We start from the raw sequence: 274,628 nt of genomic DNA on the forward strand, positions 1-274,628 counted from the left end.
ACCAGGCAGTTCAAGATTCCTTCCCATGCTCCTGCTCCACTGCCCCACCTATCCCTGTGTCGAGGATTTACAGGTCTGAAATTCGTGAGAAGAGACCCTGCAAATATGCTCAGGGTTTGGTACAGTAAGAGTGCATGGGATTTACTGCACGTACTGTCTAAAGTTTACCTGCAGAGGGACCATGGCCATTTCTTCCAGTTTCTAGGAAGAAAAAAAAACCTACCAAATCTGACTTACGTCAGTCCCAGTCACACCTCGGGTAATACACCTGAGTCCTGCTCATCTGACCAAGATATACTTGACCAGCTTTAGCAGGGGCAAGAAAGGGGAGATGGACCTGAAGGCAGTGCGTGATGGGGGCAAAAAGCCCAGCCAACTGTGTCAGCTTTGCTCCAGCCTGTGCTCCACATGGGCCTGGAAAATAGAGAGCGGGACGATGCTGGGATCTGCCAAAACTGTGTAACACCCACCAGGCACATCCCGAAGGTGGAAGCCTCCTTCAGAGACTGCAAGGAGGTTTTTTCTCTCCGTCAGTAAGGCGGGAGAGGGGATATGAGACACTGGTGACTTAGGCTTGGTTTCTTCAGACTCAGCCCTTAAGCTGCTGTGCGTGTGCCACCCCTGCTGCATTTCCAATCGGTGTGCTACGTATGGGACACCAACAAACCCGGAGGGGAGGATGAGAAACAGAGAAGTTAAATATTGTCACAGGCGGCAAGGTTAACTCACCTGCATACAAAAATCTCAAAATAAGAGAGTATAAAATGTGCTAACAGCTGCTGCAGGTGAAGCAGCCCTCGGGGTACGCGTGCCAGCACTTCCCAGGTACTTCTCTGGACGTGCCTGGTGTGCGAGCCATGGTGTCAAGAGCTGGAATCACTCAGAGCATCAGAGCTGTGCTTTGTTAGATCTGGGGTGTTAAAGGTGTGGGGTTTTCTTTGTGTGTTTGTTTTTTTGGTTGGTCTGTTCTTTTGTCGTTTCTTTTTGCCGAAGCTGGGGTATGCATTGCAAAAACGCTGTGGCCATTTGCAGCACCAAACGCGCACATATACAGCACAGGAGATCGAACGAGGACAGCGTTGGTGATAGGTGCAGTCATTCTGATTACACCTGCTGCCATCTCTAACGAGTGTGTTTTAATTCCGAAAGAAGTAAGTGGAAGGACAGCACTCACAGCGCTGTCATTAGCACGGACGGGTAAATGCAACGCTCGGGTATTGCACATGCTTTGGCAGAACTTTTCATCTGCTCCTTTCATTACTCTTCAGGTTTCTTATTAGAGGCTTTTCTGGCGTGTCTCTTTTCTGACTTATTCATACAAGAATGACGCCAAAAACACTTGAAGAGCCGGTGAGGATGGCGAGGGGAAGAAGCTGTTGGAGAAACAATCATCCATGGCTGAATCAGAGACTAATAATTTGTCTGCTGGTGAGCTGTTCGGTTTGTTCATGTGCTTTTATGAAGCTAAGCGAGCTCTTTTAAATTTCCCTTTTTTAATTATTTATTATTTATTTTTATTTTTACAAACTAGCCAAGCAATCGTGAGAACAAGGCAGGGCTGTAGCACAAAACGTCTGCTCCCTGCTGGGGCAGGCACTGCTCAGGTCACTCAACCCCTGCCGTGGTTCAGCCTCATGCAAAATACAATCAATGCTTTCCTCCTGGAAAAGGTTTGATGTCTTATTGCTGTGAAGCCCCTTTGTCTCAGGGCTTTCTCTCATTACTTTGACGATTGCTCAAGAGCAAGCCTGTATTTCTACTGCCTTATATTTGTCCAAATTGTTTAGCACAAATGCTGCTGGTGTAGACTTTCTTACTGCAACTTGACCTTGGCCAGGGTGGCATTGGCCAGGTCACCTTTACAGCCCAAGTCTGCCTCCCTCCTCGGCATGAGGAATGCAACACACTGCCCAGAAGCCTTCCTTCCCTACCACTGCTTCATCCCTAAGATGGAGAAGGCTCAACCTTCATTTTCTGCAAGCAGAACAATCAAACGACAGCCTCTGAGTAAGTTACTTGTGGCACAAATATATTGGCAGCTGTATAGGTTGGGTTTTTTTTAATCCTCCTGCCACACAGAGAGGATAAAATTCCCGACACAAATGGCAACTCTGCAGCAAGTACCTGACATAATTACAGTAATTATATTGTCTCCGCGCTCCCTTATGAATCAGTGACAGTACGGGCTTAATGAGCTGCTTCCTGTTCGGCAGGTTGCTCCCAGCCTCTCGGATTTGCAACTGCAATGCAGAGGTGTCTCAGAATAACATTAACCCTTGCAAGGGACGAGACCACGCTGGGGATGTGACCCGTGCACAGCCGGGTCTCCCTTCCCGCCAGGAAAGCCTCCACAACACCCTGTACTAAAGCACCCAGCCTTCCCTGCAAACCCAAAGTCCCCTGCCCTTCCTGCTGGAGATGCTTAGCCCTACAAACCAGCCCACTGACACACCGGGAATTTAAGAGGGTCGCGCCATGTCCCCCAAGGGACCTAATTAAATCCACAGGCTTGAGCATGGTGAAGGTATAGGGAAGAGCAGACTCCTCATCAGATGCAATTAAAATCTGCTTTCTTATTAACATAATAAGGGAACGGTGCCGGAGGAGGTCTCAACAGGAGAGCAGAAGGAAGCCTCGTGCCTGCTGATAGCCCGATGGGGACAGGGCATGGCAACGCATTGCCCCAAAGAGCAGAAATGTCTAAAAATATAATAGAAGCAGAGAGAGAAATGTGAATTTTAAAGCAACTTGCTTTAAGAAAAGCTAACACCAACCATCCTGTACCAATAGAGGCTATCAACTGTGTGTATCCATCCCCAAAGCGCCCTCGGTGAGCTTCTCCCTGATGGGTGCCCCGCGGTGCTGCATTGCCGGGGGACTGCTCCTCTTCCTCTTCAGCAGGCGGTGTCAAGGGATGGAGGAGAGCTGGGTTACGAGGGCTGAAATAACAGCAAAGAGCTACAGCACTTCGTGACAGTGGCTTTTCACAACAGTTGGCACTTGCCAGTGGCCAGATGTGTCCCACACTGTGTTCGTGGTAAAAAGAGGTGACAGTGAAGGGCAAGTGATTCGGTGAACTTCTTTCAAACCCAGATCGTGTATTTGCTTTTTAGAAAAGTCATTTGGATTTTGGATAGTTCTGTAAGTGTTTGGAGGCCTCAAATATTCCAATTTATGCCTGCATTTGTGTGATAACTCTCACGAGGTGTGCAGCTATGGTTCGGAGGAGCGTTGAGCACGTGCCTCTTATTCAAAAGGACTGACAGAAGGATTGACAGTCAATCACTGATTGATTTCAAAAGGATTTACATTTGGGCTTTGGTGCTCTCCTACAGCGTGACTTCACCCAGATTATGATTCTGCTGAAAACAAAAGCCAACCAAACAAGAAGCCTTGCACCCTCGGGTACCTGGGGAGCTTAAACTTCTGCCTAAAGGCGTGGGTTGGTGCTGAGCATGCAGCCAGGGACAGGACGCTCAGCCTTCCTGCAGCACTGCTCATCTCCTTACATTTCAGCTTGTCAAAGGGAAAAAAGAAAAGAAAGCTAACAATAATTTTAGCAGACAGCACATGCGGAGCTCAGGAATCACTTAGCTGTCAAATAATACAAACAAGGTAGCAATTCAGAGCTCAATGCAAATAAATGCCTGCCTGAAATCTTCTGTTCCCCAGCTAGATAATGTCAAGCCAACCCAAAATTTTAGGCACGCTGTATTCTTTGGCTTAAACTGCCCCCTTTGCATTTTCCTTCCCCTCGTGGCTAATGAGTCAATGAGCACTGACTGTACTGGATTTTCAGATGCTTTGCAGATTAACGGGATTCTCTGGCTTGGGCCAAGCCTGCGGTGACATCTCGTGGTCCCCTGCGGGGTGGGGTGCTGGCTGCCAGGTGGCACAGCCCCAGCCAGGGCCACACAGCCACCGGGGCTGCTGCACTCACCAGCACTCACCGATAATAACCAACACTCACTGATAATAACCAGCACACATCTCGCAGGGGAGTTGCCTGAGCCTGGGGCAGCTGAATGCCCAAGTGAGGAAACAAAACCTCACCTCCTCATGCAAAATCCCTTCCCCTTTACCTGCAGCACCGGGGGAAACTTCAGAAATCATCCTTTTGTGCTCGTGAAAATCAGATCATTGCACAGAGAGCCTGCAGCTGGGCTGTGCTTGCCTGCAAAACCCCGGTGCTTTTAACTCGAGACAAGGAGAGGAATCATCTCCCTCCTCCTGCCTTTGTACCTGTCTGGGACTCACATGTGAGCGGGATGCTTTGCCCTTCGCCACTTCTTCTTTTGTGGCTCTCAAATGGTTTCCACTGAAAACCAGCATGCTTGCTGGTGGCATCTTAGTAAAGGAAATTAAACCGGACATTTCAGTGTTATCTCATTTACCATCCTGCACTCCACCGTATTATTTCACCACCTACTCATTTGTTTTCTTCACGCACAAGCCCATTCAGAGAAAATACGATCTCTCTGAGACTGTTTAGTCACGGAGAGGATGCAATCAGCCTGCATAGAAATCAGGCGGTTCGTTTGCTTGGAACACAGGGAGGGAGGAGGAAATCAAACAAAGGGAATCGTTTCTTTTCGGTGAACTTAGGGCACCAACATTCTTATGCGAAACAATAGCATGAGAATGAAAATGGTTGGAAAGCACCACTGAAACACTACTCCTGGTCTGCTGCACTAAGAATCACGTGGAAACCAAAGCAAAAGATCTTATCCTTTAGATGTCTTCTGTGTTCATAAATATATACATAAATACACATACAGACAAAGACTCACTACTTTTTTCCAGGGCAAAATAACTAAACAGCAGTCAAGATTTAAAGAAAACAATGTCACCCCTCCAGTATGGCTGCGACATTCCTGTGTGTATCATCAGATAAATCAACTTTTAGGCTCAGACCTGCAGCATTTGATCCATGCCAGGGGAACTTGCAGAATTTAGATACCTAAGACCACAATTGGGATTTGGAAAGCCCCTCCGTGCTCTCCAGTCCATCAAAATGTTTAACCCTGGGAAAAGGGAGATGTGTAGTGTACCAGTGAGCAGCCAGGGCACTGAGCGTAGGGCTTACCTGAAGAGCCCTTCCTTTCAGGAACCCGCCTCCAGCCCTTTTCCTGCGCCTGGCTCCCAGTCCAGCAGAGCACCAGTTTGGGGCCAGCACCGCGCTGTGCCAGGGCTCTGCAGGCAGATCGCTCTGCTGAGGACGGGGAAAGCTTGTAAGTAGGTTATGCAGAAATGCAGATCCTGTCCTATGCCTTGTACACCCCTCCAGCGAGTCAGCTCAGATTTAACAAGAGCATAGGATCACGAGTGTCAGGACTTGCACTTAAATTTTTCTTGCCTACACGTAGCGAGTCTAACTTCCTTACAGTCTAACAGGCAAGTTTCACAGCAGTTTACAGTTTAAGACACTACGCAAATACAGTTACAAAATCTGTACATATTGCCCGGTTTATGAATGCATTAAATAAATGTCATTAAATAAATGTCAGAATACATTAAATAAAGTCAAAGCTAGTCTTTCTTCCAGTCCTTTGGCACCTCTTGAGAGCAGGATAGTGTGTTCAGTTCAGAGTCCTCTCTTCTGGTGATGTGCCAGCTCATTTTCCTTCCACAGAAATGAGAGAAAGCACAGCTGGAGACCACGTCGAGAGGTTGTCCAAGCAGTCACCTGGCCCCAAAGCAGGATTCAGGATTCACCTCTGGCTAAAGCATTTTCAACAGGTATGAGCCTGACTGCCACACATGGCCAAAGAGCCCCTCTTGGCAATCTCTTCCCTGCTAGACAGTTCCTCCTTAGCCACTGATCTAAATCCTCCTTGATTCAATAAGCCAATTATTTCTTCTTCTATCCACCTTGAGCACAAGCCTGAAACGATGAAAGGACCAAATTGTTCTTCTTGTATTTGAAGACTTGTAGTTCCTTTAGGAATGCTGTTGGCAAACCTACTCAAACTCATTCAATCCGCTTACATTTCTTATTCTCAGGTACTTATGTTCCCATGTTTTCTAGACTCCTTGTAAATCTCATTGCTCTTTTCTGAACTGTCTACGTTTCCTAACAAGCATGGCATACAAAACCAGACCTGCTGCTTCAGCTGATACCTCACCAGAGTTGTTTTATGTCACGTAGATGACAACTGTTACACACCTCTGTGTATGTGTCCACACTGCAGCACCGCAGCGCTGCTAGAATGGGTCACAAAACAAATGCGAGTCAACTACTCAACCTTTTCCTGCCAAGCTGACCTTTAATTCCTCTCTGTCCTCTCTGCAACATTTGTCAGTCCTGTCCAATTTCTCAGGACAATTTGGAATTCTAATTCCACCCTTCGGCATGCTTACAACCTAACCTGCCTCAATGCACAGTATAATTGTCTTTTTCCCTGCTTACTCTGCCTGAACTTGATCTCAAAGCAGTCACACTAATCAGCCACAAAATCTCTTACCCAAGTACACTGTTATTTTGAATGTGTGTGTAACATGATCTTTGGCTTGAACTGTTTTTCAGATGTGTTGTTTTAATAAGCAGTAGACTAATCTAACCAGCAGACTGGTCTGAAGTTCCAAAAAGTGGTGATCAGGTCAACCATATAATCAAGTTAGCCTTAGTTCTGCTGCAGTGTATCAGAGAACTTCTTGCAACTTCAAACAGCACAAAGATGTGACCCAACAGACTGGCTGAATTTCTTGGGTTTCCTTTTGTCCGTGGGAAGCATGCTGAGTCACACTGAACCGCTTTTGCACGGCATGTCACATAAACCAAATGCTCATTGGCAGTGACATCTTGCATATGCATCCTGCGGTCCAACAGTTACTGCTTACACTTTTTTTTTTTTGGTGCACCCCTACAAAAAACAACAACAAAAACCAAGACACACAGACGTTTGTTTAAAAAAACACCATTTTTTTACTGTAAGCACTGGTACGGAACACAATATAGTGAAACAGTAGACCACCTTCCCCGCAGGGCCGTCTGTAGACACCTGTGGCACGTTTGAAAAGTGCGCGCCGTGAAAGTAATCTCTGCACATATAAAGAGATTTTACAGTTTTAAAACTGATTTGTATTTGTATTTAAGACAATGCTGTTGATGTTTTCTAAGGACAGCTCAAAAATAATATTAAGAGGAAGAGAGAATAGGAAGACCTGCCTGATGCTTTAGGAACAGTCTCTTTCCTGACTTGTAAAAACAAAAAGAAATTAGGAGGAGCGGGATATGAACCCCCGTTGGAAACAGTCTTATATATAAGTCAGTGAAATTAAATGCTTATTTCACATTGCTCAGCGTGGTAATTTCTGTTCTTTCACCTTTTAGATCAGATCATAAAACTCTGGTCTGCTTACTTCAGAGTCCCACAGTCCAGCAGTACAGCACCACGGGACCAGATTCAGTGCACTGAAGCAGTCGATTGCCCTGACTGACTCCAAAAGGTGTTAAGGGATGAATTTGACATTCAGAGTGACAAAGTTATTGCCAGCTTTGGTAAAGACGTTAAAGAGAAAAACGTTTGTTCAGCACCTTCATTTCTTACTAAACTAGAGAAAAGATGAAAATTAAAACCAATTCAAAACATGAAAACCCATTTACATTAAAATTCAAGCTATTACAGATCTTTTTAGTTCAAGCCCTTCTGTCATCAGAAACAGTAAATTATACAATGGCAAGTAGAAGTCCAACATTTTAGGGCCGCTTTTCCACCACGTCCCATTTAACCTTTTGACTCCACTTTAATCAACACGCAAACTGGAGTTAACATGCAATGAACCAACATTAGACCTAGTCCTGCTTTCTGTCACTCCATGGTGAATACCTCCTTCACTCACGCTGATATAAATTCTTCGCTCAGAGGGAAGAGCCAGCCAACTGTCCAATTGTCTGGGACTTCAAAGGATCCTGCAAGGTATCCACAGGAAAATGCTGTGCTAACTTGGACCAGGAATTGCATTAAGAATGGAATATTCCTAGTGACTATAAGGAGTTTGTCCCAAAGAGGAACATCTGTAAACATAGTAAGAAGTCAGAGAAGATATCTTGTGTGAAGAAAGGGGAAAAAAAGAGCTGATGTGGAGCAAAAGAGAAAACCCAGGAGAGCAGTGGGAATCACTGAACAAGTTTAGCAGTGGAAATGTGCACCAAAAGGATGTGGATACTTGAAAGCAAGTGGAAGTCTAACAAGGACATTTCACAGAGTTATAGTCAGTGAAACACTGAAGCATTTTTGGCACAGTAAGATGCACACGAATCCTAAGTATAAAGTGCTCTCACAGTGATGTGACTAGTTAGGATTCTGCTTAAAAATACAGCTTCCAACCACAGAGCTCCTTATGCCATGGATATTTTCACTTGGACACTGAAACTAGTATTTGGAAGCTCTGAAAATAGTTTTGCTTCATATACTCTTTAAAGAATAAAGTTAGAAAGAGTGAAAAGTATGAAATTTGGTGCCCAGCGAACAGTCCAGAAGAGAGAAACTCCATTCAACTCTGAAATTACAATTTTACATTATTTCACTATTTGCTGTGTGCAAAGGAGCCAGTTCACTACAGAGCCCCAGATTCTTTCAGCCACTGGACGTAACTGGTGACCTGAAGGAATCCACAATCCACACAACCCAACACCAGACTGAGTTGCAATCATTTTGTGAGCTGAAGGAATAGCTTCACTTATAACCTTGAAGATCTTGATGGCATAACTCAGTTCCTCTCGTCACTGGAATGTTTCCTGCTGCACTAAGAACACAGCGCTTCAGATGTACTGTTCTTCATCTCTTCCGTTCATGAGCAGCGACCACTTGTCCCCTTCCTCCTCAAAAAAGCCATTATGTCTGGGCAGCTTGTCTGAAGTCAAGGAAGAGAGAGACACTTGACTAATCTGATCCCAGGGAGCTGGTCTGGATGAATCCCTCCTCCTGTCATCCATTCCAATGTGAACACTGATTTGGGAAGGAGTAAGTGGCTTCATGCGGCCTTGAGCTTGTGCCTCATAACTTTCTGTGTCTGGCTTCTTATAACTAAGAAGAGAGAGAGAAAAGACATTTTGTACCAAGAGCTCAACGTGTGGAAGTGACTTCGGCATTACAATAAATCAGAAACTTCTGATAACCTGATTGCTACCTGCGCTTTAGAAAAAATATTAATGGCTAAGAGCAGTGGTCACAAGGCATTACGACAGTTCAAACAGTAAACGAGAAGGTCTCTCAAAATGAGGTTTTTCTTCAAGACCGTGATCTCATTGAGCATTCACAGGATCAGAATCATGATGCAGTAACAGACTTCCTACATTAGTTGACACTACACTGTACACAACAGAAGACCCAAGCTACAGTAGAAATATTTGAAGGTTTGGACTAATTTTAGAAACTCTAAAAATTCTGATTTTAAAAAGATGCTTGTTCACAAAGCTCTTAAAAGTAGGTCCATTGCAACTGCACCCAAAAAATGTAGAATATAAAGTTAATAGAATTTGAAAAATCTTGTTATATTTCAAAAAGTCATTCACTTCCAATAAAATAAAAATAGGATGCTTTCACCAGTTGCAAAGGTCAAAAGAATAAATGTACTTTGCTTCTCTTTTTCTCCTTGGCTAAATTAAAAAGACTAAATAATAAAAACAGGTGCAAGTCTTTCAAAAAACCATTTACTGCTACGTTATGGAGAACTCCCACTTGAATTATTTGTTCAGTTGATATTCACAACAAGAACAGCACCGATCATTACCTCCCTTGGTACTGAACTTGGTTCACAATCTCCAACACAGCTGCCCTTGTGGCATCCACTCACTATTTTAGCTGATAATTAAAGAACACTCAATATAGTCTTAGTCCCGGTGTGTTCACGATAGTGACATCCATCTCTTTTGGAGCCAAGAATTAGACAGAACGTCCCCATGCTAAAGGGCTGTCAGGTGTTTTTAGGTATACAAAGCCCAAACTACTGTCTCGTTTGAGTGCCAGCAGCAGCGCTGCCGACAGCTCCCCAGTTGCTCAGTGTAAGCCAACTTGCCATTTCAGCTGCAGGGAGGACAGCACGACGGACACAGAGGAAGCTGCCATTGCAGCTGATCCCATCCAAGGCTGAAGCACCAGGCCAACGGGCATGAACACACCTAGGAAAAGAGCATACGGACATCAGCCAGGGCAGCCTGTCCCAGTGCAAACATTTCTGTCCCTGCATATCACAGAACAGAGCAACGTGACTTACTGAGACCTCTAGAAACACAAATAGATAAACATGTATTTACTTACTTAGTTTTAAATACGTCCCTTCAGTTGCAAGGGACGGTCTTTGCACAGATTCAGCTACAAGACTGCAGCCACAAGGTAAGACTACTTGTCCCTTCTGCACATATGAAAAAAAGCAAAAGCAATAGAAAGACAAAGCAACAGGCCAGACAAATGAGGGAGAACTTACTGACAAAGAAAAAGAGAAAGAGAACTGCTGAAAGTAAGTTTTAAGTAGGAATTTGGAGCATGAGAAGATGTCTGACAGAAGCAGAGAGAATCTAAATAGTACGAGAAAAAACGTGCAATCCAGGCTGAATAGAAGAAGAAGCACCAAGAAATGGGATGATCTCTCTTATTAGAGCTGGTTTAGAATTTACTAAAACTGATCTCCAAGTACTGCTATGTAAAATAAGAGCTTTTTTTTTATTTTAACATACAAGAATTCATTAATAAAAACTTAAAATTTGGAGAATATAGACTTCTACCAGCATTAATATAAATGTACATAGATATTTTGTCCTCCCTCTGCCAACGTTTAGATGCTTCAGGAACCTCTCTTCAGCTGCTAGAGCAGGAAATCCTGCAAGAGGCACCACAGAGCTCAACTGTGCTGCTGTCTTCCTCAGGCTGAGCTCCAGCAGTCACCCACCTGCTGCTATTGGTATTCCAAGCAGATTATAAATTAAGGCAAGAATCAGATTTATCCGTATCCTTCGTACTGTTCTCTTTGATAAGTGAATACTGGCAACGACATCTAGCAAGTTGTTCTGCAAGACAGAAAAGCATTGAAAGGTTTCCACATGCTTTCTTCAGAACACCGAGCTAAAAAGAAGAGCAACAAAGTGATGAAAGAAGACAGGTCAAAACTGTAGTGCTCACTCGGATAAGAACAACATCTGCTGCTTCAATGGCAACATCAGTGCCTGTTCCAATCGCAATTCCGATGTCGGCCCTGGCTAGTGCAGGGGAATCATTGACTCCATCACCAACCATTGCAACCTTCCTCCTCTCATTTTGGAGCTCCTGGACCTTTGCAACCTTGTGAGAAGGAAGAACTTCAGCGAATACTTTTTTGATCCCAACCTATGTACAAAGAAAGAAACACATGCTTGTTGGTGATATTCTTCATGCCAAAAGGAAAAGCAATCAAAGGAAGATAACCCAAACTAATTCTGGTCCAAGGCAACACTTGCAAGCGGCACAGAAAGCCGACGAGCAACATGCCTTTGGTGTAAGAAAGGGATTGATTACAGTCCTCTTCATCAACACTGCAGAGAGGCTGACAAACCATGCACTGCCCTTGGCATCGTGCCTCATAGGGCTCCTGAAGCTCTACTGCCCTGGCAAGTAAGGGTTTGATGGCTAAAACAGACAGTTTTCAGCTAATCATGCTGCTTGACGGATATGCACCAATAAAAGTTTTAGGGAAACGCACGTAAAAGTCGTATACAATCAGGCACTTACACTAGGGAAAACACAAATGTTAACATAAATACACAGGTCTCAGGGAAACTGAAAATAAAGCAGATGGCTGGGTAAGTTTACCCATCCACACCTCCACTAACCTGGAGGTGCTTAACCAATAGCTTAGTGCTGCAGGTGAAGAACAGAGGTGGGTGTACTAAAGAGGGCCGTGATAATACCCCTGGTCGGGCTGCCTCATCAGGTAGAGAACAGCTTTTCACTACAAGAGGTAGAAGTCAGCTTTTTACCTTTCAAAATGTAACATTTTTCCCCCATTTTTCCATTGGAAAAGAAGTAAGTGACAAAATTTCAGTGAAAATGTTAAGTTGGCACAGACTAAGCTCGTTTGAAAACTTCACCTGAGTGCCCGGAGCCGTAAATCAAAGTCTGTTTCTGAAAAACTTCTTCCCTTAACAAAGGAAGGTGGGGTGGGAAAGCACTTTAAAACAACTGAACGCAAAAGGTGAAAGAGTGAATTAAAATAAGATCCCAACTTCCAAATCCCAACTTCCCTTACTGGGGACAGCACTGGACCTTAAAGGCACTTTCCTTCATCACTAACGAAACGTGACTGCCCTTCAGTGGAGGGAAGCAGGAGGCTTCAGTTCAGCAATGGACTAGTTACTGCAAGGAACTCTGTGCCCCTGGAGAAGTACTGAATGCTTCTCTTCACTGAGATCCTAATGCAGTCACTGGGCTTTACTATGCCATACGACTTCACCTGATTTTCAGTCCAGCTCAACAGAAGTTGATCTTTCTTTAACACATCCATGGAAACTCTGATTGCTTACTCCCAATCCACTGGGATAAGCAGATCCTTGGAAGCCCATCACACGTTTTTTTAAACGCAAAAAGGTACCTGAGTAGCGATGGCTTTTGCAGTTTTTCTGTTGTCTCCTGTTATCAGCACCACGTCTATTCCCATGTTTTTCAGCGTGTGCACAGCAAGGGCTGCCTCCTGCTTGACAGTGTCTGCTATCGCAATCATTCCACACAGGGTACCTTCACAAAGAAGCATCCTGCGTTAAAAACAGCTGTGGGAAGCAAAGGGGCAACAAAAGAATAGGACTTTCCCTCCATCACACCGCAGTGGCTCATAAAGCAACATTTTCTGAGCAATATCGGCTTTCACAAGCCTGAACTCCCCCATCTGAAGTTTTCTAAGCTACGGCCCCTTTCTTACACACACTTACATACACACCCCTCTAATTTATCTGTTCAAAACCTAACAATAAATTCCTTTGATAAAACTCTTGGACCAGGAAGAAGGGGAAAAGAAGCGGGTAGCTTTTAAACATGCCTGACTCATTGGTTTTATGGTATGGACAAATATGATTGTGGGCCAGAGAGAGTTTTGTGCCCAGGTCACATGCTGAAGCTATTCTTCCAGGATGCAGAGTATGTGTTTTTATATCCCCTAATCTTTCAGGGTTGGATCTCTACTGCAATTAATTACTTCTCTACAGGAACGTTGTGCCTATCTTCCAACACATCGACTGAAAGGTATATCCGTGTTTTCTGCACATGACTTACAAAAATCCCATGCTGTTTTATCACTGCGTGTTACCTTTTCAAAAGCAAGGCCTTAAGAAGGTTTTAGTCCCCAGTTCCTCTGGTCACTATCACTACCAATAATAGGAACTCCAAGTGTACATCAGGGTCCTGATTTGCAGCATTTGATTTTGCTGGACCCTGATGGAGCCCCAGCGGAGACATGCAAAGGCCTCTGAAAATTACTCTGTGGGCACACCAAGATTATATATTCACTAATCAAATCAGAGGCCCCAAATCAAGACCACAGGTGCACTGGCAATCTATCACCATTACAGCAGCCTCTCGTGTTAAGGTACTGTCTAGGATCCCTTTCTGTGTAGCACAAAACAGAAGCCCTCTGGAAAATCTCATTTAGTCTAATCTAGTGTTTCTTTTATACTTGAACAATCTAACAAACTGCCACGTTTATTCATGAAGTATTTTGAAATCAGTAATACAACGGGTCAACCTGAAATCCTTAAGTGATGTAAAGTCAGGGTGGGACATCAGTTTGTGGTTGCATACCCTGCACCAGCACTGCTTTTTGGAAGCAGGAGGTTCAGAAATGAATATTTAAATTAAAAATTACCCAACAAGATCTTTAAACACTGAAAGTAATAATTATTATTTATAACATTATAAGTTATTGTAATATTATAATATCACAATTGTATTATTATATATATAGTATATATATTGTATTATTATATAAATACTGAAAATAATAAGTAGTAGTAGTTTCTTGACACTAAGTTACCAATGAATTGGTTCCCTTTGTTTTTATCCCTTCCACAGTAGAACCATTTGACATTTATTAAGTCTCTTCAAAGAACAGCAGTTACCATCTATAGCCACTAATACGGCAGTCTGTCCTTTGGTTTCGTGGTCTGTCATTGCATCATTTACATCATTCGCAATGTGCAAGCCATTGCGTCGCATCCACTCACGATTTCCAATCAGTACCGAGTACACATGGGAAGCTGATGGACCTTTGTGGGGAGAGAAAAGAAAAATGAGAAATTTACAAAAACGAGACATGCCAGAGACATCATGTTTGAGAACGACAGTTTCAGGCTGCATTAGCTATTGAAACACTCTGCAGAGGTTTTCTTTTGTGTGCGTCTTTGACTGGGAATGGCCACATCAAAGACACTTCATCTGGGGGCTTATCAAATTAAATGAGGCTTATTTGAAGTGCTGCTGTCATGGCCAAACCCAAATGCACAGCCACTACCTGATGACAGCCTCATAAAACTCTTCTCCTTCAAGACTCACTTCTGAGCCCGTTTATACACAGAACTGCGTCATGAACTTAATGGAAGTATTTGCACATATTTGCCTTTGTGAGTTCGCATTGTTTTTCTGGATAAGTGCAGTGTGCACACTTCCTAAATGTCACACCACATTGTTCTCACAACTAACAACTTCTTTCAAATATAAAGGCTATTTTTGGTAACAAAAAAAGTAGTTTTGTTCTAACAAACAATGAAACAGTATGGAGAGCACTTCATTAAGAAGTCAATCCAACTTCACAAAAGCCATCTGAAGCAAGAGAGAAGACATTACATCAACACTATTCACAAATGGCACAGTTCTGATGATTACACTTCTTATTTTATTTAATTCTTCTAATAGCTTTCTCAAAAAGGTCAGAAGAGACACAGCCTTCAGAGAACTGATGAGCTTCTTAAGGAAGGCTTTCAATATGTATTCTTTCTCTCGTACAATAACAAAGATCAAAGTGCCTTTCACAGAGCCTGAAACAAAAATAAATGTATTGGCTAAATCAAAAACATCAGGCACTGCAACTTTTATTGCGCATCTGCTGAATGTTTTTGTTGTGTTTTTGTTTTAATTAAGTGCCTTGAGAGATATTGAAACAGAAAACAAAAGGTCCAAGTTATTACAGAACTAAAAAGTAGGACATAAATGTAGCAATAAGATAACGTATGTTAAAGGTAATTGCCCCAAGTGAGATCATGCTAATTGTCAAACTTTGCTCTCTGCTGGACCATTCTTCTGTCCAAAAGGGACCTTGCTGACTATGGCTTATTGCCTATGTATTGTACAGACTTTTGGAGTACTCAGCACTGTAGCATCTAGATCCTTAATTAGGTTTCTGAACTCCAGAGCAATTGAGAGTAGGGGAGAAGAGAGTTTGAATTTTCATTAGGGTGTATTTTTGTTCCTCGTGTTCTTTGTCTTTCTCTCCATCTTTCTGCTGTTTCTAGTCTGGCAGGATTCATTAGCCCTTGCATTGCAACCAGCAGTCCCTTTGGGGGCAGACGTACCTTCTGATTCAGAGAGCGCGATCAGTGTGTTATCTTCCAGAGGAACGCTGCTGTCCCCACTCCTGTTAGCGACCGGCTCACCCAGACCCTCCTCGGCCATGCCCAGGATGGCCTCAACACCGCCAACTTTACAGCTGATGCCACAGCCTGGGACTGCCTGGAAGTTGGTGCAGTACCCCAGGCTCTGAGTGCCAAGCTCCTGCAGATGTAAGCAGAGTTCACCGTCAGTCAACGTGTGGTACAAATATTAGACAACTCCCACCAAAAAGAGACTTTATTCTTCCTCTTGACAAAGACTTAAAGCAGCATAGAGCATCAGTAATGCAGAAATTAAAACAAGGATGTTCTAGATGTGCTGGGGTTTTCAAAGGCAAAGAAGTTACAGTTTGGTTCATGACCTCAGCCAAGACTAGGAACTAAAAAGAAATACTACAGCAAGCCATACAGCCTCTGAAGAGAGGCAACTTCTAGTTAGCTTCACAGACAAGTGGCTGTGTGGCATCAGCCCTTATGCATATACACACACACATATAAGGACAGTGAAAACCTGCATCTAATTCCTGTGATCTGCTGATCTGGTGGATGATTCTACTAGGGAAACTTTTTTTTTTTGTGGAGTGAAGGAGAAGCCAGTGAGTACCTTCAAGATGAGAAAATGGATTACCAGGACCCTATGGGTGGTTTTTTTTCCCATTCTTTTTGCAATTCATTAATTTACAACCAAGTTATTCTGGCTTATCACTTGAAATCAGAACTATGTGTACCTTTCAGTGACCTCATTACAATGCCAAGATGATAAGGCACATGGTAAGAATACCTTCAAGCAGTATAGCATTTGAATTCATATAACCATAAGCCAGTAATAATTGGTGCATGTGACAATGACAGAAGTATCAAGGAAACTAAGACAAATTTGGAAACAGAAAATGTTATATGTAAAAGAGGCAACTGAATCGCTACCTACACTCTTTTTTTCCTTCTAAATTTACATGTTAACTTCTAAATTTCACCACTGAAAGATCTATCATTAGTAAGTTTCAGATTAATCAACTAATGACAAGAAGCCCAGTGACTTTTCTTAGCAGCAAGAAGGTGGTTATTTTTAAAGCAGGTTTCCTACGTTGGTTTCTATTTGTGCCTTCATTCTTCCTGAAATACTTGATGAACACATGTGATATGTAAGTGACCTCTAAGGATCACGTGTGAAAACGTGAGTAATCTATTAATTCATTTGTGAGATTCACACGTATCACAGGATAGTATTCATGTTTATTTTAAAGCTTTTTGCTTAATCTATTCAGATAAGCAGGTGACTAATAGAAGTGACTACTACCATCAGGTAATATATGAAATGTCACCACATATTTGCTTCATGATGCTATTTTAAACATAAACATTCTTCCTGCATGTATTCTGTAATCCTTTTTTTTTTCTGTTATTTCTGGGAAAACGTCATAAGATCTTGCTTGAGGACTCCATAGAACTACCAGAAAACCAAAGCTTAGAATATGCCTTCTAGGTATCATCCAGAGTAAGATGCACAATCATAAAATGCGCCAGCTTTTCAGCCTGTTACTTTTCAGGGAGGCCTGTCCCTCTGGAACTTGCTCATTTCACACAACATCGCTGCATTCACGTAGATCCCTTCAAGCCTGAGGTGAAACAGAAAGGCTAAGTACCTCTTTGCAGTATTTAGTGACTGCCACACCTAAAGGATGCTCGCTGCTGGCTTCTGCAGTGCCAACCACCGCCAGGACCTTTTTCAGAGAGAGCACAGCTGTGTCTCCCAGCAGAAGTACCCTCATCACTTTAGGAACTCCACAAGTGATGGTCCCAGTTTTATCAAACATCACAGTCTTGATCTGCAAGAAAGAAACCACAGTTACCACCTAAGCTGCGTGATCATAGGGATGCTTGCATGCTTTAGGCACATAAATGCAGGACAGAGATCAATAATCAGTTTACTGTAACCAAACCAAGATGAATAAACCTACAAAAGCCAGGAATTCCTGTACTGTGAACTGTCTGTGCAGTGGGACTCCTTATGCCTTCTTATTCGTTGCCCATATAGCTGCTGTATCGTGCTGTACCTGTATCAGGATCTCAGACAACAGTCACTGCAGGACTTGTCTGTGTGTGTGTATGTATTCCCATGCAGGATTCATGTAATGACACCTTACTCACTTTTACCATGAGGTATGCAATACTAGGAGGGCTTTTTACAACTGCTGTTCCAAATGATTAACAATAGCATTTAGGAAAGAGGATTCAAAGTTGTTTGGAGGTAGAGCAGGTGGGAGAGAATTCAAGAAACTGCAACAAATTCAAGAAACAATGATCCAACCAAAGCCAACCTCACCAAATTCAACAATCACTTGTTAGCCAGACCTGTGGGTCTTGAGGAATCCACAAAGAACCAAGAAACACAGTCCCACATACACTGAAACCCAAAGCTAAAGTCAATTCTAATCTTGAAAAATAAACATGGGACAGAGAAACACACAAACCAAAACCCTTAAAGGCAGCACTATTTCCATTCTCAGCTATTCCAACCCATCAACCCTGCAGAATCCAACAGGTCACCTAATTTTCCAAGCCCTGACCCAACTTTTCTCTGTAATCCAAAAGTTAAAAACAAAACAAAACAAGCTAACACTAATTAGAAGTATTTTTCCTGTGGTTTTTTTTGTAGTTGTTGTTTCATTTTGTTGTTGCTTTTGTATTTGCTGCTTTTTTGTTTTATTTTGCAGAGCCTCATAAAGAGCCTTCTAGCCTTTCCTACCATGTTCAGTAAAAACAATAATTATTATCAGTCTGATTAACTTATTCTTACTATCCTTTTCACTTAAAATATTCTGTTGATGTCCAATCTAGTCTCCCATAGCATAGTTTAAACTAATCTTCTTTTTACTGGCATTGGACGTGTCAAATCCTTCTTTCTCCTCCTCCTCCTTTCATCAGTTTTCTGCCTTTGAAAGGATTTTTCTGCCTCCCCTCCATCTTTTTTTTTTCATTTTAAACTAACACAACTTCAGATCATTCCACTTTTCTCTTACATCTTACATTTTAAACCACGATCATGAACAAGATACACATTTCACAGCAGCCCTCTGAGAAAATAAGAAAAGTGCTGGGATATCAGGCTTTCACGGATGAGAATGCAAAAACCAGAGACCTCTCAAGGCCGTGCAGAACATTAGCAGCCTCATAGGCATTAGACTGCAAAAACTGTTGGCTCTCAACGCATTGCTGTGACTACTTTGAATTGTGGAGAAAGGAGGTCAAGGTCATCATCTTTACCCTCATGATCAGCTGCCAATGGTAAAAAAAAAAATAAAATAAGAAGTGAAAATGCTGCAGTCTTTCTCTGGATCAACGGGATTTCCTGCAAAATTGTATTTTATGTTGCAACAGCTGGGTAAGCTACAGAAAGTACAAATGAACTATTAACCTTGTGTGCCATTTCCAGGGGTTTTCCACCTTTGATGAGAATACCGTTCTGCGCAGCAACTCCTGTGCCCACCATCACAGCTGTTGGGGTAGCCAAGCCTAAAGAACAGGGGCATGCAATGCTCAGCACAGTGATTGAGGTTTGAAACGCAAACCGCAGTATCAGTTCAGCTTTTGTAGCGTGTTTGTTCTGATTCTGCAAGAGAGAGGGGGGAAAAAGAGATGCATGTTTGCTGATAGAAGTTAACACAAGTGCGGTCAATCATATCCAGTTCAAAAAAAACCCACACGTTTACCCAGAAACCTCCAGTAGAGGAAAGCAATCTATTATTGTTACTGTAATGGTAGAGAAACATCAATATTATGAATTGTTTATGGCATTATTTTGTGGCTTTCTTGCTGCTCAAGCACACATATGCTTCAGGACTTTCTGTTGAACACCACCTATTTAAGCAATACAGCAGAATTACCCCTCACGTTAAGGGGTCTGACAGAGTGACCCTGCTCTCAGGCTCCTGGACAACTGTAACTTCCTGGCGTTCCCTTCATAATCTACCAAAGCCGAACCCTACTTCCAGGTGCACGGATCGCCACAGTTGCTGAGCACAGCAATACACATCCTAAAGATAAGAGAAGCTCTCCTTCCTTCTAAAGCCAAGCCCACTATCTGCCATGGAACAGGATGTCCAACAAAATATCAAGCATAACAGGAATGACTCAGCGCCTTTCAATACAGTTATAGATAATGCTTAACGTTTAATCCAGAAGGATTAAATAATTTCAGTTTATAAGAACCCCACACAGAAACAAGGGCTAAAAGCACAGGTATATTTATACCCGCAAATATATTTTAATGAGTTTAATTATCTACTCCATGTAGAAAACACCACACTGTACAAAGACATTTGCCATGTTACAACATCAAACCCTGCACACGCAGAAGGTATATTAATTTCATTGGGAGATTTCACTAACAACAAAATCCAACTCTTAACGAAATTACTTACAGGAAAATATTTCTGAATGATATCAAATTTTATAAAACCAATTGAGATCCATACTATCAAAGTCACTGTAGAAATAATGATGATAAATGGAACAAAATATCCACTAAACCTATCTGCCAGTTGCTGGATAGGTGCCTACAAAAAGAAAAAGAGATATTTGCATGTTTATGATCAAAACACAAATATGCAGAATTCATGAAAATAATAGTCTTTATCTGATTCTTTTTTTGAAGTCTGGAAAAACACAGTTTGCTGAATGTGTAAATATGTCAAAATAAAGAATTTTTTTTCTTATTTAATCAAAATCTGTGAATAAGGCTTACTTTCTACTACTTTTACCTTTGACATTTGAGCTTCTTCCACCAATTTCACAATCTGTGCTAGGGTGGTATCGTTACCAACATGGGTTGCGTTAACAAGAACTGAGCCATGCGCATTTATAGAACCAGCGATCACTGTGCTCCCAGGCTTTTTAGTGACTGGCATGGCTTCCCCTGGAAAGAAACAGTAAGAATAAATGTGCCAGACCAGTGCAAACACCTCTAATGACAGTGAACTTACCCATTAGCACACAGCACATTGCATGCTAGCAAAATCAGCACGCTGAATAATGACATGAAATCACGTCTTTCTCTGTCTTCTGAAGATACGTATAAGTGGTGTCATACTTCTATAAACCTTTTTCTGGGTTTATTTTTGCAGCAAGTGCCTTAGCAGACATCTCTGGCTCTTCCTTTTCAGCCTGCCTGAGATCTAGGGCTCTCATTCTCTGACCTTCAGAAACATAATCCCCAGGCTACAAACACCAGTGCTCTGTCTTTCCATCGCACACAGTACAGATGCCTGTATCCTGATATTTGAGTGGGCCCTGGTATAAATCTACAGTCTCTACTGCCAGATTTTCCAAAAATAGGCCATGGTTTCTCATGCCTTCACTGGAACTTTGAGACAGGTGGGAGGAGAAGTAATCTTTCTGAGGATCTTGGCTAAGAAATGCGTCACAAAATAAACAGCCAAAGGGGACAGGGCCACTGTGAGAGAAGATAGTTAATTTTGGGGCACCCAAAACGCAGGTTATTAAGGTAACAGAAAAGATTTCGGATAAATTTTCTCTGTATATAATGTTTATGAAAAACTGTCATTTGGCACCAGCAGAGGTTAAAAAAAAGCACAACCTGCGGACTGTGAACAGGAAGACCCAGCACAGCTCCTCAAATCACAGAATGTGGAACAACATTGTACAACAAACAGATGGTTCAGCCACCTCTGTTTTCTGTGATTCTGCTTAGCAAACGGGTCAGAAACTAGATCTTATGCTTCATTCTTTCCTTTCCTCAACCAAAAAAAAAAAATTAGCACTACTATCCCAGCAGGTAAAGTCAGCATCAGCCATCTCATTCCTTTCTCAGCTTTTTAATAAATCACTTCATTACTGAAGGAATTTGGCAAGGCTTTATTTGATTAATTGGACAATAACCAGTTTAATCTTCAAAAGCACAACAAAGTTGATCAGTCCTCTAACAAATCCAGCCTGCTGCCTGAAAAACACTACACTGCTTGGTGCGGTAATCACCAGCAACTGTAGAAGCTGGGGGTGGATGGAAATCCTACACCTTTCCCCAGAACAAAAGAGCCCGAACACCTGGATTATGACAATCCCTCTTTGCCATTTTGCTCTGAACCTCTGAGCTACAACTTGTCCTGACCTTTTGTCAGACCAATAATGGAGGAAGAAGTGTAAGGTTCCTTAGTCCTAACCCTCCAGTATGCCATCCCTCAAAAGGGCCAGGAACAAATTGATCTTAAAAGGAACTGCTACAAATTTCTCCAACTGAAATTTTGTACAGCCATAGGAGTTTAGACATTCTGTCTTCACTTCTTCTACCCTCGATTTTCAAAGACTAGAAAAGTTATCTCTGTGGCAAAGCTCCTATTCTCACATTGTCTCTCCAAGAATCTCTAGAAAACCTTTATTTTCTGTTCTTAAGGTAAGTGATAAGGACTGGTTCTCCTAAAATTAAGGGCGTCCCTCGTCCCCAGGCAAAGGAAATACATAACTACATCAAGCAAGCCAATGACAATGTAAAAGTTACAGATCCTTTAAGTTATTTATAAGAATTACACAATCAAACAAATCCTTATTATATTAACAAAATGAAATGAAAATTTCAGAAACTGTGAATAAGTCCTGTGACCCTTAATGAGCCCCACGTCATGAGGTTTGCTTTCTCTCTCCTTGCTCACTTGGCAGTCCCTGTTGGAAGCCCTGTCTGATGTCCACACATATACACCCCAGTATTTCAGCTGTACGTCTCCACTGCCCTTTAGAAGTTCTGAAAAGGTACCATCTCTACAAATATATTCCTGGGGAAACTGCCAACATATCTCTGTAATAATGACAATAGTGTTTAGCCTCCATCCATCCCATCAACACATCAGTAAAAGTCACCAAACTGAGCTGAGATGCTTTTTTTTTTTGTTTGGTTGGCTTTGTTTGTTTGGTTTTTGTTTTTGAGGGTGCATGCAGACACAGGATTTAGATTCAAGCTCACAACGCACAGGCACAGAGTTCATTAAGCTGGGAAGCTATTAAGACAACACCTTTTGTTTTGGGGCTGTTTTCTTTTCTTGTAAGAAAATGTTACAGAAGATTTCACATCCCTGCATAAGTTTAAGGGAAATTACCAGTAATGAGAGACTCATCTGCCATAGAACTGCCTTCAATGACCTTTCCATCCACAGGGAACTTTCCACCAGGAACAACTTTTACAATATCACCCCTTTGAACCAGTTCAACAGCTACTTGCTCCTCCCTGCAAAAGACACAAGTAGAACAGACAGATCATTTAGGCCAACAGCTCCAAAAGAATAATGCTTCCACATTAACTCATCAAGCCTAGGCTGAGTTTTTTTGGTCATGAATACCTGATGATAGAGTGATCAGGTCCAAGAGTCACCACAGTGGCTTCCGTGGCTTGAAGAGATATAAGTTTAGCAAGAGCTTCTGAGGTCTTACTCTAAGAAACAAAGATATATGGTTAAGACATACTGAGATATATAAATGTTGATGCCTACTGAATATGATGATACACAAACTCTAAATGACCATAGTACCATAAATATCAGAAACATCTGACTCCAAATTAATCCGAATAGTTTTATTCTATTCTCATTATAAATTCGCAGTATTTTGTGTGAAGATGAGTTACCTTTGCTATGTGTTCAAGCCATCTCCCAAGGGCAATGAATACAAACAGCATTGGAGGAGTGTCAAAGAAAGTGACAGGACTTTTCTCTGCCTTTTCAATGATGGCCACCATCAGGATCACACAGGAATACACATAAGCAATCGTTGTGGCCAGTACGATGAGCACATCCATATTGGCCGTCTTGTGCTTCAGTGATTTGTAAGCTTGTAAGTAAAAATACCATCCACCAAGAAACTGTTGGCGTAAGTGTGGACAAACTCATATTAAGATCACAGCAGTGAAAGCAAGGAGCACATAATACCCCCTATAACAGAATTATGAACATGCAGTAGGTAAGGGAAGGGATTGCTGTCCCATGTGAGCTTTATATTGATGCAACTTCAGTAGAGTCATCTACTTGGAGGTTGATTCCCTTGTCATCCTCTCACTCGCCCTTCCTTACTCCCTAAACAACTCTACCAGCTAAATACCACCCTCTTGTTAGAAATGCAAAATAAACAAAGCACAGAAGTTGAAGGGATTTACCTGTAGTTCCCCAAACAGTTTGCAACCAATCAGGTATTTATTTGGTTTAACATTACTTTCCCCTCTTAGAAATGCAACTGGCAAAACCGTGGCAGGAGTAAGCGCTGTGAGCAATTACAGAATTGACATTTTGCAGAAAAGTCCCGCTTAATTCTATATAGGTGGTACAGAGAAGAGTGAAGGTATAATCCGTTAAACCCTTCCAGTCTCCTCTCTTTATCAGATCAGGTTATGTAAATGGCAGATGAATAAAAAGCAAACCCTGAGGAAATACTCTGGACATACCTGAACAAAAGTGCACAGGACAAAGAAGAGAAGATTTAATATAGATAATCCAGGAATGAGATTCTGTTCCAGCACCATAGACCCATGGTGTCCGCCGTCAGGTATTAGCATATAAATCATTAGGATTAAGACAGGGATACCAAACACTAGGCTGCACAAGAAAGACTTCCTCCACCTGAAAAGTAGAAGCTGTAAATCCCCGGTCATGGCACACCCCACAGTACCCAGGCCAAACACCATGATGACAGTGCAGAGCAAGGGTATGAGTGCTGTACAAACACACAGCTTTGGGATATTTGGGAAAGATCCAACACTTCAGGACAATTTCAGTGTCTCCTACATATTTAAATGTAGAGAGCTTTATCTGTTAAGAACTGAGGCTAATCAAAGTAATGAAAGTATCTGAACCGAATAGCAAATCATAAAATTAAATATGCTTTATACAAGGATAAGCTAAATTAACTGGGGAAAGTAAGGATGGTGAATTACAAGAGATGATCTACATGCACTCATTACTGAGAGAGGAAGAGAAATACTTACTGCTGTATTTCTTTTTTATGATCCAAGTTATGTGCATTTGGAACTCTTCTAGACACAGAAGCATGAAAGCCAATTTCCTTTTTATTAAAAGGGGAGGGAAGATGAGTTAGCTTTGATTAAACTAACTATATTACTCATAACATACTTAAATGACACTACTTTTAGAAGAAATGTCAGAAAAGGACACTGTTCCATATTTAATAAATGCCATTTTCTTATTTATTTTCAGATCCTGCCAACGTGAAATCATATATCAGCCAGTACTCAAAACATGGACTATAAAGGACTTTTGTTATCTATACACAGAAAAAAATCATAATACAGTAAGTATCCTGGTTTCTTAAGCACAGGCATCTCCCATAGCTGGAATTCTGCTGCCCTCCTCTTCAAAGGTATTTTACGCACTTTCCTCCCCACTGGCATCAGAGAGAGAAAACACCACAAAGGAAGGGAAAAATGTATACAAGTCTCTGGGCCAGTAAACCTTGCTAGCATGGATGCATTAGAACGAGTCCAGAGGAGGGCCATGACATGATCAGAGGGCTGGAGCACCTCTCCTATGAAGACAGACTGAGGGAGTTGGGGTTGTTCAGCCTGGAGAAGAGAAGGCTCCAGGGAGACCTCATTGCGGCCTTCCGGTGCCTGAAGGGGGCCTACAGGAGAGATAGGAAGGACTCTGTCAGGGAGTGTAGCGAAACGATGAGGGGGAATGGCTCTGAACTAAAAAAGCGCAGATTTAGATTAGACATTAGGAAGAAATTCTTCACTCAGAGGGAGGTGAGGCACTGGCACAGGCTGCCCAGAGAAGCTGGAGGTGCTCCATCCCTGGAGGTATTCAAGGCCAGGCTGGATGGGGATTTGGGCAACCTGGTCTGGTGGGAGGTGTCCCTGCCCATGGCAGGGGGGTTGGAACTATGTGATCTTTAAGGTGCCTTCCAACACAAATCATTCTGTAATTCATCTTGTTAACAGTACAGTTCATAGATACATCTGAAGCTGAAAATCAGGATTACCAGACTCAGTTTAAACCTGCAAAGCTAACTGCAGAACAAAGCAAAGGTGCAAAAAGCCAGTTCTGCCTGACGCTTCAGTAAGCTACTGCATTGCAACCACTCCCCCACAACCCTCAAAAAAAAAAAGTAAACTTAATAGCTGCATTATTAGATGCTCCTGTAGCAAGATGTACTTCACAGAACTACTCTACCAGCCTGAACAGTCTACTACTTACACGTTAACCACTGCTGCCACATCAGCTATACAGACAAAGAGCTTTTTCTGAACAAGTACTCTTAAGTATATGAGAGGAAGACAGTCTCTGCTGTTCTCCTGACTACTTTCTGTGTGTGGCTCATACTCTTCTCTTCTGCCAAAGCAAAAGAAAAAGCTTTGTCGGCACCTGAGCCATGATAACGGCAGATTTTATGATCTCTGCGGTTACTGATAAGCCAGGATTTTTTTCCTTTAGAGGCTGTATCACATCCTGTTTTGATTTAAGCAGTTTCTCTCTGAATTAATATGGGAATAAATGCCAGCGCATACAGAGATGTTTAATACTCGTGGTATGAACAGAGTTTAGCTCCCTGCTGTTACAAAACTCCTTTTACAGTCTCTTCCAGTGACAAGAGAAAGTAGTAGTTTCTTCTGAAGTAACACTTCACTGAAACAACTGGAAATTGTTGATTCCACACACAGAACAGCCAGAATGGATATATAGGCACTTTTACCAGACAGAGGTTTTAAAAGTTTGGGGTTTTTGTAATTTTTGGGGGGTGTTTTTAGAGCAACAGCCTGGGATGCTGTGTAATTCTGTGAAGCACAGCAGCTTCACCACATAGGCAAGACCATACACATATGGCAAACACCATACATTATCTGCAAAAGTCTGTGACACTCCCCAAATACCAGCTGTTTTATTTTCTTTTTAATTTCACCTTATAATTGTTCTTTTTTTTTTTCTCTCTAAAGCCTACCTACCTCAATTATTTTTATAATGTCTCGAGGTCCTGTAATTTCAGGATCAAACTGGATGTGAGCTTTGCAAGTAGCAAGTGCAACTGAGGCGTAGAATATGCCATTTGTTCTCATAAGTTTGGATTCAATGTTGTGAACACAAGAAGCACAAGTCATCCCTGTAATCTGAAGAAAACACAATTTTAGGTACATTTAGCAGCGTTTGAAATGAAAAGCAGCCTCTTCTCACTGTCAGTGTTAAGAAGGACCAGTCAATTAGCTTTAGCATTGTTGATGCAGGTTCAAGAAAGATAATTATTTCTCTTTTCAAGAAAACACTAATGACTGTTCAAACTCTGCTGGTAGTGACCAAAGCCCTCAGCATGAAGACTTTATAAAGCTGTCTTAAAGGAAACAAAGCTGAGAATATAACTATCCACTTTTATTATAAAATTCTGCAACCAGCTAGCTTACTGAAATTTCCTGGTGGCTTCAGTAAGAAATGCTCCCACTTTCTGATCTATTAGCGTAACTGCAGACTGTTGTTACCTTTCTTACAATAGGAGTATGTCAGAGAATTAAAAGACTTTTGAAGAATCTGTCCTCAGTATGAACAATTTACTAATCTTACCCAAAATCCTCAGGCCTCTACTACAAACCCCCTAACATTCTCATCACGTGTTTGATGATATGTATTTTCTGTTCCATCTGTTTCATTTCCTCTTGCTAAAAAAAAGCCTATTTTATACATACAACTATTACTTTTTTGTTTCAGCACCTTTGGACAGGTCCTTCTAAGATAACTTGATTTTCTCTTTTCAGCAATTAAGAAAAATCAGTGTCACCTGACAGAACTGACCTGCTGAGGCAACAACTCCTTAAAAAAAAGGAATTTATAAGGAGCTGCTTCTTCTAAACCTGACATTTCTAAACTGACATACATTTTCAAGCATACATTACTTACAAGAAGCTCCACATTTCCTTCTGTTTCTGCATGATCTTCTATGACAGTTGCCTCAAAACCCAAATTCTGGATCAGCTGTGCTATTTCAAGAGGCTGTATGAACTCTGGCTTGTATTTTATCTCTGCTTTACCTGCCATCAGGGCTACCAACACTGAAACAATTCCTGTAGTGGCAATAATAAAAAAGGTTAGATAACATAGTTCGTTTGTGAGGAAGAAAAATAAAATATTAAGGTGATTTCTGATGTGGGCTGTAACAGCTTAGAGTCTTTTTATATCTAGTGATCTCTCTCTGCCTCCTTCTAGCGTTGTTCCCTGGTCACAGCAGCAAAGATTTTACTGAGATGCAACCATAACACAGCTCCCTTTAGCAATGACAGGAGTTGCAACAGGTACTCTGGAAAAAAGATGAGTCTTGCTATGGTGTAATGAGACAAAAAGAAAAATCATAAGCAATTTCTACACTGTTTGCTACAAGCTCTACCCTGGACCCTCTAAGTTTGGAAAGCCCTAAACAAATTCCACTGCGCAATGTTAGACCTTTTATTTTATTTTTAAACAAATCTAGTCTTAGAATCAAAAAACAAAGCATAAAAATCACAGGCAACAAAAGTGATCTGAAGTGCTAGATGTTTCTTGATTTGTATATTGATGCAGTGAGCATCACTGGGAGACTGGGGGCACGGGAATCCATAAGCAAAACCTTCCTCTAAGGCATGCCAACATGAGACTGGGGACACAGGAATCTGTACGAAAAACCTTCCTAAAGCATTGGAGCAAACAATACTATGGCTCATCAGTTCATGTTCCGTACAGTCAGGGCAGAGGTAGCTCTCCAGAATGCAGAGTTTGAACCTAATAAGCCTTGCTGTGCCTCAAGTAATTACCCAGGCACTGGAGCCACACATTTATTTGCACTTGCTTGTGCAAACATATGCTGAAGAACAAGTTTTACATCGCAAATGTGTCAGAGCTCTTGACAACTCTGGAAGAGATGGATTGCTCTGTAAGGCCCTGCGAGCACAATGAGAACAATGACTCTGTTCTTGTCTTGAGCCTTATTTGAAATGTCCATCATATTACAACAACTTCCTGTTGCAAAACAGTTACGTCCACTGGGTAGGTCCACCAGTGCAGCAGGATAGTTAAACAGTGACATGGTTACATTAGCACTAACAAAGAACGTGAAGTCTACGCAACCTCAAGACGTTCTACCACAGACTGCACAGAATACCTCCTCCAACCACTAGACCCATTCAGACGCATTACAGGAATGTCACATTTATTACCGTCTTCTTTCTGCAATTTTCGTTCGATGGTAGACACGCACGATGCACAGGTCATGCCAGTGATTTGCAAAAAACACTTCTTGGCTTCACTGGGCTGGTTTGGCCCATCGAGGTGAGGACCCTCCAGAAGAGCATCTGAGACACGATCCTGGCAAGGAGACTCCGGAGCTTGAGGCTGCACCGCGGCATCGCTGGCGTCAGGCCGATGCTTGTGTTCTCCTGTGCCAGTATCTTGAATAAACGCACAATAAAGTGAACAAACACTATTTGAGGCGCGATACGATGAGACAAAACTACAAGCAGGCCATATTTATCAGTCATGCAAAGTCTCAGTTGTTTGAAAGGTGATATGGCAATCTTGGTTTCTTCATGGAAATGATACAGATTGCTACTGTGTGTGTAACAACATACACTCACCTGCGCTCCTTACATGACCATGTAACCCTGCACAGCCCCTTTTCCACTTTCAGATGGCAAATGGCTCCCTCCAATTTCAACGCCTAGACCTGACAGCTACCTCTGCTCAATAAAGATCTATTGGGATCTAGAGGGGCCTTATCCAGCACAGAGAACACAGCCCAACCCGACGGTCATTTTGTCCGTGCTGCCTTCTACACAGAGCTCATAGCACTTCATCTCTACCAGGGAAAAGGACAAGTTTCTCAACAGGTTTCTCCTTCTGGAACAATGTTTATAATGCAAGTATTGCAAAATGAGTAGTGGGAGGATTTGCAGCGCTCAGACCTCCACACACACAGGCCCACTGTGATCATCTTTGTTCTTTGCCAGGTTACAAACACCCAATAACTAACTCTTCCAGCTGCACTCACAAACCAGATCTCTCAGGCAGCATATTTGTATAAAGGAGCAAGAGTTGCCTCTGAATGTGTTAAACACAGGGGCTTCCCTCCTTTTCCACAGATAGATCAGGAGCTCTCCTACCAACAAATTACGAAACAAATCAGAATTAAATGTCACATATGGACTCCTCCTCATTTGTAGCTGTTCCATAGGTTCAGAGGGATTGGACCCACAAGAAAAGCTCACAGGACTGGGTATATCGGGATTAAACCAATTCATTCCAGGTAAACTACATCTGTATCTGAGAGGAAATCTGTTCGGAGCTGAAGCAAGTAAATATTGCCACTTTTGGAATTCACCAGAGAGATTACACACCACAGCAACTTCTTAAACATTGAGCACATGTACAAAGTGTACAAACTGCGCTGCAGCTGACATGTAAAAGCACTGCCTGCTTCCCACCAAAGCGTACATGAAGCACTTACTTTGCTGAAAGCAATGCTTAGGTCTTGGATAAAAATACTGAAGAAATAAAGGATTAGGACACTAAGAAGAGATTTTAACTAAGTAAAAAGTGGTTTTAAATGAAATGTATTTCTTTAGGTTTGTGCTTTTTTTGTATTTTGGAATGTAAATTAAAGCATTCAGCTTGACAGATCTACTTACAGCAGCCTGTAGGAGGCTGGAGTAGTCCACAGGAGGAAACCTACTGCAGAGGGTAGGGGCATCTGCCACTTTGAAGACTTTGTGCCAACTTCCAAGCCTTTAGGTTTCATAATGCAAACTAACTCTTCTACCTCCTAGTGCAGCTTTTTTTAAGAGCTGAAATGAGGTGCTTCACAGCTGAAAGGTCTCTCCATTGCTAAGTGAGATCAGATCAGACCAGTCCCTTAAGAAAGGTAACACCAACACAACATTTTAAGAGTTATCTCCAGAAGAGAGCCTCAACTCAGATAGCTCATGGCCTAGCTTGGCACTCTACCCCCAGAAGAGAAAAACACTGTTACCTGCCAGCAGGGACACATCAAACCCCATATCTTCTATGGCAGCTCTCAACTCCTCTCCATTTGTGACAGCTGGATCATAACGTATGGTCCCAGTCTTGGCAGCTAAAGAAACTGCTATGTGCTGCACACCTTGTCTCTGCGATATTGTCCCTTCTATGGACTGCACACAGGAATTGCAGGTCATACCATCAATCCTAACAACAGCCGTGCACGTCATGTCGTCCAGTGGCTCTCCGGCAAGACCGCATAGCAAAGCAGACGGTGGAGATGCTTGGTTATTTGCTTCTGAATCATTAAGGAGGCACACTTTAAAGTTTCCAGGTGGAAGGGACTCAATAGCTTGCTGCAAAGCTGACAGGGTAATTAAATTTGGGCTGTACTGTACAACAGCACATTTATGCTCCAAAGATACGTCAATACTTTCCACGCCTGGAAGAGAGGATATGTTTCCTTCAATGTTTCTGACACAGGACTTGCAGTGCATGCCTTCTATCTGTACAGCCGCGGTAGCTGTGCTACACATCTTGGCAGCCTGTGGACCCAACCCGCTGCTCTCAAGGCTTGCCGGTGTCTCCTTGGGGTCTGCGCTCTGCAGGCGCCCAAGATCAAGCACGCCAAGCTTCAAAGGCGTCGATTTACTCTTAACGGTGCAGTCATACCCCAGGCTACTGATATGGCTCTTGAGTTCCTCGGGCTGAATGATGTAAGGCTGGTAAGCGATGATTGCCTCCTGGTTAGCGAGCGACACCTTGATTTTTGCCACACCATGCAGCTTCTTCATCTTTCCTTCGATGCTGGTGACGCAGGACTGGCACGTCATGCCTTCTATCCGAAGCTTTATTACTGCTTCTCTCGAGCACGGTAAACTTACAGACGCTGGTGTCAACCTCTCTTCTGCGATGTTAGCGTCAAAGCCCATGTCCTGAATTTCCTGGCAAATCTGTGCAGGGCTTATTTCTGACTGCAGGTACTTTACTAGGGCATTATTCTGTTCAAGGGAGACTTTAATACTCACAATGCCCTTCACCTTGGAAATTCGTCCTTCTACTGACTGCACACAAGACTGGCAAGTCATCCCCAGAACAGTGACTGCAACAGTGCGCTCTTGGGAAGATGGTGAAGGCAGGGTTTCAAAGCTCTCCTCGTAGCCCATGTTGTCAAAAGCAAAATTCTGTTTCATTGTAGGTTCCAGCGCACAGCTAGGAGGGGAATCGGTGTTGGACAAAGCCTAAAGAGAAAAATAAAAATAACATGTATGTACCTTTATCACTGTAAAAGCAGCAATATTCCTCATAAGCCCTCAAAGCAGTCTACTTCCATTAAAATATTTCACAATGTTAACTTACACTTGGACTACACTACCAGTTAGCTATGCAGTATGAATCAGGCCTCTGACACTTCTCTTGAGCAGCAATTTTAGAAATATCCACATTCCCAATCCAATCATTTATAACTTGTGCGCTCCTGCTGTGCAGCCCAAGCTCTGCTCTTCGCAGCAGACTGTCACCGGCACAAAGGGTCACAGGAGAGCGCACACTGAACATCTCTCCACAAACATCAGGAGCCAACAGTTTGGCCAAGCCACTACCAAAACAAAATAATACGCCCACAGAAAACAGATTTAGGAAATGCCAGAGCCCAAAACCAGGCAGGACCAGTTGCATGATACCTGCAACACCATACGTGTACACAAAAGGCTCTGGATAGTCTGCAAATATAAAGATCTTTGAATTTAAAATCTACTCTCAAAGATTTTAAAATACATATATAGGCAGATGCTTCCACTATATTTTAATCTACCTCGTTGTGAGGTACCTAACAAAGATCAGATATTGAGCTCCAAGAGCTCGCTGGTTTGATCCAACACCAATTTTCTGAATGTCACAGCCATTACTGAAGTAGATTAGCCTGAAGTGGATTAACCATCAGTCAAATCATGGCCCACAATACTGCAATTCTACAGTTCAGTGCACTCGATTCAATTGAAAAATGCAATATTAATAAAAATTATAAAGGCAATGTTTCTCACGGAAGAAGTAATGAGAGCACAACTCTCCGTCATCAAAGGACATCGCAATGGGGAGGACTTAGAAGGGGAGGGACGAGCCCAAGATCTCCAAGTTTCATGGAAAGAACTTCAAAATTCATGTTTGGGACTTGAGGCAAATTTATCTCCTAAAGATCTAGATGGAAGCTACTATGACAAACCTATTAACTTGCTTGTGAAGGGCTCTCCACCGCTTAATAAAGCAATACGTGTCTTCTTTCTGCTAAAGAGAAACAAACAAACAAACAAAAAACTCTCTCCTCAGTACTGCAGCACAAACGAGAAGCATTCAGGCTGCTTATTAACACTAGCCTGCTCCCAGTTCATTTCATGCAGCATTCAAAATTCATTAACTTGATTTTGTTTCATGCTTAGAGAGCTCGAGAATAATGATGTCTGGGTCACGACCAAAAAGGCAAAAATTAAAACTAAGAAATTTGCTTTCAGTCTTCTCTGTACTGCATTTATTAGAACAGAATGAAAATACTCCCTGGGAAAACAGAAGTGCTGGTAAACAGACAGAGGCCACTGCTTCAGTCGTGTGAGTGCAGCACTCCTCTGAATCTCATCTTCAGGTGAAGGCAGAAATGGGTTTCCTGATGATCCCATCACCTCCTGCTCTACAGAACAGTTCCCTGAGCTTTTGCCATGGATGTTTATGGAGGCCTCTAAATAAAAATCGAAAGCAATCGAGTCTTCAGGCTTGACTCCCATTAGCGGTGCAGGCTCAGTTCACAGAACCACAGCAGGGCAGAGGCTGTCAGGGAGCTCTGGAGGCCCCCGGCCCCAAGCCCCGCTCCAGCAGGGCCCCCCAGCGCAGGGGGGAAGGCCATCAGCCTTCTTAGCAGCAAGGGTCACATTCAGCTTGGTGTCCACCAGGACTCCTGCTTTAAGGCCACCAGGTCGAACATGACCCCAAGATAACTAGGAGCGACGGCCACCACCAAGCCATGGATGCTTTGACCAGCCTGGAGCTGCAGTGTGCACCTTCAGCTCTGCAGCGTTACGAGGCAGCCCCTCGCTATCCTGGCATGAGCCCACCCTCTGTGCCTCCTTCCCTCTCTGCTTGTGGGCTCAAGGCTACACTCCAGAGATGCTGGGGAAGAGTTATGTAAATATTTTAGCTCCTGTGTCCCTTTTACTCCTGCACACATGGCAGTCCCTCTCTCCTTGCACTTTCCTCCCCAGAAGTTACTGAAATCCTCAACATAAATAGAAATATGCAGCCAGCCCCTCCCCTCAAAATGAAATACAATTGATTAATGGTCCTTATTTAAGTGCAGAAAAGACAATTCCATGCTTATTTCCTCCTATTTGTGCCCTCACAGTTTAAAAATAATACGGAGTCATATATGGGGAAAAAAAAGCCTGTTTGAAAAGTGTCTCTCACACACTTTATTTCAAATGCTGCATAACCTTAAACATTCATTTATGTTCATATCTACTTTGAGAAGCCTATTTCAATACTGTCCTTTGTCTCCTCTTCCCTGTCTCCAACTCCCATGAGATTTGGGTCATAGTGAGAAGCTCTTATCTTCATGAACACTCAGCAAAGCAAAAAGATTCATGCGTGCTACAGGAGCTCACTGCGTGCATTTGCTTTTCTTTGTATAAAGGCATTTGTGTTCCTCATTCTTTGATAAAACTGAGGAAGAGCGGGGTGAGACACGCAGCCTCCTCGCCTGCTCCTATCCAACATGTTTCTGGCAGCAACCTGCAGACGGAAAACAGGCAGCATCACAGCTCTTGGGTCCTTCGCTGCGTCTCCTCCACCCCACACTCACTAAACATCTCCATTTTCCTATGCGCCTACTGAAATAAAAGTGATTCAAATTAAATAAAGTGATTAAAGGGTATTTACTGGCACCCAGTCTGCTGAAAAAAAAACATAAAAGCAAGGACTGATTTTACTATTTCAATGCATTTTTTTGTCACAGGAACATCAAAACTTGGCCATCAATTGATGTTTTGGATAAAAAGATGTACCAGCATTTAGAAGAATAGGCAATATTTTGTTCATTATTTGACAAAAACTGGTATTTGTGCTCTGTATGAGAAACATCCTTATACACATTTTTTTATTATTATTAACAAGAAAAAAAATAGAGAAGTGGGTATAAAAAAAAGAGAAAAAATATCTCCCTTAAAAAAAAAATCAAAATAATTTGAGAATCTCTCCCCCCTCCAAAACAAACAAACAAAAACAGAAATGTGAACATATTCAAACACACTATCTAGAAAGTCTTCAGTATTTTTTAACAGCTTCAAAAAATGCTCCCAGGATAAGGAGCATAGCCACATCTACGGGCGTATCTGTGCGAAGGGGTGTTTCTACACTAGATGAGAGGACAACAGCAGGTTCACGTAAGGAGCTGACCGTCAGGCATGCAGAAATGTGCACATTCCTACATATAATCTCTACATTCCAGCATGTATTCTTCCTCAGGCACACACTAGGTCTCAAAAGAGGGTTTCTTGATAGCAGCTATCAGCTGCATGTTAAATGGCATCCAGGAGACTCTATCAGAGATACCATCTGCAAAAAAAGCCCAATCTGGGACACCCAGGTAACATCACCGGGACCAAGGTCACCACGCAAACACCAACACTAAGAGAACGGCAGCTGGTTAATCCTGGTGCTGCACAGCCTGACTCTTCCAGGCATCACCCCTCCTGCTTGCTTCTGCCCGGAAATCTGAATGAATCAAAGAAAAGTCATCTGTCTGAACATCTCAATCTGAGCAAACTGGCTGCAGCGACCAACTCTTTTCGCCTAACATGCCAAAGGAGGCCTGCTTACTTTTAAGGGGACGTGTACACAAAGTCTGTTTGCTCTACAACACTCTGGCATATTTTTACAATGACTACGTAAAAATTATGTAAATAACGAAAACATGAAATTAGGACAATTATTTCCCTCCCCTGTTTTGCACATAAAAGTTGCCACTCAAAACACAAAACAGAGGGAGGATCTGGTCTGAAAACTGAGAAAACCTGATGAAAGCTGAGCCGTGAAGATCATTTAAACAACAGCCCTTAAATAGAAAAACGATTTTAAAAAAAAGGAAGAAAGTTAAGTAGGGACCCATTGGAAGAGAAGCAGCAATAGCTGGAGATGGCTTTAAAGGAAATGCCAGAGGTGAAACTATGCCCATCTACAGCAGGCAGCTCCGCCCACGAACCATCTGAAACCATTGACATGAATGGGTCTGATCCCAGCTCCCAGGACAAGGATTTCAGAAAAAAAACATTGGTGTCAAGAACTGCCCTCCTTGCTGTCTCAGGCAGGAGTTGAGCCTCTGTGCCTGCCCTGGAGAAAATCTGGGCCTGGGGGCAGCAGGAAGAGGCCAGAGGCTCCCATTCCCCTGGCAGGAAGGAGATCGTTGAACAAGAATACGCCGCGGGGCTGGAATAACTTCTCGGGAGAGCGTGGAGGTGGAGCAGAGCAGGGTGACACTGCTGGATTGGGAGTGCCCAAGTCTCAACTCACAGCTTGATGCGCAGCAATTTGCCCTGTGGTGTCCAGAGCTCGGTGGCAGGTCCAGGGGGAGAGGTGTCTGCTGCCTGTGGCCTGTGCAGCTGGTGGGGCAAAATGGCCCTCAGAGACCCAGGCTAACCAACGTCCCCGAAAACGAGCTGCTTCTTTCGGGTACTCCCATTCAGAAGTACAAAGGCCAAGGGTTCAACACAGCACTGAAGGGCTACAGAGCAAACCTGAGGAAAACAACTGAGCTGGAAGAAAAAAAGACGACAAAAAAAACACACCGCACTGGGCAAGGCCCTCCCTCACACATGGTGACCAGCATGTGTCACCTTGTCATCCCTTTCCCCCTCGCTTCCCCTGCCAGGGAGGTGCAGCCACCTCCCGAACACCGGTGTAAAGCCCTCAGTAAACGCCCTCAGTAAAGCCAAATACGATGCTGAGGCCATGCTGGCTGCACCCCACAGCTCCCCAAGCATCACCCACACTGACATCCCCACAAGGGGAGCTGGGGCTGCCCTCAGACATCCACCGCCTGCTGCTGCCACGCTGCTCCTGCTCCTCATCTTTCATAGCCAGGCCACACCATCTTGTGCCTCAAGAATCCTTGCCGCAGTTGTCCCTCCTTTGGCTGGGACACCAAATTTCATATCCTGAAGTTCAAGAGCTGGATGCCTCATCACGATGCCAGGCAGTCAGCTGGCAGGGAAACGGGGCTTGGCCCGTTGAGCAAATTCCCGAGATTGCTCCCGTCTGCTTGCCCACAAATGCCAGATCTCAGCCTCTCACCTGGTGTCTCTGAAGGTTTTGAGCTGCTCTTTCCCCCAGACATCCACAGGCTGAAACCAGCTATTGCCCTCTTCCCTCGAAGCGCACAACTGCCGAAGAATTACCTTATCTGCTGCTTTACCTTCCCTGCTTTGCTCTTTCACAAGCTGCTGATTCATGGCTTTGGATTCAGGCAGGCAGTAACGCACAACCGAAAAGCCACATACTAGTAATTAAATACTTGAGATGTTTTCCCAGTTTGTTATAGGTTGCCAGCGAACAACAAAATGAGGACAGAACAGCCTTGGGAACGTCAAAGGTCCAGAGTCTTCAATTTCATGCCTCTAACAGCGTCATTTCTGAGTGGGCCGGAGGCAGAAATTCAGCTCTCATCCTCCTGAGCAAATCTCAGCGCAGCCTGTCCATCCATCTTGTCAGCACATTCTGTTTAGCTGCATCAGGCCATAAATGGTTGTTCTTCCTTCCTTCTTCCCCCTCCACGCCTCAAGAAGATCAACACGTGAGTACCCACTAGTGTTAGTACCTACTTCTAACACAGCTTTTTGTTTTCCAAACGGTTCCTGAGTCTTAAACAAGGAAAACAAAACAAAACAATCTCCACCTGGAAATTGTGATTAAATGAAAATACTACTTTAAAGCCATGTAACTTTATGGTGGTTTTGTTTTCAAAATGCTAAGCTGCCCTGATGCTTCTGGCCTGGGTTTGCTTATCCCCTTTTAGGAACGGGATTTTCCAACAGGACAGAGGATGGGGAAATGTTTATGCGGTTGCATTCAGTGTTACTGAAATGATACCCATATACACCATACTTAATAAGCCTTAGAGACCTAAACAAGTGTTTTTAAATTAAAGAGAGCTATATAAACCATACTAGGCTCAGTGGGAAAGGGAAAAGCCTTGTCATAAATGGATGGTTTCTAGCTTCGAATTAGAATCAAGCAAAACGCCTTGTGATGTTCTTCACTGCTCCGATATGAGCAGCCCAATATATTCCAGCAAACTGAATACAGAAGAGATCTTTTGGCAGAACAAAGTAATTTATGCCATGACTGTTTTATAGCAAACATTTATAGTGCGAGAAGTAGAGACAGGCAAAGCTTTCACATATAGTTGGTCTGCCCTCGCTGTTGTTTCATCCCAATCTGACTATTTATTTAAGCCATTTTAGTAAACACAGTTTCAAAGAACACACTGTTTATTCTGAGAGGTTGTTTTCCTTAAATATACACTGATCCAAATCACATTATTATAATTTGTAACATAAACTTTTAAACAGCAAAACCTCTTTTTTAAGTAATAAACCTCATAATGTTTTTAGCAGCATTGATCTTTCTAAACCTCTTCTCCATAACAGCCAACCTCCAAAATTACAACTCTGAATTGCAAACTAAATAAAATGTTGCCACAGGTATATTATCAAGAATTTTTGTTAGTATTCACTTACTAGTTATAAATAAACTACTTACCTACAATTATGACCTTTTAACGTTTCTAGAATTCCAGAGAATAACCCAGTACTAGCTGATGTCAAACTACTCAAGCAATCACAGCTCTAGAGGAGAAATATTTCCTCACTAAGAATCACCACTCTATATTATTAGAGGTGGAGCTGGAAAAACGCTCATTAGCGAATACAGCATACCTCATTATTAATATTTGCTTTCAAAGATTGATTTCAGAGGCTCTCAAGAGGACTTGGCATTTGTGTACTACTTGTTGCAGGGCACAGATGCATGCTGGGGATGGAAATAATTTAGATAAAGAAGGTTTAGCACATTAATATACAACCCATGTCCAACATGCTTGGTTTAAAATTCTCCACTTCAGCAACATCTCTTCCCTCCCAACACAAGCAACAGCTCACTGACCTGTCTTTCAATTGTATTGACTTCTGGCAGTCCCAGGGAGTTATTTTGCAAAACTTTCTCTTCTTTCTGCAAGTTACTGCTTGCTTCTACCGGAGATCCTGCTTTGGGTTTTTCACCGATAATCAGTAGTTCAGGCACATCATGAGCTGCCTGCCGCTTACGAATAGACACCAGGGTTATGTTTTTGTTGTTTAAAGTAGCTAAGCAGGACAGTTCCCTTCTTATTTTACTGTCCCCTTTCCTCTCCATTATCTTTGCAGGCTTTAAATACTACAACGCCAAACGAAAGCTTTAGGAGAGCAGTTAGGCAGTGTGCCTTATCAGCAACTCTTCTTTCAGCTACGTTTACAACGGCTTGGGGAGCTCTGCCTGCCTCATCAGCGTGCTTATTAGGCATTCCTAATGAAATCCCAGATGCAACCTGTGATCTTTGTGTACGCTGCCCGCTGCACTCAGCTACCTCCTCTGACTGCCAGTTCAAACGCTTCCCACCAATTGGCAGCCCTCGTGCTTACCAAACCGCAGTCAGCGCCGCTCGGCTTTGCGCACGGCGTCGCGGGTGGCTCAGCCAAGGCTGCCTTTCACAAGCTGCTCAAACATGACCTGTGTGCAGCCAGCCGGTGCATAATTAACTCAGACACCCAGGCGTTAGCTCCCTGTGGCCACGGGCACGACCACGGCTCCTGCAAAGGGCAACGCTGCTATGCCGCTTCCCTTTTTCGTGAAGTAAGCAGGGATTTCTTGGATTTTTATCCAGGAAAGGGTCCCCTCTAACACTTTAAACATGCTTATGATAGCTAAGATTCCTAGGCTGAATGTCTTTCATTTATTTAGGGCACAAGGACAGTCGTTCCTGGTTTCAAAAGGGAAAAGAAAAAGACCGAGTACCATACTTATGCTTTTTAAAGCGCAGCTCTTTACCATCCCCAAGCTTAACTAAAAATAAACAAACAATCAGAAAGCTGAACCGGCAATTAGTGCCACGGAGGAGAAAAAAAATAGAAAAAAGAAAAGAAAAACTATTCCCCCTGGCAAACCCGGTTCCCCTTAGATCCTCTCATCAGCTCCAGGAATGTCTAATTAGACAGCCATACGAGATAGGCACCATCACTACAAGTGTCTAGAGCCAAGCTGGATGTATTTCCCTGGGGCTGCCTGCCCCAAATTCACAGCGCTGTTCTAACCTGGCGAGCGGGACCTCGAGTTTCCTGAGCATCCAGCAGTGCAGTCCACTTCTAAAGGCACCCCTAAACAGGTACCTAAAGACTGCCCATGAAGGGAAATTACACCATACAGCCAGTGTGTCAGCAATTCACACACCCCCAACTATGCACTGACCTCACTGCACAGGCAAGCCTTAAAATGATCGCTTTACATTTAATCAGAAGCTCTTGGATTTGGAAAAAAAAAATAGATCACCAAATGTACTCCCATGCAGAGATCAGCACACAGGATCAAAGTCTCGGCACAGCTCAGACACGGCAAAGAAACCTGAGGACACGCATGGCACTCCAGCTGTCTGGCAGGACAAAGTCAGAATCCTTTTAGTTTTTTCCCTTGACATCTCTCGCACCCCTGCTCACACCACGCAACGAATGCGAGTTCAGAATCCTCTTATAAAAGGAAGGTCTTCTGCCAACGAAGTGAAAACCAAAATATCGTCAGAGCACCGTTTTGTGTCACTGTCTTAATACACAAGAACAGTGATAACATTAAACTGGAAAAAGAAAAGTGAATTTCAAAATGTTTGAGAAATGGCACTTCAAAAGAGCTTTACAAGCATGTAACGATGCCAGAACAATTTAGGACAGGTCTGACTGAAGCTTTGTTAGCTACGAGGTCAGAAAGGGAACAACCCAACAGAAGCTCTCTCTCTGCTCCCCATTCTCTCCCAAGAGACTGCAGAAACCCAACCTACATAATGTTTCCAAAAAAAAAAAAAAAAAAGGAAAGAGGTAAGGAAAAAATCACTCCCATGTCAACAAAGCCAGGCGACCATCCTTGGGACCGTGCCTGGGAGATGGGCTCCCCAAGCAGTTTGTCAGGTGCCCAGCTGGCAGCGCGGAGACGTGGATCTTGGTGGAGCCTCTAGCAGGGTCACGTACAGTATTACCTGAGCTCAGAAGCGGGGGCTGGAAACGATCCCAGGCTGCTGGCTTTTACTCAGAAGGAACTTTTCCTTTTCCAGACTGCTCAGATCTTAAGTACTGATAGTTTTACCACCACGCTACAAGGCGTAAAGCATCTGTTCTGTATTTATCAATAGAACTGGTTAAAAAGGCACCTGACTTCAGATGGAACACTTCTCTTAAAAGTTGTCTTTAATTCTTCAAAATATTTCATCTTTCTGACTTTACCTGGCTTTGAAACAACAAACCGAAAATCCTACAGTTTGACTTATGTGAAAACATTTAATTACAGTGTCTTTAAATACTAGGGCTACATCTACTCATTAAAGATAGACATCCAAGTTAATGATCTATTTTTTGTCTTTCTAAGGCAAACCAATTCTCTGACCCCAAATCAAAGATATTTAGAAACTCAGCTCTGCGTACTAATTTCTATTCCAAATAATGGAAAATTCAAATTCTAGAATATCTTAGGGAACAGAAATTGCAGTTTCTGGCCAGCTCTAAGGTAAATACTCAGTCCACTCACCTCAGATAGTATCTTTATTATTCAAAATATCCCAAACCCTACCTGGCATGTTGCTACAAGTGACTAATATTCATGAAATATCATGTGATGAAGCTTGCTGTAAAACAAATTTGAGGTTCACCCCAGGTTGAGGTTCAACTTCGGCTGAAGGAATAAAGAGATATTTAGTAAGTCTTCTCCCCACCTCCTCTCATCCATCCCCCCAACTTCTGAGCAATTCTAAGGTAAAAATCTATTTGCTTGTTCCTAGAAGTAGCGGAAACAAGTTCTTACTTAATGCCCTCATGGTCCTCCTCCTTCAGCAGCACTGAACGCTGACTTGGAGGTGGAGGAGAAGCACACGAGGCTGCGTTTTGAACACCCCTACAAGGTATTTTACAAGGTATTTATATACATAAATATATATATATATACTTTTACAAGGTATTTACCTACATTAAAAAGAATTATTTTGCTGGGAGGAGAGGAGAGTTTTCTACAGCTCTTCAGATGAAAGGGGTATAAGATGTATTTCAACACAGCTAACTGATGTGAAGCTGTGGGCTCCAGCAGAGATCTGTGGCAATGGCGAATGAAACCCGTGCAGCTAAGGTACCAGCACCAGCTCTTGGACAAGCGCTGCCACTCACAAAGCAGAAACACCCCAAGCATCTTGTAAAACAAAACCCCATTTCAACGTACCTTAAAAAAGCAGTCTGAAAGCTCAGAGGCCCTGCCATCTCCCACCCCCTCCACAACTCTCTCGTGGCCCAGGAGCCAGGTCTGAGGGATGCGATGTGGCACCCCAAGGGCAGCAACGTCTGCCGGAGGAGCGAGGCAGCTGCTTGGAGTTACCCACCCAAATTGTTTTCCCTATTCCTGCTCCATTAATTGTCCCTTTGGAGCTGATGCTAACTGTGTCAGCTGCTAACAGCAGGTGAGCATTTTACTGAGGGCTGAAGGAAGGAGCTGCTGCCTGTCTCACCTGGTAACAACAACGTGCCCTGGTTGGAGGCTAGATGTTGCACAGCTGAGAAGCTTTACCAGGAAGAATCACTCAGGGGTGGTAGCATGGGATTTAGACGGCAAATACAAAATCTGGCTGCTGCTTTTGCAGCTCTCTGCTAATGCTGGAGGAGATATTTTCATCATCATTCAAGAAAATACAAAACATACCAAGAAAATTAAATCCCTTTGACTTAAAGCCTCAGCAGCTCATAAAACATGTTTTCCCCTTTATGCTACTTGCTACTACCAGAGAATGTATTAAGCCCAGAAAAAGTACATGTCTTTGTGTAAATTATGCTTCCTGGGTGCATTCATCCCTGGCTTTATAGGATGACTTGTCCTGTGCCTAATCCCTCTTGTCCTTCTTGTCCAAAGCAAGTACGTTAAAATATTCTTAACAATGCCTCGAAAGATGAGAAGCTTGGGAGCAAGTTAAAAATCAGTAGCCTGGAGATAAGGGGGTCATATTGCCTTCACCTGACAGGCAGACAAAAGGAACCCGTTCAGATACCTGAACATCATGCCAGTGTAAAGACAGAATTCAGTATTTACACTAAACTAGAAAGCCAGTCTGCCTTTGAATGTAAAACCATCATTTTTCTACTCTCCTCATCAGATATCTGAAATACAATCCATCCCAAGGCATGCAAACAGTGACATCAGGCTAAAAAAAATAATAGTAATTTCACATTTGACTGTGTTTTGGGTTCTTTTAGACTGTCTTCAGGATGGACTCCGCTAAACTTTTGGAAATTCTCCCCCATTAAGATAGAGGCAGACTGATTTTGTTTTGTGTGTGTGTGTGACTGCAGAAACTGGAGCTTTAAGAAGAACAGAGAACTGCAAAGCTCCTAGAAACATTACAAACAACAATGCTGCTAACTCAGTTATCAACAGGCTGCTACGAACACCTAGCTAGAGCGTGAAACAGAATTTCTCCTCCCTCAGCGCCCTCTTTAAGCCAAAAGAGGAGCAGTGATTAAATGCGTGCACCACTTCTTCAAGCAAGCCCCTGCTCTTGCCCAGCAGCCACTTTCAGCCGGACGAAGCAACAGCTGCAGCTGAAAGTTCAGTGGAAGCTTGGTCACATTCACGGTACAGAGCCACATCCTTGACTCTTCTGAACTAACTGGCGTACTCATTACAGAAAAAAAAAAAAAACTCTTTCAAAACTCTGAAATACAAGGAATCAAATTCCTACCTGCCATGAATAAAATTGCTTAAGAGTTGATGACCTCATTTCAAATCAAATCAGCTCAGACTTTGGCTCCAGCTTTTCAGGAAGCAGACTCAATCTTCTCTAAATATTTAAAAACGGTTGTTTGCTCTAAACCAGCAGGACTCGGCAGAGAATCTCTTTTGTAACAGGGCCCAAAAACGCAGACTCATTTTTTCACTCCATGGCTTCTTCACGACTGCAAATTGCGTGGACTTGGTACTTTGTCTGCTTTTAGCAGCGTTGATTTCAGCATGATAATTTCTGTTATCTGTATTTATAGTGCAGGAATTTGTTTTCAAGTGCCTGGAAACTACCACGCTGATCATATTACCCCCGGAAAAGGCACACCTTTTGGGTCAGAGTTTAAGTGCAAAGAACAATTGCAATCGGGCTGAATTAATTCAAGTCCAGCTCCCCAGCAACATTCGGCCGTGTAGCAGGCGTGTGGCACCTCGTCAGGGGGTGGTGGCACGAGTGTGGCAGAACTTGTCGGGCAGTGCCACTACAAACCCAGTATCTGCACTGCTGCGTTCCCACTGCCCTTAACTCTCTGATGCTGTCTGTGCTTTGCTGCACCCAGCTCAGAGCTGGGGTTTGGTTATAAAATTCGAGCAAAAGCCTTTCTGAACTCCACACAGAGAAAAAGAACCCGCATTTTTTCCACCTTGACTGCACTATTTTAAATACGGCTTGAGAATGAGTAACATTACAAAAGTAACAATTTTAGAAGGCTAATTTGAGACGACAAAAAGACCTGTTTATTACCCGTGAACTGTATCAGTCACTGCTAAAGATCATAACTTTTGTCAGCTAGCTTGGCTATCTACATTTAGAAATAAGACTCAAGTTCTTAAGTCTAGTTTTGTTTCGTAAATTTCCTAGTATTTTTTGTGGGTTTTTAAAAATATGTTTTACATTTGTTTTGAATAAATACTGAGTCTCTGAACTGTGATTTAAGTAACTGGGAAGCCTGAGGGTTTTTTTGTTTTATTTTGTTTTTTGCTTTTTTTTTTTTAAGTAAGCTACTGTTGACCTTGTTGCAGGCAAACTAATAGCACGCCCTCTCAAATCTTGTGGTCACGTTTGACAGGCTGAGATTTCAGTTTGATGAGTCGCCTGACACTGTGTAAAGGACACAAAGCCCATCATATCTGTAAAGCATGAAAAAAAAAGAAAAGGAGAGGAGAGGTAGAGAGGAGAGAAGAAACCAACTTGGATTTAAGCCTGTATTTCTGGTTCTGCAGCTACTGTTTAATCCCAAGTCCCACTGCTCAGCCTTTGAATAGGAGCTTGTTTCATCACCTTCACTTCAAGAGAAAGACAAAGCAGGGGTTTGTGTTGGCACTACGAATGCCACATCTAAAATACAAACATACTGCCTTTTTTAGGACAGCGTAGATATGTAAGGAAAGCTCAAATTCAGCTTCTCTTTACTGTTGTTTCTGCCTATCTTATATTGACAGCTGTCTAAAACAACTTTGCAGAAAGAGAGGCCTCTCCAGCAATTCCCAAATCCCTAAGAAAACTTGATACCATCGCTCCTCACCTCAGTACCTGGGGTCCTCTGACATCCAGTCCTCACCCAAACCCCCATTGCTCTCCTGGTGTTCCAGATAAAACTGCCTGGGAAGCAGGGCTACCACTTTCAAGATCATCCATTTGGTTCTTTTACTCTTTTTCTTGCCCTCTCCCCGTAGTCTGGTTGCTGTTACTGGGTAGAAAAACACAAGAGGGTTTGGGGACCTCTCTGTGGCCTTACCCTTGCGGAGGGCAGACGCTAGGCGACCCTGCCAGCAGGGGCTCATGAGGACACAGCTGCAGCGTGACTCCGACAGCCTGCCTGCGAGCCCGGGGCTCTGCCACAGCCCAGCCAGGCCAGCACAGGGGCCCTGCTCATTTTGGAGCCTCCTGAACTGCAGCTCTGCCCTTGGGCAGCTTTTTCTTCCTGAGTGGAGATCAGAGAGCTGCCAGCCCCCCAGCTGGCTCCCTGTGCCCCGGCAGGCACGAAGCAAAGAGGGGAACTTCTGATGAGGACGCTACAGGCACACAGGAGCATTCCGAGGTCCAAACTGTAACATGAGAGTTGCTGTTTAGCTAACCTATTTACGGTGTTTTCCTGCAAAATTCCTGTTTGCTCTTCAGGGCCAGGAACAACATTGTGCTGTCCAGGTCTAATACCCGGTGTGAGCGCGCTGCCAGCTCTCGGTCAAGAGCCCCAGGCAGGGAGGTCGCAGCTTCTATCAGTGGACAACATGTACTTCTCTACGAGTGACCATGAAAACACGTAGACTTTGCCTCGATAGAGCAACACTGATCCACTGCAGAGGCTTATAGAAACTAAGAGGAGAGAGAAAATATAAAGATGAAAAGATACTTGCTGTTATTTTTTTTTCTGCTGGAATATCTGATGATAATTCCGTAATTATCTGATGATAATTCCATCAAGTAACGCGTGGCAGCCTATGAGATGTGGTGAGGAAGAATGAAGGTAGAAATGTCATAGCTACAGTGACACTGAGGGATGGAAGGCAACAGCAAGGCAACTGCTACTAATTTTAAGCTCTCTCTTCAACTCAAACATATGCTTCAAAAAACACCTGAAGGAAAGGGCAACAGAGCAAACCTCTTTCTGTTTACAGAAAAAATGTATCTGAAACATGTAACACCTGGACTGAAAGACGCAGTTAAAACCCTGCTTTGAAATGTGTACAGCGTTTCTCAGGTTGTTTTCTGTGGTATATGCACTTGGCTCATCAAAACTGACTGTAAAAGCAGTCCTTATTTATTGCATGAGCGCCCAGAGGAAACTGAAGACATTTGACTCCTTAAAAAAAAGAGCTCCTGGGAGCTTACAACTGTGAGACAAAACACTTTTGGGCAGCGAGATGGATGGTATTTCCATCTCTCAGCCATCTTGTCATTTCCAGAGTTCACCTCAGCCTGTTCTACAGAAAAAGGATGTCTCCTCCAAGGACACGTTTAGTCAAAACTGATGCATTCTGCAGCTCGGTATAAAAGAAGGTAACCATCCTGAGAGTTGCCAAGCAACCTGCTGAGATTTATTCACTGTGCTCAATTCCTAGGAAGCAGAGATGCCAATCCATGGAAATTCAGGGTCAATTCATTTATTATTCCCTCCTGTTACCTCTGCTTGTTGAAAGAAAAGGTACTGCGTCAGGGAACGACTTTTAAGCAGCCCTAGTTCCCTCCGCAGAAAAGAATCTCTGAATCTGCACCATGGGAAAATTGCCACCCCTTCAAACTTTCTTTATCCCCAGAATAGAAAAAGGTCAGAGGAGGTGGCAAGGCACAGTGCCTGCATCTCTCATGTAATTCTCTTCTGTCCTGCTCTGCAGCCAGTTTCTGGCTATTTTCTCTTCCCTGATCCGTGCCAACGAGCCAGACATGAGCACAGAATGCAAATCCTGACTCGTCCTGGATCTGCATGAAACAGTTTGGGTTTGCAACCAAACAGTACTCCCCCCTGCCTCCTGAAACAGGCAGAGGGACGCACACACAAATGCATGTGCACAAACGCATCCTGAACAAGTCAGGGCAGGATTTTTCCTTTTCAGTCTGTGAACCCTTTAAAGTCTGATGGTAGGGCTGAAAAAATAAATAAATAGCAACTCAGTGAAGTTGTGCATCTTCCTGAGCGGCTTCATAGTTGATTTAAACAGATATAAGTTGATTTTCTTTTCAGTTGGTAAGTTTCATAGTTGATTTTTAACAGATACAATTTAAGGTACTGCTGTGAGAGAGATGATCCTTCATGATCTCCTTCCTGTCCTGACTAGGTGTATATGGCCACAGAGACATCAGCATCTGCATAAAGGAGGAGGAAAAGAAATGGGGGTGTAGGTCTGCTATCACAGACACTCAGAAATGCTCCACGGCCCCTCAGGAACCCAAAACTTCCAGCTGAAAAGGCTGGGACTTAAAGTGAGTCTACGTGTTCCTTTGCAAGCTCAGGGATGTAACCGGTAGGGCTACAACAGTTACCACCTCATTTCTGCCTGTGCTCTGAGTTGCTTGAACGTTTCCTTCACCTGCCCTGAAAATGTCAGACATTTTTCCTGCTGCTGACTGCTCAGGAGAACTGACAAGAGGCCATGGGAAGTTAAAACACTGGCCCGGTCCACAGAACTAAACTCCAACAGTGGAATTGATTTGTTTTCCTATGTAGTCCTTGTCCAACTGGGACAACTTGCGCGAAAATAATTTTCTATTAATCAAAACCAGTGGGTTCCTGCAGCTGGAAGTTGCCTGGTGATGCAAATAAAGGTATTTTATAGGAACTCTTGCAAAAATTCTGTGTAGATCCAAGCTGCTTAATACTTAATGTTTCTGCAATTCTCCATTGATTCTGACAAAAAAATAGGGCAGTTTTTGCTCGCAAACACACAGGGCAGGCATCCGTGCCCTGGAACATCTAGCTAAAAAGTAAAGCTGACAGTTAGAAAAACAAAATCCTAGAATTGCAACTTAGTTAGAAACTTTAATATTATAACATAAGTAAAAACAACCCCATGGTGTTTTGTCCTAAATATATATATGCTACAATTTATTTCCAATACTTGTTTTTTGCTTCATGAACGTTTAGTACAACTTTATTTCTGCCTTCTGTTACTACGCAACGAAGAACAAATGTACTGTAACATTCAACAACCTAACACAAGAAACGTGCAAAAAAGGAGAAACTTACTGTGTATACGAACGATATAAGATTCCTCCTGCTAAAAACAGTCCCCGGCATTTTGGCAGCTAAGAGAGAGAAACTTGTATGAGAAACTTAGTACCACACAGGGTGCATTCCAGAAAGAAAGTAACCAGCAGTACAAGAAAGTATAAAAGACCACATGACTGTCATATGAATATCCTTACACAATATTAATCCAGTTTCTTTGTGTTTATCACTTGCCAGTGGTCTTACTTTTTACCAACTTTCTTGTACGTGGAGCACTCAGCAAGAATGAGAGTTACAAAAATGTACTTAAAAGCTACCTCCAATGCCTCACAGGCTTGAGGAGAGCGCATTGTGAGTGGATTCTGCTATTTGTTTTGAATCCTGCTTACTTGTTTGCATGGATCTTCCTTCAGAGTGAGGACCTTAATAAGGAAAGCAATTAAAACAGGACAAAAGTGCTTACAGAGGCAGCAAAAGATGAAAAACTCGGTACATCTCTGAGCAGGTGAGAACAAAGCCAACTTCATGACAAGGCTCGTTTCATTTCTTTGGCATGTCAGCCACGTGGAATTTCTACAGACAAGATGTTTAACAGCATTCCCCCTGCTGGAGTAGGAACGCTACAGACAGCCCAGCACTGCTGTTGCTGACGTTATTGGCAGTACCTTAAATGCATTCATCCAGTATCTTCTGCTACATATGCATTAAGGTGGGGAAGTTGTGAAGTGATGACAACCCAGTTAGTCTGCGTTGGATATTCACACATTAAAGGTATCCTTTGCAGTCTCTAAGGCTGTCAGCAACACAGTTTTCACATTGCTCACATCAAAAGATGAATACCCTGTGATTAAAAAAAAGCTAACAAAAAAAAACTTTGAAAGAATTAATACAGTTTGTCTTTAATTACCCCTAGATGGACTACAGAAAAAATAAAACAGATCAGCAGACCAGAGCACCTCTCCTCTGAGCAGAGGCCGGGAGAGCTGGGGCTGCTCACCCTGGAGAAGAGGAGGCTCAGGGGGATCTCACCCAGGGCTGTGAATCCCCGCAGGCAGGGGGCAAAGAGGCCGCAGCCAGGCTCTTTTCAGGGGTGCCCAGCGCCAGGCCAGGGGCAGTGGGCACCAAGGGGCAGGCAGGAGGCTCCCTCTGAGCACCAGGCAGCGCTTGTGTGCTGGGCGGGCGGCTGAGCACTGGCCCAGGCTGCCCAGAGAGGCTGTGGGGTCTCCTCCTGGGAGAGCGGCACAAGGCGCCTGGACGGGGTCCTGGGCACCCTGCGCTGGGGGGCCCTGCTGGAGCGGGGCTTGGGGCCGGGGGCCTCCAGAGCTCCCTGACAGCCTCAGCCATGCTGTGGTTCTGTGAACTATAAATTATTAGAACTAAGAACACTATTTGGTACTCCCACCACCATGCAGATTTCTCCCTACAACAAGCAAGTTTACATTGCTTCCAAAATAAAGAGAGCATCCCAGGCAGTCTGAGGTGACTATAAAATATGCACAAAGATCTGCAAAAGAAACAGGGGCCCCACTGTACTGCACTCTTCTCCTGCTTAGCACTGGTAAAGATCTGGAAAAGTTGCACCAGACTATGTATTTGTTTATGCAGATGCTTTATTTCAATGTGGCTGAGCTATAGGTTATATGCAGCCTATGTATAGGTTATATGCAGCCTTAAAAGACATCATGTTTCCTGGATTATTCCACATGGAAGTACCCGTCAAGAAATAAGTGTACATTATAAGGAAAGCATCATGAAGCCTCAGAAAAAAAAACCACCAAAAAAATACATCAGAGATAGCTTCTCCTGCCAAAACAATTCCTCTGGCCTATTTGTTGTTTGCCTTGGGAGCAAAAGCAAGACAAGAACAGTTCTAGGAATACTTTGCTCTTGAACTGTCACCAGGAAAATTACATGACTGTAGAGGCTTTGTAGCACTAAAGCTGGCCAGTCGATCTGCATCCGTGCAAAAATTTTTCTGGGAAGTGCCAGACCTATGTCCCACAGTGGCAGTGCTGTGCACAAAGCATGCCTGGCTGTCCGACTCCCTGAACAAACTCTGAGGCTCTCCCTGCTGGAAAGTTCACGCACTGCAAATCCAGTTTGCTGCCACAAGGCAGCTGTTTCTGTTGTGCCTGTGGAGATCAGCCTTTTTCTTCCATTTGCCAAAATGCACAAACATATACATTCCTTAAGAGGAGATTTTAGGAACTCACAAAAAAGTGGTTATACCATTTCAGGAAAAGCAAAATATTTTGTTGGGCTCAAGCTAAAACATACTCCCGACATTTAGGAATCCCTGAAGAAATGATATGCCTTGCACTGGAAGCTCTGTAGGCTAAATCCTCATTTCTCATTCCCACTATCACTAAGCTTGCAATGAGCCTTGACTGGAAAGAACAAGTTTCACTTTTCTAGCCATATTAAGTCAAAGGTGTCTGATGACTGAACAGAGACTTAAATTCAAAACACAGCATCTGTCATGTATGGCTCTGGCAACAAAATGGTATGTAGACATCTACCTTTTTTTTTTTTTTACTTGCTTCTCAGAACTCATTCAGTCTCATCTTAATTAAGCCGTGGCTAACTTGTGATCCACCAGCTTCATAAATAAACTCAATCTAAGACTCATACCTTCCAAGGGAGTGGCTATAAGCTCCTTTTCAAGTCAGTGGAGAGACACACAACTTTCATCATCTAAAACAGACCGGACTGCTTGTTCCCTAGAAGAACTATACCTCTTCTCTGAACCCGGGCAGTTAGCTTCAAATGTTGACATTGCAAGAAATGTGTCTCGAGTTGAGAGGTGTGAATCCAGCACAGATCTCTTCTGCAAGCATCTGACATGGTTCTCAGGCAGCTGGTCTGTTGGGGAAGAGAAGAAGATTAAGGGAGAGTAACTAGGGCCTGTTGCTCCCAATGTATGAGAAGCGCTGGATCAGGAATGAAATGTTAGAAATGTTAAGTCACTCTGGCCAGGCTTCCCAAGATAACTGTTCCAATGTAACTGCTCACATAAAGGCAGAGATGCCCTCGAAAAAAGTACAGGCAGTTGTAATTAGGGCAGTGAAGGCATTTAAATAACATCAGTAAAAACTACTACAACTCTAACTTTCAAGGGTTGACACGTTTCCAACTTTCACCCCCATGTGAGGCTCCCTGTAAGCAGCACACAACCCAGGTGGGTCAGCACCAACTAATCATTACTTACACTCAGCTCTTTCCCCTTCCAACACAGCAGAGGCTTTGTCTCTTGGCTTCAAGCTATAGCAATGGCCAAATAAACTCCTGGCCCTACAACATCTGCTGATCAGGAAGCCACAGGAGGACCTTCACAAGCATCCCAAACAGCCCCAAGACCTCAAAACACACCAAGAGCTATGACATGGAAGAGAGAGCTTCAGCCTCAATGAGGTTGAAAGATCAGGGTTTGGTAGAGGTAAAGCATCTTTGAAATACCTTCCAATTTTGGACAGATCAGCTCTGCAAGAGACTGGAGACAGTCTTATCTGCAACAGATCTGCCTGCACCACTACCACCCACTAAACCATGTCCCTAAGCACCACATCCAGCCTTTCCTTGAACACCCCCAGGGACGGTGACTCCACCACCTCCCTGGGCAACCCGTCCCAGTGCCTGACTGCTCTTTCTGAGAAGAAATGTCTCTCATTTCCAACCTGAACCTCCCCTGGCACAACTTGAGGCCATTCCCTCTAGTCCTATCACTGGTTACCTGCGAGCAGAGGCCGACCCCCAGCTCCCCGCACCTTCCTTTCAGGTTTTGGCAGACAGGGCTACAATGTGTAAACGCTCCCCCTCATCTAGCTCTCGGCAGCCTCACACGGTGAGGGGGCACACACCGGGTTTCTCACCCCGCTCCCCAGGCGGCCATTTTAGGCACACGAAGCCTCCCTGCACGACGCAGCTGCAGCAGCAGCGTTTGGAAAAGCAGCACAGCCCAGCTTATCACTACACCACCATTCCTCCGGTCTGTGAGTATCCCCCTAGTGGAGACAAAACGGAAGGGGAGGTAAAAGAGGAGGTTAAAACCCGAGATCCAGCACCACCCCCCGCAGACCCCACAAACAGCGCCGCCCTGCCTTTGCCCCCACCACCCCCCTGCTGCCTTTTTCCCTCCCCTCAGGCGCCCATTCTATGCCCCGCCCCCTGCCTGTCCATCTCCCGCGGGGAGCCAATGAGAGGGAGACGCAACGCCCGCTTGGCCCCGCCCCCCGGGCTGCCTCCTCTTCCGTCAGGACGCCACAAGATGGTGGCGGGCGGGACGGGCAGGTATGGGAGGAGGGGGCGGTACCTCTGTGGGGAGCGGGCTCCGGGCTGGGGCCACCCTCAGCTGCCTCAGGGAGGGGAGCCCGGGGAGGGGAGCCCGGGGAGGGGAACGTGGTGCTGGGCTGTGCTCTGAGGGCAGGCTGAGCGGCTCTACAGTAATGCAGGGCCTAAAGGGGCTGGCTCGGCTGAGGGAAAGCTCGAAAAAGTCTGTTTAAGGGTTGTTTGCTGTGGCTTTGCAGCCTTTATATGGCTTGTAGCCTTTATATGTCTTTATGTGCCTTTATGTGGTGTGTATATGGGTGTATAGTGTGTAATGTAATGTCTGTGTATGTCAGCATGTTATCCTGATACTATATATGCCATGTATATATATATATATGTATGCACAAATATCTAGTATTAATGCTCCAGAATTGATCTTCGGAAAAAATCTTTCCCCAAACAACACACTTTTATGATAGTCGTTGAAATGAACCACCAATATCAGTGATCTAATTCCCGATATCGCCCCATAGCTCTCTACCCATAAGCCCGTCTCTCTATCACAGAATCACAGAGTCATCTGGGTTGGAAGAGACCTCCAAGATCACTGAGTCCAACCTCTGACCTAACACTAACAAGTCCTCCACTAAACCATATCACTAAGCTCTACATCTAAACGTCTCTTAAAGACCACCAGGGATGGTGACTCAACCACCTCCCTGGGCAGCCCATTCCAATGCCTAACAACCCTTTCGGTAAAGAAGTTCTTCCTAATATCCAACCTAAACCTCCCCTGGCGCAACTTTAGCCCATTCCCCCTCGTCCTGTCACCGCGCTGTGTCTCTTCTATGTAACAATTAATTATTTAACTCCTCTACTTAACGATTTCCCACTCCTTTCAGGTTGCTGTGCTCGCTGCTGGTCCCGGCGTTGTTTCTCAGCGGAGCTCTGTGCCTCTGCGTGGCGGTGCTGCTGTGGGCAGCGCGGCTCTGGCTGCAGGCGAGGAAGCAGCGGCTCAGCCCGGCAGGGAGGGACGGGCAGCGGCCCGTGCTGGTGGCGTTTTTTCACCCGTATTGCAACGCGGGGGGCGGAGGGGAGAGGGTCTTGTGGTGTGCCATAAGGACACTCCAGAAAAAGTAAGCACACGTTTATCAAATACCACATTTCACGCTCAGCTTCTTATGGTATTCTTTATGCAAATTGTGTTATTTTTGCATATTTAAATGGGTATCGTTAATGTACAGGCCCTAAAGGTTTTCTTTTTAGATCTGTGTTTCACCTGGTTGCGCCTTCTGGCTTCAGCACTCTGCCCGGATTTTATTCTGTCCTGTGTCTTCTGCACAACTGCGGCACCTGTCACTTCTTTCCTCCTAAGCCAAACCCCTCCTCTCTCATCGTTTTTTTTTGGTACCGGTATTGGACTTTTAGGGACACATCAGTTACCTGCACACAAATTCTAGTTTTGATACTCGCCTCTTGTTGCAGGAGACAAAGTTAATATCTGAAGTGGATTCAGCATTGGCACAACCCCTGGCTTTGCGCAGCCTTCTGCATTTTGTTCATGCTGTGTGCTAGATGGACATCTAATGTAGTGCAAGGCACTCTTAAGTCTGATATTGATTAATACGGAGCTCATTTATCTTTTACTCTAAAAAAAAACAGTCTTCAGCCATCATACTTTAGTGTGGATCAGAAAAAATAAAATAGAAGTATAACGGAAAGAATTCATAGAATCAATTTAGTTAAATCAAAATCATTACAGAGACGTTTGCTTTGAACATTCTTTTGGATTAATTTTGAATGGATAATGTTTTAGTTTCATGTTATAAAATTTTATAAGAACGTGTGAAATTCTTTTTCCTTACAGGTACAAAAACGTAACGTGTGTTGTTTACACTGGTGACAGAGATGCCACTGGAGAAGAAATAGTAGAAGGTGCTTTCAGAAGGTTCAATATTAAATTAACTCATCCTGTGAAGTTTGTGTTTCTAGAAAAACGCTATCTCGTGGAAGCTTCTCTTTATCCTCACTTCACTTTGCTGGGACAAAGCTTAGGCTCTGTGTTCCTTGGCTGGGAAGCTCTTCTGAAGTGTGTTCCTGACATTTATATTGACTCGATGGGTTACGCCTTCACGCTCCCCCTCTTTAAATATTTAGGAGGTTGTCGGGTTGGATGTTACGTCCACTATCCCACCATCAGCACCGATATGCTGTCTGTGGTCAGGAATCAGGACACCAGGTTTAACAACGCAGCCTTCATTACAAACAATCCGCTCTTCAGCAAATTCAAACTCGTCTACTACTACTTGTTTGCATTCTTGTATGGATTGGTCGGTTCTTGCAGCGACGTGGTTATGGTTAATTCTTCGTGGACGCTCAACCACATCCTTTCCATCTGGAGAACGGGGGCTTGCACTAGCGTGGTGTATCCGCCGTGTGACGTCCAAACTTTCCTGGATATTCCACTGGAAGAGGAAAAGAGCACCGCTGAATGTTCAGTTGTTTCCGTCAGCCAGTTCAGGCCTGAGAAAGATCATCCTTTGCAGATCAGAGCCTTTGCTAAGCTGCTGAAAGAGAAGGGACTGGGGCAGCAGCCATCACTGAAGCTTATTTTAATTGGAGGCTGTCGTAACCAGCAAGATGAAGAGCGTGTAAATAACCTGAAACGTCTTTGTGAGGAGCTGGGAGTTAGTGACAACGTGATGTTCAGAATAAACATTCCCTTCGAGGAGTTAAAGAAACACCTGGCCGAGGCCACCATCGGCCTGCACACGATGTGGAACGAGCACTTTGGGATCGGTCAGTATCTTTGCTCATTTTTCAGCTGTTTGTCTCAGCGGTTAGAACGCAGCTGGGGAGGGTTTCACTGCGTGGTTAAGACTCTTCGGGGTAGTGTCTGAGCACAGAGGTGTGCACACCGAGCAGGTGCCCAAGGCCCTTTCCTGTCGGTGGTGATACTGCTGAGGTAGAGCCTACAAGGCCAACTGAGATGACTGACTGCCCCGTGAGGCTGTGGTACAGGCTGGGTCACTGTAGGTATCACAGACTGTATTGATCACGGGCATCCTTTAGGCACCTAAACAGACAAATCCCATCTGAGGTGCCTCCAGCTATTGCTCTGAGGACCCGTCGCCCTAAGGTCCTGCGTTAGGCGTGTCAGACTCGCGCAGATGCCGTCTGTACCCTGTGGAGCCTCAGAAGGCTGTAGGTTCTTCCATTTAATCATAGAACAGGGGCACAATTCGCACTCACACAATCTGCATCGTACTAGCAAGCCCCCTGTGGATGCCACCAGGCACCCTAGGCCACCTCATTGCACAAGGCGCCTGCGCTGAGGCAATGAAGTCCTTAAATTTGTCAGTGCAGCACGGAGCTGGATCCCAAAGAGGAGTTGGGGCCTGGTTTGCACCGTGCTGTCGCACAGACTTAAGGGGTTGGGCAGAGTTTATTGGGATTAGTTGAGCCTCCCTGACTTGGAAAGGCAATGTAGGATTGCCTGTGCCATGCATCTACATCAGGGTAAGTGAGCAGCCAAGCAGAGGGGTGCTGTGCTTGGCTGTAATGTCACCAAGCTGCAGGCAATGTCATCAGACTTTATTAGCATACAAGCAAGTAGCAGGAATGCTAGCTTATATATAGTTTGTAGGAATTTGGTATATAAAAAAAAATCTTACTCTGGAGTGTCTCCCAGAAGCAACTGCTACAACATACAAATAATGGCTTCTCATATTTAAGCCCCCATAAAAGTTTATTCTTCCCCCCCCACCACAAAAAAAAAGTGATACAGTTGCACTGTGCTTCTGAATTTCAGCACGATTTGACAATAATCTCCAATGGATTTGTACCTTTAAAAAACATGTTCTAAAACTTTAGGGCATTATTTATAGTTGGCAATCTTTGAGCTAGTGGAACTTAATAAAAATCAAATCAGAACTGAGAACAATCAGTAATTAAAGTGATCTGAGCTCTTACTTGGAACCATAGAGGAAAGATGAAGTTGATGTATATATTGTGTGCTGTTCCTGTCTTGCTGCTTTTGACTGAGGAAAGCTTTCTATCAAATACTCGTTTCATTAATACTTCTAACATTAAGAATACAGAAGCAGTGGTAATTTGGCAGGACAAACGTAGATCTTGTTAGAAGCTGTAAAGATGTGTTTATTTGCAAAATACTGAATTTCTGCTTGAATATCATCCAATTGATATGAGTCCAATCAGCCTTTCTCTTCAGATTATCGTTCTAAATCTTAAAAACATTCAGTCTGACTGAGAAAATGAATGCAGCTACATGCAGCTTTATTTTGTAATTATTTTTTTTCAGGCTGCCACTAAACCATAAAAGCAGGTTTTTGTTTTCAGTCCAGCTTTGCAGTGTTCTGCCACAGAACTACTTTCTGTCCTCATCTTCACATTCATTTCAATATCTAGCTCTTTATTACCTCATAATGTATCTCTTATAAATCACGTGTGCTACAAGAACCCCAACTTAACCAGTTACATCTGATTTCAAATTTCAATTTTATGTTTAAGGGTAACTATGATTTCAGTCCTTAGGATTTGTTTTTCCCATAAGACCATTTACTGTGTATTTTACAAACTGATGTAAAACTCCAGCCTGTAGTAACTTCTAGGAGAATTTTATTGCAGTCCTAAAGTTGCAGTGCACAGTCAAAAGCTGAAGTCTGTGATGTACCCATTCATATCAGCATGTTTTGTATCTTTCACAGGAGTGGTTGAATGTATGGCAGCTGGCACAGTTATCCTGGCTCACAATTCTGGAGGCCCCAAACTGGATATTGTGCTACCCTACGAAGGACATATTACAGGTTTCCTAGCAGAAAACGAGGACAGTTATGCTGAGAAAATGGCTTATATCCTTTCTTTGTCTCCTGAAAAAAGGTTAGAGATCAGAGAAAATGCTCGCCGGTCTGTGTACAGGTTTTCTGACCAGCATTTTGAAGAGACATTCCTATTATCTGTGGAGCCATTATTTAAATAAATGTATGCGAATAAAAATGCATATGAGTAAAATTATCTTTTTATATTTGACCAGGTACGACCTGTAAATGTAAATATATGTAATTTATGATCCCTGGGTCCCGTTCAATAAAGACATTTTTTTTTTTCTTTCTGTCAGGATATCTGCTTTATGTAACAGAAATATTTTGCTGGGAAATACTTTACTGGGAAATAAATGCTTCTGAAAATGTTGTGTTGACTATGTGACAGTACGCTGTCGTGTACAGTACACAGTGAACTGCAAAACCTTCTGAATTCACAGTGCTTTCCTGGGTAACAGAACTACATCTGTAAGATCTTTTGTTTTAATATTTTGTTTTCAGTCAGTCTTTACACATTTCATGCCGCTTTACCTACAGCCACACTTTTTTAAATCAACGTTTTTGTTTGATTGCTCTTGTACCCAGAATTTTTTTTTTCTAGCTGTTAACTAGCTGTTTCTCAAATGGGCTTGAACGAGATTTCGTTACCTACAGCGATTCCTCTAGATTAATCCTATGGTATTTGCTAGCTTGCTTTTTGATAAGTGTAATAATTGCACTTGTCTATCCTCCTTACATTAGCTATTACCTCATGTCCTTTTACAGTATGATAAATGGTATTTTTCTAGCCCTATTCTACTGAAAAGTTTTCTGTTCCTTGGGAATAGAAGGCTCTAGATTAGAGAACATAATTAGATGGTATTCAAATAAGAACATTAAAGCTCTAAGCTACTGCTTATTATAAAAGAGAACAAAGTGAGCAACATATTAAAAAAAAAAGCATCTGCTTTCATATCAAAAGTGGAGATTTTGAGCCATCACAGCAGTATTTTATGTTGCATAGCAAACTAAGAAGTGCAGAAAGTTACTGAAATCACTTCAGAATGTGTTTTTTTTTGTTGTTTTTCCTTTATTTAAACTTCATCTGAATTAATGACACTGTGAAAATACGGTTGGAAGAACTCATTGTTCAACCATTGGAACCCTGTCCTATGCTAGGAACTGGGGAACACGCGATTCTCATGGTGCTAGTAAAACCTTTTACTCCTACTGTATACAACTGCTCAATAGTTGGAAGTACTGTGTGCAGTCAGTGCTATGCAAATTAAACTATTGGAATTATAAAGCTTCATTAGTGGTACTCAGATTATGAGAAGCTGGAAAAGTTTCTTAAAACAGGATGTTGATTGATCTACAGAAATAAAATCCACTGAGTAGGAGCCTTTCTGAAGTGATACAAAAATGGTTAAAGAAAGAGTATGCAGTCAGAAATTTGCCCAAACGAGTGTTGTCAGAGACGTCCCAGGTAGCTTAGAACAAGAGAGAAAAGTGCTTTTTAATCTGGATCGCAATTTTTCAAAATGTAGATATCTAAAATTAGCCTGATTTTTTTCCTTCTAAAAAAATGGCAAAAACCCTTTCAATTTTAATTGAATGCTTAACTCTGTTGAAAAGTAGCTGATTTACTTGGCATTTAATGTCAGCTGCCTGTTTTTTTTAAATTTGTCATTGATGTGGTTAAAATTTCAAGGATATTAATGGTCTGAAAGAGTAATCATGCTGGTGCTCTACGTAGCTGTTGCTTCTTGCTTGACTTTTTAATTATTTGTGTCAATACTAAGGGACTCACAGTTATTTTCTAGATCATCATTAGCTTTTCCAAACAGTTTGCTAGTTAAGTTCATCTTTTCTTCATGTGTTTGACCTTTATTTATTGAAAGCGTGGAAGACTCTATGGTTCTCTCTGCCAGAGAAGTTACCACTTTCTCCAGAGATTCTTCCAGCTCATGTCTCAGTTCGTCTTCAGAATCTTCAAAATTTCTGAAAATTTGATAGAAAGTTTTATTAATTCTATGTATCTGTTACGAGTGTTTCTAGTTTCCAAGCCTTTGAGATTGTTTAAAATGTTTTTTAAAGAATATGCAAACTACACACAAACTGCTTCTTCACCTTTCTCTGGAAGATTGTTTACCTATACTTATAAGGTAAAAAAAACAGTTGCAAAGCCACGTTAACAATTCTGCATAACATTTTTAATGTCAGCATTGGCATTTGACATATTATAGAATTGAAAATCAGATTAGCAGACTGTAAAACAAATTTTCTTCATTTATAAATTTAAAAGAACTGAACAAAGAACAAAACTGAACAAAAGAACATTGCCTAACTGCTTTAGGCAATGCATCCCGTCATCTCATGAAAACTTCAGGTGAATGGATTTTTCTATTCAAGTGCTTGACTTACGTGTCCTCATCATCTGATCTTGGCTCAAGTCTACCATCATCAACAGCAACACTGGAGCACCTTTCTGAGTCATCTTCCTTGCTTTCTTTTGGCGACAGGGTTAATTTCCCTTCTGGAAAGGGAGAGAACATTCCTTTATTTGTATGTATATTAGCTAATTATCAAGGTATATGTAAAGTAATAGAAAACAAGTAAACATTTGATTTTTTTTCCCCAGTGACCAACAATGTAAGTACCGTGCTTAACTGACTCGATCACGCATGTTTTAGTCAATGGTTTATAACTTCTGCTCAGCGGCACCTCGCATGTTTGTAGGCTTTAACCACAAAACTATAAAGGGTAAGAAAGAAGGTAAATCTGATGTTGGTGGATTCAAGTTCCTAACATGAGGGCCTGCACTTTCAGAAGAAAACTTAGGGGACTGCTGTTTGGGAAAGACTGAAAATTACTGCTTGAACGCAGTAGCTGTTATTCCTTAGAAATACTCGTTTTCAAAGACTGAAAGGCAACCTCAACATGAAAGGAGGGAGAACAATGACAAGAGTTATTGTTTTAGTACCGAATGGCTAAATTCTGCATGTAATCCACTAGCAACCTCTCAGTTTGGGTAACAATGTACTCCACGATGTCAGCTTGAGTAGCAGGGCAGAACTGGGTGTTGAGGGAGTGTGGTATCTTAATAGATGTAACAGATAAATAAAAAAGAATTTAAGAATACCTGCATGACCATATTCTTGCTTTAGTCCTATGAACTGCTGACATTAGTGAAAAGTGGTTTGAATTGCTTTTTGCTTTTCCTTTTTTTTCAGTGTCAGCTGTATCAGCATGCACCATGCTGTAAAGTCAGTCACCACGGTAGTTTAAGCCATTATGTACTACAGTTTACAGCTGTTCTTCAGAAATACCTATATTTGCATTGTTTTTTACAGGGTTCTTCAACCTCAACAGTTTCATGGGCTAGATCCGGGTTTGTGGTATCTCCCATCTTATTGGCAGTACCTCCGTCTACCCAAGCAAATAAAAAAAGCATATATGAAGTAATAATTGGTAAGCAGGGCTTGCCCTTTTCCCAGCTATTGAAAAAGTCCTGAAAAAGGATGTTCCTTCACTGCTACAGAGCAGACAGCAGTGGTTGCTGGCAGAGACTGCCCATGCTTTTCTTGTTTGTCAGCTGCTTCAAAATGTTGGTTCTTGTCGCAGATCCTCTGCCAATGGTACAGTAACACGCTAAAGAAAACCATGTAAAACTGGCAGTAATGGACGTCCTACCTATTTCTTCTTCAAGCTGGATGAAGGAGGCATTTGACAGCTCTGCTTTTGCTAAGATGCTCAGGAGTGTCCCAGGTGCTGTTTGTTTCCATTGCTTCCTGTGTTCTGTGATGTCTTCAGGCAGAATGACACGGTCAGCTGAAGAACAGGAAGGTTCTCAGGTCACTAAATCATCACTATGGCTTGGCACTTTTGCTAGAATTAGACTTTCTAATTTTGACACTGAGTTTTTCCTTTCGTGTAATGCTGGAACCTGATTTTTTTTCCCTTGTGGAATATTTTCTCTTTTTTTTTTTTTTTTAATAATTATTCAATCTGATTGATACTGTAGAGGAAAAAATAGTCTATTTTTTTAGACTAAATAAATAGACTATTTATCACTAAAAACTTCTTAACACCAGTCTTAATGCTAAGTAATAAGCATATTAAGAATATACAGGTGCAGCTTCATTGAGCTGTCCTTGTTCTCAAATTTAGTGGCTTCTTAGGGCTGAAAAGCTTCAGAAGTTCCTGTTTTTCTTGTTCATCATCTAAGACAAAATGAAAAAGAAGTGACATACTAACAATGCTCTGCTTTGTCTTGACGATCCATGCAAAAAGTTCAGGTTGTTCCTGTGTGTCTGGGGTAGTGGGAGAATGGGGGAATGCTGGAGCCCCTTGTTCACAGCACCCAGTGACTGGAGCTGCCTGGCACTGTCAGAAAACGAGCAATTCACCTCTGCAGAAAAGGAGCATCACCACAAACATACCTGCGTGAGGGTGCAGCAATACTAGTGTGGTGTGGGAAACCAGAACTCCACCACGCTCTTGGCTGGCTGGCCACAGACCGCCTAGGTCTTGTGTATCATAACTCAAGGCCCAAGGAAGCGGTGGTGGTCACTTGCATAGACTGGCATTTTCAGCCCGCCACCGAGACCACAGAGTGCTTCAGATAAAAGTCCTTCTAATTAAACGCCTGTCAGATCATGTGAACATACTGGTACGGAATTGTTAGCAAAAGTATGTAAGTAGTCTGGCTGAATTTTAGTAGCTCCCTAATTTAACTTGCTGGAAAACATAAAAACCTTCTTACAAAATTCATTTTCAGCCACAGGATGTACAGATGTGACATCAGCATTGGCTAAAAAATTCAGTAGTGTCTGGGGGGTTCCAGTTTGCCACTGCTTCCTGTTTTCTTCAGTATCACCTGCATCACTGGACCCTAAGGGGAAGAAAAGAGGAGGCAAAGTTACTTCATTTTTAAAAAATAGATTTCAGTGGAATTATAATGTTGATTAATAGATACAATGAGAGAGAAACATCAGACAAATTTGCTACAGCCTACAGTTACTGAATTTACCTTACTTTTAACTAATTTTCAGGATTAATCCTAAGTATCCCATTTCCTTAAGAAATACCTGTTTGGTATCCAGAAAGTTCTTCCAAAGCCCCGTCCATGGGATCTTCATAAACTTCCACCAGTTTCTCCTTAACATTCTCCATATCCACAAAAGTTAACATCTCATTGGCTTTATCTTGTACCTGAAAAAACAATAGAAAGAGAAAACATATATTTGACAATAACTAATTTCTTCTGTGTTCGCCAACCATTCTCGTGTATGCACAGGCAAGTTGTGTAACCAAACAGAAAGCAGCTGGACTTGAAAGTCTCACTGTGAGCTGTGTGGCCCTGAGATACAACAAAATGACAAGAAACAACAATGACAAAACAGTGCTTAGTAAGTGTACATATACTGGAAAGAAATTCTGTTTGTTGCTGTTACAAATACTTTAAACATTCTAATATAAAAATATCGATAGGTAGCTATTACATCCAATCAGCTAAAAATGTCATTTTAATAAATGAAATCACATCATGTGTGTAGTCTCACTTCTGTTATTTCCAAATAACACCTGGTTCATCACAATAATTTTGCTTTGTGATGTAATCATAGTAAAAAGAAACAGCTGTGCGAATGTACTATTGAAATAACACAATTATCAATCTAAGCTTTTAGTATTATTGTGGAGGAGGGTATTTCAATCAAAGAATGGACAGGAACTTTGTTGTAATACAACCAAGCTTTCCCCAGAAAGGATGGAAAAAACTTTATGCAAGCCAAAGAGAATGACACGTGAATGAAAACAAAACTAAACAAAAATAAGTGTAATAGGATGTTGGCTTAAGAGAATAATTTAGAATAACAGTTGTGTATTTCATGCTGGAGAAACCCTCCTCTCAGTTGAAAAATCCCCTTTCTGAGCCATGGATAGCATGCCTAGATTGTCAGGTTCTCCCCAGAAACTATAATAGGCAGAAAGTTAAATTATGATCCCGTTTCTCTGTAATGATACTGACTTTCTTCGTGCACAGCTCTACTAACGCTGTTCCTACTGATAGTATAAATCCTGCATGTGTCTTGGCCGTGGTCATCCCCTCTGTTTTAACCTATCTTGAAAATGAAGCAGCACCAGAAGGAATAGCCTGAGAAGACTCAGTTTCTGACCTTGGACTTGTGTAGTTTATACTCTGCCTGATGCTACTGGTCTTGCTTGCTCTTTTTGGTCTGTTACATGCATAAGCTTCAAGCACAATAGAGCCCTCGCAGGAATTTCTGGTTTTGTAGTGTTCACCAGTATGGGCTGAGTCATAGCCGTAGTTTTCTAGAGTATATAAACTGATAAGGCTTTTGCAGAGTTACGTTTTCTATAAAACTGTACTAAGTTCTCATTTTCAAGAAGTAACAACCACATTTTCAAAAGCAGTATAGCTAATAATTGCAGAAGTGGCCATTATCATTTCAGAAAATACTCAAATAAATGTACTAAATTCACAAATCAAATTTGGCATTTGCAGACTAATTCACTTTTGAGCTGTGTTTTTCCCCTCAGCCCAATTTACAAAATGAAAATATCTGCACCCGTTCACCACTTCTCATGTGAAAGATTGACCCAGATACCATCCAATTTCTCAAGCAATTATCTCCTTGAAGAAAGTCAGACATATGCAATATGTCAACAAAGCCTCAACATGAAGCTTCATTATAACACAGGTAGAGGATGACAGTAATATTAACAGTTAAACCTTACCTCACAGAGCTACTGTCATGGTTTCAGATTACTAAAGAAAATGCTTTGAATATAACCGAAGCCTACCTCTGCTTCTTGAATGTTGTCTTCCTCAGGAACACATTCATCTAAATTAATTTCAAACTTTATTCCTCCCTGAAGAAAATTCAGACACTTCATTAAAATATATTATTAAATAAAAACATTTAATTAAATGTACACAGATGACATGGAATTTAAATGGAACTTGAAAGTTATTTTTCTATTAAAATAACTTCAATTTTCTTCTGTTTATCAAGATAAGTTGAACAAATAGGACAAAAATAGATTGCTCTGAGGTACACCTTACGGATATTTTCAAATGACTGCATCCACTAGAGAAGGCTGGGACATTTTAAGAAAAGATGTCTTTGATAATCGTTTAATTCAAATCCTTGCAATACACGGAGTTGGTTCGTACAGTTGGTTCTCAGCCATTATTAATATTTGAACACTGCGCTGCTTCAGTGCAGAATTTCACAAAACACCTTTAGACCACTTAGGATAATAAGATAACATAATTCTGATCAGAAATTTTCCTAATATCTTATGTGCATTTCTGTTCAATTCCCAGCCCCTTTTACAATTTAAAAGCACTATAGAGAAGAAAGTTTTACAACAATATGTTAAGAAATTAGCAGCCTGACATAGCTTCACTTAGAGTAAACAAGCAGTTTGATATAAAGGTAAGTGAGGATTGATTACTGCCTGAGAAGATTTAAAGGGAGCCTCCCTCAAATGACCAGAAAAGCTCTGCTGTATGTTTCTTTTCTTAGTGATTCTATCCTGTCACAGGAACTTTTAGCAAACAGCATTAGACCAATACTCTTAACTGATTCTCAAATAACTTGATTTCCAGAGCTACTGTGGCATAACAGAATCATTTGAAATGTACACATTTAAGAAGAAAATGGGAAAAAAAAACCACAAAAACAAAAACAGTAAGTATGGATACCTTTGTGCTATATTCCTTCTCCAAAATGTTTTGATCTTGCCTATCCTGGAGTCTGACTTGTTTAAAGTTTTCTTCCATGTTCTGGAGGGAGAGAAAAAAAAAACAACAACTTTAAAATGCACTCTTTGAAACCAGTATATGTATATACCCTATATAAAAAGACTCTTTTTAGTAATAAATGTTGCCGTTGATTTCCTTTTATATACACCAATAAGAATAGTTCATTCATTGCCTTATTTAGATTCTAATGCCAAAAGACATAATTCTGGCTTATCTAGCAGAAAAACAGGATTTTTCAAAAACATGTTTAGAGGATACAGTACTGCGTCCAGAAACAATGCATCTTTTCTTTTCTATGATCATATGCAAGATGACTCAGGCTGATTTCATTCCAGCAGACTTTGGAAGTGATGAAAATCAAGATTATAATTGAAACCTATACCCATACAAAGTCTAGCCATGCTTCATATTATCCTGTTTGCTGGTTAACACCTAAAAGCTATTTAATTACTCCTCTGCATATTCCTAAGCCCTGTGTTAGAACATGCCACATAAAAGCAAAGTAAATAATTACACACAGCTCCTTCAGTGACCTCCTGCTATGAGGACATGTCCTCAACCTCAGGTGAAGCCACAACAACTCACAGATTGTACTTTTTAGAAACACCTACACAGTTTCTCCAGTAGATGGAGTGCCCATGAATTAAGGTGACATCAAACAGGTGTAAAACTTTTTTTTTTTTTTTAAATTATGCATTTCCCATGGGAATAACATTTCTGTCCCGTTGTGGCTTTGATGGCATATGGCATAGCTTATCCCACCAAACGATGTGTGGCATCGTTTTAGCAAATGCCAGCTCCGGGATCCATGAATATCACTGAAGAGTGTCCTTCTTAAAATGTCAGCTTTGGCCTGAGTTGCAGCTGCAGTAGGGTAGCAACGTCTGTCACCAGTTTATGTGGAGGTCTGCCCCTTGCTGCTGAACAGTGCAGGAAATCCTGCGCTACCTGAAGGAAATTCTGACTGAAGAATCCTATTAGCTAGATCAGCATTGTTTCCCTTTCAGAATAAGCTGGCAATTTGCACAGTGAGATAAATTTTAATAAGTTGAGGCTTTCATTCCATTCACTTGAGGAGAAGCAGACTTGTTGCCGCAGAACTCCATGTGGTCTGGACACCTCATCTGGTTTTCATCACACCAGTATTTTAAAGTAAAAATGGAACAATTCTGAAACTCCATTCCACTGCCTGTGTTGGTAGTATTTGACAACACAGAAGTGATGGATTCCTGTAGCTGAAATCTTTGGCTCTGCTTCTTCCTCCCACTTCTCCCAATCTTTTGTTTAAGTAAGGAATCCACAGAAAACTGGAATGTAACATACACCTTACATTGGATCCTTACAGGAAAAGTAATTATGTTCTACTTGAGCTCGTGTTTACTGTGTCTCCTGCACAGGATTCTCATGAAGGTCTGCGCTGTGAGTGGCTTCTTTACTTCACTCAGAAAGCAAGGAAAAGAAACACACCACAAAAAGAAAAGAAACAAAAGTACCTCCCAATAATTATAGGGGAAAAACAATTACCAAAACAAATCAGAACTCATCCCAATAAAGTTTCCAGGCTATTCAAGAAAGGAACCTAGGAAGATTTTCAGATGCGGTGCAAACATCAGGTACGATTTAAGCTTTAGCATTTTTCAGGACTCTCGCAGAGTGAATCAAAGGCCACGCATAAAAAGTTTTGTTTAGACTATGAGATACCTCAAGTGATTCTTCTTTTGTTCCAGCCATATCCGTGCTTTCAGACTGGTTCTCAGCTTTCCCTTGCCTCACCAGATAGGTTTTATCTTGTATTTTTTGATTGTCCTAGGGAACAGGTTTATAAAATTTTCATTTCAATTACAGATTAAGTGTACTACCTTAAAAAAGGAGAAGAAAAAATGACTGCATGCAAGTTTGAGCTTTGCTACCTGGAGTACTCCTGCTCTGAATCTGAATTCTTTTATATTGCTGTGGTATTCTTCCCGAATTTTCTGTAACTGTTTCAGGTACTCCTATTAGACAACATTAAGGTAGAATACTTATTTATTAGAAAGACATACAGAAATAGCACTAACTAAACAAAATATTCTATGGCTATCAAACTGCGTATATGTGAGAAAAAGGGATCTGTTTCCACTATTGCCAATTTTAAAGATTGCTTAATACTTCCGATTAGAGAATGTTTAGGAGTTATAACTGTTCCAGACTTTAACCCTTTTGAAGCTTTTCTGAATGTTTTATGCTGGATTTTCTGCCCAGTTACACCTAAAATAGTTAATTCCAAGAATAAACTAAGAATTGTCTGAGTAATGACTCAAAAAAATTCACAATCATAAAATAGAGGACTGAAAATTAGGAGGACAAAAAAAATTATAAACCATTTATTGTATTGCAACCTCCTTCCCAAAATAAAACAGAAGTTTATTGTTTCTGTATAAAATAATTTCCTAAAGTTAAAATATGGAAGCAACAGACATAACATACTATTATATCATATTCTAAATGTTACCATATGATTTATGAGCAATGACTATACATACATGAATAGTCGGGTAAGACTATTTTCTGTGATTTGTAAATGTGAGGATCTGATGTCCTCCACCATTAGTTTGTTCAGTGAAGGAATTCCTCTAATCTCAGCAGAACTGAAATCAAAATCAAGGTCCTAGTTTTTAAAAAGATTATGGAGGTCAGCTTTTGTGCAAGTCTTCACTGGTTTCTGCAAGATGGAACCAGATGAGCACAGAGCTTATATCTTCCTAGTGGTCCAATGGAAAAAAAAATATCTCACATAAAGAACACTATTGTCAAGGAGTGTAAGAAAAGAGCTTTAAGCAACTCAGGAAAATATTTTATTTACCTGTTCTTTCATTTCATTCTTTCTAGACACGTCCTGATGATGCAATTTGAGATGCTCTTCCATTATTTTCTGCTGCTGTATTTGGTCATGATATGGGTCAGCAGAGGATGGCCGCAGTCCCTGTGGGTGTACAAATAAATCCCTGAGCAAAGGAATTTTCATTTAGAATCCCTTTCTTCAGGGCCTATTCAGTTCACTTTCCCTCTTCCACTGAAGATTGATGTAAGACAAGCGTGTATTTTTGCAGGTAAGAGTCATAGTAGAATTTTACATTGCTATAGTTTGATATTAGAAAATAAAACCTCAAGATGACCATTGTAGAGCAGATCAACAGACCTGCTAGAGCAGAGCTTTCTGTCTGTCAGTGCTACAGTCTATTGGAAAGGCATCAATTCATCTCTGGGATTTTCATTCAGTTTCTTTTACAGATTTTATTCTATGCTTCAGTACTTACTTACCAGCTGTTTTTCCACTTTAATCTTGTACTGCTGGGCTTCAAAACGCCTTTGAAGATATTCTGCAGGCCTGAGAGAAGAAAGCGATGTTCACATACTATATTTTATTTCACAGCTTCTATCTTCTGCACAAATAATTCTCTACCAGCTGTGTTTGTACTACGTGAACATATGTGTAGGGATAAAATATGTATAAATATGGAACAGTAAAATAACAAACAGAAAACATACTGACTTTGGGCATTCCCCTTGCTATTATTTTGGTTACATTAATCTTCTGAAGAGCAAAGCTCTTCTTCACCTTCTATTTGATAAACGGTACGTGAAACTGTTAGTGAAAATAAAGTTATTTTTCCTGATCCTCTAAATGAGTGGTCAGTCATGGAATGGACAGACAATCTCAAAAGTAAGACGAAGGTTCTGCTTCTGCTTTGTAAAAGAAAGGCTTTAAAGTACACAGACCGCTGGAGAACGTGCCTTTATATCTGAAAACAAAATGTAAGATCTGCAGGAAGACGACATTTGCGTGGCCTGCCTCCCACTCTGTTCCCTCAAGTACAGAACAGCTTTTGCTCTTTAGATCTTTCTGATTCTGGTGGGAAGGAAAGACAGTGCTTATCCTGTGTTTTACTCCACATCCAGTGAAACACTGAGATTTGGGAGACATTTTGATAGTAAGATTTCAAACATCAGGACAATACAATCAGAAAGAACTTCTGGATAGACAGAAACAGGAGTTACATTGTACAATAAACTTAAGTAAAAAAAAATAAAAATCAAAGAACAAGGAGAGAAGGAACTACACTGAATATGCCATGTTTACAGTGCTAGTTAATCAGGAAGGCTGATAACTGCAGGACAATTCACTACCAATAAATAGTGAGAAAGGTTTACCCGTCAGGTGGGGGAGGTGGAGGTGCAACTTGTCCTTTTTGTTTATAGTATTCCTCAACTCTTTGGCTGATGTGAGAAAGGTCATAATGTGCATTACCTTTCCTCTGCAAGTTGTCAAGTTTATCATAGTAATGACCATAATGGCCATGCGCTCTAATATTCTCTGGCCTTTCTGCCATCTTAAATCTGGAGCTCTGTGGCTGAAAATATAATGAAGAATGTTAACTGCCCTGTTTTCATTTGTATCAATACCAGTTTGAACTATTTCCTGTCCTCCCCATTATAAGCTGCATGGTAATAAAGGCTGTCTACAGTAGAGTTAGTGTTAAGTTCTCCAAGCCCTTTCTTAAATAATCCAGAAACTTCCTAACTTGCTACATACAGGGTGTATTTCATCTTACTGTGGTCTTTCCCTTTTCCCCTGCTCCATCAGCTCCTGTGATTAAGCAGCAGCCCACGCCGTGCGAGTCAGTCCACATGGGGCTTTGCACCCTGTACCTTGGTTGCCCTTGAGCCACGCCATCATTCTGAAGCCCAAAGCACTGAGTTAATTCCAGGGGAGTTGTATTTTGACATGTGACAGCAAGGGGAACCTGGGATGTAGTTGTGGGCAGTAAACATGCAGACTGCTGCCTTCAGGGGAGCACTGCGCTCGTGCATAATCTCGTTGATTATGTGCCTGTGGGAGCTTGCCTTTGATTTCTCCAAGTCCTCACTGTGATGAAACATTCCTGTATTTCTACTTTGTGACAAGACTGTCTTTTCCATCTCCTAAGAACAATGAAGGGAAAGGTGATCGTCTAGCTGCTGCTGCATGATAAAAAAGAACTGCAGTACGACATCCACAAACATTTCCATGGTGGGAGGCTAAAAATCACTACATGGTATACGAGCAAAATGCTCAATATTGCTTATTTTTCTTGCATAAATTATAAAGCATCTCGGTATCCTTTCATTAGATGGTAAATACGTTAATTATCGCTCCTTAGAAACACTGAAAATAGAGTCATCTACCTACAGCATAGTCCAGATTATATATAGTCCAGAACAATATAGATTCATATCTATAGAAGAAAATTTTCCACTGCCAGTAATGATCCCAGGGACGAGGTAATTTCAGAAAGTGTACTTGTTGTCTCTCCCCGAATGAAGTTTTAGAGTATGGTATCCAGAACTACGGCAATCTCAAGCAATAGGGAAAACAAATCAGACCATCTAAATAAGAGGGTTGAGAACTACGAGCAGTGAAGCTTGCACTCTTTCTCCCCTCCGAGAAGGTCTGCAGCAAAGAAGACATACCCCTGGTGGAAGAGGTTCAGGGTAGAGAATACTAGAGCAAACTGGACAGAAGTAAGTCCACTGGCCCTGATGGGATGTACCCACAAGTGCTGAGGGAGCTGGCAAGTGTCATTGTGAAGCCACTGTTTATTATCTTTGATTGACTATGGTACTTGTGAGAGGAAAGCAGATGTCAATCTTATCTTCAAAAAGGGCAGGAAGGAGGACTCACGGCACTACAGGCCAGTCTGCCCCACTGGCAGCAGGCAGGGTAATGGAACAAATTATCCTGGAAACCATTTCCAGACACATAAAAGACAAGAAGGTGATCAGGCGTAGTCAGCATGGATTCACAAGGGGAAGGTCATGCTTGACTAACCTGTTAACCTTCTAAAATGAAATGAGGGGCTTGGAAGACAAAGGGAGAGCAGTGGATATTGCCTGCCTCACTTCAGTACAGTTTTTGATGCTGTCTCCCGAAAGATCCTCATAGAGAAGCTGATGAAGTATGGGCCAGATCAGCAGTGGTCAATTGAAAACTGGCTGGCCCCAGAGGTGCTCATGTTACAAAGCCTCGCTGGAGGCCAGTAGCTAGCAGCTTACCCCAGGGGTCAATACTGGGCCCAATCCTGCTTCACATCTTTGATAACGATCTGGATGATGGGGCGGTGTGCTTTCAGTAAGTCTGCTGATGATGCAAACCTGAGGAGAGCGGCTGACATGCCAGGGTCACGCTGTCATCCAGAGGGACCTCAGCAGGCTGGAGAAATGGGCTGACAGGAACCTCATGGAGTTCAGCAAGGGGAAGTGCAAAGTCCTGCACCTGGGGAGGAACAACCCCAGGCATCAGTACGTGCTGGGGGACCCAGCAAGGAAGAGGACCTGCGGGTCCTGGTGGATAAGCTGAACATGAAAACAGTGCCCTTGTGGCAAAAAAAGGCTAACGGTATCCTGGCTCGTATTAGGCAAAGTACTGCAGCAGGTCAAGGGGAGTGTGGCCAGTTCTGTCTCCCCCCCAGTACAAGAGAGACTGGAGCTACTGGAGAGAGGCCAGTGAAAGGCCACGGTGATAATTCAGGGACTGGAGCACCTCTCATGAGGAAATGCTGAAAGACCTGGGATTGTTTAGCCTAGAGAAGGCTCAGGGGGAATCTCATCTGTGTGTACAAATACCTGAAGGAAGGGTACAAAGAAAATGGGGCCAGGCTCTATTCAGTTTTGTTCAGGACAAGAAACAATGGGCACAAACTGAAACACAGCAAGTTCCAGCTGAAAATAAGCAAAACATTTTTTACTGTGAGGGTGACCAAACACTGGAAGAGAGAGGTTGTGAAATCTCAGTTGTTGGGGATCTTCAAAAGTCATATGGATGTGGTCCTGGGCAAGTGGCTCTAGGTGTCCCTGCTTGAGCAGAGACGTGGACAAGATGACCTCCACAGGTCCCTTCCAGTCTCAAATATTCTGTGATTCTGTGAACCCTGAAGCAACTCATTCAAAGCATGACACTATGCAAATATACCCACAACCCTGAAAAAAAACCAACAACAACAACAAAAAAAACTGTTTTCTTCATTTGGATGAGGAAAGACTGTGGGAACTTACCCAGTGATAACATTAGAGCATGTCTGGCAGATCCAAACACTGTGGACAAAATTCTGCCCCTGATTACAGCAGAACACGATGAAAGGAAGCTCAACCAGCATCTCTGCACTCGCATGGATATGCACAAATGTAACTATGAGGAAAACTAAGTCCTACGTTCTGCATTGGGCCAGCACTATCCTCAGGTATCTAAGTGACTGCTTGAGGGCTGCAGTTTTGGGAATTCCACAAATCTCTACATCAGCTAATCTACCGTAACTGCAATGTGCAATTACTGCTGGGAGCTCCCGGATCCTAACTGTGCTTTGCTCTGGTTCGTCAGCACCCGAGAGAGCACTACATGCTCTTGAAGATAAATGTGAGGGTGTGAGACGATGCCAAGTAAGAGGCTAGAGATAGCACATAGCTTGAGGAAACAATGAGGTAGAAACTGAGAGAGGGACACAGATCAGACACAGATCACTGTGAGGAACTGGGGCTTCCTGCTGTAAGGTTTTATCCCAGTTTGTTTTAATAGTATCTGAAATGAGGGCAGAGGGCACCACTAATCTTGCCCACGAATGGGCCCTCAGGAGGTGTGACCTAAAAGAATCAGTACATTTGCTTTTATGGCAGAAATGCAAACCCAAAGTTCATTTGCCCTTGTGCAAACATAAATGCAAAGTGTGCCTGACTGCTTTTGTTACAAAGGACCAGGCTGAAGCAGCCTGAACTCCGTCTTTCCCACTTAGGCTTTCTAAAACACCTCTTCTGAGACTTCTGCAGTCCTTAACTGTCTCCACTGACTTGCTGTAGGCATTAGGTTGAATTTAATTTATCTTAAAGAAGCCTTTTAAACGACATTTTCTAACAGCAGGAATTTGCCTTCTAAGATAATTAAATGTTATCAGCAATGTGGATGCACCATACCTGAGGCTGCTGCCCTCCTGAAGGTTTCCATTCATTCCTTTGAAAGAATTCCTGTGTCTTGACAGGCGCCACCATTCCAGATTCCAGGGGAACTTGGTCCAGGACTCTCCCTTTTTGAAGCTTACATTCTTTTTAAAAATAAAAGATTAACAAGTTACCTTCTGTGCTTCCTACATGATTATTGATCACGCAGTTGCAAACCATAGTAGGGTGCATATACCTAACACTGACAGGCTGAGCCAATAAACGCTCCTTACATCCTTTCATCATACTTCACCACACCTCACAGTTCCCAGGAATTCTGCCTTTCATTCTTAGAATGACATGTTTTTGAAAACATTATGATGTGTCACACTCATGTAGAGTGGATCTTCGTACTTAGTTTTGCAAAGAAGTACACTGAATAGAAGGGAGACCTCTATAAACCAGAAACGTATCACAGCTTTTCTAGCTGAATGCTGCAAGTGATCTGGTCTCAGAGCTGTCTTTTCCTGAACAGGAAGGACAGTGATTCAATGTCTAGGGTAAATGCTTCTGCTGCTTCAGTTCTCTCCTTTTTTTTTTTTATTTCCAAATTTGTCTGAAACTCTTGTATCCAAATGTGCAGCAAAGACTGTTGGAGCAAGTTATCACCATCAAGTATATCACAACTAACAAATGTTAGTGTAGAACCAATGTTAAAATCATTAAATATTATCTTTACCTTGTATCAGCTTGGCTCCAGGCTGTGATGCTGAAGGCTTTCTTCTGTGTATCACAGTGAGAATGAGCTCTTCCTGTGTTAACTATAAACAAAAAAGTATCTGATAGAATTGTTTATACTACAATACGTATTTTTCTCTTGGCAAGCAGCAGTACAAGGCACTCACCTCAGGGGGCAAATATCTGAGAACAAGCTTCTGCAAGAAGGGCTTCCTCAGAATAGAATTCATAGATGGCCGATCTCTTGGAGATACTTTAAACAACTGGGAAATTAACATCCTCAGATCATACGAATATTTGGGAGACACGGGCTGAAAATATCCTCTGCAAATCTTCAGCACCAGCTGGTGCAAGCTATTGCCTTCAAACTTAATCATTAAAAGCAATAGAAAGAGGACAGTAAGTACTGCTGGTTGGAAACGATGGACTAAACATCCAAATTTGAAAAGGGTACTTGCGGACAGAAGCCCTGTGCTATGCAATCTCTTCACAAATAATTTCCCCCTATCCATAGTTTGCTGTGAGAAATTAACATAACTACTCTCTATCTACTTGCTGGTTATGTTCTCCTATTTAAGCTACGTGACTCAGCAGGTCTGATAGCTTTGGTACTTGGAAGAGGTTTTTCGGAGTGTCATATGTCGTACAGTGTCATACAATAACACAGACACAATTTTTCCAGAATTAAACATCAATAGTTTTGCCAAAAGCTGTTCAGCAGAGACCTGCACACATACTGCTTTCACAGCATTCCCCTTCAAAGCCTGAATTCCCACAACTTAGCCTCTGTGGTCTGCGTTCTCTCAGGAACCAGGGTACAATCTGATTTTTAACAACTGATGCCACTCAGCTGACTCTGTCCTCTCTGTTCAGAAGATCTCTTAATGTGTCAGCATCAATCTGCTTTTTAGGGCCTCAGGCAGGCAAAACTAATTTTGAAAACAACAACTTTCTAAAATTACCATTTTATTTGCTTGGATAATTTGAAGGTGTTGTAACCAAAATTTGTTCTTGCATTTCCTTTCTACATCAGCATCTAGTTCCTGCCTTCAAATTAAAAACATGGGCAGCAATACGAAATGAGGTTGGATCAGGTGATCTTGGAGGTCTCTTCCAACCTAAATGATCCCGTGATTCTGTGAAACAGAATAGCTAATATTCATAAGAAGAAATAATGATGTTTTCTCACTTTGTGAAATCTGGAATTTTCCTCCCTTGTTCTCAGCTCAGCACAATTGCTCTCCCTTCCAGTGCTGCTCTGCTGACTTTGACCATATTAAAGCCCAGGTCAACTTCTGCTGGGCCCAGGAATCAGACCCTTTTCCTGTTGTTGGGATTAGTTTCTGCTTTGTTCTCTTCTCCACATTCACAGGCTGAGGATTACCTGAGGCTCAGATCATGCAGAGGACAGCACAGTTTCCTGAAGATGCTATCTCAGTTATCTTTTGACATGAATGTGCTTCCAAACAAAATACAACTTTTAGGAAAATGTTTCTTGAGACTTGAAATGCTCTCCGGGGAAACGTAGGTTTCAAACTCTTTAGCAAGTACAGGTTAGTATTTTCAAGTAGAAATGAATAAAGTTATGTGCCTAAAGCCTAACCTTGAAGTATAGCTTTAATTCTTTCCATCTGCCTTTTGAGAAAGTATAGCACTTATTAAAGAGTAAATATATGTTTGACATACATATATATATACATAAAAATTCTAGAAATACAATATAATATATTGTATTTTAGTATGCTCATAAAATTCAATACAAAATATTAAACACTGGCAGTCATCCTTTAATATCAAGAAGTAAATTGAAAATAATTCTAGTAGCTGTCTATGAATATTGTTATAACTACATATATCCCAGGCTGTTCAGTCTATTTTTAGTAATACGATATTGATCTGATTCTAAGATACTTACAGGATGCTTTAGTGCACACAGCTCATAGAGCACACAGCCAAGAGACCAAATATCTCTGTAAATAAAAGGAGTTCAAGTTTCAGGAAAAGCCTATAATATTTTCATAGATGTAATCAATTTTTTTTTTCAGCTCTCAAATTTACTAGCATCATTCCATTGGAGATTAATATTGGTGCAACTTTCGATATTTCTGAGGATGCATTGAAAAGAAAAAAACTTAAATTTATTTTTTAGCTCTGGCACCCATCTTTCTACAGTACCTAACTAGGTTCTATTATTATTATTGGAAAAGGCACATGGTATAAATGATGCCTGCTTAATATTCTTAGCAGGACTGAAGAGCAAAGCTATCTCTAGCTGATGCATGTGAAATTCCTGGTGCCCTGCAGAAATACAGATTTAAACCATGACATTATGGTAAGTTCTCTTGTGCCTGCACACCCTCATGAACAAGCGTATGAAGAAAACAGAGAGACTCACGTTTTATTGTTATATGGTCGATTTTCACAGATCTCGGGTGACAGATAATAAGGCGTCCCTACACAGGTATAGGCAAACTCCATGGTGCTAATGAAACACAATGAATAAAAAGGCTTACACATTGTATAAGTCTGCAAGCAATTGAGTTAGAGCCTGTAGGGGTTACTATTTCTGCTCTCAAAATAGTTGAATAATAGCTTGATGGAACAACCCAAGAAACACAAAAGCACTTCCCATCTCTGTGTAAAAATGACCAACTATTTTAATGCAGTGTTTGCATTTCAACAGAAATCACAAGAATTCTCTTTTCCCCACTTTTTACCAGCATCGTAATCAACATTTGCAAGGAACGATGATCATTAACACATAATTCTGAAAGCTGTCAACCACACCTCAAAATATTCGAAGTCTCCAACATACTCATTGAAATAAGAAGATCGTAGGTGCCAGTCAGTCATGCAAGCTTGAAACTGTGGAAGGAGGAACAACTGTCCAGAAACTAAAGCAGGAGTAAATGAATTCTATTTCCATCTTTGCTGCTGACTTGCTATGTAGGTATAGCCGAACAACACCGGTTGGATTCGTTCCACTTGCTTTTAGTTATCTACCCTGTGGATGTCATCAAGAGTCACTGGGAAGTCAGGGAAGAGAAACAGTACTCACAGAGTGTGGTTCCTCTCACTCTACAGTAGGTGTCAATAAAAGTTGAAAGTTACCCTCTTTATAGTGGATATGATATGAAGTCTGACTGCCCGGGGTGTCAAGGATACCTAACAGAAAGTAAAAGTATTGGGCACTATCTAGAATTCGGAAGTGGAGAATTGAGATGAAAATGCCTTTGTGTATCACAGGGGACGGGAGGAAGAGGGACTGAGAAAACTAATTCACTTGTTATATGAGAAAAAGTACATTCAAGCTCCAAATATTTTTGTCTCTATAGTCCCAGATACCTATTAAATACTCCTCAAAATGCCCGTACTTGCGCATTCACATTCTGAGGTTTACTTTCAGTAAGACTTCCCAGCTCTGATGCACCACCAAACTTTCAAAGTTATTTAGGCTTAATTCCAAAGCAATCTGATGGGGCCTTGACAGAAATTACCTATGCTGTACATTCACCTGAAGAATGCATTGAAGTATTTTATACAGGTACACAGTTAAGTAAGTCTGAAGAGAGTGCACAAACTGTCTACGCTGGGTAAAGTCTTTATTGTGTAGGCAGAAATGAGATTCAGCTTAGATTGATTTAATTTAAGGATAGGAAAAGTTGCAACACGTGAATTGCAGGAGGTGGAGTACAAAGCAACTGAGAAGGACTGACAATAGAAGGACTATCTGCAAAATGATCATCAGAGGAAATCATCTTTCCACAAACTGTGGAACTTCATTGCCACAAGATCCTGCCAAGGTCAAAGATATCAAGAGGCTCAAAAAAGAGATCAAATTCAAGCATTGTCCTTCTGTTAGCAAGCCCCCTGGCATGTTTTGACCACGTCAAAAAGCACTCTCCTAGACAATGTCTGGCCACTATGTAGGTTAGGCCAACCTTGTCCCCAGAGTCAATAAAGATAAGAACACCCTCTTCGGCAGAAGTTTAGCCAGGGGGATGCAAGCCATGGCAAAACATTTACTCTAAGGGCCAGAGAAGAATGGGTTCTGGCTTTTTTTTTTTTTATATATATATATATAGGCACAGGTTTGAAGAACATACTAAGAAAAGAAATAGTATGACCTGAACAAACTCTTTTCTTACACTACTTCCAAACGTTTAATGCTGTTCACTGCTTTTTCTTTTCATGAAGCACCAGAAGTGATCATCAAGGACTGCAAAAAAAAGAGTTGTACCTCCAGAGTTTCTCTATGTCAGTTCCATAAGGAACAGGGAAAGATTGAGGGAAAGACGCCCTAACAAGAGTCCAGTTACAAGGATCTGTGGTTATGTTCAGGACGGCACATTTTAGGATACCAGAAAAAAATACAGTGACAGACCCGTGATATCCTAGACCAAGCACAGTCCACAAACAATTTGCACATTCAGGTTGCATTCTGACCATTCAGAAACAGTCACGTTTGGTGTAGATCATAGACTAATGAAAGAGGTGCTTACTTGGTCAACTGTCTTGCTATGCCGAAGTCCCCAAGCTTTGCTATCTTTCCATTATTGCTAAGAAAAATGTTCTGCAAACAAAGAAGAAACTGATACGCAAAAATAAAACATGGCACGGCTTCTTAAGCAAATTTTGACATGATAAAATCACCCCCTCTCCAGTTCTAGTTTTACTACCTGGGCTTTTACGTCTCTGTGTAAAATCTTTCTGTCATGAATATGCTTCAGGCCCAAGGAGATCTGCACAAACCAACTCAAAATCTGTGGTGAAAGACAAAAGGTATAGATATCTGATAAATTTGATATATAGATAAATTTGCATGGCTCTAATTTCCAATGGGACATCTCACTGAAAATATGTACAACAAAGACAACAACAAAATCTAAAACATGCTGAGCACACGCAATATAGAATAGTAAGAAACATTATTTTTGAATGAGTAAAATTAATGCCATAGTTTTGCTTTCCTTTCTCAGTGCCATCAGGAAACCATGGAAATAAATACCAACTCCCACTTTCTGTATCCCAGTCAAGTTTTCACTGACTATGACAAGACCATTACTTCAGCAAGGACTGAATAATCATGTCAAAGAAGAGTTAAGAACACTAGACCATTATTTAGAAATGAATTCGAAAAACAAGCCATAAATGGGTGGTGTCTTCTTAATCCTCAGCAGTGGAAGTCATACCATGCATTTATAGTATTTGTAATCATACCAAATGTGATCCAGGAAAGAAGAAATAGAGGATGAAGGTCTGCAATGTGGTTAAACAACAGAGGTATGAAGAAACTTGTGATAGTAAGTAATCACAACAGGTTATCCTTGCCCCAGGACAGCTCTTAAGCATGTATTTAACTCCAGATATACGTGATTTATTCAATAAGGGCTGCTGGACTTAATTCAGAAACAAAAGATGTGCTTACATGCTCCTATCTTAAGGACAACTGATGGTCATGGAAGACTTTAATTCAAGCAATAATCTTTTATCTAGTAATGCTTAACATTTCACAGATGATTTCCTGAATAGGGCTGATGTCATAAACGAGACTTTCTTAGACATATACTTGAAAATATAAAGATTTTTTAATAATGTTACATTAAATTGGGCAATTTGTTCTCTGTTCTTGATTGTCAGATGCATCTTTAGTTTCTATAATCCCTTCTTCTGTCTGTATTTCCTTTGTCTTTCTTTGGATCTGTGATTCTGTGATTCTGTGATTCTGTGGATATGCATCATTCTGTCTTGGCAAGAGTTTTGTGTATGTTGGTTCCCTGTTTTGTCTTTTCATGATCTGTGACTTTGTCCTCTTTTTATTTTCTCTCATGTTCTCTCTGCCTCTATTATGACTCCCAACTGGATCATAAAATCCACCATTGCTGAACCAGTAATTCACTTCCAACTGACTTCTACACTAAGGAGTTTCTCTTTTCCTACTAAAGCAAAAAGAAATGTCACAAAATTTCTTTTTTTTCCTTTTTTTTTCACTTCTATACTTTAGAGTAAATTTTCACTAACACATTAGATACTCTCTGTCTAGTATCTAGGTAAGTTTTCATTGCAACTGCAAAAGTGAAAGACTACACATAATAAATATCCTTAGAGTTCCGAATATGAAGTCCAACATGTAAAAGATTTCCTTCAGCAAGCTAAAGTTAGTTAAAAGATGAAGGAATAAGTTAAGGAGTAGTAGGAAATTCTGTTTCTGTGAATTGCAATACCTCTCATACGTGCCTATTTACAAATTGAAATACCTGTGAATATGCTCCAAAAGCAGTCAGAATTCTGGCCTTGTTTCTCTGTGTCAGTTTAACAATTTAAATGGCATCAGAGAACTCTTGACCCAAATAAAATGAATGAGAGATTTACCACTGACTAGTATAAAGCACGATATGTCATGACGCAAATAGCATAAAAGAATGAAAATTTCATATATAATACATCCCCTAACACCTCTAAAACACCTTGTAAAAATAAAGCCTTTCTAGCTGAGCAGGTGTACTACTAAGATAAAGAAAAATTGCCTCCAAAATACAAGGAGCAATGGAAAGAATATAATTGGCATCAAAATACTGTTCATAAATTTATTTAAGATCTTAAACAAGTCTAAAAGGAAACTCTAAATTCCCACTAAAACTATCAAAGTTTCTTTAAAATGTTCAATTTTTTTATAACAGGTCAGAAAAGAAACAGTAGCTAGCAGTGCATAATTCAAACAATGTGTTTTACATAATACATCCTTTCCTCTAAAGGTAATTTCTTTCACCTGGTCCTCATCAAACAGTACTCCATGCTGCATATTTATCCGCTTCATTAGATCTCCACCATCACAGTATTCCATCATGATATATAGCTTGTTGTTTTCTGAAAGGAAAAGTATTTCTTGCCTTTATTCCTTTATTACTCATTAATACAGCAATAAATTATTCAATTCCACCTGAAACATACATTAATTGTATGCTCTCTATGGACACCAGCCTTCACCTTTACTTCACAGGCCCTCCAAAATCCAGCATGAGCCTCAGCTGGAAAGCTGCTCCACCCCTTCCCTCAGTCCCAAAGTCCAAGCCAAACCTTTCCTGCAACCTTACTGATACCCCAAAATATGTTTTTTTCCTATTTTCCTATTTTCTAATTCATTTTATTTCCTATTTCCTGCTGTGCTCAAAAACTCTCTTTTTCTATTGAAGCTCCTGAGAAAGTCTCACAAAACTCTGGACCTCTGTTGAAGGTCAAGGGAGGCAATGCAGACACCTCAGGATCTAGTGTTTGCTTCAGAGTACTTTTGGTCCCACCTACCCACCCACAAGGAGAAAAAAAGTGATGACTGAACCTGGTACCTTGTGTTCATTTTTAGGAGTTGGCACCTAACCCCACTGATAAGTAAGGTGCTGGGGATAGGCCTATGGTTGGGCAATACGAACAAACTAGGTTTTGCTGCCTTTCACTCCTATAGTCACAAATAAAACAAAAATGTTAAAAGTAAACCTTGCAAAGAAGCAAAGAAGGTGACTATATTTGCATGCTTCATCTTGGCCAGAAGAATGACTTCTTTCTGCGAGGCTTCTTTTTCTTTCACAGGCATCTACAAAGAATTAAGGAACTATATGCTAGCAATGATGTATTTAAGTCTCTTCAATAATAGTTACATTGCTGTCAAATCATTCCCACAAGTACGTAAAGATTGTGCCAAGGTGATGCAGAAATACCAGAACATATGATGTACACACATTTGCGGCATATGTTTGTAAATATACTGCAACATTATCAAAGTAAAACCAAATTATGACGTTTTACAAACAGGCAAATGTCTACCTTTAAACTTTCTACACAAATGTTATTACCAATTGTTGGTTGAGAGTTGAGTTGGTGAATAGAGGTAAACTCAAAAGTTAAACTGCCCTTACGTATTAGAATAATAAAGGTCTAGGTGAGTCTGTGTTCCTAATAACGTTGATTTCAAAAGAATAAAGTTAAAAACAAAGATCTTCTGTTTTACAGTTGTTATGAGTTCTTGCAACATTTCAAGCAAAATCTTTACTCTGTTATAGTAAATGGAAAACTTATATTTGGTTCATTGTAACCACACTTTCATCAATATTATTTCTTATAAACTCATGTTTCAGTGATTCCATACTGATTCTATTAAAATGTCCTCTTTCATTTACAAAAGTAAGTTTCTTACTCTTATTCTTAAGAAATAATTTTGAAATGTAATCCTTAAAGATTCAAAAATCAAAAGGTGAAAATAAAGACACAATCAATCATATAAATGACACACAGACATACCACATACTAGAAAGACACTCTACCACATAAGAAAAATCTTACTACTTTGAAGTCAGAATTTTCTGTAACCACCTCTTGATTTTTAAACAACTGTGATAAGCAATAACACTTTATTAACTTACATTTTTCTATTTTGCATACATCAAAATATGAGATTAGAAATAACCATATTACTGGTCATGAACACAGCAAAACTATTTTTTATTTAGTTGTCATTACTAGTATATCAATTTTTCTGGGTTTGAATCTGAAGGTTATGTAGCTTTTCCTAGAACTGACACATAAAAATTCATTCTTCTGTTATGATTCTCTAAAACATTAGAAGTTCACTAGTGTGGCCCAGAATGTAAGAGCTGTCACATGCAGGTAGATACTCACTGAAATTGACCTCTGAATTCCCTGTACTTAAATCACATGGAGTTTAATTGTGTGTCTTTTTGGAACTGGACCTAGGAGTGGCATTACTCTGACACCCGAGCTAGCCACCCTAACCTGCCTTTACAGCCCACAGAAAGAAACATGGCTTTTATGGCCCAATTCACCTCATTCTGAAACAGAAGTCTAAAACACACGCAGTAAACTGTATCCCTTGTTCTCCAAGAAAGGGAGTCAAGCCAGGTAGGTGAGACAATGACAGCTACAGAATGGACATTTCAAATTAGATGAAATGAATCAAAATGCCCTATGCATAAATGAGAATCAGAAAGATTGTTGTGTATTACTCTCATGCCTGAAAACATGCATGTTGAAAAAAAAAAAAAAGAAAAGAAAGTTTAGAGAAATGTATCACAAAATCATGGCTTGTTATTTCAGTAGCAATAGTTTTGTTGTAGTTGAATCATCTACTATGAAGCTTAAATCAAGTACGTGTATGGTAGGTAAAGCTTTGAAAAAAAAGAAAAGAAAAAAAAACTGTTAATATAAAAACATACTTAGTTATGTTTTTAAAATCACTAAACAGGCAGTCAAAGCGTACAGTCTTTGGAAAGTTTGTCATCAAGATGCAACCACAAACGTGACACCCAAGCTCATACGTTAGCTAAATGCAGTTGTTGTAATTCTGTAAATAACTACTGTTATCATCCAGGTTTTGTTGTTTTACCTTAGTTAAATCAATCTCTTTGATGACACATTGCTCATTATCCACTTTTCCTTTTGCCAAGAATATTTTGCCATAAGATCCTTCTCCAATTTTCTTAAGGATTTCATATTTATCCATGATGTCTTTATCTTAAAGCAGTGGCTAAAACAAGAGTCCCCAGATTAGTATTGCATGTAGTTGGTGTTATAACATCTGAGTTTGTCTACTGAAATAGAAACTGCCTTTCATTACTGTATTTTTTCCTCACATTTTTATCACATTTTGTCACATTTTTATTAATGATGCAGATTCATCCTCAAAATGTCATCTCCTGGAAGACTGCAAATTATTGTGGATCTGAACTTTCCTTAAGCAGCAAGTCTATGAGCGTCTCGTAAAGGAAAGCATGAAACATGGTCCTAGCAAACCCTAAAATTAAAAAATGAGAAGGCAGCAGAAAGTATTATGGTATGGTATTATTATGGTATGGTATTATTCTTAGAGGTCTTTTCCAACCTTAATAATTCTATGATTCTGGGAAGTTTGACGTTATTTATTGAAGTTAACAATACTGCACACTTGTTCTTTTAATGGAAAACATAAAATTATAGTGCATTTCTTGTTGAACTTTCTATGGTGCAAATGACCAAGTAGCCTGGGTCATTACCACTGGGTATTTGCAACCTATCCACAAGCAAACTTAGAGCGCTAATACACACGCACACTCTAAAACCGTTCTTATTAGTTGGACTAAGTTTTAGCCAGGAAGATTTGGTAAGACACTGCACTTTTCCTGTCAGGAAGGAAAGCCAGGCTCGGTAACAGACCACCTCGGCCTGCGTGAAGCCATCTCCGCGGGCCGGGGCCCTTCCCGCCCTGCTGTGGTGTCGTCGCCATGGCGACGGCGCGCACCGGGCGGGCGGCCGCGGCCGGGGCCGCCCTCAGGCGAGGTCCGGGCAGGGGGACGCGGTACCTGCGTGCGGCCGCCGCCTCCGGAGCCCCCGGCGGCCAGACGGAGGAAGAGGAGGAAGACGAGCGGCCTTACCCTGTCTGCCCTGCCCTCGGCGGGGTGTGGCGTCTGTGGCACTGCCCTCGCACCCCTCCGGGAGGAGAAGGACGCTGGATTGCTTCAGGCAGCCGGCGCCTTCTGCTCGCTGTGAGGGGCTTTGGGTGTGGGCAACAGAGAAGCGGGAAACAGCCCCGTTCCACACATTGACGTTTTCTAAAGCTTTTCATATTTATTTTCCTCCAGTATTATTTAACACAGTCCAGAAGCACCTCCCAGGGAGAACTGTACTGGGGTCATGTCTACACTTCCCTGTCAGGCTTCTCACCGCTAATGACTATTTAGTACCCAACAGCCAGCCCAAATAGCACCATTAAACTTAAATTACACATAATGCTTCCTGCAGAAGTTTATCTCCTTATCAAAATGGGGAAAATTGTCCTTTTTAAAGAACAAAGTAGGTTTCTTCCACACATGCAAATGGCGTATATAAAAATCTTGTCATGGAAGGCAAAAGTTCACTCTCAGGTATTGTCAGAGGATTAACAGCTGCGTGAACTAAGCCTCAAATAATTAGCATAGCTAAATGTTCTCCATAACATGCCCTTCAGACAAAATCAGTTATTCCTACTATGCAGTACTTCAAGACATAGTCAGGAAGAAAATCTTCATGCACAACTGTCACTTCTTTGAAATAAGACAAAGAAGGCAATTTAAACAATGCTGTTAGCACTAATGCCTTTGGCTGAACATTTCTACAAAGCTATTACCAACTCTAAATATATTTAATATCTACTTTTTTTGTTATTTGCAAGTGTTCTAGCTAGAAAGGTTATTTATTATGCATCCCTCCCCTTAGTTTGCCCTACAGAAAACTTGCACACAGGTTTTTTTGACCAAGACCATTTTACTAGTAACTACAACTATTATCAACAAATACAATTTGGATTATACATATTGGTTAGCCTAACTTTCATTATTGTAGAAAAATTCCAAACGTAAGTTTTCAGTCACTGTGTTTCAGTACCATTTCCAGTTCCGACACCCAATCTGGGTCGTCTTCCTCAAAGTCCCTAAAAATAGATTTCAAAATGTTATTTTGCAAAATAATCCAACTTCATAAATATATATATATTTAAATTACACTATAACTAGGAGAAATACTGTTGAAAATCTCAGTGCAAGAGACTTATTTCCTGCACTACTGCAGTTAAGGAACCAGTAGGGGTTCCCTTTTGAATTTACCCAAGTAAGTTTTTATCAGAAGCAAAGAAACGTACACCAAGAAACTATATGCATTGGTATTAATGGCTTGCAGTTGAACTGTAGTAATACGTACTTAAGTAGTTCATGTCCCAGTGCCACCAAAATAAACAATGACATAGACTAAGGTTTTGAGATCCTAATACCCACCCCCCAAAGCTACACACATCTGCAAAATACAGCATTTCTGTTCAGAACATGTTGACATACTCTGCTTTTTCAAAAACAGGAAAAACTGGTCATGAACAGAAAAAGAACATAAAAATTGAAAAGTTTGTAAAAATATGTCTTCAATAAGTAGGTTCGAAAGTGATTTTATTGCACTATGCATGAAAGAGTAGGAAGATTAATACACAAATACAGCAAACATACCACTAGTGAGTGGTGTTGCTGTTGTTTATCTGATTTCAAGGTCAGAGTAGAAAGATGTTTCATGCAAGAAGGGTTTGCGCATTACTGTGGATATAACTTCATCTCCTACTTTCATTTTTGCAAAGTCACCAGCAAAAATAATCTGCTAATAACAAGCAACCTGTTTAATCTCAACATCATCAATAACTATAAACGTAGCAAAGAAAGTATTTAAGATACTAAAATGTAGTAACATTTGATATCATTATGTAAGAGAGAGATTAATTGAAAAAAATACTGCTGTTATTTAAGGGGATTTTCTTTTTGAAAAGTCACTTTAAGGAACTAAAGAAAGCGAAAATACAAGGATGTTATTTGGACATACGTGTCATCTTCATCAGATCTAGGCTCAAGTCTTTCAGAATCTATGACAATAGCTTCGTGTTCCCCATCTACTTCATCAGATGCTTCAGTTTCATCAGAAAGTGGACCTCTTAATGTATTTCCAGAAGCTTTGAAATGATAAAAATGAGCGTCACCAAAATCCTTAATTTTAGAAAAATAAAATTAGACTTACAAACACATGCCTTTCAAATTTGTCTCCAGTTTTTTGCAAATTCCAGTACAAGCTATTACCTAACTGGGGAGATAACTAATAAAACTGAAGTGGACCCCAAGTATTCATGACTGCATTGATGCATATCTACAGACTACTATTACCTTTTGCCATGCCATCTTACTATCCTGTCTTCAAAACAGGGCAGTACTGACTCAGTGATGGTGGATTACCTTATGGGGTTGCAGCCCCATTACTGCACCTCCCTAACACATACACTGTGCCGGATGGAGACTGTATGACTCTGCAGTCTCTGCATTTATGTCACAAACTCATTCAGCCTTCGAGCTGCAAGTGAAAGTCCTCCATAAAGAGATGTACAAAGACTGGAGATGTACAATCACTCAGGAATTCTTGGTTTAGATTTCTTTTTTTTTTTTTTTTTTTTTAAGTCCACTTTTCATTTGGTAAACAAAACAACAACAACAAAACAAAATGTGCATTCATGTTCATTTCACAAAAGACTATCTCCATACATAGGACCTATGTATCATAAAGTCTCTATTGATAAACATATTTGCAAAAATGTTAGGGGATTTACCTGTTTTATAAATTGTGTATGTTTTAAATGCTAAGCTGACGTCTGTGTTACTGAGAAAGTTCAGCAGGGTCCGAGGTGTTTCCTTGTTCCACTGCTTACGTGGCTTCTTTTCACTGTAGTTTATAACAGAGCCATCTAGGTATAAAATCATTAATAAATACTTCTTAGATGAAAAGGCATTAGCAGCACAAATTGCGAAGAACACATTTAAGAAAAAGAAAAAAAGGGAGAAAAGTTGCAGTCTGTAGCACCACTGGCCTCTCCTAACATACTTCAGTTGGCAACATCAAGAGGAAAGAGAATTAGAGATTGTAACATTGCCACTTTCTGTTATGAGGGAGCCAGCAGAAACCAAGACCTCATGTGAGGAGCCAGAGTCTCTGCAAGCTTATTTGGTGTCTCTATAAAGCTCACAAAAAGGAGCCTGTGGCCATTTTTGTGCCTTTTAATAGCAGAACACCTAAATACATGCATTTTTCTGTCTTCTTTCACTGCCCTGGATATTATCATCACGTAAGATTTGCATCTCAAATCTCATCTGATTACTCAAATCTGTATTATTTATTTCGCTAGCATTTATGCATACGCATTTACTTAGAATACATCTCCAAAATCAAATGAAATAATTGTAACAATCTAATATGCTAGGGGTCAGTTTAAAACTGAGACATTTGTCAGAGGAAATCTCATATTAAACATTCTTGTTAAAAGCTGTTAATACAGAAGAAGGAAGAATCTCTGCCTCACATCTGAGGTACATCATCAGTAGTTCTTGTCATTGGCATTATCTGTATATTAAATGACTACAGAAGTAGAGGCAGAGATGTTATATGCTCCCAAGAGAATGCTGTACTTGAAAGACCAGCAGCTGCATTCTGCATCAAATTAATTTTGGACAGTATCTTCAGCGTTACCCCCACAAATGGCATGTTAAGAGGAGGGTTGGTAGCATAACTTTTTAGTGATGATTACAGTTTTAGGGTTGCTAATGTTATCTCTGGCTTTGCAACCCTCCCGTCACCCAAGACCACTGTCCTGGTTCCAGTTAGGACAGAGTTAAGTAGCTCATAGTAGCTGGTAGGGTGCTATGTTTTGGATTAGGATGAGAAGAGCGCTGATAACATGCTGATGTTTTAATTGTTGCAGAGCAGTGTTTACACCAGGCCAAGGACTTTTCGGCTTCTTGCTCTGTCCTGCCAGCGAGCAGGCTGGGGGTGCAGCAGGAGCTGGGAGGGGACAGACCCAGGACAGCTGACCCAAACTGGCCAAAGGGGTATTCCATACCATCTGACATCATGCTAAACAATATATAGGGGTGGCTGGCCGGGGTGGGGGGCCGGCTGCTCAGGGATAGGCTGGGCATCAGTCAGCGGGTGGTGAGCAATTGCATTGTGCATCACTTGTTTTCTTACACATTATTATTGTTAATACTATTACCATTATCACTATTATTATTATTATTGTTATTATTATTTTCCTGTCTTAATAAACTGTCTTTATCTCAACTCACAGGCTTCACTTTCCCGTTTCTCTCCCCCATCCCAGAGAGGGAGGGGGGAGGGTGAGCGAACGGCTGTGTGGTGTTTAGCTGCCAGCCGGGTTAAACCACAACAACCACTAAGAAATTGTTTGTCTCAAATGTATTTTTTCATCACAAACACTTCTGGAGCGTTGGTTAATAGAATATTTTAAAATTATTTTTACATCATTTTAATTATTACCTGTAAAGCTTTGGCTTTTAAAATTTGTGAAGAAGCACTGATATTACTTAAATTAAAGATGCATAAAAACACATTTAATTAAATCTTACTTTTAACCTCTTCAGATGTAAAACTGGCAGAAAGCAAGGAAGCATTTTCCAGGACATCCACTACGGTATTGAATGACCTCTTTTCCCATTTTCTCCTATGGGGATGTGACAAATCAGTAATTCCTGGGAGGACTTCAGAAGTTTCTGCTGTAATTGCAACAACAACAAGATGATAACCAGCATCTAACCTGTTTTTCATTGTCTGTTCAAACTAGTACTAAGAGTACAGCACTTCGTATTTGATTCTATGGCTATAAGTCAGTACCCCTTTTAATAGGTTCAGTAAAAGGGTGTAGAATAACCCCACACATTTACTCCGTACGAAATGTTTTCAAACAATATTTTAACAGTTTGGCCAAGATTTATATTATTTTTAAATCTCAGATGAGCAGTAGGAGTCAATATATTAATTCCAGAAGTAGCAGGCAGTGGCGTGGTTTTATATATATGCTTTACCTGTTTAAGTGGCTGGATCAATGACATTTAAATGTCACTGCATAGAATGACATTCATAAGCCTTAAAACTGTAAGACTTACCCTCTGCATCAGTTTTCCTTTGCTCCTTTGTGCATTTATTCAAATCCTTAGAAATATTTTCACTTTTCAAGTTGCTATGCTTGCTACTTTCATCTTTACTTTGCTTTAAAAGAATAAGGACCACATTAATCTTTATCTTTGTTGTCCAGAAAAACAAAGCAGTATATTAGCATGGCATTAATTATTTTAGTTTTGCTACAAGAGACTTGGCCTAAGGATCTGAAAACTAAACTGCTGACGCCATGAAGGCAATGGCAAGTGCTACTGCACTACATCTATTATTACACTACATTTCTTGATGTGTCCCTTTCTTGACAGACAATCTTAGTTTTTGAAGCTAAGCACAAATGTAGTGATTTTTTTTTAAACGTGAAAATAGTAGCAGAATCGAGATAAATGAGTCATATTCCAAAAGAAAACAAGATGCACAAGATTGCCCTCCTGGCAACACATTTTGAAAAATATACTCAGCTTGGCTGGGACACGCTGTGCTATAATCTATCCAGAAGTGATTTCTTGGTCATCTGCGACTTACTTCCCTTCACCTGAAATCTCACATGGGCACTAAAAACTAGTGAGAATTATGTCCAGACTGGACTGTTCCTACAGCAGCCTGTTCAAAATGTGTCCCAAAAGCAAAGAAAATGCACTATTTTATGCAGTATCCCAAAATTTAGAAAAACAAGAGAGGTGTGGGTTTTTTTGTTTGGTCTTTTTTTTTTTTTTTTTTTGATAGGGTTATAATGAAATCCACTTCGGAACTCAGCTAAATGTGGAAAACATCAAAATGTTACAAAGGTGTGAAACTGAAACTGCAACTGAACTTTGCAATTTGAGTGCAGATGACAGCTGACATACTGGTCTATGGTTTGGTTTAGCCTACTAAGTTTTCAAAATGCCTTTTTTTTTTTCTATAATACAGAACATTTTAAATTGCTAAAATGTAAATGTTATATTTATATCTGAATACTCACCTTGCTTTCTTTCTTATTTGAGCTTCCACCAGCCGCAACACTACCTGACACATTAAGGGACAGATACAAGAGTTAGTACATTTGGCAAACATCTGTGGTAAGGTGATGTTTGAGAGGTATGACATCATTACCACTGAACCAGGTGATGAAAATTACTCATATGTCAACATATCTCAATCTCACCAGGGAGTCTCTCTACTATTCAGTTCCTCTGAACCTTTCTGCAGTAAAATAGTACTGCAAGTATGTACAGTTCCAGGTGCAGCTAAATTTATGCAGAAGAAAAAATAACAAATCCTCTATAAAAATTAAATAAGAAAAATAACTTGCTTCACCGTATTCTGGGAAAGATAGCCCTGGCATATTTAAAACAGATGCAACAACTAAAAGTTTTTCTTGTTTTAAAATTGGGAAGTTTAATTCTAGCAGAACTCTAAAACTTAAAAATGTATGTATTGCAGCTCTGCACTGTATTTCTGATGGACGGAAGCTAATGATGTACAGCACTCAGCTATGCCCAATTAAAAACCTTCTAATATGAAGCCTCATGTTGGAATGTAACATACACCCTTCAAGCATTTTCCATACAAGTTCAAGAATGTTACATTTTGAAATAATTAAAACTTGATTGCAGCATAATAATATTAATGTTTTATAGTTGTAATTAAGATCTTACAATTCCTAGGCGTTTTATCATTCCTGTATCAAGAAAAAGGTTGCTGACTTACCTTGTGGTCTCAGTGTCGTGCCTCCATGTTTCCTGGTTTCCTTTAATGTCTGCTTGAATTCGTCTGCCACCTGGAATGTGTATGCAAAGACACTAGTACAGTACCATTCTAATCTTTCTCAAGTTATTGTATATGTTATTTGTTAAAAATGGACTTACTATACGAAATAATTGTGACAGCTAACAATGTCTAATTTTAGCGGCATCATGTCAATACTCAACTTTTCTTTTTAAAACAAATCCTTCCTACAAATATGTTTACGGCTTTTAGCATAGGACCTACACAACAGTACATTTCATTTGTTATATATACACTACCAAATTACAAAGTAAATCGATTTAGTATCTAAAACGCAGATACTATTGTTCAAATCCAGAGACAAAGATTATACCGTACCTCAGGAGGCAAACAGTTTTTGATAAATTTGGTCAAGCAACTTCTTGCAAGAATTGTACTGGCTGATGGACGATCCTTGGGATTTCTCTTAAACATCTGTTTTATTAGATATTGAAGTTCATAGGAATAGTGACACGGTAGTGGATTGTAGGATCCTCTGCAGATCTTTAGGATGAGGTGTTTCCAGCTTTTTGCTTGAAACTGCGTTAAAAGTAAATGAACACTAGAGCACAGAGTTTAAGAATAAGGTGAGAAGAAACTGATGTAATTTAAGAGTACCTTTAATATTTACTATGCAAAAATGTGTGGTAAGCATCTACGTAGGCTCTCTATAACCACACTGATTTAGATCCTAATTTGAGAATTTCAGGCCTGTAATTCAGAGGTGTGGAATAATGACCCTGTGTGAACACATCAGTAACTCCTTCATGTTTTTGAATGAAAAAATCTGGTTTTAGTTAAAACTTTATATGCAGACTGTGATCACAATACTTCTTGCAAGTAATAAGCTGTGTAACTGGTAAGAAGGTAGGGTTTACTACTATAAAGTTAGCATTGTTCAAATCTTATTTTTGTAGTAAGAAAAAAAAAAAAAGAGATTAAAATTGGATCATCTACTGTCCTCTACTTTGTGTGCTTGAAACCAGAAAGAAACTGCAAGAGTGAAACTGTAAGTCAGTGAAGATGCAGATTTTGATTCAAAAAAAAAATCAACATTGTCTTGTGAAGGCACAAACATTCTCTTGCCAATCTGTAAGAGATAGCTTAGGCTATTACTTTTCCCAGCTGTTATCAGTCTTCACTGAGGAATTACTGCTATCAGGCACAAGTCACTGGACAACTGCAGTATCAGTGGGGACAGCTAAAACCACAGATGGCAACAACCTGAGCTAAAACGGCTGAGAACTTCTATCTCCATGCAGAAAGAGCGTTCTTACCGTAGACTCCATTGGCTCTGCAGCCAAGCATCCACGGTGCGCAGCAGCCTTTTACATCGCCTCAGACAGGCTATGCAAGAACAGATATGACCGTCGCATAAAAACAGATGCGTAACATTTCACTGCTGCCAAAAAGGAAAAGATGCTCCACTCCTTGACATCCCAGCTCTAAGCACTGCCTAAATAGCTGTGACACTGCCACACACCTACTCAGGGTAACACACATCCGTGCACATGTCCTTATTACTCAGTCACAGGCAGTATGAACTTCTAAACTCTTGTCCTGCTAGCAGTTGCAGCTGTAGAGAATCCTTGGTGAACACACAGGATTTCAAGGTATAGTAGTAACAATGAAATGAAACTGATGCTAACAAAAAAAGTAAGGCAAAATGACCTTAAATTAGGACAGCCCCTTTTTCTTGCCGAAACAACGTATCCTGATAAGGCCTCTCATGTTAGGCACGTGTCTGTATATAGAAGCCAGAGGAAATTACCACATAGGGAGCATGGCATCAGTGATGTAAACACAGCGTCCCAGAAATGACGGACCTATAGAACCATATATTCAGCTTCCCTTTGTTCCAGTACAACAGTGACTTGTTTGATTTGACTGGATAAGCAACAGGTTTATCAATTAATCACCGATGTGAAGCACCAAGCTGTTTATTACTTATTATATTTGCCTTATTATATTGACTTACTATATTTTTGCCTCCATCTTCTGGGATCACCTTGATCCCATAAAATGCAATGCTTGTTCCAACCTCCCTACAGCTATCTTGAACCAGTCTGGCACCCGCTGGACTTAGTAAGCCCCAGATCACCTTGCTGATATTTAAGAAAACCAAGCAAGCAAGAAAGAAAAAAAAAATGTTTTCTAAATATTTAGAAGAATGATTGTTTCACCGAAGGGTTCAACAGGTCCATAAGCTGCTGAAACACAGAAGGCACGTAACGGAGAACAGTTGGGAAGGGCAGAGCAGTACTTCCCTCTTTCAGAAGCAGTAGCAGCAGCAAATACATCAGTCAAATATGTAATTGGCTGTGAATCCATCAAATCCATCCATCAAATAGCAATTAGCTGCTATTTAAATTTTAAGGAATTCCAACAGTGCTCTAATAGCAATAAAGCCATACTTACTGGATGTGTAAGAGTGCACAGCTCGTACAGAATGCATCCCAGAGACCATATATCGCTGTAGGCATAGAGAAAGATGAGAGAAAATTGGAGCCAAAAATTAAAATTTAATAGCAAATAAAATAGCCCAGCAAAAGTCAAACCCACTATGTGTACACAATGGAATTAAGTAAACTAAAATAAATGCAAGTAATCATAAAAGTCAATACAATAATGTGTTTAGCCTCTCCAGTGGAAAGAATCTTGCTTATTTTAACCCACCCTACAGTAAATAGGGATGACTGTTGTACAATTGTAGTTGGCTTTTTATTCCCAGAACGTCTCCTAAGCAATTTGCTTTGATGATGTTTATCTCCTTCTGTACTGCAAAGCCTTTGTGCTACATGGCCCTAAACAACAGATGGCAGCCATGGGATCCTAATTCCGAGAGCTGGAATTCTAGTCCCTGCCAATAAGCATCCTCCTACTGGGAAACAATCATGTTCTTCCACAGCAAGCAAGTACTGCCACCTGCAAAAGAAGGAACTCGATGCTGTTCCTGTGAGAGAATCAGATCAATCTTAAGCACTAGAAGGCTCTCTTCTTCCCTGTGAAAATGAGTCATTTCGGAAATCAGATTCAGGTACAACTAGGGTACAGAACACACCCAGGGGAGGGGATATAAAAGAACACAGGAATTTGGAGTCTGTGTGGAAGCTGTGAACACGCTACTACTAGGTTGCTCACAGAAGTTCTCACATAAGAACTGGAGTAACTGGGCTCTATAAATCTAAGAGTCATTGGTTCTGTATCCATTATCCCTGAATTATCAGGACAGGCAAGAGCTTAAAAACAGGACGAGCCAAAAGAAACATACACGTATGTATATGTGCACGTACATACATGTATGTTTGTGTGTTTGAATGTGTGTATTTACTCTCACAAAAGCACAGGGACGTCTGGACACCTGGTTTTGAACTTCTAAGGCTTAGGTTACTGTACTTTCAGTTACCTAAGTAAAGAGGAACTAAGGCCTTTCCACCCAAAAAAAACCCTGAAGTTACCCTTTGCTCAGTTCGATACTTTCTCCAAACCAAATACAGATCAGCTACACAGCCAGATTTAAATAACAATAAAAAGACCTGTATCAGTCAGGCATTATCTGTGACCACGAAAAACATGAATACCTTTTGTTGTTGTATGGCATGCTCTCCCATATTTCTGGAGGTACGTAATAAGGAGTTCCCACATACGTGCAAGCATATGCCGCAGGACTATTGAAATGACAAAGAGAAGTCACATGAAATGTAATGCTTTAAAACATTTTGTACTACTTATATACGATACAAAAAAAAACCAAAAAACTTTACACCACTGAGATCACTGGAGATATCCACATACTGTGCAAGAAGACACGCAGATCCGAAATCTCCCAGTTTTACTTTTCCGTTTTGAGTGAGAAAGACGTTCTGCATTTCAACAGAAGAACAGTTTTACATACTTAGATTTTTTTTAGAATATATCTATTTTTCTAGGAAATGTTTCTGCAGTTTGTATACAAAGAAAAGAAGAAGATGGTAATTTCTGATATTTTATATTTCCTTTTACTTGCTTCACCTAGTACTTCTAGACAAAAAAGTTAAGAACTACATTTTGTTTAAAGGCAAATGGAACAGTTATATAGGCCCAAAGCCACAGCATCAGTAGCAGAGAAAGAATCAGACCTTAGAAATGCCTTAATCTCAATGCTGTACTCAAAACCCTAAGGTCACAGTTTCTTCTGAATTTCTATCTTTCTTTTAGGAAATTGTAAGAAAAAAAAAAAAGCCAAGACATTTACAAACTGTTTACTCCATACACATTTTTCATGCTTCTGTTACTGTTTTAAATTACCTGCAGCCTGCCACAAGCAATTGGTGCTATCAGCAGTGTGGATATGAAGGGTATAGCTATACTTAGATGATGTTTAAGGCCACAACGTTACATCATTCCATACACCCAGCAATTTCATCTACGTAATATTCTTTAGTTCAAATGAAGAATATAGCATGTAGCAGTAACACGAATTTATGGAAGAGGGATTTGAACATTTGCATGCAGAAGAGCTTGTAAATGGCAAAAAAAACTTGCACTCTTCACCTTGGATTTGATATCCCTGTGCAACACACGTTTATCATGAATGTGTTTCACACCCAGGCACATCTGCACAAACCAGTGAAGGATCTGAAAAGAGTAATGGAGAGTTATAATGGTTCATTACTGTATGTAATGATTACTTCACCAATAGACTAAAAAAAAAAATAAAAAATATGCATGTTCAGAATACCCGGCAGTTAGAAGTAACTCCAGCACAATGTCCTCCAGTTCCCATGAAAAGACTGAATTCTTTAAGGAAAAGCATAATTTAAACATGGCAGAAGGAATGCTTACTGCATCTTGAAAAATCTCATAATATATAACGATAACAAAGCTAGGGAGTCAGTACAGGGCACTCTCTGATGGTCATTATCACAGAATGGTTTGGGTGGGAAGGGACCTTAAAGACCATCCCATTCCAACCCCCTGCCATGGGCAGGGACACCTCCCACCAGACCAGGTTGCCCAAAGCCCCATCCAGCCTGGGCTTGAGCACCTCCAGGGATGGGGCATCCACAGCTTCTCTGGGCAGCCTGTGCCAGGGCCTCACTACCCTCTGAGTGAAGAGTTTCTTACTTTTATCTAATCTAAACCTACCCTCTTTAGTTTGAAACCATTCCCCCTTGTCCTATCACTACACCTTCTGACAAAGAGTCCCTCCCCAGCTTTCCTGTAGGCCCCCTTTAGGTACTGGAAGGCCGCTATAAGGTCTCCCCAGAGCCTTCTCCAGGCTGAACAACCCCAACCCTCTCTCCCCAACCCTCTCAGCCTGTCTTCAAAGGAGAGGCTCTCCAGCCCTTTGATCAACCTTGTGGCCTTCCTCTGAACTTGTTCTAATATGTATAATTATAAGCATGCCAATTACAATTCCATAGCAACTAAGCAGATTAAAAAGTCTTGCACTGAGATAATATATTGTTTTTAAAATGAAATGTATTATATTTAAATGTACAAAATAAAGTTCCTAGAGATACTTGGACAATATAAGTATTACATTAAGTGAGGATTCTGCTCTTTTCATTAGAACTTAGATGATGCTTCTAAACAACAGGAAGTCATTTCCAATCACTACGGTGTAACTTTGAACCTTCTCTGAAGTAACTTTATAGCTTCTCTGATAAAAGGAGTTAATGCACGCTGAATGCTTCAAATGTTTTACTGCTACATATTTTATTTAGTCTCCTGGTTGTTTTCATTTATCTCATCAGAGGGCCTTATTTGCTTCCAATTTGCAGTACCTCTTAATGGGCTCTAACTTCTGACTGAACTTTGTGTTAAATTTTTCCTTGATTGCATAAATTTATGCATTCAAACCTGTCTGTATTTTTAACAGTCTGTGCATTTTGCAGATACAGACAGCAATTTTTTTCTTACTCCTTTTACAGTCCAGTACTTATCTTGTTCTGCTGGAAATTATCAAAGTAGTGTTTCTCTTCTATCTGTAAGTATCTTGTCTCATTTAAGGTGTTTGTATATCTATGGCTTGTTTTATGCGACATAGTATGTTTCAGTTTACATGAAGAAGGATTGCTAGGTCCTTGTTTCAAAACTATGTCTTTTCTTACCACGTCTTCAGGGAACAACCTTCCTCTTTGGTGCTTAATCTTTTGCATTAGATCTCCATCATCACAATACTCCATCACTATATACAGATGTCCATCAGCTAAATTTTAGGTAATTTAAGAATAATTAGTAATTTAATGAACAGGATAAATATATTATTGTTACTATAAAGCTCCAACTACATGCTATATATTATCTATCGTAATAAATATGTATTATAAACATGTGCTTTATTTACAACATTTATGATAAACAACAAAAAAAGTAACATTGATCCCCAAGGAGTACGCAACTTTAAACAAATACAGGTATTTTAAATTGTTATATTTACCTTCAAATGATTCCTTATAGGCAACAATATTTGGGTGCTTCATTTTAGCCAAAAGAATAGCTTCCTTCCTAGAGTTCTCTACATCAGATGAAGACTGCAAATTTAAGTACATTTATATAAAGTTTACTCTTGTAGATTTTCATATATACACGATGGACCTCATTTTTTTTAAGAATTGTTCTTCAATTTACTTTTTTCAGTTATTTTAACAAGTCCTTTAGAAACTTGAAAACTCCGTCATTTTTAATATAAGGGGTATTATTAATTAAAGACCTCTTCCTGGGTGTCTTCCTAGTTCAGTTAATGATTTACTACTTTAACAGCACAGAACTATGTAACAACAAACCAGCACACACTGACTTTGGAACATCTGACAGCTGTATTGTGTGAACTCAGTATAAAACCAAGCGCCCAGGTACTAACTTACTTTCAGCCTCACTAAATCCAGTGTCCCCCATTTTGTGATTTTTTTGGTTACCTAAATGCAGAGCAGGTAACCTGAATAACTGCTTTTCAACAATAACATAAGGCTAATTTCTTCCTTAGGTATTACAGATGAAATCTAGATTCTAGTGAAGTTGATGGGAATCCAGTCAAATACATCAGGGGAACAAGCATTTAATCCTATCACCACACAGTTTCTGAAACAGAACAGGTTTTACTATTATTGTGCATATCAAGTCAGACACATGTGCAGCCTAGCTATATCCCATGCAGATGCCTAATAAACAGAACTCTCAGCAACGGTGTTCAGAGTTTCCAAACTGTACTGAGAGTTATGTTTGTTTGTTTGTTTTTAACGTGGATAGGGAGGTGATGCGTTTGGAACACTTACCATAGGAAGTCTTATTTCCTTCATTGCGTACTTCTGGTCAGTAATTTTGTGATGAACTAGGAGAGCTCTCCCAAAGGATCCCTCTCCTAATACCTTCAGTACTTTGTATCCTTCCATTTTTATAAACTTAGGTTCAACGCTTCCTTTCAAACATTCTATTTCACAGGATTATCTTCTAAACTTTGTCACGAACTTGATTCATTTTTTTGACTTTTGTCATTAATACAACCTGCATGAGAAAAAAAAAAATAGGAGCAGATGATAAATGTGGTATATTGGTACCTACAACTGTTCAGCATTATCATAATACAGTTCTCATCACTGTTACCACGACTGATGAACACCTCAGGAAATTCAATTCAAAGCAATCTTTTTGTTCCCTGTGCTTCCACAGATAACGCCAAACAAATCATAGAGGCACAATAATGTACACGATAAACTTCAGGCTTTCGGAGACGATTCTCACCCAAACCTGCAAGAAACTGGATTGCGTACTGCTGGAAAAGGCTGATGGTGCACACATGCAAAGACCCCTACGACTGGCAGATGCACAGAGCGTGCGGTCTGCTTAAAATGCAGGTATTTTTAGCTTTCTATCTATGTTTCAAATATTACTTTGCATACATAGCAGCACTCACAGCTTAAACGGCTTGATGAATTGTTTTCAAGAGGAGCATCTCAGGGCACACTGGGGGTTCCCGGTGGTTTCAGTACCTGCAGTCACGGCCTCGCTGCTTGGGTGAGGGGGAGCCGAAGCCTCCGGGGGGACCCGGGGGAGCCCCGAGGGGACCAGGCGGGGCCGAGGCCGGGCCCCGCGGCTGCAGGGTTGGGGCCAGGGCCGGGTGGGCCGGGAAGGCGAAACGGCCGCGGCCAGGCTCTGGGAAAGGCCCCGGCCCCGATCCCGGCCCCGGTCCCAGCCTCTGAGGCGGAGCCGCCTGGGCAAGGCGGGGCCCGGCCGCGGCGGCGTGTGGGGTGTTGGGGGTCTGAGCTGTGGGGTGTTGGGGTCTGAGCTGTGGGGTGTTGGGGGTCTGAGCTGTGGGGTGTTGGGGTCTGAGCTGTGGGGTGTTGGGGGTCTGAGCTGTGGGGTGATGGGGGTCTGAGCTGTGGGGTGATGGGGTCTGAGCTGTGGGGTGTTTGGGGTCTGAGCTGTGGGGTGTTGGGGGTCTGAGCTGTGGGGTGATGGGGGTCTGAGCTGTGGGGTGATGGGGTCTGAGCTGTGGGGTGTTTGGGGTCTGAGCTGTGGGGTGTTGGGGTCTGAGCTGTGGGGTGATGGGGTCTGAGCTGTGGGGTGATGGGGTCTGAGCTGTGGGGTGTTTGGGGTCTGAGCTGTGGGGTGTTGGGGTCTGAGCTGGGGGGTGGTCGGGTCTGAGCTGTGGGGTGTTTGGGTCTGAGCTGTGGGGTGTTGGGGTCTGAGCTGTGGGGTGATGGGGTCTGAGCTGTGGGGTGTTTGGGGTCTGAGCTGTGGGGTGTTGGGGTCTGAACTGTGGGGTGTTTGGGGTCTGAGCTGGGGGGTGTTGGGGTCTGAGCTGGGGGGTGTTTGGGTCTGAGCTGTGGGGTGTTTGGGTCTGAGCTGTGGGGTGTTGGGGTCTGAGCTGTGGGGTGTTGGGGTCTGAGCTGTGGGGTGATGGGGTCTGAGCTGTGGGGTGTTTGGGGTCTGAGCTGTGGGGTGTTGGGGTCTGAACTGTGGGGTGTTTGGGGTCTGAGCTGTGGGATGTTGGGGTCTGAGCTGTGGGGTGTTTGGGGTCTGAGCTGGGGGGTGTTGGGGTCTGAGCTGGGGGGTGTTGGGGTCTGAGCTGTGGGGTGATGGGGTCTGAGCTGGGGGGTGGTCGGGTCTGAGCTGGGGGGTGTTGGGGTCTGAGCTGTGGGGTGATGGGGTCTGAGCTGTGGGGTGTTGGGGGTCTGAGCTGTGGGGTGTTGGGGTCCGAGCTGTGGGGTGTTGGGGTCTGAGCTGTGGGGTGTTGGGGTCTGAGCTGTGGGGTGATGGGGTCTGAGCTGTGGGGTGTTTGGGGTCTGAGCTGTGGGGTGTTGGGGGTCTGAGCTGTGGGGTGATGGGGTCTGAGCTGTGGGGTGTTTGGGGTCTGAGCTGTGGGGTGTTGGGGTCTGAGCTGTGGGGTGATGGGGTCTGAGCTGTGGGGTGATGGGGTCTGAGCTGTGGGGTGTTTGGGGTCTGAGCTGTGGGGTGTTGGGGTCTGAGCTGGGGGGTGGTCGGGTCTGAGCTGTGGGGTGTTTGGGTCTGAGCTGTGGGGTGTTGGGGTCTGAGCTGTGGGGTGATGGGGTCTGAGCTGTGGGGTGTTTGGGGTCTGAGCTGTGGGGTGTTGGGGTCTGAACTGTGGGGTGTTTGGGGTCTGAGCTGGGGGGTGTTGGGGTCTGAGCTGGGGGGTGTTTGGGTCTGAGCTGTGGGGTGTTTGGGTCTGAGCTGTGGGGTGTTGGGGTCTGAGCTGTGGGGTGTTGGGGTCTGAGCTGTGGGGTGATGGGGTCTGAGCTGTGGGGTGTTTGGGGTCTGAGCTGTGGGGTGTTGGGGTCTGAACTGTGGGGTGTTTGGGGTCTGAGCTGTGGGATGTTGGGGTCTGAGCTGTGGGGTGTTTGGGGTCTGAGCTGGGGGGTGTTGGGGTCTGAGCTGGGGGGTGTTGGGGTCTGAGCTGTGGGGTGATGGGGTCTGAGCTGGGGGGTGGTCGGGTCTGAGCTGGGGGGTGTTGGGGTCTGAGCTGTGGGGTGATGGGGTCTGAGCTGTGGGGTGTTGGGGGTCTGAGCTGTGGGGTGTTGGGGTCTGAGCTGTGGGGTGTTTGGGGTCTGAGCTGGGGGGTGTTGGGGTCTGAGCTGGGGGGTGGTCGGGTCTGAGCTGTGGGGTGTTTGGGGTCCGAGCTGTGGGGTGTTGGGGTCTGAGCTGTGGGGTGATGGGGTCTGAGCTGTGGGGTGTTTGGGGTCTGAGCTGTGGGGTGTTGGGGTCTGAACTGTGGGGTGTTTGGGGTCTGAGCTGTGGGGTGTTGGGGTCTGAGCTGTGGGGTGTTTGGGGTCTGAGCTGTGGGGTGTTGGGGTCTGAGCTGTGGGGTGATGGGGGTCTGAGCTGTGGGGTGTTTGGGGTCTGAGCTGGGGGGTGTTGGGGTCTGAGCTGGGGGGTGTTGGGGTCTGAGCTGTGGGGTGTTTGGGGTCTGAGCTGTGGGGTGTTGGGGTCTGAACTGTGGGGTGTTTGGGGTCTGAGCTGTGGGGTGTTGGGGTCTGAACTGTGGGGTGTTTGGGGTCTGAGCTGGGGGGTGTTTGGGGTCTGAGCTGGGGGGTGTTGGGGTCTGAGCTGTGGGGTGTTTGGGGTCTGAGCTGGGGGGTGTTGGGGTCTGAGCTGTGGGGTGTTTGGGGTCCGAGCTGTGGGGTGTTGGGGTCTGAGCTGTGGGGTGTTGGGGTCTGAGCTGTGGGGTGATGGGGTCTGAGCTGTGGGGTGTTTGGGGTCTGAGCTGTGGGGTGTTGGGGTCTGAACTGTGGGGTGATGGGGTCTGAGCTGTGGGGTGTTGGGGTCTGAGCTGTGGGATGTTGGGGTCTGAGCTGTGGGGTGTTGGGGTCTGAGCTGTGGGATGCTGGGGTCTGAGCTGCGGGGTGTTTGGGGTCTGAGCTGTGGCGTGGGACTGGGGAGCTCCTCGGAGCAAGGAGGGGGGCTGAGACCCGGCGTTGGTTGACAATGAGCTGCTCCAGATAGCACCGGGCCCCCCGCTGGTGCCTTCAGAGTCTCTTAGGAGTCTGTTGCGTAAAAGCCAAGAGAAAAGACTAACAATGGAGGGAATAAATAAGTAAATAATATAATAAATAAACGTAGAGTTTGGGAAAGGTATAACAGAAGTGGAGCTAAAGCTGTTTACAAAGCGTATAATTTTCTGGTAGTTCTGTGCACTGGAGTTTTATTTTGTTTCCAGCACTGGGTAAAACATTACCTCTTTAGAGTGCTCCAGAACTGTTAAAAAAAATAAATATGTCACCCCAAGCCTCACTTGGTGCAGCCGCAGTCAGAGCACTAAATAGACCAGAACTGATGTGACACAGACATAACACAGCACCTGATCCTGTGAGGCAGCAACGTTGAATGCTCCAGAGCCAAGAACCAGCAGCACCGCTTTATACCACGTCCTGACTGGGCACTGTCTGTTTCAGCATCACACCCTGTAGTCATGAAGTTCCCTCAGTGGATGCATGGACTTCCCTGTCAGCATTCAGGAGAGGTCTCTGAAGAAAATATAGTGCGACAGTATACATCTAGCAAGAGCCCAGGCTTGGAATGAACAGAAGCATGTCTTTTCTGCAAATAGAAGGCCCTTTCTGGATGTAAAAAAAACATGTCTTTTTAGGACTGAAGGCTAAATGTAAAATATTTCATGATATTTTGCTTTGACAGCTCACTTTCAAAAATCGACTAATTTACTAAAATAATTTACTCAAGTAATCTACCTGGACTTTTGCAAAGCATTTGACGCTGTCCCATATGACATCCTTGTCTCTAATTCGGAGAGACAAGGATTTGACAGATGGACCACTTGGTGGGTAAGGAATTGGCTGGATGGTCTCACTCAGAGTTGTGATCAACAGCTTGACGTCCAGGTGGAGACCAGTGACAAGTGACATTCCTCAGGGGTCAGTATTGGGACCGGTGCTTTGTTGGCAACATGGACAGTGGGGTCGCGTGCACCCTCAGCAAGTTTGCTGATGACACCAAGCTGAGTGGTGCAGCTGACACGTTGGAGGGAAGGGATGCCATCTGGAGGGACATGGACAGGCCAGAGAGGTGGGCCTATGAGAACCTAATGAGGTTCAACAAGGCCAAGTGCAAGGTCCTGCACCTGGGCAATCCCAAGCACAAACACAGGCTGGGCAGAGAATGGATTGAGAGCAACCCTGAGGAGAAGGACCTGGGGATTCTGGTGGATGAAAAGCTTGAAATGAGCCAGCAGCATGCACTTGCAGCCCAGAAAGCCAACCATATCCTAGGCTGCATGGAAAGAAGCATGACCATCAGGCCAAAGGAGGTGATTGTCACCCTCTACTCTGTGCTCCTGAGACCCCACCTGGAGTACTGCGTTCAGCTCTAGGGTCCCCAACATAAGAACATGGACCAGAGGAGGGTCACAAAGATGATCAGAGGGCTGGAGCACCTCACCTACAAAGACAGGAGTTGGGGTTCCTCAGCCTGAAGAAGAGAAGGCTCTGGGGAGACCTTATAGCAGCCTTCCAGTACCTGAAGGAGGCTTACAGGAAAGCCAGAGAGGGCCTCTTTGGCAGGGAGTGTAGTGATAGGACAAGGAAGAATGGCTTTAAACTAATAGGAGAGATTTAGACTAGAGATAAGGAAAAAAGTTCTTCACTGTGAGGCTGATGAGGCACTGGAACAGGTTACCTAGAGACAATACCTCCTTGGTTGTTCAAGGCCAGGTTTGAAGGGGCTTTGAGCAACTTGGTCTAGTGGCACGTGTCCCTGGGGGGGTCAGAGCTAGATGATTGCTAACGGCATTTCCATCCCAAACCATTCTCCAAGTCTATGATTCTAATTTTCAGAAATCCAGTCGCAGGACTGTAGATATGTTCCACAATTAGTTTCTAAACCAAAGCCCCAAAATAAAGAAAAAATACAACTCAATTGATTAGTTTAATAAATCTACCATATTACAGACTAATGCAAACCAATATTATAACAGTCACATAGTAATTAGTGTATCAGACCCCATCTAAAGTAGATTAACTGATCACGAATAGTCCCTGTAGTTAATGCGGATTATACTCAGTTTCGTTGAAATACCCCGTAAAAAATGGATACTGCAGTTTAAGCTAGTTGTACAACTTACTAGCTGGTTTCAGTTTTCAAAACTAAATGCTGCTGTAGTAAATACTGCCCCACTGGAATTCCTAAGTTATTTTTGTTCCTTAAACTAGAAGTTAGAATATGCAATTCTAAAGATTTATAGGAATTGTAACAGGAAAACAGTTGATATCAACATTATATTACAATCACTGAACTGTGATATAAGGTGTGTTACATCTAATTTTTAATTCAGTATATAATGTCAGTCATATTTAACATGATGACCCTGATGTTTATAAGTACCAAAACAGACCAATATATTTACCACAAGAGTTTGAATACACAGAAGAATACACATTTAAAAGTTTAGTGACTCATACAGTCAAATTTCATCCTAAGCCAACCTCACAAGTTTTAGATACCACCTCTCTTGAAGCTGCTAAAAACACAAAAATCCCACCCAAGCTTCCTTAAAAAGGATCCAATCTCTCCCCCCCCATGTAGTGTTGATACTAATTTTTACTCTTCCATTTCAGCAGTTGCTTCCTTCAGCTCATTGTTCTGTTTGTGGAGAAGTGCAGCGGCTTTTGATTCCAGTTCTCCCAGTTGTTCAAATGAAGAGACACACGAATCTTTATCTTTAGGAGTATCTGAGGACTTGAACATCTTCTCCCGAATGCGTAGGGAATATCGCAAAGGAGTTACGATTTTCAGGTCTTTAGCATTGGAGTCATTTGCCTCATGGTGCATCTTCACACTTAAGAAAATTAAAATGTTATTTAATATAGGCACACAATCATACAAACCAGCTCCGTAGCATCTAGCAGAAACAGGTCATTACTCCTGTTCAACACTTCCGTATTCCCATAGACAAAGGAAACAGCAAACAGGCCCTTTCCTATCCATGCAGTTAAAGCTAGGCGTGCAACTCTTTTCTTGGCAAGATATTTTAATCTGGTAAAACTCCTGAAAAGTTTCTAAAGGAAGATTCCCCCCCCCAACACACACAGTTCCATCAGAAAACTATTCTTCCCGTTGTCAGGGACAGCAGACAGCTGCCAGGAGCCCAGCTTCAACACATTCCAAAACAGAGCGCAACTTTCTGGAGTCTGTTAATGGACCTTTGTGGAAAAGGAGAATTGAACTGTTATCTGTTTTGTCCTGGGATTACCACCTACATTCTTGCATCAAGATACAGTTAAGATAATCTTTACATGACAGTTGCATCTTGTTTACTTTCTCTGCATTTTTTGACATACAAACACATTCACGTTTGAGAAGGGATAGAATAGAGACACCAAATTTCTCTTACGTAGCACAGTGTAGAACAAAGATATTTGATTACTCTGTAGCGAGGAAATTCAAAGCCAACTGTTTCAATTGAATTCAAGGAAATCCACAAATGTATTTTAAAAGACTATCTTTTTTGAAGGAACAAGAAGCAACCCCAAAAACTTAAGTTCTCAAGTGCTTGTAACTAGATGTTCACAGAAGCGGTGCCTCCCTGTTTCAAAATGGCAAAACTTACTGTTGCCCCAGGTACTGCAAACTTTCCTTAGTTACCTTCTGTAATCTTACCTTTCCAGGTATGGTGTGGTAGATGGGTTGTATCTCGTTACGTAAGTTGTGTCGTTCTTCTTCTCAGGAGAATTAACTGCTTGGGCTAGCTCTTTCACCCCATCTTCATTCTGCTCTTCCGTTTCGCGTTTTCCTTTGTTTTTTGTATGCTCTTTAGCTTTGTGCTTCTTATTCTTTTTTGGCAAGATCTCTTCTTCTGGTTTCAAATCTATTTCTTCTTCTATTTCTTCTTTTTTGATCGCTTCATTGCTAGTCTCTGCCTTCTTATCATCACTCTCTGCTTTCTGGTCTTCAGAGTTGAGACTCTTGAAGGTCTCCTGAACCTGCTCGAGAGATGAATCAGGTTCCTTGCTGACCTCCTCTGCTTCTGTCTGAGCTTCTATCTTGCTGACCTCTTCTGATTCTAAATGAGCTTCTATCACAGCACTCCCTAAAAATAAAATATTGAAGAAAGTACAGCTGTGAGGAGTTACAGCTGAAGTGAAGTTAATATTTTTAGGGAGATTTCTGTACTCTTAAAGCTTTACATAAGAATGAAAGTAACCAATGCTATGCTGTAGCAAGACTATGCATCTGCTATTGAAACGGCTTACATAAAGGAACTAACTTTTAGCTGACGAGATTTTTTTTTTTAATTTACTATTTGATACTCAGGCTAAAAAGGCTGCAGTGTTGATTTGAGAGAGCTTAAGCAGAAAGTTTGAATATGAAAGCATCTCCACTACCCATCTTAACATGCCCACAGCCAAAAGGATTAGTTTAGACAAGGTTGTTTTCATATTAAGTACAGAACGATCACAGAGAAGCTTCCGTAAAAGAATCTGATATAGGCATAAATAGTGTAAGCAGTTAATTTGTGTTGCCAGTCATGCCAGACATTTAACTACAATAAAATACTCAAACTTACCACCCTCAGACTTAGTCAGGCTTACAGTATTTTTCATAATATCTATTAGCATGCGTCGTAGTTCATCTTTAGGCTGGAAAAAGAAGTTTTATTTTAGAAAACAGTTCCAAAATTATTTACTATTTCACCTTATTTGGCATAAGTTACAGGGAAAATGGTACATACTACACAGTGTTCAAAATCCTGTAATGCTGTTCAAACATAACTCAGAACAAGAATGAATCCTGTACTTTCTGTATTGGGTGCCCTAAAGCTGTATTTGATGCCCTAGTATCTTGCTGGTAATAAAGCAAAGGAACTAAGCTGATCAACAATGTAAAATTAAGTTCTGTTTGGGGTTTCTAGTAACACCAGAAGTCTCAATCCTTTATTTCTTTAGGCAGAACATCATAAGATATTTTAGTGATCCTAAACCTTTCTTCCTGCAAGCAGTTAGGATCTACAGTTGTTACAGAGCAAACCAAATTCAAATCTGTGCATTCAGATGGGTCAGATGACTTTCCTGTCACACAAGCATTTATTAAAATCAGAAGTACCTGTATTTTACATGCTCTACACTTTCATGCCTTTTTGTTTGTTAATCTCAGTCTACATGACAAGTTGCTCACCATTGCTCCTGCCAAAATAGCCTCCTCATAGACAGCAAAAAGCTTTTCAGGAGGGCCTGTCCGTTCAAGATGCATCCAGCAGATCCAATATTTTGCAAGCTTTTTAGCCCCAGGCGCGCTCTGTATCAGATCTTGCAACACGGCACGTACTTTATCACCTTCACATCCCTAGAAGTGACATGACAGAAGAGAATCAAATGCAGTGAACATCCCTAGGCACTGTATTTTATCTAGTTTTGACCTAAATAGTTATTTTTTTCAAGAGCGACCCTGAAAGTTGAAGATAGCAAGTATTTACAAGACAGAACTATGAACTTGAGCACAATTGCCATTCAGCTACTCTTCCAGAGGAGAACTATTTATACTAGCCCTTTTACATCCAATGCTGTCTAGTCCACAGATAACTTCAGAACTTCTTAAAAAAGACTTTCCGAAATCCAGACAAGTTTCTGCAAACGCAAACATGTTTCAGATGAATTACTTCATAGCTACTCTCATTACTTAATATCTCTTCTAATTTATTGTTTTACCGTTATTGCCTCATCTCATTGGTAGTTCAATGAGTTAGTGAAGTTGAGCAACAACTGTTTTTTCCATTTGTCAGCAAAAACTATGATATTGCTTAATTTGGGGAGCAGTTAATCCCCTGCATCTGATTCACAGGTCCATCATCACGTCCATAGGATTTTCATGCTGTAGGGGTCTATGCAAATAGAATTTGTAGGCAAGAGATTGAACACCTGCTCAGTTAACTGCAGACATTCCGCAAGAGTCTTGTTGACTTTTTCACTGTGTAACACATGATCTAAGGAACCGCCAGCAGAAGAAAATTCTTGTTCTTCACTCTTAAGCCGGGTTTCCAGAAACACAGATGTAGGTGGCCTCTTCATCACTTTTCCTCTAGATGCCCTCCATTCAGCCAGGCGAATTCTGCATTTAAGAACATTATTAGCGGTAGTGAAACAGAAGTTATATTTTTTATATTAACTGACATTAATTGGGTAAGTCATATAAAGACATACTTTGTGGGGAGTATCCAGGAGGCTGTAGCGAGGTGGGGGTTGGTCTGTTCTCCCACGTGCCCGGTGACAGGACGAGGGGGAATGGGCTAAAGTTGCGCCAGGGGAGGTTTAGGTTGGATGTTAGGAAGAACTTCTTTACTGAAAGGGTTGTTAGGCATTGGAATGGGCTGCCCAGGGAGGTGGTTGAGTCACCATCCCTGGAGGCCTTCAAAAGACATTTAGATTTAGAGCTTAGTGATATGGTTTAGTGGAGGACTTGTCAGTGTTAGGTCAGAGGTTGGACTGGGTGATCTTGGAGGTCTCTTCCAACCTAGATGATTCTGTGATTGTAGAGATGGTCCTCTAATCCTCTCCCTTTAATCCTATGAGGCATCCTAAGAGGCATATTGTTGCCATTTAGGTCTGCACAGAAATTTCAGAACCATGCACATCACCCCACCTACTTTAGGTATCTGACAAGTCAGAATTCTTTCATCTCTCCCTTTTCAGCAGCAGCAAGAGTCTTAGGCTACAGACCCTGATTTTCTAGAGGGTAAAAACCACCCCTGATTTATTGGTCTGTCATCTCTCTTCCGTAATCTCCATCACCCAGTTCAGAGCAGAAGAACTAGAACAAGACTCTCTCTAAAGACACAAAGCATTGAGAACAGCATAAGATGACCCTGTCACACAGCCTATAAAACCTGAAAATCATGCATGAGTGTAATTCAGTTCATAGAAACTTCATTTCAACCCCATCACCCTACAACCAGAGATTTCTGGTAAATGCAACTTTTTCCAAGGAGCTCTACCAAGAACACCAAACAACTTCTAGATTACAGAATCTTTACCCTATCATCTAGGCAGCATTCACCAAGCTGAAAAATATTTCATTGGAAAGTGCTCTCCTCAAGTTCATAAACATCCTTGCTTCTACATACATCTTGCATCATTTTTTATATTTTTAAAAGCACCGCTGTGCATGGGCAATTAATTTACAGAAGCATCTGTCATGCTTAAGACTGTCAGAACAGTTTGCCTAAAAAACAGAGTGCAAACAATATATAATTTTCTAACTGCACAGATACAAACTGTAAGCCTGGAGAGCTGCTGCAATTAGTCTGAATCCTAATTTCATACTATTAAATCTACGGTTTTAGTCTGCTGCCTTTCAGCATCAAGTTCAAACACTCAGTCCTTATTTTTCAGTGCAACTACAGCAAGAAATAGATCAAGTTAGATGTTCTTGGAAAGCAGGTGTAAACACCTCACGAGATCAAGCTATAACACAGTGACTAATCCAGTTACCTTCTCTCTTCTGCTGACTCTTTCAGCAAAACAGATTTCCTGTTGCCATTAGTTTTAGAATCCTGTCCCGTCTTCATACCAGGAACAACTGGGACTGCTTTTGCTGGGGCTTCTGGTTTTGCATCTTCACAGAAATCCACAGGTTTCTTCACTCCTACTACTCCACGGTCAGAACTGTTAGAAGCAGCCTTCAGTGGCTGTGGTCCCCTTCTGCCAGTCGTGTTTCTTTGGATCGTTCCTTTCTTTGGTACTACAACAGATGTCGACTGCCTTTTATTCAGACTGGACTGTGAGTTAAGAGCAGTTTTGTCAGACGGTTTGCTCTGTAATGGGAGGACACCGTTAGATTTCACAGAATTGGGATGATTTGTGACTTTGCTGGTCTTCAGAACTACATTGCAGCTGCTTGTGGACAAAGATTTCACTGCTGGCTTGGTGGCAGAAGTACCAATTTTCTTGTCTGGCAAAGAACTCTTTTCCCCTTCACTTTTTGGTGCTTTTCGGAAGGAATTTATCTTGGATTGGATAACTTTGCCACGATATGTACCAAGCAATGGTTTCTTTGTTAGGCTGACATTTGAATTCTGTTTTTCTGCAATCAGTTGCTTCTCTTTTATGCTTTTTATATACAAGAAGGACTTGCTAAGTGTTACGTGCTGAGATTTTATTTCAGTGACTTCATCGTTGGACGTAAGATCTTCAGCATTATAGCTTGTCCCGGATGCCAGTGTTATCATAGAAGATTTTAAAATAATGTTTTCTTCTGAAGTTGTACTTGATTGGTCCCACGAAAGTTTATTAGCATTCTCTTTGTCCTCCTGAAGTGAAAAGCACATCCACAGAGATGTTAGATGTATGTTCATGCTGCATGTTACTTATGTTTCTAAGAGACTTTCAGCTGTTTACAGGACTAGAATATTTAACAGTAAATGCCAATTTAAAGGAGGCAGTATCTCTAAAAGTAGTGTATATACACACACCAAAGTAGAACATTTGTCAACTATTATTCCAGAATTCACATCCAAATTTCAAATAAGGATTCTTTTGAATTCTGTTTGGGAGTAAGGGGGCCCAACCCAAGGGCTAAACTCTTCTTACAGAAAGAGAATTCCTTTAAAGCAACTGTCAGCTTTTAACTGCCAAAACTGCCTTCCAAGAAGAGTCATAAGGTATGAATGAATATCTCAGCTTGAATAACCCATCACTTAATGGCAGCACCACTCCTCCCCTTAGCATGGATAGCCGACTGACACCAAGTAGTGAGTAAAACCTTTAATTAGGTCATTAGGGTATGCTACCAAAAGAGGGAGAATTTGTTACTAATGAGATGTAGGATGCTGAAGATAAAAATGGGCGCTTGAGTTTTATTCCACATTCTCCCCTGCTAGAGGTGATGAGAAGTGGGATCTAGTCTCTTCCTCCAAAGAAGTTGCTCTACAGCAAATAATACAGCATTGTCCAAAGGGAAGCTTATGGGATAGTGAAAGATTCAAAAGCAAGGAAAAAAAAAAAACACCACAACACAATGTTAACAGCACACAGAAGTCTACAGAAGCTGTTATTCTTTTTTAATGAAATATCCTTGACTGTAAGAAGACTGTTCTGCATCTCATTCTCCCATCTGTCATTCACAATTAGAAGTTTAGGCTTGGCCAGACCAGTAACTAGTTCTCAAAATACATGTGCCACTATTTATTTATTTAATACTATGTGGAATCCATGTAATTTAACTCAAAAATCACAAGACATTAAAATGGACCAAAATACCTCTCTTCAAGAAATTTCTAAAAAAACTTCACACTTTGGAAAGCGCTCACATTTGAAATTTTTTCAACACTCAGTTTTGAGATTTGAAGCTTTTTGCTTTTCTCTTCAAACAACGGTAGGTTTCTCAAATCTTTCAGATGCCAAACTAAAAACAATCTAAAACATATACTGGTTTTGTGTCAAGTTTTTCTTCACCCTTTTCATGAGAACATGTCTGGAGAGGAATCTGCTATTTCTAGCAGCACAACCACATACACCTTAATTCTGGAAAACTTAAACAAAATGATATAGGAGAAACATTCCTTTGCACTCACATTAGATATTCAGCGTCTACTTCTGATTGCATTAAGTTTGGAAGCATTACAACTGACAAACCACATGTCTAACAGTTGTTTTTTAAGTAACCAAGCACGAATTCTCTGCTGATGGAAGATCTTGCTCAGATTTTATATAGCATCCCTGAAGGATGAAAATATATCTAAAAAGTTCTGAGAGTCCCAAGAAAAGGTGACAAAACTGAATAATTATTGCCAATAATCCCTTCTCCAGTCAGGTACAAACTGAGTACCATTATGATCCATTACATACAGTCCCGTGGCAGCTCTCTAAAAAGCAAATATTAAGCTGTCACTGAATAAAGTTTTAACTAAATGCACCTCTGAACATGCAAAGTTCTCATGCTCTGGAAGTCAGTATCTTGAATGTGGTTTAAGTGAGAGGAATGTTGTAGCCACAGAAACAGAGTGCCATCAGTGTTTGGATATCAAAGACTTACCATTTCTGGCTTTGGAGATGCTGACAGGTTTTTGTCTTGCAGTTTATTGCTAGCTGCTCGCCTAGTTCCGCTACTGCTTAAAAAATAATAAAAAAAAAATCTTAAACCATCCTGCAATGTAACAGAAGAATGTATCTTTTAAAGTAAGTTCGTATGGTCCAGAAGGCAGCCTACAGGCTGAATTCACAATGAAGCATTTCTGTTCAGAATGGGCTCTTCCCTCAGAAAAGACGAATGCTAAGCAAGCACCGATTGTGGCCCAGACTGCAAAACATCCCTTTGTGCACCATAGAGAGCTGGCAAACCAAGGCAGGGAAGAAAAGATAACAGACCATATTTACTCCAGGTGTCATTCACATGTTTAAGGATGAGCACCAATCTGGATGGCATGATGCATCTGCTACAAAAGGTCAAATTTCCTGCTGCAGTTAAAGTGGAGGGAGGAACAGCTTCCTGCAGAAGAAGCTGAAGCTCAACTACTGCAATTATGAGGCCAGGCCATTTGAGTTGAGTCTGAATAAAGAGACGTCAACATAGATGACTAGTCTACACTGTGGAACAGTAACAGCCTCAAGAAAGGGAAATATCTGCAAAATAAAAGCATTAGTCATACTCACAAGCATGATGGCTCTGAGCAATGAGTTAACTGAAGGCTGTGAAAAACCCTGGAGCTTCATAGCCGGAGAAGAAACGGAAAGCAAGGAAAAGTAGTAAAGTAGATCAAACTACACCAAAATTATTGGCACAATTAAAGTAGTCAGCACTGGTTTTCTAAAGCAAGACAGTTTTCTACAACATTAAAGCACTTGCCTTTTCCAGCTACACAGAGCAGGTATTTGACAGATTATTTATCCTTGCCATTTATGTGTATTTTATGTTCAAAGGTCACTGCTCAGTTAGATTTGTACTACCAAGTTCTGTGTGCTGTTGAACACTATGGGACCTTAGCACTTCAAGTACACAACATGGTAAACAACACTTTCCATTTCGATAGGAACAAATTTCAAAATTAAATTTACCACTTACAAAAACATTGAAGTGACAAAGCTACACCATAAACTAATGTTAAGCTAGAATCCTCTGTAATTCACAACACTGTCTTCTCTAAAGAAGCTTTTCTTGCTTATTGGGAAGTCTTATAATGAATGTCCAAATATAGGTCAATAAGAAGTTAAGAAGCACTAATACTGGATGATAGGTGTCCATATTCTGTGTACAGAAAGTTACACCTATCTACTGGCCATCACACAGCCTGGGCTTTATTATGACATATTTGCGCTTAGCAGAAAATATTAAAGTAGTAGCTACAAAACATAGTGAAACTAGATCAACTGGGTTGTGAACACACACAGCATAACCTGAGTAGAAGGAAGGGAAAAAAAGGTGTTTGCAGAAGGAAGGCTGTAGAGGTAAATAGTAAATCGGCATCTGAAATAAAACTTCTGCCATGAAGGTGTCCTGTTCTGTCTTAGTCTCCGGTAAAACAAGTGACACACTTCCCAAGTTGCATCTATTAAGACAATGCATTTGTTTAAGAAAACCTGTCAGTACTTGCTCTCAATAAAAGGACTTTCAGAAATCCACTTGTTCACCAGTCTTGTTACATGGTCTCACCTTTTGATTGAGGTTCTTTGTAAGAGCTGTCATTCACACCTTTCCCACCAAACATGCCACCTCCTAAAGGAACATAAGCTATAGTAGACAGTAATAGTACCTGATCGGTGCCTTGTTTTCTTGAATGGGCACGCCAGAAAAAGTCTTTTTTCTTGACAGATATTCTTCAACTTTTTGTCTTCTCTGTTCTAGTGGGTTTAAAAAGAAATATTACATTCTATTACATTTTCATCTACACCGGTAACTCCTCTTAGAAAAATGGAAGAGTTAGGAAAATGTATAGTTAGGAAAGCATCAAAATATTATAAAACAGACGCTGTGGATTAAAGAAACCTTTGGGTTTATATTCACATGTTATGTTTCAAACATTCTCTCATTTCTTGAGAAAGGCTATCTTAAAGGGGCAACTGAATTTAATTTTGACGTTATTCAAAATGACTGTTTTGCTCCTAAGCTAAAAGGAATCTGACTTTGTGATAGGAAGACATTAGGCTCTTTCATCTTTTCTCGATGCTTGTCCATACCATGCCATTCAAGTACCTGCTGCTGGTTCAGTAAGCCCACTTTTCACAGTAGTATGTAAACAGATGTGAAAGGCACACACATGAACCCATGTGACCAGCTGTAAAATCACTTGCTTCTCTTTCAGACCAAGAATGGGAGTTAACTACAGTGTAAAATTATTTTGAAAAGGTCTTAGGCCAGCCCTCACTGTCTTAATACAGAAAGTCATTCCAGAACAAGATGCTATTTCCCATGTTCTTGCTGGTTGATTACGGAGCAGAATGTCAGTCCTTCACAGGTCTACATTGCTGATCTTTAAATTTTAGACACCCTGCCTCCATATGCGACCTTGGCTTGCTGGAAGCAGCTGGGATAGGATGGCCCTGCCCACAGCGGAACCGAAGCACCCACACAGTCAGTCTGGACAGTTAAGACTTCAAGTCTTGCAACTGTTTCACATGCAATGGGATGGGAGAGCAATAAGATAAAGCATTAGCCACTGACTCTAAAGAAACAACTGGTTTATGGCATTCAGGAACTCATATTTTTGCACCCTTCTCCAACAGAGAGAGACTCATTCACCAGTGCAAGACTTAATAAACTCCCAGATAAAACAAAACTTCTGCCTCTCTAAGGCAGGCATCATCTCCCTTCCAAACCTCTATGTGCATATTCTTTATCTTTCATATTTTGTCTTGCCCATCATTCTTGTTTCACACTTCAGAAATCTCCATCAACATGTTCCCTCAACACTGAGACATTTCTGTGTTACTGAAGTTCAGACAGTAGAAAGTGTTAAATTATTGTCTTTGAGACCCCAGTGTTAATCCTGTATGGCAATAAAAGAATTAAGCACTTAATTGAGCACTCTGGGGTTAAAAATAATAACAATGAAAAACTGTCATCCCACAAAATGTGGTAATTGTCCTCAGAGCCTCCTCCTAGTATGGGAGAGCTGAAAAGGGCAAGTTTTCTCATGCCCTGACACACCAAAGCCTCAAACACACAGCCAGTAGGACAGACTGAGACCTAGGTGTCTAAGTTAGGAAGAAGGAAAGGAGCTTGCAGAGGCAAGTCCTGCAGAGATGTCCCTGTCAAGAATGCCTGTAGACATGCATGAAGGCTGCTACAGCAAGCATTCTGCTACTTAATTTCAGGTTAATTTCAGATGGAGAACAATGTTGTATTTGTAACCGAGCATTTGCATTAGGATTCAGCTTCTGTTTGGCTCATAATAAGCCTAAAGCTTTTTCCATTGCTTTTACCATTTAAAAGAATATTTAAGATGGATTAAAACCTGGAGCCTTTTTCAAGAAGTGTTTTTCTGTTAATGCCCTGCATTAAAAAAAATAAAAAAATACAAAGCAGCAAATGATTTGAAAAAATACTTAAAAGACTGCTTACGTGCTTAGTGCAGTTGGATGTGCAATTAATGGAAGCGTGGGATGTGCAAGGTGCCCCTCCTGGAGCTCAAACTATGCTTTTGCAAAGTGAATTGCGTCTGGCCGTGGCATGCTCCTCCTTCTGAAAGAGGCACTGATCCCAGAATACTACCTACCTCCTCCATCGGCCACGGGCGGAGTACCTTGCACCTAAACCTTAGGTATACTTTTCTGACGGGGTGAGGGGCTGCAGTGAGGGACCACCACCATCTGGGCACCGCCAAGCTGCCCTCACACCTCCACCTCTGCGCGAAAAGAGAAACCCCGAACCCCAACGCGGGCCCCACAGGAAACAAGAGAGAGAAGCACAGCACCCCAGACACACAGAGCGGGGAACGACCCGTCAGAGCTGCGCTTCCCCGCAACCTTACCTCGGAAGGCCGGCTCGGCCCTGCGGCTGGGGGGAAGCCGTGCCGCCATGGCTGCCGCGCCGTTTGAACCGCCCGCCGCGGGGCTTGAACGCGCCAATGGCCGCCCGCCCCTCCCGCCGCCGCCCTAAGATGGCGGCCGCCGCCGAAGCCGCCGTCAGGGGGCGCTGCGCCGCCGCCCTTCTAAAATGGCGGCCGCTCCTCAGGGCGCCGCTGGGGGGAGTTGTGTTAGAGCGGCTCTGCTTGCTCGCTTGTCGGCCGGAGGAGAGCTGAGCGGCCGCGGCCCGATTCTAAGTCGGCCCCTCGCGGGAGGGGAAGGGAGCTTTGGCCGCCATGGACCGCTTCGCCTGGACCAGCGGGCTGCTGGAGCTGGGGGAGACGCTGGTGGTGCAGCAGCGCGGCGTGCGCCTCTACGACGGGGAGGAGAAGGTGATGGAGGCGGCCCGGCGGCGGGCACCCGGCCCAGGTCCGGGAGGGGACGCGGCCGAGGGGAGGCCGAGCCCGGGGGCCTGCGGGGACCGGCGGGGCTCGGCCCCGTCAGGAGCTCCTCAGGGAGGGGATACGGAGCTGTGGGGCCACGGGCAGCTGCTGGTGCCGTGAGGAGCCGTGGTGTCCCCATGTTTTTCACAAATACTGATTGCTTACTGATAAATCCAGTCATTTCTCAACGATAAAACAGGGAGAAAAAACGCTCCTATATGATAAGCAAGAAGATTTCAGGCCAGCCCTAGCTTGTCCTTATTAGGTTGCTTTTGTTTTTGCGGAACTTCTGCTTTCTACTTCTGCTTTCTCTGTCAGCAAATAGTGTTCCAAAGCCAATAGCCCTTTTAAAAATATGATAATTAGGGATGTTTGCATATCTTGCACGGCATATGGAGGGAGGATCCTTCAGGATTTCCTGGGGGAAAGTTTATGCAGTTGAAAAAGGAAGCTTGTGTATATCCATATAATCCCTTTATACTATTTTTTTCTATTTTTTTTTCCATTAACATAATTTATTGTGTTTTCTGGGGAAAAAAAGTGTTCTCAAAATAATAGCTTTTTGTATCTGGTTCCAATGTCATCCTAATGTGTGGTTCAATGTTGTCCTAATGTGTAATGTTTCCAAGTTCAGTGTTTATGCAATGTAGTGGTTGAATCTGTTGTTGACCTGTTTTATTTTTCTTGTTTAGGTGAAATTTGATAGTGGAGTGTTACTACTTAGTACACACAGACTACTTTGGAGGGATCAGAAGAACCATGTAAGTCCCACTTTTGTCTCTTCCATGTCAATCAATTGTAAATTTCATAATAAGCAACTGGTAGCTTGCGATGAAAAAACACTGCACACAGATTTTTGTTCCTTCTGTGTATGTTTTGTCTTACACATATAGTCCATTTTTTGGTTTGCAGTGGAAAGACAATTTTGTACCAGGAATGTTCTTTCACCCAATGCTGCTTTAATTAAATTGCATGCAGAGATGAGGAGGGGTCGAAACAAGTCATGTAATTTTTTCTTCTTTAATGACACACATATAGAGAAGAAGAGTCTAGCGCTATGTACTAGAAACTGTTGGTTTTGATAATGAAGGTGAAAATGTCATGTAGGTTGTCATCTGAATGCTTCTCCCATGCTCCTGGTCTAGCAAGACTCTTTTTTCCTCACTGCATTTCCAAGTCCAAGGTTCCCTGTTTCTGGTCCCAGCAGATAGTCCTAGACCATGAATTGATGACAGGAGTTGTTTGGTGGCAGTATTATTTTGTACGGGTCTTATATTTCCAATTGCTTCTGGCTGTGCTGAACCATCCCTTCAGTAAGCCAGAACATCTGTCTGTGCTACTATGGAGAATCAATTTAGAGGTTAAGCGGCAGTGCTAGAACTGTCAGTGTTAGAACTGCAGCGTAATACCCCTGTTGGATGCTTTGTATCATCAAGCCACAGCCTGAGTGTCCAGGCTAGAAATGGGTGTGAAAAAACACAGACAAGTGAGAGGCTCTAAGCATAGGCTGAAACAATGTATACCACGTTACAGCTGCAATTGGAAAAGTCCTTCTGAGAACCAGCTTGAATTATGTTTGCTTTGGACACAGTCTTTTAGAAACTTCAGCCACGAAAGCCAAAATTTAGACAGAGCATGCACACGTGAGAACTTTTCAAATGTGTATTATACTCCAGTCAACTAGCTTTTAGCAAGAGTTGCTGCAGTGCCTCTGCACTCCAGGGTAGGGCTATTCCCTACCAATTATCACATCCTTGCTCCAGAGCAGGGAGCTACCAGAGCCTTCTACACATATGGTCACCAAAGATGTTCTGAATTTTGGCAAAGTAACACTTCTTATTTTCCTGTAGGGATTGTTTGCAGGAAAAGCAGACCTATTCATAGTTGAAATTTTTCAAAATGCTTTATTTTGAGACCTTGTCCCCAGGTTGGTATTACTGTTAAGTAAGTCAGAGGTTGATTGTCCAGGTCATGAGCTATTCTGTAAATAATAGCTAAATAAATGAATGTTTTTGGTTTTTTTGGGGGCAGTCAGTGTGAGTTAATTTACCTCTTTTAAGCTATCTATTCACCCCTTATTTCTTCATTAGCATCTTTTTGTGACAGGTGCATGTACTGCAATGTGCATTGCTTCTAATCTTCGCAGTCAGACTTTATACTTGCCTGGAGTAACGTTGCATGTTTTGGCTTCAGCAAGTCAACAACTTCAACAACTGTCCAGATCTTCATTTCTCTCCTTCTCAACAAAAATATGACATTTCTCTTATCTTGCTGCTACCTAGGCCACACAGCTCCTTGTACTCTTCAAAGATCATCAAATTTACTTAAGAAACTTGGAGAATAAGAAAATAGTTTTAAGGATTAAATTTAACTCAGCAAAGACTCAGACAAGCTCCAGGGCTGATTAAGAGAAGGGGCAGAAATACACAGATGGCAGAATGTTATAATATGGCAGAAGTTACCCAGTTCTGATCTAGTACAGGTTAATTCTTTGTCAGTAAAGGCATTTTTTTGTTTGTTTTTAACTTTAAATCCGTAGTACACAAATGACTTAGTGTGATAAATGAAGCTGATTCTTTCTCAAGCTTTTAGGAGTGAAATGTGTAGCACAATGCCCTTTTATTTTCATGGTGAATAGTTGGCTAAGCTCAGTTGTGATACATCAGCCTTAGAAACCTTAGCTAGCTTACTGAGAATAAATTTGTAGAGTCTCTTTTTACTGTATCAACAATCTTTACTAATAAGTGGGGCTGCTTCTTGTTAGGGTGACATTGCACAACTTGTCATAAAAACACCTGTGTTTTATAGCTGCTGTTACATACCATCTGCAGTTGAAAAGTATAGAAAATAAGCAATTTCCAAAGGAAAAATTAAGCAATTCTTTTAAGTTTGTTACATAGCCAGGTTTGCACAGCATTACAAATCATAAAATCATACATAATGTCAACACAGGATGTTAGAGAAATGTATCCAAATAAACTCTTTGATTTCATCTATCCACAGCATTTTTAACTCGCCTCTCATTTAGTATCACTTCTTGGGAAGAGGAACACTGGGAAGGAAGGGGTGATTCTAAGTCCTTGTACTTACAGTAAGCTTATAACATTTTGGCTGTGAACTAAATGAGTGAATCACTTTAAAAACGTAGGTATTGCATGTAATTGGACTCTTTTTCAGAAACTTATTTTGTTACAGAAGTGGTTTTTTGCCTATATTTAAAATGTCTGGAGTTCTGTGTTCATTTTACAAACTGCTATACTAGCAGCTAACTCTGGAGCCACAGAAGAATCTAAATATTATCTAATATCTAAATATTAAGATTTTCTAGAACAGGAAGTACAACCCTTGTTTTTTTTCCCCCAGTGAGAGTTTTACTCATTAGTAGGAGTTCCTGCATGTAGAATTTTCTAAGCTCTGATTTAATGTGCATTTAATTGTTCCATGCAAAGATCAATTTTGGTAGCAGGGATTGAGAGGACCCCATAACAATGTTCATTGTAACCTAGTGTTAGGGACAGTCGTGTGGTAGATGGAAGAGAGATTGAAAGAGGGAACGCAACCCATGTTTCTGGCATTCTGGGTGACTGTCAATCACCAAGCTGTCTTGTGAAAGAAGACATTCACCAAAACAGGACCAGGCACATAATTAGGCTTTGAATTGCTCCCTTGAGCAACTTCTGTCTCAAATATATGTAAGAAGAGTTTAGCCTGGGTAGGTTAGTCTCCCACAGATGCATACAGTCTTGTTTCTTGCTCTGCTTTGTGTCTAAAGCATAATCTCAACACAGAGTTATTGAACTAAGTCCATGAGGATGGGATAGATGGAGACATTCCTACTTGGTCTATCGCCACTCAAAGGGTAATCTAGCTTTTAGACATTCAGCACTGAGAAGACTGGTGCTTTTGGGTAGCCCTTTGGCTCCCAAAGTAACATCAATGCAAATGTTTTGAGATCCTTTGAGGACTGTGCACCAACAGGGATAAGCCACATTCATGTGGAAATTTCAGTGTTTAAAGTTTGAACTTAGATACTGAAGTTTTGCTGATTTCCTGAGGTTTTTATAAATTTAGCCCGAAGTGTCAAAAATCAACACATTTACGCTTAAGTTTATTTTGGTCATCTAGAACTCTCCTTTCAGCTTGTATTATTTTTTTTTCTATTTATATTTCTCTTTACTAGGTTGTTTTTATTCTTACCAACATATTTCATGTGGTGTGTCTCTGGAAGCACCTGCAGAAATCAGTACTGTTTGTGAAATGGGAAAAGAAAACACTTAGTTTAAGAGAATGAAAAGTCAGGATATGGCTTTGATTTCTCTTGTGTTTGCATTGATTATTCTAGGAATGCTGCATTGCTATACCTCTGTCTCAGGTCGTCTTTATTGAAGAGCAAGCAGCTGGGATAGGAAAAAGGTAAGGTGATAAACATTCTGTTTTTCCTCAGATGGACAATTAGTCACATATACGTTATGTAGTAATGCATGGTGGGTTCCATTTTTAACCCAAGTTTCCAGACTGACAGCCGCTCACTTAAGGTCAAATGCATAAGAGAGTGATGACAAAGTGGTATTTGATGCAAGTTATTAAATAACCATCTTGTAATCACTGAAGTATGTATTCCACCTTGCTGTTTTCTTTGAGTAGTCATCAACGTCACAGTGATGTTGCCGAATCTTAAATTTGAAAGCTAAGTTTAGTCATTTATACCACAGGACTGGCTGGGGATAGAAACCCTGCCAGATCCCGTATTATATAACTTTACGTGACCGTATGATTGGTTTTGAGCTTGGAACTGCTAGCGATGGTTAGAAGGAATTAGTGTTTCCCCTCAACTGGGTAACTAATTCAGTATGATGTGTGTGTGAAGAAGTTTTGCAAGAAAAAGATTAACAGGAGAAATTATGTAGTTGACATCTGCTTGCAGCCAGGTAGATAGATGCAGTCAGATAAATAGAATACTGTAATATCCAGGGGGTACCCAGAACAGATCAGGTAATTTACCTATGCCAGAGAAGTCAGATAAATAAAGACCTGCAAAAAAAACTGTCTGTAAAATGAAATGGGAATGGCAGATTTGCAGCCATGCTGTGACAGTGGCCTAGTATATTCCTAAAATAATGCTATCTCAAGGTTTGTTTTGGTGATGGATGTCATTTTAGACTGTTATTCCCATGCACATTAGCTTTGAATGTTGGTTTTGGACAAATTCACATACGGTGTTTGCAAGTGGCATATACAAGCTAGGCAGATTAAACATAATATTGAGACCTTCCATTTTCCTGTGACAAAGATAGTTTATTTTGGCAGTAATTACTGCAAGTCAAAAGCCAAATCAAATGCACTGCTTGACAATTAGCTTTTACCTTAAATAACATCGTCAGAATGCCTTGCTTGAAATCTGAAGATCTGTTGCATTTAATTCTTGAGAATTGATGGTGTCTACATTTAAAACTTGTGAAATGTTGTTTTAGAGGGTATAGAAGTTTTTATGAAAGGTATTTAAATAAGTCAAAATACTTAAATGTTAATGCACAAATGTAAAGCAGAATTTGACATGCATCAGTTCGTACATGAGATAAAGCTGGTACATTTTTTGATTAAATGGTTAACTTAGACTGTAGAAAAAGGTTTTTTAGATAATAGAAAAAATCTGCTTCTTCCCTTTTGTTTTACTTATTTTTTAGTGCCAAAATAGTAGTTCATCTTCATCCTGCTTCCTCAAACAAAGAGCCTGGTCCGTTCCAAAGCAGCAAATATTCCTACATCAAACTTTCTTTCAAAGAACATGGGCAGATTGAGGTAAGTTTTGTACCATGCAAGCCCAGTACATCAGATCTTTGGACATGCCTTTCTCCTCTTGCTGTGTTAGTGATAATTTTCCGTGATCTTTCCATGTTGACTTTTGAGGTGGAGCTTTTTCAATACATCCTTTTTGAAGACAAACACTATGAGCCTTCAGGGTTCTATGCTTTGGTTAAATAACATAAATATAATTCCAAAAATGTCAGGAGGTACTGTTAGGCTTCATCCTAATTTTAATAGTTTTGATAAAGTCTTATACTTCCTATATTGTTTTTTAATTGAACACAATATTTTCCAAAATGATGACTCTGCAATCATTAGATGTTTAACAGAATCAAAGATGTTTCTCTGTACCTAACCCTCTACTGAATAGGAATCAAACAACTTAATCATCTCTCTTATTTTATTGCTGCATGATTTTGGGTGCCTCATAGCTTTGTGTTCTTTTGTTTTGCTTTTTACCTACTGCTAATCTCAAACACTTTTAGCATTCTAAAAATAATGTAATAGACATTAAAAAGTGTTTTCCTTTTTTTTATAAAAAAAAAAAGGAGTTGTCCTCTAAAAAAAATTTCACAGTACAAAATCCTCTCTGGAAGAGACTGAGAATTTTGACTTGGAAAGGTGAAAAAAAACATACAGTTTCACTGCAGAAAATGAGTTTTTAAGTTGAATTAGTTATAAAGGTCTTATAAATGCATTTGCTTCATCAGACTTGCTTTTATTTCTTTGTGATCAGACTCCAATTTAGGACAAGTGTGGATTTATGCCTAATTATAATTGCATAGGTGTTTTGCCTGATCATAACTTTATTTTAATGTGAATGTTCTTATTTGAAAATCAAACATACTCTGCTTACTGGTGACCTAGCATACCAGTTACACGCCAGATCATTTTTTTTATGACTTCAGAATACCTCAATGCGAACTTTGAACAACTGTAAGATTAGATTTTTCTCTAGATTTTGCTCAGTGGTCAGCGCTGACAGTTACCTAATCAACTTATGCCTCCTTGTAGTATGAACATTAAACAAATAACTTGGTATGTCAGTTACACCTGACTTTATGCTATTCTGTTAACAGATCAATAGAAATTGGATTGATCAACTTTCCTTCCTTTTCAAAGCAGGCCTTTGAGCAAATGCTGACATTTTTAGCTTTAGCATGTTTTGGAACTCTTTGAATATCTGAAAAAGTATTTTACAAGAGAAGTACTCATGGAAGTTTCTAACTGCAATAGTAACCACACCTTTCCTTTCCAATTGTCAAAAATTCACTGTAATGTTGTAGTGTGGATGTGTAGGTGTTACTATGCTTCGTCTTACAGTGAAATCTGATTCATCTGGGAGATGAATCAAGATGCTAAAATACCCAGACATACTCCGCATAGTTTGTGAAACATCTGTTGTCATCCTTCAATGTTTGCAGTTCTATAGACGATTCTCAGAAGAAATCACACAAAGGAGATGGGAGAACATGCCTACCGGTCAGACCTTTCAGGTTACCAAAGATCCACAGGTATGTGCAGAGCTTCTGACATCCTTCTGTATGTTACATGTCACTTTGTTTAGTTTGAAATCATTATCTGCATGTAATCTTGTTTCCAGTTAATGCCACCCCCATATAGTGCATCTGTCAAATACAGAACATTAAAAAAATAATTATATAATTGTTTGGAACCTGTATGTATGTAATTTAAATTTATATTCTAATTGGACAGTTGTTATTATGGAGAATCTTTGTCATATGTTAGATTGCCTTTTTTTGTTTGTCTGCATACTTCTAGGTTTAAAAACTGATAAACACGTGGGTGTTTTTTCTATATATGAGTGTGTTGTATATATGAATACATGGCATATGTAGTAGCATGGATGAAATAGGATGATTTAATGATTGCTCAATGTCAAATCATGTATGTCCTCCTCTGTAAATATAGTACCTATCGACACAGTTTCTCCATCCCTGGAGGTGTTCAAGGCCAGGCTGGATGGGGCTTTGGGCAACCTGGTCTGGTGGGAGGTGTCCCTGCCCATGGCAGGGGGTTGGGACTGGGTGGTCTTTAAGGTCCTTTCCAACACAAACAGTTCTGTGATTCTGTGATAGTCACATTTCATAGACTGATGGGGAAGCCTGTACCCCGTGCCACAAATCACGTAATGAAAATGCCTTGCTTCCTGTTCTTACTGGGTAACAGCAAATCATTAACACCCATGCTAAGCTTTGCAGTCAGATTTGAGGGCTGACACTAGTGCCGCTTAAGTGCCATGCTTTCTAAAACATTTAGCATCAAATAAAAAGTTCACCATCACCTCCATGCTGATGTATCTCAGCAAGGAAAATTAGACTGCATTTAGCATTGTGTTTCTGTGGCTACATTTCTTTAGATTCAATTTCATGTGGTACTCATGTTTAGATGTGTTCATGCATTTCCATGGTCTGTAGTATAGATGTTCACATGGACTTGGGAGGCTTTAATTGGGATGAACTGAAATGCTCAGTCAAGATCAGGCTATTAAGCGTATTGAAATTAATAGCTTTAATATAATAACCATTGTCTATACTACAGCAAGTTCATAGTTGCTTTATGCATATTGTTTAATTTTTGACTCTGATTTAAAAATGTACTCTCAAGAAATACATGAATTATTGTATGTATGGTATCAGCTCCTTGGAGGAATATTTCTGTCTTCTAATACAAGCTTTTACACACTGAGGCGGATGAGAAAACTTAGCGTTTCCTATGTTGATTCTTTACATTATTTTCTTTTGCAGGCAGGAAGAACAAGAGCTATAGGAATTGTAGGGATTGAAAGGAAATTAGAAGAAAAAAGAAAAGAGACTGACAAAAACATTTCCGAGGTAAATACTGCTGTAGTTTCAAGGTCAGCCACCTGTCTGAGCTATTTACATTTATTCACATTATTCACACTTTCTTTTAGGGGCAGCTGAGACTATTGTTTTTGTTGAGAAATCTGAATTGACTAAGAGTATATATTTTAACATCATTTTTAATGGGTTTTTCAAAATATATAAGGGGTATTTCTTCATGTACACAGTCCTTTCCAGAAGACTGTTGTTTGGAAACACTGCTGTGTGTTTATGAAATTAGTTTCGATAGAATTAGAAATCTGAGTTCAGTGAGTTTTTCATCAGGAGAAGCAGAACACAGAGGCAGCTACAGAAAGAGACCATTACAAGTGTCTTTTTGCGTTTGTACGGCTAAGGTTGGTTTCAGTTGAAAACTTAATACATATTAAGAAGAATATGCTGAACTAAGGGCACGTAAGTGTGGTGCAGTTATGTTTTCATCATATAAATATTCATTTTTTTTAAATGTTAGACTTAGGTTTATAATTATAGCAGTGTTCAGTAGTCGAGGCGCCAGCGAGATGTTACAAGTATCTATGCAAAGTACGTGGGCTGGATGGAGACTGTCCTTTTTCCCAGAAACAGGACAGTAGTTGAACTTCAGATGCCAATACCGATGGACAACAGAATCCATTAATTTCGTCACTGAAGATCTCTCAAACTTATCTGGGAGCAATATCCTCAGAAATAGTCTGATTCTGTCTTGTTAACAGAGATTGGTACGTAGATTGATGCAGAAGTGCTCATAAACTGTTGACAACTGATGATGGATTCTTACGGTAAAGCTTTATGGGATTCAGCATGCCGTGATAAAAAAAGGCATTTGCTATTCTGATGTATAAGAAAAAAAAATATATAGCAGTTTTGTAGGCAGAATGTTGTTTCAGATACTGCTAGAATGTTTTTTTCTGTTTATGAAGAACAACATAGTGAATGAAGTTCTGTGTGTGGTTCAAAAGGCATTGTGGTTGTATGCGAGTCCGTATAGTTCAAACGGTATTGTCTGGTTATTTTTTCCGTTTGTAGCTTTTTCAGAGAGTAAAAGAACTCCATTTGTAAGCGTTGTATGAACGGAGGAAAGTCATGACTTGTAAAATCCTGCCTTCCTCCAGCTTTAAATGTTATAGATGACTTAATTTTAAAAAATGGTGCCCTGGCTTCCAGGAAAAGGCTTCCTGCATCTGCTGTTCGCTGCTGATAAGAATCCGGTTCTTTAGCCTTTTGTTTATCTGAGGAAGTTCCTGTTAGGTGTGTGCACATTCCCCTTTGTTTCCAGGCCTGCCCTCATGAGTCAGCCGGGGGAGGAGTTAGACACAGCATGCTGTTTATTTAGCTAAATCAAGGGTTCTTTTGATTAACAGTGTTTTCATGCACGTTGTAGAGATTAGAAATAAGCTGGGAAAAGCCTTTTTAGAAAACTTTGATATCACTTACAAGTACAGTAGAAGGATCTAAATTACACTAAGGATTGGGAAATTTATTGTAAGTTACTGTATTTGGCAGATTGGGATGCAAGAAGAAATATTCCACTTAATTTTGGATATGTAACTGAGGTACCAAGCATTAAGAGGCTAGACTTCTGCAATCAGTCACTTGCACCATTAGGAGGAATTTGGATGAAATCCAAATCTCTGTCCCTTCCCAGAGACATCTTTCTTCTCTTCTGTGGAGTCTCAAACCAACAAGCTTCTGACTCAGGTGCCTAAATGTGAATGGGAACAATACAGCGTTACTGCATAAGTTCTGCTAAAACTTGTCTCTCTAGTGGGGGGATTAGTCAGAATGAGTTAGGAAGATACTAAATTGCACAGAAGCACTGGCTAGAAATTGTTGGCAAGATGCATCTATTCTCATTTGATGTACTGTAACTGAACTACCTTCTTTATTTGCGGCTGGAGAGATGGGGTGCCGCTGTCAGGCAAGCTTTACTTGAAAGGGCTCTAGAGCTTTTCCCACACCAGTTGTTCAAAAAAGGTGGTTTGGAAAGGTTCACCACCCAGGCAGGTTGTCATGTGCTTGAGAGAGCTGAGCTGAAGGCTCAGTGTTGCTGAGGCTGGCAGAAATGAGAGTTGCTCTTAAATAGCTTAAACCTATTTGTTAACTTTTTTTGGTTGAAATGCACCATATTTTTTTTTTAATGCCAGTTGGTTATCATTACTGAAGTTTTTACCTTTTACTATACTTTCAGCTTGCTTTTATATGTTTTATTTCATCCTGAAAATGCCCTTTGCGGATAGTTGTAGATCTGTTGCATTTGAGACCATCACAGTTTGCTAAGATTAACAGACTTGAAGCCATCATGGTCTTATGATGAGTGTCCAGTTTGTTACATAGCTTTGTGGAAACGATAAAATTTCTCAGACTACAAAAAAAATGTACAGATCTGTTTTTACTTAGGCATGTGTTTTGCTTTCTAGGTCCAACAACTAGAGTTTTCAGAAGATGTTTTTTGATTTTTTTTTTTAATCTTAATTTATATAACTCTGGTTGTCTCATGGGCATTATTTCATTCATTTTAACTGTTTTTGTTTATTATGGGAGCATCACTACTCCTTCGGGTACATAAGTGAAAAGATGTTGACATGTTTTCAGAGATTTTGTCTCTGGTGTACATGTGTCTCTACTGTATACATGTGAAAGAATGTATCCTCTTCCTTGGTTATTTTAAAGGAACTACGGACTTTCTTACTGACTTGATAACATCTACTCAATAAAGTAAAATTGTTTTATCAGGAGGGTTTTTTTTTCTGTAGCTTTAGATCTGGCTAGCTGTTGTCCAGAAACAATAGATCTCTTTGAGGATTAACTGGTTGAAGAAAACCAACCTCAATATCTCACTGGTCCTTCCTATTGTATGGGCTTTATAAACCATAGTGAACTAATGTTCACACTAGAAAAGTGTACGATTGTTTGATTTTTGTTTTCCTTCATTCCTTGTTGTTTATGGATTGTATCACTTTGATTTGTAGACCTGTATGAAACAAACTTTTCATACATCAAGGAACTATATATAACATATAACATACTAATCTATAGTGGCAGCAGCTCTTACAATTAGCTCAAATAGGTGTACAAAGGCAGCTCACTGTATCCATGAAGCTGAATGCTGTAATGATACTGATTGGGAATGTTTTGCTTTTCATTTCAGGCTTTTGAGGACCTTAGTAAACTAATGGAGAAGGTATGGCATGTGTGACTCATCGCAGTAGACTTATGCTTGTTTTCTCAGTTTTAAACATGTTTTCTCTGTTGAGCTGAAAGTTGATTTATCTATGTGTCTTCCTTGATAGGCTAAGGAAATGGTGGAGTTATCCAAGTCAATAGCTAATAAGATTAAAGAAAAGCAAGGTGACATCACCGAGGATGAGGTAAATGAATCTTGTTTCTAGAATCAACAGAAATGTTCCTATGCAAAGCAAAAGCTATCCTTCTAATAAATTGTATGTTAATAAAGAATAATTGAATACTTTTTCTTTTAAATTCTAGTTAAAGAGACTTCACTGTTTGATGTTAGTATTTATTTTGACCCTCTTTTGTTAAACAAAGATTTTGCTGCCTTTGCATAGAGAATGATGACAGTTTTCTGCTTTTCATTGGTGGTTTGCTGCTGAAAAATAAATTGTATTAGTGTTGCCTTCACTTTGCTAGTAATTGACTTTATCGGCAGTAAACCAATTGGATTTACTCACTGAAACTGTCTTGTAATAATAAAATCAAAGTGTTTTAAAAATGAGAATCATGCACAGGCTGATGTACTTCTAATTTATTTATTTGTTTAGACCATTAGGTTCAAATCATACCTGCTGAGTATGGGTATAGCTAATCCAGTCACTAGGGAAACGCATGGATCTGGTACGCATTACCACATGCAACTGGCGAAACAACTAGCTGGAATGCTGCAGACACCATTAGAGGTAAAGAACCTAATTTTGCACCAGTGTTTTCTGTGTGTTGCTGAATTTGGATGTAAATGTGTTTGGGGTGTATTACAGTGCCTATTTTTAAAGGTTCAGAGTTAGCAGCACAGTTTCGTATTCAGCGTTTATGGAAGGAATCTATATCCTCTTTCCAACTGAGAAAATTTAAGTGTATGAATTTTTGTTTGGAGTAATGGCATCTTGGTTTCTAATTCATGAAATGGTGGTGGTATCTAGTAAATCACATTAGCAGCCTTTCTGTTTGAACCACCTTTATTTCTTCCCACAGAGTATTTTTTTTTTTTAGAAAGAAACAACAGTAACTTTGAAAAGATAAGCAGTCATTCTTCAAACTGTTTAAAAATTCTATACTTATTCTCTCTTAGTAATGCATCATATTTTAATTTATCGGAAGCTCTCAGAGTTCAAGATTATTGCCAAAAAGCTTGATTTCCTTTTGAAACTTCAAAGTCTATATGTCTTCTAAGAAACATATAGTATGTTTTGTGAAATAAATGTGCTACCTGCTATGATCAGAAGGACAAACTATCTGAAAAGTAAGAGCTGTAAGTTGATCGATAGATTTAATATATTGAAATTCTTTGTTCCCGTGACTTATTCTTTGTGGTAACTCAAAGTAACTCTCAGTTTTTGGATATAGTATCATTTTTTTTACATTTTAAAATGATTAGATAAAGATATCATCTAACAAATTAATGCTAGAAATACTTGGTATTGTCCTGGGTAGCTTTTTTATTAAAGGCCATCGTTTAGCTCCTCGGTTTTCTGTTTAATCAGTCAAATGCAAGTTAAGATACTGCGTTTACTAGATTAATACTATTTCTCTTACCAGTCTTGTACTTACACAGGAGAGAGGAGGAATCATGTCTCTCACAGAAGTGTACTGTCTGGTAAATCGTGCACGAGGACTAGAGGTGAGAAGTTGATTTGTCTTAAATATTTTGTAAAATGTACTTCCTTTATAAGGTAATTGAAGAAAAAGTGCAAAAGTATTCCCTACCAATTGCTCACTAACAACAGGAAGTGATAAGCCCTTCATTAAAATGAGGAATGTTCACCATTTTCCTTTCTCCTCCTTCCACGTAATGGTTGTGTTCTCTGTAGTTTGTCATAATGTATGCTGCCTTTTACAATACTGTATAAAAGAAATAATCCGTCCTTATCTAGAAAGAAAACTGTAAGGACAGAATACTAAAGAATATGGATTGTTTTTCCAAAGTACATCAATTTTCTCTGCACACAGGGCAAGAAGGAGCATTACAGAAAACATAGCAAGGGATCAGGAAGGAGTGTAGAAGCCAAGAGAGTAGACAACAGTATAAAAGAAAAAAAGAACAAAATTATGTAATCTGGTGTATATTATAGCTGTAGTTGTTGTAACTTTTACTGATACTGGAATTGCAAACTCTGAATAAACGTTTTACTATTTTTAGTTGCTCTCACCTGAAGATTTAGTAAATGCTTGTAAGATGCTGGAGTCACTGAAATTACCACTAAGGTAAGAGATTTACAGATGTACTTATAAAACATGGTACTCGCAAGTCAGGCTCAATACTTTACCTGCCTACAGCAGCTATTTTTTTTAAACAAAGTCATCCAGGAGCTGCTTAATGCACCAACATCCGCTCTATATTAAAATATTAATTTTTAACCGTCTTTCACTTTGTCTGCTATGGATATGTAGAATATGTAGCAGTAGGAATGAAATAGGATGATTGAATGATTGCTCCGTGTCAAACCATTTATGTCCTCCTTTGTTGATATTGCCTATCAACATAGTTCCCCATCCCTGGAAGTGTTCAAGGCCAGGTTGGATGAAGCCTGGTGTAGTGGAAGGTGTCCCTGCCCATGGCAGCGGGGTAGGAATTAGATTGTGCCTTCTGGCACAAGCCATTCTGTAACTTTTTTGAGACTGAGAAAAGTGTTTGACTAATGCTAGGCGTGTGCCTAGCTCTTGCCTGTCTCTTCAGGCTTTGAAGATGCTTTTAATTTTAAGTTCATTTTACACGGCTTTTTTTTCTTTTTGAATGTGGTTATAACCGTGTGAGCGGATTTTTTAGTAACTTTGACTCTCCTGATTTTAGGCTTCGGATATTTGACAGTGGTGTGATGGTGCTTGAGCTCCAGTCTCACAACGAAGAGGAAATGGTAGCTTCTGCTTTAGAGACAGTATGTGAACTTCACTTCCTTCAGTGTTCAGACTGTGCTGGGGATACTTAAATACATTAGGTATAAAAATGTAAAATACAGGACCTCCTTTTGAGGTTTTAAAATACAAAATATTGCACTTCCAAAATCTTCTAACAGTAATACTTAAACAGCACTTCTCATCTTCAAAATGCTGTGCAGGCAATAGTCTTAGTCATTGCTTTTTCCTTAAGGAATAAAACACTTTTCCATCTCTTTTCGAACTTCATTAACCTTTAACCTTCCTCCAGATCTTTCACGCTGTAGGATAAAATTCATGGTGTATATTAAGCATGTAACTTAAAAGTGGACTTCAGTCTCTGTACACAATGTGCTTAAAGGTAGTGAAAGTAGCTCTTAAATGTTGATATGGCTAGTTGTTTGGTTTGGGTTTATTTTGTAAAATAGCTCATTGTGTGTGTAACACTTTATACTGAGTTTGCTGTAAAGAGCACTCAGTTGCAGAGTAATTGATGGAGAATTAAGCTGGCTTCATCAGGAGAAAAAAAAGTAGCATAGATTGCTCAGGGTGGTAAACATTCATGGTCTTGCTATGTCTTGACTCTTTAAAGTGCTGCTGTCCCATTAATGTGGTGTGTTTTCCTATATGTTTTCCAGTGGGATGTGAATTTGTTTTTCACAAAGCTGAATGAGAGATGGTTAGGTGTATTTAAAGTTAGGCATAAGTCAAAAAGGACTTTGACTTGGGCAGTCAAAGAAGAAAAAGTAGAGCTATCACAGGCATCTTCTCACTTGATAAATCAAGTGGACTCTTCAGCGTGGCTTTCTGTGATTGGTACTGTTAGAGCACTCTCTCACCAAAAAGATCTTTTAGATAAGAGGAATGTGTATAGCTGTCTAAAAAATACCTTCTTCAATTATCAAAATTAAGACACTTAAATATTTCAGTATATGTTAATCCTTTCAATTTATTTTGTTACATTTACAGAAAAATACCTAGTCCATTTCAGTCTTTTAATATATATATATATATATATATATTTCAAATTAATTTGTTGCCTTCAGTAAGAGGGCTTATCACGGAAAGGAAAGGAAAGGCCTTTTCTTAACAAATGAGGTCAACCACAGAAAGCAACAGATGGTGGATTTGTTAACGAGGTGCCTTTTTTCTTTTATTTTCGTAACATGGGGCTTTGACTTCATAGAAAAATGGAAGGGAGAGGCTTTGAGTGAGGAAGGCTAGCCCATAAGGGAAAGGGAAGATGTGATCAGAATAGTGGCCAAAAGCTCCCTGTGCTTAAATTATAATGTGCAGTAACTTGAAACTTCTGAGAAAAAAAAAGAAAGGAAATCGCAGGATTTCAGAGAGGAGAGTGATGTGGTTTAGAATGGCTGGCGAAGACAAGAGATGATGTGGAAGTCAATGGGAGCCGAAGTCACTCTTGATGAGAGTGGTGGTTTGGGAAGGAAAAATAGTTAATGACCCATATGCCATATGAGATTGTATAGCTGGCTTCCAGTACTCAGATGCAATCATTTATGGTCATGAAATCCGAAGTTAGGACTAATTCAATCTGAGTTTCTGCAAAAGGAATACTGCTGCTCAGGGAGTGCTCGGAATGACGCAGAGTAAATCCCTCCCCACCTGGTTATGTGGGAAGCAGGAAATGGCAACTACATGTGGATGTGAAAGTCTGCTTTAATCAGTGGAGAAATGGAAGAAATAATTTGTAGCTAATAAATCAAATGTCTATATAGGAAATTCAATGCTGTAATAATCCTGGACTTAACATTTTGTATTTTAAGTGTCCGCATGCCAACCTGTGTGAGAAGGTTTCATTTTCACATGTATCAACCAGCGTGATTGAGACAATGGGACCAAAGTTTTGAGTCCCAAGACTGAATCTGTCTTTTCTGTTATCTGAATGTGATGGTGGCTTTTACTGATCCCACTAGTAGGCCATAACGTAGGGTGGAGTAAGGAGGTTTTGGGATTTAATACAGCCAGTAGAGATACCTTAATTCAACTCAAATTCCCCACCTCCCTTTAAGATGATGTGGATTTCTAAATGGATGACCTGTCCTGCCCTGCTGGTTTTTATTTCCTCACTTGAGCTTCACAGTCTGCAGAATCACTTAGTACACTTGAGCTGTGTAAATACTAATTGTTACAGAATACTGCTGTCTGTGAGCTATTTTTTAAAAGCAAACACACTAGTTGTCTTCACAAGAGTTTTGCTACCAATTTATCACTTTACAAGGCTAGACCTGACTGAGTTGCTATTTTAATGCCCTCGTTTGTTTATCTGTGTGTTTGTTTTTGATAGGTATCTGAAAAAGGTTCTCTCACAGCTGATGAGTTTGCAAAGCTGGTGGGGATGTCTGTTCTCTTAGCCAAAGAAAGGTAAGTAATAATTGTTGTGTTTAATAATGCCTTCATTATCAAGTTGTCCTCAACTAATGCAACAAATCTTCTTTTGCTTTCTTTAGGCTGCTTCTCGCTGAGAAGATGGGCCATCTTTGCAGAGATGATTCGGTGGAAGGCTTGAGGTTCTACCCAAATTTATTTCTAACGCAAAGCTAATGTAGTTTGTGTACATCTGCTATGTAACAGTTGAACGTGAGAGCAGAGGGCAAAACCCTTGCCACAACTGACTTCAAAAATTTTTTACTTTTTGTCAACTGCAACAGTGGTGAACATTGCAATGCTTTACAGTTCTCAGGTATTTCAAGTGCTGAATGAATCTTCTTATGCAGAACCAAAAGAAAATAGGAATCACTAGGTCAGAAACATAGTAATTGTCTCAAGCTGGCTAGCTCATGTTTCAGGTCTTATTTGATGTGCTCTGTAACTTCTCATTTCAAGAAAAATGTGATGAAGATTCAACACAAGTGAAAGTGGAGAGAATACCCCCGTAGCCTGCCATGAGCGTCGGCACCCAGAACATAGGTTATTGCATACTCCAATTTCAGTTTATTTATGTCTAGAGCAACAAAGCAGACAGATGCATCCGTAGCGATAAGAACAGTAACTTTAGTGTGTACCGAGGTATAAGGAGCAAAACGGTGTAGCGTAACCCCTTCTCCCTGAAGTGATGAAGTATTCTGAGAGGATCTTGGGATTCTTTACGCTCTGAGACAGAAAGAACCTGCTGCAGGAGAGATTAACAGATGTTATGTGAATCTAGAAAGCATTGTTCATTTTGTCATGTCTTATGCTAATATCTCAGACAGAAGCATTGTTAGTACAGACTTCCTCCCTTCTCTTTCTTTGCCATCTCCCTTCCTGTCTCATTGTGTTGCACTTTGGGTGCACTTTCTCTGTCCTCTCTTTACATCGTGCGGTGTAGTAGCCTTCTGTCACTTTACCAGACTCAGTGCTCTAATGTGCTTGGTTTTTGTCCTGTACTTCAATGAAAGGTCAGGCTTCATCAGCCTGTTACTGTTTTGGAGAGACGGTTCATTTTGCTTGTGCCTCGTATGCCAAAATTAATGTACTTTCAATACTGAAGGGAGGAGGAAGACTATCGCCCTATGTTTAGTAGTCACGAGTTAACATTTTGTGTGGTATTCCTCACCCTGTGTTCAGACTGAATGCAATTTGCCCTCAGCTTTCATAACTCCAGTGGAGTTGTTCTATTACTTGAAAATCTGTCATGGTAATAATGGTCAGTGGATGTTTATGATCCACGTCAGTTAAATTTTCAGCTTTTTGAAATGACCAGTTTTAGTAAATAAAAAAATTAATTCAAGTTATGGGCAAGGACAACATACATGCAACTGCTTTATGGCTGTAAAGCCAAATCAGCATCACAGAAAAGGTGAGAAAGGTGCGTGTGTGTGTTTTGCAGCCTGAAAATGTTGTCAGAGCTATTTGTTACCATAGCTCAAACAGGGTTAAGAACCTGGGAATAATGAGTTCAGTGTGGAGATCCCTACAGTGCTGATGCTTTTGATTTGTCAGATGTTCATTTAAATCTAGAGAACTGTATCCTCTTATCCTTGTCACTAGCAGACTTTTATGGAGTGCTTTCTTTAGGGCAGTTTTCCTCTGTGTTTCACGAAAGTGGCTAGAACTAATGGATTTGGCGCAGCTGAAAGAACTGTTCCGCACCTTTCTTACTGTGTTAACCATCCAGTACCGTCTGTCCAGGAGCCGTATGGCCTGCTGCTTTCCTTCGTCCTCCCCACAACCCACGGAAGAGATCTATGCGAGGTACTTCGGGCAACATCTGTCTAAGAAAGGACTGGAAGTTAAGAAATGCCGAAGCAAAAAGCTGGTTCATGAAGGCTGTTTCTCGTGCGTGATACCCAAACCTGCCAAGGGGAGACCGGTGGTTTGTGGGCCTGAACCTCTCCCCACAAGGGGGCATGTCTTCTGCCAGAAAGCACAAAGACAGAAAGGAAATGCAAAGTGTAAACTTCCAGCCTCTGTTGCTCCAACCCAGAGCGTTTCGGTATCTTAATTAAGCAATAACAAGATGATGTATTTAGAATGATGGTACCTTCTTGAGCGTTTTGTTCCCAAGATTTTCCTCAATTTTTTTTTTTCTTCCTGTAGGGAAGAAATCTAGTGGCCAGATCATATAGCTGGTTTAAAATTTAAACATAAACAAGAGAAAATGACTGCCAGAAAGTAATAAAAATTAAAAGATTTTTCTTAAATAGACTGTTCTGTGAGTTTTTTCTTCCTAAATGTTTTGGGGCAGCTTTAAAGTTTTTACACATCAAAATCTTGTGGTTCTGTGTTTTTGTTTTTTTTTTTTTTTTTTTCCCTCCAACCTTGATGTTTCTATGAGATATTTTTGCTGTCTGATTTCTACCCAGAAGGGTAGAGGTCAGGTTCAATTTAAAATTAAAAGGTAGAACTAAATGCAGCTAAAATGCCCTGGTTCTGTTGCTTAGTAGCCTGTGACGTATCAGAGGCTAAAATCACAAAACCGTAGATGCCCATGGAAGCACAGACTGGCTCCCTCATGAAGTCAGAGTCAGACCCACACATACACCCTGTGCTGGCATTGGAAAGGCCTTGGACACATTTAAATTTCTTTTCCGAGCTGAAAGACCACAGAAATCATGTATCTGATATCCACAGTGAGCCAGCTGCTAGTAGAACAAGTATAGTGGCGTTATTTATGGGTGTGTGATACCGTGGTAGCACATCAGGTTGTCCGAAGTTGTCAGCGCCTAGTCCTGTTTCCATTGGTACTACTAGCAAAAAAAGACAACAAAAGCGAAACAAACTATTGACTGTATTGATGCAGGATTATAGAAGAGAGGAGAATACAGCAGCTGTCACTTCCACAGATCACTGCAGCTTAATCTGTAAGGTGCTTATATGAACCTCGTTTTCTTACATGTTTTGATCGTTCCTAGGACACTTGTATCATACCACGATACACGAACGCTATCTCGCTTTGCCAGGATGTCCAATTATGCAGTCCTTTGAACAGAGGCTGGTAACAGAGCTCCATTCAAAAAGCCCTTGTTCCTTTATGGAGCAGTCTTAAATGATGATTATGCTTTTCATTTGAAAACACAGGCTTTTTTATGCCTCTGACAGGAAGAGGAGGCTGCTCAGGAATCTGTACATCTCTTCCGTTTCTCCTTTGCCTTTGTTTTCAGGAACAATTACTTTATATTCAGCCTATGGAAGCGTGGATCAGATCTGAGCTGTATTTCTGAAGTGTTACATACATGTGTATGTATGCATATTTGGAAGTCCTTAGGAGTGTATCTTCAATAATTGCTACTGGTCATAGAGTGATTAGCTAAACTCATCAGTGCTCAGTTTTTCTAAGCTTTTGCAGTTTGCCCAAAGGACCTGATTCTGTGTGTGTTGTAAAATTAGTGGAAGTATTGTCACCGAATTCATAAAGACTGTAGCGGGAGCCAGCAGGAGCGTGTTGCCACCAGGAGAAATTTCCTGCTTCCTAAAAGCTGGGGTGCTTTCATTTGGAACCGGACAGTTCTTTCAGCATCCATGAACAGGCAGGAATGACGGATGCAAAATTATTTGTGGACTTGATATGAAATCGCTTTCTTTGGTATGAAGCCCTCCCCAACTTCTGAGCTATGTTCACAAATCAGACTATTATGTTGTTTCTCCTATTTTAGCCGTTCTCATTTCATCCTAATTCTCAGTGCTTCAGTGATTCAAGTGTCAGGTCTTCCTCTGCTCTCTTCTAGAGAACAAGTCTTAAGAGGAGCCTGTAGCTGTAGAACTTAGGAGCATGGTTTAGTGGTGGACTTCTCAGTGCTGGGTTAACGGTTGGACTAGCTGATCTTAGAGGTCTCTTCCAACCTGAATGATTCTCTGATGCTAAGATTTAAGCTCTCATTTTGTTGTCCCAATAAAGCTGCAAATAGCCTGTTGGCGATATTTGTCTTTACTTTAAGGAGATACTTTTCAGTACATTTTTTTTTTTAAAGTATTTTAAGGAAAGACTTTTTGGAGCTGAGCCCAAGTGGCATACCTCCCAGGTAGGTGTCCTGGCCAGCAGGCTTGAGAGCGATTTTTTTTTTTCTTTGTGGATTGGAATTAAAGTATTATCTGAGTATTTAAAATAAAAAATAAAAAATTGGGAGAGAGCGGGGAGTCCTCGGTTTCAGAACACCCCATAGCCTGCTAGTTAGCACACACTCATGAGAGGTAAACCTGATAGAAGCCAGCTTGCTTCACATCCCAGCTCCAAACCAAAGGCTAAGTATGATTTTGGGTTTCCTCTTTCCCTCTGGATTGTAAGTGCTGTGACTTCAGATTCCTCCAGAGGAGGGAAACATTAATCCCTGCTCTGCCATCCTCACAGCAGCGACTGACAGCGAGCTGAGGGTAAAAGGGGCTGGTACTGCCAGAATATTCATGATCCCCTTCTGAATTTAGCCCTTTGCTTCTTCTGGCATGAGTTCAGAGCATCCAGACGTTTTGCATTGTTTAATTCACGTATTTTATATACTTGGACGTTTTCACTTAGATGGCAGAATGATCTCAAGGGAGTAAGTAAAGGAGGAGACTGATGTAATCTAATCTAAATGCTGTTTCACTCTCTGTACTTTGAAGTGAACAGTCAAACAAAGAAATCAGTCCTCCTGTGCCCCTCGATTCACATGTGCAGAATACTCCCGGAAACTCGAAGGCAGGACTTGTTATTTTAACCAAAAAGTTTGCAGGAGGATACACGCCGTGTGAAAGCACTCTCTTATGGGAGGAACTATAACGGCAGCATGGCTGCACTGAATAAATTTCTCTGTTGCTGCTTTGGCATTTGTGTTGTGGTAATTTCACGATTCATTTTAAGTAGGTAGAATTCATTTCAAATGTTGCCTAAACGTGACAGCATTTGACGCTGTCTATGAGAAACAGCTGCTCTTTCAGCCAGACTCGGCAGCTGCGCGTGTGGCACAATTCCCCTGAGTTTCACTTAAAATCCGACAGAGAATTTGAGGTGTGTCCTTAAATTGCAAAGGTATTATGGTCTGATCCACCCATTAAATGGGAAGGGCAAAACTCCCACTGACTTCACACCCAGCCTTCGTTGTAATCAGATGCTGACCAGCTAACAGCTCTGCAAAGAGGTGCCTCAGGTAGGGCTGGGCACTGACGGCAAGGAAGAGCTTAAAAGGTGGTCAGGAATAAGATCCCAAAACGTTTTGGTCTTTTCAGCAGAAATACTAAACGAGCCATAAGTTATGCAAAATGACTGGTTTTGATCTCTCTGCCTGTCTATTTTTTTTTCCACAGTGTTTTGGGAAAGCCCAAGATAAGGATTTTTTATTTTATTTTATTTTCCGGCTGGGACAGTGATCCATTTATAGGTTATAAGGCCAGAAGAAATTATGACCGTCTATCTTCACCTCTCAGGTTCCAGAAGCTGTAGGACTTCCCTTAGTTCATTTGTGTTTGAGCTAGAGCTCCTCTTTCACGAACAAGAGGCCTTGGTTTCTGGGAAATCCCACCACAACTCTTGGCAGCTTTTTCCAGTGACTATTACCTGTTGTAAAAATGCTCTCAGTACACGTAATCAGAGCTTGCTTAGCTTCAGCTCCCAGGCACTGGACGTTATATTTAAAGAATCTGCTATCACAGGTGTGTTCCCCACAAAAATAAACCATTTGGAGTCCTTCTTCCTCTACGTTTTCTTTTTTTCTGCTTTTTCCAAGGTCTTCTACAGCTACCTAATAACCACATAAATTGTGCACATCAGAACTGAACAAAGGAAACGCCATTGCAGAAGTACTAATTGCAGGGGCAATTTGTATTTTTTGCCGTATATCCCCAATTTTTTCTCCTCCCAGCCTCCCAGACTGCACGCCCATGCTATCGAACAAGTGTTTGAGCCCACGTCCCTGCTCAGTTCACTCCCCACCCGCACGGCTCAGATGCAAGCGTGAGTCAGGCTGCAGCCTTCTGGTGGGCTCTCACCCCCACGGGGATCTTAAGAAAGAGGGAAAGTGGGGTTTGGGGGTGGTCCCCCTGCACGAGCTGCACCGGGCTATGTGCTCTGCAGCCCCCGTTCCCAATGAAAGTCCTAAGCTAGACCTTTTCTTAAGCTCCGTATTAAAACTCTGAGCCCAAAACCACAGCTATTAACGAACAGCATTGGTAGAAAGTCTCGGGGCTTAGCGTGCTTAAGCCTGCTCTGCAGGATCGCTGGCAATTTACAGAAGCTTTCCTGAAAATGTGCTTCCTCCTTGGTTGTCCTTCAAGTTATGCTTATTGCTCTCAGCAAAACTCTTGGTGTATTTCACTTGAGAACCTCATCATTGATCCGGTATCAAAATGAAAGCTACTCTCTCCCTGATTTTCCTACAAGTTCTGTTTCCTCATAGTGATTTGACCTAGATCATATATCTTGTACTTGGTCATAATATTTTTCAGTGGGATAGTGGCAAAAAAAATAAACCATCGTCTTTCTCTGCTCAAAACCTGTGAGCAGCCGCACAAACTAACTGGATGTGACAGTGGGAGCTCATGGTTAGTTAACAAGAACCTGATCCCCAAATCCTTTTAACGTAATGAGTACCCAGGACGGAGCTGCGCATCCTGTAAAGCACGTTCTGTGTTCCTGGATACGTAATTTTAAGGGAAATACTTTAAAACCTGTATTGCTTGCTAAAGCTCAGTGTACTCACTCAGTGGTAGTGACCTGTCATCAGTACTTGTCCACCCGATATATCTGTTATCTGAAAACTTGAGCAGGGACGACGCTATGTCCTCTTTTAGGTCTCTAGCAAAAGTTTTAAATTGCTAAATCCATGCTTAGATCTTTAGGTAAATACGTCTTGTATGAAGATGACACATTAAAATGACATTTTGAGACCAGTCAGTCAACATTTAATCCCTTTAATGTGCGCTGTGCAAATTTCGCAGAAATTTCCTTGGTAGAAATGTCAAGCCAAATGTTCTACGGAAATGCAAACATTATTACATCAAAACATCACTACCTTTGTTCACCAAACATAATTTTATCTAAAACACCTTTTCCACCAGTCTTCATCAATTGGCATTGGCAGTGGTCCTCCCCTTTTTTATCACCAGCTTTTCCATCACTATGCCTGTATTCGCTGTAAGGCTACCAGGTTTGTGTCAGCCCAGGCTGCTCTCTCTAACTGCAAACAAACCAAAATAAAACCCCGCACGTGAGTATTCTTCCAGTGGTCTGAAACTTCCGCAGCATTTCCAGGCTGATTGATTGGAAAACCCATGTTACTAATTGTTGGAGACGAGTTCATCCAGACCCGCTGATTTTAAATTGCTGTAACTTGAGCTGCTCTTATTTTACGTTCTCAGATTTGTATTGGAACAAAAAGTATTTGGAATATGTCTCTATCATCTGTTTTTCCCTCAAAACAGAACAGAAATATTTATTGAACATCCGTGTTTCTTTTGCATTCCAATTGACAAGTCAGTTCTTTCACACAGTAGGACAGTTGCCATTCTTTCATTTAAAATGCACACTAAAATCAGGCAAACCTTTATCACTCCGCACTGCTGCCTGCAGTCTCGCGTTCGTTTGAGTTCTTAACCAGATTTATGCATCTGATTTCTTCCAACTGATGTAAATTTTGCCTTTCTTCTCGTTATTTTTATGTAATTGAAATGCTTTCTATAGATAAATTTTTAGTATTTGTGTCAGTTCTCTAGTCAAGACTAGTTCTTTTAACCAGTGCAACCTTTATTTATCTATTATTTTTTATTTTATTTTTGATAACTTGAGAAATTTTCTTGAGTAATTTAGAGTTATCGTTCCCAAATGGACATACTTCAGTTTCTCACTGCTTCCAGCCTTCTGAAGTTTCCCCCTAAAACATCAAATATTTACATTACTGTTTCAGACCTTACCTTCTTCATTCATGACAGATTACTAGCTTGTATCGGAGCCAGCACCACTTTGGGGTTTTACAATTAATTCTTCTTTGTCAGTGCGGATGAGGGCAGATAGAGATTTGTCTTGTTTGCATGGTTCACTTCCTGAGCTAGGATATTTTTAGAACTTCTATTAGGAAGCTTGAGGTCACTTTAATATCCACAAGTGACTTTCAGCATATTTTGCTCAGATAGATAGAAAACACACACACACCATGTCGCATCTCTTCCCCCTACACATGGCAGAGAGGTGTTTTGGTAGCCAGCCATTCTGCTTTCCGATCCGGTGGTGTGCAGTCAAAATGTGCTAGTACACGATCTTGGGTTTATGCCAAAGAAAAAAAAAAGGCATTTTCTTCTCAACCAAATTGTGCTGACAAAAAAAGAGAGTCAAAAACCAAAAGAGCAGCCCGTGCCTGCTGAAAACCAACACTGCCAAGCTGATGGAAGTGCTTCTCACCTAAACGCCCTTAATTTGGTTCAGGTAAAATCAAGTAGCTGTGTTTCAGCGGGTGGTAGGAGTCTGTGTGATGGATCTGGCCCAGCCATTCTCCCTGTACCACTCTGTCCAGCCCTGAGGTCAGTGATGACGAGTGGCAACGTTCAGCTCACGGGTGGAATTTTTCCCTGGCAGCCGGCAGGACAGTTGCCCACTGCCACTGCCCGTAGCTACACGTGCAAACATTTTACCTGCAGCTGGAAGACAAGTGATCCTGTTTTAACAGGCCAGGATTGTTTTCCTCGCCTGACCTCCCTGTGACGACTGCCTTGAACGTTTCAGTCAGGCAGCCCAATGGATGCTCAAGCGTCATCACTTTGTGTTCTCCCCGTTGCTTATCACACCTGCTGCTAGTGCTACAGATAAGCAATTAAAGGTCACTTTCTCTTTGCATCCTTTGGTGTCTAAATTCATTTTATTCTCAACTTTATGGTTCTGGGCTGAATGAGTATTCATTTGCTCCCTCTTTCTCCTGTCCCTTCTGTTATTAGTTTCTCGCTCTCCGGGGAAACCAACTTGAATGGCAAGGAACCAGATATTTTTATCTGCTGCTAACCAGATGCCTCAGAGATCAGCTCTGCCGAAGTATTTTAATGAAAAATATGTTCTTGATGAAATTTGGACGGCATGTTAACAAAGACAGATCTTAGTCCCTAGCATCACAGCAGGTGTGTTATGTGCAAACACAATCCAGTATGCTTCAAAGGGTTTAATAATGTACTCTGTGTATTTATCCTGCGCTCATCCTTCTGTTCTCTGGGTTCTTTACAATTTCTATCATGTAATCATAGAGATGATCTGTGGTTTTTAATCACTATTTTTGGACTGTATCCCCTTTTGGAAATGTTGACACAAAGGGGAGATGGGTCTAAAGCAGGCATGAAGAGGCAACACTGTGACCCGAGTTGCAGTCTTGATCTCATTTCTGGCTTTAAACTTTAAGAATAATCTCAGTTTACTCTGGCAGAAAAATGAGGACAAATGAAGCCTTTTTCATCAAGAGTAGGAAATAAAGATCACATATAACTTGTAAAATACTTTAAAACCCTTGGATCAAAGGCAGCACAGTAAGTGCAAAGTACTGCAATATGAGTAAAGCATAATGCTGCATGTTTCAGGCTCTTTCCTGCTTTGCGAATTTATTTTTCCTCTGTATTACAATGGAGGAATGACATTTTTCTCAGTGATTAAATTTTTTTAAAATGTGTTCATAGAGGAAAAAAAGCCTGGCAAAATGCTCACCAATATAAATTTTTTTTTCAGATGTTAAACGTAGGCAGCAAGTGAGACTTGAGTTTCAGCCCTGAAAATTCATAGGAACTTTCAGAGCAGGGAGTCATTAGCAGCATGCTTCCTCTCCTCTCAGCTTCCTTATCATCAGTGATCTCTTTATAGTATTATTTTCTTTATTAGCAAACATGATTTATTACCATTTTCATTCAAAGCAAACCCAGAATCATGGCACATCCACTTCTGCCAGTTGGTACCTTACACGATCAATATGAAACGAGCTTCTGGCACGACCATTCCTCCCCGGTGGTACTGCCTGGAGCTGAATTCCTGCTGCCAGGCTACCTGCACAAACCAGGACCAGACACAGGGAGCTCCTCGGTGTTCAAAGAAAGGGTTGAAGGATGTCATCATGGGGCACGGCACAAACTGAGCAGTCCCAGACTCTGCGGTGTCCTTCTGATGGTGAAATGCTGTGACCTTTCTTTATTAGGCTGGTCGCACACACATGCATATTTCTTCTCTTCTGAAACATCAAACAAAATTTACAGACAGCAGAAAGACTGAATTAGAAGCTGAGTTAAAAAACTGCACACACGTGTTAAAAAATAAAATAAAATAAAAAAGAAAGAATATTAACAATTTGGATTATTCAAATCAAAATGTTTAAAAACGTCCTGAAAAATCTGTATGGCACATGAAGAATTTACTCTTTCCCTTCCAGAATATATTCCGAGCTCCTCAGCAAGTGCTGCTCTGAATGTTTTTGACAGTACTCCAGATGGCAGTCTGCCTTTGAAGCTTTAAACACCGCAGACCACAGCTAGCATATGGAAAAGATATTTAGCATGCATTGATCAAAACGGAGTGAAAGTGAGAAGGCAGGGGGCGATGGAGCCGAACATGGGCTGCTGGCTGTAACCTGCTGCTGGGGTTCAGCGTTCAGGTGAGGCAGGGAGACTCGTATTTTATGGAAGTTTTATTTTCTTGGTCATATAGATGACAGAAGTTAGCTAGGAATGACGGCTTGGGTCGAATTTTGGACACAAAAAGTAGAAAATTGCTTCCTCTTGAGTCTTTATGCCATGTCCATGCTCAATTACTGAAATGGGGAAGATTTTTTTACACAACAGTCAATGTAAGTGCCTCTTCAAATCCTTTTGTAGTTTTGCAAGTGTGAGGGGATACTACCCATAGGTATGTATTTAAGTCACAGACTACACATCTGGGAAATAAATATGATAGTGGCTTGAGATAAATGCGTAACTTTGTGCAAAAATAAATGGATTATTTTCTTTTAGAAGTGTCTCCACAAGAGGATAATTTCATTCCGCATCAATGTGTCCTGTCATAACAGTCCCTAAACATTACTTGTGAACTCTGGATAGGAGCAACACCCATCCATACGCAAACTTTGGCTGCAAACAGGCACTCGAAGCTGCTGGGGCCGCTCGTCCCCGTTGGTGAGATCATTTGGTGCCTTGGTTTCACTGCTGCTGAGCGGTACCCTTTGGTGTGAGACAACAAAACCCGCGGGCCCTCAGTTCAAACTCAGAACTTTTTGAGCAGAGAGGGATGGGGCAGAAGGGGACAGATCTTATGGTGGTGCCTGGCTGCCGACGAGAAGAGGAGGCTCCCCACAGATGGAGACAGCCGCCCAGCTGCCGGCAGGGCGGCTCCTCGCCTCACACAGCCCCGTCAGAAAACGCGGCCACGAGGCCGAGCCGGGCCCTCAGCGGGGCCCGCGGCCGCCACACCCGTGCCGGGGCGGGCTGAGGGCGGCCCTCAGCGGGACGGCTCCGGCCGAGGGGAGCCTCCACAGCCCGGCAGCGGGCGGGCAGGGCCGGGCAGGGCCGGTCCGGGGCGGTGCGGGGCGGCCCCGGCAGCGCCTCGCCTCGCCTCGCCTCGCCTCGCCGCCAGGGGCGCGGGCTGCCCCCGCACGGCGGCCGCCGCCAGCCGCAGCGCCATTTACCCCGGCCCCGCCGGCCGAGGGAGGGAGGGAGGGAGCCTCGTAGCCCTTCGGCCGCTCCTCCTGCCCTGCTCCTCCTGTCCTTCGCCGCCGACACCTCAGGCAAAAAAAAAAGAAAAAAAAAAAAGAAAAAAAAAAAACCTTCGTATGGGATCGCTGGGAAGCCCCGGAGACGGCTTTCTGCTCGTCGTGCAGGTAGTCCCGAGCGAATTCCTCGGTGTTTCGGCTGCGTCGCGACCGTGCCCGGTGCTCCGGTCCTTAAGGTAAACTTCTCGGGCGGGGGTGGGTTTCCAGAAAAAATAACGTAAACGTAAAAATTAATATATGCAGGAGAACGAAAAGATCAAACGGCTGCGCTCGTCTCTTACCCCAAATTTATTTGCATTTGTTATTTGTTACCGCTCGGACATCTTCCCCCAAGCCTCCTTATGCTTAATAAACTTATTTTCACCGCACGTTTTCCAAAGTAAACCTCGTCCGTGTGCTCGCTCCGCTGTAGCCCTCCGGTTTCAGGGGCTGGGCATTGCTGGCCAGCTCTTGGCTTGCTGAGCCGTTGTCAATAGGGGCTGAGAAACCCCGGGATTTTGTCATCTCAGCCCTAAAATATCGATGAAAACGGGCTTTGCCAGCTAATTATTTGTTCCCCTGCACGCGGGGAGATCTAGCGCTGTCAGTTCCAGCCTGGCAAATTTAGATGCATGATTTTAATAAAGCCATTATCTGATAACAACGTCAAACTGTCTGATGTGTAAATAAGAAGGGAAGATGCCTGTGAGGATGGCAGCCCGAGCCCCCCGCTGTGGCAGACATCACACGCGTACTTTTCCCCCTCAACTCAATTCCTCCCCGGGAGCAGCGGCACGTTTTTGGCCGTGACCGCTCCGCGTGGTCAGCAGCGATTAGATTGGGATAAAACGTGACGCACACCTGAGGGGCTCCCGCTTTCGTGTCAGGGGTGGAGGATTAGATGAGCAGTTCTGAAATTCCCAGAAGGTGGTAGCGCTTCAATCGCCGCCTCATCTCGCACCGCAATAAGCAAAAATAATTAATGTCTTTGCTGACGGACAGATAAAATATCTTAAATTTACAGAAATGTTGCGGATACACGCTTCTTTCTTGCTGCTCGTGCTGCTTGGCCACTTCCTCAAGTGAAACGTAGGAAGGATTTAGGGACTTTCAGGATTGGAGTTGCTGTTTTACTGCCTGCCTCTCTCATGCATAACCCGAGTTGTGCAAATTCCAGGTTGCAAATGTGACTGCAAAATGTTTATAAATTGTAAACCCCTTGTAAAACCCATTGCAAGGGATTTGCAATGAGGAGGGCCGAGGGTACCCAGGGTCAGGGTGAGATACAGGCTCCAGTGCATTTGTATTCTCTTTAAGCCCAGTGTTTGTTCATGGGGTAGCTGATTGATTCCTGATGGTCCCTTATTAACTGCAGCCTCTCCTCTGCTCTGTGAAGGGGGAATGGTTGCTGAGTGATATATTGATGAAGCTAGGAACTGGTTAGCTGTGCTAAACCAGCGGGTCGTGGCACTCTGAGGAGCTGACTGGTTTGTGAAACATCAGATCTGTTCTGTGGCCTTTGATACTGCTGGAAAACCTACTGGAAGTCATAAATCCAGTCGGTGTTGTTGTAAAACCCATGGACTGTCCAGAATGATTACAAAATACTTAATTTTAATGACCTAGAGAAATAGGGGTATTATTTGAATAGGTATGTGGCACTAAGTTGGTATATAACCTGTCCTATTACTTCTTTATTTGGGGAAGAAAAAATGTTGTAAATGAAATTGTATCTTTGGATCGTACATGGCTCCTGACACTGCAGTGCCAACACACCTCGCAGTTCATGGTGGATTTCATCTCATATTACCTGTACCAGGCAGTGAAGTGCTATTTCCAGTGAAGAGCCAGAGGAAAGCTAAGTGATGAGACCAAGACCATACAGGAAATCTGTTGCAGAGCAGGGACTTGAAGTTTTCCTGTGTCATTTACATCACACACAAGCCCCTTGGTCTTCATTCCCAAGGCCCTTTATGGCTCATCCTCTCCTTATCTGTCATTTCCAATTCACTTTGGAGAGGAAGTCTTCCATTTCCAGTTAGCCCATTATACCGTCTCGTGGAACAGAAAGCATCTTTTTCTGTTGCTGTGTGTCTGCTGCATCTCACACAATAGAGCCTTAGTCCCTGCTTGTCCACCAAAGTAATAAATTAAAAAAGCCAATTATTCAAAGTCTGATAGCCGCCTCTGTTCAATCGCTGCTCATCTCATCAAGTTAATGAACTCGAGGTAAAAGATCTGCGTAGCGTAGAAACCATTTAAGATACATTGTCTGCCTTGAAAGGCAAGATTTTCTGCGGGTGCTGGAAGGGGAACAACAATAGAGCTGGGGGCAGGAGGTGAAGAAGTGGGAAATTTTTGAGAAGGAAAAAAAAAAAAAGGAAGAATTGTAGGAAGAAGGTGGCTGAAGGGGAAGAAATGTGAACCGAGCTTAGAGGTCAGTGTAGCGTTTGCACCAAACAGGGTGGAGGGAGAGAAAACTGGAGAGGAACAAACACATGGAGAAAGAAGGAGGGGAAGGAGAGGAGGAATGCTGTGTTAGAAATGGATGGGCAGTTCTTAGGCTGAAAGCTGCTATTAGAAATCAGCTGGCAAAGGTGTAAAAGCTCAGAGAGACTTCGTGCGTGCATGTTAGCCTTGGATTTGTTCAGGGGAGCCTCAAGTAGGTTGGTAAGTCGGGGGCTCCAGCTGCATCCAGTGACAGCAGAGGGAGAAGTAGCCCCGGGCCGGACTTGGCGAGGCACCTGGTGGAAGCGCTTGGAAGTTAGTTTTGGTGCCGTTTCAAATACTCCAGTTGCAGCTTGGGTGTTGCCTGCACTGCCCGCCAGAGCCTTTCCCTAAGCCAACCAAGATAACACAGATGAAAGTATAGAAGGGAAGAAGGGTTGGGGTCCGGTTCATGAAATGCCCAAAGGCCCTGGTGCTGGGCTGTGTCCACAAACTGGCTTAGAAAGAGCCTCTCCTGGAAAGTTCCTGCTATAAACATGGAGCAGGAGAGAGGGGATGGGGAGGGGGGAGTGGATTAATGATGTGATTTGCTAACATCATACATCTGACAGTGGCAGAAATAGGAACAGAAGTCAGGTCTCCTGTGTCTCACTCCGGTGCCCCATCTAATGAACCATGCTGCGTTTCCATCTGTCAGCTTGACATGCGCAAATTAAAATGTATGGCAACTATCTCAGGAGTATTCTCCTGCCCGGTCTTCTTTCTTTCTTCCGTAGGATGTATTCTTTCTTCCGTAGCTTTGTTTCCTTTCTGCTGTGTGTCACTCATTAGGCTCAGATTAAGGTGGTTTGAATTTTACCTGACGCTGTGTGATTGTCTAAAAAACAATATTTGTAAAAGACATTTGAAAAATACGTGGCTAAGAAAGCTAGAGATGGAAAGGACCCATTAAGGCATCCAGCGCAATTGTGATTACTGCCCGTAAAGCATTTTTATTTCCCCTCTTTAGTTCAGTGCAGTTTCAAGCAGTGCCACATAACTTCTACTTAACTGTTTACCTTGAATGATTATGCCATTGGCCAAGGCATCTCTTGCAAATATTTTTTTTTAAACCTGCTTTTTCTTTCTTGGATCACTCTTTGCTTCTTTTTTTTTTTTTCCTTTAAATGCCCAATTAATAGTTAATGATGGTTAATAATGGTTAAATCCCAGGACCACCAGCATATCGAGCCTGCGACACGACACCACGTCTCTCGACAGTAGCCGGTGCCGCGTGCCGCAGAGGAGAGCCAGCTCGGGAGTCCTTCGGCAGGCAAGCAGGGAGCAGCAGCCCCTAGGAGCAGGCTGGCCCTCCACCACGCTCTGCCATCAGCCTGCCCCTGGCTGGATGCACAAGGTTTGTATTCCTGTAATTTACAGCACAGGGAGTGAAACTGGGTGTTTGGGGTATCGCCGTCACTGCCTAATTCATTCTGGAGCCCAGTCAAGTTCATGGGCCAGGTGGTGATGATTCCCCAGTAAATATGTACAGCTATTGTCGTAATGAGCCTTCGCTGAGCAAGGCTGTGCATGCTCCCGTTAATCTTTTCTTAGAAATTATTCTCTCCAGCCACTTGAATTAAGTGTATATGAGAAACCGGAGAGGGAATTGGCACAGAGCAGACAGGCGAAGAAGCTAAAACAATTTAAAAAGCTTTCAAATAACACATGGGCTGAATCTTAGGTCAACAACTCTTAGGTCAATAACTCAATGTTATTGTTGAAATATCTCATTATTTTTATGATTCCTGAAAACGTACCTGATCTTTGTCGTGCCCAGTTCTTGCGTTTTATGTTTATGTTCTGCAATTTTTGTCTCTCCTAACTTATGCGTGCTCCGGTGCCAGTTTTCTCTCGTAAAATCAGGTTGTAAGCTGTATTGAACAAGAATTTTCTTGCATGTTTGAGTGACGGTAAGCACAGTAAGGCTGACTTTCAAACACTCCTATACAATACAAAAGAGAGCAATTCTTGTATTTTGAGAAGGACTCCTTTGAGCTCGATCTTCTCTTTTTAGATTCTCTCTTGCTTCTGTTTCTGGAGCGAACTGTAGGTTTTGCTGCTGTCATTCTGCTTCCAGCCTGTTTTATATGATTGCTATGAGACTCGTAACGACTAGTTTAAAGCACATTGAAATAAAATTGTGAAACTTTTCAAAAGGTTCTCTATTTTTGTTGGCATAACCAATGCTACATAGAATGAAAACTTGAAAAATGATGGAGGAAAAGTTGGAAGTTAGCACTTTCTCCAGCTAATCAGTCTGAGTGACATAAAAAGCAGTTATATATCTTTTACAGAGCCAGTGAGATAATATAAACAATTAAATAATATTAATATTAATAACTAAATAATATTACTAGACCTGAAAACAGGGCAGTTTGAATTGTATAGCAGCAGTAAACCTCCAGTATCTACAGATGTTGAGGTCAGAGTTACATTTTGTATAAAATACTTCTTATTTTGCAGTTGTGGGTGTTGATCTTAATGTAAGATATGCACAAAAGCAGTTACTGCAGTGCAAAGGTAAATTGTTGTGACAGGTCTTTATTGTTCTGTCTCAGGACGTGACATTTAAAGATGGAAAATGTACTGTACAATGAATTTTGTAGTTGTGCTTATCCGTCGATCCAATATTAATAATGGTTAGGTAAACGAGAGAAAGGTGTTAATTAATGGTGTGGGCTTTTTTATTTTTTTTTCTTACTAGTGGGATGTCTTTCCTCTTGTATTTTATGAAGCAAAGTCAACACAGCTGAATTTTTTAAACTTTCAGGTGTTCTTGAAAAACGTGCCTGCACTTTGGAGCTGAAGAAGGACATGAGGAGTAAAAGGACCTGGGATCGCACTGGTCAGAATGAAACAGATGTTGAAAGATTTTTCAAATCTATTGCTAGTGGTGCTCTGTGACTACGGTGAGTACTAGAGCTTTCAAGGGAAAACTGTGAGACTCATATTCACAAGGTGGTTTTGGATAGTGTTGTTTGCAGGATATCTGCTGAAATAAAAGGTCACACAAGCCACCATTGCACAGAATATAGTCGAGGTCTTGTGCAATATGTAGGTGGAAAAGACAACTCAACTTGCATAAGCTGCCCCTTTGGATCCAGCAGGAACCTTTCCTGCTGTGAATTTGCTCAGAGAAGCAAACAAGATAAATGAGCACATTTCTGTGGGCATCATCAAGGGGCTGGCTGTGTTAGAAGCAGTAACAGGAGCTCTGCTCTCTTTTGAGACTTGTATTCCGTAACATTTAATACATATCTTGGAAGACAGGTCTGTTTTAGGTGTCTGTACCAGGGTGGGAGGAACTACAACATAAAACTGCCCATTCCTCTCCGTTAACTGTAAAAGGAACCTATGGGAACATCGACAGTACAGGCAACTTCCTGTGACTGTGTGAGACCCCATCTGATGGACCTAAGCTGGCGACTCAGAGGACTTTTGAGAACAACGAGGTGTTCTCTCCTTTGACCACGTAAGAAGCCAAAGGATGGGATTCGTATCCATTCAATTTTAGTCATGTAAAATTAGGCAGCTAGTCTGATGCAATCAGTGTTGTTTGAGTCACAAAATGGCACATCTTGAGGGCAGCTCCAACCCATCTGCAGTCTGAGATGTGTGGGTTGAGAAAGCACCTCCTCTCCTTCAGCTGCCAACGGAGATTAAACACCTAGTTTAGCTTAGACAGCTACAAGTCTGAGGGGAATCCTATGCAGGGCATCTATCTTTTCCAAGAACGTGCTAAGTAGAAGGTAGGTTTGCAAAGATAATCAACTCCGTACTACACAGTGATTTCAGTGATTTAGAAATCTTGAAAATGGGGCTCTTAATTTGTAAACAATACATATGTTTTCAAAAATCACATTCATAATTTAAAAGCAGGTGTTAAGGAGAGAAATGGACCGAGAATGTGTGCAGTTTGCTTTTCTTGTGTACGTGAGAAAATACGCTCAGCTACCTGTACCTCTGTTCTTGCTCCATCTCCACTCTAGAACAAGGGTTCTTAAAAGAAGTGGTGACTTTTGTCTGTGGCTTTTAGTACCACGTGTTGTTTTAATAAGACAAAGTTAGCTGGCTAAGTTAAGAACAGTGCTCTGAGTGGGTAATGCAGTGAAGATAAGTATTGAATTCACTTAATCCAGAAAGTGAGGTGAATGATTGCAATATCCACTGGTTCTTGGTGAGCCAGTCCTGCAGGCATTCACAACTGGTTGACTCACAGGTAAAAGCTATTGTTTGGGAACTTTATAGAGAGTGGCACAGTGAGTAATTAAAAGGTGCAGTTAAAGAGCTAAATCTCAGGTGCATCATCTTTTCCCTTATTTCCAGTGAAAGGGTAGTCCGTAATTCTGAAAATAACTTACAAACAGTACGTATCTTTGAGTATCACATGTGTACATACTTTTTAGAGAAATATTTCCCTCATATGTGTCTCAATTTTACACCAATACTGCGTTTTAAATGAACAAGTATATTGTGGAAAATTACTGTAATGCTACAAGAAAAAAAAATGGTTCTAGCATACAACAAAACAGTATTCAGTATTCTCATTTCTTATCAGTTTTTCTGATGTGTTTGTTCTTCGTAGCTCTGTTGTGCTGATGGCTGACAAGCCAACATCACAACCCAAGTTGGCTTGAACACAATTAAAAATAAATAAATATCAGAACAGCACCCTCAAATAATAATTCTCACTCTTCAGAAGAAAAACAAGGATTTTCCTTTTGATCTTTCTAAGAGGGAGCTCTTGCAAAGACTCCTCTGGCAGGTTGTTGGCGCCACAGCCAGACTCCATTCAGTGGGAGACCATTGTAATGACAACCAAAAATACACAAACGCATTGAAAGCTGCCCCTGACTGGCTGTCCAAACAATTGGGACCAGGTTTTGGCTTGTGACAGGGCCATGCACGCGCAGGAGGCTGGAGGGCTGCTGAAGGAGCACGCGGGGGAAGCTGGCTGCTTCTGACTGGCAACTTGTGGAGTATTATGGAAAACTGCTGCATGGGCCACTTATGAACGTGAAGTTGTTTTATTAAACAAAGAGGGGAGAAGGGATGCTGTGACCTGAGGGGTGCCAGGCAGAGCTCTGCAGTGCTGTAGCAGCATCCTGCAGTAATGCTCGCTTTCCTCACTTCCCAAGTGATCCATATTAGGGTGGATGGGAGCTACACGGCAGTCCCCTGGCCTCTCTCCAGTCCTCCCACACGCATACACAGCGGTGTTATTTCTTCTGGTGTGGGCCAGTCCAAATAAAAAATAGTGCAAATGAGTAAGGAGAGGAGAGTAGTAGGTGTAAACATCAGTGCTTTTCATTACTATCACATCAAAGTTTTTGTTGAAAATTTGAAGCCTGGAGTTGAAATTTTTCACGCTGGGTTTTTGCCATGGCCTGATTTCTTTTTCCCTCATTACATTTCAGCCAAGTTGAATCTGGCCAATTCCTTTGTAGAGAAATGCATCATTTTGCCCACGTTAAAAGAAAGAAAAACCCAGCAACTTGCAACCATTTCGCTTGGAAACTCTAACGCAGCTCTGGGAACTTCACGTTAGAGAGCTCATGAAGCTCTGGGACATGCATTTTGTTGTCTGTATGAGGATGTGGTCAGACTTGGTCCATTTCTAAGTCTTTGCAGATGAGTTAACAACAAAGCTCTCTGAGGGGTTGAGCGTGCTCCAGCTCCCTTTGCTCCTCTTGCCAGCCCCACACAACGCTGTGCATGCTGCAGCCCAGGGCAGCAGCTTTCTGCATGTTTCTTATGTCAGGCCCTGGGTAGAGGTGCTTGTTCTGTGCTCTCTGCTCCCCTTGCTGGCATGCTGGAGGTGAGCAAGAAAGGTGGGAACTTGCTGGAGTTGAATTGTTGAGGTTGCAAGGAGCCTCTGGAGGCCATCTGGTCCAACCCAGCGCAGGGTGCCCAGGACCCCGTCCAGGCGCCTTGTGCCGCTCTCCCAGGAGGAGACCCCACAGCCTCTCTGGGAAGCCTGGGCCAGTGCTCAGCCGCCCCCCAAAAAGGCCAGGTAGTTCTGAGAGGCCCAGATAGTTGTTCAGTTGAACAAGAATGGTGACGTTTCCTCATCTTTCAGGGCCATTGCAGGGATAAACTCATGAATATTTCTAATACACTGATATACTATGATAAGAGCACAATAAAAGTCCATGGGGGAAATGAATAATTCTGTATTATCAGGATGGATTTCGGATGGTGTGCAGTCAATAATACATGGGACCACCATGGAAGGACAAGAATAAAAGAGCCCTCTGGTAACAGGCACCATCCATCTGCCAAATGAAGCAGGATCTTGTGGAAAAATTGGTATTGACTCATGCAAGTTAAAGGCCGACTTACAGCACATGTATGTGAGAGCATACACATGATTTATGTGTGTAAGGCTGTGCGTACAACCTTCACCCAGACGTTAGGGATGTGGTTGGAGCTGGTTATTTTAACCGCCTGTTACAGCTGGTGAAGAGTAATAGGCTGTTCTGGCGCATGCCGATGTAAATGGCTATAGCTGGTCAGATGAATTGCTTCCTGAAAACTTTCTCTGCTGACAGGAAAGTGAATCCAAGGGGACGAACTTAAATTGAAGCTTGCAGTGGTAGTTGTCTAGTATTCTGTGAGATGAGTCCTGCTACTCCTAAATGCTGAGTGCTTGCCTTGGCACTTGCAGTGTTTTTCCAGCACAGCTTTCTTTGAGGTAATCTTAAGACATATGTAACAGATTGAACAAGTCAGAGTATTGTTAGTCGATACTACTTACTAACGGATTGCTTTAGCTGAAATCTTACAGTTGCATAGCACCTTCCATCCAAGACTCAGAAGCCTTTTTCCAGGCAATTTATTATATAAAGATGTCTCACAGCACATTCTCTATCTAGAATAAATGTATGCAGTTCCCATTTTTCGGGTAACCTTCCTACGTCTGAAATCCTTAAGTTTCAAGCAATGCAGAAAAGCTAGCTGAGCTGAGAACAGAAATGTGATCTTCTCAATCCAGTGCTTTAGATATCATCTATCCCCACTAGTTACAGCATGTCTCAGGATAATTTGGCAACTTGCACAAACATGGTCATGCAAGAAGTGCGTTTAAAAAGCCTGTGCCATTTATAATGAAATGATGTCATTTAGACATGTTGCACCACATCTGAGACAAGAAAAGTGCTGCAGTCACCATCACTGTTATTTTCAGCTCTTTCACTCAAGTGTCTCTGTGATGCAAATGAGCAAAATGAAAGATTCATAAGACAGAGCAAGAGAAGAGGCTTCAAAAAGCATCATGCAGACTTCCTATTTTATTTAATTTGAGGGACATTTTTCATGTTTCTGTATTAAGAAACTACTTTTTTTTTGTTTTTATTTTTTTTTTGGCTAAAATAAGTAGAACAGCTGGCCATTGTGAAGTGGGCTTTAGGAATCTACAAGTGAAAGAAGTGGAGATTTTCACGGTCTATCCCTAGAAATGAAGTTTTCTGTGAATCTTTTTTTTTTGAAACCTTTTTTTTTAACCTTTCTGAGCGTGTTGCTACAGTGAGCTTTGAGCTGTTCCATATCACATCCCTGCACAAAGGGGAGGTGGTGAGCTTTAATTGCTCTAGTTACAACTTTTTTTTTTTTGGTGATCTGATTCACTTTTAAAAGTTTGAGCACGATTTCTTAAATATCCACTTTATAAATATGTATTTTCTTCTGTAAGTTGCATAAGCAGTGGGTTGTCTCTCTGTTTCTTAACACTGTTGTTACACTGTTTTCCTTTCAGTTCTGGGTGAAGCCGAGTACCTCCTGTTGGAGCGCCCAGGTCATGTAGCCTTCAGCAACGACACGGTGTCTGTGGAATATCGGTACTACAGCAGTGGTAATGTGACGGCAGAGAACCTGTCCATCCTCTTGCTGGATGTCAGCACCAACGAGGTCATTGCAAGAAAACAGCTTCCCGTGAATCAGTCCCAGGGGGTGGTAGAGTTTGAGTGTTTTTATTTCATGAGTGCTGGGGACTTTTTGTTCAGAATGGTCTCTCCCAGCGATAATAGCAGTGGTGCTGCAAGAGGAAGAACGTCCACCCTCCGCGTGGAATGGCCTGTATTTCACATTGATTTGAACAAGACCTCGGAGCTGCCTGGAAGCTCCCTTCAGGTTGGACTTTTTACAAACGAGCACTTGTGTGCCATGAACAAGACAGTGGTTTCGCTGGATGTGATATTCACCAGCACCCTTTATGAACTAGGAAGAGTAAGCTCTGATGAGATGCTGGGCGTTAGAACTAGAAAAGGAATCCTGCTGTCTAAGTCCCAGTGGGTAGAGTTTGATTGCCCGCATGTTGGTCAAGAAACTTATATTACTGTGCTACTGAAATCGTTAGCAACACATTCTGTTATTGCCTCCATGGGACCCATAGATCTCCTCCACAAATTTGGATACAGGCTGGTTGTGGCACCAGAAGCGGTGTGCAAAACTTTGGTTCAGGTCTTCGTAGTCTCGCCCCCGTGCACTTCTATCAGTGGCAAAATTGTCGTCTATAAAGAGGCTCTCAAGCATCCTACTCTAAGAACATCTTGGCTGTATGAGAACACCCTTCACCCAGGAGACAACAGGACAGAATTTAACTGCACTTTGTTTGATGTGGGGAAGAACAAATACTGCTTTGACCTCTATAATTTCTCAAACCGAAGCCATTTCCCAACGAGAGTTAAGGAGTGTATGATGATCCAGAGGAATATGGGTTTGTACCGACGTTTGTTTTCTTTTAGCAGAAATCAGCACTCTTCCCGGCCAACGTGGGTAATGATAAATCGGTTTGATTGTAGTGTCTCTTATTGAATAGCTGCCTTTTGGGTCTTCTGCACCAGCAAAAAATAGTTGTAAAGGCATATACAGATGGGAGCAAAATGGATTAGACTTGTGTAGAGGCGTACACAAGGACATTTGGTAACAAAGGCCACAGTGATAGCTTAAAACTAAACTTAAACTTAAAACTAGACTTCAAACTTAACTAAAGTGAAGGCTAAGTACCAACCAAAACTGTTTGGGACATTTCGAATGATGGATCCATCTAGTTCCAGTAAAGCTGAAACTTGGCTTTCTCAGTGGTTTAAGAAGCTACCACAGTAGATCTGACCCACTGGAGATATCTATACTGCATTTAAGTGTCTAGAAGCCAAATGTCCAACATTAAGTAGCTGTCTCGCTGTTTAGTTGAGAGAGGCAGACATCTCCCAAGGGTGATTCATCCCATCCTAAGATGGGTAGAGAAGATACAGGGGCTGAATCCTTGTCTGGCTGTCTTTTTCTACCTTGTTTGCTCTGGGCATTTAAAATCCTACCTGCTAGATACACAAATTTCGATGACATGAATCAAGATTTGGCCATAGCAAACGACGCTCTTGTGTCGTCAGTTGGGCAGCTGGAGGGGTTTTTGCAGCAGCCTTTCAAGCCGTATCTCTGCTGCTACTTAAAACAGATCACAGTCCATTTCCCGACCCATAAAGCCACCTGCCAGAGCATGGGTCACATCCATACAGCTAAACTCTTTTCTTCCAAGAAAATACTAGATTCATACAACCTGCCATGTGGGGACAGTCTGTGTGGTCTGTGGAGTCCTTTGGCCACGACCAGGCATGCTCTGGGAGAGTGCTGGTTGGCAGAGGCCAACACCGCATCCAGGAGTATGAATGATTGCAGTTAAGGAGTGATCATAGTTAAGGATGGTCACAAGACAGAACTTGAGCCCATTTCTCAGTCCTGATTAAGGAATATCCATACGTTCTTTATTTTTTATCTCTACAACTTACATATGTGTAGCCTCATAGGCAACTGGGGGTAGTAGTCCATGGTTTGGCAGGGTCTACTCACCACAGTAGCATGGCAGAGGAAGCAGATGAGCCAAATGTCCTCTGGTTTGTTGAAAACTGTAGCAAGGGATGGGCTGCATGTGTACAAGGGGACTGGGGCTGGGTTAGGTTGTGTTGCCCACATCCTGGAAGAGAAAAGTAAAGGCTCTGAAGTTTTGGAGCAGGCTTGCATCCATGGGTTATGAATTAGTCTTTCCCATGGGCATACTTCAAAGAGCTTGGGTTGAAAGGCTGGAGATGTATTCGACACATCCCCACCCTGGTCTTCCTGCAAAGGAAGTGCAGGAGCTCGAGCCAAAAAAGGGTCCTTGCACCTCCTGGGCAGGTCTCTGAGTGGGATGATCAGGAGACAAGGAGCACAGGACGTGGTCCAGACACAGCCTACCTAAACTAGGTTTCTGGTGTTGTGTGGTTTGTACTACTTCATTAATTCTGACATTGTGAGCTCTTTAATTAACACTCTGTACTAAGAATGACCTCTCTTTTCACCACATGCCAAGCCGGGTACGTAGTTCTTCTCTGGAGCTTAACTTTCCATCTGTATTCTTTATTGGTGCTCTTGGTCTTTGGCACAGAAAAGTCCACCTAAAAATGAAAGCACACTTCCTTCATCGAGATAATTCTCAAGGAAAAAGGAAGAGAGAACTCTCATTCTTTCTCTGTGCTTGGGTGGTATTTATATGGCACGCAGATACTATCTAGCTAATTGCCCTGACAGATGAATATGTAGGATATGACACAGCTGCGTTTCTGTGCCCAATATTTGACTGGTTTTAATTGTTGAAATCCACCTTAAGCAATGCCTGCAAGTCGCTTTGTTTCCCGGAGCTGCACGTTAGCACCATCCCCACAAGTGCAGCGGAAAGAAATCAGGCTGCTCGTGAAGAACGCCTTCAAGTCAACAGCTGGCAAGTTGGAAGTGTCACGTCGACGAAGCCGATGAAAGCGAAACCACGTCGCCTTAAAGAAAATGTCAACCCGAAATTAATTAGACAGCAGCACGTCTGTCTTCGTGGCGGTATCCGTGAGACTTCAAAGCCCCCAGGCAGCGCCGGAGAGGAGCGGGGTGTTCGGGGAGGAGTGCGGCGGCCCGAAGCGGGGCGAACCTCCGTGGTCTGTGGGGGCTGAAGGAGGCCTTCTCCTGAGCCCCTGGCCCTGCGGCAGGGAAAAGGAAAGTAGGTGCATTTCATAACTCAGCTCATCTAGCTCCAGCCTCCGGTGAGGGGCTCTTGCTCTGCTGCTCTCTGCCAGACGAGGCAGCTGTTTGCTACCCATCGTCTTCCCCCTGCAAGGCGTTGGCACATCCAAATTGTGTCGGTCCTTCCTGATAACCTCAGTGTTCTTTTTGATAAACTGAACAGATCGAGTCCTTAACTGAAAGGCGTTTTCTTCAGGATTTGATTAATGTTCTGGCTCTTTTGGGCTCCATTTCCATTTCTTTTAGCAATCCTTTTTATTTGATGACACGGGTACCGGCTTTGGGTGTCATCTTCTAACGTCCTCCTCCCTGATGCCGTTCGAGCAGTAGCTCGAGCTCCCTCCTTACTGATCCTCTGCTTTTACTTCCACAGATTGCCTAGCTGATTTTTGCCGTAGCTTTCACCCTGGAAACCCTTGAGCTGTTCTTACACATGACCTTTTAGTTCCGCGGTCTATTCTGCGGGTACAGCTTGTATTCCTTCTGCCTACATTTTGCATTTGGCTGATTTACAATCCACTTTCTGTGAGTTGTCCTAACTTACCATGGAACCTGCATTGCTGCGTGCAGTTGTGGTATCTCCTCGTGTCATCACAGGAGTGGCATATTTTCTCAATAACAATTTTGTATTTATTTTCCTGTCACCGAGGCAAGCGTTGTATAGCACCAAACATTATCCTTATCCCTTTGAAATCTCTCCAAATGCATTCCCACTCGGTGATGATTTTCTGTTGACAATTGCATATCAAATCTGTCACTCCGCCAGCTCTTCCTCTGTTTAGCATATGCTCTGTTATTATGAAACAAAGATACTCTCTTGTAAAAGATGAAAGCTCCTAAATCATTAAAATTATCTTCATCCAAACCACAGAAGATGAGATAAAGTTGATTTTGCAACACCTGCTTTGCATAGATCAGGCATCAGTTATTTTCCTGACCCTTCGTCGATCCAGCTCTTTATTCCTCATCCCTGGTAGGCTTCGGATAGCCCGTGGAAGAGGAGTCTGTCTGTCTTGTGTCTGGAGGAGGAAGGAGAAGGCTGCTGGTCACGCTGGGCAGGCCAGAACAGCAGCTCTTCCAGCAGGAGCCATCAGCTTCAGAACAACCGTCACAAAAAAATCCCCAACCCTGTGTTTTCCAAGGCTGTGAATCTATCTGTTAAACATAGGGAATAAGTTCATTAAATGTGAGCCTGTGCCCGTGGAGCTTTCTGTAGACTGCAGCTGGAGAACCTGTGAAAAAATAACAGAGACGTGAGTCACTTCATTCACCTCGGCGCAGCGTTAACAGCTTCACGGAGATGACTAAGAGAGAGCCATGCAGCTAAGATTTTCCCCACGCCTGACTGAATTGTCTGAATGTCTGAGAAAGAAAACTCTGCCAGGTCATTTTAGCCAGCAGCAGAAGCGTTGCGGGCTCATTCATTTCAACACGTTATCCCGTGCTTTGCGTGGTTGGGATTTGAGTGTCCCCAGCAGTGGGACTTCAGCTCTCCTTAGGAATATGTCCCACATCCTAGCTGGTGTCTGGCTGGAGTCATTTGGGATGGCTCTGATAAATTACTCAGTAGTGCTATGCCATATAAACGGGCATATTTTCTTCATGTTTCCAGTGTTAATTAACTTTTTAATTAACTTTTTTTTTTTTACAGTTCTTAGTTACACTCCCAAGACCAGTTTCAACCCTGGTGCAAATCCTAATGAAGTCTGTTGCGCTTGCTGACAGCAGGGATGAATTCTGTTGCCTTCTCTCACATCTGGTTTTTGCTACCTGCCCAAAAAAGTACCGGAAGGTCCGCAGGGCACAAGTAGAGCTGTTGCCAGCAAAGGGAAGGGGGAAGGCAGGAAAAGCCCTTCTGGAGGGAGAAGCAGTCACTAAGTGTGCAGTAAGAGGAGTATCTAGGGGTCAGGCGTGGATACAAGACTTGCATCAAACTCTTGCTCCCTGCGTGAGGCAGTGTGAATCAGCCCTGCCTGCTATCTGCACGAGGATCTGGGAACCAATTAGCTCTGTTGCCTCAATCCATTTCTGCCCTGCATTTGTTTAGAAACAGCCTAATGCAGGGAGGCTGGCTTTGTGCTCCAGCCTGCTTCGCTCCTGGCAGTGAATCCTTAATCTCCACATCCCTGGCATGTGAAGAATAAATGGGGTGTCGTGGACTTGCCGGGATAGCTCCTGAGAAAAGATTTCAGACAGTGCCCCAGAAGTTCTTAAAGATGTCTGTTTGTGGGGAAAAGACTATAATTAGCCCAGGCAGAGTCTGGGTTTTCTTCTTTCAAGAGGATGATTGTCCTTTCATTGTCCAAATGAGCAACCTGTTGGAGCATGCCACCGTTTCAGTGCGCCCAGGCTTTATTTCCATGGAAGTGGAGAAGCACGGGATGGCTGAGAAGGATGGTTTCCCAGGTCTTAGCCAAACACCACCATGCCTGGTCTCAGGACCTAGAGACTGATCTCAGCTTCCACAAGCAGCCTGCAGTCCCCCAGGCTAGCAGGTTTTTGCATGAGCCTGTAAATAATTAGTGATTTTATCCCATATTACTGGTCTTGTTGGAGTGCTTCGACCTACCTCGTGTGTCCGGGTGACGCTGAGCGTCCCGCACCGCCTGTGCTGTAGGACAGCACTGCAGGCTCACGGCCCTACTAAGGCCGAAACACAGAAGTTTGGGGAGAGGTGCTTACGCAGAGCGACAATTAACGCAAGTTAATTGCATTTATCTTTCATGTTGGCAGATCTGCCAACTGTCAGCTCTTTCAGACTAACTCATCAGTTAGCTATCTCCACGTCGATAATTGATTCCTCAACTGCATATGAGAAAAGTTCACACTTATTAGAGCTAGTTTGCAGTACGTACCGTCTGTTTTTTTCCCCTGGCACTTTGGATCTGCTTCTCTTAAATGGAGGTTAATTATTTCATTTCCTTGGGGGAGAATAAACTGCTTCATTTTCTTTCACATTCTGGTAATTGCAGGAGGTTGCAGAGCGGGTTGCGGGGTTTAAATCTCCATCTTTCACAGGAGCTGGAGCATTTCCTGCTCTCCTGCTGCTGAAGGCGCACAGTCGTTGCCCCAAAGCTATGGATGCCAAGCGCTGAGGAACTCTGTGCCTTCTGCTGAAGCTGAAGTCAGTGAAAAGTGCCTCAGAGCAACAGGCACGTCATAGGTTTGACGTCAAAATTAGAAAATTACCCATCCTAAGCGTACGTTAAAGCTCACAGGCATGAACGCAGGGGCTGTTGGGCACCCTCTGCTTTCAGCAGTGTTAGTAGTGGAGGCATCCAGAGCCCTTCTGGATCTGGCCCTCTCTCTGTCATTAACAGAAGCTAAGAAGAGCAGGGAATGTGGAGACAGGGAACTGAGCGAGCTCGCGCATTGGAAGTCATGGGGCTAATTTCTCAGCTGCTCACACTAATTAGTTTGTGGGGGGTTACATGCTTCTCCAGACAGCCTGCCTCCCTCTGCCAGGGGTGGGGGCACCGCCGGAGTCCGTCGTGATATCAAAACATCGTGAGACCCCCAGGTGCTGGAATACCATGAAGTCTTTTGGAAGAAGGATCGGTTGGCTATTGATTATGGCCACTTTTTATCTGCCTTCGGTGAGCGCTCTGCTCACTGGCTGGTGTGAGGAGGACCTCAAATACCCGGAGAGGTCCCTCAGCGTCGCGTGGGCTCGGCCCGCCGTGCCACCAGGGCGTCTTGCCATGCCAGTCCGTGCTGCGTGCGAGGCTGGGCAGACATACTCCAGCGTGCATCCGCACCGATGTGCCTGCACATGCTTTACAGCCCTGGCTGGCAGCACGAGCGGGAGCTGAAAACCTCCGGGCCCCATCCTGCGAGGCACGTGGGTGGCGTCATGTGGGCGAGGAGCCCCACTGGTTCTCTCACGCTGCTCACATGGATGTTACCTCGCGCTGGCGTGCCCACAAAAGTTTGTAGGACAGGGCCCAAAGCAGTTGAAATGTGACATTTATTAAATAACGTCTGTATTTATTTTTGTTAGGGACTTTGAAAAATAATAGCCTGCTACGAATAGAGCAGACAATATAAGGTGAAGTCGCAAAGCCACTTCCAGTCGCCAAACACGGTCTGGTCCTGTAACATCACAAACTGCTCACTGATCGGGAGCGCTGTGGCATCCTAGCAGCAAAGCAACTAGGTAATAAAATTAAATATCATGACCTGTGTTGGCAGTAGCAACCATAAATTATTAAAAAGAAAAATCTAATTTGCTTTTTGTGATTTATCTGGGTTTCTGGTTTATCTCTGAGCAGGGAAATGGAGCAACTGGTCTGTTGTTCTTCTTCCTGATACATTTTAAAGCCAGGCTGTTGAGTCGACTGACCCACAGGACAGTTCCCAGGGTACTTGTCCTTAAAGACTGCACCTGGACTCATCCCTTATTTTGGGATTTAAAGTTACAGTCCTGTCTGAGTGTCACAGCTTTCAGTGTGGGCAGGGACTGTCCCTTTCTGTCTCTGGGTCCTCCCTGCTCTGAAGTTTGAGTGCTGAGCACTGGATGAGTATGTTACCTAAGCAAAAAAGGAATTGCATTTAAAAAACGACAACATCTGAGTTAGCATTAGAACCTGAGCCTGCCTCCACTTAAAATAAAATAAATAAACCTGCGAAATTTCATCTTCAGTTAATTGCCTCTGTATAAGCAATAAAACAATAGGGACCTGTAAAGCTGTCAGATGAACGACTCAATAACACATTTGTGTGCTAAGAAGATCACAAAGAGGAAAAGCACTATTGCCTCTTCATTAGGCCTCGTAGGCTTCTCCTCCTTTCACAATCACATAAATCAGGAGTAACTACACTTCAGTCAGTGAAGCTGTTCTGCTGTAAAAGCAGTGTTTGTCAGGTAGGAATTGGGCTTTATGAATATATAAATTAGGATGCTGTTAAAAAGATTTGTGGGTTAATTTCCATTTGCTGTTGTTCCGGGCAGCTCCTGCCAGCCTCAGTTAGCGGAGCGTGGTGTAGCGTGGGGCGAAGAGAGGAAAGCAAAAGTGGGAGCCGTGCCCCAGCCTCTGATGGGAACGGGAGCAGGTCCCTGGATCCGCTTGCTCTTTTGGTGTTGTGGTTTGCTTTGTTTGGTTATCTATTGCTTTTCTTGAATAAGAGAAGACAGTTCGATGCCTTCTTTGTCTTTAGAGGTGAGGCAGACGTGTTCCTCATTGCCGTGAGCTTGTGTGTTTGCAGAAACGTGGAGCCTGTGGCAGCCCTGGAGCCCCTGCAGCGTCACCTGCGGAGATGGCGTCCGGGAGCGCTTCCGAGAGTGTCTCACCTCCTCGCCGGCGAAACCAGGCTGCGCTGGATCTCCAAAAGAGACCTCCTCGTGTTCCCTGGAGGATTGTTTGAGTACGTAGCTCTGCTGTCTTCTGCCTTGTCTCCCCTGGCAAAAGCAGGTGGTGTGTTATTTGAAGGGCGGGGGCATCACATCCCTGTGGTTGATGGAGTAGGGCTGGAGCATACATGTGTTTGTGGGACAGCCGGAGGCAGGGCTCCAAGATTTAGGCATGCTGTGGGTGCCGTGGAAGTGGTTGAAAATCTCCAGCATGTCTGAGGGTTTGGGGAAGGGCCGGAGGAGAGATCTCAGGGCCAGGGGAACATAATCTGAATCACAGGTTAAAGATTCCAGGCAGTGGAAATCTGTTAAAAATGTAATTTTCTGGCTTGCAACTAGAGGAGGCATGTATTTTTGATGTAGTTTGGAACAGGTGTGGAAAAGCCTCGCCAGCAGTGAGAGTATCTGTAAAAGAGCTTTAGATGTGTGTAATTCCTAAAATGCATGGTGTGGTGGGATTCATGACAGCAGCTGACGCGGAGAAGTTCTCCAGTGTCACCTGCACAGGACCTCATGTTTTTTCCAGCTGAGCCTACTCTGCCACTTCCCTGTTTCCTGTGCTGCTTCGTAATCAACTTTCAATTTTTCTCTGCTTTGGTGGGAGAGACCAAAGGTCCGCCGGCTCAGAAACTGGCTGGTGTTCCGCGCTCCAGTGCCTCCGTGTCCCACAGGTGCCACAGCCTGGCAGGGATGGGGACGGGGAGGCAATCAGGGCTGTGCAGGCTCCTAGGCTCTTGGGCTATAATTTAACAAATTATAGCTGTAAGCTGTGGCAAAGCGAGCGGTGCCTTCTCTCTTGCTTTGGCTGCTTCCATGCCGCTGCTGGCAAAAGTGCAGTGTGGAGAACTGGAGTGGATCCAGCTGAAAGACGGCCGGTGTGGGGATTTAGGGAAGTTGCTTATCACATGGCCATTGCAGTGTTTGTGCCACTGAAAATGGAAGGACAGCAGAGGGGTAGAACATGTAGCAGCAAAATGCAGGACTACTTTTTCGATGGGAGTGTTGGCTTGAACCGGTTTCAAGAGGTTTGCTGAATGAAAGCGAATAGGCAGGAACGGAATGTGTTGTGGAGCACTGTAAGAAGTGGGTTAGTATTGAGCGAGAGGTCAGTCAAAAGGAAAATATTAAATTAATAAATAACGATGAATATTAAAAATGCTATTCCATCAAGGCAGGTTTTTGCATTTTGTCAGTTTTCATGCAGCACTTGAGATGTTTTAACAGATTATTGTTAAGGTTTCTGCTGTTCTTCATCACTAGAAAATGCTGGCTGTGCAGGTTTGCTTACACTGTGAAGCTGCAAGTGTAAGCAGAGAGGAACAGTTCAGATGTTTAGGGGCACGGTTTAAAGCTCGTACCCTGCTCTAGGGCTGCTTGTCTTTTCTGTGCCAGTCTCCATTAGAGTGCTGAGGGCAATGGTGACACCAGAGAAAATCCACGGGTTAGGTGGTGTTTTTCCAGAGTTGCTACTGAGTTCTCCTGTTCTGTGCCTTGTATTACCTGCTGGAGGGGTCAGTGAATACTGAACTGGTTTGTTGATTGAACTCTGCTCCTTTTTGGCCAGTTTCACACTCTTCTGCAGCTCGGAGGGTGGTTACGGTGCACAGAACTGCTGCGGTCTGAGGCACCCCAGGGCAGGGTCTGCAGAGCGAGCGGACCTGAGGAACCCCCTCTCATTCCTGCTGGGTCTCTGGTTTAATAAAGAGGGTTTGTATAGAGACAACCCACACGCACAGGAGGTCTGCATCAGCACCCGTTGCCAGAGAATCATCTGGAGAAATCACTTGCTTCTGCCTTGCAGATGGTTTTTAATCATCCTGCTCCCAAGCCAGGCTGCTTCTTTTAGAGAGCTCCGCCTATCTGGTTCTGCCTCGTTGAGTCTGACGTCGCCCAGGCAGTGTCTTGACACAGTGTCCATCATCTGTCTGAGCTCGGGCTGGCAGTGTACCCCCCGTGCTCCCCCAGCTGTCCACCCCTTTCCAGAGCAGGCTGTTGTGGTGCAGCTATCACTGCAGTCGTTAGTCCAGCAGATGGAGCAAATGGCTGAAGAAATGAAACCAGCGCACGGCCTAAGGGCAGAGGTAGGTTGGGTGGCAAGAGGAGCAAACCTGGGTAACTAGATCCAGTTTCAAACCTTGCTGTTTGCTAGCTGCTAACTGTGTACCCCAGGTGATACAGCACAATGTGCATTACAGATAGGAAACTGTGTCCTTAGAAAACAACTGTGAGAAAACGGGACTGAGAGAAGGATGAGCAATGAATGGATTGCTCTGCACCAGCGCTACTGAACAGGGCAAACGTGGCTCCCACCTTCTCTGTTGAGCTCAGAACAGCAGTGCTCCTTGTTCTCTGGGCATGGTGGTGCTGGGCTCAATGTCAGTTTTAGGGACCCTCAAAAAATATTCAACAGGCAGCGTCGTTGTTCTTCATGCTGATGTCGAGCTCTCAGAGCGACATGAAGATCAAACCTAGGATCATGGCAGGATTTTTCGAAGGTCTTGGGGCTGTCTCACAGCCCTGACTCGAAGGAATGTGCCTCCAGCCCAGCATCCGCTGCCTTGCACATCCACAGTTGTAGCAGCCTGGGACCTTCTGGCCTGCGTTTGTCAGTGTAATACATCCTGCACACTTAATAGCTCACTCCGGAATGAGCATTTTTTTTCTGGATTATGGGCAGTACATTCAGACTTGTGCCTACTTCTCATTTTTCTGCACGTGCATTTTGTGTGGTGGGCAGGCACTGTGAGGCAGGCAGGAGCAGCTAGCAAGGCTTACAACAGACTGTCCATAACCCTGATGGGAGGCTCTGGGATCTGGATAAAACTAGGGACTGGGGCAAGGTTGTGAAGTGGTTCTGTCTGAGCTCACTGCTTCATAACCAGCTCTTGACGACCGCATGTGGTGTAATGTACAGGTGAGAGGTTTAAATAGGGCTGTGAAAAGCTTTGAGATGTTGATATTCCCAGTTAGCAGAGTATTCTTCCCCGTTTGAAGGTCCATCTCTGGTTCACAACAGAAGAGTCTTAATACCAGAATGCCCATGGCACCACATCAATGGAACCTCAGTTGGGATCCTGCTGAACAGGGGAAAGGTTTTTGCCCTCTCCAGGGACACCACTGGGCAACAGCTGAAGAAGCGCCCCCAGATGGCTGCTCTGAAAAGTTACGCTTCCACTGCCAGTGCTCTCTTCAAACTGCAGAGCTCACAAGTCAATAACTCTCACACTTCTTTAAGCCATCCTAAAAATAATTTTGGAGTGATACCTGAGCTACTAGCATCACTAGGGTTATTTTTACCCCTTTACAGCACTTCTCACCAGGAGATCTTGATGTACTTTGTAAAGGAGGGCAAGTATTATTATCCCATTTTACACAAATATGGGAGTGTCTTATGGAAAGGGCAGAACAGGCAAAGGTAACGATTACATCTGAAAGGTCTTCGGGTCCTTTGATTTAAAGTGAGTAATCTGTTCCTGCCAGTTCAAAGTGATCAGTAGGAAGTCATCTACAGTGAGCAAATCTTACTGTACTGTATTAATTAATTGCTTTTGCTTTGTAGTATCCATCCTAAAATACCAAAATGCTGATGACAGTGCAGCTCTGGTGACAGACGTGTGTGCTCTTTGTTACAGGTATCAAGCCTTCCACCCCACCTTCTGTCCAGCCAGGAGAGGACCAGAAAGCAAATAACATAGTCACCATCACAGGTATCTCCTTGTGCTTGTTCATCATCTTTGCCACCGTCCTTATCACCCTGTGGAGAAAGCTCTGCAAAGCTCAGAAGTGCAGCGCCGCTGTGCATCGGAACTCCGTCCACTCCCCTGGCTTTCGGAAAAACTCCGACGAAGAGAACATTTGCCAGGGCAACAAGCAGCGGGACAGCTTCACTGAGGCGGGGGATGCCCCCGTTAACATTCCTCTGACCTACAGGCGAAGCCTCCAGTTTGCCCAGGAAGACGATGTCTCTGGAAGCGAGAGCTTTCAGCCAAATGCCCAAAAAATAATCCCTCCGATCTTCAGCTACCGCCTCGCACAGCAGCAGCTGAAAGAGATGAAGAAGAAGGGCCTGACTGAGACCACCAAGGTGTACCATGTCTCTCAGAACCCCCTCACGGACACGGTTGTTGGTGCCACCACAATGCTTCCCCTGAGTGCAGAAAACCAAGAGGAGGCCGTGGCGAACAAATTTCGGATCAAATCTCCATTTCTGGACCATCCAGCTGGTCAGCCCAAATTCCCGGGAGAGGGCTGTAACCCTAGGCTGGATTTTCCGTTCTCCCAGGCCAATCCTGCGATGAGCCCCACGCAGACCTTGGTGAGGAGAGCTCATTTCAAACACCAGGATAACAGAGGGGAGGTGTCGGAGAGGGGCTGTCACAGGAACCCGCAGTTCAGAAGAACAGCCAGCTTCCACGAAACGAAGAAGGCCAGGCCTTTCAGAGAGAGAAGCATGTCCACCCTCACCCCCCGGCAGACCCCTCTTTACAACTCCAGGACCAGAACGTGGGAGCAGGGCTTGGAAGACAGAGCACGGGCGAAACTGAGAAACGCCAACCCGACTTGCGACAAGCTGGATCAAGCCCACGGCACCGTGCCGCCGTGCGAACCGCAGGGCCGCGGCACGAGGTGCCACCACAGGGCATGTCCCCCAGGGAAGAAGCTGGATCCCGTCGCTGACCGCCAGCCTGCCGGTCAGGAGAGGGCAGCTGAAAAGCCCGAGCCCAGCCGAAGCAAGCGGGGCCCTTCGCCCAACCCCAAAGGGGAGTGGCGGAAGGAAACGGGGTCAGCTGGCAAAGATAATTACCAGAGAGGCCTAACGATCAGTCCTGCCCAGTACCGAAAGGACAAGTGCCAGAGCTTCCCCTTGGACCCTGAGTTTGCCTTTTATGATAATACCACCTTCGGTTTAACTGAGGCAGAGCAACAAATGATCGACCTGCCTGGGTATTTTGGCTCAAACGAAGAGGATGAAACGAGTACTTTAAGCATCGAGAAGCTGGTGATCTGAGGGACTCGGTGCGGCCCTACAGGAGGGGCGTGTGCGGGAGAGGATCTGCAGAATCTGCCGGCTTCTGATGGAAGGAGCAGTGGGAATTGTGTTTCCTCCGCTTGGAGAAGGAGGGAATTCCCAAAGTCTGACTTGTGGGAACGCATTCCTTCCTAATTACTGGAAAGTGCTTCCGTAGAATTATTTTTTGTATGTGTGTACCTAACAATACACACATAATACCCTGGGAAAGCTTGTGTCAGTGAAGGCATGACACAGGAATAACCCACGGGGGTTTATTGCATAAATCAGTCACATTTCATGCACCCTACATAACGAATCCCGTTGATCTGGCCTTTTCCACCTTGTGAAAACCTCGTGCTAGTAGATTACGGTATCCTAAAAGATCTGTTGTCCAGTATCCTCAAACGTCTCTCCTAATTAGTGAATCGTTTCCCATTTAGAAAACACAAACCCCAAGTTGTGAGCAGTTTTCGTCATTTTTGCGGTCATTATTGAACTGGATTGATTGCCTGCGATTGTTCAGATAAGTCACATGGTGCTGTTTCTTTTAGCTGGTCGGATGAAAGTGCAAGCAACTGACACTGAACGTTTGGGGAGAATTTAAAATTGAGGGGGTGTTCTTCATTATTCAAGACGGATGTTTTCTTTCTGCCAGTATTTATTCCAAGAAAATACAGTGATGTTCAAATATTTCCAGGAAACGAGTAGAAAAGAGCATGCTACCGGGAAGGGCAAAGAAAACCAACGATCAAATTTTAGCCCTCAGAAATGTTACTGGAGCATTTAAGCACCTATAAAAGGCAGTAAGAGAAGTGTTTAATCCCACAGCCTTTCTATAATCATCTTCGCCTTTATTAAGCATTTCATTTTGTGTGTGTAAACGAATTGACAATAATACTACTGCAGCAAGCTCAAAATAAATTATGAACAAAACCAACGAACAGCACATTTATTTCGTGAATACCCGTTTTGCAAACAGAAAAGATAAGGGCTTGATGTCTGACGATTCCCAGAGAATCTTAAGGTGAAGTACAAAAGTTACGTTGTTTTTTTCCTGCTTTAAAATCAGAGCTTAAAAAATTGGTGATTACACACGGCTGCAAGTATTCAGAGCTGGGTTGAAACCCCAGTTGACAACAGAGACAGAGCTCAGGCCAGCGAGAATGACTCAGAGAATTTGCTTGCCATTTTTTAGAGTAACTGCCTCTTCAGAGAGTGTGCAAGGAGAAGGGGAGTGCTGTTGGGCACAGTCACTAAAAGAAAAGGTGCTGGCAGTTCAGGATGGAATGAGGGAAGGTAGGTTCAGGCAGAGAACTGTCAGTCTTCAGAAAACTCTCCCAGGAAGAGACTGATTTTTATGGGAGGGCTCGCCAAGGGAGGGTAGTCTCGGAGGAGCCAGCATCTCAGCGTTTGGCCGCCGGAGTCAGACTCAGCGGTTGGAGCAGCTTTCTCGGGGGGTGACGTTTTCCAGCTGCTGCCGGAGCACAGGATCTGGCTCCGGGGGTGCTGAGAGTTGCCTCCTCCCCAGGAGCTGTTCCAGCACGCTGTGCTACCGACCTGCAGCCCTGCACAGGGTCAGTACCAGCTGCGTGTTCCCATTAACTGCCAGCTAGAAGTGCCTCTGAAAGCCTTTTAGAACACGTCCATGCTTGAGGACCAAAGCTAATCAAACATAACTAGTCTTTAAATTGACTTAAAGGAGCTGGAAATCAGCCCTCTCAGGCAATTACTGCTTAGCATACTTACCACCCCTGTGCTAAGGTAAACGTGGCTGTGTGAAGCGTGTTTGCCCTGAAGCAGTGATCCGTCAGCTTCAGAGCTACAGCACTACGAGATATATTTACAGCCTTGGTGAGCCTCGGCGCAGGAGATCCCGGAGAAACGGGTGATCAAACGTAGAGCACAACAACATTCAGGAAAACATAATGTAACTTTCAGTGGGAGTTACCTGAGCCTGATGGTAGCCTTCAGATCAAATTAGTACTTGGCTAGTGTGATTTTACACTATTGAGATTAAAAAGGTTCTGGAACACTTAGGGTTTGTTGTAGGAGCTGTAGGGTCCTGCCCAAAACCCTTTGACTTCTTCATCTCCAGCACTGGAGGTAGGGCAGAGGAGGGGATGCCCTGCTCTCTTCTTTCTGCAGCCTCTTCTCAACAGCCCCATTTACTGTCTGAGAGAGGAAAAAAACCCAAATCTTGGTGCTGACTGAAGGCAGTCCAACTGTAATGGCTCTGGACTGAAGAGGCTTTACATCACTCGTGGCTGTGGGGGAACTGGACTGGGTGGCCTGCTGCTCGATACTCCGCTATCAGCTGGGTCCTTGGCTGTTCAGGGAGCTATCGAACCCCTAATGCTGGCCGTTTGTAGCTGATTTCCAGCACGCAGAGGTGACTTTCACCTGGCTGTAATCTTTACCCTGCTTCCCTAGCCCTTCACCGGTGCGGTCTCGCCAGGACATGGGCTTTAGGAGCACATCTCGCTGGAGCACGGACCCATTGCGCGCTGGTGTTCATTTGCAGTCATTGGGAATAAGTGAGAACGGGGTTTAACTGCTTGAAAAAGCAGAGGGACCAAATCAAGTTTTACACTGACTATTCACATCTGCGTTGTCTTCAGGACAGCTTGAGCCATGGAAACCAAATTTACCTTGCAGACCCTCTAAACTACCCAGGACAGCAGGTGCAAAAACACCAGAGACAACAACAAAACAATGAAATTCTTGCATTACGAGTCTTCTCAAGATTTTCATCCTAACTTCTGATCAACTTCCTACTGTTTAAAAACAGATACAAAGCATTAAGTCCTACTCAGATGCTTTTATTTCACAATTACGGCTATATAATACAAATTATATATTATTCTAAAAGCAAATAAATGGGAATGAACTACCAGTTTAAAACTTATTGTAATTCAGAAAAAAATAGACTTATCCTACAACATGGTAGTTACATTATTTGCATCAAGCTGATATTACTGTTCATTTTTAACTGCAGTTATTAACTTGTGGAAAATAAATTTTCAGTATTATATTTCTTTCAGTTATTTATGTTGCTCTTTAGTTTCACTCAGAAGAGGCAGCGAAAGAAGCGTGCCTTGTGTTTCAATCACTTTCCACTTTGTTTCTTTACTAAATCAAAGTAGTCTGGTAAATGACACAAGAACGTACAAATGAATCACGACTGCATTTTTCGAACTCCTAAGAATATCTGTGCTCATCTTAAATTTAGTAAAATCTGCCTAATTTAAATCTGGGACTTAAATTTGGTTGGCAGCACTGCGTTTGATTACATTAGCATGTTACAGTGTGCTATATAAACGGATCTGCAGAGGGAAGCTGTTGGCAATGAAATGCAGTGTGAACATTGTCCACGTTGTGGGGACTTGCTCCAAAGCAGCCTTGGAAGAAGCCTGACTTCGAAGTAGTCTGGATGGTTGTTAGCTGTTGGGGCGTATCCATCTTCTGGTGTGGTTTCACACACTCTAGAAGAGCTCTGCAACTGGCAGTTGGTGACCACCGTGAGAATTACCTAAAAACGTGTTCCCAACCCAGATCAGAACACTAGTGAAGGCACAACAGGTGAAGTCTGACTCCTTATCACTTTGTGGTTTCCATTCTTGTAACTCAGGCACTGGCTGTTACAATCAAGATGAGAAAGATTTAGCCCTGGAAGGGTACAGATAGCTAAAAGAACACTCTTGAGCATTCAGGGTCCAAGCTTTTCATAAGCACTCTACAACGAAGTCCCAAAAACTGCTAAAAAAGAAAGCCACGGTTATTTCAGGACTGAGATCCGTATATTTTCCATTAGACTGTTGGCTGGCTGTGCTCAAACAACTTGCAACTTTTGCCTCGGCTAGTAGAAATAGATGCAACTACAGTTACCACAGTGCAGTTTTGGCAATTGGCAGCAGCAGAGGGCTGGCTATTAATGTACACAATTCTTTACTTCCCAAAGCAGCAGATTTCAGCCGCCCTGACTGTTCTCACCGTCTCCACTCTCGCTGTCAACAAAGAACGGAGCCCGGATTTTCATGGCCACGTATTTGAGCGAGTACCATGTCCCGTGCCACGTAGACCAGATGATGCCGTTGTCGTGGGATCCGTTGTACCTCCCTGTTTTGTAGTATCGTCCGTTGAGGTTTACGGCGTGGCACCTTGTAACAACACAGAGGAGGTAAAAAGGAGACTGTTTAGCATGGAAAGACGTTGTGTCATCACAGCAAGGTACAATTTTCACACACCATACATTTGGAAATACTAGGGGTGGGATTCATGGACACGTCCAGACACCTAGATATATCCGTACTGAACTGGTTATGGTCCTACTATAGACTATGGAGAACTGTTTAATACAATCCTTGGAGCCCAGAGGAGTATGGGGGTCATCCTAACATAGACACCTATTCTGGTCAGGCAATTCAACCTGTTGGCTACTTTGAGTGTGCCAACCAGGGATGTGATTCAGATACCTAAACAGAGGTGTGTGATGTCAGTTGGTAGCCTTCAGCTCAAGTATAAGCAGCTAAACATCAACACCTAAAAATGCAGATGTTTTTTAATGAAGTTGAATTTCACCATTGATGTACATTTTTGTAGGTCCACTGATCTTCACTTTGTTTGTGATCAGGACCTGTCCTAAACAAAGAGGCTCATCCTGCCCTAAAGCAGAGGAAAAATGCTTGATAATGGGGTGTTTACACTCCCAGGTCTAGTGAACCAACAACCCTATTAGTTGATGTATGGGTCACGCCCAACCAGAAAATGTACAATCAGGAACAGTAAGGGGTAGCTCATCCCCTAGACAAGTTCCATAACAAAGAAATTCATTTGTGCACACTTCATCTTCCAGTGGCTATGACTTTTCTTTCTTAGAATATAATCCAAAGCACCTCCAAGGAACTTTCAATCAGGTTTTTTTCCCTCTGGGACACTTCTCCTTCACTTTTATTCTGGCCCATTTTCTTAAAATGAATGCAACTTACCTGCTTGGCTTCATAATGAAAGCAGCAGATGGCTTTCCTGATGGCCTGAACATGGCAGACTTAGCCATGTGAGGTGATGTGCTCGCAGCAACCTCCGACTGCTGTAAGGCGTGTAAGGTGTCTCGGCTGTACAGCCACCTACACCCTATGCCTCTTCCCAAGGGCTCAACCATTCTCCATACCTGTTAAACCACCAACCACCCTTGTTCTCCAACGCGCAGTTGCCTGCCAGGAATCGATCGTGATCCTTGTCAGATGTGGTGAACTGCATCCCTTTGTGAGAGGCTGACCACTGGTCTTCAAAATTGCTCCCACCAGACAGAGCGTCGCCGGCGTTACCGGAATAGGTGCCAAACCATAACCTGTAGTTGTCCTGCAACAGTATGTGAAACACGCCTTTGGTATCAGCTCTCATTTTTGAGATTTCCTCTGTCCATTGTATCCCCTGTCAAAGACATGACTGTTGAAGTCACAGCTGACTTTTAGCTCCATGCTTTAATGGTACTCGTGTAGATCACCACTGGATTTAAACTTCCAAAAGCAGTTACCAATTACTACTGCTGCTTAAGAGGGTTTCAGGTTTTATTGTCTTTTAATACTCATTTGATACTCTACACAACAATCTGGAAGGCTTTCCCTGGCTCGTTGACAACACCTGTTGCAGGAAAATGTGCCAAGTAGATGCTCTCACAAACTGCTCGTGGTTCAACTAGGACAACTCCTGTAGGAATTTTGCTCCTCCAAGGCCTGGAAGCCATCTGATTTTTAGCTAAATGGTCCTGTTCTGGTGGGAATACTTAGTTCCAGTGTGCACAACTAGCAGATCTGAGAGACATTTGATAAGAGAGGGATGATTACTTCTGTGGTGAGGCCTTTTCCTGTTATTATATTCCACTTTTATAAAAAAGTAGTAAGGCTATTTTCAAACCTTTTCATAAGAAAGCTCTAATTGCAGACTGAACACATTGGGGTGGTGAAGAAGTTGGAACTAGAACTGATCCATGCAGGGAATTTGGGCTACTTACAAATAGGGTTCAGAGATGCAATCCTACAAAGAACTGCCCCTGCACTGAGCAGGATGCCGTCTGTCTGAAGCTAGAAAGCAAGCATGGAAATACAGGAATGTGCCTGGCTTTCTCTGGACTTTCTCTGTGTGTACCACTTAGGGCTGCAGTTACCTCTCTTCAGGACAGGAACTTGCTACTGCTCTTTCAAAGCTTTGATTAGAGTGCACGGTTTTCTTTTAAAGCAAAGTAGATGGGTTTTGTTTTAGTGTTGTTTTTTTATGTGATAGCCTGGGACACTCTCCTGGGAAGCAGCAGAGCAGCGCCCAGTTTCCTTGGAGAAGTTCTAACCTGCATCTCCTCCCTCATGGAAGGCTGTTTTAACTGTGAGGCCAGAGGTAAGTGCACATGGGATCTCCCCACACCCTGTGGCAGAGAGCTGCCCGACGCTGTGCAGATGCAGGTGCCCCACCCTCAGAGATAAAACAAGCAAATCACCACTCTCTCCATTTCTTACCTGCTCATTGTTGAGCTGGAAATTTTCATAGACTGCATAACGTCTTTCCCCATGCCAGTCCATCAGGTCAATCTTTAATGAGCTTTCTCCTAAACACAGAGTAGTGCCTTTTTAGATCAACTATCACATGCAAATTGGAAGGAAAACTCTGGAAGGAAAGTACTTGCACCTCTACTGAGCAGGTCATAGATGTGATCGTTGCCCAGCCAGTACTCATCAGTCTTGCCTTGGAATTTTCCAAATCCCAGTTTGTAATCATCCCACTTCCTGAAGCAGATACAAATATCAATTTCAGCATGCAGGGGTAACAGCAAGTGTCATAGAATCACAGAATGGTTTGGGTTGGAAAGAACCTTAAAGATCATTTAATTCCAACGCCCTTGTCATGGGCAGGGACACCTCCCACCAGACTGGGCTGCCCAAAGCCCCATCCAGCCTGGTCTTGAACACCTCCAGGGATGGGGCATCCACAGCTTCTCTGGGCAGCCTGTGCCAGTGCCTCACTGCCCTCAGAGTAAAGAATTTCTTCCTTATATCTAACCTAAACCTACCCTCTTTTACTTTGAAGCCATTCCCCCTTGTCCTATCACTACACCCCCTGACAGAGTCCCTCCCCAGCCTTCCTGTAGGCCCCCTTTAGGTACTGGAATGCTGCTGTAAGGTCTCCCCAGAGCCTTCTCTTCTGCAGGCTGAACCCCAAATCCCTCAGCCTGTCTTCACAGGAGAGGTGCTCCAGCCCTCTGATCATCTTTGTGGCCCTTTTCTGGACTCATTCTAATACATCCATGTCCTTCTTTTGCTGGGGGACCCAGAGCTGAAGGCAGCACTCCAGGTGGGGCCTCACAAAAGCAGAGCAGAGGGGGAGAATCCCCTCCCTCGCCCTGCTGGCCACGCTGCTTTTGATGCAGCCCAGGATATGGTTGGTTTCTGGGCTGCAGGCACACATTGCTGGCTCATGTTGAGCTTCTTATCAGCCAGCACCCCCAGGTCCTTCTCCTCAGGGCTGCTCTCAATCCATTCTCTGCCCAGCCTGTGTTTGTGCTTGGGATTGCCCCAGCCCAGGTGCAGGACCTTGCACTTGGCCTTATTGAACGTCAAGAGGTTTGCACAGGCCCACCTCTCAGGCCTGTCAAGGTCCCTCTGGATGCCATCCCTTCCCTCCAACGTGTCGACTGCACCACTCCGCTTGGTGTCATTGGTAAACGTGCTGAGGGTGCACTCGATCCCACTGTCCATGTCACCAACAAAGATGTTAACCAGTGCCTTTCCCAGTACTGACCCCTGAGGAATACCACTTGATACTGTTTTCCACCTGGATGTTGAACCATAGACTGTAACCCTTTGAGTGCAACCATCCAGCCAATTCCTTACCCACTGAGTGGTCCATCCATCAAATCCATGTCTCTCCCATTTAGAGACAAGGATATCATGGGGGGTAGTGTCAAATGCTTCGCACATGTCCAAGTAGATGGCTGGAGTCATCTCAGTTGCTCTTCCCCTAACCACCAATGCTGTAACCCCATCACAAAAGGCCACCAAATCTGTCAGGCACAATCTACCCTTATTGAAGCCATGTTGGCTGTCATCAATCACCTCCTTATTTTCCATATGCTTTAGCAGAGTTTCCAGAAGGATCTTCTCCATGATCTTGCCAGGCACAGAGGTGAGACTGACTGGCCTGTAGTTCCCCGGGTCCTCCTTTTTTCCGTTTTGTAAAATGGGGGTTATGATTCCCCTCATCCAGTCAGTGGGACCTTCCCCAGACTGACATGACTTTTCAAATAGGATAGTTAGTGGCTTAGTAACTACATCAGCCACTTCCTTCAGGACCTACAGAGGTATCTTATCAGGTCTCATGGACTTGTGCACCTTCAGGTTCCTCAGATGGTCTTGAATCTGATCTCCTCCTACACTGGGAGGTTCATCATTCTTCCAGTCCCTGTATTTGCCTTCTCGGGCCTGGGCCACGTGGCTGGAGCTTGTCAGGGAAGACTGAGGCAAAATAGTCATTAAGTACCTCAACCTTCTCCATATCCCGGGTGACCAGGTCTTCCGTTTCCTTCCAGAGAGGGCCCACAATTTTCCTAGTCTTCCTTTTATCACCAATTCACCTATAGAACCCTTTCTTATTACCCTTGATGTCCCTGATCGAATTAATTCTAAATGGGCTTTGGCTTTCCTATCCTGACCCCTGGCTGTTTGGACAATATTTGTGTACCCCTCCCAGGTTATCTGTCCTTGCTTCCATTCTCTGTAGGCCTCCTTTTTCTGTTTAAGTTTGGTCAGGAGCTCCTTGTTCCATGCAGGTCTCCTGGCGTTCTTGCCTGACTTCCTCTTTGTTGGGATACATCGCTCCTGAATTTGAAGGATGTGATCCTTGAATATTAACCAGCTTTTGTGGGCATCTCTTCCCACCAGGGCTTTGTCCCAGGGTACATTACAAAGCAGATCCCTGAAGAGGGCAATGTCTGCTCTCAAAGTCCAGAGCAGCACGCTTGCTGTGCTCCCTCCGTGCTGCTCTCTGAATGCAAAATTGCACAATTTCATGACCACTGCAACCAACGCTGCCCTCGAGTTTCACATTCCCCACCAGCCCCTCCTCGTTGGTGAGAATGAAGTCCAGCACAGCACCTCTCCTCGTTGGCTCCTCTGTCAAATGGAGAAGGGAATTGTCATCAATACATTCCTGGAACCTCCTGGATTGACAGGATTAAATGTCAGTTTGTGACACTTAACTGTGGTAACAAGTAAATCTTCAGCTGCATCTTTAGGTCCTTTTAGAAAAGTATCTCATTCAGCACGAGCTGAGCTGAGATTTGTCACTCTGCCTCAGAAATATGTATGACACATCTTACTCCCTCGCCTGCTAACCCTGTGCACACACATATATTGGAATCAATCCTTCACGCTGCCAGATACAGTGCCTGCAGAATGAAGTTGTAAGTTAGATGGAAGAGGAAAGTGGTAGCTGTCATATTTGTCTTCAGCAAAGCATCTGATATCGTTCTTCAGAAGGTCATAATTCATCTTCACTCCTGACTGGAAATTAATGTTGCAGTCTAAAATATACTACAGTCTTAGATGCATGAAGTGAAGTAGTGAAGAATCAGAAAATGAACAGAACCTGCAAACAAAAGCTTCCAGATGAAGCTGAAAGGAAAATATCTGGGTCTGCTTTGTGTTCCTGTTCCACTTAAATCTATTTTTAATTCATTGACCACTCTCACCTCTGCTTCTTTGCAGTATCACTGTCTGCATGTGCCAACTTGTCCTTTAAAGATGCATACTTACTTTTCATCACAATTTCTGGCTTCATAGTTCTAAGAGAAATCTCATGTTGTTCCTTTCTCCTCATCATTTCATTATGTTAAAATCTCCTCTGATATTTATGGGCTATCTTTGATATAAACCTATATGTCCTGCGTATTGATATTTCAAGTTTTAGTAACCCTGTGTTTATTCCCTCTCTCGGGTTGTTAGTAGGGATTTTAATTCTGCCTGACCTACTTACCAGCCAATGCTACTCTTCAGGACAATTTTCATTGGCATAAATTCACCTTTGCTGAGAGCTGAACTACCACGGCTAGAGAGCTACCACTCTCTGGGCAAGCTATCTTAGAGCCAGACAGTTGAGGTAGCTTTGCAATGAATTGCACTCTATTTAAGAGATGGTGGACACACCCTACAAGTGTGTGTGCTGCAACAGTGAATTAATCTGCAGGGGGACATTTCTTCTTCATAGTGCCAGTAGAGCATCTCGCCTCCTAGAGATTTCCAGGAGGAAATAATTTCTCTGGGCTTTTGCATAAAGAAAGGTTGATTTGGACCTGTAGTTTTGCATCTTTGTGAATGATCTGAATATGAAAATAAATTTTACTTCATGCTGAACATGATTCCTGATATGAGAACAGATAAAACATTAAGTGGGCCTCAGTCTATTTGCTGACGCAGTTATCTGCCAATTTAGAGGCTTTGGCAGACAGTTGTCTCCTATCATGACAAAATAGCCTAGATATCAGGAAAAAATTCTTTACCATGAGGTTGGTCAGACACTGCAACAGGCTTCCTAGCGAGGTGGTTGATGCCCCATGTGTGTCAACGTCCAAGAGGCATTTCGATAATGTCCTTTATAACACACTTTAATTTTGGTTAGCCCCAAGGCAGTCAGGAAGTTGGACTCAATGATCTTGTTAGGTCCCTTCCAGCTGAACTATTATGTTCTGTACAAACAAATATGCACACACATACACACCTACTCAAATGCAGGCAAGCCATGCAAAAGGCATTATAAATCCATCCTGAAAATGGCCTCCTGCTACCAATACGTACCCACACTTTGCCCTAATGCAAAGAGTTACCATAATTAAAGTCTTGTCTTGCATATCCTGCTTCTTGAACTTCGGGTTTTGCCACCAGCAGGGCCGAGTGTGGGAGCTGGAGGCCTCACTGAGGGACCTGTTGATGCAACCACGAGGCACTCACCTGTTGAAATTCTCTTTGCCGTTACTCCGCCGCTGAATTACGGTCCACCCACCGCCATCAGACATGTCACAGTACACCAGGAAAGGCTCTCGATCTGCTCTGGGCCTGATCCGGTAGTAGCCGTTTTTGGTCTTCTTCCTATTATACACCGCAGAGCAGTCTGGGCAGAACGGTATCAGCTCGTTAGATGGGGGAAAGCAGAGGGCTACGTGCAGACAAGAGCAGACATGGTTCAGAGGCCGTACACGGACACTTGGCCAGTCTGTGTAAAGCTCAGTAAGCCCAGCAGGGCCAGAGCAAATGGGTCAGAAATAAATTAGTAAACTGCTGTGTTTGCATTGCAGCTGGGCCTGGCGTTGAGCAGCAAGGCTTCAGAGCCTTTACTGCCCCCTGAGAGGGTCGTTCCCAAATGATCAGTGGGACGGGACAGATGCAGCTCAGACGTGAGCACTGTGGGACCAGGGCTGGCTCTGTCAGCAAGCGCCAGGCAGAGAGCAAGGGATGGCAAGGGGGTTAGCTAGGCCCAACTGCTCTGAACGTCTCAGACTCAGGGAATGGTGCAGACCTTAATATCATTTGCAGTGAAGCTAATTTCCATGTGGAAGATTACCTCAGCTGTACTTTGGACTGGACTGGGGGGCCTGAACTTTCTAAAACCAGAGGCTAAGTTCCGTGACTGGCTCTAGCAAGGCTTCATACTTTCAATGTAATGCTCATCAAGGACAAAATCTTGGCCACAGCCCACGACTCCGGTCGTACATTATTATCGAAGTGACAGCAAGGAACAGAGCATGCACGTGTGCTGCTGCACGGCAGGAGTGATGGAAGAGCTGAAGAACAGGGAAGCTGGATTCCTCCCAACAGGTTTCAGTGCCTGCAGCTGGGCTGTGCGCTTTGGGCTCCCAAAGTCACTGGGGGAAAATGGACTCTTCAAGAGCAAGATCCATCTTTTCCTACAGCAGACGTCTAAGGCAGGTCTGACGGAAAAGAGCTGAGAGGTGCCTTTTCCTCTCTGCACCGGAGTCTTGGGATACAAGCCCAGCTGCAGATGTCTGTGTTGTACCTGGGTGGTAGCTGCCTAAATCTGGGCCAGCTGACTGCAGCCCCATGGGAAGTCTGCTGGTATCAAGGCCACCAGTCTGCCCTTTGCCTTCCCATGTATCTGACTGCATTTTAAGACTATCTGCTTTAAAAATTAAAAAAAAAAAAAAGTTAAATAATTTTTCAGCAGAAATAAAATATGACACATGTGGCACTGAAAGACGAACTGAACATTTCTGCAAGCTGAAGTTTCCACATATGCTACTGCAAAATGTACCTTGGTCATAGACTATCAAATTTCCACTGGTTGTGGGTAAAAGTGTCTCGTGCTGCATGCTCCTGTTGCTTGAGAACAGACCGCTTTTCGTTTTATGGTAAGTGTTCTCCAGAATGTCCTTCAGCTGCAGTTCATATAGGTAAAGCAAATCTTGAAGCTGTTTTAACCTTTGTCTTAATTTATTGTTGTCTAGGAGGCAAATATCTTTATCCTATGGAGAAGAAAAAAAAGAAAGAACAAAAAGCACACTTCAATCACTGGTAAGAACAGAGGGGCAGTGAGAGAATGATGTCTCCTCTACTGAGGATCAAGACGATTCATTCGTAGCCCCTCCCTAAGGTACATGAATCTTGCAGCATGGGCTGTTGAGTTGAACCCAGTGGAAAAGTTTTTTTTTTTTTCCAATGGTCTTGCCACTGATCTGAGCATTGCAGAATATCGTCAGATACGCAGAAAATTACTTGGGACAAAAGTCATTCAGCTTGATTACCATTTAATGAAATCAAAGGGAGTTTTGCAGACTATGAAACTGCTCAGGGAAATCAGAGGGGAAAAACCTGGTCCTTGCACTGCAGCCAGGCCAAACCAGTGAGGTTACAGAAACATCTTGTAAAACTGGAAGATAAAAGAGCTGAAAAGCAGTGAGCCTACTGGGATCAGTGGAGTAACTTCAGAGCTGCATTACTGTAACCAAGACCAGAATCTGGCTCAGGCTGGCTGGGATAAACATTTTCAGCAACAACCTAGTCTGTGGCGGATATTACTCCATAAGTAACATCAACAAAACAGAGCAAAATCTCCTCCAAGACAACCAAGAAACGGTGTGCACAAGAATTACTTGCTGTTTTTGCTCTGAGCAAGCTGGCTTGAGCGATACCAGAGCAAGACCAGTTCTAGGCATAAGAGAAACGAGCAATTGCCCAGGACAGCAGGCTGCTGAGCGTGCTAAAACACAATTGCCGAGCTGCCTGCTCCTTTCCTCAGCGTGTTTGTTTTCCTACACAGAGGAGGATTTCCAGGTTGGAAGCACATGGGAACCTGCTGCAGACAGCCCCAAGCTCACCTAGCTCTCTTTGCCAAGCTCTGTACCTCCTTGAGTTGGCCCAAGAGTAATTTGCTCATCACATGAAAACAGATTGCCTCAGACTATGACTAGCTCCTCTTTCCCCTTTCCCTGCTTTTTGAATTGCAGTGAATAAAAAGAAGGCAGTTTTCCCTGAGGAAATGGAGTGGAGTATTTTTTTACTGGCCATAAAATCAAATATATTTTTAAAGGCTTTTTTGATGTTGTTTTTAATTCTTGGCACTGTCAGTCCAGCCATGTGGAGAGTTGCCCAGCCCATAATGCTGTGAAAACCCTATGTTATTAGGACCGAAAGAGTGACCTTCCTTTAGCCACAGGCAGCTTTTTGCTCTGCTCTTGCAGGCCCAAGTCTTTTGTAGGGGAGCACCTACCTCTGCATAACTGGAAATGATAACCCACTGGCATGCCACAGAGAAGCTGTACAGACTCTAGCTGAGAGATACGCACCGAAAACCTGTGTGCAGGTGAGCCAAAGCTGACCAGAAGGAGCAGCAGCCACCAGGGCATCAGCAGACCCATTTCTTATTGCCTGAAAAGAAGCATTGACAAACTGCACTGGCGGCTTCTTACCCCCCCATCACAATCACATTTAATTCTCCAGGATTCATTAAGGAGGTGGCTTGAAACTACAGGCAGGAAAAAATAGGGAAAAAAATGCATGTTAGTGAGAGGCTGAAGCACCAGTGCAGTGTGCTGACGCAGGGACCTAGGCTTTGGTCCAAGCTCCCTCTTCCCTGGAGGAATAAACACTTGGTGCAGCTCTCCAGCAGCCTCTGCCCTTTCTCCCAAGTGCCCACGCACACGGGAAGTTACTTAGCAAAAACGCCTCCTTGGAGTACTCCTTGCCAAAGCAGTTGGCCAAAATCTCATCGTTCTTATTTGAGCTCCCCAAAGTTGACAGGAATTTTGCCTCCTGGTTCAGTGAGCATAGGCATTGCCCCTCTGTGGTCCACGGAGCGCTCTGTCAGTATGGGAGCTGCAGAGTGGGCACAGAGCGGGTGTGGGACAGTTTTGCTCAGATTTCAGTAGAAAAAATGAAAAAAAAAAAATCTTTGCTGCTGGCCTGCCCCAGCACACAGACAGGGCTTCAGCCTGAGAGGCTCAGCTAGAAAAATGCTAAGCGGCCACCACTGGGAAGATGCAGCTGAATGCAAGTGAACAGTACAAATTGTTCGCAGTATGATGCTGTGAAAAAATATATCAGAAAGAATAAAAGAGCCTGAAAAACAGGATAAAACAACTCCCCCACTTCACATCTGGAAGTGCTGCAGAAACTTGGCTACCCAGATCTGTGTTCCCAGTGGCTTGCTTAGTTTCAGCTACGACTCTAGGAGCATCACCGCAGCTGCTTATGGAGCTGGCAGAGCTGCCGTGGCAGGGGAGCTGCCTGAACAGCCAGGCGGGCCAGGGCCCAGAGCAAACAGAGAGAAGAAATGCCCTGTGGAAGTCACTGATAAAAGATGCTGCACAGGTTTTCACTCCAGCATGTGGCATTTTTTTTTTCAGATGGTAGAGAAAAGAGTATTATAGCATGGTTCACCCAGCCCACGACCTCTGATACTTCTCATTTACGCTGCCCTGCAGCTGGGTGCTGGTGCTGTGGTCAGAATCAGGCCCAATGCAGAGAATGTGCGCGGAGGCAAAAAGCTAACAGGAAGGATGGATGTGAGCACCGGCTCCTGAAAAATAGATAGTGAAGACCGGAGGGGAAAAAAAGCAACTTTGGCTATGCCTTTATCAACATATATTAAATCCACATACCTGTAACTCGCCTTTCCTTCAGACCTCCTTCTGATAAGATTATCTCCCTTAAAAGTCAACTGCAAAAGAAAGTGGTAATAAACCTGGCTGTATTTCTAGAGGTTGAATAGATTTTTCCTTTCCAGATGGCCCACATCAAGTGCTCAGAGGGACATTTCAGTGCACTAGGCAGTTCCACACAAAATACACTTGCAGTTTTACCCAAACCCTTATTTATCTGCTGTTACCCAATACTCATCCTGCTGCTTCGCAGTAAGAATAAGCAACAGTTATGTTTTTATCAGCGGTGCTCTCCAAAATAGAGGGCTCTGCTGGTTGCGCACCATCACCCACCTTATTTGACTGTGAAGCTCAACCAAGACTGACTTGTTTAAGTGTTTATATGAATCACTCAGACTAATGCTCCCTGTGGGAGTTTTATCTCACATTTGATACAGCCAGGCTCGTTTCAGTAAGTCTTGCAAGGTGGAATGAACACAGCTTTTGTGTTCAGTGTTTCTTTTGCCGTTTAATCAGGTTTATATGTAAAAGCACAGTACAGCTGTAATGCCAAAAGAGCTGAAAATTTGAACCAAGAAGTGAACAGGGGAATATTAAGCAAGATTTGCTATTGGACTGAAATCTCGGAAGGTTTGCAGTTGCGTAACTCTCCTCAGAGGTGGATCATTAGATTTTCTAGTTAACATAAACAAGGACATTTGTGAAAGTGCGGGAAAAAAAACAACAAAACACAACAACAGATGGGTGCCTCCCTTTGTGTTATGGACAAGGAATTATGGATTATTTTAAAGACAATGCTCCTTTTTACAGAGCTGCGGTCAGAGGAGAGACTGTGGGGCCAAAAAGCAAGGCGTGTAAGCCCATCAGAAACTTCTGTTTTACTCTTGAGTAAAGGAGGACTGCACAGCTATTACAAAGTACAGCAATGCTGTTTATTTCTTAAAAACTGCATTCCTCTTCTCCCTCAAGAGCAGCTGACCCATTTCACTGCCAAAAGATTATGTAAACAGTACTTTTCTTCTCACTTGTTCTCTATCCCTGTTTTGAGGCGGGTTTTGGAAGCTGTTTTGGAAGCCCCCAAGCACAGGGGAGCTGTGTGCTGTTTCCTGGGGCTGTGTCGTTTAGCTCTTCTTGTGCTTTCAGCCACAGCGCCTCTTTCTCAGCTCGAGAAAGCCAGACAGCACTTGAGACACCGTGCACCAATTTATTCTCTTGTCTACGTGGCCAATGTGCATGTCCCCAGTGTGTGATGGGCCCAGGCCAGCAGTGGCAGCACCGGAGTCGTGGTGTGGGCATGGTGTGGGCAGCCATGGGCGTCCACAGGGCCAGGGAGCAGCAGGCCCCAGGCCTCCAAATCCTGCTGGTCTCTTGTGGTGGTAGAGCTGCTGACCCAGTAGGGGAACAACTTGTGCATATACGTTATGTCACTGCAAATTTGCAGGAGTAGGACTCAAAACTCAGCCCTCCATCAGGAACCCCCAAAGGCCTCCCAGAGCCAAGAGGCCTGGAGTGCTCTCGTGCTCTCCTCCACCGGTGGTAACCTCACTGATGTCTGCAAGTGAAAAACCCAGTCAGCTGGAACATGTTTCTTGCACGTTTCATGGTGAACTTATTTTCACAGGCTAGAAGAAGCTTTAGGAACATCTGAAGCACCGGAGAGGGGCTGCCACGGGGTTGAGTTCACGTGAGGCGGCTCTAGCAGGAGGGTGTGCTCATGTACTGCTTCACTGGCCCTGAGGTAAAATAATCAAGTCATCATAAAGAATGTGGACAGTGTGATCACTAACGTTTCCACACAGATGTTGAAAGTCTCTAGGCAATGGGGCTGTAAATGCTTTTTTTTTTTTTTTTTTTCTGGAATACACATGCTTCACACATATACTGCAGTGCAAATTCCTGTTTAGTTATTTGGAAGGAGATCAAATTCCCTCTTCATAAGACACTCAGTGATCTTGTCAGCAAACAATAACCATTTCATTAACCAAAAACCTCCCCACCCCGCTTTCCTCCTCCCTCCTTCCAGCAAAAGTACGTAGGTGCTGAATAACAGTCATAAAAAAGCTATTATTCATACATTAAACGCACAGCCAGCACAGCAAGAATGCAAACTGGTGGATAAAAGTGAATGAATAGAGGGGCTCTGGGACAGCTCTTGCTATTCCTGCAGATATGGTGTGTTGGGCAGACAGAGCTGCCCAGGATGAAGACAGGAAGATGACACTGAGTGGACATTCACCTCCTCTACAGGGACTGATTGAACACTGCAGCTGGAAGACTGGTGGCATCTTGAAACTCTTCCAAGACAAGTTTATCTCCCAAACAAGTTCCCAGGTGTTTGTTTGTTCTTAAAGCAGTAAGGAAGAAATGAGCCAGCTGCCCCAGACTCCAAAGGAGTTAGAGACTTGAGGTTTTCATAACAAGAATCTGACTACCTACTAGTGCCCTAGGAAAACTTGGAGTAGTCCACAGCCAGCTCCAGTCAAAACAGCTCATTCACACTGAATTCAGGTGCTTTGTGCATTTGCCATTATTTTTGTACCTCTCCATCACATTCCACTTGAACATCCTGCTCACTGGGGGAGACCACAGACCGAGTTTCCTTAGGAAAAAATTCTTTACTGTGTGGGTGGTCACACATTGGAACAAGCTTCTTAGTGAAGCGGTTGATGTCCCGTTCCTGTCAGCGTTCAAGATGCATTTGTTAATAATAAGATGCTTTAACTTTTGGTTAGCCCTGAAGTGGCCACGCAGTTGGACTAGATGACCTTTGAAGGTCCCTTCCAACTGAACTGTTCTGTTGTTTGCAGGTACTGCAGGTGTGGAGGTACCAGCAGCCTTCAGGCTCTCCATGTGCGAGCTACTATTCATCTTCTGTAGGAATGTGGGCTGCCAAGTTTTTTAAGACGATGTTAATTTATGAGGTCTGAAACATTTTTTTTTTATCTAACGATAAAGGGTTTCATCAAAAGGATGTTAAATTTAAAATATTAGGATGACTTCAGCCACCGTAGTTTCAATATATTAAATAACCGAAACCAGCATATATGTATTAAAAGTCTGTGGCTTGTTAGCAAGGAATAACCACAGAAATCTATGTACAAAGAAGGAGTAATGGTGGCAGACCATGAAACATGCCAGATCTGAATGTTTTGATAACGTTCAAAGAGCAAAGACATAATTCAGTCTAACTAACGAGTCTGTATGAAGCCTATGAGTATCTAATGGGGTGATACAACAAACATAATTAGTTCGTAAGTTCCTGAGGGCAAGCACAGGTCCAAGCCGATCTCGCTCACATCAGGAATAGCTTTACCAAAGTGAATTAGTCACAAGGCCAGAGGGAACATGTGGATAATCTGTGATCTACCTACCTCAGGTCAGAGAACTCCCCTGACCTAATTCATTCCTATTTGTACTGGAGCATCTCTTTGAGAAAAAGACGTTTTGTTGTAAAACATTCAGTGTTGAACAACCAACCACAGACTTTTGCATGGTCTTTCACTGCTTAATTACTCACATTGTTAATTATTATTGTTTTTTGCCCTGAATCTGCCAAGTCACATACTCTAGCCTTTTATTCTAATGATGCCTTACTCTGCAAGCTCTCTTCTGCCAAATTTGTTTTTCCCTGCTTAAGGCTAGGTCCAAGTAAATACAAGGCATACTCCTGCCTCTTGCTGGGATCCCAAATCCTGGTTAGCTGCTTAGGCTGGGGGTGTGCGTGCTGGGGGAAAGCCGGGGGAGTCATGGAGTGAGGGGCTGCATACAGCATGTCCTGGGCAAGGCTAGTCACCACAACACGAACACATCCCCGGGGAAGAGCACTGGTGGGTAAAGCTGGCATGGGGAGGGAGGAAAGGCAAAAGCAAGTTCTATTCTTGGGATGATTTAATTCAGGGGAACCTAATGCAGAACACACATAGAGCTGCAAAGAGCTCTGGCTGGTGTATTGTGGTGCATAGTGGAGGTGGTCTCAGTGGGCTCACTGGGGGGGCTTGAGGGATTGTAGTACCCCTCTGCCTAGATTTGGGAGTCTGATCTGCTACATGCAAGGGCAAGCAGCAGAGACATACAGCCAAGACAGTCCAGGGCACACACACGAACAAAATAGCAGGTTCTGAAGATCTCTGCAGTCTAACAGCAAAGTGCCCAAACAGTTTATTTTCCTCCGGGGTTAGGCAAGTAATGTACAAGGAGTATTTTTTATTTTTGTTTTTTAAGATCAAAACTTTGATGCTTGAAGTCTGCCTACACCCCCTGCAGGGTTCCTAGACCTTTTTCTAGATCCAGCCCTGATCAAATGTGATTAAGTCAGCCCTTATCTTTTATTTGAAAAGATGGACATCTTTGAGCTCCTTGACTCCCTTGTGATGAGGATTGCTTCAATTGCTTACTCACAGCATAGCTCTTCACTCTTTTTGCTGGAGTTGTAGCTACCAGAAGTAGAGAGCTGAGAAGACACAAAAGCCAAGTAAAAAGCACAGGCAGCATTTTCAGCCCGACATCTTTCTGTTTCTAGAGCCAAGGCTCTTGTTATGCATTTTGCCACAGAGCCACATGCAACAATCAGCTGCAGCTGGCTACTCCCTACTGCTACTCCAGGTGTTTTCAGTCACTTGTTTTCACAATACAGCCACTGGTGCTCTAAGTCTGATCTGCTGTGGTGTTGGTCACTGCTGTCAGGATGACTGTGATTTGCAATACATGAAAATTTAATCAAGAAGTGCTTGTGAGCTTTTTGACACATGCACACATTCCTCATTCTGATGTCCCTTGGTGACTGTCGGTGGGTCTGTAAGTCAACCACGGACTTCTTTTAAAGATGTTACATCGTCCTTCAGGTATCAAGGGCTGAAAAACACCATCCTGAGGCCCAGTGTACTGAGACTGATAGTGAATGTATGTAAATACAGCTTGCTCACTCATCTGCACTTACAAAATATTAGTTTTCTCAGTGCTAGGCAGCAGTTCTTCTGTCCGCTTTTCCGGTCTCTGTGTCAGCAGCAGACTTTATCACTGAGGCTTTTATCTGGGGGCATGGTTCAAAACAACACTACACAACATTAAACAACATAAGACTGTTCTCAATCCCTGCAGAACCTCTCTGGGAATGAACTGCTTAAGCATCGTTCTTCTTTTACAGTTATTTTAAGACCAGTGTGCTGGGTTTTCACCAAAGTAACGTGAACAAGACCGATTTTGTGTCCTTCTACCTCTTTAATCAAATCTGACTTTCTTGCTAGACAATTGCTTACAGAAGCAACAAAATACCTTTATTTTATCAGTAAAACTTATAATCTCATTTTCAAAATATGAATTAGTTTGTCAGGAATTATTTTCCATAATCCCATGTTGATTGGCATTATTATCATCATCACCGTGCTTCTTTATTATTTTAGTGGAAGCCTCTATCTAATCTGCTCTCATTTTCTTTGGGAGCAAAGCCAAGCTGACAGACTGTCATCATAAGGTCATCTGATCTACCTGCTTTTAATTGGCAGAGAATTGATCCCCCCCCACTTATCTCCATATTTCTGTTATCCTAAAACATAATAAAAATGGAATCATTATTCTTGTCTGTGTCTCTTAGAAGTATCAGATATAAACGATCCATACTTACTTATTTTAAAGTCTGTCGGGTTATGAGATTCTGTTTACCACCATTCTCTGTTATTTTTGGAATTTAAAATATGTCATCACCTCTCTGAGATATGCATACTTTATCTGCTCCTACCCAGTATAACTGTATTATTTACTGAACGTTTCAGTCTTTCCTGTATTTTGTTGACAATTCTGTTACTTTACACTCATGAATAATTGTCCAGGGATCAGAACTGGATTCTGAGGGTTTTTAAATGTCAGTGTCATGAGTTAAAGAGCATAATATAATGAAAACGATCTACAAGTCATTAATTTAAAAAACACTTTTTTAAATGAAACTTGGGTCATGTTTCTACGTTTTTATCCACCAGCTGAGAGCTCAAACATCATTTTTATTAAAGCAGAAAATGGTGTTTCTACTTTAGCCATCTGACTTCAGAAGTTGTAGTTTTAAGAAAATAGATCGACCATTGGGAAACTCATGGAGACACATCAGAGCTGGCAAATCTGCTACAGCATCACCAGTGCTATAGGATTAGATGCACTGAAAGCAAAAATTATGGTGCTATCATGGGCAATAAATGAGAAAAATGAGAAGTTTATTTTTTATTTTTTTAATAATTATTTTTATTTTGAAGGGGAAGCTTTCTATTTATTCTGCTGTCCTGAACTGCTCCATATTCTCAGAATGCTCAGAACAACCTTGAAGTCCTAATAATTTTATTGCTTTGGGGGTATTTGATGGTATTTTTATAGCTATAAAGCCTGTACTAGGAAGGCAACAACTTTAAGAATAATCGAGTGCTGTGTTCAGCTTTGGGCCCCCAGCACAAGAAGGACATCGAGGCCCTGGAGCGTGTCCAGAGAAGGGCTACGAAGCTGGTGAAGGGCCTGGAACACAAGTCCTGTGAGGAGCGGCTGAGGGAGCTGGGGGTGTTTAGTCTGGAGAAGAGGAGGCTCAAGGGAGAGAGACCTCATTGCTCTCTGCAACTACCTGAAAGGAGGGTGTGGGGAGCTGGGGGTCGGCCTCTTCTCACAGGTAACCAGTGACAGGACTAGAGGGAATGGCCTCAAGTTGTGCCAGGGGAGGCTCAGGTTGGAAATGAGGAGACATTTCTTCTCAGAAAGAGCAGTCAGGCACTGGGACGGGTTGCCCAGGGAGGTGGTGGAGTCACCGTCCCTGGGGGTGTTCAAGGAAAGGTTGGACGTGGTGCTTAGGGACATGGTTTAGGGGGTGACATTGGTGGCAGGGGATGGTTGGACCAGATGATCTTGAAGGTCTCTCCCAACCCGAATGACTCAGTGAAGGCTGGGGCTGCTGCCGGCCACATCTGCCAGCGCTCAAGCTGCGCCGGCCGTGGGAGCCGACCCGAATCGCTCTCTTTGAGCTCCCTCTGCTGCTGGGCGCGCTGCAGAAAACCTGCTTCGGAGAGAAAGGGTGGGTGACACGGTGTGGGGCGAGAGGTTGTGGGGTGGCACGGTGTGGGGTGAGTGGTTGTGGGGTGACACGTCGTGAGGAGACACGTCGTGGGGTGACACGTTGTGAGAGCGGGCACGGGGCGCCAGCGGCTGACGGGACGGGCTGGCAGGACCAAGCTCGCCCCAGCACCCGCGGGCTGCGCCCCCTCCTAGGACCGGGCCGGGGGGACCCCGGGTCTCCGGGGAGGCTCGGAGGGGGGCATCGGCCGGGCCCGGCGAGCCGCGGCCGTGGAGGGGCTGAGGGGAGGCGGGCGGCGGCGGCGGCGGGGCCGTCGCCATGGCAGCGGGCGGGCCCGGCCCGGCCCGGCCCCATTTTAGCCGCGGCCCGGCGGGGGGCTGGAGCGTGCCCCCAGGGCCTGGCCTCGCCTCAGCGGGTGAGTGGGGAGGGGGCGGAGGAGAGGGACGGGAGGGCCGAGCCTCAGGAAGTTTAACGCAATTTTCCGCTGAGTCCGCGGGCGGGTGGCCGGGCTCGACTTTGAGCTGGGAAGGCGGGCGGCTCCGCTGAGGTGAGGGCGGCGGGGGGCTCCCGGGGGTGGCCGGGGGCTGCTGGGCTCCTTCCCTTTCTCCCTCCCCGCCCCCTGTGGGGCCATATTCTGCCCGGGGAGCTGCTCTCCTCAGCGAGGCGACCCTCGCCTGCCGTGCCCGTGGCTTCATCCCTTCCTCCGCCGCCGAGGTGGGGTTAAGGGGGTGCGGGTAGGTCGGGGGGAGCTGTGGGCATCCCTCCTGCACTTCTTCAAGGCTGTTTCCTCCTCTGTGAGGAAAAAGAGTTGGGAAGGAAGCAGAAGCCTGTCCTTCAGTAATATGAGTGAAGCTACTGTAGGCACAGATGCTGGTACTCACTGTTGCTTGTATGGGTCTCTCTGTTATTAGATGTGCTTCTTCTAAGACCAGCAGAGCAACAAAAGAAACAAAATGACGACTGTGAGGTATGAACAAGGGTCAGAGCTCAAAGAAGCCTCAAGGTGAGTGAAACAAACTGCATCAGTATGTGAGTTCAGAACTCGTGCATGCTGTGTGCGGTCTTCTGCCTGGTTTCTTAATGCTTTGATCATAACAAAGAGGTGGCTTGAAGTTTATATACTATATGGTTTCCTTTTTTTTTTTCTCCTTCCTTAAAATACTGTTGTTTGAGAGGGGTGCTGTGTATGAGAGGAATGTGCTCTTGTGATTAACTTCTTACAAGAAGTCAATTTTTTGCTAATCTTTACTTACAAATTAAAAACTTTGTTAAAGAAGTATAGGCACTGGTAGAGTTAAGCTCAGGGCAGTAAGCCTTGCTTTCTTCTAGCCTCTGGAAGCCACTGTCAAGGTATCCTAAAGGTAGTGTCTAGCTCTGCTATCCTTACAAGTCTCAAGTTCCCTTCAGCTGTGAGTAGTTAGAGAAGCTTATGTTCTCTTTGGATAGTATGTGGGTAGAAATTAAGTTTTTCTAGTATGCCCTCATTTTCTTGTCTTCTACCCTAGTATTTAAAGACTAGATGTAGTAGCTTGTGGCAGAGAGCTTGTTATAGCTTGGGCAACAGGTGGGTGTAGAGTGCTCAGTAAAACAAACTCCTTCTTAGGAAAGCATTATCCAGAACTGAATCACTGTGTGAGAGCACAGTGAAAACAGTGTGCTTGTCCTTGATTTCTGTTTTCTTCTTGTGTTAGAGATTGGCCTCCTAACCCAAAACACTACTACTTCTCATTCTTATTGGGCTTTTTCCTCATAGTAGAGGATAACAAGCTGGCATTCAGTGCCCTTCATGTGTCTTCAAGGACAAGCAAGTGGTCTGCTACAAAAGTGCTGTAGCAGCAGAAACTTCTTTTAATAAGTGAAACATTTCTGCCCTATACTATGTGGATAACTCCATACTGAGTGTCTTGTAAGAACAGCTGAGAAGGAAAACTGCATAGCCATATATTTACAGAGCTTTGCTCCCTTTCTAGGAAAAGAGTACAGATACTGGAGCTGGAAAATAGTGTGTAGACAGCTGCTCCTGCACAAGTAGTAATGATGCCAGAGGCAGAGCCACAGCAAACACTGTGGCCGTGCTATTATGCAGCATAGTATTTCTATATAGAATACTAAAATCCAAATTCTTGGGTTTGGATGTTACATTTTACTTTGTCTGAAATCATCTTGTGACCTTCAAGGCTCTTCAGGTGGCTAAACAAAATCTTGATCCAAAGAGACCCTGTTAAGGAAGCTATGGTAAGCAGCCCCTGCCAAGAAAAAAATGCTACTCCAGCACTAGCTCAGCTGCTGCCCTGCTCCTGCAGTTTCCGGTTTGGTATCCTGCTCTGCACAAAAACATCTCTGTGCTATGGCTTCTCCTAGCAAGCATTCCTTCTCTGAACAAGTAGCCTACTGTAATAGCATTAATATTTTCTGGACTCTGCGAAGTAATTTTGCATATCCATGTTTCTAGCAATTCCAGAGTCTAGACTGGACTCTAAAGGCCTCAGTAGACTCTCGGATGCCTTACTTCAAAGCCCTTTATCCTATTGCTGAACACAAACGTCTTCCTTTCCTCTCCCTAAAGAAAAACTTCTGAAAGATGGATTGCTAAGTGGAAGTAGGTCAGCACAAGCCAAGGGCTTCTGCTGTGTCAACATACGGGAAGCCTTTCTTCCCTTGGTACTGTTCATGTGCTCTGGCCCTGGTTGCTGTTCCTCACTGCTCAGCTGACAGTAGTTAATGTTACTGGTTCTGCAATAACAAAGGGTGGCAATGTATAAAGTTGACATCTGTATTGGTATGTGACTTGTGCTATTCCTTTGCCAGCTCTCCAACAGCAGAAGAGCCCACAATAAAGATTGATGATGGTCGTGACGAGGATAACGAACAGGACAGCTGTTCCAAGTAAGCTAATGATATACTAAATGCCTTGTTTACCCCCAAAAGTGAAGATGCCTGAACCAAAATGAGAAAGCAGATGGCTTGCTGGAGTAAGAGATAAGCCTTACTGATCTTGCTACTGATGCCTTGATACTTATCTTAATGCTCAGAGCATTACATCACTTGATACTGATGCTTGTTCTAGTACATAATAACAGCAAGCAACTTCAGGAAGCTGCTTCATGCTTATGGAGATGAAATCTCAGTCCAAGAGTTAGCTACAAATATATCACATAATGAAAAATGGCAAGCTTAAACTGCAGTGCGTAAACTTTCCCAAAGAAGTGAACTTGAGAGAACACAAGAACCAATGCTGCTCAGAAAATGAGGTGAATAAGTATCTGGGGCAACTGGCAAGCATTATGCCCTCAAGATTGAACTGTCTAAACATCCTGGTGATTTACTATGTTCTTGAAGCAGTTCCTTTTTTTTTTTTTTGAAAGTAGCTGCTTCTCTTCTTACTAGACTAGATTACTAAGTCTTACAGCATACTTCAATCTTAGTCAGGTCAGTGACATGCAAATAATGTTTCACTCTTCCTGCAGCTCGAGCAGTAAGATCAGGCCTGTTATCCCTGTTCCCTTAGGTGATAACATGGTTTTAGAGAATTCAGACCTTGGTGGTTAGAAATGCATTTCATAAAGGCTTTAAGCTAAGTAAACAAGCAAATGTTGGGCCATGTTCTCTTTAACTGACCTGGGATGTCAGCAGGCCAAATATATTTTTCGGTGTGCCTAATAAAGGTGCTTGTCCTTAGGTTGTGGAAGTTGAAGTCTTGGTGTACCTGGTATACTTACACTGCAGGATTTGCTGTATGAAGACATAAAACCACCGTTAGTGTAACTAATGCAGCGCTTTCCTTGGATACTAAGTGTTCATAAATGGGAGGGGAACCTTTTACATGCTAGGCTGCCTTGAAGACAAGGCCTGCTATTACATTCTTGACTTAGATAGGGAAAGTGGGTACTGCAACCTGCTTAAAGACGTGGATGTCTGCTGGTTCATGGCTTTTGGACTTCAAATGTGCTAATAAGAAATGTGAGCTAACTCAGTGAGCCCAGCAAGATGCTTCCTCTTCGCTTCAAAGATGCTCAGTGTTGTCTTAACCTTAACTCACTAACTCAGTGTATGTACCAAGTGAAATGTAATGCTTAAACTACCCTAGAGAAAAAACGGTAACTCTGATAGGATAATTGGGGTGGAATATGCATTATTGAACCGATGAATACTTCCTGTAACAGTGGTATCTCCAGTGGTGTGGGTGGGGAGGGAAGTACCATAACTGTATAGCAGAAAAGGACAAATGTCACAGTACTGACAAAGTACTGGCAGATTCTTCTTGTGTCAGACCTTTCAGTAGGTCCTACTGTTAATGACATATTTGGAGGAGGTATTTATTTTAAGTGGTGAAGAAAACTCAGTGCTTATGGTAGTAAAGTAACCCCTAGGTTAACAAACTGGCAGTATGCTGGTAACTAATCTGTTAAACCATCAGAGCTTGGGGTATGCAGATAGTGTCTTTTATGTTAATTCTTGTTGTATAGCCTCAAGTGATTTGTACAGCTAATGAGACATAGCTCTGCAAAGGTCTAGCCTTAAACCAGAAGGCTTAGAGCCTACTGACTAGGGAACAAGTAGTCTTCCTTAGCTGGAACCCTGCTAGGGCTGGAGGTAATTTTTAACTGGAAGCATTTGGCTGCAGCACCTCATTATTTTTAAGAGGTACTGGTCTTCAACCTGAAAGACCAAACTGATTTCCTTCTAAAGGTAGAAGAGGGATTTGTCTTCCTCATAACCTAAGAGCACAGAGATGACAGTGTTAACAGGTACTTCTTCCCAGGCCTGAAGAGAAATCCTCTCATTCTGATACAATAAACTAATATCTTGATCAAGATATTTCAAGAGATGATTATGCTTTAATCTTCCTCTTGATCAATAGCTGCTATGCGAATCTACTTGAAACTTGTTACTGGCCAGACTTGTAGTGTCATTGGAGCTATGGCACTGAATAGTGTTGTCAATACACAGTACTGAGTTTCTAGGGGTTGTAGCTGATAAATATTCTCTTGTTCAAGTGACAAAAATGTTGTCTTCAAGTACTGCCTTAACATATTTCATGAATGCAACTGGAAAAGATCTCTTAAATCATGGGTATAGAACTCTGGAACCAAAGGAATGAACTTAGTACCAGTGCTCTTGTAGCTAAACCTGTAGCAAAATGTCCCTTGTCTTGATGCTGATTCTCTTCTCTTGCAGTACTATTAGGAGAAAAATTTCCCCGTTTGTGATGTCATTTGGATTCAGGTAAAACATCCATCTTGTAATGATATGGAAGGGGTGGAAGCAGTCTTTATTTCTAGTGTAAGAATTTGGAGAGTTCCTTAAGCAATAGGGACTCCAGCTTGTTCTTCCTGGGAAGTACGGAAATAAAATATAGTTACTTCTAAGGGACTGCATTCCGTCGTGAGTGGGAGGCAAGGTGAATATGCTGGAGGACAAGCTGATGCTTCTATGCCTTAAAGTGTGCAGGTTTGTGCCACTTCTGGATAGCTGTGGAATTATTGGTGTGTAACTACAGCTGAGTCTGCAGTAACCACACAGTTCCGTGTGGATGTTGTACTTTGCAAATCACTTCAGAAAGTGTGATTTGAATCCTTTGGCTCTTTATACAAGCAGGCCTTGATTTTTATTTATTTTATTTATATTATCTTTATATATATTTATATTATATGTATATAATATATATACACACACGAGAACCCACAGTTGGACCAGCTTAAAATAAAAACAAGGTTTGTGCCCTCCAGTCAGTATTTCTTTCCTTCTTCTCAAGTTGACTTATATTTTTTTCAGGGTATTTGGAGTTGCGCTTATCATTGTGGACATTGTAGTTGTGATTATGGATCTGGCTATCCCTGAGAAGAAAAGGGGCATTAGAGAGATTCTCGAAGGCATTTCCCTGGCTATAGCACTCTTCTTCCTCGTCGATGTTCTCATGAGGGTGTTTGTTGAAGGGTAAGACCTGGGCAAAGATGAATTCAGTGTGGCACATCCTCAAGCTAGTAAGGAAGCAGTACTTTGAGGTTGGGACTGTGAGCGTTGCTGGTCCATAGGCTAAGTTTCTGGTTATCTTCTCATGGCTATTGCCATTCTATAGACTAACCTGTAAAATGCTTCTGATCCAAGTGAGCACTTAAACTGTCAGTCTTGCTATGACTTGTGTTGTAGACCAGGTATTTTCTTAGTGGGTCCTCAGTGCTTAGTTTTCCGAAGTGTTTGTCTCCAGCAGAAGCTTTGTATAGGCTCTCTTCTTCCTGAACATGGGCTTCAATCTTTGTTGCCATTCATGAGTGTTTGTCTGAAACTCTCCTTTGTTTCAGCTTCAGGAACTATTTCCGGTCGAAACTGAATATTTTGGATGCGTTCATAGTAGTGGGCACTCTGTTAATTAACCTGACCTACTCCTTCTCAGACCTTGCTGCGACAGATCAGATGCCAAGGTAAGAACAGTACGACAACTGTTAGATGTGAGCTCTCTTCCTGACAGGAGTCTAAGAATTTTCTTGGGCGTATCTAAGCTGGATGAGTGCATGCTAGATCACAAATGTAGCTACGATAGGACTTCACAGTACAGGTTTCTAAAGGATAGGAAGATTTAACTTTGGCCTACAGCTCTGTTGGAGCCTGTCCCTGTCTCAAAGGCAGCTATGATCTAAATGTATTTATTGGGGTGACTAAAAATGAACAGTGAGGCCTGCAAATACCATTTCTCAAGTATTTAGGGATGAGGGTGTAAGCAGCAGCCTGATGAAGAGTCTGAAGTAGAAGGTCAGAAAGAAGAGTTGGATTGTAATAGCAAATGGAACTGACAAAGTAGACAGTTGAGGAAGGATCTCTATTAGTGGATCTTGAAACAAATCTTGTTTCTTTCCCATTGTTCCCCCAAAAGTCCCATGGTAACACATGCTGGATTTCTCAGCCATCCCCTGGGGAAGGGAATCATGCTACTTATGTGCATAAGCTGATTCAAGTCGTGCCTCCATCTGATTTCTGTGCCTCGCTCAGGCGATGTCCTTTGAGATACATCTATTTGTGATGGAGGCAGGAATGCACCTCTCAACTAGTTTATCTGCACTAAGTTTGGATTACAGTGAGACTCTTGCACCAACCAGGGGAAGAAGTAGAGCTGTTCTTAAAAAAACAAACAAAAAACTTAGTGGGTATAAGGTGGGAAACATTCCTCTAGAAGAAATCAACTCAGTCTAGTTATTGAACCCAAAGTTGGATGAACTTGAAGGGAATGCTAGCACTTCTTAATATGCCAGCCAAACTTCTGTTTCAAGAAGCAGAGCTATGAAAGCACTGTTTGCCTCTGACTGCTTTAGCTGCATTTGCAGCCCCAGAATCATAAAAGGCTGTTTCCCTTTTAACCCTTATTAAACACCAACCTGAGTTGAATGGCATATCTCTGGCCACAGTTCTCTAAAGAATCTCTTTTCCTTATGGAGTCCTGGGCTGTTAGTAGTAAGCCTGATCCTGCACTGATTCTTCCTGCTGGATGTTGGTGTGCAAGTCCCCTGTATTCTAACCTGCTGAATTTGGAGAGGATTTTGTACAGGCCCAGCATCACACAAAGGGTTTTTTTAAAAAAAAAAAGATACTCAGCTGAGACCTACTGTCTCATCCACGCAGCTCTTGAGGCCTTCCATAATGCTTTTGTTAAAGGCTCTTAGCTCTGCGCAGACCAAAGCATTACCACCTGGCATTAGATGGTATTTCAGAACTGGCCAAATATCAGACTTTGAGGAAAAAATACCCTTCCCACCTAATCCTCCAGTTGCATCCACAAATCTAACTTCTAGTAGCCTGCTTGTTTTTTTTACTCTTCTTTCCTCATAGCCCTTGATTCAGATGCAAACAGTAGCTGTAAAGCACTTCATCTCAGAAGAGCTAGTCTGAGCAGCTTTTATGTGGATGAGAGCTTGCGTGACAAGCCAAATTTGTGTGGCAGTCCATAGAGGTAACGTCCCCTGATGGAGTGATGTGGTGTCTATTCCTAACCTGCTCTAGTTAGGTGAGGGTTGGGATGAGCTGTCTGCTGACTTCTAAAAGGACACTCAAGGAATAAGGCTGGGTATCAGTTTGGGAGTTAATGCCTAACTAACTGGCTTTGTGAAGGCCAGAAGGCAAGCTGCTGGTATCCTGCAGAGCCACTTCTTGCAGCAGTGGTTCAGGCTGAGGAGAGGGGCTGTGGAGTCTTCGCTCTAGTGCTGGCTTGTCCTTGCCTGGCTGCTAGCTCAAGGCGACTCTCCTGAAACAACAGCAGGGTGATCTTGGGCTAGGAGTGAGCTGGGGAGAAACTGAAACTTGCCTCCAGGTGTCCAGGACAAATGTGTCTTGTTGGCTTCTGACAAGTTCTGCATCAATGGAGAGCACTCTGTTTTCAACCAGAGGTGGTGGGATAAAGCTTCCATAACACTTCCTCCCCCCCCCCCCCCCACTGTAGGTATTCACCAGTATTCTTACCTACGTATATCAGGGCCTAAAACACATGTATGTGCTCCTTAAAATATATGTTCGTATACCTCCTTAAGGAACAGATATTGGTTTACACTAGTCACTAAGGGTATCCTAAAGCAGCTGCCCCTACTCAGGTTGTTTCTGTAGAGCTACTCACATAAGCATCTTGCCAGATCCAAAGTTCAATGGCAGTACAAAGTTTCTCAACGAAACTTGTTCAGGTTGCTGAATGATTAAACAAAAGGTTTATAAACTGCTCTGTCCTCAGGTTTCTTATTTGAGGCATGATGTGTCTGGCTTGTTCAGCTTCTCTTTTCAGCTGTTTTTCATGTCTGGTTCCACTTAAATGTACTCTTAAGAATAAGCTCGAAGGAACAACAACGCAGTGATGATAACACTAACAGTGTCAAGGGAACTTAGTGCTTGCTGGATGGAGATACTGGGAAAGTCTATTCCAGCAAGTAGGTGTGCTTCCTAGTTCTGTTCCATGTTCAGAACTTGTGTCCCCAAACCCTTAACAATAAAACTATGGTATACTTCAAGGCTTGTGTTGCCCTTTTTACCAAAATCAATGTGAGAGGTACTAGTTCAGTATGTGAAACAACACTCTCTCTGAAGTAACTCTTAAATAGCTTTAAGCTTTGCATCTAAACTTAATGTATTTTTATGGTGAATCTCTCATCTAGAATGGTCGCTCTCCTTCGAGTTCTGAGAATTGTCATCTTAATTAGAATATTTCGCCTGGCCTCACAAAAGAAACAGCTTGAAGTGGTGACCAGGAGAATGGTAAGTTGGCCTAGTAATAAATCTAGGCAACTATTGTTATTTTTAATTATCTCTTTCTCTAGGAAGCCATCAACAGTGAGCAGCAAGACTGCCCACAGTGTGTTGGTCTGAAACTAATACTACTACAGAAGCAACATGTTGGTTTTGTCTCTGACAGGGTATTGGAGTTATGCTTTCAGTTTCAGTATAGCTAGCAATGCTTGCCTCTGCCTGAGCAAGCAGCTCCTTGACCTGGAAGACCAGTGTGTCAGGGGTTGTGACACTGTGGTGTGTCTTGATTGATAATTACTGGCTTGTGTGGTACACACACTGTTTTCCATCGTATGTGGGGAGGTTGGAGATTTTTAATGCTTCTGGCACTTATTTCATGTGAAAACAAAACAGCTGTCTGGTGTTGAAGCCCTATCCATTGTGAATGCCTCTGTCACTTTCAGCAGGGCACTGAAGTGAAACTTGGAGCTTTAAACCCAACCCCTTACACAGGAATAAACAGTTGTGGTTACGCTGCCCTTAACTTCCTTCCTTCAAGTTAGGGAAGTCTAGATTTTTTATTTTCCCTAGTAATAGGCAGCACTTGTTGACTTGTGTTTTTTAGGAAGACTAACTCTGCTCCTTTTTCACAGGTCTCTGAAAACAAAAGGCGTTATATGAAAGATGGCTTTGATCTGGATCTCACTTATATTACTGGTTTGTAGAAATCCTGTAGCAGCAAATAATACTTTGCAGCATGTTACATTCTGCTAACATTGAGTGCTTCATATGAAATACAACTTTTTCAGCAGACTACTGAAACTTAAATGTGAATTTAAATCAAGCCTACTCCTTTTCTTTAGGAGTTTGAAATCAGTGTTTCTAACCCTGTTCTTCTCAAGGGTTAACCTTCTGGTAGAGAGGGCGTACGTGCTGTATACAACGATAAAAATTCTCCTGAGGCCTAGGGAAACAGAGCTTTCGATTGACTTAATGTGTTTGCCTCCAGTTCTGTGGTGACTGCTTAATGGTAGCTTATGCTTCAGGAAGTTCTAGTGCCCTGCTCTAGCTATGCAGAATGCGGAACAAAACCTCTTGGAAATGGGTAGGTGGCTTTCCTAGCGAGGGTCAGTCACTTCATGATAACATGCTCTCTGTCATGTAGTTCCTACATCTGGGGAGGGTCTGTCTCCCTGTTATTACATCTGACTGCTGTCTTCTCCACAGATCGTGTTATTGCAATGTCATTTCCATCTTCTGGGAAGCAGTCTTTCTACAGGAACCCTATAAAGGTAAAAACCGCTCATTATCAAGTTCAGTATTACTTAACAGTGTTTTGCTTCAAGGTTTGCACATGGACTAGATTATCAAGTCAGTCCTAGTCCTGCTGGCTTAGCTGGTTGGATGTTTAAATGGTGGTCTCCACTGTGCTGCACTGCTTGTATTGTAGTGTCTCAGCTGAGCCAAGCAAGATGTGTCTTGTTGTGGACACACTGGTGACCTGATGTCTGGCGGCTCTTGGGGAATTTAGCAGAACCAAATCAATTCTGTCCCAGGCCAGTAATAGTGTGAGGCATATGAATGATCTTACCATATAGGTGAAAAACATTTTAAGTGTCTTCATTAAACACTTCTAATATCTAAATGTTAAATTAGACATTAAATCCCTCTTCAGAGCTCTTTTGCCTGATGTCTTAGAAACCTAAGTATGTAAGGCAAGGGATTTGGTCATGGTTCTCTTACACCAGATAGGAATCTGAACTACTGGGCTGAAAAGGCCTGTTGTCCAAGGGCTGTTTATAAATGCACTTGCTGAGTTCACTTTGGGGATGAGGAATGAGGTGGCGATGGAAATAAGGAGTTACACTAGCTACTCTGAACTTGTGTCTTACTATTGCTCTAGGAGGTTGCAAGATTTCTGGACACCAAGCATGCAGACCACTATAAAGTCTACAATCTCTGCAGTAAGTATGCTTAGTTGCTGACTGTACTGAAAAACTGCAAAACAGATAAACATCTCTTTAGAGTATGTTGGTGACAATACTAGATCTTCAAGAACTTTCTATCAAAAGTACTTAAAACACTGGTATAAGCTCAGACCAGTGGTCTTGTGTCATAAGCAACTCTGTTCCAAGCCCATTCCCCTTCCTGGCCTAACTCCCAAATTTTCTTTACAGGTGAAAAAGGCTATGACCCCAAGTACTTCCACTACAGGGTGGAAAGGATCTTTATTGATGACCACAATGTCCCAGCAATACAGTGAGTCTTGGCAAGAAATACTTGCATTGTGGTAGCTCTTTGTGGGTGCTTACTTTGACCACAGTGATCTTCCTCTTATCTAGGGACATGCTGAAATTCACTGCCAGTGTCCGTGAATGGATGAGTCAAGACGAAAAGAACATCATAGCAATTCACTGTAAAGGAGGCAAGGGTAAGACTTGTCATATATAATCCATGTATGCCATAAATTACCTGTTCTTATCCTAACATTTTTAGTGTAAGTGTAGTCTTAAACCATGGCATAAGATGGATTTAGAGAAACTTGACAAATTCTGCTGTTCTGACCCCTGACAGGAGGAACAGGGAGCTAGTGAAGCTGTTACTAGTAATTGTTAAGCAGCTGCTTTAGCTCTGCTAGCTAGTCACTCACACTGAATATCCTACACTGTAATATACCTCAGGCTTCTGAATTTCTGTGGGAATGGCCTAGGTGCTGCTGAATCCTGATTTCAGACAAATAAGAATGAGGTATCATGAGAAAGCATAATATAGTGTTGTGGGGGCGGGCTTGTGCAAGCAATTGCACATGAACTGATCCATGAGTGCTATCTGCAACCCATAGTAGCTCAGGAGCTGTTGAAGTGCATAGATAGCTGTGCAAATAAGCCAAGCGACCCTGCAAACATCCGCCACATCTCCAGCCACCTGCTGTTACTGCTACAAATGCTACAAGTGCTTGGCTTGAACCAGATGGCTGCAGAAAGGTTTTTCCCACAGCTGTAAAGCCTCCTAAGCTAAGCTCTATTTCCCAAACTGAATACTGAAGCTACCTGCAGGCCAAAGTCAGCCTGGAGAACAAGTGTAGGGAGGGAGTGATGACCTCAGACTTGAATTCAAGACTGAGACAATACTGGAACCTCTGTGCTAGTAGTCTTAATGCCCTACTTAGTAGGGTTGGGCAAAAATTGGGGCAGAGAAGTAACTCTTGAGACTTAGACTGGCATTGCCAGTGCTTTAGTCTGACCTGTTAGGGTGTACTTGACTCCATACCCTGCTAAATGGAGGATGTAGTTACTGGCCAACTTGTTAAAATATCTTAAGTAATACTGTAAGGAATTGTGGGGACTGCTTCCAAGAAGTAAGCTGACAAACTGCAACTTCTCTTCGTCTTCCCAGAAATAGACACTTGACTATTCAAGTGACACCAATCTCCCATTAACTATTGAAAGAAATACGACTTCATTTTTCACACATAATCCCCCAAGTCTTATAGTTCAATCTCTTTTACTACTTTTACTACAGGTAGAACTGGAACAATGGTCTGTACTTGGCTAATAGACAGTGACCAGTTTGAGAGTGCAAAGGTAAAAACTAACTTTTATTTTGGTTCTTTCCATATTCCAAATGCCCCCTTTAGAATTTGTACAGAGTATTAGTGCATTTCAGCAATTAGTCAAAGTCCATAGCTGAAAAAGCATAGTGTAAACAACCTGTATTTTAAAAAATCTTGCAGTTCTTGCTACTGTGGAAACTCATCTCTGAAGAGTACTCTTAATCAGGAAGAACTGGTAATGTAGGATGCCAACTTTGAAGTGCTTCTTTTAGAGGCATAATAGACCTAGATCTTGAGCAACTTGTCTTAAGCTATGGGTGCCTTCTGAACATGCCCTACTAAAGCTAGTGTCACTGTTTAAGTGGTCTTGTGTAATTCTCTTCCCTACTCTCTTTCCAAGTGGTGTGAGATGACAAGACTACAGGCAGTTCATGATTACAAGAAGCCTTTCTATATATTTTGGGGAAAGGGAAGAAAGACCAGCAAGTCTGCAGGTCTTATGCACGTGCTGCTTTGATATACTGGATGTGGGATCTTGACCTGGAAACCTGGGTTCTAGATGGCCCTGATCACTCTAGGTAGCTTGAGCAGACTATATATCAGCTTGGTAACTTGCTTTTCTCTGAGTTTGGTTTGTGGAGATGCAAACTAATGCTCAGCTTCTTTCTGCCACAGACCACCTGAGAAATGTATGTGGTTCTGTAGGAATTGCTTAATAAGCATATAGTTCTCTTCCTTCAAAGAGCTTTATTATCTCTCAGTTCTGGATGACAGATAATGTATCTGACTTCCTAACTAGTAATTCTATATTCTAGTTAAAATTCTAAAAATTCTATATTCTAGTTAAAAGCCTTCTTTTAGAAGATACCACAACAACTATTGCACATCTTGTATTCATTTATTGGAATTGACTGGTATGATTTTGGTCTGTTTTGCTATACACTGCTCAGGAAGGGGAATGGTGGTGCAACAAATGTCTTAACACTTGAAAAAAATCTCTGTGTAGGAAAGTTTGGACTACTTTGGGGAGAGAAGAACTGACAGAAGTACAAGTACTAAGTTTCAAGGAGTTGAAACTCCGTCCCAGGTAAGTCTGAGCAGGTCCATTAACAGCAGCCGAACCAATCCTAGCCTTGTGAGCACTGAAGCTGCCCCACCTCTCCTGCCTTGTTTTAAAGGCATAGGTTTCTGCTATATGCTTAACTCTTGGGCTTTCTGCACCCTTTCTTTAGGGGTTGGAAGATTGTCAGCTAGTTGGGTTGCATTGCGTTCTTCTCCCTTCCCTTGTTAAAGTAATTCCTTGTACTAATTCCTTAATATTGTGAAATCAGACTGGTATCTGGGATCACAAGCCTCTTAAGGCTGGAAGGAGCACATTTAGTCCAACCCTGCTGCTTAAGCAAGGTGAGCTAGAGCAGGCTGTCCAGGATCATGTCCAGTTAGAGTATCTCCCCAAACTCTCTAGGCAACCTTTTGCAGTGTTTGACCACCCTCACAAATGCATGACCCTAGGAGACAACTGGGCTGTTCATCAGCAATGCAATGGAGCCTGGCCTGGGGAGAGGGCTGTGGTACTGCTGTGGTTGGGTGGAGGAATGCATCCTCTGAAGACAGTGTTCACAGGGGAAACATTAAACGTGCTATTGTCTCAGACCACATCTTCATCTTGATTCACTGCATGCTGTGAGATGAAGCTGTTGGTAGAGGTACTTCAGTTACTAGTACAAAACTGAATGGAAGTGTAGCCACCTCTCAACATGTGCTTCTTCAAAATAAAAGCATCCTGGAGCTTTTTAAGAGGCAGAATGTTTAAACCTACAACAAAAAAAGCTCCTTGCTTCTTGCTGAACTCAGAAGTACAGAATTGTTCTCACAACACCAAATATAAATAATTTAAAAATGGAGGTGTTGAACTTGTGTAGAGTTTTAACAACCAGTTGTTTGAAATGTGAAGGGTAAAGAACAAGACTAATTTCTTGTTAGCCTTGGACTTGAGGTAGCTAAGAACTTGGAGCAGATCTACTTAATCCTGCTTCTACCTAGAATTAGGTTGTATGGGGTTAACTGCATAATGTGTTTGGGTTTTTTGCATTACAGAGTAGGTATGTTGGGTATTATGAGATCCTGAAAAACAAGTATAACTTCAAACTCCCACCAGAGAGACAACTCAAAATAAAAAACCTCAAAATCTACTCTATACATGGTAAGAACTTTTGAATTTGGGCACTTCTCTATTTGGTAATGGTTTTGTGGTACAGGTAGCTGATCTCTGTACTGTCTCTCTTACTAAATCCATAATAAAAATGTAGGCTTACTGGGATATGAAAATACAAATAGCACAGGTTAAAAACAGCCAAAAACCAACTCTCCAACATCTTGGAGTACAGCTGTCTTGTGTTCTGTCATTTTCTGTGTGTCTGCTAAAATGATGGCTCACATGCAACCTGCCTCCTTTTGGGAAGGGAATCAGTTATATCAGTAGGATTAGTCGATAAGGTTTCTCAGCCTGTTATAACTTTGTGTATATGTACTGGTAACCTTGATGAAAGGCTGAGTACTAAAAGTACAGCACTACTCATTCTAGGGGGTAAACTGCTGTTCTTCAGTTAGTCGAACTGTATTCTACATGTGCTGTTCCTGAGCCACCAGTAGGATTCGCTGCTACTTCATACAGCTTTCAGCCACTCAAACTTGAGCTGCTTTCAGGTCTTGAGTTCTCTAAAGTCTGTAACAAAGTCTGTAGCAAGGCCTTCTTCAAAAGGCTGTTTTCAGTGAGGGTGATACACTTGGCTTTGATTACCACTTTGTTTCCAGGTGATGTTATGTGCTCTGGTACAATGTAACACTTTCTTCCTCTTCCTAGGAATTGGGAAAGGCAATGGAACTGACTTGAAGGTGCAGATAATAATGAGAAAGCAAGTTGTATTAGAATGTGTGTGTGCAACACAAGGAAACTGCAAGGTGAGTGTACTATGAAACTGTCAGCTTCTGTGACTCAGCGTTGTCCTGTAGAGGTTGGATACTGGATATAAAAATACCTTAATAAATGGGTACTTTAAATTGTGAGATGAAATAGCTAGCTTTGTTGAACAATAGGAAAAATTATATAAAGTAGTAGTAGTAGACTTCCTAAAAGTTGTTTAAACATTTAATAATCACTCTGACCTGAAAAGCTGAAATTGTTGTTGGCTGTTCTAGCACTACTGTTGTATTTCTATACCACAAATAAGTAACTTCCAATTGCTATCAATTGGTCCTCTGTCTCTGCAGCAGCTTTTCATAAATGCAATATTTTGTTTTGTGTGTTTTGTATCCAGCTCTTCTTTGACTCTGATAGTGACTCCGTAGTCATTGGCTTGGAAGACAGCCCTGTGATAAGTGGGGATGTGAAAGTCAGATTTGAATCTCATTCTGTAAGTACAATGGTGTGAAGACTGTCGCTTGAATTTGAAGGCCTGCAATGCAAACTGCAGCTGGGTCTTGGCTACCTCAGCTCTGTGGGGCCAAGTTTGTTTCTTCCCCTGCCACCCCTGCTGTGTGGGGTGGCCCCATTGTAGCAGCTGTAGCAACAGACATCTTAGTTGAGTACCTGCTACTTCTAATGTGGGGCTCGTACTCTTTCATACTTAGTTTGAGTGGCCTAGTCCTGAAACAAACCAAGTGAAAATGGCGTTCTGGGTGTGATATTTGGCTTTTCAAGTGTACTGATTCTGCCACTGTTGCTCTGTAAACCAGTCTGCTGGAGACAGGTGGGTGCTCATCTGCAAAAACAAGTCCAATGGCCTAACGGAGTCCTTAAACAGAGACTTTCCTTTTAGGATCTTCCAAAAGGCTATGACGACTGCCCGTTTTTCTTCTGGTTCAACACTTCCTTTATTGAAAATAACAGGTAAGTGAGCATAATGACTGCCTTTAGATCCTAACTTCTTGTCTGAGCAGAGCTGATGGTTCCTAAACATGGTGCTGAGAGCTGAAATAGCTGGCTAATGAAGTCAGTCGTAGCTTCTGTGTGGGTCTCTGATTCTCAGTCCAAACTTGTGAACCTGCAGTTGGCACATGCTTGTACTGTGCAAAGTGGTTTAAATGTGGGATTTATCTTAATCAGCTTAATCTACTGGGCTGTTTCCCAGTACTCTAAGTATTGTTAATTAACTGAAACTCCAAAGGTATTACTAACTGCTCAAACCTCTACAGCGCAACTGACAGAGGCTGGAACTTGAATTCAGCAGGCAAGTTAGGTACTAATGCTTGTGATCCCAAAGGAAAGGTTCTTTAACTTCCTGCTTTTCATGCTTTTGTCAAAGTTTTAAAAAAAAAAGTAGCTTTTTCTAGTTGAGGCTAGAATTCCTGGGGGTGGTTCTGCCAGCAACAGCTGAGCTTGTGCTTCTTGCTAGGGGAGTGATGTAGAAATGCAGAGATGGGATCTCTTTATTCTGGGATCTCTTTATTCTGTCTTGGTAGACTGAAAGGAACAGGGAACTTGAAGTATGAGGTATAACTCCTGTTCTTTCCATGACTGATATAGGACAGTTTTTATTTAATTCTTCCTATCAAAAGGAAGAAGAGAGTTAGCCACGAGTCTGCATTCATAACTTTAAACAGAATACCCAGAGCCAGCAATGCACTCTGCAGTCTAGGTGCAGATACCCAGTTAGACCCAACCAGTGGCAGGAGAAATGTAAGCCTGCTGTTTTGGCTCTGCAGTTGGGCTGTATCAAAAGCTGATGTGCTGGTGCTATCAGGTAATCACTAGAAATTAATTCAGTAAGCATTGAAAGGGGAGAACATGGCTGAGCTTGACTGAGTACTGAATCCAATGCCCGGCGTTAAGAAAGTCAGTTGTTAAACCTACCACATGCATCCCATGAGAAGGCCTGGAGCTGGAGGTAACATTAATTCTGCTGTAACAAGCTTGTGTCTTGGGGCTCTAGGCAGGGGGAAAACCACCACCAACTGTCAGGTTGGTTTTATGTTTCTCAAACTACTTCAGATCCAAATCCCTGTGCGTGTCTGTCTGAATCTAAGATCTGGGGCATGTTTAATACTGCAGGGCTAAACTTGAAGTTTTTTTTTCCTGTCTGGAAGGAAAAGCCTATCTTATGGGCTAAGACATGCTACTGAATCACTGTCTTTCAGGCTCTACCTTCCCAGGAATGAGCTGGATAATCCTCACAAGTCTAAAACGTGGAAAGTCTACAGTGAGAAGTTTGCTGTGGAGGTGAACTTCACTGAACCATAAGGGAAAGCTGAAAGAAGGAAAACACTTAAACTTGTCTCTCTTCCTGAAGACTCTTTTGCTGCTTCGGTAAAGCGAAGTGGTCTGGCTGTGATGTACTTAATGTATTTCTATGTAGATACAACTTTCTCAAATAAACTGACCTGAAGTTCTGTTGTGCAGAGCAATAATCCCCTGGAGAATTACTTAATGTCGCTGTCACGTTGCGCTAACGAGCTGTTGGATCTGCGTAGATGTGTTTACATACAGGTAATCCCTTCTCTACTACCTGGCCACTGTCTCTAAGCAGGAGCGTTCCCAGGTTGGTGGGTGGAGAACAGCAGTCTGGGGTGCTGCTGGAGTACCCAAGGCACCTTCCCCTAGCATCAGGGTTTCTGTACCGGTCCCTAGAATTAAGGGGATCTTGGAGGTGGAAGAAAAGTATTCTGGCACAGGCAGGTGAGTATTCTTGTGTGGAAGTCTTGATGTTGGACTCCTCATCAGAAATCCAGTGCTGCCAGGTTTTGAGCAACACCTGGCCTGGGAGTGACTGTGGGAGATGGGACTGCACAGCTCCTGCTCTGCCCTGGACTTCCCAAGGGCTGAGGTGTGACACAGCTGGGTCTCGTCAGCTCAGGAGCATGCCAGCTGCTTGGGCTCAGTTAGCCAGGCCTCAAGACCGGGATGAGATGGTTTTGGTCTGTGCTTTTGTAGCTTTGCAGTAATACTGCAGCTGCTCGCTGATCTCCCTCCTGAGCTATACATAAAAACTTTCAGGATGCTTATTCTGTTTCCAGCAGCTCTTCTGTGGATACTGTTCAAGCCTTCCTTGATGTGAAGCAGTCATTGAGGTTAGTTTCTTGGTTGTGTTAATTAACTTCTAATAGTTAAGAACCACGAGAGGCAGGGGACTAACAAAATTCCAAACTTCTATTGCTAATACCCCATTAGCAAAGCAGGCAGAGATTCTTTACCTTTCACGTGCTTAACTGAGGCTCATGGCTGATTATGAGCTCATGGTGCTTGTCTACCAGTTCTTTCTGTAACCCATAAACATCCAGTGGTTAGAAAATAGGCTGTGAGGCAGTGATGGAGGCCAGAGTGCTTAAGGGAGGGCTGTCCCAAACAGGGTGGTTGACCTAATTTAAGGAAAACAGAAAGCTTTTCCTCAGTTGGATGTCCTATGGTGGTGTATAATGCTCTACACCCAAAGCATCCATCTAGCTGTGTTAATTTAATCTTAGTGAACAGGCAGTCTAAAGAAGTAAGTACTGTCTGGCTTGAACTTTTGATAAATTAAAATAGGCTGGGTGTTAGGGAAAGGTTCTGCACCCAGAGGGTGGTCGGGCACTGGGACAGGCTCCCCAGGGCAGTGGTCACAGCACTGAGCCTGCTGGAGTTCAAGAAGTGTTTGGATAACACTCAGCATGGTTTTCTTTTTTTTTGGGGTGGTCCTTTGGGGGACCCATGAGTTGCAGTCTTGCTTCAGAGGCTGTAAGAACCCTATTAAAGAAGGCATTGCACATTAAGCTTAGGAACATGGTCTTGGAACTGCCTCTCGAGGCTCAGGGGTGGCAGCGAAGTTAAAGCAACCCCGGCAGTGCTGCTACTGGCTAGAGGAAAAGGAAGAGAAGTCCCTTTGTTATAGGAGCGAGACCGAAGCTGAGTCACTAGAGGGCGACCGAGAAGAATACTGGTAAGGCCTTTGTCTGGACCGAATGTACTTGGAGCTGGAATATGATGCCACTTTATTGCCGCTAGCGGTGTCTGCTGACCAAGTTCCTTTTAGCTTAGCTCTGGCAACTGGATAGCGCTGCCCTGGGCTGCCCTTTCTGAGCGGCTGCGGGGCAGTTAAGGTTCCCCTTCTTCCTGCTGTGAAGCAAGCTACTCAGGTGATGTGGCAAGAGTAAAGGCTGTAACAGCAAAAAGAGCAGGGTGTTTTACTTAACTGCATATTTCACATATTTCAGCTGGGGGAGAGGGGAGAAATAAGCAAAATAGCTGTACAAGAGTTGTTGCATTGCGTGTCAGAAGTCCAACACCCCCTTTTCAATCACTGCTAACAATACTGCTGCAGCAAATCCAGCAACTAACCTCTGGCTTCAGGGTAGTGGGTGCTCATCCTTCACCCCTGGACCTGAGGTCACCCATGTCTGTTCTCAGCGTTCTTCTGGCAGGAACCTTACTCTTACAGCATGCAGCACGTTAATCAACAGTCCAGGGCCTTGAGGTAAACCCTAATATTAGAACGGACTTCCATACTAACAAAGCAACAGACCAAGGGCTGAAGTAGGGCTCTTCTACAATAGAGTACTTGTATGTTTAAAGTATGGTAAGTCTACAGTTGCTTCACAGCACCTTGTTGTAGCTCTCGCTGCAAGTGGGAGGGACTTATAGAAGCAGTAAGGGTTCCTGAAACCCCTTTTCCTTCAGAGGGGTGGTGACACCGACTTCACCCTCTGCTCTGCAGTTAGATAAGTTTGGTGTTATTGCATGAACAACAGTCAGGTAGTCAGCTGAATCAAACTTTATTCCAGTGAATTTCTGTACCAACATTGCGAAGTTCTCAGGTGAACAATTGATACGTGTGTACAGCTTAGGTAACTGTAGCTATAAAAATTACTGCTTAGTTTGACTCTGAAAGGTAAACTCTCAAAACACGTGCCTGCTTCTGCCACCAGCTTCTTGCTGTAGGTGGGTCTAAAAAAATCCTGCTTCTCTTGAAGCCTGAACTTCGGTATTAAAAATTGCAACTGAGCTTTAAAAAATGAAAGCAAAGACCAAAGAGAAATCTAAGAAATAGATTTCAGTATTCCAATGCTATGACTTCTGTTCTTAACTTCTCATAACTATTGTAACCACACAGAAATGCAGTGTATCTCTTGGGTAGACAACTTTAGGAAGGGGAAGGCTGAGGACTTTTGAAGTCCTACTCTGCTACCTGAATTATTTAAATATTTGGCATAAACTCCTTTTTAAAGAACGGGTTATTCACAGTGCTACTGTCCTTAGTGTACCAGGCAGTCAAGGTAAGTCAGCACAACAGGCACTGAAGACTCTTCAGCTGTGCGCTGCTTTTAACTGCCTCTTTCACATGTGTGTGAGGAGTCTGTGCTGCACATGAAGACTCACAAAGCAAGAAGGGTTTAGGGAACTGCAGCAAACACCTTTTTCTTTCCTCAAAACAGGCTATAGCCATGAAGTGGAGTAGCCAGTTTAAGATTACTCTGGCTCCCCTCCAAGAGGCAGTAGCTACTGAGACATTTTCATCCATCTAAAGCTTTTCCCTCTGCCTGGGGATATGAAACAAGCTGTAACATACAAAACTGAGCTGTTTCAGCTGTGACTTGTCACAGCAACTGTAACTTGCCCATAAGTTGCTAATTTTGGTGTAGCTCTGATGTTGGTGGGTTAGAGAGCTCTGCTAACCCTGAGGGTAGCTTGTCTGTGCCCTCCCCAAGGGCAGCTATGCTACACCACACAGACAGCATCCCCTCTGTACAATTCCAGGTCTTATTTGAGTGTTGTTCCTTTGAGATGTGCTTTCTCTTTTTTTCTTCTCCCAGGCCTGGGACTAGGCTGCTGCTTACAAGGCAGAGCATGCTTATATGAAAATTATATTTCAAGAATGCAGGGAGCAGCTAGAAAAATAGGTGTTACAATATCATTTTTGGCTTATACTAACTGCCCTTGTGCTGCATGTTGAATCAAGTAACACGAAGAAGCAGGCATGCCCTCCAGGCCTGACAGTAATACGAACACTCCATTCACATGAGCAGTTTCCACTCAGCTGAAGAGACCCAGCACGTGGCACATGTGGCAGGACTCCAGCCCAAGTCAGCTCCACACCTCAGAGACTGTGGTGTCAGTTGTCTTCAAGAACTCAGCTGTAGCTTTCTGTTCTCCTTCAGCTTCCTGTCCTTTAAGCACAGACTCAGCCCCACAAAGGTGACCTGAGCAGGAGCCTGCAAGTTACAGCTTTATAATTGGAAGCAGCAGCTATTTCCAGCAGTTCCTCTTACATTTAAGTGTTTAATGTACTCCAGCACTTTTTGGAAGGTTTTAGAGAACAATTGTTACAAATGAACTCCTTAAAACCACTTACTTCATTTTTTTTAAATCTCAAATATGGGCATATCTCAGCTGTAGGTCAAGCACGTGAACACTTCCTACTTCTTTAGGCCCAGTCACAGGGCCAGAGTATGCAGTCAGACACCAACTGCACTGCTCCTGGACAGTCACAGGGCAAAAGGGAGCTAGAAAAGGATCCTGGACAAGTCACAGCCCTTTCTGCACATACCATTAAAACCAACATGTTAAGGTGTCTTTTTAGCACCCTTACAGGCAGGAAAAGACATTTCTGACATGCAACATACCCAGTGCAGAATCTGCAAGCTGGAGATGATCCTGCTGGTCCAATTCAAGAAGCATGTACACATCTTTATAAAAAAATCACTTGAATTTAGAAGATTACAAATCCTAAACTGGAAATGAGTTCTTAAAATTAGGTCACTGATCTGGCACTGCTCAGACCACACTGTGATCTAGAGGTTTTTGATCATTTAAAAGGTTGTTCTCCATTTGCTAGAAGGTGTCAGTAGGAATCTACTTGTTTCATCATAAGTTTCCGGCTGTACTCATAGGCCAGGAACAGCGCCCCATTGGCCAGGAATGCGCGGATCATAGTTGGCTTCAGTCCAGAATACAAGGCAAGCACACCTGGAAATTAAATCAGACCTGGTTAGTAATTTATTAAAATGCCCATCAGCACTGAACGCTCTTCTTTCATCTTTGAAGGCTATTGATGAGGCAGTGCTGCTGCTGAGGGGGGCAGATGCACACACACAGCTGAACCCTCTCCTGGAGCAGCTAACCGGAGTGCTACTGGATATAGATAGAGGACTGTCTAGAGTTGCAACCTGAGTTTAGTCTTTTAAGCTTCTAATGTAAGCACCTGAAGTTATCTCAGGCATGACAGGGTCTTCAGAAGGCTACCTTGCTCACCAGAGGATACAGCTCACAGCAGCTGTACTACAACTGGCAGAACGAATGGACAGAGCTCCAAAATAGTTGTGCACAAGTCAAACTCCTTCTCCGACAATTAGCTTCCCCCATAACAGGGCCAGGAGTGGTACCTGCTGCCATTTGTGTTCTTACACCATCTCCTGAAGTGCCTGGTACAGGCCTTTTCCAGAGGAGATGCTTAGGTAGAAGCTCCAAGTTGCCAGTCTAGGTAAGACTCATTTACTAATTTGACTCCTTGCTGTCAGCCACATACCAGCTTCTAGAGGTAAAGAGAAATTCTCTACCAAACTTTACTGGTTCCTTCAATGTTCACGTATAGGTTTGGTCACAGGTAATGGAATTCATTCGTTTGTCTGCTTTTACTGCTTACTAAGCTTTTGTTAGCCTTAAGTGATTTGTCTCCCAAACCAAAAGATATGGCACAATGCAGCATGTCTCAGTTTCTGGATTCCAAGGCTTCTAAACTACAAGCGTCATCACTATTTCTATTAGAAACTGTCAGTCTCTAACACACCATCAATGGGCAAGATTTCTTAAGCAGTTCTTGATACCAGCGGAAATGGGTTTGGAACTGGAGCCCATCAGATTCACTTGATATCCTGCATCCTCACCTTCAGTTCTCACAAGAGTTACAAATGTTCCCATAAAGCCCGTCTGCTTCCCAGCCATGGAGAGAACCTGAATTCTAGATTTAACACAATCCACGGGATACACAGCGATCCACAGACAGCTGCCTCCAAAACCTCCACTTAGCAGCAAGGGAATGGGACCTAAGGTTAAGAAACAAGATTTTAGGCACACCACAAACCATTCACCAACGTAAACATCATGTTATTTCTGCAGAAGTCAAAGAGAAGGCAGAGGGACTTGCTTATGACAAAAGAGCAATTTCTGCTTCCCCACAAACTTTAAGTTAATTTTAAGCCACTGCTAAGTTGCAGGTCTAGCCAAAAGCTCAAAGGTTATAAGGAGTGCCCTGTAGTTTATTGGCCATGCTAAGAAAGCACAACTCAGAGCTATATTTTGACTGCGTTAACTAAATTAACTCTACTCCTTTCACACTTATAACCACTTCCCAGTGCTAATTATGAAACAGTTTAGAGTAATGTTACAGTGATGCTGATCAATGCCACAGTGATCAGAGTGAGTTTTTTGTTACAGTGAAATTTGTGATCATTTTTCATGTTTTTCATTTTGTGTTTCAGTTCAGATTTTTAAAGATGTTCTGCAAAAACAAGAGTTTAGAATACATGCAGCTGACATACTAACTCCCAGCAAGACAAAGTAGCATTGTTCAGTCTTTCAGAAGGAGACAAATGATCTTTATTCTGGCATCTCCTCCTTTTTAAAGGTCTAATTTTCAGTCTCAGTGTTCTTATCATTGTAATGACATCTAACGGTCAGCATGCATTCATACACCATTCAAGGTGATACAACTAAAGACTCAAATATCGCTCCAAACAGCTGCTGAAATAGAATAGTTCAGAGATGTTACTGCAATGTCAGATATTTAACGAGTTTTGTAACGCTACTGCTAGCTCACTCTATTTGTTTTCTATTTACAATATATCCTGCTCCATTAGAAAGTGATGACCTCAGTAATTAATTACTGTGTATATACAAAGTGCAGATCTTTGTATTCTGTATGCCCAGTTCCCTTTGTTTTAAAGGTGTTTTACATCTGCTGTGCATCATCAGCATAGCTTCAAGGGAATATGTGCCCCCCCTCCCTCATGTACCCCATGACAGCCCGCTAGAACCCGCCTGGAAGAAGGGCACCGTACCTAATTCATCTTTTGATCTCCCAGAGGCAAAGAACGTCCGACTCAGTTCATACCCTCCAAAGAAGAAGAAATAGCCCGGGACTTCCCGCAGCAAAGTGCTTGACAGGCCACGGTAAAATCCGAGGGGACCATCCTTTTGGATAACACTCTTCACTACTGACCAAACTGTGCTGGTAGAGAGGTTGATCCAGTTAGTGATGCTTAATAGCGAAGGTTACAGAACAACAAGCTACTGGGCTACAAGTCAGAGTTAGGCCAGTGTGTAGAGAGCAGGACTCAAGCATAAATCTGAACAAGATCCTGCCTGAGCCTGTCTGTCATTGGCATCCACTTTTACTAGTGCCTGAGGGCTCTCCAGGCATGTGCCCCATCACAGCTCTTCTCTGACTAAGAAGAAATGTGGCACTGCTGAGCCAGCACAGAATTAAAAATAATAGAAACACATGCAAGGGATTCAGAGGTAAGGGACAGGGACTATACTTACTTGTGCCCCTGCACTATCTTTCCCGACAGCTGCATTTCATGCATGGCCTGCAGCCGGCACTTCACCAGCTCCGTGGGGCAGAGGACCAGGGTGGCGAAGGCGGAGGCGAAGGAGCCTGCAGCGGCGTTCTGCAGATCACTGCAAGAGAGAAACTGCAGAGGGTATTTGGGCACCGGCCTTCGGCGCAGCAGGGCCGCTGCACCAGCTATCAGCTTCTTGAACCTGTACCACAAGAATTATCAAACCGAAGGACAGTCCTAGGGGAAAGGCTCTCAAGAGGAAGGGCAGCTCCTTGAACCAGGGAGATGAAGGACATAGCTCATCCCATCTTCACGTTCAACTCATACACATCCTTTTGACACCCAAAAATATGTATTGCAACCTTTACCCTTTTTTTTTTTGCTGTGTTACTGATTGCAGCAGAATAAACACAAACAAACCTTCCCCTTTGTAGCTTTATAAAAGCTTCCATACACTTTTGTTTTAGTGGGTAGTTTTGGGGGACCAGTTACTACTGCAAAGAGCAATAATTGCCTGATGTAGTTCACACTCTTCTCAAGTGCACCTCAGGAGTAATAACAAAGGTTTTCAGTGGGAGGTGGTAGGAGTCTGAGACTAAGGCACACTGGACCACTGTAATTCACCACTATTAGACACATGCCATGAATGCAACCCACATGAACTGGAGATAGTGCAGACACAGATGACACCCCTGAACAAGACAGCAGCGTGATCTGCGTTAACCCTCAGCACTACAAACTGGGACTTTCTGTGGTGACCTTACACATATTGCAAACACTTACACACCTACAGCAGAGATTAAACCTACAACTTCTCACCTCACGGTAGCATCATGAAACTTAAGTGGTGACATGAAACAAGCCTTGTGTCATATTCAGATACTGCAGTGAAAGAACTGTCAAGCTGGAAGAAATCAATAACCGTCTGTAGAGCAGCAACTGAGTAAATACGAAATGGCAACACTGATTACACAATCCTCCTGCAGCACACACAGCTTGGTGTAACCGGGATCTGAGATGCACTAAAACTCAAGACAGAGTAAGACAGTTAAAAATACAGTATATGGCTGAGCCCTGCAGTCATTAAGTGATGAGCAAGGTAATAAGGTTACACACTTTCTTACCCCAATTCCTCAGTATGAGAAAGGTGCCTTCCAGCTATGTGCTGAAGGGTACACAGAATCTTTTCTCCTTCAAGGAGAGAAAAAACAGAACTCTCTGTTAAGTCTGATAGCATCTAACAGAGGTAAAGACCTAGAACTAGACTTCACCATAATACAAATCTCTTCTACTTTTGCCTGTCTTGATATTTAATTCTACATCCAACAGTTTAACTAGGCCTGCTGTTTAGGCTTTGGTCTTTAATGTATCAAACCTCATTGCACAAGTGATGAGCCTTGAATCCTGTTCAAGTTCCCTCTTAACTCAAGTGAGTAATTCAGTATTTTTCCGGGTGGGAAAGTTTTGACCACGCAACACGGGAGCAAGAATCGTCCACTCTTAGCACTGCTGCTTCATCTATAAGAGGCATTTATCCTGTTTTTCCAAAGAAAGTTATCTGCTTAAGATGGCCAGTCACGTACTGAAGAAGTCAAATTGAGGTGAACAAGGATAATAGTCCGCTCAGTTTAGACTTTGGCATGGGATGAGATCAGTTTGGTTGGGCTAAATGGGCATTAAAAGAAAAGGAATTTAGCACTTCCATGTCCTTTGGGTGGTCTCAGGTTAGACTTTGGCATGGAATGAAATCAGTTTGATTGGATTAAATGGACATCAAAAGAAGTGGAATTTAGCACTTTTCTTCCTATTTGTTTTCTTTTTGACTTGCGCACCAGTGGCATTTATTCCTTCAACTGGAAAAACTGTTGTTTTGCAACTGTCCTTGAAACTGTTTTGTAAGGCTTCACATGCTGACCCTAAACACAAGGAGACAGACCTATTTCCAAGCCAAATTTATTTGAACACATTACTGAAAATGTAACCAGAAGGAAAACCAGGCTAATGTAGCAATTGCTTAGATAATAATAATGAAAATGGTCAGGTTCACCTCAGTTTGCAGCTTCACACCTTTCTGCTTTGGGGTCATACAGCACAACAGTTTTTAAAACAGCAGAGGCAATGAAGGTAGTGATAGTTCTTGTCACACCTGGAGGATAGCCACCTCAGTTTTTTCCCCTTTTCTACAGCATACTACAAGTGTTTCTTGGCTCTTCCAAAATGAGAATGGGTGGTGATGTCTTGGACAGACCACACGTACTCAGGTCATGACTGCAAACCATGTCAACTCAATTCTCTTATAAATGTGCCTCATAAGGTGCCCCCAAAACAGTCCAGATGAAGACAGCAGCACCAAGGGAAACACCTTTCAAATAAACTTAAATCCTTTAGTGTTTTGTCCTAATACAGCCCTACGCAGAGTTGCAATCATACTATTTGTTCTCCAGTCAACAACACACTACACAGCCACCCTGGATGTGACAAACGCCAGCACCTGGCCAAGGTAACAAGGGGTGTATGTCAGAATGTCAGAGACACCTGCAATTGCCACAATTTCAAGTTACACTTTAATTCTGTACATACTCTGAAGATGTGGAACAGCACACTGAAATATGTTACTTGAAGGTTATCTGCACTACTTCCACCCTAATGCTGTCTCTCCATTAGAGCGTCTCAAGAGAAGATCCTAGGAGCTCTCCAAGTCTGTGGGCTACTTCCCAGAGGGCCCACAAGGGATGGTTAAGAAAAGCAGCTGTCTGTGTGCCCACCTCCTACATCTCAGTGGGTAGGAAGAGATAATGGGTCTGTAACCTAAGGAAGCAGAAAATCCCTAATTTAAGAAACCAATCAAAAATGTAGTAACAATTCTGTCTCAGCTGGGAGGTTTCAAGTGACAGAAAACAGTGAACGAGAATACAACTAGAAATTAATGTTTCTTCATCACCTCCTATTTTCTCCTGCTATCCATGTAGTATCAGATATCTGAACAAAATCACATCCTCCCCAGCCATTCCCATTTGAAGACTGACTCAACAAAAGGCAGAACAAAGCCATTAATAAAGAGCTGAATGAGGTTCAGCCTGCCCCAAAGGACACACCTTGAGACATGCACAGCGGTAAGGCACACTAACTGCTGGATCACTGCCAGGTGAGAGTGAAGCACCTGGAGAAAAGCCATCCTAGCTAGGAGGAGACTATGATCATCATGTCGGTGCACAAACCCATGGCTTGGTCACATCTTCAACACTCTGAGCTCAGGAGACCAGAGCTGTGCAAAACCCAGACGCATTAGTATTACAGGAGCTCCAGAGAAAGGCAGGTAGGACAAGTAGAGGAACAGCCCTGAGCTGTTCTCTCACTAGGAGGGCTGGGATCCTTCCACCTAGGAAAAGAAAAGACTTGGGTGGGGAGGAGAGGCACAGAACAGAGATCTACAGGATCCCAAGTGATACGGAGACAGTGGCTAAGGACCAGCTATTCCCTGTCTCTTCCAGTTACAGAACTAATAATTATCACCCGCAGAACTCCCTGCCAAACTGCAGGACCTTACAAGGCTTCAAGGGGAGAGTGGACAAGTGCTTCAAGAGATCCAAAGTCACTGATTTAAAAAAAAAAAAAAAATCACACCAAGATCAAGAAATCCTCTAAACTAAGAACACGAGCTGGCAGAGGACTCAGGATTTAATACTCCCCCTCTTGTCTCGGCCTTTAGGTAACCACTTATTGCCAGTGCTGTAGACAACACGCTGTGCTGAAGGGATCCTCCGGTCTAAAGACCATTATGTTTGAGCCTTTGAAACTCAAAGAAAACAAACAATACAAGAAGCAGCCTCCTTTCCTCTTAGTACACGTCCCTGTAAGAGGGACCATTCCCTACCCTACAAAGGCAGGACAGCCTAGGCAACTCAGTCCCTCTGGTAAAGTGCTGCAGGTCTTCAACATTTCAATTAAGTTGTGACCATTTAAACCAGCCAACTGCAGTGACAACTAGCTGGCCACATCCTAGCACAAAGATCTATATTCCAAAACACACCACACTGCATATTGGTGGAGAGGGGCCTGGGACACCGACTGCACCTGGGGAGTATTTACCAGTAGCAGTTACATGATTCCCCCCCCCCCGCCAACCCCCATTTGTTTTAAACACAAAAGAGATTTCGGTTACTAACCTGAGCTTTGTTTTCCTGTCTACTCCAACAATTTTTCTCACAATTTGTTGGCAGAACCCGTAGCACATGAACAGGACGGAGTTCTCTGCGATGTTGGCTACCAGTGCTGGTGAGGTCCCCTTGTAGAAGCCTCGAAACCCCACTTGTTTGTAGGTTTTCACAAAGCAGTCGACGATCCCTTTGTACATGTCAGGGAACGTCTGCATCTTCACCTTCGCTGTGTCGAAGGGCTGGCCAGTCACCACACATGCTGTTCCACCTGCGCAGGCAGTGGGAGTTAAGAGGACGACTGAAGGTTATCACAACTGAAGGGTCTATACACAAACATTAATATTAGGAAAGCCATGCAGAAAGCAAGGGTGAATCAATTCTCCGCAGGAAAAGACGATTGCACTAAATTCAGCACAATAGCATCTATTGTCACTGGTCACTTCGGTTGCCCAAAGGAAAAAAATTGTGCATAAAAGCAGTAAGAGCTAGATTTTCATTAAGCATTTCTTCATCTTAATAAAAGTAAGCATTTAAATTAATCAGTTCACTTATGAGTACTCAATCAGAGGTATTCCTTGGCAATCAAGTCATTTGCGATGAGTTGTTTTCAATGAGCATGTTTTCACTTGCTCATTAATGCAGTGGTGACACCCTTCACTTCTATGATCCAGCTATAACAAAACTGAATGATTTGTAATCAGGTGAGAGACACGTCCAGGACAAGAGGAAAACCTCAGAGAGTGCTAAAACTGATAACACATTATCAATTGATAACCACAGATACAAATCCTTCACTTCAATCGTCTGAATGACTCTTATTTACATTTATTCCCACATACTGGAACAGCATAGGAGAAGTTTAAAAGGGCAAGAGGGCAAAGTTTCATAACCCATTATCTTTTCCAAACTGAATTGTAAGGTCAATACCCTAAAAACCTGTGAGATACTTCTATTGGTGTTGTCAATAACCTCTTTGCCCACAGTGTAATACTCTTCCGTGAAATCTAACTCAATTCAGTGGTCTGCAGAAAAAGTTAGATACACTATTTCAGTAAGAAATATCAGTGTACACTGACAGCAATCTGTTGGGAACTAATACCTAAGAAGAAGCATACGACAGGTGAGTGTTATACGGTTTTGTTTTTAAAAAGAGAAAAACCATCCTAAAACAGAAACTGATCCTTCAACAACACACTGTAGGCATGCAAATGCCTTGAAGAGGACAAGATAACAAGATGCTGTTTTTTCATTTACATAACTGAAATAACCATCTGTAAATCCAGATAATGTAAAAAAAAATGAAATACGAAGAAATGTATGTATCCAATTAAGATTAGTTAACTTTCTTCTAAGATGAAGAGTTAAGCAAATGCTTGTTTAACCACAGTGATTCTTATTTGATTTTACTCATAGCAGACACATTTGTTGTTAGTCTGCAAAGAGATACTTCAGGTCTTCAAAAAGAATTCAGGAACCTAGCTCCCATAAAACTTGATTCTCAGCTAGATGGATCATTAAAAGTTTAAAAGCGAGTCATACAAGAAGGCATGAAGAGCTACTTGCTCTGGGAGGAATAATGAGGAGAGATGAAGCTGGCTCAGGGCAGTAATGGTCACGTAAGCCTCAGATGAAAAACAGAGCAGAGCTCTGTAAAGACACAGCAAATGCTACTTCCAGGGAAGTCAGGTAGATAGGAACCTTCAGAACAAGTGTTAGGTTCCTGTGTAAAGGCAGACCTAAAATATCTCATGTAGTAAAATAACGGCTGTTGGAAGAAGTGCAAGACAAGCAGTAATGGCCTTGGGCATCCAAAGCTGAAGAAAATTGGGAGTTGATTGAAGAGCTGTTCTAAAAAGAGAAAGTGCTCTTCTTACAGCATCTCTAGAGGGGGCACAAGAAGCTTAGTAAAGTACAGCAACCAACTTTGTAAGCCTCCAGGTAAAAGACCAAAAGTCCTGGTTAGTATCTCAAACATTAAGGGGAAAAATTCTTCCAGCCAGAAGTAGAAAGCCTATAGAACTAAACAAGCCAAAAAAACAAACTAAACAAGCCCAACACAGCCCTGTTTGGAAGTCTGGACAAGTGTACTCCTAACAGTAACACTAGTGCAGGAAAGAGTCCTGTTTAAAGAAGTGATCAGAGGTTGCTAAGATCCTAGGCAAAGGACTATGACCCACAGGCAGGTAAATGACTTATTTATTCTTGGTCAGAATTTACTTGCCCCAATATGGCGTTACTTATCGGCTCATCGAGACTGTATCTGGAGAGGAAGGTAAAACCAGGTTATGCATGTGCTGAGGAACAAGCTGTTTGCGTAGTTGTATACACTTCCTAAAGGGCACGGAGACACAAGAATAACACAGCACCAGGCACTACCAATAAACATAACCAATACTGAACAAGTATGTTGAGAGAACATGGAAAAAAAATACTACAGGAACAGTAAAACCACTGATTACAACAGAAGTAGCAAAGAAAACCAAAGAACAAGAACAATGGTTTGGGAACAACGAAGTCACGCTGAAAAAGGTCTGAATTCCTCCACCCTATTTGAAGTAAGGGGAACTATAACAGAAGAGAAAATGGCACAGTAAGTTTTAAGATTCTCTAATCTCTACTGCCAAAAAAAAAAACAAACAGGCAAATCTGCGTGCAGTTTACCTGAATGAGTATCACAAAGCAATGGATTTCTAAGCTAGTTTTCAGCTCTTGCAGTAGCCAAGAAAGGACACTAAGGCTTCAACTCAGAAAGTCAGACTTCTCCGCTGCCCTGGATGCTAAGAACAGCATTCCTAACCTGATGTACTGAGAAGGAAAGCAATCACATCTTCCATTTAAGAACCAAGGAACATCAGCAAGACGGTCAAGAACCGCTCAAGCGTTAAGCTGTTACTTTGCAAAACAGAGCAGATATTAGCTACTTTTTTTTAAAAAAGACCTTCCCTCACCCCCCCAAAAAATGTGAACGAACAGATTAACAGAAATAGATTTTCTTAAGGGAACGAAGGAGTAACAGCAGAAGCACTTCTTTCCTCGCAGGAATGCAGGGTGTTGTCTAGTCAATGGCATCGCGCCATGGCTAACAAAGCAAGTATTCGTTGGGCAAGATATCTTGGAAGACCAAATGCTGTATGAAGGTGCCATATTGGACTTGTATTGCCTGCCACCCTTCGCTTTCTCACTGCACTAAGGTTAACTCCACTCTGACAAATGACCTCCGATAACGAGCCTTGAATGCACTTAACACCATGAACACTGTCATAAAAAGACTGACTGTAACAGCTATTTTAAGGGCAAGGAAAGAAAATAACCCAATTTGTTTAAACCTGTTACAACAGTACATTAGATAAACTCCTCCTGCAACCTTTTCAGTACAAACATTGGCAAATTAACTGTTCTATCCCAACGTTTAATCTCTTCTGGACATCACGTAAGCTTTTATGATAAACTATAACTAGTACCTCCATAACTAAGACAAAAGCTTTGCTAGTGCTTCCACATAGCTTTTTCAACCCTCCTCCTCTCCCTTGAGGTAAAGCTTAGAATCTCAGGAAGACCCCTTTGCCCCGGTAATTAACAACTCATTCATCCCTTGGCCATGGACATTACCAGTATGCAATATCAGTGAGACATTGCAACTACTTCCACTGGCTGAGGTCACCTGCTTCACCCCCATATCCTTAAGATACAGGAGGTGATATTTTCCCCAGTTTTCTAAGCCATGGGAATTTGCTTTTAAACAATTCAAGGTATTAAAATTGTCCCTCGGAAGTTTAGTACAACTAAGCATTACCTGCAGCTCCTGCTGTGAGGTCAATAGCAGCCTGAAGAGCAGAGTTGATCCTCATGCTTCACACTTGTTTATTGGTTACTACGGAATGAAGAGTCTCTCGTTTCCTGGAAGATGTCAATGTATTTTCCTCCTGAGGGAAAAAGAGGACAAAGCATACACAATTTACAACAAAAACTGACAGGCAAAAACATCACATGTATGCTTTCACTTCTATTCAACTTGTTTCAAAGCAGCTAGTAACAGAAAATACTTACCCCCAGAACTAAACTGAGATGTAACATACCTGTGTTTCGCCTAGTTCTGACACATTAGTAAAACCCTCTGAAGTATTACTGCATAGCTTCAGTTTATCTGAGCTTTCCAGTCTCTGATTTCATGTGAGAGATCCAGGAAGACTAAAGAGTACCTCCAGGGAACACTGTTGAATATTACCTTTGTATTGATTACAGAAACAGCGTCTCCAACAGGTGTGCAAGGCTAGCTGGCAGGAATATTTCCCCCCGTCTCAGCTCCCCACCTATAAAGCAAAATAAAGAACTGTTCTCCTCATGGTGAGCACAAGCCCAGAAAATTATATTCGTCATCATGCAGGATACAGGCACATTAAGTATTTCTATGTGGCTCTGAGAAGATACGAATAGAAAAAAAAAGTATGAACACTTAGAATTGTGTCTGGCTGTCATGTTCCTAGTGCAAGTCCCTACACAGCAGCATATTATAAAGTAAAATAAGAAATATACCTTATCTTTTAGGAAGGCAGCTGGAAAGCAGAAATACAAAGGCAATGGTTTCAAATAAAACATTCAAAAAAATTCTGTTTTCAAGTTTGCAGCGAGGTAATTTCATGGGGTGAGCTGTTAAGACAAGCTTGCTCATTTGGAGTAATTTGGAGTAAGAAAACTGAGCCAAAGAGCTCCCACTGTCTCAGAACCATGTTGCTGAGCTAGACACTTGGCTGGCAGTGCTGTCAAAAAAGCCGCATGGGTCTTAAAAAACCTCACACACGAATCAGTGCCTCATTGGCTCTTAAGCTCATTTTCAAGCAGAGTAAATCAGGGAACAGTATTTTCCATTCTTATACGCACTGCAATCATTCTTTTGAAGCCTGCTGCCTCCCCAAACATATTTTTGAGTAATACAAACTGGAAACATAACTTCCAGTAGGTCACATTGGAAGAATAATAAAAAGAGATTCTATGAACCACATTCTTTTTACAACTTTCATGTTACAAGCACAGGCACTTGCTTACAAGCAGGCACAGGCCTGCATACAAGCAAAGCTTTAAGAAAGCCCATCTCTGAACAAGTTTATTATTTGTGAGCATCAAGAAAACAGTAGGCCAAATACTGTCAGTCAGTTTCACGCTTGACCTGTTTAGGTATGTTGCATGAATCAATGAAATAGGTTAAAAAAACAACAGTAGTCTTTTAATAAGTTACACTAATGCTTGTTATTTCTGAATTGCCATTACAGGTTTGAACCATTTCACTGCTAACAACAGGCTAAGCTTGATGTTATTACAGAATCAGAAGAGGCACCTGGACCACGTTACACCTCACTATCCTATACACCTCATTAGCATTCATGTAGCACTCTGCAGTTTTGCTTCTCATTTAGAAGGAACAGGAGAAAGAACGATCTTCAAGACGGCCTCTGAATGAATGGACTTCACAGAGAGCAACAATTGCCTGCCTTCAGTAACATGCATACTGCTTGCATCATACCGAGTGCTTATCAGCTTGTGCCAGCCCCCAACGTGAGCACATGCCAAATCACCCACAGATACCCACCAAAAGCTTCTCAGCAAGAGGAAAAACAAAGATGCATATAAAAGTATAGAAGTTTCAAGAGTCAAGTAGTTTTACTCTCCTGATCCTTAAGAGCACACTGGCACTTTCAGAAGACGTGCAACTTAGTCAAAACTACTGTCATTAGACATGTACATACCTCCTCTCCAGGGAGGTCCTCTTTGTAACAACACTATCGGATTCAAAATTGCATGTAGGTATTGTGAGGTAACAACTGCTCTGTTACTTCTAAAGCAAATCCAAACCTCAAACCTGGAAACACAGAAGTATCAGTAAGCTTAACAGGTCCTGCAGAGTCTTCCACCCACAGCCCCGGATGCATTCGGCACAGATGACTTCTCCACACGCTAAGCAAATAAAACCATGAGGCAGCACCGCTCCTTTCAGTGAAGGCAGGCCGTAATTCTACTCCCTCAAGGTCACCGCAGGCCAGCACCACGTGCAGCAGAGTTACACCAGGTCTGGGCCGTGACAGGCTGTGGTGCGCGCTCCTCGCCACCACAGAAACGCACTTTTTCGTAGCTAGACTGGCTCCTCCACAGAGAGCCGCACTTTTTAGTAGCCAGACCGCCAGCTCCGAAGCGGGCAAAGCAGCCCTGCAGCTTTAGGCACGTAGGAATCAGGCGGCGATTAGGGGTAGCCCCGTTTCCCCAGGGCTCCCGCTCGCTCTGACGAGGAAAGGCCGGGCGCGCCTGCAGCGGGGCGCACCGCCACGTCCCGCCGGGGGATGCGAGCCCCGCGCCCGCCGCCGCTCCGCCGCCCCCCCCCTTCCGAAGGAGCCGCAGCGCCCGAACCGGGCCGAGCCCGGGGCCCTCGCAGGCCGTGTAGACCCGGTGCCGACCCGGTACCCAAGCGGTTCCCACCCGGGGACCCCTCCGCGGTCCTCTCCGTGCCTTCTTCTCCCTCCCAGGCCTCCACCACCGTGCTCCCCCCCCCCGCTCCGCTCCGCTCCGGGGCGAACCCAGCTCCCAGCGGCCGCCACTCACCGCAGCACGCCCCAGCGGCCCCCGCCGCCCCTGGCCCTATAAAGGCGGCCGGGGGAAGGCGGCGCGGGCCCCCGCGGCCCCGGGGAAGCGGTGGGCGGGCTGCGGGGCCGGGCAGGGCCGGGCCGGGCCGGGCCGGGCAGGGCTCGGGAGGCGGCGGCGGCCTGGGGTGCCCCTGGCGGAGGGGAGGCGGCGTGCGGCCTTCCCCGCCGCCTCCCTGCGGTTCTGCCTCATGCACCGCTTGGGGATGGGGTTTTGGGGTCCCTTGGGAAGAGCAGGTCGCAGGAGGCGGTGTGTGCGCATCCCGCTGTGCCCAAAGGGGAGGCTGTAGCGGCCGGAGCATCGTCCCCATGCTGCTCCTTCCTGCTGCTCGCCTCCAAAATAAACTCGGCTTCCACTGTAGTTCTTCAGGTGTTGTGTGCCTCCACAGGGCGCTCAAGCCCGTGACAGGAGCGGCCTTGTGGTCCGTGTCCTCGGCCACCTGCATGGCGTGGAGCGTGCCTGGGTGCTCGTGTGCGCTGGAAGCATGGTCAGGATTCTGCTGTTTGGCTCAAATAGCACCGAATTCTTTTGTAAACTCCTTCCCCCCCCCCCAAAAAAAAAAAATGACTGGTGGGTTCTCTATGAGCTTACTGAGCACAATAGAAAATATAAATATAGATTGTCTAAAATGTCAGTAAGATGGTGTTTTGGGTTTTGTTTGCTTGTGTGTTTTTTTTTAACCTCCCCCTTACCCCTTTTTATTTTTTATTTTTTAAGAAGTGTTAAGCTAGGAATTAAGTACTCTGAAAGAATAACAGAGTTATTTCTCTGGGAATCACAAAACTGCTGTAATTGCTAAGACAGGCACTCATCCAGCAGCAAGAACCTGACCAGAGCATTTTTTCTTCTGCTTCCTGCTTGTTTGCAGATTTTGATGCACTTTTCAATATCATTCAAGCAATGCAGGAGAAGAGAAATTAATTTGTGGCCATTATTTATTCTATATTCCTGAATAACAGTTATGTCCAAAAAAAAAAAAGACTATTACCTCTGTCCTAAAATACAAATTCCATTACAAATTTCACACGTGCATTAGAGGACTAAGCTGTACAGGTTTGGAGCTATCTTGTACTTCAGGAATAGAGATACAACAGTGTGAAGTCTTAAATCTAAAGGTATAAAGATAACCCTGACATCATTGATAGTGACTAAAATAAAAAGGATTTTCCTCTTCCTATTTAGGTGGATTGAATATTCAAATAATTGTGGAGATACAATGTAAAGGGTATTCCTGTTCTGAGGCCTGCTAAAAACTCTAGCTTTATTTGCATGTAAGAGACAGTGACTCATAGTAAGTTATATTGGATATGGACAGACATTTGCAAGCGATTTGCTGCAGATCAACAAGTGACTTTTAAGATATCACATTTATACTCCTAGATTTTTGGGAATATGGCGTAGGATACAGTGGCTTAAGCAACCATCATGAGGTCTAATATCACTTCGCTTCACTGAACCTGTACAAAACTCCATTTTTTTTTCCCTTTTGGTTAAGAATTAATTGAAATGCTTCCAATCGGACTTTTCCAAAGCAATGCCCAGTTGAAAACAGCAGAACACTGCTGTATTTGCACATATGTATTTGCATGCATTGAGACACATAGAGACATATTTTAGCTTAGACCCATAGTGTATTCTCTCAAATAAAACTGAGCACCCCTACTTTCAAAGCCCAAACCAAGGAAAAAGCATTATCAATACCATAAAGTTAAATGCATTTTTTTTTTTTTTTTACCATCAGTTTAATGAATTGTAGGCTTCAGATATCGGTGATTTTTTCCATACAGTTATCTTCTTGTCAAAAGCCCTTTTAAATGGTTTGGGGCTATTCTTCAGAATGTGGCAATTCTCAAGGAAGAGCAGACTTATCAAATTTTGAATGACCATTGCATTAGTGTAGAAATAATTGCTGAGTCTGTGGTAAACATTTAGCGACAGCAAATTAATTGTGCATCTCAAATGATATGAAACACTTAGAGATTACTGTTTACTTGCAAGGACTTTTCAGCTGTGAGTTGACTTTTTTTTTTTTAATAGGACTGCAGTGCTGTTGGAAGATCCGATTGGTGAAAATTATCTAACACCTAATGCAGTTGCTGTTTGTCAGCTGAAACATCAGATCTTGGGTGTTTCAGCGTGATTGTTCAGAACCATATACTTCGGGCAGACCGTCAGGCTTGGTGGGCTGTAGTTTGGACTCTACAAAAGATGTGAAAGTACTTGACATGTTGCCTGGGGGAGTTTAGAGCTGCGAAATGCCACACTGCAATGAGCACATTGCCACCATGTGGCTCCCTGTGTTACCTGCACCCCTTTCTGCTAAGTCAAGCGGTACTTTTTGCAAGGGTTTCCTTGTAAAATGCATTGCTTTCCATCCTGCAGGATCCCAACACTTCGAGCCTATCTCCTGGGCCCACCATCTCCAGTCAACCATAGGCAAACCACTTATTCTCTGAAAACTATTTTGCCTTTCCTAATGCTTAGGGAAACGTTTGCTGTCCAGGAGGATGAACATCAACTCTTCTGAAGCATCCTCCTGGAAGAGCAGCCAAAGCTACAGATATGAGACCAGCAAAACTCACCCAGCACCTTACAGTAGATGTTGCCCAGACTATTTGGAGAAGTGGGTCAACCCATGCAGTGCTGCATGGGGATTGCACAAGGAAGAAAAAGTAAGATGGCTTCTGCATGTAAGGCCATGGTCTTTATTAAGGCCATATTCTTTAGTTGTGGACAGATTTTGTCCAGAAAAAGAAGGTAGTCAGGTCCTGAATTCTTAACATATAGAAAACTAACACAATCCAGCTTTTGTTGGTTGTTTATTTGTTTGTTAAAAGTAATTTGGGATCTCTTGAGGATTTGGAGGGTCTGGAACTGTGATGGAGTCCATACACAGCACAGACCAAAAAAAAAATATGTCATTGATACCTTTGCTCTTTTTAGGACTTCAGATTACCCTGTGGGTCCAAGTGGCTGGTGGTATAAATTCGAATACCTCTGATTCACAGAAACTACCCATCCTGAGGAACACAAAAGCTTGAAGTCACTTTTTTTCCCTTCCCTTTGTGGTGTGTACTTTCTGCATTATACATGCGAGCAGTGTGATTCTCATCTGCCATGGATGTGGTAGGAAAGCACAGGTGTAAAAGCCATTACAGAGGCGTAAAGGACCTTCACTCTTCCCTGGGTACCTGAGAAGAAGAAAGGTACCCTAAGAAGCAAAGCAGCAAACACGAGTTGGATGCCAAAACAGTGGAACCAAATGTGGAACCAAATATGTACCACAAGTGCAGAACTGGATGAAACCAGTGGCCTGGTGTCTTATATTTAATGTTTTCAGCACCACAGACTTGGAGAAAGGTGAGAGGCACTTCGATAGGCTGGCTGTAAAGGAAGTTGCTTTTAAATCCCTTAAAACAACTTACGTTCTGAAATAAAGATCATCTGTCCTTCAGAGGGGTTGACCTTGGTCTTCAGATGTCATCACAGAAGGGCTTAGGTTGGAAGGGATCTCAAAGGTCATAGGCAGGGATGCCATAGCAGTACAGTTCCGGATGTTATCTTTTTGATTTGTTTATATCTTTACTGTTCAAAGAAAAAAAAAGGAAAAAAAGACACTTTTTGGAATTTAAATCAGCTGTTGGCAAAAATATCAAGAAATACATACTTAACCCTGGGGGATGTGGTGTTGGTAGGCTATCCTCCCATTGAGGCACAATTGGTGTCTCTATCTCAGAGCCGACTTGATGACTCTTCAATGATGGAAATAATGAGAGTTAGCTCATTAATAGAGATATAAATGAAGATGAATCTCTTTTCTTCCACAAAATCTTTGAAGGTAGGGCTGCAGACCGAAGCCGGTACAAGCACCCAGTCCTGCAGACTCCTTAACGCTGCACCTTCCCTGAGCACGCCGTAGCGCTTAAAAGCTTTAAAAATTAAAAACTTCACGCCAGTGCCCAAGCTCTCGCCGTGCTGGGGACAAAACGCGACAAAAACGCGGCAGGGCAAGGCGGAACCCTCGGCTCGGGGCTCCCGTTCCCGGCCGGCGGCGCTGCTACGGAGGCAGGGAGCTCGGGGCCGGGCAGCGGCCGCCATGTGGGGCCGCGTCCCGCCGGCCTGGGGCTGCGGGGCCGGGCGAGCCGCCCGCTTCTCCCTCCTCTTCCTCGCCGGGCGGCCTCGCAGGTACCGGGCCGGGCACCGGGACCCCGAGGCCCGCAGGGTGCCGGGGTTACCGCGGGCAGGCCGCCGCAGCCCCTCGCTCTATCCTTAACGCTGGGGCCCCGGGTGGATCTGGCGGCTTTTGGGGTCGTGGGGGCTTTTGTAGGCTGGGTGCCTTGCTCTCTGAGTGCTATCCGGTGCTGTAAGCAGGGCTCCCTGGCTGGTTTGAAACACCGCGCAGCCTGAGGTAATGAAAGGCGGGTGTTTGGGGAAGGTGTGCGGAGGGCAGCTCTGTCAGGCAGCAGCGGTCCTCACCAACGTGGCCCTGAAGCCTTGCCTCCCTTACCCTGCCGCTTTGCAACGGTGAGGTTTGGGGTTTAGTGTTGGCAATTTAATAGTTTATCAAGTGTAGAGTGATTGAAGTAATAATGAGGTGCCCTCTGATAATACTAGTTATTTTTTTTTGCTAAAGAGAGTTGTATGGAAAAGACGGGGAGAATGTCAAAATTGCTTCAGATCAGCTGAAGTATTTTGAACCACAATTAATATTCCAAGTTTTTTTTTTTTTTTTCTTCTTTACTAACTTGAAGGGGGTTCCTAAAAAAGCAGTTTTGAATTGAAATATTTAAATACTTCATTTTAGGTGGTTGAAGAGAACTGTTCTTTGGATTTTACGGTAGTTTTTCCTAAGGAATCCGGTTGCATCCGTGTTTCAGCAGTATCCTAAGCAGCCCTCTGCTGCCCCCGGCTTCCCGTGCTCACCTGCGCCGTGCCAGTTCTGGCTGCTGTGCAGTGATGTGATGTGGTCAGCTAGGCAAGAGGAGCTGTTCCAGGTGGAAAAATAACCAGAAGAGCTGTTTTGCTTGTTGATGGGTGATTTTACTGCGGGATCCAGTTTCTCATGCGGCCGCACAAGTGCCCGGCTGCACGATGGAGGGTTTAATATGTTACATGCTTGTAGGACTGTGAAGGTTGGATGTGGTTAAAGGTTGGGCGTGGTGCTGAGGGACATGGTCTAGTGGGTGACATTGGTGGTAGGAGGACGGTTGGACCAGATGGTCTTGGAGGTCTCTTCCAACCCTAATGATTCTATGGAGGATCAGTGTGAAAGTACATGGGTGTGAATACATGCTGATGTCGCCAAATGTATTTATTTATTTATTTATTTATTTATTTAATGCAGGGTGGCAGTGATCTCTACTGCTTTATTTTAAAAGTTTCAGTGAGTTTTCTATAGTACTAATGAATTTAAGTATTAGGTACCAGTAATGTGGGTTTTTTTTTTTTTTGAATAGTCATGTGATTTTTTTTTTTTTAATCTATGCTCATGCAAATTCACGTTTATAAGGTCATAGTACCTAGCACAGAATAAAGCCAGCAACAGTGTTAAAATGTGGGGATTTTGGATTGTCTGTAGCCTAATGTAGGGATAGACTTAACATTTTGTTTAAGCTCCTAGATTAATCAGAGTTTGTTTGTGGAGGGAATAGAGTTGTTTATATGCTTTTTGTGCTGAAGAAACCATAAATAGGCAAGGGTTGTAAATAAGAGAAGGTCTTTAGCCCTTCTTGAAGAACAAAAAGTACATTTAATATGTACTTAACCTACTCAGGTTGCCCATAATTATGCCTAGACGGTCGTAAATAATGTTTTTTTGTAGGCTTACAAAATTCAGCTGTGGAGCCTGTTCATAACTTCAGATTTGTTTGTTTATTTATTTATTTATTTATTTACCTTTCTGTATTATCTAGCAAATTTCAGAAACTCTTCAGCACTACCAGTGTGCTGTCTACTGAGAAAGACAAATCGACCACTTCCCCAGGCAGCACCACTGAAGTGGCATCGAAGAGTCCGGACGGTGCAGCAGAAACACCAAAGCAGAAGCTGTTAAACATTATTGGTAATATGAAAGTAGAAGTGACCTCCAAGAAGAAATTTCAACAGTTAAAAACACATGCGATCAAGAAGCAAGACACAGAAAAGCAGGAAGGCCTGGACAGTAAAAGTAGCACATTTCAAGAAGCTGCAGAAGACACCCAGCGGTAAAGTATAACATACGCACTTCTTAACCAATTTTAATTTCTTTTTTTTTTTTCTTCCAGATTGTTTTTGTTGTTATCTAGGACAAAATAAAGCATCAACTGGTGATACCAAATACAGAAAAGAATCTTGTAAAGGAACATAGCATACAAATGTAGCTTAGCTTGTGGTAAATCGTAGAATTGTAGAATGGTTTGGGTTGGAAGAGACCTTAGAGACTATCTAATTCCAATCCCCCTGCCATGGGCAGGGACGCCTTCCACTAGACCAGGCTACTCAAAGCCCCATCCATAACTGCCATTTCTGTATTGTCATTTTTTGTTGTACTAAGGCTTTAATGCTTTTGTATTTCCATATCTATTGTGTGTCTTAACAGAAGCAAACCTTTGAATCGGGAACTGGTGGAGGCTGTTTCTGCAGTCGCATCTTCCTTACCACGCAGCAAGGAACAGACAGAATCAGAACTACTTGCACAACTAAGAAGACACGAAGAAACCACAGATAAACAGAGAAGGGGGGGAGCTATTAACATACGGTCTGTATACTGAATGTTGTTCTCAGTCATGCTTGAAGTTCTAATTTTGCATTGTCATCTTGAAGGTGGCTGGATTCCGTGTTGGAAAGATGGCCCTAAAAGACAGGTTGTCCTTGGCATTAATGAATAATGGGGTTATCATTGGTCTGCTTTACTCCTTGAATTTTGGCAGAAATCAACTTGTTTTCCTGTCCAGGATCATTATTTCATTATTTTCTTGGATAGACTAGTGAAATAAGGGCTTCTTTCTTTCTTTCTTTCCTTTTTTTTCCTTTTCTTTTTAGTTTCAGAAATGTTAACGTAATGGAGGGACTTGTAGACGTTTCAGACATTCTGTCTGGACCGGCGAATTTTCATGACAGCTCTGAAGAACTGAGCTGAACTAGAGCAACTCTATTTATAGCCCCACCCTTCCTTTCAAAACTTTCCAGTCAACCCAAGAAACTCATCTCTTGGCTCCAGTCCGTTTCCAGTGCGGGTTTCAAACAGATGAGAAACATTTGTTTGGAAATTGAAACAGTTGTGCATATTGCTCTTCTTTTGGATGACAGCTAAACACAGACTGTTTTTTTCGGCTAGTATTCAGATAATTACTCAGAAAATAAGACATTAAATCCAGATGAAATGCTGAACTAAACAGAAAGCTGTATCTTCAGCAAAATAAGAATGTGAAGTCTTTATTTATGGCTCTTTGCAGCGTGAACTGCAAGATGGTTATTATCTTATGTTGAATTTATTCCGTGGAAATGAATTTGTCCCAAACCAGGATTTAAGTTTGGCCCATGTATTATTATTTGTAGGTTGCTATAGGGATTTGTAAAGGATTTGTTTGTGCTTTGTGTGTTTGTCAATGAACTGCAAGCAGAGTAGCCAACAAACTACCGATGTTTGCTGCGGATGTCTACGTTTTAAGTGAGTGCGAACTGAGGAAGAATACAGCAGATGGGTGCCAATAGATCGAGTAATTGGGATGCACGATGCTCAGTGAAAAACTCGGTTAAACAAAGTGTGTGTTCTTCAGGGGTTGTCAAAGAGAAAGGGAGAAACTATGCAAGTTTCCCTTTTAGCCTGAATTCAGGATTTTTCCACCAACAGTGCTAAGGGTTGTTGTGGAGAGCAGAATGAAATTCTCTCCACGCATGTGAAGTCCGTGCTATTAGGTTGAAGAATGTTTTTAGGTAATATACACAGGCATCTCCAAAGGCTGCGTGTGTGCTGTTTTCATAACCTCCTCTCAGTCTGAATATGAGAGACCTTGAGAACTTAACAGAAGTTTCTCTCTCCACAGGCTTTTGGAGCCAAATTGAATAGCTTTGAAGGTTAAAGATCTGAATGCTTTACGTAAAATCAATGTGTTTCTGCATTCTTCTTGTTTTAGTGCAGTATTACCAAAAAATGTGAGACACTTCCTAATATAAGAATAATAAATGAGGAGTGCTCTGTATAAAGCACATATTCATGACGCTGGTAATTACCCGTGAGGTTATTCCATCTCTGTCCCTGGGGTTTTTGGAAGAGTAGAGTACACAAATGCCTTAATAATGGTATAGTCTGTGGGTGGTCAGCTTCAATGTAATTAGAACAGCAATTCCAGAGAAGATGTTGGAGGGTCATGCTGTTACTGACCAAGCTAATACGTGCAGTGGCTAACCTCATGCGCACCTGCACCTCTTTCTTAAGATACACACACTCTTCTCTACATTTGGTTGTTCTGCTTCCTGGCAACGAGGTCTCTCTCTCTCCAACCACCCATTGCACTTATCCTGAAGGACTTAACACAGCTGTGGCTGCTGTGGAAAAATGAAAGCGTCCGAGGAAGTTACAGCCTAGGCAGAGAGGCTTTGTTCTGTTGAAAGAGAGTTTAAATTCTGAAGAAATTTAAGAGCTGAAGTCCCTGCCTTGTGTGGCTCTATGCAGTTGACAGAGGTGGTAAGATGTGATGATACTTCACTGTCTTTTAACATCTTGTGGATGGATTGCTTTGGTTAGAAAAATGCAGACATTCAAGCGTCGCTATGGTTAGAAAAAATTTCCTTTTGCACACAGCCTTTTAGTTGGTGAGGAATGTCACGATGGGCTTGCAGTGCTTTGAGTTGGCAATTTCTTTGACTCCCTGAGCCAGCTTTGTGAACTAGCTTGTTTCCACCTTGAAAAATATATTATTTTTTTTTAACATATGCTGAAAAGGCAGTTTTCTTCCTTAATAGTTGGGTAACGCTCTGAAACTAGCAGAGGTGGATGGGTTGTCTAGAAAAAGAAATAAATCTTGCTCATTGTCATGACTGAAAACTTGGCTAACAGCAACGTTTCCTGGTTGGACTCTGAGATTAATTTGGTACTTTTGGCTTTCTGGTCAGTATTAAAAATGTTGATTTAAAAGGTCCAGTAGCCCTCAGTCTTGCTTGGGCATGACTTCATTTTCCAAAAGTACCTCTCTCCACACAAAGCACTAAAGTGCCTTTAAAATATTAGAAAGCAATTGCTTTTTTTTTTTTTTCAAATAAAAATGAACACAAAATAACAATGTCTGAATAAAAAGAGAATATGGTCTGTTGAACTTTTTTTTTCATAAAGCTTTTGCATTCAATATACTTATAAATTAAAAAGGCCAGTATATATTCCTCCTTTATTTAAAACAATTTAAAGATGAGGTACCATCATAAGTGTTAGAACCATATAATGCTCAATTGCAAAAAAAAAAAAAAAAAAAAAAGGAGACCTCTATGGCCATTTTGGAGGGTATGAAACGTGTATTTTCTAGATCTTTTGATTTGTACTGTTTTTTTTTTCAGTATTGTGGCCTGGCCTCCAGAGGTCTCTGTTGTACACAGTTGTCTCTTTGCCTTGTTTTGTAGCTGTCCCGAGGACGGCCTGTTCACAAGGAGGGGAAAATATTAATGACACAGGAATTTTATTTATTTTGGTGTGGAATGAAGTTTCACTCAGTGGAAATTACAACAGCACTATACCAAAATAAAACCGGTGGCAACACAAGTTGAAATTTCAGCTCCTGTTTTGGGTAAAGAAGATAGGTAATTTGGAGCTGAAGTCTAAAATATATCTTGAGCTTCCTGGATCTTTGTTTTTAGTGTCATAATTAACAGTTGGTAATCTGGATGAAGAGAGAACCAGTGTTTGCTATAAAAGCTCAGCCTCTTCCCATCTCTGGAAAGCAGAGAGGTCCAGGAACTTAGATTCTTAGCCTCATCTTGGGGCGTGAGGTTTTATCATGCAACATCCAAGCACTGTAGATACGCTGGGGCTGGAATATGAATTTATAATCTGATGTTTTTCATTACAGGAGGCAATAGAAGCGTCTTTGTAATTTTATTTTTAGGGAATGAAGGGGCGCTATTAATTATGGAGTGATGAATATTGCTGCCAATAATATTCCTGTACCAGCGCTGGGGTGACATTGGGACTTTCTGACGAGAAATCTGATGCCGTCGACTGTATGTGCTAATAGATGGGCGGCATAGCGTGTCCAGAAGGAAGGATGACCCCCCGTGCAAAACCCCAACTAAATCGAGTTCTGTCATGAGGATTGCTTCTTGGAAGAAGCCTGATCCCCCCCCATAGCACAGGAACACCGCAGCTGGGTCGAGGTTGGGCGGTTGGGCTGGGCCCCGTGTGGCTGACCTTAGGATTTATGTTTGCTTGACCCTCGGAAGCCTGTTGGGTCTCTGGCCCTACACCAGCTCACTGCTGCCAGCAGGCACTAGGTAGGGCAATTTGTAGGGTGAGAGGTGCAAGTCGTCAGAGGTGGTTTTCCCTTTAAGATTAAAATGAAGTGATTTAAAGCTTATTTTTGGATGCCTTTCTTTCAGAGCAGGTACTTGAAGAGCCATGCTACTCTTGTTCTGCCGTTCAAAACCACATCTAACGCTGAAGACAAAGCCTTATTGCGTTGCTGTGGCAATTAGCTTTTACAATTTTGTAGAAGTATTTCTTGTTAATAAAATCTCTTTTAACTTAAGGTATCAAAAGCATAGTTTGAATTTAATAAAGCTTTTCATAAAATGGATACACAGTATTTTTTACTCAGCCTGTTCTTGTTTTTTGCGACCACCTTGATGTCTTCAAACTTGAGCACTGCAGTTTTGGATGTCTGCACGTTATCGGAAGCAGTTAGGAAAAGAGGAATGATCACCTCGGTCTTTACCAACCCGCAGACACAACATTGAAGGGGGCAGGCAGGCTGTACGTTTCATCCTTTACGTTCAGAACAAGCTGCAGACTGCACTGGAAAAGACAGGAGCGTTTGTTCTTCCTGTATGATTTTGGCTACAGAATTCTGAAGGAAGATGTGGCCTGTTAGTGCTGTAATATGATTACGCAATGCAACAGATTGCCGTGGATCAGGAAAGGTGACCTACTTATTAGGGTGGCATGATTGACCCATGTCAGCTGATGTGCGAAGGCAAGCTTCTTTTCAGTCTGCAGCAGCACAGCTCTGTCCCTGGGCAGAACTGACTCCTCTCCAAAAAAACTGGTTATTTTTACTTCCTTATTTCAGCATATTCCTTGTATCCAAAGAAATTTCTCATGTACTTGAGCAAAACATACCTAATGCACTCTCTGAATATCGGTATGCAGATAAATGATAATTTTCTTTTAATTGGAAATGAATAAGTTTCAAAGAAAGCCCTCATTGAAGGCTAAAATAGCACTTTTCATTTAGAATCTAACAACTGAGATGGTTTTAAAAAGTAAGACTTAAGTATTTGATGAGTTAAAAATAGATGTATTTTGTGAGGAATATATAATTATGAAACCTATGGAAAGTAGATTTTCTGATTGATATATGTGACAAGCTTCATTCCCGTGTCAGTTTGTTGACTTTTTACCTTTACATTTTTAATTTCAGCAATGTTATTTCAGAAATGTCAATTAAAAGGCAGTCACCAGCTCGGAGAGGTGTGATGATATCCAATCGCATTTCCTTGGCGATGGAGGAGGATGGGCAAAGAACTAAGCCTGAGAGACTCTCATCTCACTCTTTTGACTCCAGAAGGTATATTTTTGTTGTGTTATTTTAAATTTAGTCATACGCATTCATGATACCACGATGCTTCAAGTTTTAAAGGAAATTTTAAAGTATTTTTCAAGAAGTGCTGTTAACGTTGAAATTAACTTCCGTGAGAACACATTGGTTAATGTTAACAAGGTAATCAAAACATTAGCCCTTTTCTGATACTAAATTTTAAATTTTTAAAAATGCATGGTGCTGAAATGTAATTGCCTTTCTGTTATAACCAGTCTAAATTATTCTCACGCACAATATAATTTTATATCGCTTTGCTAATTTTTTGTGGAATGGATGCTTTGAAGTCTTACTTTCATGTAATGGAAAACTTTGATAAACATTCTGTTCAGAAAAAAAATGAGTTGGGTTTTTAAAGAGATTTTGAATATATTTATTTATATATTTTGATTGCCCATGATATTATAGCTGCCTGTAAATTGAACTTCATAATTTACATGATGATTTCAGGCTACTTCATGAAGTTCTCTTGCTGCTGTTTTACCTGGCACGTCCATTTCTTAATTCATTAAGGAGTGCTTTTCACTCCTATAAGCTGTGCTTTCATGCCTGCGTTCTTTTAATTTTCCCATGGCAGCTCATGATCACGTTCCTTCTCAGAGTCTTCTTTCTCTTGCAATTCTGTTTTTAGTGAGATTAACTTTAATCATTAACATGCAAATTGACACCCTTTTCTTGGGGTTAGAGGCTGGAAGCTGAGGGAATAATTTGTGTTTAGGGTGGATAATCCTGAAGAAAGAATTTGCATAACTAAGAAAAAAATAAGCATAAAGTTGTAGGTGAGTAGATGTACAACAGTCTGCCCTTTTTGGCTGAGACATCTAGTTCAGTATTTCATAAACAGAGAATTATGACTTCCCACAAGGAACTAGTTGGAGCTTATGCACTGAGCCATGCAGAACGTGCAAAAACCTCAAAGTGTGTGTGGCCAGTCGTTAGAATCACTTAGCGTGCTTGCTGAGATGTTTCTGCCTAACTTCCTTTTTCCTGAGCTACCAAACTGTTAAGGTATGCTGTAAGGTGTGAATTATGTCCTGGGACGACTTGTTGTTATAGGACAGTTATAAGACCAGGAGCATCCTTGTGTGATGTCAAGTGCAAGAGGTGCTTCTTTTGTTGGAAGCTGAAAGAAAGAAGTGGAACGGGGTTATAGACCAAGCCCTTGGTAACTTAGATATTTCTGCTCTGGGATTTTCATTCAGCTATGAGCTGCCATTCATTCTGCTACGAACTGCTTAAGGAGCAAGGGGACAGCCTTCATTATCAGTTGCTGAGTAATAGCTCCATAGATAGATATCTTTAATCTAGGGATAATTACCAGACAGGGTTGGTAGTCAGATGAAAGTCATTTTGTTATTAAGCTGTGATTCTTGACTGACTGAGAAACAGTTGATTTAAGGTGTCGGATTAAAAGTTTTTCCAAGTTTGAAAGAATAGAAATAATAAGATCTGTAAGTATATACTGAAAGCTTGAACTTTTACGTGTTCATGCAGTGTATATTGTATCTCAGATAAAATTTTCTTTTATTAATATACAGCATAGTAAAGCAAATTTCACTTCCTTTTGAGAACATTTATTATATTTATGATATCTGAGGAGCCGTCTCACCTTCTTTGTGTGATGAAATTCTCTGTGGTATATAACTTAGAAACAATACTTAAAAAAAAATAAATTAAAAGAGTTTTTAACATCTTTGCGATGAACAGTCTCCAATTTCACTCCCAAGTTTCCTTCTGCATCTCTGAAATTCTAGCAGGCGTACTTATCTATTGATAATATGCAAAGAATGGGTTAGGAAGAAGATGTTTAAATTGAGTTAGTACGTTTCAATGAACTGGATGATGTTGCTTTATAGTAATTTGAGCTAGTCATTTTAAAATAAATGTTCTTCCAAGCCATGCTTGTATCTTCAGCCAATGTTTTTGGGAGTTACACACAGATAGGAAAATATAATCCTAAATCAACATTCTTTTAAGGCTGTGTAATTAGACTGCTCTATGCTGGAATAGATCCAGGGTAGTTACATCAGTAAAATGTAATATGACAAGAGCAGGTTTGCAGAAGTGGTTGTGGCCATCAGAAATCTGCAGTAAAACCAGAGAGGTAAAATTTTGTGGTCAAGAAAGGCAGGTGTTGCCAAGGTAGCCATAAATATGTGTTAACGTAAAGTAGGAACTATTAGAATTTCAGTGGAGGTCTGCACAAATAAAGAAGATTGCATGGTTAAAAGAATCATTTGTTCTGAAGTTCAGCATGTTTTACAGTAAAGGCATTGTTTTTTCTTTGTTTCCATTTATATGAGAATTTATTTTGATTAGTTGTTGAACCCTTGGAATTTTTGAGCTTATTTTTTAGTATAGGCTAATACTGAAGATAAATCTGTTTAAAAATAGATGGTCAGAATAAAATATTTTTATACTTGGAAAGGAGAGCACCAGGGTGATGCTATTTAGAATATATCATACAGCTAGGTTTTGTGTGTGTGCCATATGGCACGAGAGGTGGCTGTGTAATCTTCCAAAAAGGCTATTTATGTCAGAAAGCAGGAATTGTATCATTACGCTGTTGCCTTTTCTCTTCCTGAATTGTGCAATAGTATTTACAGAAAAAAACACAAATCACCAAATTCCCTTTTTAGTTGCAACTCTGTGAAATTGTTTAAGGACTGTAGTTTGATACTGTTTAATTTCATTCAGATTTGTAAATATTTAAGTGAAAAATGACTGCAAATATAATTGATTTATGCTCATTCTTTCACATCGAAATGTTCTGGGAAGCTGTTACAGAGTAATAATCCAGTCATAAACACTCTCTGGTTAAAAGCCTGAGGATTTAAAGAGAATCACTATCTCTTTTTTTTTTTTTCCTTCTCCAGAGATTTGTTAGATCATAAGAATATTTTGTGCTTTTAAATTTTGTATCTGGCAGCGTGTGAAGTGTTGTGAAATACTAAATATCGTTTTTCTCTTTTGTTTATTGAAGTCTTAGAGAAGGAAAGAGGCTTAATATATTCACTAAGGCTTCTCCAGAAACGGAAAGCGCGCTGAAAACAGGTTAGTGGAAATTCAATAATGAAAAACCCAGTGAAGCCAAGTTCTGAATTTTTAGAATATCAAGGGATTCACTGTTGTGAAAGAGACTCATGACCTGTTAACTTCCTGCTTCCAGACCTGTAAAAAGATACTTTAATAGAACTCTGCTTTTTAATAAACAAAACTTCCACGCAGTGTCATACATTAGTGTTTTCTGTACTAATTGGAACATTCTGTTACTGAGCTTTGAAGGGTAAAACCAGCTCTTTGTCACTATGATTGCTTTTGAGAGCCTTAAACCAGTCTGGAGAACAGGTATGTGGGCTCCGTTGGTGTGTTTGTTCATTTTGCAAACTTGTTGAATTCATTTAATGGCAAAGAAACACAAGGCTGCGGTGTCAGGGATACAAGCTAGCTCTACAGGTGGCTGTGCCAAAGCAGTGTGGAAACAAACTATACTGTAAGCCTGGTTGCTTTGTGGGCTTCTTTCATCTGGTGTTATGTGGGTTGCTTAAAAGATCCTGTAGCGCCCAACAAACAACACCTTGCTTTACCTACTCTAGCTAGTTTTTCACACATGAATACTTAAAATCCACACCAAATCTCCTGCGAGACTAAACTAAAAGAACACTAGAGAAATGGATATGACACACCTTCATGTATCTCTGCAGGAAGTGTCTCAGTTGCCACGTAACTGGGATGGATTTCACACCTGAAGACTAGCACTGAAGTATGACTTAGCTTGAACACAGGCTGGGTTTTGGCTAAGGGTGTGTGATTATGGGCAAGAAATTTAAAGTCTCTCCCTCGCTTTTGCTTTCTGAACAATGAAACTGCATTTCTACACTACTCCTTGGTACACTAGTTTCTCTAAACTATCCTGAGATGCTTTGAAAAAATGCATTATTGCAGTGGAATGACTTAGAACTGTATATAAAGCTAACACCTGCAGAAGAAATAGCATTCTTCCTCTCTGGTATCTTAGAAAATGATACTTTTTTTTTTTTTTTTCTGTTTCAAGAGTAAGATTGTTAATTTTTGTCAGCTTCTAGCTTAGTAGTTTTCTCCTTTTTTTTTATATATATTTGAAACTACAGGGAGAAATGAATTGGTTTATTTAATTTCTCTAGTAAAATGTCACATGGTGCTATTTGCCTATTTTCAAGCAGCTGTGAGCTTTCTGAGTGTAGCCCCCTCAGTGGTGGACTATGAAAGTTGCTTATTAGAATGGAATTCAGTTTGCTGTTTTTTTTTTTTTAAGGCAGTCGACTTCCTTAAAAATCTGTCTGTATTTCAGATAAAACCACAGTGAATGCTGCAGGATTTGGGTTTTCGTTGTTGTTGTTTTTTGTTTGTTTTGTTTTAGTTATCCTGACCAAAGTGGTACTCAAGTAATTGATATTTGAGTTGAAACAAATTTGCTGAGGTCAAATGATGAGAGTTTAATCTCTCTTTTTTGCATGGCACAGTGTAGACACACTGTCATATTGTAGTCACACCAAATACAAAGATACAAAATTTTTGCATGTTCCAGTTTTGCTAAAAGCAGCGTAAGAGAGCAAGTGGACTTTATTGGCTTTATAATTAGATACAAAGAAATAAGGTTCTTTCAGCTTTTTTATGTGGTATTTCCCTGTTTTATTCCAGGAAGCCTTGAGGAAATCTGCCATATATTCTAAGCCAGAAAGCTTATTAAATGGCTTACTGACTAAGCCTGACAACCTCCCCCCCCCCCAAAAAAAAAGAGAAGTCTTAATCTCAGGAAATACCAGTGTGATACATGATACCTTGATTCATCTGCTTTCACTTTCTTGGCTTGTGTTAGTTGAGATCATGAGTTAAAATATTATTTATAAATGACAGTGAAGCAACTTCTGTGTTATGTAATGAATATTTATTTTGAAAACGTGAATGTTAATGAAGTAAATTGGCATCCTGAAAAAAATAGTTCATAACTGTTAGTGTAAAATATCAGTATTATTTTCAGTTGCACAGAGGTGAAAATACCATATATTTATGACCTTTACTGCAAGCTTGAGAACATAAGTTTCTGCTTTCCTCTATTAGAAGGTTTATTAGCAGCACGTTGTTAGAAGGTATTATTTAAGATGTGGACAATAATTTAATTCTGGTATCATTTTCTCATGTTGTCTTTTATCTGTTTATTCCTGCCTCCAGCCCTCAAATCAAAGTGGGCAGCTGGGGAATATAGTTCTGCAATTTTCCCTGCTAAGTAAGAAATAATTTGAAAAAGTATCTTCTGATTTGATGCAAAAAATGAAAACGCTTTCCAGCATACAAAAATACTGTTTGCACTTTGAATGTTTTCTTAAAAGGAGGGGGAAGGTTTTTTTTAAATTTAATTGAGTTGTAAGCCACTGAGCCAGAAATGAAATTATATCTTAGTTTCAAATACTTATGAGTAGTAAAATCATAACTGATTGGCCGTAATCCACTTCAAATGGACTGTAACACTTGAATTCACACCAAAATCTCTGTCCTGGAGAGATTAGGGTGAGTTGGTAACGGGGAGACAAGAAAACAGAGGGGAGCAGGCCTTAGGCCAGCTCATGAAACAGCACCCCAAGGCACTCCCAGCTGTTCCTCCCTGTCCTGTGGTAACAGCTTGTTCCCTTTGTGTTCCCTTCATTTCAGGGATGCGGTTGAGGCTGGGCTCATAACCAGTTCTCCGAGGGTGGAGGGGCAGGAGCTCCTTGAGAGTGACTGCTGCTGTATGAATACACTTGGATTTTAAAAATACGCTTGTATTTATTTATCAGGATAGATATATCCCTAAAGGTGCTGTTGGACTGACAGAGGAATAGGACATCAGGATTTTTCAAGCCCAGGAAGCAGAAATCACGCCTCTTAAGAAGTTTGGGGAAAGGGTTGCCATCATTTGTAGATTAAGAGTTCTCCGTGAAGGGGAGTGGAGTTGAGAAGTACCTGAACACTCCTGTAGTAAGCAAGATTGCTGTAGCAGAGTGTACTGGTCAAGTTCAGAGTTTGTCATATATACAAGGTGGAAGACAGAAAGGAAAAAAAAAAAAAAAGTGAAAAAATCCTGCTGTGGGTGAGAGGCCTAAAAATAAACTGCCCTTTACCGGTTCAGAGCTGTTTTCATAGCTGTTTCCTAATTCAATGAATTTTCATTTCAGCAGAGAATTCTAACTTGAAAAAAGTGATGCTGGCATCTGAGGTAGAAAAATTTGTGTAACTGAAAGTACTAGTCTCTGGAAAGGTTAAGGTTAAAGGATATACGTTGTTCTAGCCAACGAGAAATTTTTGGCATGCTTGATAGATCTTTAAAAAATTTTGTGTTTAGTATCTTCACCAACGATTTGGGATCTGGAATTTGCGAAGGAGATTGCAGCAGTAACTGACCAGCCTCCCCGAAACGGTTTTGAGGAGATGATCCAGTGGACGAAAGAAGGAATACTGTGGGAGTTTCCAATTGACAATGAAGCAGGTATGGGCAGTGTTAACTTTTAATATTTGTCTATATTTATCAGTTTTGAGAATTAGAGTGTGTTATGAGACTTTTGACTGTTTTAACATAGTGTTTCAGATGATGAATCGTGTATTGATAGTAAACAAATGTAGCTTTCGAACGGTTCCAAGTTGGAGATTCTTCAGATGAACTCATTCTGGCACTCTTCAGGTGAAGTCCTGCAGGTGGTTTGGCTGATCTGAGGGCTGCCTGCTGCCAAGGCCGGGAGGACTCCCTCCCTCCCTCCCTCCCTCCCTGTCCTGGTGCTTTCAGCACCAGAGGGCTATTCGAGTCTGTTACGTAATACCTTTTACTCTGAAAAAGAAGCTTCTAGCAGAGGAAGGAGACTCTCAAGACTGCCGTGTGTTTTATAATGCTTATTCTGTCCTTCAGTGTGGTTCTCGGATACAGCGACTAGCCAGATCCTAGTCAGCTATTTGCCAGTTCCATATCAGTACTGGCTGAGTGTTGAACAGTCATCTGCTCTCTGTTTTATCTGTTTCGTAAGAAAAAACAGTCTCAATATTCACTCATTCTGGGCGTCTATTTTAACTAGGTGTCTTTGTGCATTGTATTTGCTCCTATTTCCATTTATTTTAAAAAAATCCTATTTCCATTTATTTAAAAAAAAACAACCACCACCACTCAGTAAACAAACAAAAAAAGCCACGTCCCTGAAGTTAAGCTAGCAGAGAAAAGAGAGAATGTTGAGAAAGGACTACAGAAAGCAGAAAGCAAGTGTACACTTCAGGAATGGGGGTTTCATAATTTCAGGGAGAGCTTGAGTGGTTTCTTTCTTTATTTTTTTTAAAAGACATCAAACAGAACTACTTGAGAGTGATTCAGTCACTGAAAGCAAAACAGGTTAGTATCTGAAGCTGGGAGTCTTTGAAAATCTGTCCTGTACTGAATTGCAAATTGCATAATGTGCTTCATTGTCTCTTAATATTTATTCTCATCCTATTTTGGCAGTTTCTTCACAGAATTTAATCGCTGCTCCCAGAATCGATCTGTTCCATCATGTAGAAGTCCAAGTATATTCTAGTCATGTTTTTGCAAGCTTAAAACCGCTGCGGCCAATGGTTTTTCTGTTGTAATGTGGCTGGAACCCTGCTGTCTGGGGCCCTAAGTGGACCGGGCGGCTTTGGCAGCCAATGGTTTTTCTGTTGTAGCAGTGTGGCCGGAACCGTGCTGTCTGGGATGGGATGGCAAATGGACAAAGAGCCTTTACATATAGTTAAACAAGAATCTTTATTGATTTGTCCACAAAGACCGGTCATGTGGAAAATTCCGGCGGAGCGTTCCAAAATCTATCACCTCTCAGGTTGAAATATCAAGTCAGTGAATTGAATTCTATCAAACTGCCAGCTCTGTCGTGCCGCAGGCTGTTATTCAGACCAGGTACGTCAAAGTACAGTTGAAAACTTGAGAACCTCGTTCCGATTATTTCCACATACTGCACTGTCAGCGGCTCTGCAAAAGAAAGATGCCCCTTCCCGCTGTTAATTCTGCAGTTTGCTAACAGTTAGCTCCCTCGATAGGAGGACGTTACCTCAGCTTGTTCTGTATCGAGAAATGTGTGATTCTTTCTTCTTTTATGCAGAAGCATGGGGCTTTAAAAACATCAATGTAATTAAATTTTCTGTTGAGAAAGTTTGCGTGCTCAACTTTTAGCATTATGAAAGCCTTTAAAGTTTTAAATGAAATACGAAAAATAAAGAAGACAGCTTATAGCTGCTTTTCTTGGCTTCAGAGCATCTCCAGTGTTCTCATTTGAGTGCTTTACCAAGACACTGTGCTGAGCTTTGAGGCATCAGGGCAGGGTCATGATGTTTAAAACTTGTCTGGCCCTAATAGGAACATCTGAAGATGTGGCTAGACTTACTGGCTTGCTGCAGCAGCCAGTAAGTCTTCCCCCTTGCCCTGTTGTCAGCTCTTGCTTGCGTTTCTTTCCCTTTTCTGATACAGTTGAAGTCACTGTTAGGCAGCAAACTATCTTTTTTTTTTTTTTTCCTTCTCTCCTGCCTCTGATTAATTTTTACCAGATTAGCAAACCAGTAGCATAGCTTGCGTAACATCATTCTTGCTCCTCCTTCCGTCTGGTTGCCTCTTCTGCTTCTAGCAGGGTTAGCTCTACTCCGTCATTTGCCATGGCAAAAAGTTGGGGAAGAAGTTGATTTCTGACCTTTTAAAATGATGCCTGTGTATTTTTGCCTTGATGACTCAAATCCCGAGGAGTGCGGTGGTTAAAAAGGACAGCACATGTTATTGGTGCTACTTTGCTTTAGCAACCCATCCTGAGGAACAAATGCTTCTGGTACGTCAGAGATTGTTATGGCATAAGTAATAGGCGTAGTGGAAGTCTCAGAAAATTAGTGCCTCGGTTGCCTCTGATGGCTTCTGTAGGCAAAAGATTGCCAGGTCCTGCTCTGGCTGTTTTGCTGAGATGCTTTTCCCAGCATTGGGGCAGTTTACCAAGAGAGGTGGCAAATGTTAGGCAGTCATTTTAGGGGAGGGATTGTTTTGCTTATTTTTGGTCTGTTCCAGGGACCTGCTGTAAGGGCATGATTTATCTGGCTCAGAAAATATTTGGTCCTCTTTATTTGCTGTGCGTTTGTCATCAAGACAGCCTGTAAGAGTAGACACCCTATAAGAGTAGACACCCCATTTGCATTTGAGATGTTGCCTTTGCAAGAAGGCTGGTCCTTCCTTTGGAAGGGTTAGCGTGTTAGCTAGAGAAATTTTTCACGGCTTTCTGTTTTGTAGTACACAGGGAATTGGAAATAGGACGTTGAGAGTGACTTCTTGCTTTGGGGTTGATAAAGAAAATCCTCTACTTTAGGCTCCCACCATGCACGTCCTTTCAAATGAGGTTTCTGAGGACAGTTGAAGAGAGGGTGAGGGATGGGCTTGTTCTTCCCCTGCAGCAGGAGGTATGACTTGCTGGGAGTGGGGCAGTCATGCGAAAGTATCTCATCTAATCAGTTCCCACCAGAGGTCTCGGCCTCTGATGCTTGGGGTAATTGTGGTCTCTTTTTGCGATGCACGCTTTACTTTTTTTGAGGACTGAAATACGTGGTCTAACGGAAGTATTTGGACTTAGCACTTCATCCTCAAACCATATATCATGTCTTTGACAAATGAGAGATCAAAACAGATGATGTAATGTTCCTCCTGACCTGAATTTTTGTGTGAGACTATAAATGATTTAATTTATTTTAGATTAGAGATGAAAATTGGAGAAACTATTAACTAGAAATACTCTCTTCCTCTACCCTTTATGTCCAAAAGAAGAGCATCAGAAAAGCCCACACTTACTGGCAGCATTATTCAGATTCTTTCAGTAGTGGGTTCATTGGTTTATTTCTCTTGGATTATTGTGACCAACAGAAGCATGAAATCTGGAAAGGATGTTAGCTTGTGAACGCAACCATCAGCATCTAGGTACAGAGAGATTCCACCTTCCTGGGCTGGGGGAAGGTCAGCGTGGGTGGCATGGTAAAAAGATCATCTCTGTGCTTCTCTAAGTAGATGTAGTTTTTCAAGCACTGTAGAAATACAAGTTCTGAAGCTGCTGTGATCTTTTTTTTATTTATTTTAACATATCAGAAACAGTAGAGAGCTTCAGGAAGAAAGAAATACGCTTTCTCTTTCACAGACGAAGCAGATGAGTGGCGTGTAGCTGGCATTCATAGACACTGCACATATTTCTGGGAAAAATGTGCAGGGAAAAATAGACGTGTTTCCCAGCTCCTTCAGGCAGTGCAGTACATAATGTAGGAAAGACAGAATGCAAACTTAGTGAATGCGTTACACAGGTTGATAGTCTTCTCTATCCTAGTATTATGCATCTAAAACTGAAGAAGCTTTAACGTAGGAGGAAGCCTAGGACTGAGGTGGCTTCATTTTCTCATTTTTAATTCTGATGATTTAATGTTGGCAAATAATATATCACACCCTTTCTAGTATAGGGGAAAAAAATGTACATCTATGGCATAGACGTCCCACGTTTGTTGTCTGGAAGTGTTCATGTGCAATATTTTTCTCTGATAAATTTTTACCTAAAGTTGCAAGTGTTATTTACAAATATATAGCAGATTAGGATCAAATAAAGATTTTCATACACCTCTAACTGAAGGAAAATGTTTCAATTGCAAATCCCATTTTCCTGTGTGTTTTTCTTTTTTTTTTTTTTTTCAAATCTCAGGAACTGCAAAAGCAACCTTTTTTTCTATATGTAGGAATTTATGCTTTATGTCTTCTTGTGTATGCTAGCATCATCATATGAACTACTACAGCTGAAATCCGCAGGATGGAGGACAAACAATTGCCATAGGATCTGAGCTGTATTTGATTAGAGATCTACACTAATCCCTTGTTCTACGTTCCTGTGCAACTGAATGCATTTGAATGCAACATCTTTTGCATTGGTCACTACTTACAAGTAGCAGCTGGTGTGATAGACGACAATTTTGCATCAGAATATGCTCACAGATTCAAAAAGCATTAGAAAAGCAGTTTCCCATACCCATTTGGTAACGCTGGAGTGCTAAAACTGACTTGCAATGAACATGGAACTGTTTTGTAACAGTTCTGTATTAGATACTTCAAGAAGTTGCCTCCTTCGTTCAAGATGACTTTGTATTCCTTAATCCTCTGCAGAATTAGACAATCTTTTTTTAAAGAATTTATTAAAAGTGTTGAAAATCTAAAAGGTGATAACACCTTATGAATTAAAGTTTCAAATATTTAGCAAACCTTTTTTATTTTTTTCCCCAAGAAGATTGATTTTTGGCATCAGCCTTCAGCAGGGTTACTACTAGATATCATTGTAAATGGGAGCACAAAGTGGAGATAATATGGTGGATGAGTAGGATATATGCTGACATTTTCTGTGTGGAGGGAGAAATTAACATCTTAGAATTCTGAAGTTTCTTTCACTTCTTTGTGGTTTGTTTAATGCAAAAGGATTAAAAGGCATAGAACCATTAATTTTACTAATTAAAGGTTTATTTACAAGCTGTATTTTTTTATTTTGTTAAATTTACTGTTATATTATGATAATGACTTTGTCATTTTCTGTTCCTTTTGGTAGGGATGGATGATGATGCTGAATTTCATGAACATATCTTTCTGGAAAAACACCTTAAAGACTTTCCCAAGGAAGGACCTATTCGCCACTTCATGGAACTAGTCATCTGTGGGCTTTCGAAGAACCCATACCTCAGTGTTAAACAGAAGATTGAACATATTGAGTGGTTTCGGAAGTATTTTGAGGAAAAGGAGGAACTTCTTCAAGAGATGTGAGACTTGGGAGAGTGCTTAACCTTGACATGAAGAAAATGAAATGAACGAAATACTGTTGGTGCAAAGTAGTCATGTCACCTGAAAGTTGCATTTTAAATAAAAAAGATCATACTTTCATGTGTGTCCATGCTTATGTAGATGTTTTTTAGGAACAAAAGAAGGAACTGAAAAATACAGATCTGTTAGAACGTGCATTTAAAATATAGTTTATCAGAATCGTCTTTTAAACTTGAAACTAATCTTCTGACCATAGAAGATATTAAGACTAATTCCAGTTCCTACTCACTTTCCATTTGATGTGTGTCTTCACAGGTTTGCTCATCTTTTACGTTCTTGAAAACCTGAAATGCTTTCGTAGTTAAAAATTCCTGACACAGCTTGAATTTTTAAAAGCTGTTTCTGAGACAGTAACATTTGATTTTGGTAGTTCATTATACACTGGTGTTTGGATGGTATTTGGAATACCATCTTCTTTCATTAATCATCTTTACTGTTTCATTTAAAAAATATTGTTCACTGAATTCTTGCTTGTTCTCTCCCATTTACAACAACCACTTCGGTAGTTATTTGCCCTATCGATATGCTCCTGTCTTTGTTTTTCCCCTCTATTTCTTTGTAATCAATGCAGGAAGGAGGAAGGTTTGGAACAAAGGTAAAATACTGGCTTCACAAGCAAACTATTTTAAATTAGAATTGCACCAAAGTAAAAAAAAAAAAAAAAAAAAAAAGCAAAAAAGTAAAAGCTTTCCTTTTTCTATGACTTAGAGTATTGTTGCCGTGTTATGCTAAGCTGTAGGACATGAGTTTGCCTGTCTGGAAAAGGATAAGACTTGGGTCGTGGAAGGGAGAAGCTGCTCTTTGATTTTTTTTTTATTTTTTATTTTTTTAACTCTAAGAGCAGCAATGTTCAAATTTCTGTGGAAATCTTCAGAGACTTCCTGGCTTTGGAATAGAGAAAGCAAGAATTATATCAAAGTATCTCCATTCAGCCCTAGAACAGTTTTAATTTTCAGTTCAATGCCCAGTTACATTTTACTTAATAAATACCATTCTTTCTACGTGCTAACGATGCTGGGAGCTGCCTGAAGAGACCCAGAAAGCCGGCATGCTGCTCTACTGCAAGTCTTTCTAAAACCAAGGCACAGTCACTAAATTCACCACAGACTTTTAGAAATAGCCCATCTGTGTATTTTCTTTGCATCAAACCAGGGTTTGGTACGAAAGACAGGGCACCCTCACAAGTTGTGCCCTCATCGGAAGAGGTTTGGGAGCTTTAGCTGTGTATGAAAGTACTGAATTTTGCAGCACTGGGAGCAAGGTGAATGTTACGGTTTAAACTGATTCGTTAGGTCACTACTTCGACAAGCTCTTAACAAGAGCTCTTGGTGCTTAGGATCTTTGGAAAGCTGTAGTAATTCCTACTTAGGTGCTTAAATATAGATTTGGGAGTTAATACTAGGCAACAGGATTTGAATAATCAGACCTAGCTGTACGGATGTACGTATGCTTATTGGGGCTGTTCAAAGCATGTTAGCAGAGCCTAAGTGGCAGTGCTTCTATTTATTTATTTATTTTTCTTCTTTTGGGGATGGGGGAGGGGAAGGTATGCACTTCTTGACAGTCCCAAAGTGGTAGGTTTGTAGGAATTCTAAAGCATTGCTTACAGATTTGTCACTTAGAAGCCAGCATAAAAGTTACCATTTTTCTTTCACAGCCCAAAGGAGAAAAGCTGGCTGCTGGTGTGTTCAGAATAAAGCTGGTGCCGGAGCCGTGGATTCCCTCAGTATAGTAGTCATTTGGGGATTTCTTACGGTGGCTGTTTTTTTCCTCCTTTGACTGGCTGGGTGGTGTTACGTATAACTTAATGGATTCAGCATTAGGATCTGTCCAACACAAAACAGCATTTGTTATGTACTGCAGTCAGACTTCCTTCTTACTGCATGAAGCTGAGGTCTTGTTAATGCACTGCTAATGCCATACCTCTGTGATAGACCATACAGAGCTATAGCTGCAATGGGTACGTAGTACAAGGAGAGCCTCTGGTTGAGTAGGGCTGGCTGAGCCACGACAAAGTTGTACCAGAGGTACAGTGGTGTAGTGAGGTTTTCTAGTGCAGTTTCAGAGGGTTTCTGCCCGTCTCAGATGAAATGCAGATGCTGGCCATTATGTGCCAGGTGTCGGTAGAGTTGTGACCAGAGGCAAGCTGAGGATCTCAGGTGCTAGCTGAGATGCAGTGCCTGGCTGAGCAGAGTGGATCATGAAAATTGTGTGTGTTGGAAACATGACAGCTTGTTCCCCTCTGCGCCTGTTCTCAGCCCCAAACCAAACCCACACAGACATTGGGTCTGGTGAGCTTGCCTTTGGCCAGAAAATGAGGTGTGGTGGCAGGGTGGTGTAATTATTCTGGGTTGTGTGGTCGTTCCCTTCTCTATTTCAGTGTAGATACCGGAAGAAAACAAATCAAAAACTGAACCGTGGACTGAAGGTGTAATGAAGCAGTTCAAGGCATAGGATGTATTACCACCCTATTTTTGCCATTCAACTTCTTTATCTCTGTTTTCCAAGTGCTGATCCTGCCCCCTCAGTGACCTAATTGATTATTGTAATGAGCTTAAACTCAAAGCACGTGGTTGCAACTTAGGGTTAGCTGTTTTTTTAGCTTGTACTCAGGTGGATGAAGTTTGCTGCTCTGGTTTTGGGGTAGCGTACCAAGTAGATACTCCGTGGTGGTTTTTGGTTTGTTTGCTTCGTTTTCCCAGGAATATCAGGCACTCCTTCTCCTGACAAGCCTTGCTTTGTTCAGAGCCTCAGACCGGGTTGCAGCGGCGCAGTGCTGTCTTCAGGGCACAAACGCGTGCTATCACATTTGAGGCACCCCTTGCTCTCAGCACCCTCGCTCTGCCAGGCGCTCGTGTTCCCGGAGACATCCGTCTGCTTACGGTACGTGTGAACCTGGCCACTTCACCTGTGAGACGTTGGGCTGGGAAAAAACAGGCTTCTCAGGGCTGGTTCCTTGCCCAAAGGGAAAGGATGAAAGACCCACGAAGAGCTGAATGCTGTGTTAACACAAGGGGTGCCAGGGGGGTGTAGATGCCACCCACTTGGCTCATATACCAGCCCAACCCTTGTTGGCACCCTCTGTCTTTTCAAGCCTATTCGATATGAATGGTTTGTTAGAAACCAGATGTGAAGCAGTTTCTTTTCTTTTTTTTTTTTTTTTAAACCACTTACAGAGTGAGCATAAACAATTATTCCCCAATGTGGTGTTAGGAGGAAGCTGGAGGAATGATGCTTGGTTGGAAGTCTTAGTCTGGTGTTAACCCCTACCAACCGGTCATACCGCAGCACTGATGCTGCTTCATGCTCCTTGGATACAAGGATGAACGCTTCCCTGAGCACTGGAAGTAACAATTAATTTCTTATAACTGGTTTCTTATAATGAAGGTGACTTAATTTAACCCTTCTGACCCTGGCAGAGGAGCTAAAATGAATGGGGTGTGTATGGAGGAAAATCTTGAACATGTTCCCAAACTGCATGCAGTATGTTTTAATTGCTTAAACCATATATTTTTTTGACGAATAGGAGTGTTAAAGGAGTCCTGGAGTGCTACTCAGGTCCATTTTCTTCCAGTGCTTACAGAGATAACAAAATTCCAGCATGAAAATAGCTCCTCCTCAGGAGCTCATGCTTTGATGTGAAGCCTGAAGCATCATGGCATTTATGAAAGAGGGGCCGCACCATTGCTATCAGTAATGATTTAAAAGTAAATAGCTTCATTTTAGCTGGGATTGTGAGTTTAGTTGGCTTAACTCTTCTTCCTGACTGTTTGTGGACAGAGCGCGATGACTTCTGAGGTTGAAGGGCCTGCTGATGGACGTCCTCCAGGCCTGAAGGTCCTCTGGGAAGGCCGTGAGGTGAGACCAGGGTGCCCAGCACAGTGGTGTGAGGGACACAGGTCCCTCAGAGCCCGCTGTGTCCTGCAGGACGTGACGAGGCTGTAAATCTCACCACAGTTCTCGGTGGCTACAGGCATTCTGGTCTCGTGATCTCCACAAGATGTCAGTGTAGATTTATTGGATTAGATAGCAAATCCTTGTGCTGTTCCCCCGGCAGACTGAAGCCAAGACTTGTTTTAGAGCAGCACAATCGGCTTGATTGTGCTCGGGAATGCATTGCCTGTGGAGGAGTGAGGTGGCGTGCGCTGGCGTACCGGGAGAGGTGCGCGGGGCACCCCGAAATGAGAGCGGGGCTCTGCAAAAAAGGGTAAAACTTTGGTAAAGTCAAAGGTGCCCGGACTGCATCAGGCAATCTGAGCGGGGGAGGAGTCTCGTAGGTGTCGCTTGAGCAATAAAGTGCTCTATTTTGTGTCTGAAATAAAGTTGGAAGCCTGAACAAAATGCGGCAGGGCCAGCCTGGGTGGAGGGAAGGCTCTGAGGGCAATCGGGTCAAGGCACTTGTTTGGGGAAGCTTAACTGTGCGGTAGCCAAACACCTGCTTGGTTTCCTTAGGTACAAAAAGCCCCCTTACGATGACAGGGACGAGGTGGGACACTGGCAGGGGACCAGGCCCCGTCCTTCCTCACATCCCTTGCGGCCTTAGGGCCGCTCAAACCCAACTGCTCGGCCGTGGGCGGCCCTGCTGCCGCCCGCCCCCAGTCCCGAAAGCAGCAGCAGCAGCGGCCGGGCGGCGATGATTCATTTACGGTCCCGGCGCTGCACCCTGTCACCCACGAGGGAGGGGAGGCAGCGAGAGGTGACAGTATTTGTCAGCGGTGGCAGAAATAGCCGCCTTTCGGATTTCGCTGGGGAAGTGGGGAGGCAGGGGGAGGGAGAGCAGCGCCGTTCCCAGGCCGGCCTTGCAGCTGGGGTGGAAAACCTGTGGTAACAGCGGTGCCCTGTATTCCTCACGGGGTCCGGCTCCGATAGCCACTGAAGTGTTAGCCCACCAAAATTTGCCCCCCTGCTCCCCAGCATTTGTATGGAGCAGCTCAGCTAGAGATAGGGGTGCAAACTTCCCCTCCCCTCTACACGTTATATACAAGTTCACCCAGTGGGATTTTGGGGAGATCAACCGAGATGTGCTCCTGGGATGGGGGATGCTCTGCAAAGCCCAGTGGTTCCCACCACTAAGGTAATCTTATCTTTGGAGCCGATTTTCAATAAGATGAATCTTGATACTCCACTCACTGTATGAGGGAAAAGGTGCAAACAAAACAGCTGCCCTGATTTCAGGGCAAAGCTGTGAGCTTGCTCCTCAGCTTGGTGATTAGCCCCTGAAATCAAGGACTGCTCAGGCAAATTACTGTTTTGCATATATGAAGATTTTACTGTGAACTCACTCTAAGCCTTCCTGGAGAGGGAATGTTTGCTGGGTGCTCTCCAGGGAGAAAAACGGAGCTGTAGGCACATACCAAAAGCTGGTCATAAAAACCTCCGAGTCTCTTGGACCAGGGTTATTCCAGTCTGTGTACATTAGATATGATATCCACAAGATATCAGGGAACACAAAATTGTTTCTGGAAATCTGGTCATGCACGTTTCTCACAAGTGATCAGACAAAAAGGAGAAAAACAGAAGGAACAAATACTTCTAGTTTATCCCAATTTTAAGCTGTAAATGAACATCATAGCAGCATTGGTTTCAATGTGATCAGTAGATGGTTTTTGTTCAAAAAGTCAATGAAACATTGCTCTGATTAAATTATTGGATGTTAATTTTTTTTCCTCCTGTGTGGAACTTGATATTGCAAATTTTTTTTATGGGGTTGTTTTAGGACAGTCACATGATACGCAGGCCGGAGTGTGGCAGTGCTAAATCAGATTGGCATTGATGCCCAGCAGCACTATCCAGACCCAGATACTGTGCCAGGATCTGCCTTGTGAGGGTGTAAATTAGGGTTTCCAATGGCTCTGAAAGCCAAAGCGGCTGCCAGGTGCATGATGGAATTGGTTCTGTTGTTGTCACAAGCTGTGTGATTTACTAACCAGAAGGATAAAGGCTGCCCAAAGCCACCCAAGGCATAAGCTAGAGCATTGGTGTGGGTGGCTGGGCTGCCCGGCATCCCACTGGGATGCAGCAGAGGTGCGAGAGGTCTCCTGTCATGCTTCAGGAGGCAGTGGTCCTACCCAAAGTCCACCTCCCCATCTCCTGGTTTCAAATCATCTCCTACTTCTTAGTGAGAGACTCCTGCAGATGTCTTAGAAGTGATTTGCAAGCTCTGGATGCTACTTTGGAGGTTGATCAGCTCATGTCCTCACCCTACTTAGAGGAAAGAACCTAATTTGAGGAACATTTGCAAGTGTGAAAGTTGTTAACAAATGAAGCCAGGCTACTTTCCTTATCTAGTAATTTTTGAAGACCTTGTGTTGCAAGAATAGCTCAGTGGTCTTTCCAGGTGCCTGGTGTGCCTTCTCTGCTCCTACAGGGTTCAACTCTACTGAGTCCTACTACTCACTTAGAGAAGTCATGGAGGTGGCATCTGAGGCCTGACTCTGTTGGTTGACTTTTACAGGAGCTTTGTCATTGCCATTGTTGGTCCCGACATCAATCCCAGTGTGAAAAACGACCAACGCCCACACTGGGGATTTCAGACATGAGTCACCCCTGCTGCTGGGCTCCTGCTGAAGGAAGGAGACTTTGCTCGTGTCTTGCCTCACATGAAGCTCACCATGGCCAGAGGAAATGTCTTTACAGGAGACCTGGGGTGTCTGCAGTGGCTGATTTGTCTGGGGCATCTCATGGCTGTGCATGCAACAAGGAGGAGTGTTGGAGGGCGTGAGCCCGCTCCACACGGTGTCGATCCTCTGGTACATGCACACTGTGTAACGCAGGGGTTTGGTTTTGGTGTAACTGCCTCTCGAGGCAGTTTTTCTGCAGTGCAATGATAATAGGACTGACTAAAACTGTAGCTAAAATACCGAGCCCCAACGTTTTGCCATCACAAAATTTTGGGCTGCAGACAGCAAGCTTTCTGAAGCCTCTGCCTGGGCTGGGCTGCGCAGTTGTTCATTTTCTGCACTGAAAACCGTTGGTGAGATAGGGAGCGGGGACAATGTGAGCTGAAATCCAGGACAAACACAAAGCCCTGAGCCTTGAACCCTTGAAAAGTTTTCATTAAAAAGTCAGTGACCTGTTAAAGGGACATGTTTGGGTCTGGCACTGGGTACCATTGGGTGGGTTTGGGTGTGTGGATGCAGATCCTTGAGTCCCAGCCCTGTCTTTTCAGAAGATTTTAAAAGGAAATTGGGTTTCTCTCAGCAGTAGCATCACTTGGAGTCTGAAACAGGCTGTGTGAGGCTCATTTTGATTCACCCCAGCTGTTGGCAATGGCTTGTTCCTTTTCGCTTCTCCTTCTGCAAGGCTTCCCCCAAATGGGCAATTAATTAGATGCACGTGGGGCAAGCAGACAGCTTTCACCAGTGCCATCACCAGCCCTTGAATACTTAAACCATGCTGGGTCATGAAGGGGTCTGCATCTCTCCCTGGACCACCTCTGGGACTCATTCAGGAGCTGTTTTGGTGATGGGAGCAAGCCAAAACTCCATCCCTGGGATGCTCTGGCTTGCAGCTTCTCTCCATGCTGGACATTTCCATTCCCCATGCTTGGCCCTGCTGTGTGCCTCTTGTCTCAGCAGGCTGTGGTGGCAGCAGTCATGGCAACAGAGGAGTTTGACACCAAAGAAATGACAGGTGAGGAAAGGATGGCCGACTTGGAGATGGATCAGTGGTCACCTGAAGACTCTTCCAGCTACAGTTGATGCAGCTGCAGTTTTGGAGGCTATTTGAGGGCACATGAGTCCACGTTTTAGGGATGGGAACAGTGGGACAGTCCCAGGTACTGCTCTGTAGGTACTAAAGCTGGAGCAGTGCTTGGTCAGGGGGCCTCATGAATGTCTGTGCTCTGCACCAGGGTCCAGCCCCGTGCCTCAAGACTCAGCAGCAGCAGCGGGGTGAGCACCAGTACTTTCCCACTTGCTCTTCCCTCTTCCCTGGGGAAAGCCCTGTTAATCAGCTCTCACCACCACATGGAAATGGGGAAGGGAAAACCCGCTCCCCTCCTCTCCTGGCCGTGATGGGAAAGAGAAGCAGCATTTACTTTCCACTGCTTTGTAGCCGGGAGGAGGAGGAGAAAGGAGGATGTGGAAAGGAAGAAAGGAGAAGCTCGTGGCATGGGAGGTCCCTGCTGATGACCACACTGGGATCCACTAAAACCTGAAATTGGCACACAAGAGCAGCAGTCTGCAGTGTGGCTCCCCTACTTGGAGAAGACTTGGTTATTCAGTCATACAGGGCAAACCAAGAAGGCAACCCAGAGAAAAATCAGTCCCATCTGTGGTGGTTGTCACGGGTGCTGCTGGGTGCTACTTATAACATTTAGTTGAGTGGCCGGAGAAGGCCACTTGAACCACTGCTTTGGGAAAAAAAATGGCGTGAAGTTGTTTAAAAAATAAATACATAGAAGGGGAATTCCTGCTTTTTTTTCTTCCCCCCCCCCCCCATAATTCTACCATTCTCATTTTGTCAGGCACTGAGATTTCCTCCACACCTGAGCTGAATGAGAACTGAATGTGGCTGTTAAAAAGACAGGGAAGGGGAGAGCAGGACAGAGATGGAGGTGAGATTGGATTAATCCTTGCCAAATCTTAAAAAACCAACAGCACCAACACCAAAAAAAGCCCCAACAACTAAAATTATTAATTTGTCGGTGACAGAAGCTCCAGGGGTATGTGCTTGGAGCAGGGCAAATGCCTCAGGGCAAACAGCCTTACCCCAAGACCCACACCTCGGCAGGAGATGCTGGTTGTGGAGAAGGTGACCTATGGAGGCAGGTCTGGGTGCAGCTGTGGGGCTATCGCCATGGCTTCTGCCCATGGTGTGTGGGAAGGCTGCAGGTACTGTAAGAGCACCGGGCTCCTCATGGGACCAACCTGACCTGTGTGTGGGCTGCAGTTCTGCCCGGCTCTGCTTGTTTCCCTTTTTGTGCCAACGCCATGTACCCAAGACTGGCGGGGTTGTTACTGCTGGAAGAGGAGGCAAAATCAGGCATCTAATGTGAAACATGGGAAGAAATTAAAATTCCACAGCAAGTTTTCTCCTTAAAGAAGAGAAGCTCAGGGTTTTGGGAGCCTGCAACAAGCCTTTAGCTCGGTCTTTTGGCTCCAAACCTATCCTATTATGAGCACAACCCTCATAATTTGCTGGGGTCTGGTGTAACTGGTGTGGGATGTAACATGCATAGCCTGCTCCGGCAGGGTGACGCTGCCCAGGACGAAATGACTCTGATAAAAATTAAATGTTGCTCTTAACATGCCTTTTCTTACTCCGATTCTCGCAGTTGGGCCATATAGAGCAGCTGCTAATTTGAATAGTTTCTGTGGCTCCCTTCAGACAGTCTTTGCAGCAGTTGCGTATTTTAATTGGCCTGTGGAAAGACATTACACCTTCCTGAACCATTTGAGAGGCGTACTCACCCCCACAAATGGTGACATATGATTTTTACTGCACAGAAGCCAAATATAACAAATCAACAAATAGCCCATGGTATCTGATAATTCATGTGACGTATGTGAATAATTGCCTAGAAACTTGCAGGAAGACACTCAAACAACTTTTTTTTTTTTTTTTTCTTCCTTCTGATTGTGACAAATGAACTGTGAGTATCAGGTTGCATGTTTTGGCTTTTAGCAGGAGCAGAGCTAATGCTTTGAGTCCAGGCCATCTCAGACTAACTCAGGTTGGTTCAAAGGTCCCTGCCGAGGGCTTGTCTATGGGACGGACCTGCTTCACCCTCTGCTGACACGGTCCTGAGTGGATTTAGCGACAGTGTGGGAAGGTGCTTTTGCTGGGGGTAAGGCTGTCCACACCATGCCGTGCCACCGCAGAGCTCTTGCGTCGACCAAGACCTTTTGCTCATGACTTGTGAAGTCAAAGTGTGGCAACACAACCCACTCGTCTGATATCATGTGCAGCACAAGCCAGTTGGCTTATTAGTTTCAACTAGAACATAGTTTATTATTATTTTTTTTTCCTCCAGAAAAACAAACGAGCAAGCCAGACATTTGGGACTTAATAATTTCCAGCGATGGAGAGTGTACGGCATCGCTGGTAAGTTGTTCCAGCGGTTAATTATGCTGATGAAGTCAATGGAGTTACTGTAAACTCGATTTATACCACCAGTGTGACTGAATACAAAATTTGGCCTACTTACCAGAAGGGAGCAGTGCTTTGAAGTCTCTGTATATCTTCAAATAAAATTATTCTCCTGCGGAAGGCATGGAAACGCAAGGCTTCTTCTAAAGAAGCTGTCAATTGGCCTCCAGTACACTGCTGGAATATCACTACCAAATACAAATCGCACACGTATTTAAGGCAGTTAATTGGGTTTCTTTTACACACACAAGCCTGTGTCGTCGTTAGGGCTATATTACTGCCGCCCGTGATAACATTTTTATCTGTTAACTTCCAAGCTGCTACGACTGACACCAGCTACTCGCGGAATGAGTCAGCTAACTTTCCTTTTAACCGTTTGTTCTGCTCCCTGAAGGTGTTATGAGTGTCGCGTTATGACAAGCTGGTCGCCACTCGCTCCTTTAAAGCTTGTGTAGCAATTTTATTGTCCCAGTAGGCTGCTTTTAAAAAATGGGGCTAGGGTTTTTCAGTGGCTGGGCAAGAAGCAGCTACCACTTCAGTGCAAGGACCTGAGTGAGAACAATTGTTTTGATTTATTTAAAAATCATCTTACGATGGAAATTAATGTTACAATATCCAGATTTTTGCTCCCATAGGAACAATTCTTACAGGCTATCTGCTTTATCCAGTAACTGTCAAGGCAGATTTGTATTTAAACCGAATTATAAGAAAATACACCGCAAACCACTGCGACAAATCGTTACTAATCGCGATTGATCTACGTGATTAAAGGTCTGAAATCTCTCCTGCAGTTGCATTAACGAATTGATAATTGCATTAAAATTACACTGCAGTTCTTGGTTCCTGCCCCTCACCCCGTGTGTTTGGAGGCTTTCCCTTGAGCCGATGTCCCAGTAAATGTCTTTTCCTTCCCAGGGGAAGCTTCAGGAGGATGTGGGACATTTGTCTCTGGAGAAAGAAGGGACGTAGCCTGCTACTCCCTAAGGCGACATTGTCCCCTATGCACCAGTAACAGCCCGATTCAGGTAAGATGCTTTCAGAGTGGCTAACTTATCTGTTCACATTTAAAATGTCTGTGGTATTCTTCTTGACTTCCTGTGCCTAACTGCTGGTGTTACTATTGCTGTGCACGGCCAAGTAGCTGCTCCTTCCCACCCAAGATGCGAATAAAGCGACCCAGTGTATATTTAACTTTTCTTGGATACTTCCCAGGAGTATTTTGAAGCTTATTGAGTCGCTCTGATGGTGTCTGCTTGATGTTTCAATAACCTCTTGTGGAAATGCTCACAAAGGATTATTCTTCTCTCCAGTCCGTGATGATTTACTTACTCTTCCACCTCAATGTTTACTTCACGGCGAGTACAAGCGCCATAATACCCTGGCACTGACACACATCTTTTCCAGAGGCCACTTTCTCTTTGCTGGGACAACGCAAGGAACCAAACCCCAGAGGATGTTTCCCAGGGCAGGACGGAGCGTGCTCCCATGGGGCTGCAGAGACGAGTGACAAAGTGCCAAAATCCCGCTGTCAGACAGAGCTGAATGGGAGCAGGCGGCCATGAATGCCCTGTTTGTGTCTGACAGCATCTGAGGAAGCCTCCATAAAGCGTAACCCTTAATATCCATCATCTTGGGAGCCAGGAAAAGCTGACAGAGGAGGTGGGATGTGCATGGGAGATGGAGGAGAACATCTCCCCTGGGGGCTGGATGTGAGTGGAGGGAGGCAGGAGATGTGAGCGTAGACACCTGTGCACAAGCCTGGGCACCACGGTGTTACTGCTCACTGGTGTATACAAGTTTGTTTTAGGATGCTTCCCCCCTTTACATGTTTCTTTTCTGCTTAGAGAGGAGGTTCTCAGCCCATCCATGTAGTCAGAAAGCTTTGCACAGCTCTCCTCAGTGCAGGACAAGGATGCTTGATGCCAGGAAACCTGTGTTCCCCAGGATCCATCTGTCCTCTTGGCTGTCCCGTTGCCCGGTAGCCCATCTTTTCCGGCTGCTGTGTCACAATAAACCATGTCTGGAGCACAGCGAGCAGCAGCATCTCAGCCGTGTTTCACAGCCGCTGGAAAAGGCACTGCTGTGAAGAGCTGCCAGCGCCTGCGTTTGGATGCTGCCATATCCCAGTACAGAGCAGGCGTCCCTCAAAGGCCAGAAGTGACCTGGATCCAGTGCAACACTTCTCCCCGAAGGATGCTGCTGCAAAGTGGTGCTTCGTGATGCAGTTGCTTCTCAGTGACAGGGAGGAGATAGCTGTGATATAATGCACAAGCTGCTCTTCATCACTGTGAGCATCCATGTGGGAGGCTTGCTCTGCTGTGGGTGGGTTTCCCCACTCCTCTGCTGACCCCCAGCGCTGCAGCATTGTCCCAATGGCTCTGGCCAAAAGTCACCAGAAGCTCTCCTAGCCAGTGGTGCTGGTGGTGGTGAAGGAGGCGATGACCCGAACTGTTAAGTGCATTATTTTTTGGAACAGTGGATGAGAAAATATTTGAGGAGGAAGAAACTAGTGTAGGGAGAAGAACCTGTATTTGTCACTGTATCAGGGCTGGGCTAGCAGCCTGATGTGAGCTAGGGCTGTTTCAAGACAGAGTGTTTTAATGTGGCAAAGAGTCTTCTGTAAATGTGGAAGGGCCACGTAGGCTTGCTTGGATTTAATAATCACCTGAAAGGAATCAAGAACACCTCTTCAAGCACCTCCACAAGCACCCAATGCTTTTGTGAGCCTATGGTTTATCCTTGCAAGCATGCACATGATTCTGCGTGTGCCAAAATTTCAGCTCATGTGGTGTCACAGAACATTTTCTGCTTCATTTTTCATAGTGTTTGTATGAATTTCCTGTTTTTACCCTCAGGTGTTACTCAGTTGGAGGGATGGACTGGCAGAGGATATTCATCCTGGACCTGGACTGCTGTTTTAGAGACTTTGTGACTTGTTTGCTCATACTTCTACGAGCCCATGTCCCATGTATATCTTCTCTATGAGAAACCTGACATCAGATCCTAGCATTGCTCCTCCATTTCCACAAGCAGTTTCATGGTTTGCATGTTCAAGGCTGTGTTCTGCCTTTCTGAGTCTATCAATATTCTCTGCTGGAACAATCCTCTAACTCTGAGCCGACCACGAGATGCTGTGTTCAGCACAATGGGGTTTGTGCTTCAAAACCTCTCCTGCTGCCTCTTGGTGCTGCGTTGCTTTGTGAATCAGTGGCTCACTTCTAGCGATGAGGTTTCCCATTCATAGTCAAGATGATGTTTCAGGCACTAAGCATAGCTGCCTTCTGAAGTTTCTCCTGCTCTTGTACCCTTTGTGACTGCGCAGCTTGTGCATCCTCCTGTTTCTGAGTCTAAAGATTCTTGCAAAAAGGTTTTACTTCTTTTAAATGAAATAGCTCTTTGAAGAGCCAGGCGCTGCTCGTGTGTGTATTTCTTTCCATGCTTTAGACCGTCTTTCACACCATTTCCTGTAAGTTCACTCTTAGTGCTTCTTGCTGGCATCTCCCTGAATTCTCAGCCTGTATCCCCTTTCTGTGCACTTTGCTTCAATGTAGTTCTTCCTGTATTCAAGAAAAGACCCTAAAAAAAAAAAAACCAACGAACTAACCAACCAACAACAAAAAACAACCTCTCACAGCATTCCCGGGATGTTTTGGCTCCAGTTGCTGCTGCATGAGGTTCCCTCTCGGCTGGTTGCCCTTCCTCCCCACCGCTGGTTACATGGCTGCTCTTTGCCCTGTCTCCACCTCTGATAGGAAATCAGCCTGCTCTGCTGGCCGATAAGGGGAGCCCTATGGCAGAGCTTCTAATGAAGACAAATCATCGTTATAATAACAGGTTTACAGGTAAAGTGGGTAATCTGAGAGGGAGAAACCTATCTTACTCTATAGAGTTGGTAGCACCAACTGGCTGCATCTGCAGCTCTTGCAGGCAAGAATAATCTGGTCTCCTAAGGCTACAGGTGACACTGACTATAACCACCTAAGGGGATCACACTTTAAAATCAATCTTCTCTCCCTTTCCACAGACACCAGCTCATTTTCAGGTCAATCCCTTTATTTTTAAGTTGCTATTAAGTCTACCGCACTGGTGTGGCATTTCAAAGTAAATTTAGTAGCAGAGGTTGAACAATACTCACAGATTAATAATTTATTACTGATGACTAAATTACTACAATCTTCCTGCCCTTTCCAGGAACACCGGTCCAATCCAGGTTCACACTTCAGTTTTTAAGTAACTATTAAGGCTTCAATACTGACATGGCATTCCCAGATTACTAATTAACGTAGCTTTTACCAAAGCAATGTACACAGGTGTTTTTAAATAATAATAGTGTATTTTATTAATACCACCTATACTGTTATTACACAGTACGATCAAACATACAATTTTAAGTTTAGCTGTGAATTCATTTCACAGGAAAGATGGTTTGTTGTTCTAGTTGAAGGTCTTCCTGGTTAAGATAGTGTTGTATATAGCATGGTTTCATTTCATAGAATCACAGAATGGTTTGGGTTGGAAGGGACCTCAAAGATCACCTTGTTCCAACCCCTCTGCTATGGGCAGGGACACCTCCCACCAGACCAGGTTGCCCAAAGCCCCATCCAACCTGGCCTTGAACACCTCCAGGGATGGGGCAGCCACAGCTTCTCTGGGCAGCCTGTGCCAGGGCCTCACCACCCTCTGAGTGAAAAATTTCTTCCTAATGTCCAATCTAAACCTACCCTCTTTTGGTTTAAAGCCATTACCCCTTGTCTTATCATTACTGTCCCTGACAAAGAGTCCCTCCCCACCTTTCTCGTAAGCCTCCTCTAGGTACTGGAAGGGCCACTTCTTCTCTGCAGTCATGTGATTTACCATTCTATAAAGCAAATGCTATGTCTTCGTTGCTGTTGGACACCTGCAAGTCATCTCAAAACTTACCAGTAGGTGAAGGCTTTCCATCCAGAACTGAAGCAATGGCGCTACCCAACAGGTTGCTGTCAAGCACAGAAGTTGCCTCAAAAGTATCAATTGATATGTGACGTAGACTGGATCCAGAATTTGACAAGTCTTTAAGGAAATGCCAGTTGTCTGACAACCGTGAACACAGATAACATTTTTAATACTGCTTTGAAGAAGCACTTTCCTGGTCAATGTCCTGCCAGTTGTGTGGCTGTCAAGTTTGAGCCAGAACCACAGCTTACCAACGTGCTCCTTGACATGCCGTGATGTCTCATTTTAGGTAGACAGAGAGGATGGGGATTACCCTTGGAGATTGAAACAGTTTGAAACTATTGAAACGGTTGCACGTATTTCTAGTGGTCTACAGTTTGGGCTATTTTTGCACCCAGCCGTAGAGGTTTGAAGGTAGCTCGTGTCCAGGCCAGAGCTCGCTCTTCCACGTTGTTCCTTTCAGTCAGAACAGACAGGCACCACCAGGGGACCGCTCATCTCTCCTGGATTTGGATAAGTGAATTTGTTTTGCCTGTTTTTCTTCCTCAACAACAAATGGAGCCAAAGGTGATTGGCAAGTTTTGGATGCCTGAGTCACGGCAGGTGAATCTTACCCACACGCTGAACTGCTGGATGGAGCTGCGTGCTCCTCAGAAGCCTTGGCTAGCCCCAAAACGACTTGAAAGCTGCTCTTCCACCTCATGACTGTGAAGATTGCAGGTACTTTCCCCTTTGCCTGGAGATATTGTTAGAAGGCAGCAAAGGCCCGTTTTACTGCCATAACAAGTTAATTAGCTCCATTTTCCCCCAACGAAGCCAAGCAGAGGTTCTGTGGGAGCCACATGCGCTATATTGAGAATTAGGGCTTTTCTCCCGTGTTCTTGCTGTGCCTGCAGTGATATGGCTAACAAAAGCAGTCGTCTTCTCAAAAGGAAAATCGCATTTCTGAATCGCTTCCAACGGCCCGGATTGCTCTTTTGGTTTCTAGCTAAACTTGCCGTTTTAGAAGAAATTCCTGTTGCGAATTGCCTGCTTCCCTCACCCAGCCCTCGTGAATCATCTACAAGGGAGCAACGCGGCGCTGCTACCGTGCTGAGCACAGCAGCTGCCAGGCTGCTCGCTTCGTCTGCTACAAGGCGATGCCCAACATGAGCACTCAGCAGCTTCCATGGGTCATTTACACGACTTTCAGTAATTTTGTGTTCCCCCCCTAATCGATTCAAGGAAGATACGATGCCCATGTTCTGCAAGTTTTCCAAGTAACTCTTTTCATAGCAGGGTTGCCTGTGACAAGATGTGTAAAAAGCCTCTGCAAATCAGGAAGCTGTTCTGTGGTGCAGTCTGTAGAGGAAAAAGTTCACTTTATGCTTTTGGTGCTTGGCTCTGCCAGTGCAAGATTCAACATCTCGCAGCTTCCATTTCTGCGAAGCACTCTCAAAATATTTGTCACAGACTGCTTTTGCTTGAAATCTATGGGAGCGTAACAAGCTGTGCGAGACAGCATGCCAGCATGCTTGTGAAAAATCCCTTCTGGATGCTTGTTGCTTCTCTGCTTAGCATTTACCTTTGCACTTGCTGCAGCCATGGTCTTGACCTTGCATTTACCTCCATGGCAGTTACCCACTTCCTTGCTCAGCTGCACATCTCGGTGTCTGGCTCCAACGTTGTTGCACAAGCAGCAGGCTGGCAGCTAGACAGTAACCCCACTGAGGAAGAGATGTGCTGATTTCATCTGACATTGGCACATGAATTTACTTAAAATATCAAAGGCAGAATCCATTGACGTAGATGTTTTTGAAGACCCATTTGCACGACTTCACAGAAGTTTTTCAAGTAGATGCCCTTCTTTTTTTTTTTTTTTTTTTTTTTCTGACCACTGTAAGAAAATTCTGGGTTCAATCATGGGGGAGTCGCCACTACCCATGCTGCAGCACCGGTGTTTGGGATTAAGGATTGTGAAATCAGTGTGGCAGTGCTCCACAGCTGATGTTTTGCAAGCCACCCATCTGGCCGCTGAGTTACTTTGGCTGCTGCTTTCACAGCACCAGCAAGTATTGAGTCTCCTTTCTTACCTGCAGCTGGATCGAGCTGAAAGGTATGGATGGAGGTGATCTGGGCAACTCCTCCCAAAGGGACTTTCCTCTGGGCTGCGTCAGGCCACAGAGTAGTCTCCTGTGTCTGGAGAAACAAGAATTGAGGGGAAAGATTCTAATGCAGACCGCCAGTGCTACCAAACTGCAGTAGGACAAAGATTTATTCATGAATATTTGCTTAAAAAAAATGAACAAAAATGGTTTTTGGCAAATCAGAGATATTGGGCACTCGCTGTCTGGAGTCTACAGCTGTCAACAACCAGTCAGCTGCTAAGAAATTCAATGTGCTCACAATAAGTTTTATAGTCTCCCTTCTCAACTAGCAGACCTTTATAGTCTTTTAGGAACATGATGGCATCTTTTGGAGCTTCTTTGTCCTTCTTCTTTTCTTATCTCAGCAAGTAAGCCTGTTCTTGAGCCACCTTCCCACCCTCCACAGAGACCTCCACCAGATGACTGAATGTCACCTTCTTTGCTCTTTCTCCTTCTCTTCAAGCTTGCAGATGATCGGCACTGGTTAAAATCAATGCATTGGAGGGGGCTGAATGATACAGGAGCCAAGACTGTAAGATAAGGGTAAAATGCAATTATTGTCCATTGTTCAGTCTCCAGGGTGACAAATGGAGATTGTTAGTGACGAACCAAGTCATCTCCCAGCCTTGGAGAGGATGAGAACCTTCTGTGTTTTTGGTGGGCTGCAGCATGAAACCTGCCTGGTTTGAGAAACGTATTTTAGTGGGTTACTTACTGCTGTGCTGGGTTTCAGGTCTTGAGAAGGTGTACACCTGATACACATCATAGGTACCCTACTGCTAATGGTGGCGTTGAGGAGGAAGGGTCTAGACAGGGTCAGACTGCTGATTGTATTGCAGTCCTGAAAGTTTTTAACTGGAAACCCCTGTTCTAATATTTAAAAAAATGAACAGAAAGCACCAAAACCACAACTCATTAGGTTCACATGATGAAGCAGCAAAGAAAGTGCCTATTTATGGAGGTTAAGGAGAATCCAGAGGGATGCAGATTGCCGTTATCTGTCTGAATAGTGCCTCCTGACATCACGAGTGGCTGAAAAGGCTTGTTCAGGAACAACGGGGACGGCAGCTGTGCTGAAGCCTTCACACAGTGCTTTCGGTAGCAAGAGCTGCATTTCTTGTGTTTTGTGATAGAGGTATGCTGTCTACGTTTGCAGTGAGCCTCATGCACAGAGAGAATACTGCTGTTGAGTCTTGTGGGAAAAGCGTGTTCCCTGCTTGTTTCCAAAGTGACTTCTCAAGCATGCCACAGAGGTTTGACAAAGAGTAAGATTAGTTGTATAAGTAAAAGAGGGGGGAAAAAAACTTTAAGAAATGGATTCACTGAAAAAAAAAAGGAAGATATCAACTGAAAGGAAAACACATCTGGCAGATGTGGAAAAAATAATCATTCCTGCTTTTCTGCACTGGATTTTGAATGTATATTGCAGTTTTGCAACAAAACTGTGTAAGAGTCAAGTTTTTAACAAGTCCACTTATGTTAAGGGATTCTTTAATATTTGTTTCTGTCCCTTCATTTTATTTTGACTCCTGAGCCCTCTTTTGAGTATCTATCTAAACGCTCAGTAACCATAGTTCCTGAGTGCTCCTGGGCACTAGCAAGAAATATACTGATGGGGCCTTGGCATTTATTTAGGTGGGACAGGGAGAGAGCAGCTGGCTGTCCGATACATCACCTCATTGAGTCCCTGGCATCCTTGGGATCATCCTTGGGATCCCTGGCATCCTCATCCTTTTGACCTTGCAATGGTCAAAAAAAATGGATCACAGGAAGTTCCGCACCAACATGCGAAAGAACTTCTTCATGGTGAGGGTGACGGAGCACTGGGACAGGCTGCCCAGGGAGGTTGTGGAGTCTTCTTCTCCGGAGATATTCAAGGCCCGTCTGGACGCCTACCTGGGCAGCCTGCTCTAGGGAACCTGCTTTGGCAGGGGGGTTGGACCCGGTGAGCTCTGGAGGTCCCTTCCAACCCCTACAGTTCTGTGATTCTGTGATCCTTGGGCTTGTTTGTCTTCTCAGAGATGGAGGTTGATGCTTGGCCTTGCTGAAAGCACGGGTAAGCACAGAGGCTGCAGAGCTCCACAATTACTTCCAGCTCTGGCTCCGTTTACTACCCGTTAAATATCTGGAAGGCAGGCTGTGGAGAGGACTTGCTGCTTCGTGTGTGGGTGTAGCTGGGGTGAGTCCTGTAGGAGGCACACACGAAGACTGGCCAGCCTCCTGCAGAGCTTGCCTGTGGTTTGCCATCTTGCTCATTCAGCACCTCTGAAATATTCTCATGGGTTCTTTATTTTGAAAAAGCTGCAATATGGGGGGCTTTGATACACTGATATCCTGCATCCTCTTTTTTCGTGGGCTGGCAGAGTTTCATCTCTCCTCATTTCTTGGTCATTCTCCTCCTTTCTATATTTTTCTTTTTCTTTTTTCTTTTTTCTTTTTTCTTTTTCTTTTTCTTTTTCTTTTTTTTCTTTTTCTTTTTCTTTTTTTTCTTTTTCTTTTTCTTTTTTTCCTCTCTTGTGGCTTATTCCCTGTGTTGTGCCTTCTTTTTGTGATGTCCTTATCTCCCCCCACCCTTTTCTTTGTATCTTTTTTCTCTCTGCTCACCTTTTCCCTTCTCACCTTTCACTATGTTTCCTGTATTCCAGCAGCTCTGGCACCCACAGGGGAGGATGCAGTCCTCTGCCTCAATGAACCGATCCCCTAGCATCAAAGGGGAGATATCAGCATCCACGTTGCTGCCTGAGCCTCCACTTCTGTTCTCTTTCTCTCTTTTTCTTTCTCTTTCCCTCTTTCTTTCTCTCTCATGAGCTGCTTGAGCAGCCAGCGAGGTTGGTAGCCACAACTGGAGCTAAGAGTGAAAGTGGGTGGCTTTCAAGGAGCCACTGCTGATTTCTCTGCAGCTGCAGCAGCATTTCTGTAATGTGTGGGTGTGCGGATCCGAAGGGCCCCTTTGCACCTGATGCTCTTCTTTGCTTTGAGCCCCTTCCTAAAGCCCATCGATGATCCCCATCTCCTCCCTGGATGAGAAGCAACCAAGCTACCTCCTGCCATCTGCCTTCTTACTACTGATGGTGTGGCGTCAGCTCATCTGATCCTAGTCAAGGTTCACTCTTCAGTACTTGGCAGATGCAAAATTGAAACTGCTGGTTGCTCTTTCTATCTGTTTTCATGCTGGTATAGGGCGTGCTTCTGAGTTTAGGAAGAACCTGCTGCTGGGACCTCGCTGGTTTCAGTATTGTCTCCTCGCAGACCAGGGCTAAGCAAGGTTTGCATTTTCACCACCAGATCTCAACGCACTTAAACCTGTTAACAAACAAGGTCACAACAGACAGACTGTATTTATACCGGTTTTACAGAGCGGTGTACAAAAGTGCAGAACTACCATGATTCACCACAAGAGAGTACATCTGCCTGGGTTGTCATTGCTCTGCTGTGGCCCCTTGGCCTCGCTGCATTTATGGCATGGGCAGTATTTGCATTGGATGTACCTTACCTATGGAGCATCCCGTCCACACGCTGCCTTCTTTAGTGTCTTAGTCACCAGCAGAGTAGGAATATATGCATGTATGTCAAAATACTCCCTTACTATTATTGTCTACCCATGTTTCCATCTATATAAATCTAGTAGAAAATGTATATAATGATACCATGCATATGCATATGTGCAGCGTACGCGTAATGCACTGATTTGTATGCAAATACTTTGTAATGCAGATATAAATATGCTTTTCAAGCAAGAATTCAACAATGGAACAACGATTGTTTTTAAGAGTGAGCCTTTATTATGCCACCGTCTCTGTGCTGATTCTGGAATATACATTATTTTTCTTGTTGATGACAGGTAGCTATCACTTTTCCAGTGAAATAAAGGAAAAGAAGATGAAATAGTTGTCAAGCATTGCATTGTGCTGTGCCATGAATTTTCCTTCACACAGGCTCAAGAGAAACCACTGAATTATACCGTAACTGTCAAACATCCTGTTTTTAGTTTGTTGCTCAAACACAATAAAATTATTTAATATACAAAAGCTATCACATGAAGCTAGTCAGTTTTTCCTCAAGCAATATATAAAGGAAAACAACAAACGAGAAAGGCACCTGAAAATGTTGAAACACTGACTGCAGGATGTGGGAGAATATTGTAATGGATCGTATTTACGACAAAACAGAAACCCAACACCCTGGAAAACATACGTGCTGCTCGAGCTGTGTTTACTTCCAGGCACATTGGCCTTTGCATAGGGGTGGCTGGGTGATTCAGCTGAATCTGAAACCTGATAAACTCTTGCCTTCTGTTTTTACATCGCGCCCAGTGATTGCACATGACACATTGAAAGCAGATAGAGCTGCTCAGACGCTACCTTTGGTATTTATTGTATTGATCCTGGTAAGGATCGTTTCTTGGGCACATTGCACTTCAGTCTTTCACCTCGGCGTGCGTGCACGTGGTTGTGAGATGATGCATACCGTCTTGGGAGACCGGACTGCCAGAGACCTCAGGGAAGTTTTTGTGTCAAATATTTCATTTGTCAAATATTGCCTTCCTCTTTGGCTTAAGAAATGTGGTAGCAGCTTGTGGTTCCCAGTAATGCACACCTCATTTCAGCTCATTCAGAGAATAGGATTTTGTCCTAATACTAATACTTAGTCACAGCACTGAGCCTGCTGGAGTTCAAGAAGTGTTTGGACAACACTCTCAGACATGTGGTCTGATTTTGGGGTGGTCCTGTGTGGAGCCAGGAGTTGGACCCAATGATCCTTGTGGGTCCCAGCCAACTTAGGATATTCTATGGTTCTATGCTTCTAATAGCCACGCTCAGTAAGAATCTGAGCCGCGTTAATCACAGCAAACAGTAAAGTCATATTAATATTTCTTTTCTTTGACTGGAAAAAACAACGCACTCAAGGAAATTTAAATTCCAATTCCTGCAAACAATACATCTTAGAAATGTTGTTTCCATGAAATCTTGTCCTCAAATCTTAATTGCTCATATTTTTGCAGATGATGAGAATGAAAGAGGCAAGAGCAACATCAAAGGGAATGGTGGAAAAAAAGCACAGTAAATGTTTGTAGTAGCAATTTGTAATAAAATCAGTCTTATTTTTGCTAAATTTTATATATATGTATATATATGATTTATTTATTTCCTTGAAGCTAAAGTGGCCCAACCTCAGCAGCTGCTAGGTCTGTACCTGGATTTTGGGAGCCCACTCCCAGCAGCCCCATCTCCTGGCTTGGTGAGCTCAGTACTGTCTTTGTCCCTCTTTGGCAGCTCGCTTTCTGTCCTGGTCGGGGCTGCTGAGCCCTTCTGCCTCTGGGAAGGAGGAGGGGGTTGGCTGCAGGTGGTTCTTGCTGCCCAGGATTTCCACCTGTACATAGCAGAGACCGGATAGCTTCAAGTATGCTAGAAAATATTTGGTGGAATGATTTTTTTCAAGCCTAAGGACTGGGACTCAGTGGACCTGGATGCAAAGCCTGTTTCTGTACATGCATCTCTCTGTGGTGCCTGGTTATCCTGTTAGCCAAATGCTCCGGGGCATGGCCACTACTGAATCCAGGCAGGCTGCAGCCCTTCTGGGGTGTATGGGTTCAGCAGTGTCCCCTGCTTCTGGCTTGCACTGGTCCACCAGCCACTGATGGAGCCCTGAAAATCCTGGCAATTTGAGGGGAATTAGTGGTTTCACATTTTCCACATGCTACAAAATGTGCCATAAAAGTCAGACACTGATGAGAGAGGGGGGAGGAAAATGAAGGTACAGAGCTCCCCCATCCTTTGTCTGAAAGCCTTCTTTCTCCCAACACAACAGCTCCTGTGATACCAGGCACAAAAATGATGCTTCATCACAGCTTTTTGTTCTGTTAAAATGTCTGTTCTCTCTCACTGTGCACATACATGTAGAGAAGGGAGCTGTACATAGAATATGAGTGCTTGCAACTTCATGTAATCTCCTGCTGAATGTGATCAAAACCTCAGAAGGTGAATTATACATACAGTAGTAAAAAGACAGTATAGATCCTTTATTTTGGCTGCCTCGAACCCAGAATATGAATAAGAGGCTATGCTTTTTTCCACTGATGATAAAAGGCAATCTTCAGGTCTTTCATTTGAAAAAATACAAGTTGATGCTAAGGATGATAGGAGAAATTGCACTGTAGAGGAGTAGAAAATGGGAGCAGGAGTAGGAGGAGAGAAATGAAAAGGTGGAGTGTAGGAGGAGGGCCGTGGGAGTAGAAAATGAATTGTGGTGCATCCATCAGCATTTAGGCATTGTGGGAGATGAGATA

General features: G+C 42.7%; 11 protein-coding genes across 40 annotated transcripts; 5 read left to right on the top strand and 6 right to left on the bottom strand.

Annotated features, from left to right (window-relative positions):
• Window positions 1-6,901: 6,901 nt before the first annotated feature.
• On the bottom strand, window positions 6,902-52,350 carry ATP7B (ATPase copper transporting beta). 13 transcript variants are annotated; one of them, XM_083833666.1, is made up of 23 exons: window positions 52,163-52,350; window positions 51,029-51,155; window positions 48,312-48,370; window positions 30,557-31,784; window positions 28,749-28,979; window positions 27,460-27,623; window positions 26,520-26,681; window positions 24,546-24,622; window positions 24,006-24,180; window positions 23,196-23,429; window positions 22,912-23,003; window positions 22,672-22,799; window positions 20,326-20,480; window positions 19,987-20,121; window positions 18,981-19,175; window positions 17,209-17,391; window positions 15,530-15,728; window positions 14,081-14,227; window positions 12,565-12,707; window positions 11,121-11,324; window positions 10,891-11,008; window positions 10,021-10,123; window positions 6,902-9,029 (listed from the first exon to the last, which is right to left on the bottom strand). In XM_083833666.1, exons 2-23 carry the CDS (start codon window positions 51,135-51,137, stop codon window positions 8,765-8,767), a joined length of 4,506 nt encoding a protein of 1,501 aa, XP_083689792.1. In that variant the 5' UTR covers window positions 51,138-51,155; window positions 52,163-52,350; the 3' UTR covers window positions 6,902-8,764. The 13 variants fall into 13 exon arrangements, with proteins under 13 accessions (XP_083689792.1, XP_083689790.1, XP_083689789.1 ...); XM_083833664.1 differs by having other exon boundaries at window positions 52,151-52,350; XM_083833663.1 differs by having other exon boundaries at window positions 52,024-52,350.
• A 76-nt stretch (window positions 52,351-52,426) lies between these two features.
• Window positions 52,427-57,695, top strand: ALG11 (ALG11 alpha-1,2-mannosyltransferase). The gene is made up of 4 exons (XM_083833815.1): window positions 52,427-52,580; window positions 53,462-53,695; window positions 54,427-55,358; window positions 57,287-57,695. Exons 1-4 carry the CDS (start codon window positions 52,486-52,488, stop codon window positions 57,556-57,558), a joined length of 1,533 nt encoding a protein of 510 aa, XP_083689941.1. The 5' UTR covers window positions 52,427-52,485; the 3' UTR covers window positions 57,559-57,695.
• Window positions 57,696-58,448: 753 nt separating this feature from the next.
• On the bottom strand, window positions 58,449-84,492 carry NEK5 (NIMA related kinase 5). 8 transcript variants are annotated; one of them, XM_083833752.1, is made up of 23 exons: window positions 84,275-84,492; window positions 83,251-83,391; window positions 81,348-81,444; window positions 80,626-80,723; window positions 78,536-78,619; window positions 78,359-78,429; window positions 76,252-76,338; window positions 75,772-75,826; window positions 74,024-74,224; window positions 73,858-73,939; window positions 73,155-73,282; window positions 69,366-69,565; window positions 68,475-68,541; window positions 68,017-68,136; window positions 67,085-67,168; window positions 66,876-66,980; window positions 65,115-65,195; window positions 64,208-64,276; window positions 62,470-62,593; window positions 62,145-62,273; window positions 61,073-61,210; window positions 59,804-59,915; window positions 58,449-59,380 (listed from the first exon to the last, which is right to left on the bottom strand). In XM_083833752.1, the coding sequence occupies exons 2-23, from the start codon at window positions 83,365-83,367 to the stop codon at window positions 59,158-59,160; spliced, it is 2,472 nt and encodes an 823-aa protein (XP_083689878.1). In that variant the 5' UTR covers window positions 83,368-83,391; window positions 84,275-84,492; the 3' UTR covers window positions 58,449-59,157. The 8 variants fall into 8 exon arrangements, with proteins under 8 accessions (XP_083689878.1, XP_083689874.1, XP_083689877.1 ...); XM_083833748.1 differs by having other exon boundaries at window positions 84,203-84,492; XM_083833751.1 differs by lacking the exon at window positions 84,275-84,492 and adding an exon at window positions 83,953-84,184.
• Window positions 84,493-84,632: 140 nt separating this feature from the next.
• Window positions 84,633-99,294, bottom strand: NEK3 (NIMA related kinase 3). Of its 3 annotated transcripts, none has more exons than XM_083833824.1 (16): window positions 99,010-99,294; window positions 98,372-98,600; window positions 97,537-97,630; window positions 97,208-97,305; window positions 95,646-95,729; window positions 94,908-94,975; window positions 94,694-94,780; window positions 93,531-93,585; window positions 91,452-91,652; window positions 91,056-91,125; window positions 90,328-90,371; window positions 89,354-89,456; window positions 88,817-88,960; window positions 87,007-87,141; window positions 86,235-86,361; window positions 84,633-85,308 (listed from the first exon to the last, which is right to left on the bottom strand). In XM_083833824.1, exons 2-16 carry the CDS (start codon window positions 98,486-98,488, stop codon window positions 85,242-85,244), a joined length of 1,494 nt encoding a protein of 497 aa, XP_083689950.1. In that variant the 5' UTR covers window positions 98,489-98,600; window positions 99,010-99,294; the 3' UTR covers window positions 84,633-85,241. The 3 variants fall into 3 exon arrangements, with proteins under 3 accessions (XP_083689950.1, XP_083689949.1, XP_083689948.1); XM_083833823.1 differs by having other exon boundaries at window positions 88,817-88,963; window positions 99,086-99,293; XM_083833822.1 differs by having other exon boundaries at window positions 88,817-88,963; window positions 99,010-99,293.
• Window positions 99,295-103,978: 4,684 nt separating this feature from the next.
• CKAP2 (cytoskeleton associated protein 2) lies at window positions 103,979-116,155 on the bottom strand. Of its 2 annotated transcripts, none has more exons than XM_083833806.1 (9): window positions 116,020-116,155; window positions 113,803-113,890; window positions 112,089-112,161; window positions 109,547-110,364; window positions 107,978-108,167; window positions 107,238-107,405; window positions 106,630-106,702; window positions 105,723-106,152; window positions 103,979-104,901 (listed from the first exon to the last, which is right to left on the bottom strand). In XM_083833806.1, the coding sequence occupies exons 1-9, from the start codon at window positions 116,066-116,068 to the stop codon at window positions 104,664-104,666; spliced, it is 2,127 nt and encodes a 708-aa protein (XP_083689932.1). In that variant the 5' UTR covers window positions 116,069-116,155; the 3' UTR covers window positions 103,979-104,663. The 2 variants fall into 2 exon arrangements, with proteins under 2 accessions (XP_083689932.1, XP_083689931.1); XM_083833805.1 differs by having other exon boundaries at window positions 112,089-112,164.
• A 160-nt stretch (window positions 116,156-116,315) lies between these two features.
• On the top strand, window positions 116,316-135,916 carry VPS36 (vacuolar protein sorting 36 homolog). Of its 2 annotated transcripts, none has more exons than XR_014583447.1 (14): window positions 116,316-116,445; window positions 117,189-117,257; window positions 120,839-120,909; window positions 122,181-122,295; window positions 123,726-123,815; window positions 125,070-125,156; window positions 128,314-128,346; window positions 128,456-128,533; window positions 128,945-129,079; window positions 129,952-130,017; window positions 130,537-130,601; window positions 131,188-131,332; window positions 133,579-133,655; window positions 133,742-135,916. XR_014583447.1 is itself a non-coding variant. In XM_083833836.1 (14 exons), the coding sequence occupies exons 1-14, from the start codon at window positions 116,350-116,352 to the stop codon at window positions 133,833-133,835; spliced, it is 1,161 nt and encodes a 386-aa protein (XP_083689962.1). In that variant the 5' UTR covers window positions 116,316-116,349; the 3' UTR covers window positions 133,836-135,916. The 2 variants fall into 2 exon arrangements, 1 of the variants encoding a protein (XP_083689962.1); XM_083833836.1 differs by having other exon boundaries at window positions 131,188-131,272.
• A 9,273-nt stretch (window positions 135,917-145,189) lies between these two features.
• On the top strand, window positions 145,190-170,209 carry THSD1 (thrombospondin type 1 domain containing 1). 2 transcript variants are annotated; one of them, XM_083833847.1, is made up of 6 exons: window positions 145,190-145,578; window positions 149,042-149,225; window positions 150,642-150,780; window positions 155,625-156,584; window positions 164,117-164,275; window positions 167,894-170,209. In XM_083833847.1, exons 3-6 carry the CDS (start codon window positions 150,723-150,725, stop codon window positions 169,267-169,269), a joined length of 2,553 nt encoding a protein of 850 aa, XP_083689973.1. In that variant the 5' UTR covers window positions 145,190-145,578; window positions 149,042-149,225; window positions 150,642-150,722; the 3' UTR covers window positions 169,270-170,209. The 2 variants fall into 2 exon arrangements, with proteins under 2 accessions (XP_083689973.1, XP_083689974.1); XM_083833848.1 differs by having other exon boundaries at window positions 149,051-149,225.
• Window positions 170,210-172,077: 1,868 nt separating this feature from the next.
• LOC310898592 (fibrinogen-like protein 1) lies at window positions 172,078-184,638 on the bottom strand. The gene is made up of 8 exons (XM_083833862.1): window positions 184,424-184,638; window positions 183,110-183,191; window positions 181,579-181,789; window positions 180,261-180,420; window positions 175,948-176,045; window positions 175,779-175,867; window positions 174,440-174,630; window positions 172,078-173,429 (listed from the first exon to the last, which is right to left on the bottom strand). Exons 2-8 carry the CDS (start codon window positions 183,179-183,181, stop codon window positions 173,240-173,242), a joined length of 1,011 nt encoding a protein of 336 aa, XP_083689988.1. The 5' UTR covers window positions 183,182-183,191; window positions 184,424-184,638; the 3' UTR covers window positions 172,078-173,239.
• Window positions 184,639-191,343: 6,705 nt separating this feature from the next.
• Window positions 191,344-209,619, top strand: LOC310883802 (phosphatidylinositol 3,4,5-trisphosphate 3-phosphatase TPTE2-like). 4 transcript variants are annotated; one of them, XM_083804684.1, is made up of 19 exons: window positions 191,344-191,462; window positions 192,374-192,465; window positions 194,271-194,348; window positions 196,641-196,688; window positions 197,238-197,399; window positions 197,765-197,884; window positions 200,591-200,690; window positions 201,314-201,377; window positions 201,888-201,952; window positions 202,564-202,624; window positions 202,838-202,919; window positions 203,003-203,091; window positions 204,183-204,244; window positions 205,220-205,300; window positions 206,311-206,416; window positions 207,077-207,174; window positions 207,531-207,626; window positions 208,032-208,102; window positions 209,350-209,619. In XM_083804684.1, the coding sequence occupies exons 2-19, from the start codon at window positions 192,416-192,418 to the stop codon at window positions 209,450-209,452; spliced, it is 1,536 nt and encodes a 511-aa protein (XP_083660810.1). In that variant the 5' UTR covers window positions 191,344-191,462; window positions 192,374-192,415; the 3' UTR covers window positions 209,453-209,619. The 4 variants fall into 4 exon arrangements, with proteins under 4 accessions (XP_083660810.1, XP_083660807.1, XP_083660808.1 ...); XM_083804681.1 differs by lacking the exon at window positions 191,344-191,462 and adding an exon at window positions 191,731-191,877; XM_083804682.1 differs by lacking the exon at window positions 191,344-191,462 and adding an exon at window positions 191,875-192,009.
• Window positions 209,620-211,939: 2,320 nt separating this feature from the next.
• SLC25A15 (solute carrier family 25 member 15) lies at window positions 211,940-227,645 on the bottom strand. Of its 3 annotated transcripts, XM_083804724.1 has the most exons (9): window positions 227,487-227,645; window positions 226,640-226,752; window positions 225,124-225,208; window positions 224,692-224,821; window positions 220,908-221,166; window positions 216,722-216,859; window positions 216,238-216,407; window positions 215,065-215,223; window positions 211,940-214,147 (listed from the first exon to the last, which is right to left on the bottom strand). In XM_083804724.1, exons 4-9 carry the CDS (start codon window positions 224,744-224,746, stop codon window positions 214,023-214,025), a joined length of 906 nt encoding a protein of 301 aa, XP_083660850.1. In that variant the 5' UTR covers window positions 224,747-224,821; window positions 225,124-225,208; window positions 226,640-226,752; window positions 227,487-227,645; the 3' UTR covers window positions 211,940-214,022. The 3 variants fall into 3 exon arrangements, with proteins under 3 accessions (XP_083660850.1, XP_083660851.1, XP_083660852.1); XM_083804725.1 differs by lacking the exon at window positions 225,124-225,208 and having other exon boundaries at window positions 227,487-227,642; XM_083804726.1 differs by lacking the exons at window positions 225,124-225,208; window positions 226,640-226,752 and having other exon boundaries at window positions 227,487-227,613.
• Window positions 227,646-231,448: 3,803 nt separating this feature from the next.
• Window positions 231,449-251,252, top strand: MRPS31 (mitochondrial ribosomal protein S31). The gene is made up of 7 exons (XM_083804769.1): window positions 231,449-231,710; window positions 233,438-233,728; window positions 234,103-234,261; window positions 239,129-239,275; window positions 242,289-242,359; window positions 245,664-245,807; window positions 250,924-251,252. The coding sequence occupies exons 1-7, from the start codon at window positions 231,622-231,624 to the stop codon at window positions 251,133-251,135; spliced, it is 1,113 nt and encodes a 370-aa protein (XP_083660895.1). The 5' UTR covers window positions 231,449-231,621; the 3' UTR covers window positions 251,136-251,252.
• Window positions 251,253-274,628: the final 23,376 nt, after the last annotated feature.

Source organism: Anser anser (genome assembly GCF_964211835.1).
Source record: "Anser anser genome assembly, chromosome: 1".
NCBI classification, from domain to species: Eukaryota; Metazoa; Chordata; class Aves; order Anseriformes; family Anatidae; genus Anser; species Anser anser.

Coding starts and splice junctions, on each gene's coding strand:
- NEK3 (XM_083833823.1), bottom strand. CDS start 98,488: ATGGAAGGATACAAAGTACTGAAGGTATTAGGAGAGGGATCCTTTGGG. Junction 97,631..98,371: donor AGGAAATAAGACTTCCTATG/GTAAGTGTTCCA, acceptor TTAAATTTGCAG/TCTTCATCTGATGTAGAGAA. Junction 97,306..97,536: donor CTATAAGGAATCATTTGAAG/GTAAATATAACA, acceptor CCTAAAATTTAG/CTGATGGACATCTGTATATA.
- LOC310898592 (XM_083833862.1), bottom strand. CDS start 183,181: ATGGGTCTGCTGATGCCCTGGTGGCTGCTGCTCCTTCTGGTCAGCTTT. Junction 180,421..181,578: donor TTTGATAGTCTATGACCAAG/GTACATTTTGCA, acceptor CGTTCTGCCCAG/ACTGCTCTGCGGTGTATAAT. Junction 173,430..174,439: donor GGTGGTTGGTGGTTTAACAG/GTATGGAGAATG, acceptor TGTTGTTACAAG/GTGCCACGCCGTAAACCTCA.
- SLC25A15 (XM_083804724.1), bottom strand. CDS start 224,746: ATGAGGATCAACTCTGCTCTTCAGGCTGCTATTGACCTCACAGCAGGA. Junction 216,860..220,907: donor GACAGGAAAACAAAGCTCAG/GTTAGTAACCGA, acceptor TCTCTCTTGCAG/TGATCTGCAGAACGCCGCTG. Junction 216,408..216,721: donor AAGATAGTGCAGGGGCACAA/GTAAGTATAGTC, acceptor CCTCTCTACCAG/CACAGTTTGGTCAGTAGTGA.
- ATP7B (XM_083833657.1), bottom strand. CDS start 38,991: ATGGAGAGGAAAGGGGACAGTAAAATAAGAAGGGAACTGTCCTGCTTA. Junction 23,430..24,005: donor TCCTGTGCACTTTTGTTCAG/GTATGTCCAGAG, acceptor TTACGCCAACAG/TTTCTTGGTGGATGGTATTT. Junction 20,122..20,325: donor AAGAAGCTCAAATGTCAAAG/GTAAAAGTAGTA, acceptor TTCTTTTTGTAG/GCACCTATCCAGCAACTGGC.
- MRPS31 (XM_083804769.1), top strand. CDS start 231,622: ATGTGGGGCCGCGTCCCGCCGGCCTGGGGCTGCGGGGCCGGGCGAGCC. Junction 233,729..234,102: donor GCTGCAGAAGACACCCAGCG/GTAAAGTATAAC, acceptor GTGTCTTAACAG/AAGCAAACCTTTGAATCGGG. Junction 245,808..250,923: donor TCCAATTGACAATGAAGCAG/GTATGGGCAGTG, acceptor TCCTTTTGGTAG/GGATGGATGATGATGCTGAA.
- ALG11 (XM_083833815.1), top strand. CDS start 52,486: ATGAGAGGGAGACGCAACGCCCGCTTGGCCCCGCCCCCCGGGCTGCCT. Junction 52,581..53,461: donor GTGGCGGGCGGGACGGGCAG/GTATGGGAGGAG, acceptor CACTCCTTTCAG/GTTGCTGTGCTCGCTGCTGG. Junction 55,359..57,286: donor GAACGAGCACTTTGGGATCG/GTCAGTATCTTT, acceptor TATCTTTCACAG/GAGTGGTTGAATGTATGGCA.
- NEK5 (XM_083833752.1), bottom strand. CDS start 83,367: ATGGATAAATATGAAATCCTTAAGAAAATTGGAGAAGGATCTTATGGC. Junction 76,339..78,358: donor ATAGCAAGACAGTTGACCAA/GTAAGCACCTCT, acceptor GTGTTTCATTAG/CACCATGGAGTTTGCCTATA. Junction 65,196..66,875: donor CAAAAGAAGAATCACTTGAG/GTATCTCATAGT, acceptor CTCTCCCTCCAG/AACATGGAAGAAAACTTTAA.
- VPS36 (XM_083833836.1), top strand. CDS start 116,350: ATGGACCGCTTCGCCTGGACCAGCGGGCTGCTGGAGCTGGGGGAGACG. Junction 123,816..125,069: donor AGGTTACCAAAGATCCACAG/GTATGTGCAGAG, acceptor TTTCTTTTGCAG/GCAGGAAGAACAAGAGCTAT. Junction 130,018..130,536: donor ATCGTGCACGAGGACTAGAG/GTGAGAAGTTGA, acceptor TACTATTTTTAG/TTGCTCTCACCTGAAGATTT.
- LOC310883802 (XM_083804684.1), top strand. CDS start 192,416: ATGACGACTGTGAGGTATGAACAAGGGTCAGAGCTCAAAGAAGCCTCA. Junction 205,301..206,310: donor GAGTTGAAACTCCGTCCCAG/GTAAGTCTGAGC, acceptor TTTGCATTACAG/AGTAGGTATGTTGGGTATTA. Junction 207,175..207,530: donor CAACACAAGGAAACTGCAAG/GTGAGTGTACTA, acceptor TTTTGTATCCAG/CTCTTCTTTGACTCTGATAG.
- THSD1 (XM_083833847.1), top strand. CDS start 150,723: ATGAAACAGATGTTGAAAGATTTTTCAAATCTATTGCTAGTGGTGCTC. Junction 150,781..155,624: donor AGTGGTGCTCTGTGACTACG/GTGAGTACTAGA, acceptor TTTTCCTTTCAG/TTCTGGGTGAAGCCGAGTAC. Junction 164,276..167,893: donor TTCCCTGGAGGATTGTTTGA/GTACGTAGCTCT, acceptor TCTTTGTTACAG/GTATCAAGCCTTCCACCCCA.
- CKAP2 (XM_083833805.1), bottom strand. CDS start 116,068: ATGGCGGCACGGCTTCCCCCCAGCCGCAGGGCCGAGCCGGCCTTCCGA. Junction 106,703..107,237: donor CTATTTTGGCAGGAGCAATG/GTGAGCAACTTG, acceptor TTCTTTTTCCAG/CCTAAAGATGAACTACGACG. Junction 104,902..105,722: donor ACCACACCATACCTGGAAAG/GTAAGATTACAG, acceptor AATTTTCTTAAG/TGTGAAGATGCACCATGAGG.